Raw genomic sequence first — 288,358 nt, forward strand, 5'->3', positions numbered from 1 at the left:
TATCCTCCCATTCTTCACATTTTCTTTGACAAGTAAGTGTGCCCCCCCTGCCTCTGGACTGTTAGTTCCACCAGCGCACGTGTCCTAGTCACGGCTATTTTGTTAATCAGTGACGCGCCAGAGTTAGCATATGCCAGGCCCGAACAGACCCGGCTTCCAGGACCAAGCTGGCCTGAGCCGCCAGCGTCCCTTGCTTGGACCAGGGGGTAGCCAAAGCCTGAATAGGACAGGGCCGTCCCCGAAGAGGTTCCTGAGGGAGATACAAAAGGGAGTGCAAAACAGGAGAGGAGCGTTTAGAACGTTCTTCGCAATCCGACATAGCTTCGGCATCCCAGCGCGGGATCCGCGGAACAAGGTAGGGGAATTCGGGTGTGTACTCTAACTCAGGTCTCGCAGCCCAAGCTGTGTCAGTGGTTGGCTGTGTGTTGAGAAGGGGGGGGGGGGGGGGAACACCTGGTCCTTTGAGGCAGATAGCTATAGGCTGCGGTGATAGCCTCCCGCCCCAGCTCCCTGCTTCCATTCTCAAACATGCTGAAGCATCCAGAGTGCCCCTTCCACAAAGCAAGTGGGATGGAGCCACTCCCCAGCTGAAGTCCTTGCAGGACCCTCCAGTCCTATAAGTCCTGACCTCCAACAGCATCCCTTCCTCCCTTCTCATTCCTGTGCTCTGCCATGCTGGCTCCCTCTGCAGCGCTGATGCACAGGGCTTCTGTGTCCCAGGACCCTAGCAGGCGTTCCTTCTGTCTGTGACATCTCTCATCTTTCTCCTCTCAACTCAAAACCCTCCTCCTTAGAGGTCTTTCTAACGGTTTCATCTCCCATAGCCATACCCTCCCTATACTTTAGCACATCTTTGTGTTTACGTTTTTTATAACAAACTGAAATCATTTATTATTTGTTTACTTGGGTCTTCTCATTCTCCTACACAACAGAATAAGTTATTGGTCTGTTTGTTCACCTAAGGAGTGGACCTGACACTCAATAGACACCTATGATAGTTGAATGCCTACTATCTTGGTGTGAGTGGCCAGAGCTGAAAGCAGACTTGGAATCCGTAGGTCCAAATATTGACACTTAACTCTTCCTCTATTCGTTCATCTAAATTTTCTCATCTGGGAAATGATGGGGATAATAGTATCTGAGATGAGTTAACTGTGTAGAAGACTGAAAGAGATGCCCAGATTGAGAGCCCCAGGTAATTTAGCTATTGCATCAGTTTGGATGGGCTAGGTTACATCATAGCAATAAACAACCCCCAAATCTCAGTGGTTTAAAAAGACATAGATATTTTTCATTTATGCCATATGTCCACCATAGATTGCCAAGAATTTGGCTCCTTGACATCAGCCAGGCTAACAAAGCAGCAACCAACTGAAGTTGCCAAGGCAAAAAGGAGAACTTGGCTTAATTGAGTACTCTTAAACTTCCAGCAAGAAGTTCTCAGAAGGAAGGACCAAAATTTCAAGTCTTGCTTGTCGCTAGGTGTGGCTCTGTGTGCCTGTCATGGTTCCTTAAATTCAGATGTCTATATTCAAAATCACGTACTAAGTTGGCATGTCATTTTCCCCAGCAGGATGGGGATCAGTATCAAGATTCCTCAAGTAGGGCGCCTGGGTGGCTCAGTGGGTTAAGCCGCTGCCTTCGGCTCAGGTCATGATCTCAGGGTCCTGGGATCGGGTCCCCTCATCGGGCTCTGCTCGGCAGGAAGCCTGCTTCCCTCCCTCTCTCTCTCTCTCTCTCTCTGCCTGCCTCTCGTCTACTTGTGATCTCTCTCTGTCAAATAAATAAATAAAATCTTTAAAAAAAAAAGATTCCTCAAGTAATTAAAAATAATAAAAGAAGGGGCACCTGGGTGGTTCAGTTGTTAAGCGTCTGCCTTCGGCTCAGGTCATGATCCCAGGGTCCTGGGATCGAGCCCCATATTGAGCCCCACATCATGCTCTCTGCTTCATGGGAAGCCTGCTTCTCTCTCTCCCATTTCTCCTGCTTGTGTTCCCTCTCTCAGTGTCTCTCTCTGTCAAATAAATAGAATCTTTAAAAAAAAATAATAAAAAGAGAAAATTATATCTAGTAATAATATTCAATTTGGCTTTGCATTTATTGGAAATAAAGAGCCCTCTCCCACCCCACTGGGGATGTGTTATTGCAGACAAGTGCCTGCAAGTATGTCTGAAAATCTTCCTTATCATTCACAAATAAACATGTGAAAATTATAGGTAGCCAGTCAGGAAAACTGTATTTCCAGTGCTGCAGAATGTACATTGCATTGTCATCTATATTTTGAACAAATTTTATTCTCCAACCAAAACATGATACTTGATTTTTAGAATATAATGAACTACTCTACTTTTAATTCTATAGGATGGATTTCTAGAATTGAAATTGCTGAGTAGAAAGATAAATATTTTAACAGAGTTTGCCAGGTTTATTTCCTAAGTCCTGAAGTAATTTCAGTGCCCATTGTTATTGGCAATTGGGTCCCCTCGCCCCCTACTAAGACTGACTGTAACATTCTTCTGAACTTTTTGCCACCTCTTGGGTGAAAAACATGTTAACTCATTGTTACTTTAATTGGAATTTCCCTGATAATTGTAAAGTTGAGCTCCTTTTCATTTGTCTGTGAGCATCAGGATTTCCCCTTCTATCAAACGGCTATTTTTAATCCTTTGATTATTTTTCAACTGGACTATTTGTCCTTATATTACCAATTTACGTCAGTTACTGGAGTAGCATACATAAGAATCTTTTATCTGACACAGTTGCTTCAAAGATTTTTTTTCTTCTTCTTTTTTTTAAATTTTATTTATTAGACAGACAGAGATCACAAGTAGTCAGAGAGGCAGGCAGAGAGAGAGGAAGAAGCAGGCTTCTTGAGGAGCAGAGAGCCCGATGCGGGGCTCGATCCCAAGACCCTGGGATCATGACCCGAGCCGAAGGCAGAGGCTTTAACCCACTGAGCCACCCAGGTGCCCAGCTTCAAAGATTTTTCACTGTCTATTCTTTCCAACTTTGCTTATTGTCTTTTTGTCATATTTTAAATATTTACATTGTCAAATGTTACATTTTCCTTTTTTTTGATTGTCCTGTCTTTCTTAAAAATCCCCGGGACACACGCTGTCACAAATGCCAAGAGCATACCCATATTTTTATACATTTTTTCCTAAATAGTTATATTATATATTTCTTATCTTTAAAGATTTCATTCTTGGGCAAATTATTTTTTTCTGTAGATAAAAGGAAGAATATTTTTTCCTCCCTGTGTGACAAGGGTTTGGACGCAGCAATCTGTATTAAAGGAACCACCCTTCTCTCACTGACTTGTAATACCACCTTTGCCTCCTTTAGGGTTCCTACTTGTAAATTTTTAGTATGTTTCAGTTAGGGTGACTTTCTGTTTAAAAAAAATCTGGCAATCAAGACTGCCTGCTCACTCCTTCTCCACTATGTTTTTTTTTTTTTTTTTTTTTCCATTAGGGTTTTTTAAGGTATCCTTTGATATTTATCCTCTATGTGAAATAGAAGGTTTGTTTGTTTGTTTTCACCTTTTATGCTGGTCCTAAGGGCTGCTGAATTGGACTGATTTGATCAAGCATCCTCTTGGATGACTAGCCTCACAAACCAACCCCCCCACCCCGCACCTTCTTGGTGGCTCGCCCCTCCCTTAGGCGCAGAAAGTGACCTTGGGGGGGACTTGTTGCTGCAGGGGTCCAGGAAGCTGCTGGGGCGGCTGGAGTGGGGCCGGGCCGTAGGGTGAAACGCAGCTGGTGTTCTTGTCTCAAATGGGTCCTTTTTACTCTGAAGGGTGCCTCGTAATTCACCCAAAAGCCCCACGTTAGCAGTGGGCCTCCGGGGCGGAACTACCAGGAAACAGAGAGCCCACCCTAGTTAAAGCTGCCCCCGCCCCCTTTTGTGCCCGCCCCGCTGCTCTGTTATCCCTCAGAAAACAGCATGGCTGCAGTACCCAGGCTGGCTGTGGTGCCTCAGACCCCTTGCATTGAATCCCAACTTTGAGCACCTCTCTTCCTGGATCTCCGCACTTTCAAAATAGGTGACCACTTTCTGTGCCCTTGCTGCCTTTTAGCCTAGGATAGCAGTGCCACCTGCTTGTGTGAGGGTGGTCTCCTGAATGCTCTCCTTGCTGCTGCCCTCCCCGGTCTTCATCTTCAGTCTGTTCTCAGCCCCGCAGCCTGAGCGATCCTTTTAAACTGAAGTCTTGGGTAGTGTCTGAGTCTGGCCAGGGACCTCCCACCCCATTCAGAGTCAAAGCCGGTCTTCCCAAGGGCAGCAAGATTCCACCTGATCAGCTCCTGTTGCCTCTCTGACCTCTCTCTGGTTACTCTGGCTCTCAACTAGTTAATCCTCTGTTCATTCATTCATTCATCAAATATTCTTTGAGTGTCTACTTCTGTGCCAGGCACTGCTACAGACACTTGGGACCTCAGTAGACAAACGTATGTGCGAGAGAGGAGGGACTAGTCTCTTGACTGTCCCATGAACTTGCTGGCCTGTGGGTGCCTCAGGTCTGAACACTAGCTGTGTCCCTGCCCGGATTGTCCTTGCTCCAGAAATCCACATGTCTTATGTCTTCACCTTCTTCATGTTTCTCTTCAAAGGTTGCCTTCTAGCAAAGCCCTCCATGTCTGTCCTATTTAGAATTGCCACGTGCCTGGCACTTACTGTCTTCTCTGCCCTATTCATTTCTTTGTGACTCTTAATTTCCTCTAACAGACTTTGAATTTTTTGATGTCCAGACTTTATAATTTCTCTCTGTGGTCTTTATAATTTGTCTCTGTTGTCTCCCTACAGGGAGAGCTGGAGGAAGGCATGGTTTTCTCCCTACTGTTACCAGAGTGCCTAGAACAGTTCCTGGCACAGAATGGAACTCCGGAAATATTTTCTGGATAAAGGAGAGGATGAATGAAAATGAAGAATCTTGAGAAGGTTATTTGCTTTTCTGTGCTTCCTTTCTGACTTCTAAAAATGAAAGAGTGTGTTGGCCACTAACTGACAGGATCCTGAAAAGGCTTAATGAAACAATACATCTAGGTGCACCTGGCTTGTTCAGTCAGTGGAGCATGCTACTCTTGATCTTGGGGTTGTGAGTTCGAGCCCTGTGTTGGATGTAGAGATTACTTAAAAATAAAATCTTAAAAAAAAAAAAAAACCAAATAAAAAACACAATACACTGGGGCACCTGGGTGGCTCAGTCAGGTAAGCAGCCGACTCTTGATTTCAGCTCAGGTCATGATCTCAGGGTGGTGGGCTTTCCAGCCCTGCATCAGGCTCTGGACTCAGTAGGGGGTCTGCTTGGGCTCTCTCTCCCTCTCCTCTGCCTTCCCCCAAATAAAAATAAATCTTAAAATAAAACCCCAATACATCTAAAATGCTTGAAACAGTACTTGGCACACATTAGAGTTCTTGAATTGTAGTTTATTACAAATTGTTGTTTGTGCTCCCCATCCCTGTTCCACATCACTTATATAATGTGCACACAGGCAGCTCAGGATTCATACTTTTTATCTCTCATGTGTACCCATGAATAGCACATGGTATTGTTTTATGTGGTTTCAAAATTTACTGTGCAGTATTATGTATGTGTTTTTCAGACCTGGTTATGCTGAAATACATAATCTATCTCTTTCCTCTAATGGCCATGTGGTTCTTTGTTCAGGGAACATAATGTCTCAGTGATACAGGCACTACTAAAGGGAAGATCTTGGCACAGGTCTTTCTGTGCACATCTCACCTCAAATGTGTAAGTTTCTCAAGGAGGTGTCAAAAAGGTGGGGTTGCTGGGTTTGGTGGCTGTTCTCCATTTGTCCTGCCCCTCCATTCTCCATCCTTACTAGACTGCTCTGGCCTAGGATACTGTTCCCTGGAGACCACACTGTCCACTGCTTTCCCATTGGGTTTGGTCAGTGAGGTGCTGGTAGAAGACAAGAGGGCAGGAAGGAGGGCTCTGGGTACTATTTCCTGACCTCTCTCTTTTTTTAGTGCTGGCAGCTGGTCTGTCCTTCCATCTGTCCTTCCCTCCCCTGTTCCAGGTTTGCCTGGGCTCCGTGTCCTCTCCTTGTCCAGTGAGCCCTGAGCAAGGTTACAGGTTCCAACCATTGCAAGGTTTCTGGGTCCCTTACCATCTGCTGTCTTCTTCACCATGCCTGTTTCTCCCTAAGGAGTTGCCTCATAAAGGGCTCTTCATTTGAACATTTCAGATAAACCGTTTTCTACCAGGACCAGATGGACACATTGGCTTCATAGGACATGCTCATTATTTACTTATTTATATGAGAGAGAGTGTGAGGGCATGAGTGGGTGAGGGGCAAAGGGATAAGCAGACACCCCATGAGTGGGGAACTGGACACAGGGCTCAATCCCAGAACCCTGAGATCATGGCATCAGACACTTCACAGACTGAGCCACCTAGACACCCCAGGTGTAACATTTTCCAGGGCATACTCATTTTTAAAACTTAATTCTTGCTTTAACACACGTACTCTACCCCCTAGGTTTGGGAAGTCAGTTCAAAAAAGTTCATGATGGAAAACAGAGGTCACCTGTCTTCTTTCTCATCCCATTTCTCTATTTTGGCTATCTAGAGGCAAACATATTCAACTGTTTTCATCTCTCTGAGGGCTCATGATGTGGAGCATCTTTTCATATGTTTATTGGCCATTTTATATCTTATTTTGTGAAGTGTTTCTCCAGGTCTTCTATAAGTTGATATGTAGTTCTTTATATTTTCTAGATATGAAATATGTCTCAAATATATGTATAATACTTTCTCCCAACCTTGGGTTTGCCTCTGATTTCCTAATAGTCTCTTTTGAAGAACAGAAACTTTAAATCTTGCTGAGATGCAACTTATTATTTTTTGGATGAAATCTAATGTATTAAGTTTTTTCCTTTATGGTTGTTTGTTTTTTGGTGTTGTAACAAATTGCCTACCCAGGGTCAAAGTATACTCTTGTTTACTTCTAGCAGTTTTATAGTTTTTTATATCTATGACCCATTTCTGAATTTTAGTTTTATGTGGTGTGAAAATGAATTCATTTTTTTTTCTCCATATGAATATATAGTATTTTCCAGCACCATTTGTGGAAAACACTATCCTTTCTCTACTGAATCCCTTTGATGTTTTTGCCAAATTGAACTGATGATACCTGTGTGAGACTATTTCTGGATTCTAGACTCAGTTCATTGAGTGGTTTATTCATCTTCATACAAACTTTGCTCTTAATTTTTCAAGATTATTTTGGCTAGACTTACCTCCTTTGCAATTTCATATAAATTTTCTAATCACCACTACAAGTTCTACAAAGTTTTCTAGGATTTTTAGATAAATGTGGAGAGAAGTGACATATTAATGACATAGAGGTTTCACTCAGCTCACGAATATGTTACCTCCCATTTATTGAGGTCTCCTTTAACTTTTCAGGGCAATGCTTCTAGCTTTAGTTGAAAGATACTGCACATTGTTTCATCCAGTTTATTTATAACTGCATTAATGATATTCAAAATGGAATTAAAAGTGGCTTTCCAATTGATAATTTCTAAGATACAGGGATATGATTATTTTTTGGTACATTAACTTTTTATGCTATGATTTTGCTAAATTTACTATTTTAATAGTTTATTTATAGATTTCTTATGGCTTTTTAAAGTACATCTTTGAACAAAGGCAGTTTTTTTCTCCTCTTTTCTTACATTTATGCCTTCTATTTGTTGTTTTCTAGCCTTATTGCACTGGCTATATTGCACTAGCCTCTAGCACAATGATGAATCAAACATCTTTGCCTAGTCTTTTTAGGGTGATCATATTTGTGATTAAAACAAGGATCAGATTATCAAAGCAGACTCACCCAAATCAGAGATGTGAAAACAGTCAAATTACACAGATGAGGAAGGAACAGGTTCAGAACCATTGACAGACCTTTCAAGTCCATTATTGTACCTCAGATATGCTCTGGTGCCTTTGTAAATGATGAGAGTAGTTCGCATCATTTACACGTAAATGAGCCCATTTAAGTCATGAATACATCTCTGTTCTATATTTTGCTAGTTATGTACATTTTCCAGGGAACAATGCTACATAAATCCATAGGCTCCAGATTTGTTTACTATAAGCAAACCTGGCCATCCTTCAAAATGTACTCCACAGGTAAAGATTCTCCTACTAGTAAGTACCATTAGTTTCTTTGCCAAGAGGTTTGTCCTTTCATGTTTATAAGGAAATTGAATCAGATCACCCATCTTCTGTCTTTTCCAGGGGCTTTTCCCAGGTAACAGGGAAGAATGGGTTAAAGATGTCATTTAGTTCTTTCCTTTTTTAATATTCAATATTTCACCATTAAGTATCATGTTAGCTAAGGTTTTTGTAGCTCCCCTTAGTCAGACTGAGTAAACTTTCTTCTGTTCCTAGTGCTAGAAGTTTTGTTATGAAATAATGGTAAATTATTTGTTAATGCTTTCTCTGCATTTGTTGGGATGATCAAGTAGTTTTTCTCGTTTCCTTTGTTAATGTGGAAAATTACATGATTTTCAAATGTTAAGCCAACATGTCATTCCTAGGTAAGTCCTAATTCATCATGACATACTTACCTTTATATATACATGCTAGATACAGAGACACACATACACATTTGTCAGTTGCTTTTTTATATTTTTTTAAATTGGTAAATGCACATGACATAAAATTTAGCATTTTAACCAGTTTCAAGTCCACAGGGCAATGGTGTTAACTATTTGCACATTTTTGTGCAACAAATGTTTAGAACTTTTTCATCTTGTAAGGACTGAACTTTCTACTTACCAAACAACTCCACATTTCCTCCTCCCTCTCAACCTTTGGTAACCGCATTCTACTTTCTGTTTCCATGAGTTTGACTACTTTAGATACCTCAAATAAGTGGAATCTCAGGCAGTATTTGTGTTTTTATGACTGGTATGTTTCACTTTATGTCCCCAAGATTTGCCCATACTGTACGGTATGGCAGAATTTTCTTCCTTTTTAAAGCTGAATAATATTCCATTGTGGATATACCACTTGTCTTTATCCATTCATCTGTTGATGGACACATAGATTGCTTCTGCCCCTTGACTGTTGTGAATCATGCTGCAATGAACATGGTGTGCAAATATCTCTTTGAGATGCTGTTTTCAACCCTTCTGGATACATACCAAGAATTGGGAATTGCTGGATCAAATGGCAATTATGTTTTTACTATTTGGGGGAAACTCCATATTGTTTTTCACAGCAGCTGAACCATTTTATAGTCCTACAGACAGTGCACAGGGTTCTAATTTTCTCCATATCCACTCTAGGACTTATTTTTTTGCCACTGTTTGTTTGATTGGTTTTGTTTTTATGTTTTGGTAATGAGCATACTAATGAGTGTAAGGTTTTGATTTGAATCTCCCTGATGGTTAATGATGTTGAGTAGCTTTTCATGTGCATCATTTGCATATCTTCTCTGGAGAAATGTCTTTTTAAGTCCCTTACCCATTTTTTAATCAGGTTATTTGTTTGTTGCTGTTTTGAGTTGTTGGGAGTCTACTATATAATCTGGATATTTACCCCTGCAAATATTTGCCTGCAAATATTTTCTCCCCTTTCATAGGTTGCCTATCACCCAGTTGTTCTTCCTTTGCTGCACAGAAGTTTTTAAGTTTAATGTGGTCCCATTTGTCAATTTTTGTTTTCCTTGCCTGTGCCATATCCAAGAAATCATTTTCAAATACAATGTCCTGATGATTTCACTCTATATTTCTTACAGGAGGTTTACCATTTTAGATCTTATGTTTAGGTCTGTAATTCACTTGAGTTAATTTTGGTATGTTGGTATGTTGTCTAAGTTAGTTATTCTTTTGCATATGGATGCATGGTTTTCCAAACAGCATTTGTTAAAGAAGCTGTCTTTTCCTCACTGTGCAGCTTTGGCACCTTTGTCAAAGATCATTTGGTCATAGACTCAAGGCTTCATTTCTGGGCTCTCTATCTGTTCCACTGGTCTATATATCTGTCTTGTCTATACTTACACCATCTTAATTACTGTTGCTTTGCAGTGTGCTTTGAAATGATCAAGTGTGGGGCATCCAAATTTGTTTTACTTTTTCAAGATTTCTTTGGCTATTTTTCATATAAATTTTAAGGTGGTTTTCTTTTATTTTTGCAAAAAAATAACATTAGAATTTTGATAAGGATTACATTGAATCTATAGATAGCTTTGAGTAGTATGGGCATTTGGACAATATTAAGTCTTCCAATTCATGAACACAGGATGTCTTTCCATTTATTTGTATCTTCATTGATTTCTTTTAGCAATATTTTGTGGCTTTTAATGTACAAGTCTTTTAGCTCCCTGGTTAGTTTTTTCCTAAGTATTTTATTCTATTTGATACTCTCGTGATTGGGATTGTTTTTAAATTTCCTTTTCAAATTTTTTCATTAGTGTATAGAAACACAACGGATTTTTGCATGTGATTCTGTGAAATCTTCAGAGTTTTCTAGATATTAGATCTTATCATCTGAGAGCAGAGATAATATCCTTCTGCCTGTCTAGTTTGGATGATGCTCTGTGTAGGATTTCCAGTAGTATGTTGAACATTAGTGGCCAGAGTGAGCATCCTTGCCTTATTTCTATCTTAGAGGGAAAGCTTTCACTCTCTTAAAATTGAGTGTGATGTTAGCTGTGGGTTTGTCATTTGCTAAGGCAGTTTCTTCCAATACCCACCATTTGTTGTGCTTTTTAAGAAATTCTTTTTGCTATGAAAGGCTGTTAAATTTTATCAAGAACTTTTTCTGTATCTGTTGTGATGATCATGGGGGTTTTGCCTTCGGTTTTGTTAATGTACGGTGTATTACATTTACTGATTTCTGTATGTTGAACAGTCCTTGCGTTCCAAGTAGAAATCTCACTTACTCATGGTGTGTAAGCCTCTTAATGTGCTGTTGAATGAAGTTTGCTGGTATTTTGATTAAGATTTTTTTTTGATTAGGATTTTTGCATCAATATTCATCAGGGATATTGGTCTATGGTTTTCTTTTTGTGCCTTTGTCTGGTTTTGATAATAAGAATAATTCTGGCCTCATAGATAAGTTTGGAAATGTGCCCAGCTCTTCAATTCTTTGGAAAAGTTTGAGGAAGTTTGGTATTAATTATTCTTCAGAGCTTTGGTAGAATTCTCCAGTGAAGACATTCGGTTCCGGGCTTTTCTTTGTTGAGAGGTTTTTGATCACTGCTTTAATTCCTTACTAGCTATAGTTCTGTTCAGATTTTGTATTTCCTCATAGTTCAGTCTTGGTAGGTTTTATGTTTCTAGGAATTTATCCATTTTTTCTAGGTTGTTCAGTTTGTTGCTATATAACTGTTCATTGTGGTCTCCTATAATCCTTTTTATTTCTGTGGCATCCATTGTAATGTCCCCTCTTTCACTTCTAATTTTAGCCATTTGGAACTTCTCTTTTTTGTAGTTTATTTGCTAAGAGTTTGTCAACCTCTTTCACTGATTTTTTTCCCTTTTGTTTTTCTATTCTTTGTTTCTCTCCTATAATCTTTATTATTTTCATTCTTTTAACTTTGGGGGTATTTTTAAGAAAGACCTTAATGTTTAAGAGCAGTTTTAAGTTTACAATAAAATGGAGAGGAAGGTACAAGATTTCCCCCATGTGCAGAGCCTTTCTTGTTCTCAGCACCACTACTAGGAAGGGACATTTGCTACCATCAATGAACTTTCATTGACACAACATAGTCACCTGAAGTCCATAGTTTACCTGAAGGTTCACTCTTGGTGTTATACACTCTATGGGCTTGGAAAAATCTATAATGACATTTACCCATTATTGTAATAGCATATGGAATATTCTCACTGCTGTAATAATTATCTGTCCTCTGCCTATTCAACTTTCTCTTCTCCCTACCCCTTCACCGCAGCTTTTTTTTTTTTTTTTTATATAGTGTGCCTTTTGCAGAATGTCATATAGTTGAAATCATACAGTAGGTCGCTTTTGAAGATTGGCTTCCTTCTCTTTGTAATATACCTTTGAGGCTCATCCATGTCTTTCCACGGCATGGTTGCTTGTTTCTTTTTAGCACTGAATAATATTCCATTGTCTCACGTGCCACCATTTGTTTATTAGTTTACCGATTGACGGGCATCTTGGTGGCTTCCAAGCTTTTGTAGTTAGAAATAAAGATGCTAGAAACATCCGTGTAGAAGTTTATGTGCAGGTGTAAGTTTTTTTCACCTCTGTAGGGTAAACACCAAGAAGTGTGACTGCTGAGTCATCTGGTAAGAGTATATTTCTGTAAAACTGTCTTCCAAACTGGCTGTACTGTTTTGCATTCCCACCAGCAACATCTGAGGAGTTCCTATTGCTCTGTATCCTCGCCAACACTGGGCATTACCCTGTTCCAGATTTTGGCCATTCTCATAGGTGTGTAGTGGTATCTTGTTTTAATTTGCATTTCTCTGATGATATATATATATTTTTAAAGATTTTATTATTTATTTGACAGAGAGAGATCACAAGTAGACGGAGAGGCAGGCAGAGAGAGAGAGAGAGAGGGAAGCAGGCTCCCTGCTGAGCAGAGAGCCTGATGCGGGACTCGATCCCAGGACCCTGAGATCATGACCTGAGCCGAAGGCAGCGGCTTAACCCACTGAGCCACCCAGGCGCCCTCTCTGATGATATTTAACGTGAAGCATCTTTTCATATGTTTGGTTGTCGTCTATATATCAAATATTATTTGGGAGGTGTCTGTGAGGGCATCCATTTTTAGTTGGGTTTTTTACTTTTCTTACTGCTGAGTTTTAAGAGTTCTTTGTATATTTTGGATGACAGTTCTTTATCAAATGTATCTTTTGCAAATATTTTCTCCCAGTCTGTGGCTTATCTCCTAGTTCTCTTGATAGTATCTTCTTCTGCTAACTTTTGGTTTCATTTGTTCTCTTTCCAGTTCTTTGAGGTATAAAGTTAGATTGCTGATTTGAGATCTTTCTCTTTTTTTAATGCAGTTGTTTATTACTGTAAACTTTCCTCTTAGTACTGCTTCTGCTTCCTCCCATTAGTTTTTGTATGTCTTTTTTTTTTTTTTGCTTTCATTTGTATCCAGATATTTTCTCAATTTTCTAAATTTCTCCTGTTGCTAAAAACTTAACATCAGTAAGATTTACAACTTGCACATAAATTTGTTACAATTAATGAGGCAATATTGCTACATTATTACTAACTGAAGTCTGCACTCCATTTTGAATTTCTTTAGTTTTTATCTATTATAATTTTTCTGTCCCTGGATCCCATCTAGGATTCCTTACTGCATTTATTTGACATGCCTCCTTAGACTCCTCAAGATGGAACAGTTTCTCAGACTTTCCTTGTTTTTGATGACCTTGGCAGCTTGGGATACTGGACAGATATTTTGTGGAATGTTCCTCACTTTGGTTTTGTCTGATATTTTTCTCATGATGAGATTGTGGTTATAGGATTTTGAGAGGAAGATCACTGACGTAAAGGGCCATTCTCATCACATCATATCAAGGGCAGCTACAATGGGCAGTAGTTATTACTGATAATGTGAAGCTTGATCATCTGTCTCCACTGTAACATTAGTCATTTTTCCCTTCTTTCCGTATAGTAGTCTTTGGGAGAAATTTGCTGTGCATAACCTACACATAGGGAGTGAGGAGTTATGGTCTTCCTCCCTGATGGTGTAGTATCTACATAAATTATTTGGTATTCTGTATGTGAATCATTTCCATTATCTGCCACTTACTTATATCATTGTGGACTCGTGAATATTTATTGTATACCGTTGGTTATAATTCAATACCATGTTATTTATTTTGTTAGCTTCTGTGTCCTCTCACTTACCTCCCTCATGTGTAGTGGCTTTTGAGTACTTCCTTCCTTTCTGTCATGACCAGATGCTCCAGAATCATCATGTACATTCCCTGTCCCAGCCCCAGAATCAGCCATTTCTCCAGGGACTCCCCTCCCCCACTTCTTTTCTTTGATATTGGTATTAGAAATCAAGTTCTGGCCTTTGAATGTGTGAATTACCACTGTCATTGCTTCTAGTTCCTTGGGGACAATTGTTGACAGAGAACAGTGTCATGCCTTCTAGACCCTCTAAATGAACAGAGCTCAGAGATATACGTGTTATACTAGGGCTTATCTACATATCTGTAATTATTTCTATATTTATCCATATGTATCTATGTTAAACAAAATATGAATTCATACTGATGTTTCCAAGTATAATGCAGTGTCACATGGCTCATTCTGACCTTATCCCCCTGCTTATCTGGCATCTTCCATTGCAGGGAGAAGATTGGCATATACTGATGTGTTCAATCCCACTGTATATACATACGTGTACCAGTATGAGAAATGCCTTTACCAACTGGAGTACAATGCTGTGTGTCATCCTTTTGTCTTTGGTCTTATAGTCTCCATGCTGTTCCAAAGTTATTTAGGTCAGCATCTTTTCTCCCCACTGATTTGCCAATATTTTGTTAAAGATTTTTGTATCTATGTTTGTGAAGCAAATTAATCTGTAAGTTAATTTCTTTATATTGTCCGTGTCAGGCTGACTAGTTTATCTATTTATTTCTTTATGGCTAGGTTTGTGCCAACCTTATGAAAAGGGCTGGTAGGGGTGCTTCCACTGAGCTAGGTGGCTCAGTAGGTTAGGTGTCTGACTTTGGCTTGGATCATGGTCTCAGGGTCCTGAGACTCCCTATTCAGCAAGGAGCCTGTTTCTCCCTTTCCCTCTGCCTGCCACTCCCCTGCTTGTGCTCTGCCTTGCTCTAGTTCACTCCCTCTCACTCCATCTCAAATGAATAAATAAAAAAAAAGAAAAGAAAAGAAAGGGCTGAGAAATATTACTGAAGCTTTCCAGATTTTTGTAAGGGGAACCAGCTTGAAACTGATTAAGTGAGCAAAAAGTGAGTAAGTCAAGCTTGTTTCTTGTTGAATTTCTTCCTAGCAGGCTAACATTTTAGCTTTTTCTATTTTGTTAACTCAGTTACTATTTGTCCTTTTAATTTCCCTAACCCCGAATTTTGTGGATGTCTCTCTTCTACTATTTTCTTCCATTCCCTTTATCACATATTCTTGACTTCTCAATTCCTCTGTTGTCATTATAGTGGAGTTTCCAGAGAGATCAAGGATAAGTTCATATTTAGCTATATTTTAATTGAAATTTTTATTGCACGGGTCATGTGTTTTATATTTTACTATTTTTAAATTACTTTCCATGTAGCCGTACTGATTCACATTCCAGCTGGTAGTGAGAATTTTTACTTCTTTGGGTCCTCACCAGCTTTGGATATTATCTGAAATCTTTAATTTTGACCAATCTGTTGGGTGGGAAGTGCTATGTAATTGTTATTTTAATTAATGTTTCCCTGGCTACTATTGTGGAAGTTGCTGTCAGATGATCATGAAACCCTGGCTTGCTGGGAGGAGGCTCCTGGGTAACTGCCTTTGGCTTCAGCAAGCCCATCAGGGAACACAGAAGAATGATCTAGTTTCATTTAGCCATTTCATTAGCCATTTCGCTTCCATCCATGCGCAGAGGAGAAGCTCACGTGGCATTCTCATGGGGGCTGTCCACTCTTTAAGCTGCTGGTCTCTCTTTAAACATTCTTCTCAGATCTTCCTCATGTGGGTCCATCATCCAGGTGTGAGGAAGGGGACCAGAGGAGCCACATTTCCATCTCCTGCTCTGCTCCATTAAGCTCTGCAGCGTTTGTCCTTGAAGATAACTCCATTCCGTGACAAGTGTCTCTTGACATCTGTGTCAATTCATCATTGTCCAGTTATGAGAGCAGGGATGGACACCTTACAGGGCTAAGAGGTTACTTTTTGTGTATGAATTGCTTGTTTATATCCTTTGCTCATAGTTCTGTGGAGTTACTTAAATTCCTTTGGACTTCGTCTTTTACAATAATTTTAAGCTTTGGTGTAATGAATCTTTCAGTCTTTCCTTTTATAATTCATGTTGCCATGTGGTTTAGGAACTCTTTTCCTGTCCCCAAATCAGAGAGATTATCAGAAGAAAATACAAGGCTCAACTTAAAGTTTTCTTTTCACTTTTAGCTCTTGGATCTATGGTAAATTTATTTTTGTATATGATTTTACGTAGGACATAATTGTATGTTTTTTCCATATGGTGAGCCCGTTTCCCCAGAACCACTTGATTAATCATCTGTCCTTTCCCCACAGATGCCACTTCTATTGTTCACACACCCATTCACTAGGTAGTCATTGCTTGACTGGTGACAAGAATGGCCAAGAATAGAGCCCTAAAGATAAGGGCCCTCAGAAATAAACTGATAAAGGATTTGTACCTCTAACACTTGGGTTCTAGGGCTGTCCTTCAACTCTGCTTGAACATTTCCCCTGGGCAGGTTTCCCTCACTACATCCTCCCCACACATCCATGTCTGCCTACCAACTCAATGGTGGCACAAGAGAGAGAATTAGCAAATCTATTATTCTGTGTTGCATGATTTTTATTGCAACATTGTATCTTTATATATATATTTTTATATATATTATATATAATATATAAATATTTATATGTTATATATAGTTACTATATAATATATATAAATTTTATATTATATATAAATAAAAATTATTTAAAAATTATATATATAAATATAAATTATATATATTTTTATATATAATATATATAAATATATATTTTTATATATTCTATATATAATATATATAAATATTTATATATAAATTTATATATAAATATAAATAAATATATAAATTATATATGAATTTATATATATATTTTTTATATATTTATATATATTTTAATATATACTTTTTATATATTTTTATTGCAACATTGCATCTTCCCTGCCAGACTCTTAACCCTCAATCACAGGGATTAGGTCTTTTTATCTTTATTCCCCAAATCTAGCATAGGCTAACACTCAGATGTCAAAAATTGTTCCTCAAATTTTGTGATGAGTTTATCCTAATTATGACTTCAGAAAGACTTTAAGGCTAATAGGATATGAAATGAACAAACTTAAACTATATTTTGAATTCCTTTCTTTAATACTCAGTTACAGAGATATCATGACATTTAATTACATATTTGATTTCATTTATTTATTTATTTTTTTACTTTATTTTAGGTTTTATTTTTAAATACACATTTTATTTTTTTATTTTTTTTGGCATAGTTCTTTTTTTTTAAATTTATTTTCAGCATAACCGTATTCATTGTTTTTGTACCACACCCAGTGCTCCATGCAATCCGTGCCCTCTCTAATACCCACCACCTGGTTCCCCCAACCTCCCACCCCCCCACCTCTTCAAACCCTTCAGATTGTTTTTCAGAGTCCATAGTCTCTCATTCATTTTAATATAGCTATCAATCATGAATATTCAAAAGAAAGTGAATGTTAGCTAGAACAAATATTAGTATACAAAAATGGGTACACAAATTAAATGCTAGTCATCTATGATACAGACCATCTTATAAAAAACGTGTTTATGTGTACATACACATGGCAATGGGCTGAGTTTGATAATGGGGAAAAATTTGGTTCCTCTCTGGTCATTAGCATGGAAAATTTAACTGATTTCAGCTATAATGTAGCTACTCAAACACACACCCACACACCTACATCCTCTCCCTCACACATATACCCAAGTGGGTAAATTTTCCATTAAGTAAATTTGGAAAAATTTAAAATTTTCTGGTATAGAACTTCTAGAAAACATCTCAAAAAAGCTTCCTCAAAATATCAAGTGTTGGCCTCACTGATAAGCCCTCAGTGATAGGTGTTCAACTGGAAATACAGTAAAATAGATTGTCTTATTTACTGGGTACTTTTTCATTGTCTGTTTCTCCCACTTATTCACCACTATAATTCGAACATCCTCAAGAGTGTCTAGCAACAAATGTATATGTGTACACAAACAAGTGCTTAGAGCAAGGTATTATTAAAGTTGAGGAAGATACAAATTGATCCAGAATGATAGTTATTTAGTCAACAAGAAATGCCTTGAATGCATAGATGCTATAATCAGATAAAGTCAGATTTCAGTACTCCGGTGGCTAGGAATCAAGTGACACTTTTCCACTGAAAATGAAATACGAGTTGAAGAGGGATTAGACCGCTTTGGAATTTGGGCAAGCCAAACCCATATCATTGAACTTGTTCAATTACAGATCCAATAAGCAGCTAGACACTGAATAGAATTGCGTTTGAAGACCTTGGTTCAGCCATGACTATGTCACCATAAGATTTGGGCCAAGGAGACACAGAGTCCTCAGTCATGCAGTGTGTCCAGAAGACCTGCCCTGCCTTCTTTACAGAACTGTTGTGAGAATCAAGTGCAATTAAAATATGTATATTCTTATTCTTCAGTAATATTTTTAAGCAATATGTCCTTATTACAATCAACACTGTAAAGGAGAGTAGGAGAGTCATTGTAGCAGGCATGGGGGGGGGCACTTGGCTCTCCCTTGAAAGAGGAACTTGCTGATGAGTGGGCTATCTGACAGCCTTCCTCTGTAGAAGCTTCTGGATTTCCCACAGCATCAGAAGGTTGTGTTTTCCCTGAGCAGTCTCTGGGAATGACTTACATGGTGCTGTGTGTCCTAAGACCTAGCCATTTCTGCCTCACATGGGACTGTATCCTCTATGAGCAATCCTTGCTCTGAATCGTACCAGCGGGCTGGCTAGGACTCTCTCAGAGCTGTATCTCAGCTGGATGGTTTCCTTACTCCCACCTCCCTCCTTCTCTCTCTCCTTTCATAGGGGTCAGACGACGTCACAGTCCAAATCTCTCCCTGCCTATTCCTTCCCCTCACCCCTTATCTTTCTCAGGCATCACCTCTAACAAATGTTTGCATTTCTTTTTTTTTTTTTTTTTTAAGATTTTATTTATTTATTTGACAGAGAGAGATCACAAGTGGGCAGAGAGGCAGGCAGAGAGAGAGGAAGGGAAGCAAAGCAGGCTCCCTGCTGAGCAGAGAGCCCGATGTGGGACTCGATCCCAGGACCTGGAGATCATGACCTGAGCCGAAGGCAGGGGCTTAACCCACTGAGCCACCCAGGCGCCCCCAAATGTTTGCATTTCTAACTCTTGTCTTGGCATCTGAGTTCCAGAAGACCCAACTAACATGATCCCTCAAACCCTAATCATCTAAAAAACAACCCTGTCAATATTTTGAATTTTATCTTTCTTTCCAGAGATTTTCATTACGGATAAGCATGGTGGGCTTTTTATTTTAAGATGGTTGATTTCTACCTCCTCTTCCTCTTCCCATCATATCAGGATTTATGAATGATGCATTTTGAAGAACATAAGCCTCATAAAATGCTAGCCACCAGCAGATGCTCACCCTTTTTGACAACCACGGTGCTTGAGGAGACTCAGACATTTCTTGAGCACACAGTGTTCAATGGTGCAAACCAGTGAATCAGAGTTCGCTGGCATCTTCCGGAAGCTTTGTAGAGGGAGGCTCAGACTCTTCCTGCATCCCAGCTGGGACCTCCGTGGTCTCTTTCCATGCTGGTCTGAGTTTGCCGAAGTCTAGCCGAGAGTGACCAGAAGCCATAATTCCTGCAGCTCTGAGCAGTCCGCTCCTTAGAAGCCACAGTTCAGGTCTGCTCAGCTCCTGGTTTCTATGTGATCCCGTGCAGGTGCCCTGGAAGGGACACTCAGTGGGGCATCAGGAACTTGAACCGGCAAAGAGCTCCTTCATCAAATGCTCCTGACCTGACTTAGAGACATAACTTCCCACCGACCTTGGGAAAGCTGAACCCATGCAGCTGTCGGGTTGGTTGGTAGGTAGACTCTCAGAGCTCCTCTGAGAGCACTCCTCAGCTGCTGTTTTAGAGGAGAGAATCCCGAGCACGGTTCCCATTGTTATATCTCTTTCCTTCTAATTCAGTTTTGATTTTACTTCTGCCTTAAAGCTACTCTTGCATAAATATTTCATACATTTCATATATAGGCTTTCGTAACATTTGAAGTCATTATGTAGATTGATTTCAACCAGAACTCTCTTTCTCTCTCTGTCTCTCTCTCTTTTTTTTAAACTTACTCCACTAAAGAGTTTATTTATTTATATATTTCAGTGCAGGCAAATCTGTATTTCCAAATGGTGTCTCTCTAGCTCTTCAACTTGATTATAAAATTCCACGGGGAATGTACCTGGGAAGGCGTGCTAGGATGGAGCCAAGCAAAATGGGTAAAGATGTGTGCTCCCTTTTTACACCGAACGGGACCAGTAACCTCTCTCAGCCTCTTACTCCTTATTTGTATTATAAAATAGGAATAATGTAGGATCCTTTTAGCTTTAGGAGGGAACAGTATCAGGAGGCATGCGATATTCCTTCAAAATAGCACTAATCTGAGGACACTTCTCTTCTTTTGAAGGGAAGTCCATAATTGGAATTAAAAAAAAAAAAAAAGATTACTTTCGCTCAGACTTAGGCTTACTCCCTTACTGCAAATCTGCTAATTCCATTTGTCTTAAAGGCACTCAAAACAGAGTCCTGGAGGCTGGGACCACAGCCCTCTCACCCCAGAGTGAAAGCATTTCTGATTTCTGTCTTACAGGTGATATTTGCAAACACTTTCCTTTTCTGTTACATTCCTTCCCTAAAATTGAGGTTTCAGGATTACAAATAAAATAGAGCTTACATTCACCAACATCTTCAGCATAAGGAATCTCAAAAACATTGTACCTTCACAGGTCCTACCACTTCTGAAACAAAGGCAGGACCAGGTCCTATAAAGAGAATAGGTATGGCAGTCTCACACAGATTTGTCCCATGCTAGCTGCAAACATCTAAGCAAAGCTTCTCATCACCTTTATTTCTCATCTGGAAGGATGGTGACCCATGGTGACCACGTTTATAGTTTTCTCTTTAGGAGATATTTTTTAAAAGCCCGTTTTTATTTTTGGTTCTTACCAATATTTCTCTGTGGTTTGAACTTTCAAAACTGAGATCAATTTTCCAATTTCCATTATAGAATGTTTTCCTTTTCTCTGAAGTCAAAAAAAGGATCCCTCGAAGCCACAGAAAAATCATCTTTTGAAATCAATGAAAAGTGGGTAGAGGTATTGGATCTGGTGGGATTGGAACCGCAGAGAAAACAAAATCCGACTACCAAGGTGAGAAGCACCTGCTGAGGGGGAGGGGCTGAGTCAGGTAGCATTGCTCCCTGTGGATTCCAGTTTTGTCTTTCCCGTCAATTAGTATGATGGGAAAATACTTGTAGTGTTCGATGATGTCTTCCACTGAGTTAAACTTCTGAAACACAGAAAGAAAGTTAATGAAAATTTGAATATCTTTTGTGTTGGTGGGTTAAAGCACAGAATAAGATGCTTCATTTTCCTTAGGGAAGATGTTAACTCAGTATTTTTTTTTTTTTTTTTAACTGTGAAGCTATGTCAGAAAGTGTTAAAAAAAGAAAAAAAGAAAGAAAGAAAAGAAAAGAAACTGGAAAGACAGCTCCTGAAAGATGAGTGGTAAAAATGTTAACATGGGAGAGTAAGATGGTTGGGGAGACCAAAAGTGAGCAAGTCAGGGCTTGACTTTAACTGAGTGGATTGGTGGGAAGACCTACAGTGAGCTCCCTTCCAGAAACCCCTGTGTTCTAGTGAGTCCTGGGGTAATCAGAAGGAATAGAGCTTGCCACAAGGTTCTGGTAGTTCTTAGCCAATGACATTTCCTTCCCTGGGCTTCTTGTGAAATAATGAGGTGACAGCAGATCTTTACTTTTATGTTCCTGGAAATGCACAGATGAAGGGTTGTGGTGATTGAATGGACAGTGAGATTATTTCAAGTTAGGGAATCAGCATGTGCTTTGCTGAAGATACAGAACTGAGATGGGCTATACCTTCTGGGTGTCTAGAAAAAGGGACAAGAAGGCTTAAGGATTCTAAAAGCAGAGAAAGAAGCATGAACAAAGGCAGGTGTTGAAGATGTGAGGACCCAGAGGGTGGTTCTGATGAGCTGAGTTTGGGTGTGCCCTCAAAGGAAATCCTGGAGGGTGAGTAGGAAGAGCTCACTCAGCCTGCCTTGCACGCCTTAAGACGATGTTGAGTCAAGGAGGCTTGGCTGTAGGTGAGCAGGGCAGGGGGAATGGCCTTCATGGAAGAGCTAAGGAAACTGCAGCTCAGGGATGTGGGCTGACCTGCTTCAAGGTCACAAAGGCAGGGTCCCAGGACCAGGAATGCAACCTGGCTTTTCCGGACACAAGTTGTCTGCTTTTCCCTTATACAGCTTGCCTACAGCTTGTGATCCTGGGTTCCAACAGGCTGGGATAGAGAAGGCACAGCTTGAAGGGAGGGAGCCCTGGTGGGGAAGACTTTGATGCTGCTCTAGTGTTGTGAACCCTCCCTCTGCCCAGTGCACCTAGCACAGAAATGTTTGCAGGCCTTCAGGATATTCAACAGGGAATGGCATTGTCATGATGCCTGTCCTCATGGAGATTGCATTCTGGTGGGAGCAGACGGAAAATAGCTTCCTATACAAGGAGGTAATTTCACTTAGGAATAATGTCCTCTGAAAATAATTAACTCAGAACTCAAGAACATCACTAGGCCCCCCCATGAACCTTCCCTCAGGGCTGCCTGTGGCTACTGGGAGGGAACTCCTTTTCCTTGGGGGAGCACTGCATTGAAAAGCTAAAGGTCTGTAACCACTGTGGTGGTCCCCTCCTTCCTGCCACTTGTGGCTGATGTGAAGAATAAGGGAAAGACTTGGGGAAAGAGGCAGGGAACGATGAATCTCCTGACATGGCCCTAGATCCACTCCATCCCTGCCCATCCTGAAGACTGAGTCCACAAGCTTCCCCATTGTTCCTACCACAGCTCATCTGACTTAGGTTCTGTCTTTTCATGGTACAGCAGTCCTGCTTGACTCTGTGACTTGCTCCTGCGTACCTGTTACTGGATCTGGTTTCAAGGAGATAACCCATCTGTCCACCCCTGAGACATACACAATAAATACTAATTCCTACCTGATGCTAAAGTAAGGTGGTTTCCTGCTTGTGCCACGGGGAATAAGGATAGTGTTAGAGAAGTCGTATGTGAAGGGCCTTTGGGGACCAAGTGCCTGAGTTCCTAACTAGGCTCTCCCACTTACTAGCTGTGTGACCTCTGGCAAGTTTCTCACACTCTCTGTTTCAGTTTCTCTATCGATGAGCAGAAATGGTAAGTAACATCAGGACCCACCTCCAAGGGCCCTTGTGAGGATTAATTGAATTGACAGTTGACACATAGTCAGCATTTAGAAGACAGCTTGGTATACAGTGAGTGCTCAATCCATGTCTCATTAACATGACCTCATCCCTTTTGGGTTTGCCAAGAATATGCACAAAGAGCAATGAGGTCACTGGAGAAGTTTATAGATGATCATTGTGTACCTCCAGAAAGGCATTTTTTTTTTTTTTTTTGGTATTTCACTTCCAGTTGTAAACTAAGAACAGTGTTTTCTTTCTCTTTTTTCAAATTTGACAAAACTGAAAGTGAGTAATGAAAATAAACTTCTCATGTGGAACTCTTCTGCAAAACTGGTTAACCCACATGGCACAGAGGAAAGCCTCTTCCCTGATCATCTTCAGAGGGAAAACGCCTGCTTCCTCTTCTCATTCCTGCTATCTTCAGGATGGTCTTGAAATAATAAGTGTGATATTAATTGTTTTAATAACCTACTGCATGGATGCCATTTTACATGAAATTATAATTTTAATAAATGGCAGGAAGCAAGTGAGGCAGGAGTGATAAATCATTACTGTCAGTTCTTATTATGCCCTTGTAGTGATAGGCCCACAACTGATATATTATTACCCTAAAGAGACTTCTTAAAAATATTATAATGAAGCTCTTATTTTCATATGAAATGATTTTTCCAGGAGGGGAGCAAATGTCACCCTAATATTAAATCTTAAAATGTCTTTAAACCTTTTGTGTTTGCCTTATATCCCAACAGTAGGCAATGATTCAATGCCAGAAGAGTAAAGAAATCTGTCTGCGAGCACACGTAGGAGTAAAAGAAGAAAAGAGAGAAGCAAGCAGGGGAAATGAGAAGTTGTCATCTCGTGGGTTCATTGTTGGTCTCTACCTACTAGTCTTTAAAGTTTGATTCACCAAGTAAACATCGAGCATAATTTTTTGGTCACTTATCATAACCATCTGCAGGGCAAGGAAAGGTCTGATGATGGAAATGGCTCACTTCTATGAGCTTTCACAGAAACCTTGACCCACATGGTTTCTGAAGTCAGATGCAGGTTAGCAGCTGGCAGCAGGTGAAGCTCTGTGGGTTACTAATGGCAGGTGCATCTCTTGCTGGGGCTGGTGTTTTAGCAGTGGCTAAATATTTCCAGTCTCACCCCTGCTTAGGCGTGTGCATCTATGGGCACAGATGAGCAGGGTAGCCCCTGGGCAGTAAGGACTCTGTGTCCCCAGAATGGAGCATGAGGTCTAGCATAGTGGAGGCATAAAATGAATGGCGGGGCAGTAACTGAGCAAAGGGGTAGACTGGGCTGAAAGGTGGTCCCCCAGAGATACGTCATGTCCCAATCCCAGGAATCTGTATTGCCTTATATGTCAAGAGTGGATAGTATTTCTCATGACAAAAGATGGGATCAGTTAAAGCAATTGCACTACTGGGTATTTACCCTAAAGATACAAATGTAATGATCAGAAAGGGCACGTGCACCCCAATGTTTATGGCTGCAGTGTCCACAATAGCCAAACTATGGAGGAACCCAGATGTCTATCAACAGATGAATGGATAAAGAAAATGTGGTATATATATGTATATGTGTGTGTGTGTGTGTGTGTGTGTGTGAGTACATACACACACATATACATACATACAAACATACATACATACATACATACATACATACAGTGGAATACTATGAAGCCATCAAAAATGAAATCTTGCCCTTTGCAATGATGTGGGTGGAATTAGAGGGTACTATGCTGAGCGAGATAAGTCAATCAGAGAAAGACAATTATCATATGATCTCTCCGATATGAGGAATTTGAGAGGCAGGGTGGGGGGTTGTGGGGTGTAGGGAAGGAAAAAATGAAACAAGATGTGATTGGAAGGGAGACAAACCACAAGAGACTCAATCTCAGGAAACAAACTGGGGGGGATATGGAGAGGGTGGTTGGGTTATGGACATTGGGAGGGTATATGCTATGGTGAGAGCTGTGAAATGTGTAAGCCTGATGATTCACAGACCTGTAGCCCTGGGGCAAATAATATATTATATGTTAATTAAGAAAAAAAGATGGGGTCAGTTGAGGATCTTCGTAGGAGGAGGGAATTCTGGGTTATCCCTAAAAGCAGTCATGCGTACCTGTACCAGATTGAAGCACAGGGAGGAGATTCATCCAGAGAAGAGTAAGAGATTAGAGCAGACGCAGAGATTGGGGCGATAGGGCCCATGGGACAAGGAGCTGAGGCTTGCCCACAGCCACCAGCAGCTGAAAGGGGCAAGGAGGGACTTTCCCTCCATGTCCAGAAGCCCTGCTGATACTTCGATTTCAGATGTCTGGCCGTCAAAACCACAAGAGAAGGCATTTCTGATGTTTGAAGTCACCAACTTGGTGGTGCTCTGTTAGAGGACCCAGGGCATGAAGACACGGGGTCTTTCCTAAATCTGAATTCAGACATGAGTTTCTAGCCACATGGCTAACAGGATGACACAAATACCTACCAGTGCAGCAAAATGGACCTCCCCAGGCCTATTCCTGGGAGATGTGGGTGGGTTTGCTCCCCTTCTGTGCTTGAGAAGATGTTGGCATGCTCGCCTGCTGGAGCCTTGTCCAGGCATCCCCTGCCACCCCCACATCCCAGGGAGAGCTGTGCCTCACTAGTGCCCGGGGGCACAGACCCAAGGCAGAGGCACTTGGGAATCATTTCTGATGGAAACCCCTACTCACTAAGCACCTGCCTCTGTGTGTCTGAGTGTCTATGTGACTGTGTTTATGTCACCTCATCTAAGATGTAATAACTCCCTCGAGAGGGGTGTCACTGTGTTGGATGTGTGGTTAAATTCTCAAGTTTGCAAGGCAGCCAGAAAGTCACACAAAACCAAAATTATCTTTGACAACCCTGTATCTCATCACCTTGCTCCCGCAGAGTCAAACGAACATGCTATTTCTTTATGCAAGCCCCAGAGGAAGTAGCTGGAGTTGGCTTGCACTCAGCAGAGCCTTCCTGTATCAAATTCTCTCTCCCTTTTGTAAAGCTGGGAGCGTCTTCCCCAGCAAAGTGGGGGCTCCAGTGCCTGCTGAGGGGCAGGAGGGAGCTGAGAGCAAGCTAGACTGTCCCAGTCTGGCACCAGCGTCCAGCTCACGAGGCAGGAAAGTATACAGTTGGGAAGTGTCCTTTCTCATCCGGTGCCTGGGGCATAGTAAGCTTCACAAAAGTGTTAACTCTCCTTCACCCCGCATTCTGGACAGTTTTCGGGCAGGCTGTTGGTTGTTGGCATTTGGTCACGATGTTACCTGAGACCATATGAGTATTTTTGCAGAATGAAAAATGAAGCCTAGCCTTGCCCTGTACCTGCTGTGACTGGGGGGCCCGTTACTTAACACTTGTGTCTCAGTGTCACTGTTAAGTGGAAATATGGGTGGCACCATCGTCGCAGGTTGGCCAGGAAGGAATAAATTGCTGAAGCTAATTAGTAATTGTTCACTGCACAGGATAGGCCTTGTGCACGGCAAATATGCAGGTGTTAAATAAATGTAGGAAAAAGGAGGCTGGTTTGGGGGGGGGGGGCGGGTAACGAATGGGAGGAGAAAACTCCGGAATAACTCAAAAGGGGTTTTCTTAAAATAGGCATTTGAATCCTTGAGGGGTCTTTGGTGACGATAATTAGAGCAGCTCACCTGGAAGCTGACGGTCGAATCTGGGCTGTCATGGTTGGCAAGCGCTTCCCTGCTGAGGCGGGGAACTGGCTTAAGATCTGATTCAGCGCTATCGGATGTCATCCTGGAGTAAGGTCACCGTCTCCTCTGTTAGGAGCAGACCAAAGTGTGGCATGTGGGGGGAAAGCTGTTGTGACCTCTTTAGGTCCTCACCGTTGTGTCCTCATTGGTAAAAGGGTCTCAGTAATGCACCCTTTTCTGAGGTTTTTTGAGGTCCAGGTAAGAGAGCAAGTGACACAACATCTCGCAGAGGCCCTGCAGGTCAGGGCGTGTGATTTCCACTTGCTCTATGTCCCGAGCATATAAAAGTCACAATACAACTTTTTTTTTTTTTTTTTTTTTTTTTTTTTTAAGAACATGGGGAATTCTAGGAGCTGGAAGAAGCTAGGAAGGATGGAGGGGGACTGAACTGGAATGTCCACTAACCATAGGCATCTGGTTCTGGGGAATTGAACCCCAGTAATTACAGTGACTCAGGAATAAGAATGAAAACATAATAACTCACATCTACCGTGGGCTTGCTAAGTGTCAGGCTGGCTCGGAATAGGGTACATTTGTTAAATCACTAATCCTCATCACAAAAGGGAAAATTGGCTATTCTCTTCATCTTTGCTGTCTTCCTCTCTCAGTGTGGCTGCATTTAGCAGATTTATGTATTAATCTCTCTCTCCACTCACACTCTCATTTATGACCAGACTTTCCCAGGCTCTTGAAAAGGCCGGTGTGGACCACACCTCTCCAGCTACGTGCAATACTCCGAAAGGGCTCTGGGTCCGATACTGGGTTTAAGCTGCCATGTTCACGTGGCCGCTAATGGGATCCTCACATATGCACGTTCCTGATGCGCTCTGGCGGCCCTGGCTGTGTTCTTCACTTTGATCTCTACTAAGGAACAGTGAATAGTTGTGTGGAAGTTCTGGTTCTACGCTGGATTTGTTTTCTCAGTCCTCCATGACAAAGGGCCGCAGATGGGGCAGGGTGGGGGCACCTGAACAACAGTCCAGGAGTCTAGAAGTCCAAGATCAAGGTGTTGGCAGGGTTGGTTCTACCTGAGGCCTCTCTTCTTGCTGTGTAGGCACCGTCCTCTTGCTGTGACCTTATGTCTGTGCACATCTATGTCCTAATCTCCTTACAGAGACACCAGACATACTGTTCTAGGGCCCACACACGTGACCTCATTTTACCTTCATCCCCGCTTTAAAGACTTTAGCTCCAAATACAGTTCTATTCGGAGGTCCTAGTGGTTAGGGCTTCAACATAGGGATCTGGGAGGAGTCAGGGGGGACACAATTCAGCACATAATAGAGACCAATGGATAACACTGAGGTCTGGAGATGCTAAATGAAAATTCCTGAATTAGAGAAGTCTGGACAAGAAAAGAACATTGCATTTCACTTTGAAGAAACTAAAGCCCAGAGACATTAAGTGACTGGTCTGAGCTCACATACTTAGTAAGTGGTGATGTAGAACTTGACACCTACCCTTCCCTTCCAATCCCTCTGTCCTACCTTCCTTTCAAGAAGAGTTGAAAGAGTAGCTTCTCCTCACCGTCTCATTACTCCTGTGTCTCTAGCCATTTACATAACTTTCTGAGCCTCAGTTTCCCTACATCTAAGGTTGGAGCAATTGTAGCAAGGAGTCGTCAAGGGTTCACGTGAGGTGATACGGAGACCAGGCCGACTGCAAGCACACTCAGCAAAAATCAGTCTCCTTCCTCCTTTGTTTTTATGGATTCTCTCATGAAGCTGCCTGTCAGCAGGTCTGTACTGAGGATGGGCATGCCCAACATGGCACTGAATACCGTGACTGAGCGCACATTCAATTTGGAGACACGACTAAGTGTTCCTAATGCCAGCAGGTAGGGTGTGGAACACCAGCTGTGGGGGTTTGGCATGGGGGTGGGGAAGGAATGTGGTGTTAACACTAACTTCAGCTTCAGGGGAGACCTCCGGGGAGGCAGAATTTGGATGTGTCCTGCAGAATGACTTTCCTTCGATGGGCAGATCTGCGTGGACAGGGGATGGAATGGTCAGGAGTGGCTGGGGCCCGTGGGCTGAAGTTTAAGGTGGGCAGGGATGCGTGTAGAAGGAGCTGGAAGGGAATTAGTCTCCACCTCCAGGGTGGTGGTCTTTTCTCCTCCCCCAGCAGTCATGGGGATATGATGGGTGACTTGGCCAGCATTCCCGGCAGTCTCCCTTGCTGTCTTTGATCTGGGAAGGGGAAGCTGTCAGGTCATACCCACCTCATCTCCCTCAGTCCTGTCCCCAGGGCAAACTGCTGATGCTTCTCCAGGAAACGGATTTTCACATTGTAGACTTTGTTCCCGTGAAACACCACCAGCACGTAGGGTTCTGCCCTGGTTTTCGTGGAACAGTCTCGGACCAAGAAAGTGCCATCCTGAAGCAGAAGGAAGAATGGTTTTTTTCTCAGGCATGCCAGCATCCCAGCCCTGACAGTGTTGGCTGTAGTGACACTTGTCTGTGCCACGTTCCCATGTGGCTTGTTTTTTAGCAAAACAGTTCTTCGTGAAACTTAATTCAGTGCATATTTGAGGGTCAGCCCGTGTAAGGGTTCTTGTTACTTTCTGAAAAGTGCACCAGTCAGATCAGGACATCCCCTTCTTCCAAATCTCACACCATCTCCCACTGGCCTCCATGTCATGTCTACAACCTTAGCATGATGTTTGGAGATAAATGCTCCAGCCTGTCTTGGTGTTTGGTTTCTGAAAACTCTGGCTCCAGCCAAGGTTTCCAAAAGGCACCTCTTGCTTTTGGGCTCTCAGCTTTCACACAGGCCACCTCATCTGCATGGATAAGCCCTCCACCTCCCCTCCTGGGGGTGCTTTCTTCACCTCCCCCTGTTCCCATATATCCTGTTCTGCCTGATGCTCAGGTGTTAGTCTAGAGGCAGTGGGAGCCACTGCAAGCTTTAGCAAGGGAGGCTTTTAGCATAATACAAGGGGCCTCTGAGTGGGGAGATGTTAATATAGGGCTAGGGTCCCCCCAAAAGATGGGGGGTTTCGGTCATTGGTAGCAGCATGAGCAGACATGGGAGGGAGGGGCTAACATAGCCTCTGGTGAGGGGAAGGCAGGTGCAGGGGAAGAAGAGGAGACAGAAGAGGGATTAGGAAGGACACCCAGAAGCTTCAGTGTGATGGGAGCCAAGGGAGGAGATGGGGAGTTTCCAAAAGAAGGTCAGCAGTGTGAGATGGCTTGAGGGCTGTGAAGAGGCACACTACAGGGACCAGGCCCACCTGGGGAATAGCTGAGGCTGGACGTCTGGTCATTAAGGGCTAGGAAATGGAGTGAGTCTCCTAAACAGAAGCACCCCTGCAATGCCGGTTTTGTGGCTACACTGTGCCTTTTGTATGATGAAAAGTATTGAAAAATCTGAGCTGTAATTGCATAGATTCTTATATAGGTGGTTACAAATCATCTACTAGAATAGATCTAATTAGATGTGTGAGGACTTACTATTTTTAATAGATAGATATTACATATAATAATTTATGTTTATAACTAATTGTTACATATAATTATCTCCATATAGACTATATCTTATCTGTATATACCTGTTATCCATAACTAATATTTGTCATTATAGATACAGAGAATGATTACAATACTTATACTAATACTATAAATATATTAAGTTTATAAATAATACTAAGAAACTGTAGAGATGTGATAATTCTGATAGCTAAGGTTTATTAAGACTTGCTCTCAAGTTGCTAAGCATTTTAGGTGCACCTGGGTGGCTCAGAGTTAAGTGTCTGCCTTTGGCTTAGGTCATGATCTCAGGGTCCTGGGATCAAGTCCCTCGTTGGGCTTCTTGCTGAATAGAGAGTCTGCTTCTCTCTCTTCCTCTGCCCCTTCCTCCTGCTTGTGCTCTCTCTCTCTCTCAAATAAATAAATACAATCTTTAAAAAAAAGATGCTAGGCATTTTACAACATTATTTCATGTGATGTTTACCTAAAATTTGAGAAGTTATTTTACCCCCATTTTACAGGTAAGGGAAGTAGGGTCTTAATTGCTTAAGTGAATCCACTAATGCCTCATGACTAGTTAGTAGATTACCTAGTAGTCTAGTTCAAGTTTTTGCCCTTTAAATATATCAGCCTCTGAGTACATAAAGTGGGATTGAAGAATCTTCTGGAACTTGTTCTATATAAAACATTCAGCCATAATTGAAGCCTTAAGATTCAAGCACAGAACATTGCCCAAGATTAGGAAAGGAGAAGATGCCAAGACATGGAACCAATTTTTGGATTTATCATCTTAACCTCTGCAGTGAGTTTGTCACCATGAATCTGGGCAATCCTGCAATTTAAATGAAATTATCTTTCATTAATTGGAAACATGTTTTGACAAAACTGAAACAGAATAGGGAAAGATGAAGTCATGCAACTAAGATGCTGTTTTCTCAGTGTTTTTTGGGGAGGAGGCAGAAAAAGGCACAGGGGGAGGGGGTGGCAAAAGGAGCCTTGACTGAGTGCCCAGATGTTGCTGGAAGGACATTATGGGTGCATATGTTGGGCTTTTAGCACGATCCACACAGCGGCTCCTGGAAGCAGGTCCGCTCAGTGTAATTTTTCTGTTGGCAAATAGCTCAGAGAGTATAGTGACTCATTTGGTGCTGATTAGCCAGGAGGAGGAAGCAAGGTTGGAGCTGACATCCTGCTCCCCCATCTACCCAGGAGAGGTCAACTAGGGTGGGATTCCCTGAGGAAGGGTCAGGGAAGGTCCTGAAGGCAGGGCATCACCTAGCCACCTACAGCTATCCACTGGAATGTAAAGAACTGTGATGGCTACTACAGGCAGCTGTGGTTTTGTGGAAAGAGCACTGTTCTTGAATATAGGTTCTGTCCCCTTTTCCACTTTTTCCTCTTTATGATTGAGACCTTGATTTAGCCTCCAGTTCCTCATCTAGAAAATGAGATTGTTCCGTGGACTTCTAATATGTTTGGGATACTTTGTTAGCAACTGTATTAATTTCTTCCTGCTGTTAGAACAATCTACCATGAACTTCATGGACTAAAACACAAATTTATTCTCCTACAGTTCTGGAGGCTGAGGTCTGATAAGGGTTAAAGCAAGGGGCTAAAGCAAGGGTCTCAGGATTGGGGTCCTTCTGGAGGCCCTCAGGAAGAATGCGTTTCCTTGACTTTTTTCTTCCAGAGGCCGCCAGGGGTCCTTCATTTATAGCCACCATGTCTTCCTTTTCTGAGGATTCTTGTGATTACTTTGAATCTGCTCAGCTCATACAAGATAGTGTCCTCATCTCAAGGTTCTTAATTTAATCACACATGCAAAGCCCTTTTTCCAAGTAAGGAGGCGTATTCACAAGGTCTGGGGATTAGGATGTGGGTTTCTTGTCAGGAGGCACCATTCAATTTACCCTAGAAACTAGCATCTAATTTATCTCATTTAATTTCACAATATCATTTCCGAGAGCTACATTTTACTAAACCTTATTGGGGACCTATCATTTGTCCACCCATTTACTAATTAACTAACTCCATCTTTGTATTTCCTCATTCAATAACAAACATTGCAATGGTTAGTTAGAGGTTTTGATAATCCAACAGTCTTGAGAACCTTTCTGTCACTTTGGAGAGATTTCTCACAGTCTAATAGAGCTCTCTGCTCATAATAGAATAGTAATAAGTATTTGCTGTTGGTGATGATGGTTCTAGTGTCATTTGATCTGATTCTAAGTAATTTCATGTCTTTTCTCTTTTTGGACAAATGATAGATTTGTCCGTCCCCACCCTTTGGAAGTTAGGCCTGGCCATGTGAATCACTTTGGCCAATGAAATGTGAGCAGAGATGAGTATTACTTTTGAGAAGATGTGGTAAGGGTCAGCATGTGATTGGTATGAGCACACATGAAGACGTGGTCTCCACCAGCTTAGATCTATGCACCTAAACCTTTGTAGACCATGGAGCTCAAGCAAGAAAGTTTTGCTGTGCTAAGCAACTGAGAACTTGGGGTACTTAATACAGAAACCTATCATATCCTGACTAGGACATTATTCATGATCCCTGTACCTTTCCTGGAGACAGGAGATATAAAGGCCCACCTCTAGGGACACCTGGGTGGCTCAGTTGGTTAAGCCACTGCCTTCAGCTCAGGTCATGATCCCAGGGTCCTGGGATCGAGTTCCACCTTGGGCTCCTTGCTCAACAGGGAGCCAGGTTCTCTCTCTACCTCTGCCTGCCACTCTGACTACTTGTGCTCTGTCTCTCCTTCTCTTTCTCTAATAAATAAATAAATACAATCTTTAAAAAAAGACCTGCCTGTACTTTGGGCAGACCTTTAGTAATGAGATGAACTGGGAAGAAAGTTAGAAGGAAGGCATTTTCCATGGTGACCTCCATTCATACCCCAGCTTCCACATCTGATCTCCAAAGTAGTTCCTTAGGGTTCATTTTACTGTTTTCATTTAATCCATAAAGAAACCTAAACTTAAAAATATTTTAAAAGATTTTAATTAGCCAACTTCATTAGTTTTAGAGGTAGAGTTCAGTAATTCATCAGTTGCATGTAACACCCAGTGCTCATCACATCATATGCCCTCCTTAAAGATAATTTGGAAGAAGGGCAAGTCACAAGATTAATAAGTAACACAGCCATTTCCCCCTTTTAATGACAACCTCCTGAGCATTGAGAGATCCAGGCTGGTGCATCAGAGCACACTGCTTGGTATGTGCTGGGACCTTTGGACAGAAAACCAAAGATGGCTGCAGACAGGGTGCAAGACCCCTATACAAGATGTTACCTTGTTCTCCTTCCTTAATGCCTCTTCCACTGCCTGGCGACTGTGTTCTCCGATGTACCAGTCATTCTGTTGGACATCCTGTGGTGCAGATAGATGGTGAATATTTTAGGGTCAAAAAGAAGTACTAACTTGAATCAATTAATTAAAGTGTGCTTTTTGTTCCACTAGGGTCAAACCACAGTTTGATTTATAGTAAATACACAGCCCCAAAATTCCATCCCTGGATCTGGAAATGGATGCAAGAAAAGTAACCGCAGTTTACTGTTATAGGAAACTGGCACAACAGAGTCTGTCACTGAAAGTAATGAGAAATTTCACTCCCATCTATTGAGAAAGGCCCTTTGGCACCATGCTCACAATGGGTCATAAACACTCTATCTACCAGTGCTTTCTGAATCTGCACCTGCTGAAGCTAAGGTAGGAGGTGTATTGTTTTTGAAGCCAGTGGTGGCCCTAGTCCTTGAAAAACCAGCAGGGGAGGGGAAGGTGCAGATCAAGAGCATCTTTGTAGCACTTGTGTGAAGTCTCATGTGGTGGAACTGGGATTCGAACCCTGACCTGTCTGGATTTCTCTCTGTACCATGATACCCTTTTATACTAACTGATTTAATTTGATGATAAAATCCACCATAATAGAAGAAAGGGCAGTCAGGGAGATGTGCCATGAATCTACAATTCCTTTACTGGAATCCAAGAATGACAACATTAAACAGTCCCCTGCGTGAGTCCAGCCTTTTCAAGGCCATTCTTCATTCATTATTAAGTCCACCCCCCCTAATAATCCTGTGCGGCAGGCATGTCAGGATAGTGCAGGCTTAGGGAGTCAGCATCTGTCACATGGTTGGCAAGAGCTAGGTATGGGACAGCAGGTCTTTGTTCCCTCCATCTGAGTCTCTGGTCCTCCCAGTGCATACTGGGATGGAGATCCTTCCAGCAATGGGTACACCACCAAGCATATGTGAGTGACACTAGGATAGGGATGAGCTAGCTCTAGCCTAAGTCTGCAACCTCACCGGCTGCCTCCCTCCAGTCTGAGGACATGGGTCCAGCCAGCCAGATATGCTTGCTGGTCTTTGGACCAGCATCTCTGGACATGCATCACTTCAGGGCTTGGCATGAGCCAGTCCTGCTGCCTAGAAACCACCCCATGCCTCACCCTTTTCTCCTGCCTGGCTCTGCCATTCTCTTCCATCCAGTTGGGGAGCAAAGTCATCTCTTATTTAAGACTCCCTTCGGAATAATTTCCTCTACCTAGTCCCTGCCCCCTTGGGAAGGTCCAGAGGCAGAAGGAGCTCTGCTCGACTCCTGCAAAGCCACGTCACAGGCTCCAGAAAGAAAGGAGCCTCAGAGTCCTATCCCCCTCAGAAGTGGGAGCTCTCAGAGCTCAGAGCAGTCTGCTGCTTCTGGCCGGTCTCTCAGATAGATCAGGGCTTGGCAGGGCTCAGTCAGGGTGCATTTCAGCCATTCTGATTTTATTTACTTGCTCAAACTGGAAGGCACTTAGAGATTTTATAGTCCTGTTTTCTCCAGGTGTGGCCATGAGTGCTGGCAGACAAGTTTAGGTGGTACTCAGATACAGCATTAAATAACTCTGAGTTACCTGGGGGAGAAGTAGCCTCCTTTCAGTTCTCTGTCTAGCCCTTTGAATAATTCAAGGGGAATGTTTCATTTTTGTTCAAGTATGTCCTTAATATCTCTCTGGCTTTTCTGAACTCTTCTGCAACAGAAGAACAATCCTTATGCTGAGAACCATTAGTGAGTGGTGGGATCTTGCTCCATTTTAATGGCCTTGTTTTGTTTGAGCTAAAGTGACTTAAAAATGTTGTAAAATGTACATAACATAAGATTTACCATTTAAGCCATTTTTAAGTGTATAATGCAGTGACATCAAGTACATTCTCATGGTTTTGCAAACATCACCACTCCATCTCCAAAGCTTTGTCATCATTCCAAACTGAAGTTGTGTGTGTGTGTGTGTGTATGCTGGGAGGTGGAAAGAGTCCAAATACTCATTATACATATACATATACATATACATATACATATACATATACATATACATACACACACACACACACACACGTATATATATAAAACAAGATACTGTAGGGATTCTCTCTCTCTCTATATATATATAAAATAGAAATATAAATACATAAACATATACATATTTTTATATACAAATATAAAATAAAAAAATAAATATATAAAAGTACCTGCAGTATCCCTATTTATATATATTATATATTTTTATATATTTTGTATATTATATATTATTTATATATATATATAAATATATAATTAAATATTATATAGATATATAGCATACATTTTATTATTAATATCATATAAATGTTTTATATATACAAAGTGAGTACATGGATTATTTCCACTTTTTGGCATTATTGTGAAAAATGCTGCTATGAGCATGGATGTACAAATACCTCTCTGACTCCCTGCCTTCAGTTTTTTGGGGCATATATACCCAGAAGTGGATTGTTGCAATTAGTTTGAAGGGTACTTCCTATCTGTGGCACATAATACTGTCTTTTTCTTTAGAACAGTGATACAAAGTCAAAAAAAAGAGTCAAAGAATATTAATAAGTAAACCTTATTATCAAGTACATGGGTAGGTCACAGATCGTAAGGTGCATTGAAATTGTTGACATCAGGGCAGTCTGGATCTCGTGCAAGCTTCTCCCATGCCTGTGAGGAATCCAGGCCCTGGGAGAGGTATAGTTTGGAGAGACACCTGGTTAGAACTCAGGGATTTCAGTGCTCATGAAGGAGATGACAGAGGCAAAAGAAGCCAGGTACATAGAAAGGGACAATAACAGAAGTATGTGCCAAAGTTTCCCAAAGTCTAACTTAAGAGTTTGAGATCTCTTTTAGAATTAAGGTAGAAATTAATATAAGGACAGCAAAAGACCTTTAGGATACTGCAGAGATTGTAGGACTGGACCAGAGATACCTTATGAAGCTCTGCTTCTGCTTAAAACACTTTCTCAGGTTCAGAGCAGGGCCCCAAGCATATGGGGGATATGGGATGGAGACCCATAAGAAGCATATTCCTCTGTGCTTTATAGTGAAAGACTTTATTTAATAAGCAATGTTATAAAGTAATGGAGGGAAGGGCATGGAAACACACGCCATCCCCATAGTAAATATAAGTGCAACATGATCCAAGAAGATAATAGGGATGGTGAATATTTTAGAAAGAGAGCAGGAAATAGATGAAGGACAAACAAGAATACATCTGTTATGAATTAGCACCTCTCCTTGCTCTATGTTTCCTCTGGGGCAGGGACAATATCCTCTAGCACATTATGTGACATAAAATAAGTGCTCAATAAATTGCTGGACTGTTCAAATGCAATCAGTATATGACAGGTGGCTCTTTTATTGGCAAAAGTATTGCAATATATAAATCCTTGTTATACCTGAACAGCTAGTGAATATAAAACACAGGCTTTGATATCTCTATTTTTTTAATTAATTAAAGCCACTTGAAGAATCTGAGAATGTGCAAATTAAAGACTGATTAGAAGAACAATATAAAATATAACAAAACACTGTAAAAATATTAAAAATCAGTAATATGTAGCCAGAAGGGGAATAAAATAAAGCCAATCACGATGATCTCCATGTAGCCATGGTTCAATAAAGCTCTCTGTTGATGCTAAGTTCATCTAGAAAGACACTGAAGAGAAGTATTTGTTTTACCTTTTCATCAGGCCTTGTGGGGAAAGGTTTTCTCCAGTTTGTGTTTTTATAGTGCAGTGAATTTTCCTGAGGGCTGAGGTGGGCTGGAGACTGACATCTCTGAGGAGGATGAAACTGCATGCTTTCTTTATGATCTAGGGAAAAGGAAATTCACATGTAAGTATGATTTTGTTACTGTGTCAGATTTCTTCCCTCCAGCAAGGAGCTGGAACTCATTCTTCTTGCCTGTGTCTGGCGTGTGTTTCCATGCCCTTCCCTCCATTACTTCTTGGTCTACACTACTGTCATCTCATTCTGGACATCAATCTCCTCTGGATTGTTCTCTTGCTTCAGCTTTTGCCCCTTCCTCTCTAGGGCATCTGAAGTAATCATAACAAAATGTAGTTCTGACTTTGCTATTCCACCTGGTAAAAGTCCTTCCATGATTTCCTTTACACCAGAAAGAAAATCCAAATTGTTTTACTTCTGTCCATAAGGCCTGGAATAATCTTATCTATCTATTCATCCATCCATCCATCCATCTCACATTGTCCACTCTGTTCTGGTCATAATGACCTCTGTTCAGTTTCTTCAACAAGCCAAATTGGTTCTCAACTCAGAAAATGCTATTTTTTTTAACTTGAAAGAATAACTTTTTGTTTTAGTGGAATATCACTTTTTTAACCTAAAAGAATGACTAATCCATAAATTATGGTTATTCAGACTTGGGCAGTTGGCAGATATTTTATTAAAAATGAACAAAGTAAGCCTGTCACTTTATGGAAAAGAACTGGCAGTATTTGTTGCCAATTATAAAATTAGATTTTTCTAGTGCAAATTGGAATTTGGGAAAACTTGTATCCCATCATTACATAACAGCACAATTTTCTGATGAGACTTGTGGTGTTATTTGCAAATGTAATTTAAAGAAAAAATTATAAAATGTGTTAACTTTGGAAAGATCTGCTCAGGTCTGTGAATCATATTCCAAGTGACCAATGCATGATGTTACAAAATCATGCCTGGTGAGAACATTCTTTAAAAGAGCAAGATAGACCAATGGACTTTAAAGTAACAGAATACAAAAAGTTCATTGAAAGGGTTTAGTGTTCACATGGAACCTAAATTTTAAGATACTACCACTTGTCAAGCTTTGACATGGTGTTTTCTCCTTATATTCAATGAAATTAGCATAATTCCACTGCAAGTAATTCTCATAAACACTAGTGAAGGATGAAATCAAGGCCACAAGGAAGGAGTGAAGTGTTAGGAGAAATACTAAGCAAAGATATTAGTAAATATGTTAGTAATTTTAAGCAAGGATTAACTGTATAAAAATCATAAAGCCTTGAGAGTATGAAAACAATATCAAAGTAGAATACTGGACAGTAATAACATAACATGGAAGAAAGGTGATTAGTATGAAAGCAGAATTAAAAGCTATATAATATTAATTCAGTCTAAAAATATAATTAAAATTATAGTTCTAGTTAGTAGCTGAATAAGAACTTCAAAAGAGTGGGATACTTTTGACAATATACTTTGGAACATAGTACTAATAGCAAATATTTACATGCCAGTTACAGTAGCATTTAGGTTATATGTTTTTATTCTGCTTCTTGTCATCAAAAAGCTGAATTTTTCTCTAAGTTTCCTAAGAAGAATTGAGCACTCCTGAAACATTTTAAATTCTATTTTAATGGTTCCAAGGATTGTGGCTTTTAACGTGGAGCCTAAGAATGTTTGTTAGAGGGAATTATGTGTACCAAAATGTTTGTTGAAAAACGTTTGATTGCTTCAAGTTTAAATCACATTCATCATAGTAAGTTAATTTCACCCACCAATTTATGACCTTAAAAATAGGAATTATGCTAAAGACCTCTCTGATTTTCAAATTTTATAAGTAAGGGAACTTAATTTTCAAATGGTGCAGAATCCATACCATCAGATTTAGGGCATTCTGAGTTTCTTGTATTGCTTGGGAACAGGATATGAACCTCAGATTTTTATAATTCAAACATGATTTTATTTAAAATGTTAAAGGTCATGAATGAGTGAATAGAATTGGAACATAAAACTTCCAACGGGGCAGAAAGAAAGGGGAATTAGGAGATGAACCCACTATCTGGCAGGAAAAGAAATAGTCCAAAACAGTTGGGCAAATAGGAGTCACAGAATAATATAAAAAAAAAAAAACTGATCTAAAATATAGTAATCACAATAAATGTCAAAAGTTTAAGCTAAGCATTTAAAAATTAGGTACAGACTAGTTAAAAAATTCCAGTTATGCTTAAATATGTGACACCGAAATATAATGACAAAGTGGTCACCAATGGGAGGATGGAGACTATATACTAGACAAATCCTAAACAAGAAAAAACTAAAAGAGCTCTTGTAGTATTTCTGAAAATACTTTAAAAACTTTATTTTAGAGTGAAACAGTACATAGAGACTTATTACTGAAATGGCCATCGCTATCTTTTCAACATGGATCAAAACTGTACGAGTATACTTCAGAAAAGAAAGTAACCATTATCTGCATTGTCTATCACTTGGTTTGTGTAGTTTACATAATAGTGTTCAGTGATTATGAATTTTTCATTATATTGTGGCAACTGATTTACTAGATTTCGACTCTGAGTGCCTTGCTTGAATATTTAAAAAGTCCAATTTGAAAAAGAGCATTTAGAAACATCTACATGAATTTGTAGTCCATGCAGAGAATGATTTAAACGGAACAAAACAACAAACAGAACAACTTAGCTGTACTGTTTTCTTTTGAAAGCCCTTTGGCTCTTTGTTTAATGAGTGAATGAAATTCTGAGTATATAATCCATTGCAAATATTTAACTGATTTTGTTCTAGAATAATGGCAGCTAATCTTTGGAAATTATATATATATACATATGTATACACATAATATTATAATATTAAATATATATTATACATACACATATTTATATGTATACAGAATCATATATGTACATATATAAATATACTTACATATACATATATATATATATATTTTTTTTTTACATAAGACTGCAGTTTGGTTTTATAACCCCATGAAATAAGACTCTCTTACTTAGAGGACAGTACAAGAATATTGTGGAGAGGACAGTGTGTGGGTGGGCAATAAAATTTGAGGTAGGGTAGCCTAATAAAAAAGGCATGGGTTGTTGAATCATATTGATATCAGTAATTACTAACATTTCAAAACTCCTCTGTATATAAAGCTGTTAGTGTGGTGTTTGTACTATCGCTCAAGAAACACCACTGCTTCTGTTGTTACTATTATAAAAGAAACACAGTTTTTGACTTTTCTTTTGTAAGTTACAGAAAAGCATTTTATTTTAAGCAGGTATCCATACATATTTATTGGCAAATTTTAATTTACTCTTACATGCAATTTAAAAAGCAATTTTATAAGGTAAGAGCCATATCTTTTAAAGAATATTTATAAAATGCTGATAGAAAAGTAAAATGTCAGAAAACAAAAATTTTGAACAAAAAGAAGACAGATCCCCTACAATCCCAAGCTTAGAGATTAATGTTAGAATTTTGGAGTAGAGCCAAACCTTTCTGGACCATCTTCTAATATATCAAAATAATTTGTTTTTGGTCCTGATACCCATTCACTTAAGGCTCTGTGATGCAGTGGTGAAACATGTCTTTGGTTGTAGTCAGTTTCTAACAGCAGCTCTTAAGACCTTTGGAATTTCCTAAGTAATAAGAATGATACAGGTTCTTTAATATGTATAACAAACCTCTTGCAACCATACCTGAGTTTATGTTAATAAGGTGACTTTCCAAAAGTGCCTAAGGATGGGGGCTGGTTGACAGGTAAACCGGCCATGTGACTGACGGTTTGGAAATTTTAGTCCCACCCCCTTTACCTAGGGAAGGGGAAAGGGGCTGGAAGTTGAATCAGTCACCAGTGGCCGATGATTTCATCAATCGTGCCTATGAAATGAAACTTCTCCAAACTTTAGAGTATGGGGTTCAGAGAGCTTCTGGTTTGGTGAACCAGAACTCTTCCATGTGCCATCATTCAGGACCCCAAAATCCATGAGGACAGAAGCCCCTTTGTTCAGGACCTTGTCCTATGCATCCCTACCATCTGACTGTGGCTGAATTGTATTCTTTTATAATAAATGGTAATCCAGCAAGAGAAATGTTTCTGTGAGTTCTGTGAGCCACTCTGGCAAATTAATTGAATCTAGGGAGAGGTTCACTGGAACCTTGGACCTATAGCTGGTTGATCAGAAGCCCAGGTGACAACTTGGGCATATGATTGACATCTGACATGGGCTGTTTGGGGTGCAGTCTTGTGGGATTGAACCTTTAACTTGTGGGGTCTAAGGGACTCCCTGTAGTGTCAGAATAGAGTTGAACTACAGGTCGCCCAGCTGGTGTTGAGAATTGCCTGGTGGTGTGGACCACCGCCCCAACCCCAATTCTGTTGGGCACAGAATTCTCAGACTCCTAATAGCTTAGCTTGAATTCATTAATCAGGGAATTGAGCCAAGTCTGTTTATCAAGTAGTTGCTGAACTATCAAGAAAAAGCATTTCCCAAATTCCTTTCTCATTTGTAGAATAAGGATGATAATATACCCATTGACAGTGGCATAGATTTCACTCTTCTACATGAAGAGTGTTGCCTCCTTTGGCTCAGGCATTCAAATTAAAACCAGTAAGCTTTAGAGAGTCTGCTAGACTGAAAACTGAGTGCTGAGATTGTGTGTTTTTCTATGCATCTAGTTTCTGCCAAATCCTGGTGCCTGAGCAATGAATTCTTACTCAGTAGAATGAACACCTGCTCAGTAAGCCAACGGGGGGGGGGGGGGGGGGCGCGAGCAGTTAAGCACTGGTTAGCTGAAGGGCGGGGCTGCCTCTGTTCTGTATTCTTAGGACCCACCCAGCCCAATTCTGCATAAAACCATGTTCTTTGTGGATACTTGATGAGTGAAAGAGGAATGAATCCGTGGTGTTTGAAGGCTCTGGAAACATTTCCCCCCATCCATTCTGGGCTACTTCCTTCATCAACTGTTTTGGGACATGGATGGAGGACAGCCTGTAAGACCTCAGAGCAGATGATTTACTCCCAGTTTGGGGATTCTTGACTGGACTCTTGTCTGTGAAGGCCATCGGCCTCACTAACACTGCTGTTCCGATCTTCAATTCCTCCTCATTTTTCACTTGTGCATGGTTTTGTCTTTCAAATTAAGACTTTGGAATTCTCTCTAAGCTGATTCTGCTCTCCTTGTAGCATATTCTCACAGGCCCTGCTTAGCCCCTAGATTTGCCCCCGGATGCTGCAAGTCTCCCTGTCTTCATACACCTAGTCTGGCCTCCAGGACTACTGCTTCTGCCATTTGATTCTTAGGGATTGGACCCATCCCGTTAATCACAGTTCTTCCTTTTGACTGCCTTCCTTTAAAAAAGGAAATCTTCTCTTGGGAAACTTTTTTTTTAATTAAAGATTTTATTTATTTACTTGAGAGAGAGTGAGCAAAAGACAGTATGAAATAGGGGAAGGGGAAGGGCCAGGGCCAGAGGGAGAAGCAGACTCCTCACTGAGCAGGGAGCCTGATGCAGGACTTGATCCTGGGGCTCTGGGATCACGACTGGAGCCAAAGGCAGTCGCTTAACTGACTGGGTCACCCAGGCGCCCCACTTAAGCAACTCTTATTAGCAATGTGGCACACGTCAGGGGAAATAAACTTTCCAGATTGGTTTTACAATCTAAGACCTAGATAGTGTAGGGCAGGGAAAGGATAAGGACAAGATGGAGGTGAGGCAGGAAACTCTTGGGTCTTATGGATCAGTTGGGCTGGGAATCCCTGGAGAAGGAAGGATATTTATTAAAATGTGTCAGTTGTTAAAATGTGTCAGTTGTATACTATGTGTCACACATCAGTGTGTGTGTGTGTGTGTATGTGTGTATAAAATCCTGTGAGTTAATATTATTATTTGGATTTTATGGATGGAGGGAGGGTGTGGATCCAAGAATGAACTTGCTCAAGATGACCCAGTTGCAGGGAAGGAGGCAGCACTAGGACTCAGGTCAGTAGAACCTCAGTCATTCCACTATATCCCATGGGGTCTGCTTCCTACAGCTTTCAGCTCTCTTCTGGCTCAACAGAAAGAGATTGTAGGATTAGACCTGAACACAGAATCTTCATAGCATATGGGGTGAGGAAAGAAATACAAAAATATGATAGATTTGTTTAAACAATATAATACTAATAATACCAAGACTCACCACCAATAGGAATATGACACCATTTTTATATGCTACAGTAGACAACTCTGCAGACAGGTATCCTATGTTCATCTTTATCATCAATTAGTAAGAGGAATCAATTTGATTTTCTTTGTTTGATAGACTTAAGATAAATCTATTTTACATCCAAAGGATTGGCAGAACTTAAAGTTTGTTAAGAACAACTGTTGGAGATGATGGGGAACGAGGAGGACTCATAAGCTGTTGGTGAACTGGCATGTCTGGAAGACACATCTAGTATAATCAAAGAGAGGCACAGCCTCCAACCCAGAAATTTCACTCTCAGAGAAGTAGTTACCGTGTTGTGTATGTGGGAAGACTTCTACATTATTGTTCATAACATCATTATGTACATAGAAGAAAACTCTGGAAGCAACCTAAGTGATCATATTGAATTACAGATATACATTGTGATATTAACATTATGGAATACTATCTATCGATGAAAATGATCTAATTAAACCTACATGCATCAGCTCAACGACGCTGAGGCTCGTAAAAGCTAAGTCACAGCACAGGGATGTCATAGTGTGATGGCTTACCTGTTTGCTTTATAATTCTTACATAAGGTGCTCTTACCTCTGTTTTGCACACTGTGGTTCCTGGTCACGAATGGTGAGCTAAAGGAAATGTTAGAATTGACAGAATGTTAGTATTTCCCCATGGTAGCTAAAATTCCACACAAAGGTAAGGTCAGTCATAATGGACTAAGTCCCATTTACCAAGCACTTTGTATTTCACTGGCTGTGCTACAAGGGTTTGTTTTGTAAGGCGGTAGGCAGCTGTTTCTTTCTCCATTTTCTCAAGGCAGGGAACCATATATGGAACAAATTGACCCATACATGTTCTTTCCATAGTATTTCAATAAGCACATATTATGATTCTTTGCTTTTGGAAGCCATGAATTCAGACTTGCCTCGTAACTACGGTCACCATAGATGGGTGGCGGGTTGGGGCTGATATTTTCTAGAAATTGTTTACCAGTTGAAGGAGAGTGAGCCATAGCAAGCAAGAGGAGCACAGAAATTATCTTGTTCCTTCTTGAAACGTGAGCTAAGTGAGAAAACTATGGATTAGTATGAGGAAATCCATAAGAGAAAGAAGATTATAAAATATAGGAAAAGACAATTGAAACAACAACAAGCAAGTGAGGGAAGGGGAGGTAACGGGGGATAGAGATCACACCCTTGATGCGCAGGCTTGACCTGTGGCAGTGAGAGCTGACATTTTTCGGGAACTTGCAGTAGGCCTGGATCTGCTCTCAGTGTCTACTGTAGGACAAGCAACGTTGCCCAAGGATGTGGTTTGCTAGTGATGAGGCTGGGCAGTCTGATTCTGGTGGGTCTCTCCTGACCATGACTCTGTTCTACCATAGATAAGGTACACTCCCTATAAGTATTTATTGAGTAAATAAAATACAGCATCTTAACTGTGGGCAGGACACCAGGGAAAGTCAGATTTCAGCATTTTCAGAATTAAGCCATGATTGGCAGCATGGGCTACTGTTTGGGTTTCGAAGTTGAACTTGACTTCAGTGGTAAGGAACCCCTCCTCTCTGGGCCTCATTTATTCCTTCCAAAGAGTGGGTTAGAACTATCTCTTAAATTCAGTGTGGCTTTCAGCTGGGGTCTGATGGCTGAAGAGGGGTTTGCCAAACAGGGAGAGGGTCCTGAGAAGGAAATATGGAGGGAGGTGGTATAGACAGAGGAATAGCATGTGCACATGTCCTGCATTAAGTGAAAACAGGGGCTGAGACAGTGGGAAAGTGGCATGATCTGAGGTCGGAACTGCTGACCAGCCAGGGGTCATAGGGACCTTAGAAGCACTAATTTTGGAGGTCCTGGATTTTGTTGTAAGGAAGCCAGCACTGATTTATAGTGACCTTGGTCAGTGAATCACTGATCTGAGCCTTTGCTTCCTCGAATCTTCAGTTGGGATAGTAGTTGTCGTAATAACCCGATCAGGCAAATGTTAAATTAGATAATGGCATTTTCAACCCTCAACCATCTATAAAGTTTTGCTCAAAAATAGCTGTCAGTTTGCAGGTGGTAACCTATAAGTTACCAACTGAGAATAACTAGAAATGGCCAATTTTTCCCCCAGACTGATTTGCCTCCATTCCAGTTAATCCTGTCTAGTTCATATCCAAGCCTTCAGATCTCCCAAACTTCTCTAACAAGCAATTGCTAGTAAATTGCAGGAAGAACAATGCCATCAGCTTCCCTAACAACTGTGACTCACATATTTCCCTTGGGCCTCATCACTGGGCTTCATTATCAAAGACCAAAGACTTCCCATTCTTCAGGAAGCCTTGGTGCGTCATTATCCAGGACAACACATGGCCTGATCCCCAGGCTGCCACCCAACAAGGCATTCCTGTCTCCTTACCTGGCAGTGGCAAGAGGAATCTCTGGAGGGCTTTGATTTCGTGACAGGTGAATTGATTCAGGTTTCATCTGATAATGAGGAACTGCATAAAGGAGTTGCACAATGGTCAGATTGTAAAAAGAAAATGATTGGGGACCTAATGGAACTTCCATAATTTCATCTGAGTGATCTCTGATTAAGATTGGGTTGTTGGTGATCAGCAGAAACTGTAGCCTATGTATTCTACAACTCTCCTGGCTCCTGTGGGTGGCTTTTCCCTGGGGCTATAAAAACCACTTTGAATTGTGAATATTTGATAGGATCAAGAGTCCTGAATCTGGAATTCATCATTGAGGTTCCAGAAATACAGAATATCACATTGGAAGGTATTTGTTTTCGGAAGGGCTTGGCGTGGAAGTGAACCGAAGTTGAATTCTGCATTCAAGTGAGAACTTACATAGGAACATAAATAAAACAGGGAAACTGGAGGACTTCTCTGGGCAGGGGCTTGCCCAGTGCTGGCCCACGCCCTCCTGAAGTCTTGCATCTCTTCAGCAACAGGGCTAGAGAGCTCCCAGGATTCTGACGTAGACTAGCCGTGCCTGCCTGCTTGCCCGCAGGCATATATTTTCTCAAAATTTCCCCTTTGATCTTTAAGTTTTCAAAAGATCTGCCAACCGTATGAACTGGAGTTATTTAGTAATTACATATGCCATGGATGTGACCACTATTTATTTTCTTTTCATCATGAATAGATTTTAATCTACTATCCAAATCACCAAGGGATATAATCATACTATGATATGAAATGCCATAAAACACTCTCCCTGTGGCTGTCCTTAGGGGTGAAGTTAAGGAAGCATATCGACCTTGACATGTCTTAATTCTGGTTGTTGCTCTGTGCTCTTCCTCTGTCCAAGGTGGGTCACAGACTGGACACCTCTGATTGAAGGGCTGTGAATACTTCAAGTGTAATTGGGGTTGATGCCTGGTCCACTAGTCACCTATCCCGTAAAATCATTTCATGTCATCAGCAGCCACCCAGAGCCTCTGTCCCTCGTGTGCTGGTCAATGTGACATCGCTGCACTGATAATCTCAGAAGTTCAAGGCAACAGTATCTGAACATTTTAGTGAGGATGTTGAGCTTTGGTGTGGAAAAGGCACAGTTTCCTTTAGGTCTTAAAATTATTTAGAATTGCCAACGGACCCCCACTTCTCCATCAAGGACCCCTGAGAATCTACAAACCCAGGTTAGGCCCATTGAAGCCTAACTCCCAAGAAGAGCAGACTTGAGACCCACAGAGGCAACACAACATGGCCAAAACCACCGAGTGAGTCGGTAGCAGCCTCTGAAATCCGAACCAATGTTGCTTTGTGGGACTATGCTGCCTGTGTTCACCGTTTGGGCCGTGGCTCAGGCCCTTGGCTTTGACATAACTGATCATCATAAGTGAATGGTGAATGGTATTTCAAAGGTAGGCATGATCATACTGTTGCTTAGCATGCCAACTACTGAATGAGTGTTGGATTGCATTGCACAGCAACACCAATGATGTGTGCACACATATATGTGTGTGTGCACAATCAGAGGAGGGTATGCATGTGTGTGCATGGGTTCCATCAAAGCCAGAGAGACCAAGAGCTTCCCTGGAGCAGTGGGCCAGCCAGGTCTTTTTTTTTAAATCTTTTTTTTTATTTTTTAAAATTTTATTTATTTATTTGACAGACAGAGATTACAAGTAGGCAGAGAGGCAGGCAGAGAGAGAGGAGGAAACAGGCTCCCTGCTGAGCTGAGAGCCCGATGCGGGGCTTGATCCCAGGACTCCGAGATCATGACCTGAGCTGAAGGCAGAGGCTTTAACCCACTGAGCCATCCAGGCGCCCCCCAGCCACGTCTTTCTAAAGTGGCAGAGGCAGACTGTGTGCCTCCTTGTCAGGTGCCTGCGGCAGAAGAAGGACCTCCAGCTCGGCCCCAATTTTAATCACCTTGTTTCAACAAGAGGGCTCTTGAGTAGACTAGGAGGCCCTGGGCCCATCTGGATCACATCATCGTGCATACACGCAGGTGCTCCTTGATCCCAGGCCCTGAAACAATCCTTTCTAAAAATGACTAATGCTATAAATCTGGAAATGGAACTCAACCTAATGGTATCAGGGTATGAAAACAAATGTAAACAGCTTACCTCGATCTGTCCCAAGGACCTGCATTGAATTAACAACAAAAAATGATGTTGCGTGAGTCTTGGTGATAGAGAATTTTACATTAAACCTGTGTTTTGGAGCAATTGGTTAGTAGAATTTGAGCAACATTTTTGTTAGTATAGATTTTTTAAAACCTACAAATAATTCTCCAAAAGACTAAGCAAAAATAAAAATGTTATACTCTCTGTGTGATGCAACAGGCAAATCTGCTGATGAGGTTAAAATTACTTTGGCTCTTCTGAAAACAGGTGAACCATAGCCATCAAGAAACCTTAGGATTGCTCCTATTTTCATCCCAATAATTCCATCGATGAGACTTTTTTCCCTAAGAAAATTTTTGGACCAATATTTGGACCCATTTCCATGCACAAAGACTTGTCCAGTAATCATTCCTTATAGTGTCAAACCCTGGAAACGATCTACGTGACCATCTAAGTGAGAACTGTTAAGTCAATTTTGGTGCTATACTGATTTATCAGAATTATAAATGCATGGAAAGTATTTATGTAGAGTATGGGATAGGATTATGCTCCAATTATGTCTCAATGTTACATGAAAAGTTTAGGCTACAAACTGGACTTATGATGTATTTACAATGCAGGAGTGTGTGTGAGGGTGTGTGTATGTGTGTGTGGGGGGGAGTGTACTGACCCTTGGAGCCCAGGTCTCCTGACTCACATTGTCTTCCCAGACAAGAAACCTTTAGCAACAAACAGCTCAGAGAGGCATCGAACCTCTTGACTGAAGCTCGGCAACAGGCAAGCCCCTTTGTTTTGAAAGCCTCGGTGTCCCCTTGGATTCTGGCAAGAGGCCATACATTTCATCATAGACAGCAAAGCAGGCAAATCTATAGGCTAAGTAAAAAGGGTAATGAATCCGTTCTAAGGAGTGGTTTGAGAGTCTCCCCACTGAGCCTTGCGTGGGACTTTGGACATGGCGGTTCCAAGTGCCCAGTCAGAGGCTGCTGCGGAGACAGTCTTGTTGAAGACAAATCTCAGGATTGTTGAAGGAGTTGGGGGAGCAGAGCTGGAAACACGGCTGAAAAGCTATCCTTCTGGGAGAGCAGGTGTTTTCCTTAATTGGGATCTAGCCCACTTTGTGCTTGAGGGCTCTGAATTTGAGCAATTAGAAAAGTGGGGTAAAATCTCTCATTTATCTACTTTACCTTTGTTGTTAGAAAATAAACATTCAAGTTAAGTAGTGATGCCTGCTTTATTATGTCTCTCCCTCCATTCCCATCCTTCTCTCTTTCCCTCCTCCTCCTCCTTCTCCTTCTTCCTTTTTTTTTTTTTTTCTTTCAAGCTACTTTAGCTCAGAAGTGTCTCTGAGTTTCCTGAGGCAGAGCGTCATAGTGTGGGGAGTGGACCAGGATTTTCAGGGGCTGGCCCTGTCTTCTGCCAGCTGTGGGGACTCTGGAAAGTCTTCAACCTCCCTCGAGGCTTCTTTTTTCTCTTAGGGTTTTGTGAGAATTAAATGAGACAATGAGTCTCTCTTTGACAACTATAATGTGCTGTGTGAATTTGAGTTGGGGTGGGCAGCACACAATTTCTGCTGGGAACGAGTTCTGGTTCCCAAGATATAATGTGAGTAAGCACTTCACACCCAAGCTTGGCTTTTGTCCTATGAGATGGGCTTTTGTGGTGGAGAAATGGCCTTGACTCTCAGCCCAGACAAACAATGGGGAAGTATCTTGGCAAAAGATAAGGAGGAAGAATGTGTTTTTCCAGTAGGCGGTGTTGTGTTTTAGATGATATCTACTCCTAGAATGCCAACCGAAGTCGCAAAGAAAACAAACTGTCCTGCATGACCCCCACTGTCTGAGGCTCGCTACTTCCTTCTTGCTCCTAAGTGATTGGAGAGCCTATTTTCCTTACAGGCTGACCTATGAGTTGCGGACTATAGATCATCTTGTGTGCCAGCCATCTGCTACCGGGGACACATAAATTCTACCCACAGGAACGAAGCGGTGGAGTCAGAGAGTGCCCAGCAGCAGAGTGCCACACCCACCTTTCTCCTTCCCGGGGGCACTTGGAAAACCCAAAAACTCCCAGAAGAGGAGGACCTGGGTGAGGTCCTGATTGGAACTAGGGCTGGCCTTCTCATTCAACAGTTATGTGCTGTCCTCTTTGCCATGTTTATCTGATGGATGAGAGGTAGTAAGTGTCTTATTTAGTGACAAGTGAGAAGCGTGACTTGATTTTAGCATTCTCATAAAACCAAATAAGAACAAAAGAAAGACAGAACAAAAGAAAGAAAGAAAATAGATTAACCTATGCTGTCCAGATGTAAGAGCATAGTCGAAATACTAAAACAAGAACCATGCTCCTTAGGAAGCCAGTGGGAATGAGGTGAGGCCACTCTATCTGTTGGACAGTGGCTTTCCATCCGTCACAGCGGACCCATCATTTCCTCATTGGGAGTTAAGGAGCTGAGTGTGGAAGGGCTCTAAGGCAGCTCCATGATACCTGACTTTCCTGCTGTTTATTGAGCTTCTACAGCTCACTTGGTCATTATGCACTTTCTTTGACTTATTTTAACTTTTTCACAACAACCTTGCAAAGAAGTATTATCTTTCTCTATTTTGTGGCCGTGGGGTTTTGTGTGTATTCAAATCCAGGTCTGTGTGGTCTATATTTAAAATGTTTTGTACTGAGCCGTCTTGTCTTTCGTTTGAAGAACAAATGGTAAGGTATATTACCATTTCCAACATCTTATTTCTGGAAGGCTGAAGACTGGAGGTCATTGGTGGAAGCTTTATGTCTTCTGTGGAAACTGGGATGCTCTTCACTGGACTAGTGAACTCTGAGTATCTTCAGGTCACAAAATAAGACCTTGGTCTCAGATCTGGACCTTCACTTGTTTTACTTTAGTTTTCTCATCTTTAGAGTAGAGATATTAATACATTTGAGTATAGCCATTATGAAAATTAATTGTGATAAAGTCTCTGAATCAAATAGTGTCTTGCCCATCACAGACATTAATGCACAGAAATCCCTTCTTTGTTTCTGAGGACAAAATTACCACTTACCTCACTTAAGTCCTTTAAGCTTATCTGCCTGTAAGGAAAAGAGATATGGTGTTACATAAAATACAGTTCATAATGATCAAGATAAAATCACTCTGAGCCCTTAAAAACCTTTGACTGCATTTTCATTGCCAAATTAACAGCCCATGGTCCAGTGTGATATTCATCACTGTTCTTTAAAGTGAAAGCCAGGTTATTTCTCTCATAATTTTCTAAGAAGCAGAAGTTATGAGGGAATACAAAAGGTGGTGACAGAAAGGACATGAATAAACTAGCTTCTCATTTTTGGAAAATTTCAGTAATGTCATCATTTCTCCTCATATTTGGTTTTCCATGTTGGGTTTCATTAGCATAGTCAGATCTGCTATTATCTTGATTGCAAAACTCTGAGGGTTTTGTTTTGAGGAAATATAAAGAGTCTTAAATATGACGTTGTAGGGTACAGCGGGATCCCAGGAAGCTGTGGGTTAGAGGAAGGATGCTTCCATGAGGGAGACTGAGACATACCATGGAATGGATGATGGGGAAAGAACTCAATGCACGGTGTGTTGATGTGCGCCCTGGCCACATCTCAGAAGAGCTAGCAAGCCTTTCATGGATACTGACAATTCAGTCAGTTCACCTCTCTGAACCTTGTCTTTCTCATCTGTGAAATGGCCACAGGAGCATTCATTTAGGATTGCTAGCAATAAGGATGACAATGTGGGGCACTCAGTGGGTACTGCTGTTGGGATGTGGTCAAAGGCCAATGAGGAGTGACAGGCACATTCTGTCTGCCTGGGTCTGCCAGTGAGAGCCTGGTCCTGAGGGAATGTGGAGAGGTTGAGGCAACAACACCAGCCTCAGAAGGCAACATTTGATCTAGAGAGACGGAGATGAGCCCAGGAGCACACAGCGCTCAGATGCTGTATCCTGTTCTCAGACAACTAAGCAGCAGGCAAGTGGAGTGAGGGCCGTGTTTTGTAACCAGTTCATCATCCCATCAGAGATGGTACCTCTACCCGAAGCCTCCCCCTTTCAATGGGGCAAATGGGAAGAAAGAGAGATAGGATCAGAAGTAATAAAGTTGAACAGACACCCATAGTATTAATTATTCGGGTTAAGTTGAGGCTAATTTTTGTTTTTAATGTTTAAGAGACTCTGGCGTTTTAGGATTACTGACCGTTTGGCCATGTGGCTTCAATTTAAGATGTGCAATTGATTTTAGACTTGTGATTTTAAGTTCCAAGAGTCAAGTTGTGTTCAACTCCATTTCTAAAGATTGCAAACTGTTTGAGAGAACTTGAATTTGTCTAGATTTCTCTATTTACCTTATTAGATTTATAAAAGTTGTTAAAGTAAGTTTTGCTCATTAGGGTTTAAAGTTAGATGTATACAGGTATTTCAGATGTTTAAGATTTAACTGACTTTGTAAATAAGTCTTATTTTCTAAGGTTCCTTAACCTATGCAGTGTGACAGAGTGTCCTTCTGTCTAGATGAAATTGCCTGATTTATAAATAAGTATTATACTTGATCGACGGAAATGGGAATCTTCAGGAAAGCTAGGCTTTGGAAGCAGTAGCATTAAAAAATGGATTTTTACGTGATAACCCAAGCAGTAGTAGGAGCCTTTTCTGTGCATGACAACGTCTCTGGACCTGGGAATGCCTCTGTTGACAAGACTCCCCAAGTTAGTTGCTCCCTTTACCTATAAAATGAAGTCATCTGGCTTTGGTGGTGGTTGGGGGTGTTTGGGGGAGACCTGCACCCTCACAAAATGCAGACCAGGGTGGGGACCTGTCTGCCCACCCCAATGGCACCACGCCACCTCCCTATGAGCATCTTTCATCTCGTGTAAGTGGTCCTGTGTTCTGTTTTGGAGATGGCCCATAAGCCGTGGTCACCACTTACATGGCAGGAATAAGCTTCCCCATGTCTTTCCTGTTCATAATATATGCTCTGTGTGTATTTGAGGATAATCCATTTTACTGTAAAAATAACCCTTCTTGAGCCTCCCTTAGATTTTGCTGAGTTTTACATAAACTGGGTTTGAATCCTTGCGCTGTCATCTGTGAGCTCCCTCATCCTCTGGAAGTGAAGTCCCTTCTCTGAAGCTTGGTTTTCCCACCTGTAAAATGGGTAAACCCACACAGAAATGAAGAGGGTTGATTAAGGTTCTCATGAAATAATATACGTGAAAGTTATTTGGAAGAAAATAACACCTTCCATCTGCATCCATTAAACACTTTCTTTTAAATGAAACTTTCGTTCCGAGATAATTGTAGGTCTCATGCTCGTGTAAGAACTTATACAGAGGGATCCTGTGTGCACTCATCCAGTTTTCCCCAATGGTGATATCTTGCAGCACTATAATAATAATAATTAAAGTCACATTCTAAAATCAGTATTTCCTGTAAGTACCATTCCCATGCAAATTTGTATGCTTCTTGGTAATCAATGCTTCCTCTCTCTTTCAAGGACTCTGGTTTCTCAATATCTCCATGGATTTTTGTTGTTGTTGTTGTTTTCACTTCCCAAATCATCAGAATGTACATTTTTGTCCTTGAGATGGCTTGAACTGTGGTGGTGCCAGCTTTGCTGGTTGAAAAGGGAAAACCGTAGCTGGGCAGACAGGTGTTTTGTTGGTTAAATAGCAGGTACCTTCTGTAAATTACATTTTGTCCGAACCCTGCAGCGTGGGGTTGGATTTTGCTGAAGCTGCAGGGAGACGTCATGGCTCATGACCTCTCTGCATTTCTGTGTCCCACTCAGAACACTGGGGATTGTGATACTGTTTTCTGCACAGTGTGGTTGTGGAACTGCATGAGGTCAAGCAACCGAAAGACCCCAGAGTGGACCCATTGTGTAACAAGAGCTCCCCAAATGTCGTTACTCTGATGATTACTCAGGATGCTTTTATTTGGTGCACGTGTGATGGTATTAAAATTATAAGGGTTAGTTATTAAAATTATAAGGCTCAAGTTACTCCCTTTTTAATCACTTTCTAATTATGCCAAAGAGAGAGTCTCCATGCAGTGGTGACTTTATCTAAATATTGCTCTTGCATTTTATTTGTCTTCCCTTTCAAGAGAGAAAAAATGCCACAGGCTCAAAGTTTGGGTCTGAAACTGTCTGTGTTGTAGTTATGCTAATGATGTTCCCCTTTAAATAAATTTCCTTACTTTAAAAAAATGAGCTGAGCCAAAAATATGAAGTACCCGGATATGATAAAAATCATAATAACGGTACACGAATGGTTGAGAATGCCCAACGAACATTCCCCAGACTTCGAAGTTCTCTAGTTTTCAGTCGTCAGTGAAGGATTTAAGTGGCATTTTCATGAACTGAAGTGCTTCGATTCAGCAATCGTTTTGTGAAGCCAAGACCTAGCTTTCAAGTAGAGACTGGCCGAGATGGTGGAGACAAATGGTTGCAGCAATAGGCAGACCCACATTCACTGTCAGGAGAGCAGAGTCCATTGTAAAGGGCTGCAGCTGCCGTCAGTGACTGCGGTGGATTACCACATGTAAATCGCAGCCTCTCTTGATGGAGGCCGTCCACCTCAGAGCGCCCATGGAGCAGCTGGTAGGAGGGGAGTGGGTACCAGCCTTCCTGTGCCGTCTAGAGCAGTTCAGCTCTCCAGTGTCCCTTCTGTTTTCAGAGAAAGTGAACCTTGCCACAGCCTCCTGGGGTTGTTGACAAGCAACATGTGGGTCATTAGTAATGGCCATCTGATTCCCAATATGGCACCCAACTCAAATGAATTTGGAAGCTCTCCTTTTACGGCAAAACTCTTTCTTATTCATGGTGATATTCCCAGTGTCTCACACAGGCTCTGCATGTTTTTGACCTCTCCATAGTCCTGCAGCAGCCTTATAACTTTGACCAAGTCACCTAACCTCTGTGAATCTTAGTGACCTACGTGCCCAAAGGGTAAGGAAGTGATTTTTATGAGGCACCTACTGTGAACCAGCCAGTGAGCCTTCAAAAACCATACTTTAGAGGACTGAGCCTTTAGAAAACCATCTTTTAGAAGGATACAGTGAGATGGGATGTCATAACACTGTGGAGGGGTTGATGGTGAAGAGACCCAGCCAGTTCTCGTCACATCTAAAAGTGATTAAACAAATTTAGCTCTGGCTGCAGAAACTCAAGAGGATGCAGAACTTGTAAAGACTCCAACACCATGGCATTGGCTGCATGATAGGTTGAAGTGATCCAGACTGCAGAGGAACTCATTTTCAGATCAAGGAGTATTATTTTAGACCCTGGAAGCTGGAGCATATGTAGGAACGGCTGAAAGACCATCAAAGCTTTACTGACAGATAGATTCCTGGAATCTGGCTCCCTCTGGGCCCTTAGCCCTGGCTGTGTATCAGATTGCCCCCAGGGGAGCATTACAAGACAGTGATGACTGCTTCTCCCCTCTCTGAGTGATAATGCAGATCCTGGGGAATAGGACATTTTTTTTTTTTAAAGATTTTATTCATTTATTTGACAGACAGAGAAATCACAAGTAGGCAGAGAGGCAGGCAGAGAGAGAGGAGGAAGCAGGCTCCCCACTGAGCAGAGAGCCCGATGTGGGGCCCGATCCCAAGACCCTGGGACCACGACCCAAGCCGAAGGCAGAGGCCTCAACCCACTGAGTCACCCAGGTGCCCCGGGAATAGGACTTTTTAAAAAAGCTTTCCTAATTATTTTAATGTAAAGCCAAAATGAGGAACATTGTACTAGGATATAGAGTCTGTATTTCGAGAGAAAATAGGGTCATGGGTGCCTAATTCTGTCGGGTAGAGATGGGAAATGATGTTCAGGTGTTTCTCTTTCTTTCCTGTGCCGTGATACTCTCCTAGGCACTCTAGAAAGATCACTGCCACTCTTGTCACGTGGGGACGATTACACTGTTCTCACCAACATGGAAACTCAGAAGTGTTTGAGAGCTTTATGAGATCATGTAGCCAGAAGTGGCTCAGCTGGGATCCAAACCCAGTTCTGCTGTGTCCCAACACCTGTGCTTTCTGGCATAAAGACACTGAAGGAAGAGAAGATCCTCTTTTTTTCCTCCATACCGAACAACCTCATCCGCTCTGATATTTTATTCATCCTATGTTCTGCCTCTTTGCTCTCTGAGTTTTGACCAGTTCTGGATGTATTAGACTATTCGGTCAGTAGGGTCCAGGATGATACATTTCACATTTCCAATGCTGATGACATCACTTCATGGGTTTGATGGTCTATTGTTGGCTGTTGTTGCCTCCCTGTCTCTCGTGCTTTGAAACGAGAAATCAAAATAGAGCAAATTTGGTGACTCCTAGTCTGGCTAGGACCCTCTGGAAATGGCAGAAGGAAATACAGATTTATCAAAGGTGTACTATGTGCCAGGCAGACCCTGTCCTGGGAACTATGCACACTGAAATGAGTCAGTCCCCACTTTTTGGGTGGAACAGACTTGTATCCAGATAATTATATGGGGTGGGAGATGGGCAAAGGCACCAACAGGAGCAGGCTCAAGGTCACAGCTATGTCCTAGGTGGGCAGTGTTGAACGCTTGTCATGATTTGTCTTGTGTAATTCTCACATGAACCCGTGAGGTAGGTGATAGGTATTACTGTCATCCTCACTTTACAGCCCAGGAAGATGAGGGCTGGGTGAAGATTAGTTATTTGCTCTAAAGCAGGTCCTCAACCTCTGCACTATGGACCTTGGAGGGTTCATTATCCTTTGTCACAGGGCTGGCCCATACACTGCAGGGTGTTTGGTGGCATATCTGACCTCTACCCACCAGATGCCAGGAGCATTCCCACCACCCGACCCGTCAAAACAAAATATGTCTCTGGATACTGCCAATTTCCCTGAGGCCAGAGTCACCTCCAGCCGAGAACTGCTGCCCCCTATCTTCCATTTCATAAGAAAGATCACCTGAATTTCAACTGGGGCAGCTGGAATTGACACCTGAAGGCTTGCGTCCCTTCCCACACTGCAAGGCCAGTGGAGAAACCAGCAGACGAAGGGAAATGGCACTGGGCAGAGAATGAGGGATGTTCCTCCAGGGGAGGAGGTGTGTTTGTGTGGGGCTGCAAAGGATGAACAGAGGAAGAGACATCGGCCAGAAAAATAAGGTGGAAATGGTATTTTAGGCTCATTGGCATTCGTCATCAGAACCAGTGCTGACTGGGTTCTCCACAGAATCTCAAAATGTGCCTGATATTTTGAATTTCTGTTATCTACGAAAAATGCTTACTAAGTGATGCCTCGTACTCCAACCTGATGATTCAAGCTTGCAGTAGGAAAGCATCATTCATTCCATGCAGGAACGAGAGAGAAATGTTCATCTTTGTTCTGACTTCTAAAGTAAGGAAATTTTGCAAATCCAAACTCTCTTGGGGAAAGAAAAGCTCCTATTCTCCTTTGTTACATTTTGCGATTGTTGCTGGCTGCCTGATGCCCAACACATTTGGAAGTGGGACTCTGTCAGTCAGCTTAATGCCAGAGACTTGGCTTTTTAATTATTTGTCAAAATGGCAATAACGTTTCTGACAAATGGGTTTTTCTGTGGGGTAATATTCCCACAGCTGGGGTGGGTGGTGAGAAGCTGAGGGACAGTACTGGTCTGCAAATAGCCTGAATCCCCTTTCAGTTTTTACATAACAAGTCCTGATTCCTTTCTGGAACTTAACATTTTATTCAACAACAATTCAGGTCTCAAGTGAGCCTTTGCTTCAATAACTCATTTTATTACAAAGAAGATGTGTTTTCTTTCTTTCTTTCTTTCTTTCTTTCTTTCTTTCTTTCTTTCTTCCTTTCTTTCTTTCTTTCTTTCACGAGTTTATTTATGTATTTGACAGAGAGAGAGAGCGCAAGCAGGGGGAGCAGCAGGCAGAGGAAGAGGGAGAGGCAGGCTCTCCACTGAGCAGGGAGCCCGATGCTGGACTCGATCCCAGGACCCTGAGATCATGACCTGAACTGAAAGCAGATACCCAACCAACTGAGCCACCCAGGCGCCCCAAGAAGGTATACTTTCTGTTAAGGAATCAAAGAGCAGTTTTCTAAGAGTATTTTCCCTCCAGGCATCATTGGCTCCTCCTTCCCAAGTCCCCCTCACCCTCCGGAGCCCACCAGCCTCCCTGGACATTTCACCAGCAACAACACCAAACCTGTCACCTGGGTCCTTTCTGGACATTGGGGAGGCTGAGCCTCTGAGGGAGGGGCGACCAGCTACTCTCCGGCTGTGGGGGCAAGGGCTGGTACTTCTTTGGAAGAGTGGCAAGTGGCCTGTGGGAAGAGTTGCAGTGAGAGTCTGAGAAGGTTTGCTGGGCAGGAGTCTGCTCAGCCAGCCCTGCCCTCCGTGTCCCCAGCTTTGGGTGGGGAGTCCATTTTGGGGTGCTGGCTGCTTGACAGAGCAATCTGATCCTTTTTAGGTAGCTGCAATTATCAGAGTACGGTAGTCATTCTCCTAATGAGCTTAGAGCTCCCTTCCTGCAACATGCTCTTTGGTCTTGTTCTTTTTTCCAGAAGGGGTGATGCCATTTTCTGTAGGGCATCATAGAGTTCCCAATATGCCACCTGTCTGAGACTGAGAAAGACACAAGCTCTTTAAATGCCCCCCCAGAATTACGAACATGTTTGAGAGTCAGTGAATGTCTCACGCACCCTTTTATTTTGACATTCAGTCATTTATAAAGACTTTTGGGCACTACTGATGGAGGCTCTGGATGCAGAGAGCAAAGACATAGTCCATGCTCAAGACACTTCCCTTCAGTGTGGCAGAGAGAGAAACCATGAGAGGTTACCAGCAAGGGTATTTCGCTCTGCGACAGAGGTCCTCTCGGGTCCCTGAGTAGGACAGCAGTGACCGACTCACCAGGAGCCTGTGAAGTCAAGGCTATGGCTCTTGCCTTCATGCATATGTACAATAGAATAACAGTAGTATTTCTATATATACTAGATAGAAAAATCTATGTGCACATATAAATATAGGCCTATCCCTTGCAAGTTCCTGAAGGCAATTCGTAGCGCTGGTAATGTCTGGGGGTTTCTGTACTAAATGGAGGGAAGAAATGGGAGAGGATGGGAAAGATGCAGGGCACACATCACGGATTGATGAGTGAAGGTACATTGAGTGGCTGGCTTGTTCGACCTTGTTCACTGCCAGTTTATCTTAGTTTCTCCACATCAACGGTTCATGTTTTTCTTTTTTAAATTCTGGAACTTTTCAAATTCTGGAACTAATCAGTTAAGTGTGTAGCAAAATACAATTTCTATTTTAGGTGTCTTACCGAGGAGGTGGTAAAGGAGTCTGCAGAAGGAAAGAGAATCAGAAATTAAATTTATTGTTCTCTGAGCAGAAATAATGGTTAACAATTTTGGGGTTTACAAATAGAAATGACAAATCCAACCAAACATCTGGGATGCACTTTTCAAGTGCTAAGTCTTTACGTTGTCCACATCCCTCTAAAATAAAGAGTGGGTGACAAACACATTTTAATGATTTCTCTTACCTTGTTTCCCTTTGTGGGTCTGTCTCCTGAAACATAAGAGGGAGAGCAGTGAGTGTATGGAAAATATCATCAAGCTAGTTTTGCATATGTTTGAATGGAAATCATTTCCATTTGAATAATCTTAGTGATAATGTCAAGTAAGTTTTGTTGAGATCTTAGGTACCCAGGACCTAATAATTCTAGTTAGGTGATTTCATTTGATCCTGGCCTTTGTTCTGGAAGTGACAACTGAGGTATGGGGAAGTTACCCTCTAGTCACCTGGAAAATGGTAGAAAGAAGACTTTAGTGCATGCGATATGGCTCTCAAGGTGCGGCTCTTGACCACTAATTTGTGATTAGAATTAAAATCTTTATATATCTCTACTGTTATATCATTGTTTCACATTTCTGCCAAACACGCTTCACTGGACATTTCTGAGCAAAGGAAAATAGCATCACAGAATTTTCCAGATGGAAGGCTTTTCTAAGACTCCCAAATCCAACTTTTATTTTAGACCAAAGTAAGGACAAACTAGGTAGGACAATTGCTTAAGACCACCCAACCCTAGAAAAGCCTGAATGAAGGTCAGGAGGGCATTTCCTGAGTCTCAGGTAGTTTTATTAACACAGTTGGATTCAACTCAAAGACAGTTAATGGGCTTCTACTCTGAGCTAAGCATGGGACTAGGTAGCGGGATACAAAGACAGCACAGCCTTCCCCTCAAGGTGCTTATGTTTGTTCGGTTTACAGGCCAAGGTCTGGGATCTGGGGACGCAGTGAGGAGGGTGAGACACTGTCCTTGTTGCCATAGGGCTTGTACCTAAAGAGTGCAGACTGAAAACACTATTAAATCTCTGAGAATTTCAGAAATAAGGCATGGTATTAAAGGGACACATGGGAGATTTAATTAAGTTAGTCTGGGGGGTCAGAAAAAGCAAAGAAACCAAAGTTGAGAAAGCAAAGTTCACTGATCCGTAAGAGTGGATGTGGTGTCTTAAATGGCTGTGGGAGGAGCCAGTGGGAAAACATGGCTCTTGTCAGAGGTGACTTCACCCTGGGCTGATTACTGGCCTCCATGAGCTTCGTTTCCTTGTGTGTGGAGCAACAAGGCCACACTGGCTCAGTGGTTTTTAACCATGCTCTGAAGGGTGCCATGGGCTCCCCTGGGGGCTCATAAGGAACAGGAGGGCTAGAGGACTTGTGTCTGGCTCGTTGTCCCATGTCATAGGAGGCTTCATTCCATCTGCTTCTGGATTTCTTTTGGGGAAAATTCCAACCAGCCCAGAACAACACAACACAACAAACACTTGTTTGGATGATTTCAAGGGCTCTTCCGGGTCTAAAATAATTACTTGAGTGAGCAAAATTATTGTTCTTCATCTTTTGTTTTTGGAAAACACTTTTTAAATAGATAGAGTGGATTTCTCCTCATACATTCAAACACTGATGGCAAACAGGAATTGTAGATGTTCTTGGCACTGTAAAAACAAAATAGGATCTGGGATGGCTTTCAACAACAGCAACAGCAATCTAGTTAATGGGAGATCTTTGGCTATTTCAACGGTATTTCCAAAGAGCTTAGACCACATGATGCCTTCTTAAGGCACCAGGTCAGAAGACCCAAGATTGACTTCATCTCACTTTGTTGTGCACTGGCCTCACCCTCAGAGCTCCCCGGCGTACTGTCTCCCTGCTCACAGTAATGACTTTCCCTGTGAACCTAGATGTCAGTTTTCTAAGAGGTCTCTCTTCTTAGCTACCACTGTATCTACGGGGGATCAGTTCAATCTATCGGGAAAAAAATGCAATAAAGAGACTGAGTATCTGGGATTCAGTAGGAACATTCCATTTATCGTTTCAGAGATATCTATCCCATTGCTTCCGTGACTGAGCTCAGGAAAAGACATCTATCTTCCTTTTATTCATGGACTTATTATTGAGCATGTAGTGTATGTCAGGCATGGATTCATTTGTAATATATTTATTGATGCTGGTGCTGGGCAATATAATACCCAAACAAAAGTTGCTGTTCCCAGGTAACTTACATTTCAGTGGCAGGACATAGAAAACAAATAAAAGTGTATGATGACAAGGACAGGTGATGACAAGTGCTCCAAAGAATAATCCGACAGAGTGAGGAAGAAAGCCAGGCCATAGAGAGAGCAGGCGCATGAAGAGTTCTCCATCTGTCACACAGGAGAGATGGGGAACAGGGACACTATTTTTTAGGCAGACCCCAGAAAGCCTCTCTGTTTAGGTGATGAAAACGGAGACCCAGGGAACATGAGGGAGCCCATCATATGACTGTGTGGACAGGAGTTTCCTGACAGAGGGAAGAGCAAGTGCAAAGGCCCTGAGGTGAGATGAACAAGAGGGAGGTACCGCTTGAGTAGTGGTTGCAGAGGTAGGGGAGTGCCCAGATCGCCTGCCATCTTGTAGGCTGTGGTAAGAGCTTTGTCTTAAACATGGTGCATCTTTTGGATACACTGTTTACACATCCTATGTCTTCATTATAAAATGACATTTTCTCTGGCATCACTTACCTACCCCCCCTATTTAAAAATTTTTGTATCTGGCATCATTGTCAACAGCAGCGAAGATTTCAGCTATATCAAATATGTCTATTAGTAGTCATTAGTAGTAGTAGTCTATTGTCGAGCTTCACTTGTTTGTTGTTTAGGTAATTGAAATCCTACAGACTAGTGGGTAAGAGTGAATTTCAAGAATCCTACAAGCGAGAAAACCGGATCAAATAGGCAAAGTAGCATGTCATGCTGTGATAATTTATAAAACCCAATCGGCTTTGTTTTGGGGGGGTTGTTTAATAAAGTACTAGTATTTGGGATAATGGAAGAAGATGAGATACAGAGCAACATTTCTGGAGTTTGAATCTTGGTTCTGCTACTTACTATGGGCAGGATCATAGCAGGTGCTCAATAAATATTTATGAAATAAGCAAATGGGTTGAGGGACAGCTGTTTTCTCATCTGGAAAAGTGAGAAATGGTTACTCACACTTCACTGGAATTTGTGGGTGGAATACATGGGTGAATGCCCTTCAAGTGCATGGCTTGTAATGCACACCAGTTATTAGCATTATTGTGTGATGGAAAACTAGAAGGGGAATGACAATCTACTCTCCCTGTGAAGTACACACAAATATTCTCAAATGCTAGGAAAAGTTCCCTCTCTGTCACATAAGAAGACCCAAACGTTTGTTCTCTGGGGTCCTTCCCTTCTTGAAATTCAATCAAGTGGGTTTCACGAGGAGGAGGCTGGCATGCTCGCCATCTGGTGGCCATCTGTGTAATTAGCACCATCTGCCCACTGAGTGTCCTCATTTGCTCTTCGTTCTGCACCAAGATTGATTTCACTTCCGCTGCACAATTTATTGCTGCTTCTGAGGTACTGTGGTGAGGGGAGCACAGCATGGCTGTAGAATCTGATGGATAGGGTTGGACTGTTACCTCCACGATTTATTAGGGAGAAATCACGAATAAATTGTCAACCTTCCTGGGATCTTAAAGCAAAGCATTCCAGAGAAGAAAGTATCACAAGACCCACTTGTGGTTGTGTTGGAGCAGCTGGTCCAGCTTATGAAGCTTGCTGTTGAACTTTAGGAATTTTGCAATGTGGTTGTTAAACACAGCCATTACCAAAAAATAAATTATTTCATGCACACTTTTGTTGTATCTGAGACTGCCAAACTGTCTTCCAAGTGGCTGTGCTGTTTTGCGTTCCCACCAGCAGTGCATGAGAGTTCCTGGTGCTCCACATCTTTGTCAGCATTTGGTGTTGTCAGTATTCTGGATTTTGGCCATTCTTCGAGGTGTGTAGTGGCATCTCATTATTGTTTTAATCTGTACTCCCCTGATGATGTGTGATGTGGAACATCTTTCCATATGTGTTTTTGCCATCTGTATATCTACTTTGGTGATGTGTCTATTGAGGTCTTTGGCCCACTTTTTAATTGGACTGTTGGTTTTTTAACTGTTGAGTTTTATGAGCTCTCTGCCTATTTTGGACAAGAGTCCTTTATCAGATGTGTCTTTGGCAGATATTCTCTACAGGTAACGTGACTTGTCTTCTTATTCCGTTCACATTGTCTTTCCCAGAGCAGAACTTTGTAATTTTCAGGAAGTGCAACTCATCAATGATTTCTTTCATGGATTGTACCTTTGGTGTTGTGTCTGGAAAGGCATCACCACACCCAAGGTCATCAAGGTTTTCTCCTGTGTTATCTTCTAGGAGCTTTATAGTTTTGATTTTTTTTTTTTAAAGATTTTATTTATTTATTTGACAGAGAGAGATCACAAGTAGACGGAGAGGCAGGCAGAGAGAGAGAGAGAGAGGGAAGCAGGCTCCCCTCTGAGCAGAGAGCCTGATGCGGGACTCGATCCCAGGACCCCGAGATCATGACCTGAGCCGAAGGCAGCGGCCCAACCCACCGATCCACCCAGGCGCCCCTAGTTTTGATTTTTAATTTAGGTCTCTGATCATTTTGAGTAAGTTTTCGTAAAGGGTGTAAGGTCTGTGTTTAGGTTTCTTTCTTTCTTTCTTTCTTTGCTTCTTTCTTTCTTTCTTTCTTTCTTTCTTTCTTTCTTTCTTTCTTTCAAGAGGATGTCCTGTTGTTCCAGCACCATTTGTTGGAAAGACAATCTTTGTTCCATCGGATTGCCTCTGCTGCCTTATCAGATATCAGCTGACTATATGTGGGTCTATTTCTGGGCTTTCCATTCTGCTCTACTGATGCATTTGTCTGTTGCTTCACCAATATTGCACTGTCCTGATTACCGGACCTTTACAGTACGTCTGGAAGTAGGATAGTGTCAGCTCTCCAAATCTGTTCTCATACTTTTTTCCCCAAGAGATCTGTTTCCAGACATTTACCAGGGCTTGTGATTTGGTGCTGGTGCTACCACTAGTGAGCTGAGTGACTTAACACAGATTGTCCTCTCAGGGGTTCAGTGTCCTTATCTGTGACTTAAATGGAGGGACAAAGATATGTGGGATCCAAGAATGTGTTTGTTGATAGAAGGGACAATGAACAACAGAATGGCAACAAATGGGGTCTTTGAAATCATTCACATGGGATTCTAATCCCTCCTCTGTCACTTACTGAGTGACCGCGGGAAAATTAGGGAAACACTCTGGGCTTTGGTTTCTGTGTCTGTAGAATGCAGATTATGAGGCATAGTTCCTTGGATGTGGTTAGAATTAAATAAAATAATACTTATTTTTTACCTAGCTGCCATTCGATTTGTGTTCAATATATGCCATACCCTTTATCTATGAAATATGATCATGAAGATCATTACTTCGGAAATAGACCATCAGTGTAATGTTCTGTAATTAGAGAAATAAACTCTGGACAAAAATGGATAAAGTCTGGGCTGAGTTATAGTATTTATCATGTCTAACAGTTTTAGGATATATGGACAGGGACCTTTAGGACTGCATGTCCTGATGATTAATTATGGAAGAGCCTAACGAAGAAACTTATGATCCAAGTGGGTAATGTAGATTTGACAAGGCCTGTTTGAGGAATGTCTCCAAGTCCGTTGAAGCATTCAGAAATTAATTCCAACAATAAATTGCTGACACCATTCTTTGGGTGGGGCAGGGAGAGAGTAAGTTAGACAAAGCCATGAATTTGAGAGGGACACACCCTCTTAAGCAACTGCTCAAGTCAGGTGAGACAGTACAGTGGCAGGAGCGTGTACATCAACACACACTTGACCATGTAATTGACAGCTGTGTGTTGGGGTTAGTGATGGATGTAGGACAGAAGCTCCTTCCTCAAACAAGCCTGGGGAAGCTCTTCTTCCCTGACCTGGTGTTTCAGGGAATGAGGGTGGGAGGGCAGGCAGGGCACATGAAGGACTAAGACTTCAGGGCTGACATGGGCAATGGGGTGGTTGGGTTTGTGTGTCTGAACAATATCCAGAGATTCACAAAATGCTAGAGACCATTGTGTTCTGCTGTCTTTCTGCAGATGGGATATTAAGGCCCAGTGAGGGAATATCATTTGCCTAGATTTAGAGGCAGAGAAAGAAATGGGACCAGAAGCAAGCAATATGAGCCTCTTGACTTGCTCCTTCACAGGCCCCCACCTAGTGCAGGTGCATGACCCCCACTAGGGGGTCACAGGTTCATCACTAGGTGTTCCGGTGACACCTGGCAATGCTTATTGAATACACTATTAAAATGGGCTAAATTTTAGATTTAATTGAATAAATATTTACTAAGCATCCACTATGTGTGTAGCACAATGCTATGTGTTTGCTACAGGGAAAACAGCGTTGAATAAACGTTGATCCTTGTGATTGAGGAGGCTAACTTGTTTTTCATATTCATCTACAAGATTTATTTTGTATCCTGAACACCAGACTGGATAAAGCATGAATGGTTTTAGCTTAGAGACTCAGGAAGACTCTCTTAGAGTCTTAGAGAGAGAGTCAGGGAGAAAGGCAAGGGTCAGAGGGAGCCCAGGACCCTGTGAATCGGTCAGTTCAGCAGGCCTCTGTGGAGGGTCCGCCGTGAGTCAGTGATGGTGCTATAGGTTTTCACTTGTCCTTACCTTTAAAAAGACAGATATTGTATGATGTAGCTGGTATCTCCCCCACTTTAGAGATGTGGAGACTAATGTGGAGAGGTTAAGATCCTTGGAGTTTTCTTATTTGGAAAGCAGTAGTGCTGGGATGTGAATCCAGGGCTCCATGTCCCCAGGTTTCACATTCATGCAACCATATTCTAGCTACTTCTAAGCATCAAAAACCATGTTTAACTTCCCGTGAGGTCATTTTCTCCCACCTCAAACCAATGCCCCTTGCTCTGTGAAGCCTTCCTGAGAGACACTGATCTCCCCCCAGGCAGAATGAAGTATGTGTTCTGTTGAGTTCCCAGAATACTTAGAGTTGACTGGACCAGAGTGCGGGCTCTTCACGGTCTAAGATTTTATGCTATTCAATTCCTGGAACAAGTAGTTTTAAACAAAGTGCCCTGTTACCCTAGCAGTTATCACACAGTGTACTAACTCCCTTGTTTTTAATTGCTTTATTTGTGGCTACTTTACATTTCTCTTTCAGAAAACCGTATGTGTTAAAACGAGCAGTTATCAGACACCCTTCCTTTTCTCTGAGCCTTATTCTTTCCTGTGTATGTGATGGAGAGGCAAATGCTTTCCTGTAGTCCTGTTACTGAGGGATTTTTATAAAATTTATACCAGTTATAATAAATTTATGACATCAACTTTGAACTGAATCTTGTATCAATGCCTCTGTTTTGAAAGATTTTTTTTAAAGATTTATTTATTTGTCAGAGACAGAGAACACAAGCAGGCAGAGGCAGAGGGAGAAGCAGGCTCCCCACTGAGCAAGGAACCCAATGCAGCACTCGATCCCAGGACCCTGGGATTATGACCTGAGCCGAAGTCAGCCGCTTAACCAACTGAGCCACTCAGGCATCCCTGCTTCTGTTGCTTTTAAGCTATTTCTGAGATTTTGTTGTGTCTGAAATAAATTTAAATCTAAGATTATAGGAGAGTAATCTTAAATTTATTTCTGATAACCTCTGTGACCCAAGGCTTGTTATTTTTGTTTAAGATAAAATCCAAAGGATGCTGAAGTCCATCATTTTTGCGACGTTTTTTGTTGCCATATTCTGGCACTAGGGGGCAGTATCGTCCATCAATTCATGTCTAGCACTAAACCTTGCAGCGTTTGGATGCGTGGGATAACAGGGAACAGGAGGGGAGTTTGCAGAATGGATTTTAGGTACTAGCAAATACAGCAAAACTCTGGAAACATTGCCATCGTTGACAAAACCCTGGGTTCTGGTCTAGGCTCTGGTCTCTGTGACCTTGAGCTAGCCACTTCTCTTGCTATATTTCCTTGCATAAAATGAGGGAGTTAAACCAGATTAACTCAAACTCATCTCTGATTCTAATTTTGTTGGCATCCAAATTCCTCTAAAAGCAAATGAGAAGAAAGGCCTTTTGATGGTATTATATGGAATTCTATTTTGCTTCTTTTCAACCAAGCTCATGTTTCTGGATGTACATGTTCAGTCACCTGTGCATAATTCTCTTTCTTTTCTTGGATAGTATATTGTATTTCGTTATAAATTCATTCTTGCATATGGTATGCTTGTCACCTCAGAGAAAATTGGTTCACAGTCTGTGCTTGGTTCACATCTGAGGCCAAGAGAAATTCGCTTTAACGTCCTTTATTCTCAGCATTAAGAAGCTAAGCTATATTAGAAGCTAAGCCCTATATTTGAACATTACAGCTATCCTTTTCTGAAAAGAAGACAGTGTTTTTTGGATTTGTGGTGAGTGCTAATGGCTCATCACAAACAAGCTGTACTACTATTATATATAAATACTTTGCCCCCAAATAAACTTTCACCCATTTTTAGAATTAAAAAAGCCAAGTTTCAGGGAAGATAAGATCTTGAAATCTGACAGTTTCCAGATAATGTCAGAATACGATCGCAAGAAAAATGACATGAAGTGTACATTAACATAAATCTATAACTGCTCAACTTGATGAAAAACATCACCATAAAATTCTGTCATTGCTGAACCACCCGATATGTTTTTTCCATGACATTTTGTGAGAATGAATAAATTATCTGAGAATGTGTTTCCATCAAAAATACAGAATTTTGTAATAAACACATAAATCATTCACGCATTCTCCAGCAAGATGCCTGGTCCTAAAAATGGGGGTATTCATATTAATTTCACCCCTTTGAGCTTCCTTCTCTCTGCGGTCCCTTAGCGCTCTGAGGGGTGATGGAGAACCATCAATTAGGGAAATGTAGGAAGAGAGGATGTAAAGAGAGTAACTCTTACTGCAGAAGTTTCTCATGCAACCTCCACTTACTCCCTACAAGCCTCAATTCTGGGAACTCTGCTTTCACTGATATCCTGTATGCAGTCTAGTGGGGGGCTCCTTTTCAAAAACAGCCATGTATTTGCAGCCAATTTGGTCCCCGTATACCAGCCTACATTCACTGCAAGATTGACAGCACTGACATAGCTCTGAAAGAAATGTCCTTGTGCTTTCTTAGAAATTAGTTTGCTTTTCCATTATGCGCAATTAATATCACGTTAAGAAGCATGACCTCCTGTTTGCTTAGACTACCAGAAAGCTGAGGAGGTGAGCCAGTGGTTTAATTTTAATAGAGTGTAGTGATGTGTACCCGAGGGTCCTGAATTTTATCTTTGTCTTCATCTTATAGTCGACCTAGATTCACTCTAGGATTTTATTTTTATTTTCTTCCATTTTACTATGTAAGTTTTTGTTAACCACCCCAGTAGCTTTGTGAGCTCAGGTAAAGCATAGATAAATATATGCATGGATAGTTGTGATACTGTGATTTATAATAAGAAATATATATTTGATCCTCATCTCCAGGATTCTGGCACAGAGTTCATAAATCACTTGGATTTTCCTAAGTGATGAAAACTATAAAGGTGTCTTCTTATGTTAAAGAGGTGACTTTTGGACTGCATCTGAGAATGGTTTTGGGGGGATGGGGAGAGCCCACCATATGATTAGAGAGTTGGAACTTTCTCTACCTCCCACACTCATCCCAGGGAGGGGAGAGAAGCTTGAGATTGAATTCATTTGCTAATGCTCAGTGATTTAATCAATTATGCCAATGTAATGAAGTCTCCATAAAAACCAAAAAGGTTGGGGTTCATAGAGCTTTTGGGTTGGAGATAAAGGAAGTATGGGAGTGCCACACCCTTTCCCACATACCTTATCCTGTGCATTTCTTCTGTTTGGCTCTTCCTGACTTACATCCTTTCATAATAAACTGTAATCTAATGAGTAATAGGTTGCTTTGAGTTCTGTGACCTCTCTAGCAAATTATTGGAACCTAAGAAAGGGGTGTCACTGGGACGTCCAATCTATCATCTGTCAGAAACACAGGTGACAATCTGGACTTGTGACTGGCATCTGAAGTGGGGACAGGCTTGTGGACTGAGCCCTCAACTTGTGTAATCTGATGCTACCTCTGAGTGGATAATATCAGGATTGGGTTGAGTTGTAGACACATAGCTGGTGCCTGAGGACATTTTGGAGTTGTGGGGGGATGTGCTCCCCCAACATGCATATTGGAATGGGGATGAGAAACATCTTAATAGACCAACAGACATCTCGATAATGTAGAATAATGGTCAAAGAAGCTTCTGCAATCAAAGAAATGAAGTTGGATGTCTATGGTGAACTATAAAAAAGGAAGGAATTGTGAGGTCCATTTTGTCTTCTCTCTCTCCAGGACTCATTTCTCAACACGTGTCTGTGAAAGTTCTAGGATGACATGGAACATTCATGTATCAAACAATTATGCTCTCATCTGGGATCGCTCTGTGCTCCAGGTCCCTTTCTCTGTCAAGAGGTCTGAAAATACTTGGTCTACATAATTCACTTTGAGTTATGTGAGTTCTCATAAAATACATGAGTTCATGGGGAAGAGCTCTGAATCAAGTACTGTATACATTGAAGGTACTGACATTTTAAGGACTAAAGAGGCACCGATTTGGAAGCTCCTATTTTGGGGGAGGTTTAAGGGTGGTATGGAAGGAAGGCAGACAGGGGAGGAGGAAGGTTTGAGAATAGTTATAATTTCCTGCCTCGGTGAATGCTCCTGAATTGAGTAATCATAAAAACCCTGCCCATTTCACACTTCAAAGAGGAGGAAAGTGAGACCCAGAAAGTTTAGGTGACTCACTTAAGGTCACACAGCCAGGAAAGGGGCAGAGCCTATGTTTTGGCTACTCTGGTTGCTCCTTCCACCATGCCTCCTGTTGTGCAGATCTCCTCTGTGCCCCTGGATGCTCCTGCATCCTGTACCATCTCCATCTGCCTCTGCTCCACTCCACTCTCCACCCCTGAGGACTAACCAGCATGGACCACATATGGACCGCCCTGCCCTCTGGTTTCTGGTTGGGTTCAGTCATTGCAAAGTCCCTGTAGGAATTCAGAGGTGGGTTAGAGAGGGAAGTTGGTGGGCATGTGTTCCTTTGGCTTCCCCTCCATGAGACTCAGTGGGGCTGCTGGTGTCCCTCCTCTCAAGGTGGTGTGCTTCTGGTTTTCTGTAACTGTCCCCTCATTCCTTTGGGCTGGGGGTGGTGACAATGCTACTGCTGTTAGCCCCAGTTCCCACATCAGCCATACACCCCACACACCTCAGTAAATTGTTCCTTTGTAAATAAGTTTCCTTAAGTCATCCTAATTTGTGTTTGCCATCTGTCTCCTATTAGGACCCTAGCTGTTACACCTTCCCATGAAAGAAAATACGATGTTAATAATAGGTTATAGAATATAGCATTGGACCCATAAAGGATAAATTTGATATGTTTCAAGTACTGGGAATTGTAAATCATTGCCATCTTTTCCATTTGGACATTGTGAGAGAAGATGGAGCACGGGGGAGATGATGAGAGGAGCTATAATGTGTATGATCCAATTAAATTTCTTTGGCTGTCCTCCATGTGTGCTTCCAGCACTACTGAAATTGATTATTTCCTTTCAGCTTCCTACCTGTATCTTCATCTCCAAATTGAGTTGCTTTGCCTAAAGCTTTCAAAATCTGTTTTCATATGAATTAATCAACATTTTAAAATTAGATTTCTATCTTGTGATTTTACTGGGGATATGCTTGGAGAAATAACTTAGTTATATATTTAATGCAACCCATATGTCTCAAAGCCATTCCTTTCTGAAATTGCATAGCCATGGAATATGAATTTACACTATCAATTTCTTCATCAATAAGGTAAGGTGATAAAAAGGCATAAGATGTGTAAGAGCCTTTCCAAAAGTCATTATTTCATGAAGGACAGTCCAATACATCATCTTGATTAAGATAGCCTGTGACCATCAACAAAGATAACCTGTGACCACCAACAGATTTCTTGGAAGCAAAGACATATCCTTGTGTTTCAAACTTTGTGACTTGACTTTACCTTTAACATGTTGGCTTCTGGAATCCTTGGAAACGGGTTTGCCCACCTGTGGAAGACAATGTGGCACCGTTATCTCTTCAGTTGTGACTATGATATCATCAAATGTGTTGCCATTCTGTAGGGTTACTCCCCAGGGTCAGGGCATAAGTCCCTGGACGCATCATTCTTAGAGACTCACCATATGTGTATAGTTGGCAGTCAGTTAACATATGTAAAAAAACATAAATGTGTGAACCATTGTGCCAACGACTACTGTAGTGGCCTTGGATGGTATTTGGCATAAAAATGCTTGTGTTTGAGAATGTGGCAAGTCACTTAACCTTCTGAGCCTCAATTTCCTCATTTGTGAAATTATGGTAACAAAAGTACTGATACATCATGAAGATGGGGTGATTACATGAGACATACCATGCAAGGTGCCTAGAACAGGGAATGGCACCAACAAAGCTTAAGAGTTATTAGCTATCGTTACTAATATTATTAAAGGCACTGGTCAACCATTAGGGGCTCTACAATTGCTAGGCAAGAGGGTGGAGAAGAAAATGAAGATATCATAATGATGCCCAGTGTTTTTGAAAGCCTCTAAGCCTAGGTCAGCAGTGGGGTCTATGATGGTTAATTTTATGTGTCAAGTTGACAGGGCCACAGAATTCCCAGATAATTGGTTAAACATTTCTGGGTGTGTCTGTGAAGGTGTTTCCAGATGAGATTGGCATTTGAGTCAGTAGACTGAGTAAGGCAGATGGCCCTCCCCAGTATGGGTGGGCATCAGTTAATCTGTTGGGGATGAATAGAATAAGAAAGCAAAGGAAAGAAGAATTTTGTCTCTGTACTTGAGTATTGAGCTGCAATATTGGTCTTCTGCCCTAGACTGAAATTTACATCATTGATTCTCTTGGTTCTCAATCCTTTTCAACTCAGACTAGAACTTACACCACTGGCTTTCCTGGAGCTCCAGCTTTCAGATGGTAGATCAAGGAACAGAGCCCACATAATCACTCTTTTATGTCTCTGTCTCTGTGTCTCTTTGTATCTCTGTATCTCTCTGTCATCTATCTCCTATGTTTCTAGAGAACACTGAAAGTACAGGTTGTAGCATTACTCTTCATTGGCATCAAGTTGAGGTAGACAAGATGGATGGCGGGAGGGAGAAGGATCATTGAATAGCCTGTTACTTATTACCCTATGATGTTCACTGTCTCGTTCTTTTCCTCGTGGAATATGGGACCACTGTACATGCCTGGAAGGTGTGTGGGTCTTTTGCTGGCCCATTAATCTAATAAGAGTTGAGCATCCTTTGGATGTTGTTGTCACTATGGCCTCCTTCACGATTTCCAGTTCCTTAAGTGTTACTCTGTGGAGGTTGGGGTGCTGGATGGGTTTTTCAATGTTCTGTTGTACCTTCAACTTTCAGCTTTCCCTGTGTGCCTGCCTTATAGATGGGGTCTCTCAAGGCTTATGTCCACCTCCCACCACAAGCCTGATTATAGAAGCAGTAGAGATTCTCTCTTGTCTCTATCTCAGGTGGACCCATTGTGCTTAGGATCTTAGGGATGGGAGTTCCTCAGCATTCCCACACTTTTCCCCTTTGGTAGCCAAATTAATTTGGTGTCTTTGGGCATTTGGATCCATTTGGTCCTTTTGTGTGAAAGAACTTCTTTGCCCTATACCTTCCCAAGCAGTAAGTGCCCTCTGATGGTGTTAGTATAGGATTCCAGGGCTGAGAATATTTTCTGCCCCTCCCAAGGGGGCTCCTTCCATTTTCTGTCTGATAAATATTTATCCGTGCCCACTATAAGTCTGCATCAATGCTGGAATATTAGGGAAAAAGAGGAATAAGAGCTTGGATTCTAAAGGGCTCAGAGACACAGAGATCTGAGCTCACAACTCCTTATAGCACATTATAACACAGATTTCTCAGACTCAGCACCATTGAAAGTTGGGGCTGGACAATTCCTTGCTGTGGAGGCTGCCCTGAGCATTATACTACTCTTAGCAATGTCCCTGTTCTTCACCAGTAGATGTCAGTAGCACTCCCCAACTGGTCCTGACAACCAGCCTGTCTTTGGACATTGCCAGCTGTCCCCTAGGGGCAAAATGGTCCCTAATGAGGGTGGGTCACTGATGACCATACAATGATGCGTCAAAGACTGCTTTGCACTGTTTCTTCCAGAAGCCTTCTCAAAAGCCTCTAGCTGGGGTAAGTGATGCAGCTTCTGTGAACCATGCTCACCTCTGTCTTAGCACTTCACATTACACTTCCATTAGACTCTTCCATTAGACTCTGGGCATTGGCTCATTTTTCATCCCCATTGTTGAGCACAGTGCTTCGTACATAACAAATGCTCAATAAATGAAAAGATGGGCAGAGGCTCAGTGGTCGAAGACAGTTGTAGCCAACCTAAGGAGTCTAGGTAGGAACTGGTCTCTCGTCAGATTATTGAAGATCCCTGTCATCGATGGTTTACTCTCAACAGAGGTTGCAGTGGATATAGAAGTAGTAAGAATTAACTCTTGAGAATGAGGCTATAATGAAAAATAGAACTTGCTTCTCATAAAAATGTGATTATTCAAGTATTGATCATAAGAATAAAACTCCCTCCTTATCTGAATTGAGCTCAAGTCCTTACTTAATTAATAATTCAACTTCCCCACCCTGCCCCCTGCCAACATTGTGCTGAGTCTCCCATATTCATTTTCTCACATGATTTCACTTGACTTGATATGCTGAGGTTATAGTTCCACTTGCAAAGTGATCTAGCTAAAGGAAGAAATCTGTATTGTAACAGAAAGCTACAAGGATATTATGAAGGAAGTATAAAGTAATTAGAATGGAGGCTTACATTCTGGCATAGTGTCTTAAAAACTCCAACGAGAATTATCTTTAAAAAAGTTCTTCTAACAAAGGCCTACTTACATATAAAGGGGAATGAATCACTGAATTCTGGGGGAAAGGGAAGCTCAAGTTTTTAGGTGGATATTCTCTATTCTTTAATAACCAGACCAGAATTTGTATCTTTAGCCACTGGTCCAGTCGCTCTGCAATTCTTACTGTTCCCTGAATATGCTTTATGCTCCTGTGATGAGTGCCCTGAAGCGTCCTCCTCCTTGTCCAACAACCCCTGTGGGGCTGCCCCAGTGCAGATGTTCCTGACAGCAGCAAATGTTCACCTGAGAACTTTGAAGACCAGGCTGAAAAAGGGTTCCATGTGGACAGAAGTCAGTAGAGCCTGGGTTTCTTTTCCTATGAAACAGCTGCTCATATTTCAAGGTTCAGTTCAAATGATTGAGAGTTTCTTTGTTCATTCATTTTCCTCCATTTAACCGGTATCTCCTGAGATCCTCTTACATCAAGGTACTGTGCTAAGTGCTGGGGCTAAAATGGTCCCTGTTCTCAAGAAGAGGTCTGCTATTGACCGATTGCTTCCTGCTAAGCACTATGCTCTGTATGTATTATCATAACAACGATGAGATTTTATAGCTAAGATAATAGAGGTTCAGAGAGGCTAAGTAACTGGCTCAAAGAGCTCATAAAAGTTGGAGCTGTTGGGGCGCCTGGATGGTTCAGTCAGTTAAGCATCTTCTGCTCAGGTCATGATTCCAAGGTCCTGGGATGGAGCCCCAAGTCTGGTTCCTTGCTCAGCAGGGAGTCTGCTTCTCCCTCTCCCACTGCCTACTGCTCCCCCTGCTTGTGTTTCCCCCCATCTCTCTTGCTCTGTCAAATAAATAAGTAAAATCTTAAAAAAAAAGTTGGAGCTCTTAAAATGGGGGTTATAATGCTCATCTTGCAAGGGTATTTTAAGGATTAAATGTCATTCATTCTTCCATTTATTCATTCATTCCCATCTCTACTCAGGGAGACCTTCCTTGGCTACCCTTACCCTGGTTTAATGATTTTTAAAAAGTATTTATGACTTAGCATATTGTCTATTATTTATTTATTTGCTTGTTTATTTATTTATTTCCAGTCTCCTCCCACCAGTATGTAAATTTCATGAGCACAGGGCCTTGGTTATTCACCACTGCATGTGGGAACTCATCATTGTGTCTGATCCGTGGCAGGCACTCAACACATATTTCTTGAATGAATTTGTTGAATGAATGATTAAAGTTTAGGTTGCTGCCTGTGTAAAGCGGAAGTGTTCAATATTTCATCCCTCATCCTGTTCTCCAAACTCTCCTGGATGTGTTCTGGGTAAATGACATTGCCTGGTAATATTTGTTGTTTCCTTTGATTATCAATATTAGCAGAAGCCCTCAAGTTAAATAGATAGACAATGTGAACCAATAATGCACAAGGAAAAATGAACTATAAATATTTAAAAACATGTTCATGCTCACTAATAAATATGAGACAAATTTAATAAAAGGACAGTGAAATCCCTTTAAAAATGTGATTAATAAAGCACTAGCCAGTTTTGGTGAGAGTCTTGTGAGGTGCACATTCTTGTAAAGGCTTCTGGGAGGGTATATTGAAGCAATTTTTCAGGAAAGAAATCTTACAACATGTACCAAAGCTTTTAAAATGTTTTTACTCAATGGTTAAGTAAAATTATTAAAAATGCCATGATGAGGTATGATATATCTATAAAGATTATGCCATTAATGCTTGTTTATCACATGGGAAATCATTTTATAAGCAGAACTTAATAGGAAAAGAAAAAAAAAACAGGTGTCTATGACTCTGGGACTCTTGCATGAAATAGGTCTGCACAGAGAATGTGGACACAAAATGTCACATGGCATCGTGCCTGGTATACCCTGAAACTCCAGGAGTGATTCATTTGTATTTCTGCATTAAGAAAATGAATCATTAGCAAAAGTGTTATTAAAAATAAAATTTTATATAAATATATGGCATTTGCATTTACAGGATATATTCATAAGTCTCTTATATGTCGGGTCCAAACAGCCTTTCAAAGTAAAGCATGGTAGGGATTTTTAGGCCCATTTCACAGATGAGGTTACAAAGGACTAAGAGAGGTTGCTTGACTTACTTCTTAGCACCCTGTTACCAGCTGTCAGCATTGGGCCTACAGTCTGGGCAAAATGACATGTTATTATCAATAAGATCTGAGTCAAATTTTGCTTCTGGAAAAGGAGGCAAGCCTCAGGTGAAATGCCTGTGAGGAGTCCCCACTCCAATGCCTCACAGAAAACCTTCCCAAATGCTAGTCCTCTTCCCTTGTTGGTGCTCCTTCCCTGGGACCATGACTTCAGCAGTCACAGAAATCAGTTCCCCTACACCTTGCTGAACTCAGCGTGCTCATCACCAGCAAGATGCCTTGGGAATGAGAGATGGGGAAGCTCCCGGCTGCTAGGAATTGCCCTGCCCATGTTTGGGTCACATGGCCAAACCTTTACTCACTTTCTCCAGCCCCATCTGTGTGCACCAGGGATGGCGCTCCATGGGGACAGAGGTCTTGGTGTCTAAGGGATTGGGAGTGTCCATCATACCCTTGAAATAGCGTGTATCTGTGGAAAGAGAAAAATTTGAAGTCTTACCTTATATGGACTCAGCACATTGCAATTAACAAAATATGTGCATATCTACAAACTCACTGGACAGATTAAGAGATTAAAGCCCAAGGAGTAGGACCTGTATTCCTCTCGGTCCGTATGTGTAAATTCCAGAGTCTTTGAGAATCCTCTACTCTTTGAGAATCCTTTACTCTTCTCAGTCTCTGGGAACTCCTGCCCACCCTTCAAGCCCTGTGCTGTCACACCCTTTGCAAATCTTTCTAGATCCCACCCACCAACACCCCAACACCAACACTGTGGTTCTTCTTTCTGTATTACACACCTAGCATGGTCTATCCTAATTATCTGTTGATCTTTCTGCATCTGCCCCTAGATTGTGACCTTCCCAAGAATGGAGATCCTGCTTTGTTTATCTTTGTGTCACTTGATCAGTCCTAACACAGTAACTGCACATGGCTGGTACTCAGTAATTGCTTGTTGAGTGAATGAGCTAAGGAGTTTCATCGTTATTTGCAAGGTGATTCTTTCTGAAACAACTTCTGTAGACTCGTCTCTGTGGGTCAGACCCTCAGAAGTCACAAGGGCTTCCTCCTCTTTTCCCTTACAGCCCTGTGCTGTATCTACAGTTCAGAGAACTTGAGTGTGTCCCAGTTGGGAAGAGGCAGGGTGGATGTGAAATTGTATCTTCCTTACTCTTAAAAAGCTTGGCTTTGCTGCCATGTCCTGGGGCTACATACATGCTGGTTGCCTATAAAACAAGTCAGCCAAGTTGAAAAGTCTTCCCTTTCATGCTACTCTCCATTATGCAAACTCTGTCTTAAAGTTCCCATGCTGTCCCACAGCCCTGCCTATCCACCCTCTGTCATGCTCTCTGGTTGCTCCTTGGACTCAGGAAGAGCATCATGATAGTGACAACTCGTAGTTACAGAGTTCTGACTCTGTGCCAAGTCTCCTGTTGAGAACTTGAAAGAACTCTTGGAGGGTAAGTTCTGTTATTATGAACACCATTTTTAGGTAAGAAAATGAATTTTTTAGGCTTGCTCAAGGCCACACAGTGAGTAAGCCACGGAGGCAGGATTTTAGCCTGGAGTTGTTTAATTTGGCATCTGCGGCTTTAACTGCCGTGCAGTATTGCGTCATGGATGTGCATTCCCAGATTTTAGACACCAGATGTTACCTGCATATTCTGATTCCTTTATAGGCCTGGCTGGCAAAATTTGTATTGATGGCCATGCTTCTACCATGTGAAGCTCAGGGTCCTCATAGTCGCCATCCATGTGGTCTTTTGATCCATCCAGAACTGCCACAGCAAAGTTCCTTTCCTAAGCAGGAGGAAACGGTTGAGTGAGTCAAGGGAAGGTTCAGTCATAACAAAGGTGAGGGGCTACAGTAATGTATAGATTCTCTTAGAAGAAAACCTGTAAGAATCTGGGCAGTTAAATTCTTGTGGTGGGCAGAATCTTAAAGATATCCTCAAATATTCCCATTCTTGGTTATTCAATCAAATAATAATCTGGGTACTGCTATGAAGGGACACTAAGGAGGTATTTAAGATTACTCATCATCCGTCCTTATCCTTGGATCACCTGAGTGGTTCAGTGTAATCACATGAGCCTTTCAAAGAAGAAAGGAGATCTATTTGCAGATGATGGGATCTTGTATGTAGAGCATTCCAAGGAACCCACTAAAAAAATTATAAGAACTAATAAACAATTCAGCAAGGTGTCAGGATACATGGTCAATACACAAATTTCAGTTGTATTTCTATATACCATTAATGAGATCCAAGTCTGAACACTGGAGATGGCAGGATTGGGTACCACCCAGCAAGAGATGTAATTCCCATCACAGAAATTCTGGAATCTGCACCTATGTGTTGGGATTTGGATTCAGCATTGTGCTGTGTTTTAGCCCAGATGCTAATCTCAATGGTCTTTCATACAGAAAGATCCCTTGTCTCTCTTAAAATTCCCACTAAGACCCCAGATGACCATAGCTATGAATAACAGATCCAGTTACAAGAGATTGGCATGCACATCCCCCAGTTTGGCCTTCAGGATTAAGAACTTACATCTTCCTTTTACAAATATAGAAACTGGGAATGGTGACTTCTGAAAACCACAGAGGTCATAGGTGCCATCGATAGGCAGAACCTAGGTCTTCTGCCACATCCACCTCCTCTAGAATCCAGGGCCGGGTATTAAAATTGTTCTGAGCCTAAGATGAAAGGCGAAGAATCTAGGGCATTCCTTGTGTTGCAACATCCATAATTTTGACTTTTAACCAGGGAGTGCAATGGCAAACAGTGTGAGCCTGGGCTCAGATCCTGAGTTTTTAAGTTCCTTTTTGATTCTGTGGAGGGCATTTCACTTCTTGCCAGCCTATCCTAGTCACACTACATGAATTGGGCAGCCCGCTAAGTCTTTCTTTGGATTCCCAATTATTTTATAGTCAAAGACTGAAGGCTTAAAGTCAAAGTTACTGCATTATAGCCTTCACCATATCTGGTTTTTTTTTTTTTTTTTTGCACATAGTAGATTCTTAATATGTGCTTGTTAAATAAGCAAGTACATAAAATAATGGATTTTAACTTGATTTAGTGTGTAATAATGGGTATGATTTAAAAATTTTCATTGATCCTGTAATTTCCCCAGTTAGAGATAATCTTTATTGGAGGCCACTTCAAATTTATTTTTGAATTAGATGATATTCACCCACACTACTACAATCACCCAGAGTTATAGAGTGATACCGGCAACCAGAAGTTAAATGAGACAAATGCATCTAAAGTTTTGAGCAAAATACCTGATGGTATTGTATATAGTACCATACACATATATAAATATTACTGTGGCTGCTGCTGTGCTAATGACAATTGAAGGAATGCAGAGATAAAGCAAGGTTGCCAATCCTCCCCTAGAGCCCCTCTAATGTTTGTTAAGGACTTGACATGTGCTAGATGCTTTAGGTACGTTATTTCATTGTATGAACACAGCAGTCTAGGAGGTTGTTTTATTATAGTGGAGGGGCTTGGAATTAGAGGCTTGTGTTTAAATTCTAGCTCTGCAGGATTCCAGTTCTCTAGTGTATGTGGGCAAGTAGCTTACCAGCTCCAAGCACGACTCTTTTCATCATTGCTCTGCCAAAGCAGTTTGGCACAGGTAAGGACAATGTCCGTGATGGTCCCAATTTCCAGGTGAGCAGGAGTGCTGTGGGGACTCACCAACCCCTGTCTGGAAGGCCTTTTAAGCTTTCTGTGGGCTCTAAGTAACTCTGCTTATTTGATGCAAAAGTACGTCAGTGTTCTCCATGGGAGAGTGTATAGGAGGTGGGCTCCCTGAAGACTATGAGTTTGGCTTTCAGTGTGCTGCCCTGATTCCTATCGCAGTGCTCCTAAAGGAGACCAAGACTTAAGTCCTACAAGAACTGAGGGCTCAGGCAATTATAAAATTCAAGGGGCTCAGGTCTAAGAGAACAGGGACCAGCACAATGACCCAGGAGTAGGAACAGGATCGAAAGGGGAACCTTGATGACCAACGGAAAGAGGTTAGGTCACCGAACAAAGCTGGAGTTGGGCCATTGGCATGGTTGCCTGGACACTGTGCCCCGAGCAACCAGGTGTTACAGCTATGAAACCCTGCCTTCTTGGTCTGGTCTTAGGAGGAAAGCAGGGCTCAGACCAGGAATTCTTGGGTGGGAGACCAGACAGTATCGGTCTGCTTGGGGGCAGCATAGATCCAAAATGGAGTCACCCACTCCTAGATCTAAACTGGATCCACTTTATGACCTTGGGGAGGTTACTTAACCCCTCTGACTCACATGCTTAATCTGTAAATTGGAGATGGCTAAATCTGCTTTATTTGGTTGTAGTTGGAGATTAATTGAGTAAAATGTCCATAAAGGTTCTACTTTGACACTGCCCATGACACCTGCCCATGATAGATCCTTTTTCTCTAGTTAATGTACTGAGTTTCGGTACAGCTGAGTGCCCAGGGCAAAGCAAGCCTGCCAGGAGGGGAAGTCCAGGGGTTTTCACAATTGACGTGGCAAAGAGGGGAAGGTGGCTGGGCTATTCTCCCTCAGAACTGCACACAGAAGTGAGTTCTGACCTGGAACAACTCCTTTTGGGATTTGACAGATGGACATTTTGTTGCAAGGACCTCATTTACATACTATTACAGCAACTACCAAGACTCCGCAGAGTGCAGTTCCTCTGGGAAATCTTGGACCCGCTAGAAGAATCTGAGACAGAGTTCTTTAGTCTAATCCCCTTGCTAGACTTTGTGGTGTCAGGGCACAGAAAGACACAAGGGGGAACAGCAACCATCACCCCAGGTCTGTAGAGAATCTACACCAGACCCTGAGAATCTTGCCCCCAGGACTAAATATTAATATTTTGGTTTATCTCTTTCCAGAATAAGAAAGATACAGAATTTTATTTTAAATATAATGACTTGCATCTATTTAATAATCTATTTTCAACCTACTACTATCAATAGCAGGGGTTTTCTTAACTAAAACTCAGTCTTTTCTGTCCACAAGCCTCCTACTTTATAAAATATTTGTGATGGATTGATTGGTTGATTTGATTGATTATGCGTGTGTGTCCTGGGGTGAGGATCTGTAGCTTTAATCTGATTCTAAAGAAGGCTTTCAAACAGTGAAGAACCAATGATTTTAAAGGCAAATTCTCTCTCTCCCTCTCATCTATCTACTTGTTCCCAATATTCTCTATAGATATGCCAGTTAAAACTATTTAAATGTTGTACAATTTAACAATAAACTAATATAACATTAGGTAGCTGAGTTCATGTTATAAATTTCAAATTTTCTTCAGTCATTAAAATTCTTGTCAATACTCAATAGCTTCATCATATGAATACATCATAATCTAGTCAATTTTTTTTCTGTTATTGAATATCTAGGATGATTCCAGTGTTTCTCTTTAACCATATTATTATAAAATACAAATGAGTATATTTACATATTAATCCAAATTTCAGATTAGTTTCTTAGTTTAAATTCCCAGCCATAGGATTATTGGGCTAAGGAAAGTGGACATTTTTATGTTGATTGGTTATTATGAAATGGCTTTCCAGAAAGTGAGTTCCAATTTAAGATTTCACTATGAGCCTTAGGAAGTGCTTCTCTCGTCTCCCCCTTGCCAGCACCATGTGGTGGTATTTTCATCTTAGTTTATCTTTGCAGTGGCCATGTGAGTTAATTTTTATCTGCATTTCATAGCTGAGTAATTGGAAGACAGTTTTCTTTCTTTTTTTTTTGTCTCTCTGTCTATTAATGCCTTATTATCCACTTATTTATTTTTTCCAGTTTAATTGAGAAATAATTGAGATACATCACTATGTAAGTTTAAGGCATACAGCGCAATGGTTTGATTTACAGTGTGTATTGTGGGAAGACAGGCTCTACACAAGAACCGAAGTGCAGGTGTCTCTGCTAGGAAATCATGCTATTTGGAAAAGTTTGGTTGGTGTTTTTGTTTCTTTTCTAAATTTTGTTTATTTAAGTTTAAATTTCTTTAAATTCACCCAAGTACCTTGAAAAGAACCACTCGCTTTGTAAATGTTAAAGACTGACAAGTCGGGAAGGCTGACTTACCTGTTCCAGAAGAGGCTTGTCGACAGCCCGGTACTGGCCTGCGAACAGAAGTGGACCAAGTGTTACTGCAAAACATTGAGGAGAGTGGGGGTGCCTGGGTGGCACAGCTGGTTAGGTGACTGCCTCTTGGTTTCCACTAGGGTCGTGATCTCAGAGGTCGTGGGATCGAGTCCCGCATTCTGTGCAGGGTCTGTTTGGGATTTTCTCTCCCTCTCCCTCTGCCTCTCTGGCTCAGGCTCTCTCTCTCTAAAATAATAAATCTTAAAAAAAAAAACAAAAACAAAAACGAAAGCACTTTGAAAAGAGTGACCCTTGTGTTTCTCTGGAAGTTTTGTGTTCATTGCCATTTATTTCTCTTGAAGGCGATCGCCTAAAATGCAGTATGTATGTCTGTACTTTCCCTTCTTTTATTATTATTATTATTATTATTTATTAACATGCAATGTATTATTTGCCCCAGGGGTACAGGTCTGTAAAACATCAGTCTTACACAATTCACAGCACTCACCATAACACACATACCCTCCCCAATGTCCATCACCCAGCCACCCTATCCCTCCCCCGCACCCCAGAGGAACCCTCAGTTTGTTTCCTGAGATTAAGAGTCTCTTATGGCTTGTCTCCCTCCCCAGTCTCATCTTGTTTCATTTTTTCCCTCCCTACCCCCTATGACCCCTCACCCCGCCTCTCAAAATCCTCATATCAGTGCGATCAGTGAGATCAGTGAGATCTGATTGACTTATTTCGCATAGCATACTTTTCCTTCTATCTGCTGTTCTTGCAAAGCAAGGGCGATGAAAAAGGAGCCTAGACAATCATATCCAAACTAGAAAGGCTCGCTCCTTCTATGGAAGGTCAGTATCAGGTTAGAAGGACCCCCGCCTTCTCTCCATCAGATGCACCCAGTCATGACTCCCTGGGCCTCTGCGCCCATGAGGAGGTTTACTTGCCCCTCCCCCACCCTCTGGCACAGCACTGCATTTTGCTGTAATCTGCTGTATGTCCATCTCCTGGAACAGACTGGAAGTATTTCAAGGGCAGGGGGACAGGTCTACTCACTCATCTGTCCCTAACTCCAACATTGAACAAATGAGTTCTTTTTTAAAAAAAGATTTCATTGATTTATTTGAGAGAGAGAGAGAGATCAGGAGGGGAGCCGAGAGACAGAGAGAGAGGCAAGTAGACTCCATGGAGTGCGGAGCCCGATGTTCAGCTGATCTCATGACTCAGAGATCAGTACCCCAGCTGAAATCCAGAGTGAGACACTTAACCCACGGAGCCACCCAGCTGCCCCGTGAACAAATGAGTTCTTGACAGGTGTTTGTTGAGTGAGTGTTGTTCATGTGAGGTCTGTCAATGTTTGACCCCCTCACTGGGACTTGTTTTATGGAAGATTTCCTGGAGGTCGTCTAGTGCACTCGGTCGATGCCCTACTTTAAACTCTACCCTCAGATGATGCAGAACCGCTGAACTGCTCACATGATCTGCAGGGTTTTTGCTTCCTCTAGACTTAATTTTCCTAAATTGCATTATAGTGGCATGCTGTTAGTCTGCATGCAGGAACATTATAAGCAGAAAATGTTCTTATCACATCCTCTTTATTAGCACACGTGTGAGAAGTTTCTAGTGGGTTTCGGGAACTGTGTGCTTCTCGGCAATTGGTTTGCTTTGATTTAATGGAAAACACTGATTTTACAAGAGATTCTATTTTCCTTCCTCCTTTGGCTGTTCAGAATCTCAAGGCAAATTTCTGGTCTGTGTCCAAGTCACGTAGAGGACCACAGGATGATTCGTATTTCTGCATCTTGTTCTGGCTTCATCATGTTCTTAGACTTTTGCCCTTCTACCCAGAATTCTTTTACCATACCAAAATATGCAATTAATAGCTGGAGATTTGTGTCAGCATGCCCAAGCCTTGTGTAGACTGTAATGTGTAAATTAATGAAAGTTTGGCTCGGTGGAAACACAGCTCTCTGGAATTTGCTTAGGACCAGTGCATCAGGGGCGTGTTAACTAGCCAAAGCTAATTTCCTTGAGATAATGAGCAGGCAAGAGGAGAAGTCTGTCTGCACCTGCTGCCCAGTCCCAGCCCATCCCGGTGGTAGGACTTGCCGCTACCGCTGTCCTAGGGACCTGAGGACACCTTCCCGTCCCAGCACAATCATACCCCTACCTACAGCCCTGGTGGAGAAACCCACAGGTTTTCCGGCCCTTCACAGTAGCAACCAGCACCCTCTCATGAATTGAGTTACATTAATAAGGTCACCCATAAGGACCAGCCGGTCTGGCAAAAAGAGGCAAATGAGCACTGAAATTTTGAGGATCTACTCTGGCCCACAGGACTGAGGGAAGCATCTCCACTGTGTGATTCGGAATTCGATACGACCTCATCTTAGGAAACTGTTCTCATCAGATGGGGTCATTATTCCAACACGGATTGCTGTGGGGTCTCCTTCTTCACGAGCCTGCAGCCCGAGACTCTCCGGGATCCTCCACATAGGTTTCATGCCACTTCTGAGTCTTTGCTTGAGTTGAGTCCAGCTGGAATTCCCACCTCCTCTGTGTTGCTTTCCATAATGCCCGGTGCCCTTTGAGATCCTCCTGGGGCTCTCCTCTCTGACCACTCTAGGTGACCTTAATGTCACGGAATTGTCAGGACAGTTACTTTCTGTCTCACTCACTGGGATACCTACATAAAAATAGGCAGCCTTTGATAACTTCTTTGATGGGTATGTACCCAGCCCCCCCCTTTAAAATATTTTATTTATTTATTTATTTAGAGAGCACGTGAGCCAGGGAAGGAGCGGAGGGAGGGGGAGAGGATCTCAAGCAGACTCTGCTCTGAACACGGAGTCTGACACAGAGCTCATGTCCTGAGCCCAAATCAAGAGGGGGACGTTTAACCGACTGAGCCACACAGGCGCCCCTGTCCTTAGCCTTTCTTTAGAGAAGGGGTGTCTTTATCTGCTGTAGTCCCTATGTTCCTAACAATGCAGGTTTGGAATGTAATTTTAAAAGCATATTTTTAAAACTGTGATTTGGTTCATGTCACTTGTGGCCCATGGCATGCCCCGTGGAATCTGGATTCTCTGCCGTGGCTCCCAGCCTCCAGCACGGTCTGGTTCCTGGCCCCTCTCTGATCGCACGTCTTTCCAGTTTCTTCATCTCCTCTGAAACTAGCTACCCCAGCTTCTTTTCGAGTCTCCCCAGTACGCCAAGCTCCTTCCACCCCAGAGACCTGCACACACTGTGCCTGGAGGGAGCCTCTCTGCCTACCAATCTTAGGTAAAAGTGAAGGAGCACCTCTCCAGACCTGGGTCTCAATACCTCAAGTGCCTCGAACGGCTTTGAAGATACTGCAAGGAGATGCACTGAGCCCCATTTCCTCTCCCTGTGGGCCCTTGGCTGGCACACATCTCCCAGTGTCCCTTGTGCCACATGGCCATGGCATGGTGCTCTAGCTGCCAGGACAAGGTGGGTGCATGTGCGTCCCTTCTGGATGACCCACTTGACACTCTCCTTCTCGTGACCCTCTTGACACCCATCTAGAGAGAGAAGACCCTGAGGTCTTCAGGGATAATGGAAGCCAGTGCGTAAAAGGAGAGTGAATCCCAAATGAGCATTTGGGGAAAAGACTTCCTTCTATCCACATTGGATTGTTATGTGAACAAGAAGTAAATCCTTATCTTATTAAACTACCAACATATGTAGTTTATGCATTATGGATGTTAGCTCTTCCTGATTAACGTACTTTTTTGTTTTCCATTTCAAAAAAACAAAATCAAAAACCAAAAACAAAAAAGTAAGGAAAGAAAGCAAAACCAGGCTCACAGTGCAAACCAGTTAGTTCTTCACAAGCTTCTGTGGTGATGTCTACTCACACTGATGTCTGCGGACTGCTGACTTAGAAGCTCTGACTCCCTTCCATGAGGGAATAGGCCATGTTAGATAAAAGTTAGAGAGAAGCTCGGACTATCAGCGCTTGTAAACACATCCTTGAACGGAAGCCTCTGGAAGCCCGAGGCTGGTGCATTTTAGTGCCTCTACTGGAACAGCGTGCTGGCTGTGTCCCCAAGGGCTGGCTCCATGGGATGGTTGCATTTAAAGGAAATCACTGGCTGAAACAGTTCCCAGCAGGTCCCATTAAGAGAGTCTTGTTCTCTGGTGCAAGAAGGGAAGTGAAAATAGGGAGCCTGGAGTGCTTTAGAAGTTCCTCTTTCTCTGGGAAGTGGAGTCAGCGGGCTTTTCGGATGATGGCATTCCCAAACCAGTCAGGTTCCCTAAGCAGACCCAGCTTCTGTTTTCAATGCAGTCACAAGATTTTGGAGGGTGCGGGGGGGGGGGGCGGTGGGGAGAGGTATAGCGAAGGTGAGCATTGGCTCTGGTGAGCCAGCTGGTCTTACTCAGCAATACCTGGTGATAAGGGAGAGGCCAGAGGGTCCCAAGGCCCCATCACTAGAACTCTGTAGAGGAGAAGGCTGTATGTCTCTCAGTGTCCACTTCCCCCATCTGTCCTGGAAGCCCCGACCATCAGCTGCTTACATGGACACCTAGACCAAGTACTTGCTACAACCCGGTCTTCCTCGAAGTCCTATGTGCCCATGAGTCTAAGTTTTGGTAAATGGAAGAGGTGGAAAATCAATTCAGTTTTCAGGAAACTTTCAGAAGAGAAATTGTTGTGCACTGTTGATTTCTTCTTTTTCCTCCCTTCCACCCGCCTGCTGCCTAGAGCACAGCTATCACTATTTTAGGCAGTGGGATTGAAGCTAATGCAAGGGAGAGAGCAGCAGCTCTGAGGACCTGGGGAGCAGAGCTGCCAAACAGCTTTGGAGGGCTTACCTCTGGACTTGACTTACATAGAAGAAAACAAGTCACGTTTAAGCCCTTGTGATTTCTTTCTGAACATGTGTTTCAGCCTTTACTGTTTAATCTCCTTGAGGAGGTCAGCTTTGGAATTCACCGAAAAGGTGGCAGAGCTTCTGAAGAAAAGTCATGAACACATATTTCATGGACGCTGAAGGAGAAGTTAGAAATTCTAGGTTCAAAACCTGGCCGTTTCTGGCCACGTGACCTCAGGTAAGTGCATAAGCCTCAGTTAACGAATATCAGCTCGCAGAACAAGAAAAGTAGTGTCTCCCCCAAATAGCAGTTGAGAAATTTAAAGAAATAACCGCCTGGCAGTGTGTCCCTCCAATGAATGGCTGGGTTTCACATTTCAAGTTCAACGTCATGACCAAATCTTTTCCATTCAATACAGATTGTGAGTCCTCTGCCTTCAGATCTGTATTAGGAACTTGTTTTTTACTGAGTTCTCACTTAAGGAAAAAAAAAAAAAAAAGCAGTGCGTTTTTCAACACCCAACTCTGTTGGTGTGGCTCTGTCCATTTTCCCCAGTGGTTCGTTGAGTACAACCCGTCTAGCTGTGAGGCTCAGGGATTCAGTGACACGGCTGGTTGACAGCCTCAGCTGAAAGATGAAAACACTGCTCGCCCCCAGCAGGGACAAGAGTACTGTGGCAGATCTGAGTTCTACTCTGCTGACTTATTCCCTGGGGGTAATCTAACTTCTCTTGGGCTAGGTTTACCTAATCTACACTGTGAGTATTATCAGCATCTGACAGCATCTGATAGATAGAAACATCTATCAAATGCTTGGCACAAACTAGGGACTCATTATGTTGTTAGTTTCCATTTTCTCTCATTCACAGTTCCTAGGTCTCGCTGATGTCATGGGAGAACCAGTTTTCAAAGTCTGGGCTCCAGACCTAGGGCTCCAGGTTCTTTTCTTTCCCTGTGCTGCCTTCACCAGTGGTTGTCTTTTAGGAACTGCACGGTTTCTGTTGAAATTCAAATAAAATATTCTGAGATAGTCGTCATCCAGGGAATTGCAAGCAACTTCCTAGTGAAGACAGTCTTCATGGCTTCCTTTTTATTTATTGTTGCTTCAACCAGTGATTTTCCAAAGACAGCCCTAGCACTCCAAGGGGTGGAATTATCCCGGGAAGGCAAGGACTCGCTAGTCTCATGACAGACCTGTGAAAGCACAGTCCTTGGAGTGAGCTTGAGAATACGCACTTGTGACTACTGTGATTCTGATACCAAACACATTTTAAAGACAGCTCTGAATCTCTGGGTTTACCAATCATGGGCGATTTGAAATCCTGGCTTGGGCTTATGCGAACTGGGAGAACACCTTTTCCCAGCAATTCAACCACCAACTTTTCACATTGTTTCTGTCTACTGATTTTGCCCACATCTTGCGTGAAAACCGGCCTCGGCGAAATTAATACAAATGTTGCAATGTCTATAAAGGGCCAGCAGGGGGCATTGGATGAGCATGTATCCCGTTCCTGCCTTTCCTCCACCTACTCCTAAAACCCTGATTAATTTTTCTTTTGAAAGTGGGAAAAACCAACTTTCAAGACTGCTTTCCTTGGGAAACAAACAAACAAAAAACCCCCAAAACCAAAAATAAAACAAGTGCTCCTGGACAAAATGAAATTTCTTGTCCATTTAATTGAAATAGCCAATATATATCTTTATCAGGGTTTTTATTGTATACGGTGTCTTAAGAGAGAAGGACCACTTTCTAAATAGGGCTATCTTCTTTCATTTCCTTCTTTAATCAGTGGAAGGAGAGAAACTCCTGAGTTTATTTTTATGGAAAAACATGGCCCTATTCTCTGTAAATCAGCCTCACAGAAGGTATTGGTATTGACAGATTGTCCAAGTTTGGACATGTGTTTGGTGTTTGTCTTTTCCAGGCCTGGAATGAATATATATATATAGTATATGTTATGAATGTATATATGTTATGTAATATGTATTTTATATATATATATAATGTTTAGCATATAAAATATATGCTACTGTAGAAAATTATAAGATACAGCTGAGGAAAAAAGAAGGAGGTAAAAATTACTATAAAGTCCCCCTACCAAGATACCTACTAAAAATATTTGATTGTAGCCTGATCACTCACACACACATGTGCACACATGATATAACCTCTGTAGGTCTGAGCACACTGTGTTCTTGCCTGCTCTGTCATAGAATAGCAGACTAGAACATATCCATGTCACTAAATATGCTTCAGTGTCATCTTTTTAATGGCCATATAGTATTCCCTCCTGCTGGAGCCCCACCATATGTTCAATTAATCCCATGGTAAAAAATCGCAAGCAACTTAAAAATATCTAGAAATGTTATAAATATCGTGGCAAACAGCCTGCTATATGAATCCCAAGCATCCTTAATTATATGAGTTCTGTTATATTTTAATAGATATCTGTCCTGGTTCATAAAGGTAAATAGACTGGGGTGGTGTGATTTGCCGTTAATATTTTTAGCAGAATATAGATTCCAGTGGGTATGGGCAAGCCTGGGCAGCTTTATCTCAATCAGTTTTCTTGGGATTTTGATTTGTTTTTGTCCAGCTCCACCCCCCCGCCCCAGCTTCTGTCTCTTGAATGTTGTTAATTAAATGGAATACCCACCTGTCAGTTTTTCTCTGTCTCCAGGAACATGGAGAGGGAGCGAAGGGGGAGGGGTATGGGTCATGTGGTTTATAACTCACCAGCCCCTGCGTCAGATTGGCAATTTCCTTTGCAGGGACCATCCCCTTTGGAAGGGTTTAGAGTACCCCCAGGACTCTAAGTGGGTGGTGGGAAGGGGTGAGAAGTAGCGAGCTGATGGAGGGAGGTGTATTTGGGATCAAAGACTCTGGTACAGTTTGGAAGCATCTACCTTGAGAGAAAGCAACCTTTGCTAGCAAAGGACTGGGAAGCTTACTAAAAGCATTTTCTGTAGGAGAGATTAGAGCTGGGTGCTTGTTTCTTATCTATATTCATACTTGCAGTTCGGACTTTGCTTTTCTCCCCTCCTCGTGGCTCTTTTGGACATGCTCTAGCATGCACCGTATGAACCTTGGAGCTCATTAGCAGGTTGCATCACTTCCTATGATTTTATCCCTTCTTTGCACACTTCTTGTCTATTTCTCACTTTATTCTGTCTCTTTGCAGCTATCATTTGTGGCCACCAGCTTTCTAGGGATGTTCTATTGGACTTTCCCTGAAACAGTAGTGCTCCAAGATGAATAGTACGTACTTTTACTCAAACTTTAATGGGATTCAGAACTAGGCTCTGCAAAGAGATGCAAGAGAAGCATAAAATGAATCAATCATCTGCGCAACACATATTTTCAGGGGGAAGCCATTATATAGAATTCAGTTGTACGAGCGCTAAGGAATGGCCACAATCCTGATGTTTAGGCAGACTTTCACCCATTTTCCAGATGAAGGAACTTGAGCCCAAAGGGACCTATGCTTCACAGCTTAAAAGTGGGGAGCCAGTGTTCCCCGTCAGCCTTCCAGCTTCCAAAGCTCATGGAAGTCACAGGCCAGGCTGCACTCCAGGAGCAACCAGAGGGAGAGACTGTCAGTGGCTAATGCCAGTTGGAACAGGCCAATAGTTTCATTGAAAGAAAAGCAGAAAAGAATGGAAGGAAGAGTAACAGAGCCATGCTGACATTCCCACTGCTTAGGCGACAGAGGGCCCCTGACTCACCGCTGGCATTGTGCATTCGAGGCCATGACCTAGGGCAGGAAAGAGAACCAAGGTCAGTGTTAGCGGCATGTGGGCCACACACCTTCCCCAGAGGAGTGGCAGCCACCACAGACATTTCCCAGATCAACCTACGAACGATTTCCTCATTTTCTTATTGTTCTAGATCCAAAACAACATCTTGTTATAGAGAATCCAGAAAATAGAAAAATGCACAGAGAAGAAAACAACAGCGTCCCAGGTAATATTTTGGCAAGTCTGCTATACCAATGCACACGTGTTAATAAGGGTATGTGTGTGTAAACATACAGGTGTATAAAAGTAGCACAGGAATGTATGGGCTGCCGATGTTAAAAATGCATTATCTATCTTTAGCTGTTTTTCCAAGACGTGATATTTATTTGGATATTTATTTGGTGATATTTATTTGGTGATTTTATTTTTATTCGGTGATATTTACTTGGTGATTTTTGGAGGGGACGTTTAGGTTCTTCCTAGTTCTTATTACGGTGAATGATCTTGCAGGGAATACCCATGCTTGCATTTCTCATCTAATCCCTGAAATATTTCCATGGAGAGACTCCACCAAGTGCAGTGAAGAGGTCAGGCAATGGGGGCCATCCATGCCCCTGTCTGTAGATCACTCAGTTGGTCTCCACGTGGGTTGGATCAATGGAGATGCTAATTCACAGAGCTGGAAGAGACCGTCTTGCTGGGTCTCACCACCCTTAAATCCATCCTTTGAAATGATCCTACCTACTTGGCACCTGATTCCTTATTTTACCTGTTTTACTTCCTAGATGCCTAGTGAGACTGAATTATTGTTATTATCTTCCAAGTGGTTTTAGTGGATTTTTTCCGCTGTGAGTTACCTGTACATGTGCTTGTCCATTTTCTAGTAGGGTCTTTGCTTGGCCGCCACATTCACATTGGACAGCGTGCCTTTGGAAACAACTTTTGGTTAGATTTCAGGCAAAGATCTGAAAAACTCTAGGGCTACGGAAGGCTCTGGAGGGTGCTGCTTCTGAGCCAACTTGTTTGTGCCTTTAATAATCCTGGGCCCCACGCAGCACCTATCCTCCGAGGCTCTCAAAGTACGTCACAGGGGCAATTAACTGAGCATCGCAACACACACCAGGTGTAAATATTTATGAGGCCTGGCTGGTGGCTGGGACATCGGGCACTGAATAGTTAAGCTGGGAGACAAGAGTAACCAGGAGACCACAGCCCTCTGCCCTTGAGTCTGGCTTCCTGCTTGCCCTTTGTCCTCTGCCGTTTTAATACTTTCAGTGGCCCTGTGGGGTGACTAACACTGTCCTGAGTTTACAGATGAGGAAATGGGAGGTTCAGAGAGCTCCCCAACTTGCCCAGTCCCACAGAGAGCGAGGGGCCTGACACCAGCCTGTTGGATCCCCCTGTCCTTGTCGCCTCCCTGACCCTGGCCCCAAGATGGTGGCGAGCCCAAAGGCAGTGTGCAGCTGTGGTCTCGGAGCCCTTGTGGTTAGCTCTTGGCATCCTTTCAAGCTGCCGGACAGTCTGCAGAAATTAACAGCAAACCAGCCAGGAAGGGGCAGATCACTTATCTAGGGCCGCGGAGCTTTCTCTTGACACTTTGAATGCATAGGCTCTTCCTTGACATCTTCGTCTTAGATCAAGGCCTCCGAAGGTTCCCCAGACCTGCCACTCCTGACATGGGGGATGTAAATGATACGCTTTCGCGACTATGCACAGCGAGCTTGATGGGAGTGTGGCAAGCCAGGCCCTAGCCCAGAGGCATCACACCCAGCACAGACAGCATCCTGGGCCTGGGGGTGAGGAAGAGGATGCCAGTCTCGTTGGGGAGCCTAGCAAGAGCTTGGACTTTTAAGTTAGGATTCTGTCCTTCTGACCTTGGCTTCACCTGGTGTTTGGAATCAAAGACTGATAATGCTAAAAAGCACGTCAGAGGCAATGTTGTCCAATTTGTTGTTTCAAGTTTTGGACCCTCAAAGGCAGACCTAGGAGTCTTCTGACACCTATGAAGAGTGGAGCTTGTATGGCACTGAGCGTGGCTCAGCTCCGGCTGGTTGGCTTTCCCCACTTTGCAGGTGCAGCTCAAGTTTGGAAGAGGTTAAGTGAAGTGGCCCAGCAAGCAATCAGCGGAGCCAAGAGCTGTCCCACTACTCTTATTATTTCCAAGCCTACAGCAGCCAGTAGACCACCCAGTACTCCGTGCCTGGGAGCTTCCTCCTGATTGTCCAGGCTTCTCTGATCCATTCTCCCTCTCGGCGGGGTCCCCAAGGGATGGGGCTCATTCATATGTCATATCCTCTGGGATTCTGCGCCCTAGGGCCCTCTGTGCGTCAGTGCAAGCCAAATGAATTAGCAAAGGAAGCATCAGCAGAGCCAGGAGCAGCGTTATTATTCCAGCTGAGCCCGGAAAGGGGAGAGGGAGAGGAGGAAGCCTGGAACCGGCCTCAGAGGGCCTGGGAAGGAGGGACCCCAGAGGGGACCTGCACTCCACAGTTATGTCTGGTTGGAGTGCAGACTGGCAGCTGACAGGCTACCTGACAGGCTACCTTTACGCTCAAGAAAGCCCCACATGTTTGTTAGCAAGCTGCCTCTTGCCAGGGAATTACAAGGATGCTCCTTGGCTCCTTTGCATCAACGGCATCTGTAACATGGCCACATGTGGACGGGCCACGCCTGGACAGGGGGATGGCTCGGCAGCCACTCTTTCTGCTTGTTCCCACTCCGTGCTCCTTCCACCTCTGAGCCTCTGGACAGCAGGCCTTCCTCTGCACCTCTGGCTTGTGCAGGCAGGCGTCCACATGGTGGTGTGGGGTTACAGAATATGAGACGACCAAGACTGACCTCCGGCGGTTTGTGGTTTTCAATATTTAAGCCTTATTACAAATAAAGAATTTCAATCTCTGAATTATTTTTAATTTTTAATACTTCTTAATAATTTAATAGGCTTAATAATTTTTAACCTGGAAAGGGCATTAAATTAAACCCATCCCTCCTTTCCCCCTTGCCTCCTGGGAGAACCGGATCTGATTGGATAGACAGGTTGCACTTGCATCTTGCTTATCCATGGGAACAAAGTTTGGATGGTGTGTTTTTCCTGTCCCATAGAGACGACATTGGGTCCTGTCTCCAGGGTCAAGTTCCTGGTGAGGAGATAATTCCTCATCGCCCCTTCGAGTGTGACATGTGTGGTCCCCTCTGGGTCTCCCCAGGCATCCATTGCTGGAGCAGAATGCACAACAAGCCCCCTGGGAGACGGTCAGTGTGATTTCACCTGCCAGCCCACTCCCTGTTCCAAGCCTCTAAGATTAACTGGTTCAGCGCCACGTCTTACCTTAAGCACCATCTTGGACATTAAGAGAGTTCCTTAGACTAAAATTCTAATTTTTGTCAGACAACTGAGAAGAGTTGCTAAACTCACTTTTAATATAGTCTAAAGAGCAATGAAGGTGACTCTGAAGTTCTAAATTCATTGCCTTCCTCCCTCTGTTTGGATGCCTGCACCGTGCTGGTAAAGGGCGAGCCTTATGTAAGTCATTTCAGCAAATCTCCTGGCAACTCCTGGTGGACAGGAATCTTGATCTCAGTGTTAGGGCTAACTACCAGAACTGGTCCTTTCATTTTGGGGCTGGTTGGCTGAGGCCCAGGTTACCCCTCCCCCGAGAGTACAGCCAGTCTGTGGGTGGGGTACACCCTCCTTCCTCTCCAGCACTGGAGGGAGGTACAGGTTGGCATGAGGGTGCTGTGGGAGCTGAGTGTGGAAAGGCATGGTGTGCTCATGCCCAGAGAGTGAGGAACCAGCAGTGGAGCACTAGAAGGCCCGCGTGGTCCTGGAGGCAGGTGGAATTGGGTGAGATGCTGGGTAAAGCCTGCTCAGAGCTGCATCACAGAAAGGCCATGCGGGTGTGCCGCAGTCTCAGTGAGACTGAGTACCAGCCTCGACAGCGGGCATTTTCCCAGCTTCCCGTGTGGCCGTCAGAGCCCTTCTCTGCTCATGTGGTGCAACTCACACCCCTATAAACAGAACAGAATACAGCTCGATTTCTCAAACTCCCTTCCTCAGGGCCCCAGTCCCTAAAAGGGAGACCAGGCCCTGAATACAGAATTGTGAGTACATGATATATGGCCTGGAACATATCATGTACTCACAAATGTGTGGCCAAGTAAGCATGAGTGAGAGCGCCAATGAGGGAATGAATGCAGGGTACAGGTGCACAGGCAAGCAGAAACTAGAGGGCGTCACAAGAGTAGGGCAGCTTAGAGATGCATGGTCAGCCATGTCTGGGTCTCTATGTGGACCCACCTGCCCTGGCAAGGGCTGGCAGAGAGTCCACGACACGGGACGAACCTGCTCCACGCGTCCCACATAAACCCCTCTAGAACAGGCTTTCGTTTTCGTTACGGATCCCAGACTGGAGAACCACGGCCAACACCCACATTACTTTCCAGTAGATGAAACTCACACCAAGGTCGACTCAAGTCAACGCTCATATTTAATTAGTGAAAGAATGGACTCATTCTTGGTTAAAGGAATCCTTGATTAGTTTCAAGAATCCTCCTCTTTTCTCTCTTATTTTTTACAAAACAAAACACATATTCAGGCTAGGCCAGTCCCTGAAAGGATCCTAGGGAAAAGTCTGGAAGTGTGAATGCTCACATCTCCCAGGACCTTTCAGGCTCGGGGGGCCCTGCCCCCTCACCCCCTCAGGATCCCTCTGAGGCCTGTGAGCCTCCCCCTACTGTTTGGTCTCCTAACACAGTAGGAGAGTCCAAAGGGAGTGTGGAGTTATGAATTTCCAATTTAAATCTCATTGTTAAAACTTGTGTTTTTTTCTTTCCTTGACAAGGACAGAACGCATGATCCCTCTTGTGTGGGCTCTCCATGTCCCTGACAAATACTGAAGGGTGAAAACAACCATATCTGGCATTTGGATAGGTTACACTGCAGAGAACCACGGCTGTGGCTGCCTGGTGGGCCCTGTGTGCCCAGTTTAGCTCTGGCGCCCCTCCAGCTGGTGGACGGCTCCTAAGTCCACGGCCGCGACCCTTTCCCCTGCCCTCCCTGACTTGTTCTATCTTCTCTCTGTGTCCCTCAATCCTTTCCTTCTGGTAAAAGCTCCTTCTACCACCTGTTCAAGTATCTAGTACATGCCAGGCCCTGGGCATCGTACAATCCAATGGCCTCCTGGTGGGTCCTACCAGCCCTTCTTCCTCCCGTCCCTTCAGCAATGCTTCCTGAGCATCTACCTTGGGGAGCTCCCAAGGACTGGGCACCACACAGTAGTCCATACTTCCTCTGTGAAAGCACTTTGGGCCCTCCGTAAAGCTCTCAGCTGGCCACGTTTTAGAAAGATACCCCCCTTTCTGCCCAGCGAGGAGGGCCAGAGGGAGTGGTATTCTTAGGGATCTGTCAGTGCCATGGTTGCTCAGGGTCGCTGCAGGGGTGTAGGGTGAAAGCAGAGAGGTCAAGAGCAACAAACAGGGGGGAACCCTGACACCGGGTCTGTCTCCTGGGGTAGGGCTGCCTGCTGTGAGTGTCCTGTAGGGGGCCTCCTAGCATAGGAACAGGGCTGCTGCATCTGAAGGAAAAGGACTGGCCCTCCCGGGCCCTGAGGAATTACAGCCACCTGTACCTTGCCCTCCCCTCCCCCAGCCTCTGGGGAATTAACTATTGCCGCACATATTCCTGGCAAAAGGGAACAAATAGATAGTCAGTGAGGAGAGGGGATTGGGAGCATTGGAGTGTGGGATGCATGAGCCAGTGTTAACTAGAGTGCTGTCGTCGGGAATGGGAAGGGTCTTCACTTGCAGAGTATGAAGGCATGGCTGGGAAACTTGTAGGCAAGCCCTTAGTCTCCCTGACCGTTAGTGTCACCCCCAGTGTCCCCTGGAGGTCCCCCAGGGCCTGCGTCTGTTTCTATCACTGCACGTGGTACAGTGTCCTGTGATCTGTAATACCAGCCTTTACTTTCCCCCCATCAGAGACTGAGCATCTAGATGGCAAGGGCTGTGTCTTCATCTCTGAATTTCCATGTCCTTAGTGCACTGAACTCTCCCACCTTCCTCCTACCCTCCCGGCCCCCTTCTTGCATCTTCTTCTCTTCTTCCCATTTCCTGGAGGTAGTGGGTAGGGAAGAATAAGTGCTGGGCCCAGAGGCCTCCTACTCTTGCTCCGAAGCTGCACTCCAGGTAACGATGATAAAGTCAAGGTTCTCAAACTTGAATGGGCACCAGGTTCACCAGGAGGGCTTGTTGAAACACAGAGGCCTGGGCTCCCATGCCTGAGCTTCTGATTCCAGAGGTCAGGGCCTGAGGATCTGCATTTCTACAGAGTTCCCAGGTGGAGCTGATGGATGCTGGTCCAGGGCCACGCTCCAGGACCTGCCGCTGTCAGGCTGTGTCATGGATGTGGACGTTCTTCTCGGGGGGCCCTGCACATGCTCCTTCTTCATGGCAGTCTTGACACGAGCCGAATGGAACTCCCAGGAACAGAAAACGAAATCCATATGACTATGCCGACATAACAGAAAGTTGGGGTCACCTAGAGCCCAGAAAATGGCACTCGACTTGAGGTGAGACTGAATCCAAATCCAGCTGTCACCAGTGACCGGCTCTGTGACTGACCGCAAATGGAACCTCTCTCAGACTCTCTTTCTCGTCTATAAGATGGGATTTGGAATAACTACTTCAGATCAGTACTGAGAGGATTAAATGCCAAAATTCCTTTTGTGGTGGCTGGTGCACGTTAGGCACTTAACTATGGATTTGAGTTTGGACTCGATAGTGAAACATCAATCGTATCTTTCCCATTTTCTGTGCACTTGGGGACACAGTACAGAGGCAGGAGTGGATACTGGGGATTCAGCTTGATGAATTCTATGGGGAGTTCTAGGATGCGTTCGTATCAGCAGTGTGGAACGCGTCGTGGGCACTGGATGTGGATGGGCTCCTGTGTTTTTCTTGGATCATCTCTTGGACCCCATCAGATGGGTGGGGGCCCGGCACTCAACATCTGCTTGGGCATCTTCTGTGGTCCGGAGGCACATGCGTGTTTGAGTGTGTGTGTGGGGGGTGTGTGTGGGGGGAGGCTGGGGGACAGCCCTCTGCACCTGTCGCAGGAACTGACCCCTCACCTAACTAAGGGCTGGCAGTATTAAGGGCAGCCACATGGAGTGCCAAGGCTGTTTTAGATACCAGTAACGAATGGAAAAGCAACCGGCTCATCAGCCTTGGGGAGGTTACTGATCCTGGACATGCCTTCTGTCCTATAAAAAGGAGACTAATAACACTTGGACTGTGGGAATCCAGGGAGACAGCACCTATTAAACTCTTAAAACGGCGCCCAGCACATGGTCACATGATGGTCACATGACCACTCAGCGACCATTAGCCACTGTTATTTATTGAGAACCTACTATGTTCTAGTCATGCTACAGGGGTCCCCCATTTATTTCCCACACACAGGCACTGCTTTATGTACAGGGGTCAATGGGGGACAAGACAGCCTACCCATTCGCTTTCAAGTAGCCTTTCTAAAGTATATGAGGCACTGAGATAGGAAATGGGCTTGTCAGACTGAGGTTGCTCTGGGAGGGAGCGGGTCTGCTGACACCGAGACCCGGAGCCCCAGGGGTCTGCCTTGCCTGTACACAGCACCTCCCTGCCAAATACTGATAATTATCATTTGTACAGAGAATGAATCAATCAGTTTAATAGTTCTTGAAGTATGACAGTAGACCCAAATATGTAGTTTTCAGACATTTTGATTTAATTTATATATCTCAAATACGAATTTATACTCATTAATACTTTCATTATAAATACACAGTGGTACAGAGATTTGTATGCTATGGGATTTTTTTTTTAAAATTAGGTTTATAAATGGTTTGGAACAGGTTGCAGAAGCATCGTACTGTTGCTCTTTTTAATATATCTTGAGCATGCTATGACACATCCGAAATAATTTGCTGCGGAAAAAAGCACTGCTCTTTCTTCTCTTTCTCTCTCTCTTTTTCAAATGTAGCTGTAAATATTACTTTGATGTATGTGATTGCTGCAACCATCTTCATTTGAAGGAAGGCTTCTAACCCTTCCAGCTCCCATCTCTTGCTATTGTCAAGAAATAGAAAAACTGACTTAAAATGCATTATTCAAATGTATTTAATGTAAACATTAAACAAGTCTGAGAACAGCCACAAATTTTCCTTTGCTTAATGTGGTTTTTGACAATATTTCAAATATTCTGTTTTAGAGGCATTCATTTACCTCATCTTAGGGAAAAATAGTTCTTCAAGGAAATCTTAGGGTGCTAAGAACGCCTGGGTGCCTGGCAGATAGTAGGAACTGAATGGGTGTTTGGAAGTTGACTCGGTTGAAATGTGTTGGGAAGCAAGGTGTGGTATATAACATATGGAAACCCTTGTGGGCTTCTAGGCAGGAAGGTTGCTCAGGCAGGGCTCAGTGAGGGAGCTCTGCTGGGGCACAGGGAGACCACCCTCTCTGGGCATTAAGGTGTTGCCCAGGGTCTGGCTGCTGGGCAATGGCCGACCTGGATTGGCTTCAGGATTGGAATCTTGTCCTTTCACGAAATTAGCCCCTATTCTGAGCTTTTAGACTTGGTTCTAAGTCCCTTGGAGGTAGGACTTTGTCTTTCATCTCTGCATATTCTTTAGCCTGTGCAAGTCCTTATGCCATGACTGCTTAGTAAGTGTTTGCTCAGCTGGAGGACAAAGAGAAAAAACCACACAGGTACATGGATTCCTCCATTCTCCTCACATGTGAGAGCTGGTGGTGGGCTCATGGCCTGATGCATCTATGATCCATCATTAAATCACTCACCAGCTGGGAATGGAAGTTTCCATCTTAGTGGCTGAATCCTGGGCTGTTTGGACCACTGGTGGGTGGTGGAAGCAGCCCTCATGGGAAATTCTGCAGATGCCGTAGGGCTTCTTAACCTCTCCCTGCATCAACCCATGTGCTGGTATTTCAACCCACATGAGTTTCTTTTCCTTCTGAACCTTGGTCTCCATGTGACCTCTAAGACCACTGGCAGCAATAAAATTCTATCACATTAACCTGGTGTGCGTGTGTGTGTGTGCACATGTGCGTGTGTGAGTGTATGGTGGTCAGCTGATTTGCCACAGACGCTACGTTTTCAAGTCTTCTATTTAATAAACAAGGAATATTCTGACCTATTTTTCGGCAGACAGAGGTTCTGGAATTTCAAATCACTGGATCCTTCTTTTGTTGTCCTTCTGTTGCCCCTGGGATGAAGGAAAATAGATTACAGTCAGGAAATAGCAAGAAGCTAGGGGAAAAAAATTAATTAAGTGCATTCATTCATAGAAACAGCCACCCAGTCAGATTTAAGTAATGAACGTCTCACACGTAATTCCAAATCTCTCTTTGCATTTCCATTGGGATTAAAAAAAAATCCGTGTTTAAAGTAATTTAATTACTTTACAATATACATCTTTTAAATGTAAGAGCTTTATTTTACAAGGAGTGGTAGTGTGGCTGAAGAAGCACCCCAGTCAGGATGAGAATGTGGGCTGCTGTCCCACATCAGCAGGCTCATCACGCTGGCACCCTCCCTGAGCTGCGTGAGTCCCTGTGACATTGCTCTGTAAAATGAGGAGGATCACACCTTCACCGTGCAATTGATGGGAGGCTGTCAAAGAGAGACAGGGCCTGTGGGCCAAAGAATGTTCTAGATGCTTCCTCTGTTAGTTGAATTTGAGCCCACGCTAGCAGACATCATCCAATGTAGGAAGGAAGATTACTTAGCAATAGCAATTCAGATTCAAATAATATTTATTGGAATTCTATATAACTTAGATACTTTGCTATGGCATTTACTGTGAAAAGATGAAATTATTTTAAATTGAGTTAATCTGTTCACACTCATTATCGTAAACCATCCCTATTATGCATCCTCGTTCGTTCAATTAGCCACGTTTGAGATACTTCCATTTCTTTTGCAGGCATTTTGTGAACGTTAGCAGACATTTATTGATAATGGTTTCCCCTCCACAAATGCTCCTCGACAGCTGCCTCGTTAGCTCAGCTGACCTTCTTGTCCTCCTGGTGTCCTCCGCATGGGGCAAAACCTGCTTCTTCCGGGTCCCTGGGCTTTCTCTACCCTAACCCCCAGTCCTCTTTCCAGGTATTCTTTATTGTCTCTCTTCCTCACTTCTACTTCTGAGCTCAACAGGTGCCCAGTCCTCAGAGGTCCTCCCTGCCCTCTGAGGCTTGCTCCTTCATAGCATGTGTCCGAGTTGTAATTTTCCTTTGGTCTTAACCTGTAGCTTGTGATCATGTCTGCTAAGCTAGCTCAACGACCATGCCTGTGAGGGCAGAGATGTGCAGATGGTGCTTCTGTAGGGTGGGGGTCGGCTCCTGGCCCACAGTGGGCCCTCAGTGGGCAGCCTGTGCACGCAGGAGTCAAGGACTCCGGGAAATGCCTATCGGTGATTGGACTGTCCATCTTGGATTTTGTGTGCAGCCTATAGGCTGTGAAGTGATAAATAAAAAATTAAGTGAGGGGCACCATGGTGGTTCAGTCATTTAAGCATCTAGTCTCAGGTCATGATCTCAGAGTCGTGGGATCGAGCCCTGCGTAGGGCTCCATGCTTGGTGTGGAGCCTGCTTAAGATTCTCTGTCTCTCCACCTACCCTCCCTCTTCCTTTCCCCCTCCCCCTGTTGTCTCTCTGAAATAGATAAATAAATGTTTAAAAAAAAATTAGTGTGGGGCTCCTGAGTGGCTCAGTCAGTTAAGCATTCAACTCTTAGTTTCAGCTCAGGTCATGATCTCAGGGTCCTGGGATCCAGCCCCATGTTGGGTTTCGTGCTTAGCAGGGAGTCTATTTTAAGGTTTCTTTTTCTCCCTCTCCCTCTGCCCTTTCCCTTGCTCATGCTCTCCCTCTCAAATAAATATATAAATCCTTAAAAATAAAAAAATTAAAATAAATTAAAAAATTTACTGGGTCGTTGATATAGTTCATTATTGTGTAAACTGACACAAAGATGAAGTGTTATTTGTTATTTTTATTTTATTTTTTTAAATTAAATTAAAAAATTTTTCAGTGTTCCAAACTTCACTGTTTATGTACCACACCCAGTGCTCCATCCAATATGTGCCCTCCTGAATACCCACCACCTGGCTTACCCAACCTCCCCCACCAAAACCCTCAGTTTGTTTTTCATTTTATTTTTTTCATCCTTTCATGATTTCGAAAATCATTTAATTATTGTATTATTTCATATATTTCATTATTTTCTATTTATCAGGCAAAACTTGTTTCATGCCTTCTAAGTTCTTGACATGGGCATCTCTTCTCTGGACATTTCTGCTTGGTTATCCTCCAGACAGAGCCTCTTTCCCAGTGAGCAGCTCTGTTGCTCATATAGTTTCCAAACCAGCAGCCTGCGCACTAACCTTCAGCTTTCTCTTTCCTGTCCCCAACACCAACATCGCCATGCCTGGATTTCCCCTCTCCTGCCCCTTCTGCTTTGCTCTATTCCATCTTCATTCTGCTCTTTTTATCTCAGTTTAATCCCCAGCATCAAGCTGTTACCTGCTTTCCTGGCCTCTGGATCCAATCCACACACCAAAATGCAGCAGGAGTGACTGTGACCTTTCTACTTCGCAGGATATTATCATGTCAACTCCCTGCTTGAAAAGCCACACCACTTTCCCTTTCTGGGGGACGAAATCCAAACCCATTCCCACGATCGCTGAGATGCTTGCCTCAGCGGCCTTGCGCACAATTTCTGTTGTCTGTGTCTCTGTTCTCTCCCCTCCCGTCCGCTTGCCAGGGCCCCACACTGTCCTCTCTCTGGGCCCTACTTCTGCATGCTCCCACATCACTGATTAGATTTTTCTTTGGCCTCCTCTCCATCTGCCAAAAACCTTTCCATTCTTCAGGGTCTAGTTCCAATACTAGTTTCCCATGATTTCTATGCTGCTTCCTCTTTAGGACTTTTGATATATCTCTGTTTAATCATTCATTCATTTGTTCACAGATCCATTCACTCATTAACTGAATGAACAGTTATCAAATCTACTCTGTACCAGGCTGGAGGCCATGTGGTGAGATGCAGTTGTTAAAGAAGATGGATGGAGTTTGCCTCATGAATCTTACTGTTGTTGGGGAGATAGGCCATAAACAAGTAAACAAACAATCTTATTTTTTAAATCATAGTGCCTTATATGTGCCAGTTCATGCAATTGTGTTCCCCTGGACTAGCGGCTTGACAGTATAGCCATATCCTGAGAATTATTTCTTTCCCAGCACACTGGCTCCCTGACTTCCAGAATGTTTGTAAGATACAAATAGATGAATCAATAAAGAACCAACAAATGGCCTGCCCATTGGGCTCATCCACAGAAGTGAGCATGCCCTTTATGTGCCGAATCCTGTGGGTCTCTCTGCTACCAGGGAAATCCTGACTTGTCCCCGCACGGAGAAGGAAGCCCTCAGTTTCATTCTATCATGTCAGAACATTTGTGCACTCTGACAGCCCACAGAACGTTTGCCTAAATGGCTTTAACTTGTCCCATGGTAGGAGAATGGGAAAGATTCTGAGAATTTCCTCAACCTCTTTCTAGATATCTTAAGAACCCAACATCCTGGATGCTACCTTTACTTTTCCAGATAATTGTTTTCGACTTTTAACTTTAAGAAGAGAGTTGAATTCAAAGTCTTTTTTTTTTTTTAAGATTTTATTTATTTGACAGACAGAGATCACAAGTAGGCAGAGAAGCAGGCAGAGAGAGAGAAGGAAGCAGGCTCCCTGCCGAGCAGAGAGCCCGACTCGGGGCTCGATCCCAGGACCCTGGGATCATGACCTGAGCCGAAGGCAGAGGCTTTAAACCACTGAGCCACCCAGGCACCCCCAAAGTCTTTTTGTATTTGATGTTGACAGCAACCCTCAGATGGGCAGGTCTCCTTCTCAGCTCCAAGATACAGACGAGGACACAGGAGCCTGAGAGCCAAGGGGGTTTGGCTACGGTGAGCAGGCTGGTTGAAGGCCAGAGCTCTGACCTCTGGCCAGGTGCATGTCAGATGTGCTTTAGGGGAACCGGGAGCCAGTGTTTCCAGAAGCTCAGGGCTGGACCTCACTGAAAACCACTGAGGAACAGAGAGAAAATGGGCCAGGCGGGGAGGTCCTCCTCCGACAATGGATTATGTGAGGAAACTGTTAACGGACCTGGCAAATAAATGGCAATTTACCTGGATAGTAAGTAGTTAAAGTCTATTTGCTTTGGAAATGCATGGAAAGAGCATAGATTAGAAATCAAAGTGGTTCTCTCCCTGTTTCCTGCTCCTTCCCAGTTATTTGGCTTTAATTTGTTTGCTAATCTCAAGGAAAACTGAAATGTCCAGTTCCACAGTTTTACCCCCTACCAGGTTTCTCTATTTTAAATCATTCTTTAGGGCTCCAGTTTTTAGAGACACATTAAAAAAAAAAGTACAATGTTGAAAGAATCATAAAGTTTCAGTCTGTCACAGAAAATGTGCTTAAGAATGTTAATCATGGTGGGTCAAGATTGTTTGCTTTGCATTAAATTGCATCTGACCTTGGAAGGTTCAGCATTCCCAAGTTGGCCATTGTGTCTGTGAGCCTGGGAATGACAGTTCTGTTTAGTACAGCAGTGTGAAGTAGATATGCATCATTTTATAAGGCCTCAAACATTTGGGACCAGCTGTCCTTCCTGTGGGCCACTCAGCCTGTCCCACCCATGTCGTAAAATGAATCACATCAGCATTTTTAAACTGCTACTCTATTACTTGTCATTGATCCTACTCAAGTGCCCACCAGGGAAGCAACACAAGTTAATTCATTGCCCAGAAAACTCAGGACATCCTGTAAAAGTGAGAAGTGCCACTGGCTTGTGGGGAAACTGAGGCACAGAGAACCAGCAGGTGAGCCAATTAATTGTTCTTCCAAACATCTCACATCCTGCCAAAACAAGAGCAAGAATACATCACCCCACACCATCCAGCCTCTTTTCTTGATTATCCTCCTGGCACTTGAGGTTCGACACCTTCTGGCCATCCTTGATTTTCTTCTCTTCTCCACCCCCACTTGCATGGTCAGTTAACAAAACCCATCTGGTATCTCTTCATACATTTGTTTTCTTGATCCCTCCTTTTTTTTTTTTTTAAATATACCTTCCATGATTCCCATTACTTTTTGAGTAGACCTAACCTACCTGACAGTTTAGAACTGGTGGACTAGTTCCATGGTGAAATCAATATATACATGCTGTAGTAGGTTAAGGGATGTCTACCAAGAATATGTGTTCCTGAGACCTGTGAATGTGACTGTATTTGGAAAAAAGATTCTTTGAGAATATAATCCTGCTAAGGATCTTGAGATGGAATCATCCGGGAATATGGTGGACCCCAAAACCAATGACAGGGCTTTTTGAGAAGAGAGGAGAAAACATGGAGGAAGGCTGTGTGAAGACCCACATGAAGATGGAGGCAGAGACTGGAGCCATCGACCATGGAACCACCCAAGGCTGGAAGAGGCAAGGAAGGATTCTCCTGCAGAGTCTTTAGAGGAGCACAGCCCAGCTGATTTTAAACTGCTGGGTTCGAGAACTGTGGGAAATAAGTTTATGTTGTTTTAAGCTGCTTGTTTATGGTAACTTATGATGGCAGCCCTAGGAAACTAACATACAAGCATCTAACCTGTCTTAAGGGACAGAAAATAATTAGATCCAAATCCAAATTAAGGCAAAACAATAGGTGCAATGATAAAAAAAAAACAAATAACAACAAAACCCATATATGATCTAGAAGGAAAAAGAAGGAAGAAACTGTTTAAATCTTTAAGTGAGAAGGTAGTCAAGGGAGCTTCCCCAAAGTGATGGATGAGGATCTACAGGTAGTTCTCAGACAGATGATGGGGCGAGCTGGGAGGTGGAGAGGATGGTGGAAAAATCTAAAGCTAAAGACACCTGCTTCAATCTGTCCTGGTCATTCCCCTCAAATTTCTCACCTTCTCCTGTACTCTGAGCCACACCCAATATGGTGGACACAGTCTGACCAGCACAGAGAAAGCACTACCATTTCTTCTGTTGTGAAACTACACTTCTCTTCATAAACTTTCAGATCAAGTGCAACTTTTTCAGAAGCATCCCATTCTATACATTCACAGGGATCTTGCAGACTCCTGAGAAATCACACAAATTGCTCTTAAGTCATAATCCTTCAATGACTTGTGCAGCTGGATTGTTGACTCCAAGATTATGAGTGGTAATAATATATAACACTATATAATGATCATAATGACAACTCAAAACTTACACGGGATTTATAGCTTACTGACTATTGTTTGGCATTTCACACATATTAATCCATGAAGTCCTCATAGCACTCTCTGAAAGAGACCTATCCCACTCTATCCCCAGCTCTACTGGATTTCTTCATCTCATGTTTAACTCATGTTCTGTCTCCTCAGGAATTGATGATGTTGGGATCCTGAGGAAATAGGCCCTGAAATGGAAACATGTAAGAAATGCATTAGGGTGAGCTCCTGGGATCAGTCCCCAAGGAAGGAGAGAAAAGGAGCAAGATTGGCAAGGGAACAATATGGGCTCTGCTCTGAGGCTGTCATGATGGCCCTTCACAATGTCCCGAACTGTGGTAGGAGAGCTGGCCTTTTGTGTCTCTGTGTGGACCAGTCAGTGGATGTGGGCTATTCCAGGTAAGCCAAATTGAACCAAGGCAATTCACAAAGAAGGCTGAGGGAAACCTAGGTGGAGATTCACAAAGTCTAGTACAAAATCACACTGCATTCTGACTCTTTGGAAAGTCTGAGATCTCAAAGTCAAAATGGGCCTTGGCTCTATTTTTCAGTAGGATAGAAAGGAAATTGGAAGGAAGGATGGGGACAAAGCTGAATGATTTTAAGGGCAGTTGTCCCCTGAGAAAGAGACTATCAGGTTAGAGAGGTATCGGTCCTCACAAAGGTAATGGTGTGGACACAGAATTAAGAGGACACACTTGCGGGGGGGGGGGCACCTGGGTGGCATAGTCAAGTGTCCCACTCTTGATTCTGGCTCATGTCATGATTTCAGCATTGTGGGATTGAGCCCTGTGTCAGGCTCCATACCTGGCCTGGAGTCTGCTTGAGGATTCTCTCTTGACCCCTGCTCCCCACCCTTTAAAGTAAATAAATATCTTAAAGAAAAAAAAAAAAAGAGGACACACTTGTACTTGATCTGGATTTGAATTAGGTTCTGCCAACTGATTGAGTCACTAATTTATCTCATCATCCCCATTTTACACACAAGGAAAGGCAGAGTTACAGTACCTCCCTCATATATCAACTGCACATTCGTGGTCATTTTTTTTTTTTAAGCCTAGGACCTGATTCTCACTCAGAGTGACTAAAGATTACCAAAGGTGGACAACCAATAACATTGAGAAGGGCAGTTTGATAATTAAAATATTTCATCCAGGTCAAAATGGTGGGTTATTTTATTGGAGAGATACAAAATCCTGGCATTAAATATTACTTAATTTGTTTGTTTGTAGGTTGCTTCTTTTTTGTTTTCTGATTTTTCTTTTGAGAACAACCAGCATGTGATTATTATCTCATATAGCTGAGGCTACCAACATAAAGCTCTCCTTAACTTTAGGAGAGTGAGAAGCATCTGCTAGAAAAAATGGAGACCTACTGGTGATAGGGACTTTACAGAAAGTACAGTTAAGCTGCTCGGTCATTTTGATCTTTTACCCAGCCATTTGTTTTGGGTGCTTGGCTGTACTGGCTGGTCATCCACAAGGATCCGATCTAATCTAAATGTAACAACTGCTTCCTCGGCAGCCAGTTAATTGTCCAATATTTTCCCAGGTAAATAGAATATTGGATTTCAACAGGTCTCCCCCCCTTTTTTTTAAAGCAGGAAATTCAACTTCATTATCTAATCCAATACTTTATAGGCATTAGAGGCTATGTCATTGGCCTTAACTCTAGAATTTTCTTGCTGTTTCTGGTGAATGGCTTTGAATGCTTCAGTAAAGTTACATAGAGCATATACTTAAAGAGCAAGTCATGTCTGTCCGTATGATATGATCTCTTTGGCTCAGTCTGTTTCTGCCACTCAACCTCCAAGTATAAGACATTTGTTTCTCATGTGAACTTTGAAAATATGGACACCATAACCTACTGCTTTCCTTATTCTGTCATTAATTTGGCTACAGAGCCTTGGAACACTTCCGTAGACACAGCACTCTGTTGTCTTTTTTCTCAGCCTGAGAGATGAACACCACACAATGGCACGGGTCTTCATTGACTTGAGTAGTCTCTCTAGAAAGGGTAGTGGCACTAGCTATTTTATAGGGTCTCTTGGGATCCCACTTTGAGTCCAGCCCAACCAAAAGACCTCATACTCATTACCATAGCCCTTCAAGAGCCATGAACTCCACTATGCTATGTGTTACTCCTACTTTGTACCAGCATCACCTTGAACTTTAATTTGTACATCCATGAGCTCTCCTTCTCTTTTACACAATCTATGAGAGTTTCTACTCCCTTATAAAATCCATTGGATTTTTTTTCTCCCTTACAAATCCACAGGATCATTTTCTCTCCTGTACAATTGATCAATTCTTCTATGATTATCAGTTCTCTTCTATTAGTTTCTGCTATCATGCCCTCAGAAGGATGAGAATGCACTTGCTATTTCAGCATCTTTAGAGATGTTATATCATCTTTTGTTTCCATCTTTAAAAATGTGCCATACTGTATTAGTTATCTATTGTTGTGTATCAATACTATCACACACTTAATAGCTTAATCAACACGTTTATTATTTCTCAGTTTTTGTGGATCAGGAATGTAGGCATGGCTTTTCTGGGTCCTTTGTTTTAGGGTCTTTTTGAGGCTTCACTCAAGGTATCAATCAGGGTTGGAAAGCTCCACTGCTCCTAAGTACACATGATTGTTGGCAGGAGTCAGTTTCGTGAGGCCTATTGGGCTAGGGACCTCAGGTCCTTAGCGTTTGTTGGCTGGAGCCTGTCCTCAGTTCCTTGCCATGTGGACCTCCCCAACATGCCACTTACCTCATCAAAGCATGCCAACCAAGAAGATAAGAGGAAGTTGTAATCTTAGGCAACATAATCACAGAAGTGACAACGACAACCCATTTCCTTGAACCACAGCCCTTGTTCACATTCCAGGGCAGGGGATTACACAGGAAAGAACATGAGTACCAGGGGATAGATAATTGGAGGGAGGGCACATTTTAGTGTCTGTATGCCACGCATATCGTCTACTCAATGTGGAAGCATGACTACAGATGACACTTTAGTAATGTCTGGAAGGATTTTTTGCGAACCTAAAAACCAAATCAGCTCAAATCCTTTTGTGGCCTATTTTATAACTTCCTATGACCTCTGAAAATGTCAGGCCAATTTTTGAAGGTTTTTCAACTAATTACAGAAAGCTCCAGCCAAGACCAGAATAAACTGGTTCTCTAACTCTTTTGCGCATGAGAGGCCACTGCAATCATTTTTTTGTAGTGGGATGCGGTGCTTCTAACTCCCTTAAAATAGTCACCACATCAGTTGTCTCAACTTTTCCAAGTGAGAAATGCCCATTTTGTTTCTTCCACTTGGTCCCTAAGCTGTGTGGGTGGTATGTGGCAAACTTCCTTCAAGTGGTATATTCCTACACAGTTTCTTCTGTTTAAGAAATGCTCTCCTTGAGGAAGAGAAGGGCAAGATGGTGGAGAAGTTGCGACCCTGTTTCAACCAGTCCCCTAAAGTAAGCTAATTCTCTACCAGAACACTCTGAACACCCACGAAACCAGCCTGAGATGTAGGATTATATATTTCTGGATTTCTACGGGGGCAGAAGACTCCAGAGGAGAGGTAAAGTGGGGTGGGAATGATCAGAGGATAAACAGAAGTGGGAGGGAGCCACCAGAAGTGACCCATTGGAAAGTAATACCCCAATGTGAGAGTGCCCTGTGATTGTGGACCAGGATTAACTTGGAGTCTGGTTAAAAGCACTCAAAAAGAGGAAAAAGATCTTAAGGGGCAACTGGTGAAATTGGGTGGTCATGGGCATGGGCCTAAACCCACGGTCCCAGGACGGCCACAGCCAGTGATCACCCGTGCCAGACAGAGTGTGGCAGAGACCCAGGGTTTCAGGCTTGCATCATGTCTTGGCTAGGCACATTCTAGCCCCTGCATGAGGGAGTCTGGTGATGGTGCCAGCCTGTGCTCCCTAGAACTTTTGTGCACTGTGCGACTAGGGTCTGACCCACTCTCCGTAGGCGCCTGAGAAAGCTTCATCCTGGTGCTTGCCCATGGTATCTAGGACAAGCAGAGGGTCTGGACTCTCCCAGCCAGGGATGAAAGGAACTCAGTGCGATCTCCCATGGTGGCAACCTGAGATCTGGACCCCAGACACAGTCCCAGCAAAGGTAGCCACTGGAAGTGGGTTCCCTGGACCAATATTGCTTGCAGTTATAGTGGCACAGGGGTGCAGAGACAAGTGGGTGCTTTGGGTGACCCCTGAGACTGTGGCTGGGGACGTGCGCTGCCTGTGGGAGGTTGCACGGCTCGGCAGATGGAGTTTGCAGAGGGGGAGTCTGTGTGTTCTGGACCACCCAGAGGGGAGCAGACTGAGGCTTCTCTCTGAGAAGGAGGTCTGGGTGCAGTTTGCTTTCCACTAAACCTCCAAAAAGCTGGAAAAAGCCACCAAAGGGGGAAGAAAACCAAAAACTAAAAAACAAAAAAACCCTCCAGAGAACAAAAGCTTGAAAAACCGTTTTCCACAGAGCCCAGCCTCTTGATATGGGGCAGGAGGACTCAGCCTAAGGAAGACTGCCTGAAAAGCAACTCGGCAGGGCACTCCCCCAGGAAGCCAGCCAAAACAATGAGAGGACAACCACTACAGGGTCCCCGTAAAACTGTAAAATCTTAATATCAGGGGAAAACAATATATTAAGCTTCTGGTATTGTCCTAAAATCTGTATATTTCACAGACACAACTTTTATTTTTAATTCGCTCACTATTCTTGTTCTGTTTATTTTTTTTAAACCTATTTACCATTACAACTAGAGGTTTAATACAGCATATTCCATAATAACCTTTTAACTTGAACTTTTTTTTATACATATACTTGTGTTTTTCTTTTCTATTTTTTAAAAAAATATTCATATAGAGATAAGCTTCAAGGTAATCCTCTTTCCCCAATCAATACTACTACCCCTATATAAAAACCAGTTTTAATCCCTCTTTATCTCTGGAAAGTTGAGTCCTTTAACAAAGATATCAAGGTACACCCAGGAAGAATCAAAATAACCTCCTTCTCCCACATTGAGGATTTATAACCACCATCCTATCCTTTTCTTCAGTGTTTCTGTGTATTTGTTTTTATTCTGGTATTACATAAATCTTATACTTGGGGTTCTTTTTGGCACTGTTCTTTTTTTTTTTTTTTCTTCTTTCTTGTCATTTACTTGTGTCAGTCTTTTTGTTTCTCCATTTTTGTTTGTATACCTTAAAATTTTAACTTTGGGAGCCCATTTTGGCTGGGTCTTTTTTTTTTTTTTTCTTCCCGTCTCTCTCTTTCTCTCTCTCTTTTTTTCTTTATTCTTTCTCTTTGGTGGTAACTTCCAATGCTCAGAAGCATTCCAGCATGCACCTTGCATGGATCATGGTTGATATATTCAGCTACACATCCCCTCAACCAACTCTCACCAAAATGACTAGGAGGAGGAATACCCAACAGGGCAAAAATTCAGAGACTGTACCCTCTCCATCAGAGCTATTGGATATGGACATAAACAGTATGTTGGAAAAGGAATTCAGGGTAACAACTACCCAGGCAATGGGTAGGTTGGAGAAAACCATTAGTGACAACATGGAATCAATTAGAGCAGAAGTGAAAGCCACCTGGGAAGAGTTAAAAATGTATCAGTGAGATCCAATCTGATCTAAATACCCTAACAGCTAAGGTAACCAAGGCAGAAGATAGAATTAGTGATCTAGAGGACTAACTGAGAGGAAAAGGATCAGGAGGAGGCCTGGAACAAACAGCTTAGAAGCCATGAAAACAGAATTAGGGAAATAAATGATTCCATGAAACATTCCAATGTCAGAATTATTGGGATCCCTGAGGGTAAGGAGAAAGAAAGAAGACTAGAAGATATAGTTGAACAAATTCTCCATGAAAACTTTCCCAGTCTGGGGAATGGAACCAGGGTTTGTGTCCTAGAGGCAGAAAGGTCACCCCCCCCCCAAGATCAATGAATCTAGAAAGACCTCGAGACACTTGATTGTGAGACTAATGAATCATAATTTTAGATAAGAGTTTTTGAGAGCTGCTAGGGGGAAGAGAGTCCTTCTGTACAGAGGAAGGTCCATCAGAATAATGTCAGACCTGTCCACAGAAACCTGGCAAGCCAGAAAGGGCTGGCAAGGCATATGCAGGGCACTAAATGAGAAGAACATGCAGCCAAGAATACTTTCCCCAGCAAGGTTGACATTCAGAATGGATGGAGAGATAAAGAGCTTCCAAGACTTGCAAGGTTTAAAAGAGTTTGTGACCACCAAACTGGCACTATAAGAAATGTTAAGGGGGCTTATATAAAAGAAGAAAAAACCCAAGAGAGTCATAGAACAGAAATTCATAGAGACAATCTATAGAAACAAGGACTTCACAGGCAACATGGTGTCAATAATAATGTATCTTTCAATAATCAGTCTCAACATGAATGGCCTAAACTCTCCCATAAAAGGGCACAGGGTTGCAAATTGGATAAAAATGACAGGAATCATCCATATGTTGTCTACAAGAGACCCATTTGAAGACTAAGGATACATCCAGACTATAAGTGAAGGGATGGAGAAGCATCTTTCATGCCAATGTGCCTCGAAAGAAAGCTGGTAGCGATTCTCATATCTGATAAATTAGATTTTAAACTAAAGACTGTAGTCAGAGATAAAGAAGGACACTACATCATTCTTCAAGGGTCTATCCACCAAGAAGATCTAACAATTATAAATATATATGCCCCCAATACAGGAGCATCCAACTACATAAGACAACTGTTAATCAAGATAAAGAGCCATATTGATTTAAATACATTAATAGTAGGGGATTAGACAAAGGGCTGATATCCAAGATCTATAAAGAACTCCTCAAACTCAACACACAGAAAACAAATAATCATGTCAAAAAAATAGGCAAAAGACATGAACAGACACTTCTCCAAAGAAGACATACAAATGGCTAACAGACAAATGAAAAAATGCTCATCATCATTAGCCATCAGGGAAGTTCAAATCAAATCCACATTGAGATACCAGCTTACACTAGTTAGAATGGCCAAAATTAACAAAACAATAAACAACATGTGTTGGAGAGGATGTGGAGAAAGGAGAACCCTCTTACACTCTTGGTGGGAATGCAAGTTGGTTCAGCCAATTTGGAAAACAGTGTGGAGATTCCTTAAAAAATTAAAAATAGAGCTCCTTATGACCCTGCAATTGCACTATTGGGTATTTACCCCAAAGATACTGAGGTAGTGAAAAGAAGGGCCACCTGTACCATGATCGTCATAGCTGCAATGGCCACAGTTGCCAAACTGTGGAAAGAACCAAGATGCCCTTCAACAGATGAATGGATAAAGAAGATATGGTCCATATATACAATGGAGTATTATGCTTCCATCAGAAAGGATGAATATCCAACTTTTGTATCAACATGGACGGGACTGGAAGAGATTATGTTGAGTGAAATAAGTCAAGCAGAGAGAGTCAATTATCATATGGTTTCACTGATTTGTGGATTTGTGAAGCATAAGAAATAACAGGGAGGACATTGAGAGATGGAGAGGAGAAGTGAGTTGGGGGAAATCAGAGGGGGAGATGAACCATGAGAGACTGTGGACTCTGAGAAACAAACTGAAGGTTTTGGAGGGGTGGGAGGGTTTGGTGAATTTGGTGGTGGGTATTATGGAGGGTATGTATTGCATGGAGCACTGGGTGTGGTACATAAACAATGAATTCTGGAACACTGAAAAGAAAATAAATAAATAAAAATTAAAACTATGTTAACATAGGGGCGCCTGGGTGGCTCAGTGGGTTAGGCCTCTGCCTTCAGCTCAGGTCATGATCTCAGGGTCTTGGGATCGAGCCCCGCATTGGGCTCTCTGCTCAGCAGTGAGCCTGCTTCCTCCTCTCTCTGCCTGCCTCTCTGCCTACTTGTGATCTCTCTCTCTCTCTGTCAAATATAAATAAAATCTAAAAAAAAAAAAAACAAACTATGTTAACATAGTAGGGGATCTTAACATGCCACTCTCAGTAATAGATCATGCAAGCAGAAAATCAATAAAGAAACAAGAGCATTGAATGACACATTGGATCAGATGGACCTCATAGATATATACATAACATTCCACCCTAAAAAAACAGAATATTCATTCTCCTCGAGCACACATGGAACTTTCTTTAGAATATACCACATACTGGGTCACAAATCAGAGCTCAACCAATACCAAAAGATTGAGATTATTCCCTGCATATCCCCAAACCACAGTGCTTTGAAACTGGAACTCAACCACAGGAAAAAGTATGGAAGGAATTCTAACACTTGGAAGCTAAAGACTACCCTGCTTAAGAATGTTTAGATCAACCAGGAAATCAAAGAAGAATTTAAACAATTCATGGAAACCAATGAGAATGAAGACACTTCGGTGCAAAACCTATGGGATATGGCAAAGGCGGTCCTAGGGGGGAATACATAGCCATACAAGCCTCCCTCAAAAAAATTAAAAAATCTAGAGTACACCAGCTCTCTTTACACCTTAAAGAACTGGAGAATCAACAACAAATTAAACCAACCCCACACACAAGAAGGGAAATAATCAAGATTAGAGCAAAGATCAATGAATTAGAAACCAGAAATACAGTAGAACACATCAATGATTCTAGAAGCTGGTTTTTTGAAAGAATCAATAAGATCAATAAGCCACTGGCCAAACTAATCCAAAAGAAAAGAGAAAGGACCCAAATTAATAAAATTATGAATGAAAAGGGAGAGATCATGACTAACACCAAGGAAATAAAAACAATCATTAGAAATTATTATCAGCAGTTATATGCCAGTAAGCTAAGCAAACTAGATGAAATGGATGCATTCCCAGAAACCTATAAACTTCCGAAACTGAATCAGGAAGAAATTGACAACCTGAATAGTACAATATATAGTAATGAGATTGAAGCAGTGATCAAAAACCTCCCAAAAAACAAAAGCCCAGGACCTGACAGATTCCCTGGAGAATTCTACCAAACATTGAAAGAAGAAATAATACCTATTCTCCTGAAACTGCTTCAAAAGATAGAAACAGAAGGAAAACTTCCAGACTCTTTTTATGAAGCCAGCATTACCCTGATCCCCAAACCAGGCAAAGACCCCACCAAAAAGGAGAATTTCAGGCCAATATCTCTGATGAATACAGATGCCAATATTCTCAACAAGATTCTAGCTAATAGGATCCAACAGTACATTAAAAAGATTATCCACCATGACCGTGGGATTTATCCATGGGATGCAAGGGTGGTTCAACATTCGCAAATCAACCAATGTGATAGAACAAATCAATAAGAGAAGAAACAAAAACCACATGGTTCTCTCAACTGATGCAGAAAAAGCTTTTGACAAGATACAGCATCCATTCCTGATTAGAACGATTCAAAGTATAGGGATAGAGGGAACATTTCTCAACTTCATAAAAGCTACCTATGAAAAACCCACAGCAAATATCATTCTCAATGGGGAAAAGCTGACAGCCTTCCATTTGAGATCAGGAACATGACAAGGATACCCACTCTCACCGCTCTTGATCAACATAGTACTGGAATTCCTAGCAACAGCAATCAGACAACAAAAAGATAAAAGGTATTCAAATTGGCAACAAAGAAGTCAAATTCTCTGTCTTCACAGATGACATGATACTTTATATGGAAAACCCAAAGACTCTTCCCCCAAGCTACTAGAACTCATACAGCAATTCAGTAATGTGGCAGGATACAAAATGAATGTACAGAAATCAGTTGCTTTCTTATACACTAACAATGAAAACACAGAAAGGGAAATTAGGGAATCGATTCCATTTGCTATAGCACCAAGAGCCATAAGATACATGGGAATAAACCTAACCAAAGAGGTAAAGGATCTGTACTTGAGGAACTACAGAACACTCATGAAAGAAATTGAAGAAGATACAAGAAGACGGAAGAGCATTCCATGCTCATGGATTGGAAGAATAAACATTGTTAAAATGTCTACACTGGGGCGCCTGGGTGGCTCAGTGGGTTAAAGCCTCCCTTCAGCTCAGGTCATGGTCCCAGAGTCCTGGGATCAAGCCCCGCATCGGGCTCCTGCTCAGCAGGGAGCCTGCTTCCTCCTCTCTCTCTCTGCCTCTCTGCCTGCTTGTGATCTCTGTCTGTCGTATAAATGAATAAAATCTTAAAAAAAAAAAAAAAGGTCTATACTGCCTAGAGCAATCTATACTTTCAATGCCATTCCTATCAAAATTGCACTGGCATATTTCAAAGAGCTGTAACAAACAATCCTAAAATTTGTATGGAACCAGAAGAGACCCCAAATTGCTAAGGAAATGTTGAAAAAGAAAAACAAAACTGGGGGTATCACATTGCCTGATTTCAAGCTTTACTACAAAGCTGTGATCACCAAAACAGCATGGTACTTGGACAAAAACAGACACATAGATCAGTGGAACAGAGTAAAGAGCCCAGATATGGACCCTCAACTCTATAGTCAAATAATGTTCAACAAAGTAGGAAAAAATACACAGTGGAAAAAAGACAGTCTCTTCAATAAATGGTGCTGGGAAAATTGGAGAGCTATGTGTAGAAGAATGAAACTCGACCATTCTCTTACACCATACACAAAGATAAACTCAAAATGGATAAAAGACCTCAACGTGAGGCAGGAATCCATCACAATCCTAGAGGAGAACATAGGCAGTAACCTCTTCAACATTGGCCACAGCAACTTCTTTCAAGACATGTCTCCAAAGGCAAAGAAAACAAAAGGGAAAATGAACTTTTGACACTTCATCAAGATCAAAGGTTCTGCACAGCAAAGGAAACAGTTAACAAAATAAAGAGGCAACCCATGGAATGGGAGAAGATATTCGCATATGACACTACAGACAAAGGGCTGATATCAAAGATCTATAAAGAACTCCTCAAACTCAACACTCAAAAAATGGATAATCATGTCAAAAAATCGGCAGAAGACATGAACAGACACTTCTCCAAAGAAGACATACAAGTGACTAACAGACACATGAAAAAATGTTCATCATCATTAGCCATCAGGGAGATTAAAATCAAATCCACATTGAGATACCAGCTTACACTAGTTAGAATGGCCAAAATTAACAAGACAGGAAACAACATGTGTTGGAGAGGATGTGGAGAAAGGAGAACACTCTTACACTCTTGATGGGAATGCAAGTTGGTTCAGCCACTTTGGAAAACTGTGTGGAGATTCCTTAAAAAATTAAGTTTTTTTGTATGACTTACATAAAAGATAAGGTGGAGACCTTATCTTTTATGTATCTTAAATAAAAGATAAGGTCTCCACCTTATCTTTTATGTAAGACCCTGAAATTACACTATTGGATATTTACCCCAAAGATACTGAGGTAGTGAAAAGAAGGGTCATCTGTATGCCAATGGTCATAGAAGCAATGGCCACAGTCGCCAAACTGTGGGAAGAACCAAGATGCCCTTCAATGGATGAATGGATAAAAAAGATATGGTCCATATATACAATGGAGTATTATGCCTCCATCAGAAAGGATGAATACCCAACTTTTGTATCAGCATGGACAGGACTGGAGGAGATTATGCTGAGTGAAATAAGTCAAGCAGAGAGAGTCAATTATCATATGGTTTCGCTTACTTGTAGAGCATAAGAAATAACATGGAGGACATTAGGAGATGGAGAGGAGAAGTGAGTTGGGGGAAATCAGAGGGGGAGATGAACCATGAGAGACTGTGGACTCTGAGAAACAAACTGAAGGTTTTGGAGGGGTGGAGGGTGAGGGGTTGGGTGAACCTGGTGGTGGGTATTAAGGAGGGCATGTATTGCATGGAGCTGGGTGTGGTGCATAAACAATGAATTTTGGAATACTAATAAAATAAAATAAAATAAAATAAAATAAAAATACATATAAAGAAATGCTCTCCTTGAGCATCTGGAAAAGCTCAATTTCTTGGGAACCTGATGTGCTACAGCCTAGATGCTGGATACCATTGTGTGCTTCGGTGCTGAACCCAGGAAAGCTGAAGGGCATGTACAACATTTTTGCCACTTTTTTTTTTTTTAAATTTTGAACTTGAATATATTTACATGAGGCTTTTACTCTCAAGCTCATGATGCCCATCATTCATCCGGAATATCTTTCATTTTCCTACATGCTCACTGGCCCCTTAAGATTTGAGCTGGGAACCCTTTTCAGGGGAATTTGAGAGAGTAGTCCACTCATGAGTTGACTATAAAGAGATGTTTTAATTGCTATCCCTCATGTATTCACACCTTTATAATGGTTAATCTTATGTGTCAACTTAGCTAGGTTATGATGCCCACTTGTCTGATCAAACAGTAGTCTAGATGTTGTTCAAAAAGTATTTTTTAGATGTGATTAACTATTTTATATATATATATATATACACACACACACACACTTTTTTTTTTTTTTTTTTTTTAGAGAGAGAGAGACAGACAGAAAGAGTGTGTGTCCTACTGGGGGAGGGAGTGGTGGAGGGAGAGGGAAAGAGAGAATCTTAAGCAGGCACCATGCTCAGTGTAGAGCCTGACATGTGCTGGATTTCACAACCCTGAGATCATGACCTAAGCTGAAACCAAGAGTTGGGAATCCTAACCGACTGAGCCACCAGGTACCACAGATGTCATTAACATTGAAGTCAGTGGACTTTGAGTAAAGCAGATGAGCTCCCATAGCGTGGGTGGGTCTTACCTAATCAGTTGAAAGCCTTAAGAGCCAAGACTGAGGTTTTCTGAAGGAGAAGGAATTCTGCTAAAGATAACAATATGGAAACCCTGTTTGAGTTTCCAGCCTCTGCCCTGCAGAATTTGGATTCAAGATTGCAGCACAACTCTTACATGAGTTTCCAACTTGCTGGCCTGCCATATAGATTTCAGATTTACCAGTTCCCACAATTGTGTGGGCCAAGTTCTTAAAATAAATCTCTGTATGTACGCATGTATTCTTTTCATTCTATGCCCTGGATAACCCTGACTAATATACTTCTCAAACGTTTAGTTATAGGAAAGTGCCTCTCAACACACAGGGAAGAAAGGATATGTAATTAATAGGTAGTAGGTGTCTACCATGTGCCAGATACTACTGCAGGTGATCTAATTTAATCCTCAAAACAGATCTTCATATTAGAGGTGGGCAATTCATGTTGTCCTCATTTTATAGATGACAAAATGAGGACTCATGCTTCTAGCTAATGAGGTTCTATATTGAGACAAATCTTGATGTAAAACCTGTTCCTTCACTGAATGGACTCCACATGTATTAGACTCCACTGTACACCACATCAAGTGTCTGATGAACAGAGGAAAGATATGCACACGGGAGACTTTTTGTCCTGATGGATCATTCTAGGGCTCAGCAAGGCTTTGAGCTGGTTTCTTTGGAGGAGACCTTGGTGTGAGGCCATGGGAGAAGATCCTCTCTGGTTGTTGTGGCCCCCACTGTGGGATGTTCTCTTTCTTTCTGTGCCCAAGTCACACTGGAGTTTGAGCTGCTAGTGAGGATATAATGGGAGCCCTTGTCTATAGGACATGACCTCATTGTCCACCTGGATTGTTGCAGTGAACCCACGCCTAGATAACCCATTGGAAGCTACATTTGTTGGGAGGCCAGAACTGCTGATGAGGCATGATTTCAGTACCTGTTCAGAGACAAGAACACAACAAGGTATTCCCTGAGTCTCTGCACCACAGGAGATCACAATCCAAGGACTCTGGAGGCTGTTCCTGCTTTTTCTGACACTACATGCATAGCAGAAAGTGAGGGATATGGCCCAGATAAAGAACAGACTTACATCCTTTCTTTCTTTCTTTCTTTCTTTCTTTCTTTCTTTCTTTCTTTCTTTCTTTCATCTTTTTTAAGATTTTATTTATTTATTTGACAGACAGAGATCACAAGCAGGCAGAGAGGCAGGCAGAGAGAGAGAGGGAAGCAGGCTCCCCACTGAGCAGAGAGCCTGATGCGGGGCTCAATCCCAGGACCCTGGGATCATGACCTGAGCCGAAGGCAGAGGCTTTAACCCACTGAGCCACCCAGGCACCCCAAGAACAGACTTACATTCTGAAGCAGTTTCAGTTTGAGGGAATTGCCCAGAGGGTTCTGTCTGTCTTGTCCAATGTCCCCTATCTGTTGTGTTTTTAGCTACAATCCTCGACAGTGACTCTGCTGGACAGCCAGCTGGAGGGGAAGGGGAGCTGGGTACATAACTTCAGGGTTAGAGTTAGGGTTTGAGTCCCAACTCCTTTACTTCCTCCTTGTATTATCTCACCTACACCACTCAACCACCCTGGGACCATGATGGTTACACAGCATAGGCGTAAAATCAGGGTAGGACTGATTGGTGTGTCCATGATGCACCCTGTCACTAAATGCATCCTGAGCATTTTCTTGTCCCTGTGTTAAACAATGGTGAATCAGAGCAGCTGGAAGTCTAGTGGCAGAGTCTTAAAAACCATGTCATAAGTGGGGTGTGCATATGCACCATGCTTTACATGGCTTGGCAAAAGGATGACTTAACTCATGAGTCCTGTGCTCACTGAATCCCCTGCTACAAGAGCTCCTTAATTGATCTCCTCAACATCAAGTCCTTTCTCCACAAGGAGCCCCTACAATTTTTGTCTCGGCTATTATTCCAACTCTGCAGTTTTGTTTTACAAACCTACATTTCAGGCAAACTGAACCTCCTGCTGGTCCAAAATAGAGCTCTTTGAGATACTCTTTGTTCATGTTGCCGCCTCCGCCTGTGATTCACTTCCTTCTCTTCCTCTTTTCCTTCTGCACCTGCACAACTTCAGCATCTCTTGTTCTTCTGGGCCCAGCACAGATGTCATCTTTCCCAATCATCTTTTGAAAATGTATCTAGGAAGGATGGCTGGGTGGCTCAGTCGGTTAAGCGTCTGGCTCTTGGTTTCAGCTCAGATCATGATATCCTGGGTGGTGAGGTTGAGCCCTGTGTAGGGCTCCACACTCAGTGGGGAGTCTGCTTGAAGAGTCTCTTCTTCTGCCCCTCCCCCCAACTCTTGCACACATGCACTCTCTCTCTCTCTCAAATAAATAGATACATCTTTAAAAAAATGTGTCTAGGAAGAAGTCCCATGTCCCTCTGTGAGTTAGAATGGTGTTTGTCTCTGCCTTAGTGGATGACAGTCAAGTTTCCTAAGCCCCCCCACCTGTCCTGGACTTAAGGCCTCTCCTGCATTCTCACTGAGAACTCCTGAGAGGCTCTGTCTCATTGTCATGGGAAAAAGTCCTCTTAGACTCAAGTCCTTTACTGAACTGAATTGAAATTGGGAAGGAGACCCTGGTGTATTCCACAATGCTACTATGTGCTGGACAGTGTATTAGGCCTGGGGACACAGGTGGACAAGACACAGAAGGTCCTACCTTCGTGAAGCTGTCAACCATATGAGTGGGAACCAAGCTGATGAGCCAAGAGCATATCCCTCTGCCTTTTTTTTTTTTAAATCCATGGCTTCCTATCTTTGTTTATTCCTGATTTGAATGGTTATACAATTATAGGACAGTCCACTTGGTTCTAACCTGATTTTTCTTTTGTTCACAGCTTTGACTAACTGCTGGATTTATACCAGGCTGGGAGGTAGCCCCTTTCTGAACCTTCTTCAGGCTCCTGGGATCCACTTGGGCTATACTCTGTCCTCTAGCTTCCCCTGACTCAGAGAAAGGCTCTGGGTTCTCTGTTGAAATGGACTAGGCTTGGATTTTCAGAGATTACTACCTGTATGGTCTTCACTGGTGTGCACATCTACCACAAAAACTCTGTTCTTGTTGCTGCCCCCTCCCCCTCAAGAATAGCAGTTAGAAGAAATATTTGTGTATGAGAAGCTCTATAGTTAGAGGCAGGACTCTCTTGAGGGAATTACTCATTCTTGTTTATTAAGGCAGAAAATGGACTCAGAATATTCCAGAAGAGATCATCTCTGTCTATAGGTTGCAGATACAGAGTGGAGGGTGGTGTATGAATTTATCTCCTTCCTTTTCCAGTTTTAGCCTCAAAGGTTTTCAGAGCATGAACCTGAGTAGAAGGACAGACATCATCTCCTTGAACCTGTTAATCTTACAAATGGAGAAGTTGGACCCAGAGAAGTGGAATGACCTGCCTGAGTTAGATAGATGCTGACTGAGAAAGTTCTGGCTCAGCTCCTAGCTCCACCGGTGGTGCTCAAGGTCCATTTCATTTGGCCTTTGCATCCCCAGGGCTTGTCCTTTTAATTAAACCTCTTTGTGTGTCTTGTAAATAATTTCTCCTCATTTTCTTTTTAATCTTCTTGAGGAAATAAAGAAAGACAAAAGAAAGATAATTTAATTTAGACCATAAGAAAGTAATCCTGAATCCTTTATGTACAGTTTCAAGAAAACCCATAAAACATTATTCCCACTTGCTTTTTTGTTTAAATTTTGATTCAGCAAAAGGAAACAAATGAACCAAGGAAAATAGAAGTCTTACAGATCAGCTTTTCAAATGACCTCTCTCTTTCTCTCTCTCTTTTTTCTTCAGTCTTGACTGTCAGGGGATGTAGCTTCTAATAGGCCATCAGGGTATGTAATGAGCAAATACAATAACAACAATGAATTACCCTTTTTATATATGCAAAGAAGTATTCATAGTGGAATTTAATTTATAGATGGACATGCCTGTAAATTACTGGATGTGGATAGAAGAGGATTTAAAAAAAATGTATATTTAAAAAAAAATCCCTCAAAACAAATGCTTGATTTGTGCTTGGTTAATATACACCCAGTGTAAACTCAAGAGTAAAAGGGGACATAACTGACCTGTACCTGCAGGGATTCCAGGGAGGGGCCTCCTGCTTGCATGGTGGGAGGGGCTTCTAGAGTATATGGTCCCTCAAGATGATATGCTTTCCTCCATTTCCTGGCCCAACATGTTCTGACTCCAGAAGGCCCAAAGAAAGGAAGGGAAATCAAGATGGAAAAGGGAAATAAGAGGGAAAGGGGAAGATTCTACAAGATGCCAGGTCCTGGGCTGGGCTCTAGCCTCCCCACTGTGGGAATTTGCTGCACTGTTGGCAGCAATGTTTCCCTCCAGGCCCACCCTATTTCACTTCCCCCCATCCATCTGCCATGTTGCGGCTGGGCTTCTCACTGCATTTATAGTTCATGTCCCAAATGTGGAACACAGGCCTTCCATGGCCTTCCTGACACTTTCCACAGCTAGCTTTCTGTGGCTTCTGCTTTGCATCCTAATAGTAGCCATCATGAGCCACTGGCCTGAACCTGCATGGGGCTGGTTGGGGTAGGCTATGATAATTAAATAAGATAATGCACACAAAACATAGCTTGGAATACAATACATCCTCAACAAATATTTGAGTTGGAAATCTTTATCAGAATTAATACAACAATATTTTTAAGTGCACATTATGGGCCAAGAATTGCTCTTATGCTTGGGATATGTAAGTAAACGAAGCTAGGATTCCTACCTCCCATAGAACAAGGCACAAAAGGCTCTCTGTCCTGGGGAAAGAGAAGGTAAGCAATCATAAGAGGTAGAAAGATGAGTGGGCAGGTCACACGGTGGCCAGGGTTGGACTTGCTGAGAAGGTGAGAACCAAGAGAAGGCACTGTGGGGAGTCAGTTGTGGGGTATCTTTGGGAAGAGCATCCGGGCCTAGGGGGGGCAGTGGGGGTGACAGCCTGAAGGAACAGCCTGAAGGTGACAGCAGGAACATGACTAAGCAGTTGGGTCAAGGTGAGGAGGCCAGCATGGCTAAACAGGAGTGAGCACGGCGGGGGAGAAGGTGGATTGGGAAGACCATCTAAGAGTTCCCGTCCTTTGGGGAGTGAAGGCAGATGGGGTAAGGCCCTAGTCATTGAGAGATCTCAGGCTTAAGCTCTGAGAAAACTGAAGCCATGGCAGGGTCTTGGACAGAAGAACACAGTGATGTCAAGTATGTTTCTGTAGGATCTATTGACCGATGTGTGGAGAATAGCTGGACTTTTGGCAGATTTGGTGAAAGTGGGGAGATCTTTGGGGAAGTGATTGAGGTGACCCAGATAGGAACTGATGCCAGCTGAGACCCGGGACCATGAGGACGACAAACTGGTGGGGGACTGGGGAGGTTTCATCACCCTTGTAGCGATGGCTGAGACTCTATGGTATTCTCCCCCATTGCCTCTCCCAACCTCATCCACAGAGTTAATTTCTCCTTAATGCTGGCTCCCCTGGAAACCATTCAAAAAGCAAGCATCCCAGCATTTCATGTTTTTCCCTATTCCATTTTGCATTATTGTTCTAACCCTTTGGCTTCGCCTTTGATGGCCTCCTGGAGATGTTCTATCCCACTGGAGCACTGAGCTAGTTGTGCTTAGGATTCCAGAGGAAGCAGAGAGCTGGTGGGGGCCTGGGGAACTCTCAGTGGTAACCATCACACTGGCTGGAGAAGAGAGGAAATGTTAGTTATTCTCACTCAGCCTCTGCCTCATGGCATGCTTGCTATCTCCAGACCTTATTTCTCCAGCTGTAAGATGTTAGCAATGGAGAAGACCTTCCACATCAGACCTACATGGGGTGGGAGAGGGTGAGGGGGGCCACCAGGGGCTATTGGTGATGTGCTGGAGTGCATTTACACTACACAGTGGGGCTGATTGTTAACCATGGTAGGAATTTGAGAGCCAGTTGGTAAATGACTTGTTAAAAATTAAATTATATACAATTACAATTGAATAAATCATAGTAAAAACAAAGGTAATAAATACTCAAAACACATCCCTTCCTAATTATTTTCCTGCATTTTCTATCACCTGTGGTTTGATGCTCTTCACGTCTATTGTATCCATGTGGTGGAAACATGTGCATTCTTCCCAATTCTGCATTTAGTGACCTCAAGCTGGTTTTGACTTTGGCCACTGTGGGAGCATTTATACCACAGAACTTGACACATGCTGTAAGTCAGTGTTTGTTTACTGCTTTGTTGCTAGATTAACTCAAGAAAATGAAGGAAAAATGTTAATGAAGCAGCTTTAATTTAAAAGTGTGTCATGGGGCGCCTCGGTGGCTCAGTGGGATAAGCCTCTGACTTCAGCTTAGGTCATGATCCCATGGTCCTGGATTGGAGCCCCACATTGGGCTCTCTGCTTGGCGGGGAGCCTGCTTCCCCCCCTCTCTCTGCCTGCCTCTCTGCCTACTTCTGATCTCTTTCAAAAAAATAAATAAAATCTTAAAATAAAATCTTAAAAAAAAAATACTGTCCCTGACAGTTAAAAAAAAAAAAAAAGTGTGTCATGTCAGGGGCACCTGGGTGGCTCGGTTGATTGAGCATCTGACTTCCGCTCAGGTCGTGATCTCAGGGTTCTGGGTTGGAGCCCTGCAGGCAGGCTCTGTACTCACAAGGAGCCTGCTTGTCCTTCTCCCTCTGCCCCTCCCCCTACTCATACTCTCTTTCTCAAATAAATAAAACCTTAAAAAAAAAAAGTGTGTCATGTCTATAGCTGGAATATCATGAATACACCGAAATTGAGGAGATATTTTTCCAGTATTCAAAACTGGATACAGCAGAGAAGTTACTCACATCACTGACAAGTGAAGTTCTGGAAGATTTCTTTGTTGTTTCCTTTCTGTTTTACTCATTCATGCAAAGGAAGATTTCAGTCAATATTGATGTGAGAATGGTACTCATTTGTCAATTGCAACCATGAATTGGTTAGGGATGGAAGAGTACAACAAAAATCAGTGAAATCATTCTGTGAGAACCAATTGGCACCACGGAAATTTAAAGAGTGCTGTGCATTTCACTATTATCTGTAAATGGCATACTGTATATGCCACATATCTGTAACATTTATAGCAAATTGTGTGCATTTATGTGCACTCCCAGCTCAGGAGCTGTTTGTTAAATGTTTACTAAAGTTTACCAGAAGGATAACCATTTACAGTGTCCTATGACAGAATGAGCTCAGCTTTGGTGTCGTCAATAGCTGGTACGCAGCACACCTGTGATTAGACTCCGGGTTTCTGGCCTGGGGTAATGATTAGACTGCTCTGAGCCACAGTTTCTTATCTCGAAAGTGGCAACAATAGTGATGTCTTAGTAGGTGTGATGTGAAGCTGGGTGCCCAGTAAAAGTTGATTCTCTTCTCCTTTCAAGTATAGGAACATAGAAGGAATAAAAGTCCCACAGAACCATGCTGCCTTCCTCCCCTCCCTGTCCCAAGTCCCAAAGTGTTTGTAAATTAGTGTGCCTCCTTTATCTCCTCAAAAATATGTGGATGACTTCACTACTTGTCTCCCTGTACTCAGGATAAATCCCAGCATCTCTCCTTTGTAGCTGGAGGAGATCTAAGCCCGGGGCAGGTCCAAGTTCAAATATCCCCTTCTCTTTTATCCCCGGGAAGGAATTCTTTGTCAACAGCGTTGATGTGAGCCGAGGAGGAGAGCCAATCCACAACCTCCTCCTCAACTACAACGCGATGAGTGATTATAATGATAGGTTTCTCATCACTGGTGATGCAAGCTGATGAAGGACAGAGGGTACTCCTCGATTGAAATTATTTCCCTACTCACTTCTTTTTCTGAGTTAGGCACTTAGTAGGTACCCAAACTCTTCAGTAAATTAAATTCTAATTAGGTAATAGTTAACATTTGCCCAGAGCATTAAAGATAAAGACTTTAGTGATTTATGAGCCAAGACTACCATCTGAAGCTTGATTTCCCTGTAACCTCTGTCTGCCCTGTACCATACAGAAAAGAGAATGGGAGAGAGCAGAACGACTTTCTTCCTCCCCTGACAGGCTTCCTTTCGGTTTGAACCCTTTGCATCTCTTCTACTATGTGTATCACCAGGAGAGAAAGAACAGTTTTTGTTTTTGTTTTTGTTTTATGTTTTTCATCCTGGGCTGTAAGGAGGTAGAGAGAAGGGGTGAGCAGGGTACTGTCCTTGTGCTAGAATCATTGGCCTTTTAGTTGGAAGGGGAGAGCAAATGAGCTTACAAGAATCAAGATTCTGGAGGCATTTTCTTAGAAATGTAAACACCAATGTACCATATGACCCTGCAAGTCTACATTTGAGTATCTACCCAAGAGAAGTGACGATGTAGAGCCACACAAAGACTTGCACGGGGATGATTTTAGCAGCATTCTTCCTTAGCATCCAGAATGGAGAACAACCTCGGTGCCCACTGCTGAGTCAGTGGACAGATGGCATGTGGTATCATTCATGCAATGGGATACTATTTAGCAATAAAAAGGAGTGAACCATTACAAATGCCACAACTTGGACAAACTTCAAAAATATGTGAAGTAGAAGAAGCTGGGCACAGGAGTCCACCTAGTATACCATGGACAAACCCAGTAAAGACCATATAGCCCCAAAGAGAGTAGATTAGTGGTTTCCTGGAGCAGAGGGTGGGAGCTAGGGACTGGGAATCACAGTGAAAGAGGGCGAGACATCTAATTGAGATGTTCTAAATGTTCTAAAGCTGACATATGGTGATAGTTACACAAGGTGCTAAACTTACTAAAGAAAATTGAATCATATGCTTGAAATGGATGACATGTAACGTATGACTGAATAAGTTTACTTAGAAGAAGGTTCAGGAGAAAATCACATATTGGTAGTATCCTTCAGCTTTGATCCCTCATCAGTGAATGCCCTAGGCTGTGATGTCCTTGTCCACAGAACAGCAACAAAGAGCTTTATCTATGTTCTAGGTCCCCTGAACTCAGCTGGGCTGAACTTCCAGAAGGGATTTGTCCTTCCCCCAGAACGGTGCCTGCAGGTGGGCCCGCACCTGTGGACCAAATACCGCCATTCACTTAACCACCACCCAGCTCTCCCCGGGAGTGATTGCTGGAGGCTTTTCATGCTAAATTAGAACCAAACACACTAATCACGTGTTAGGAAAATAAACTGGCTTTGGTTTTAGGAACTTTGTGTTTTTAAACTGGCCATACTCCTGAGCTGTCCCTAGCAGACTGGGAAGAGACATCAGTAGCAGACAGATGGAGTCTTTGAGACTGTGCTTGGGTAAAAACAGTGAGGTCAATACCTTGTCGGAAATAAAATTAAATGTTACCAGGAAACAGAGCACCTTCTCAGAGCACCTCGGCCACTCTCTGTGTGACAATGACCTCAGTAATTGGTTGTTAGAATTAGCTTTATTTCTGTAGGAAACAGAAAGGATTTATTTCTGTAGGAAACACAGGTGTGTGTGTGTGTGAGGGGGGTGGTTTGGGAGTAGACTGTGACCAGGATTTAAAAAAAAAAAGGAAAAAAAAAAAGAAAAGGAAATAGAAAAAGGCAGAGGATGTTCAGCATTATGAATGGGTTGGAATAGATTTCCATGACCCTCAAAAAACGAACATCAAAACACAAACAAATAGAAAAGTGTTTAAATGCCGCAGCGTGCTGTGTGCTTCACATGTAGGGTCTCAGGAAATCTCAGACTACTGGTGTTCTTTCCCCCATTTTGGAGATAAAGAAATGGAGGCTAAGGGGGTTGAATACCATACATGGGGACCCCAGGGAGGTTGAGCCCCGTAAGTGGGAGCTGCCAACCTAACTTATTTCTATTTGGGCTAAAGCCCAGGATTCTTTCCAGAAGACCCCGTCCTAATAGTCATTCATGGATACCAAATGGTACAAGAAGTGGGGGTGGGGGGGTGCCTAAACAACAATCCCTGATTTTCTTCTTACATGAGAATGTGAGAAATCTGTGGCCTGGATACTCCTTCCCCCTTGGTCGTCACATGTGAGTGGGAGATGCTGTGTGTCAGGATACAGAATGAGCACTGAGCAAGCACCCGCCTTTTCTTACACCACCCCCCTCGTCTCAGAACCTTAGAGCTCACAGCTCCTCATGCAAAGAAGAGACTTGAAGTCCAGAAACAGAGGGCCACGTACCCAAGCCCTACAGCCAGGCAATAGCCAGAGATAACCTCTGTTTCTGAGATGCACTGTTTTACTAGGAATCTGTGTCTCTTTGGGGGGACCAATTGCTTTATCCTTTTCAGCGAGTTTTTGGTACCTGGAGTGTCTAGGTTAATGCCTCTCATAAAGTCTCCTCCCTCAGGTGCTGACTTAACTGTCAAAGAACCGTCATTGATTATATCTGGAGCTCCTCAGCTGGACCCTCTCGATCCTTCATGTTTGCCCCCTTGCATTTTCCCATAAAGTCACCAGCCCCTGTGTGTAGTAGGTATAACCATGGAGTTTCTCCTGCTCCCCCACACTTCGTCAGCCAGCACTCTTACTCACCTTTGAAAACCAAGATCCCCTTCAGCCTCCTTGAACATGTTCTGTCTACCCCACCTGTTAGATGGCCCATCGCCAGGCTCCCATGGTGCTCTGCGCCTACAGCTCTCATCATGTTGACCATAGTGCGCTGGAACTACCGGCTTGCTTGCCTGTCTGTCCCTTGAGACAGGATAGAAACATCCTGGGGAGGTCAGAATAATAGCAACACATCTCCAGGCAGGGAGATTCTGAGGCAGGGACCTATCTTGTGTGGCTCCGAATTCCTAGCCCCAAACAGTGTTACTGACAGATAATTGATATTTATGAAGCATTTGTGGAATAAGGACTGGATGAATAAGTCTATAACCTAACATGAGAAAGTGTCACTGGGCCTTTCCATTTTAGGGTCTATTGAGTCGAAGGCATAATCCTTGCCAGGGCAAGATGCTGCCAGAAATGCGCCACATGTCTGAAGACCCACAAATGTTAGCCACTGGAATATCTAGCCCTTGAATTAATTCTATCCTCAGATGCCATAAGCCAATGTCAGATTCACCGTTATTATTCTGTCCTCTCCAGGAAGATATTAAAAACAAAATGTCAAGGAAAGGATGATGCACGTTTTGAAAAGCAAAGGATGGCTCATTTTCCAGGTGGGGCCTGGGGTCCCTGACTTCTCTGTGAACTTCTTTTGTGTGCAGGAAAAAAACAAAATTCCCAATGGCAGCCCATTGTCCCCTGACTTAACACTGGGGCTCCACAGGTAAGAGAAGAACAATTGTAAGGGTAATTGAACACCGCACAAATTTTCACAGCGGATCAGCACTGAGCCGTTTATCTCAGGTATTTCTGTGATTGAGATGCTGAGAAAATGTACACTGTTAAATGGTTCTCCAATCACTCTTTCGTCTTGGCAAAACAGGACTTGGTATTTGCAGTCTAGATCATAAAAGCAAGTGGTTTGGGAACAATAGTTGCTTAGAGGCTAGACCAAAAAAAAAAAAAAAAAAAAAAAAAAAAGAGAGAAGAAAGAAAGAAAGAAGAGAAAAGGTTTTCCTTGGAAATTTGAGTCCTGACATTTTAGGTACTGAAAAGATTTCCAGGAGTAGAAAATACTTAAATGTCTGTGAGTGCTACCCCTTTATTTGGAAAATGCCATATAGATTGTTAGGCACAGAGCCAGCCTGGAATCCAGCTCAACCCAGAAAGTTGATGTTCATAGTCACCCAGTGCAAAAGTCATAATGCTGGAAAGCAAACTTGGGTCACAGGATTTTAAACCCCTTCTCTAGACATTTATGTTATTTTGTTCATTCTTGGGTTCCTCCTGTCCTCCTCTGAGAGCTCACAATTCACTAGATGTGACTGGCTATGACAGCTCAGAGATAACTGTAACAGGTTTGAGGGCCATGACTCCATGAAGAGGGTCTTCTTATATAATCCTCGGTCAAAAAAGTGTGGGGGCAGAAATGGGCCTTCACACCACAGCAAAGATGTCTCCACCACACTGCTGGTTCTTTATTGAGAAAGAACATGACTTTGGTATCAAAACCCTTGTTATGCAAGGTGAGGAACAACAAGTGTTGGAGAGGATGTGGAGAAAGGGGAACCCTCTTACACTGTTGGTGGGAATGCAAGTTGGTGCAGCCACTTTGGAAAACAGTGTGGAGGTTCCTCAAAAAGTTAAAAATAGAGCTTCCCTATGACTCAGTGATAGCTCTACTGGGTATTTACCCCAAAGATACAGATGTAGTGAAACGAAGGGCCATCTGGACCCCAATGTTCATAGCAGCAATGGCCACAGTTGCCAAACTGGGGAAAGAGCCTAGATGCCCTTCAACGGACGAATGGATAAGGAAGATGTGGTCTGTAAATACTATGGAGTATTATGCCTCCATCAGAAAGGATGAATACCCAACTTTTACATCAACATGGAGGGGATCTGAGGAGAACATGCAGAGTGAAGTAAGTCAAGCAGAGAAAGTCATCTATCATATGGTTTCACTTACTTGTGGAGCATAAGGAATAACATGGAGGACATTAGGAGAAAGAAGGGAAAAATGAAGGGGGGGGAATCAGAGGGGGAGTCAAACCACGAGAGACTATGGACTAAGGAAAACAAGCAGAGTTTCGGGGGGAAGAGATGGTGGATGGGGTGACCTGGTGATGGGTATTAATGAGGGCATATATTATATGGATCTCTGGGTGTTTTATGCAAACAATGAATCTTGGAACACTGCATCAAAAACTAATGATGTACTGTATGGTGACTAACATAACATAATCAAACAAACAAACCCCCCCCAAAGAACCCCCAAACCCTTGTCATGGTTTGATGGAGGGAGCCTCAGTACAAATACATAACAAATCTCTTCTATGACATTCACCTATTTTAAATGTACAATTCAATGATTTTTATTATGTATCCTATACCTTAACAGAGTTGTAAAAATATTTAAAAGATATGTAGTAAATAAAGATAATGAGTTATTTAAAAGATATATACTTTATACAATTCTCATTCCAGAGAATCCAGAATGGATCCTCCTAAACTCAAGTAACACATTAGTTGGTTTAATGAGCCCCTGACTTAACAAGTCCCTCTATGGGTTTTAGGGATTAATTTCTGGGTTGGAGAGGGTTAACAGATTATTAACTCCAAGATACAAAGGGTGCAGAATCAGAAAGTACCCCCTTATAGAAAGTTCCTTGAAAAAACTTTTGTGCTTTTCTCCTTTCAATACATATTTGTCGAACATCTCATCAGTGCCTCTGGGCAGCAGAATATGGTGGCGAGAGCAAGAGTTTCAGGGTCTGATAGCCTGGGTTTAAATTCTAGCCTCAAACCTCATAGCTGTGTGGACTTAGGAAAGGTCAGTACACATTTCTGAGTCCCGGGTTGCTCGTCTGTGCATCAAAGGTGGTACCAGTATTTACTTCACTGGATACTTGAAAGGACTAAATAAGATGGCGCCTCACATATTCTAAGCACTCAACTGATTTTGGACATTATTTCTAAGTGTCAGGCACATAGTGATACAATACTTACAAACTTGGTGCTGTGACTTCTAGAGACTCTGAATTTAGTAGTGGAAATGGCCAAGAGAACAAGCAGTTCCAACTCAGCACAGAACGCTGTGACATGGAGCTGAAGCTGTCACCAGAGGGGACCATGAGCCCACGTGGGACCCCCAGTCAGGATGCTGATGTCCAGACTTACAGTGTAACAAGGTATACAGGAAGAGGGGAAGAAACAGGTTAGATGTCACACTGAGCAATACGTGTTTAAATTAAAATGTGGAGTTGTGCATGTCCCAGCTAATGGAGCAGCCCAACATTTTGGGTTTCCTTCTTTCCTCCTCACCCATAGGTAGAGAAGTAACTGGCTTGCATAATTTAGATTTATATCATTCAAACAGTTTAGGATATTAGAGTTGGAGGGACATCAGTCAATGCTGAAACAGGAAAGCACTAATGTGTAATGCTGGACCCTCATATCAAGACACGTTAAAAGATTTTGCACAAGGAGAGGCAGCCTAATGTCCAGTTGTTTGGTTTAGCCCATTGGATAGTAAACATAGCATCATTCCAGCAGGACTTCTTAGTAACTTTCACATGCTAATAAGCAAGAGAGAGGGTATCTCCTCCTTCCCATATTACTTGGTTAAGAAACAACCCATTTTATTTGTCTGAAGAATCTTGGGGATTGGTGCTTGGAGGAACACACTTTGGGAAATGGTGACTCTATCCAAACTCCTTGTGTGGGCTGAGGGAACTACTCTATGGAGGGAGAGTGACCAGCCCCATATGTCCAACCCAGCTGGTGGTGAATCCAGGCAGGTCTCAAATACTCCTTTGTTCAACTCCACTGATTATAGAACAAAGACTGCAATGTCTTTCTTGGTGGTTTCCAAGTAGAATGAATTGCAGTAGTTTTCCTGGGCAGGAGGATAATAGCCATCATAATATTGTGAATGTGAATGAGCTTCCAGCCCCCAAATCCCAGACACACCAAGAACGTGGCTCCAAGATGCCTTTGACATGAAGATCTCCTGCATATGGAGCCATAAAGCCATGCAAGTCTTTGAACAAACCAGTCAACCCAGCCCTGGGGATGTCTGACAGGATTTGAGATTTGCTGTTACAGGGAAACATTAGCTGATGTAGTTGAAAGCATGGCCGTGCCCCGCCCTAAAGGGGAGGCATTCTGTGTTTAAAGGGGGAGCCTGGAGGCAAACACAACAGGCTGACATAGCCCCAAGTTAATTTGAACAATTTGTGTTTGCTTTTCTCACTGCTTCTATACTAAGCTTGGCTCTTCTGGGCCCATTCCCTCTTCCCAGTTGATCATTTCTTTTAGATCCAGTGAAATCATTTATGAACTTTGGAAATGAAGAATGCCAGGCATTTATTGGACTAAGAGAGCATGTATGGGGGCCTGTGCTTCTGTGACAGAGAGAGGAATGGAGGCAGAGAGAGAGGCAGAGATGAGAGAGACAGCCAGACTGGGGGGACAGACAAGAGATAGACAGAGACAGAGAGGCACCCAAACCAAGCCTTCTTTCATTGTATGACTGGTCAGACTTCCACTGACATAGCTGAGGACTAACATGGTTTGGGGGAGGTTTCCTGTCTGGAAGGCGGAAGGAGTCATCTAGACTAGGAAAAGAAGCCACACTTGTGACCTGCTCTGTACTAGGCACATAATTTCAGCTGCTCATTTATTTGGTGCTTTGTGGAGATCTTTGGGCACTGGATTGGTTATTCTCATCCTTGATTTGTCTGTCCGGTCCAGCTAGAAGGTGGTGGCACCATCACAGACAGGATTTTTTGCCCAGAGAGCATGCCTTTTCCACTGTGGTCTTTGGGGCCAGCTCTGCTCATTCCCTTCTAAGTCTGGGGGAAGTTGCCTTAGAGCTCCAGACCTCAAATTCTACATCCATGAAGTGAAGATTTCTTTGAGGGCAATGATCTGACAATGATGGTGATGATTTTTATCTCTAAGAAGAATAGAATTTGAATAGCAAGCTCCTGCTTCTGCTTCCACCCTTCTGTTTCTCATTCTCTCCTTTTTGCTCTTGTTTCTGCTTCACTGACTAGCATCAGCCTGTCTTTAGTTCCACTGATTCTCTTGAGTGGCCTTGAGTTTATTCACATGAAGTTCTTTTTTTTTTTCTTCAAAAACTGGAGCATCAGCCCTTCATTCCTCCCTCTTTCCTTTCCTTTTTTAAAAATTTGGTTCTTAGGTTTTTATTTATGTAACATTTTAATTACAAAAATAAGGCATGGGGACGCCTGGTTGGCTCAGTTGATTAAGCGTCTGCCTTAGGCACAGGTCATGATCCTGGGGTCCTAGGATTGAGTCCTGCATTGGGCCCCCTGCTCAGTAGTCTACTTCTCCCTCTCTCTCTCTGCTGCTCCCCCTTCCCATGCTCTCTCTCTTGCAAATAAATAAATAAAGTCTTAAAAAAATAATTCATGGACATTGTAGAAAATTGAGAAAAAAAATACAAGGAAAAATAAGAAAATAAAAATCATACAATACAGATCTTGACATATTCTGGCTTATAGCACACACACAAGTAAAATTTTTTTTCTTTGGTAAAAAATATGTGCATAATATACCTCCATGAAATCGTATTTGATGGCTGCATAACATTTCATAATATGGCTCTTATACTGTATTTCAGCAATTTCCTGACTTCATAGTTACAGATTTATACCTTAATGACATGTCTGGGCTTGAATCTTAGTTCAGCTACTCACTGCTTATATATTTCTTGAGCAGTCGCTTGACCCCTGTGCCTCAGTTTCTTTACCTGCATCATAGGGACAGCTTTGTGCCATTGTTCTTCCAGAGAGCTGGCTCTCACGATTTCTCATTTCTCCTCTACTTATAAGTTACCCTTGGACTTCTCATGTCCAAATATTGATTTGTGAGATGATTCACTATTTTCCCTTCTCTCTGATTTCATATTAAGTTTCTGAAAAGGCAGGGTCTGTTTCTCAGTTGCTCATAGGATAGGACAACCTACAGAAAGTTGCCTTGGACATTGCAGAGTAGAGCAGTGGGTGAACCCCTGAGGGGCAGAGGGGTTTTGGAGGCAGGTGAAGATGGACCCAGCTCCCAGCTCTTTGGGACAAACTGTGTGTTCTTGACCCCTGTCTCCTCATTCTTCAGTGGAGACAACAACTCTGTGCCTTGGATCTCAGATTCCCAGTATGTCCTGAGACATACTGGGCTCACCTTCTCAGGACAAACTGGCAATCTGAGATCCAAGGCACAGAGCAACAGACTGTTCACTTGGGAGGCCCCCTGCTGTTTCACCTGTACCAGGAACTGGAAGTAGGCACAGACCCAGCAGGAGAGAGGAAGCGCTGCCATCTCTCAAAGTCATGAGAGGGGACACTCAGGTCTAGAAAACCTCAAATCAAGGTTTGGACTTGCAGCCAACTCAGGCAGTTTTCCCCTTTATCTATGAGGACACCCCTCGCCCCCACCCCAAGTCAGTGTCTTGCAAGCCCAAGTAGGTTTGAGGCAACATCTTCCCAGATGTAGAGCAGAAAAGGATGAGGAACATGGTGGTGAGTGGGTCGGTGGTCCTCAGCCCTGCTTGCCCACTGGGAAGGTCTTGTATAAACAGATAGTCATAGTCTATCTCAAGAATTCAGAATGAGAGCCTGCACAAGGGAGACCCGGGAACTCAGTTTTTTCAATGCCTCAGAAATATTTAATAAAATATTTGAAAATAGAAAAACTCCTCCCTGTGCTTTTGATGCTGTCAGCGATCCCCAGTCCATGCAAAATGTCTGAGAAGCACTGAACTGGAAGACCTCCGAGGGTTGGGGGTCCCAAGTGGGAAAGACTCACAATAATTAAGGGACACACTGGAATAGTCTCACTACCGTCTCACTCCAGGAGTTGGGTTATTTTCTGTGAAAATTCCTCAGCCTTGTGGATGCCGATTCAACACTGCATCTGCGTTGGATGTGGTTTGCTTCGTATTCATTTTACTTCTGTATGCTGACAGAATAAGGAACAACTTCCTCTGAACAAGTTTGCTTGGTGGTTAACAACTTAGTATGATACATATTTGTCTATTTGGACTCTGTGTCCACTCCGAGAGAGAAGCAGGGAGAGGCCTTCATGACCATCATTTACGTAGGAACACGGTGGAGATCCCAGGGCTCCGGGAGGCTCGAGCTCTTGCAGGTGGTAGTGGTGGAGCTGGAATCCATCCTGCCCCTACCTCAGTGCTGCCCTGACTTTCTTCTCACTCTATGCTAAGCCCTGTGCTATGGGTTTCAGATTCAGAAATTATGGAGACACTCTCTCTCCAAATAGACTGTGAACTTGAGGAAGGGAGGAGCCAATAAAACTAATTATAGCAACACAGTGGGAGTGAGAATGTTTATCTTTCTTTCACCAGCATGCCTCATTCCCATTTCCCACCCACACAATCCACGATGTCATAGGTTGGACTGAGCATCCTTCTTTCTCATTCATTGTTTAATCTGTCCATCCTTTCACTAAATCACAAATTCACACTTTTCTTTGGCAATTACACCAGTAACTTATTGTTTATAGGGTACCTACTGCAAGCCAGGCAGGCACTATTGTCCTATGTATGGTATCATGGACAGCCCCTTAAACGGGCAAGAGGATGGAGGGTGATGTTTATCTCCATGTACAATTAACTCTAGGCGCATTTGCTGAGTGAATGAATGAATGGAGGGGCATGTGAATAAGGGTTGTAATAAAGGTATTACAGAAGGTACAGAGGAGAAGCTCAAGAAAAGATATCCCCTATCCTCTACTGTATCGCATCAAATGCCAGAGCTACTTTAGGGAATCAGCATTTGCTGATCCACTGTCACTCCCCATCATGGCATAATGAAAGCCTTTTCTCCTGGCCTTCCATTCACTTCCCTCCTGCTCCTCCTGGTGTCTGGTTGTCTTGGGGTCAACATGATGAGGTCAGCTCCTGATGAACCTGCAGGACATAAAAACTGTCTGAGGGATCCCTGCCCAGAACACATTGATGGAAACGCATTCTCAAGCTGCCTGAGGTAGGCATCCTCTCACACAAAGGCCGAGCACTCTAGCTGCTTTCAATGGGAAGTCATTTAATTGTGTTCTGTGGTTAGACAGGCAGCAGAGGGTAAAGCAGAGGCTGGAAACTAGAGGCAGGTGGAGGGGAGACAGACATCCCCACTGGGGCAGGTGCTCAGATGGAGGAATAGGAAATGAAATGGCCAGAGAGGAATAATCACAATCACAGGGAGGTAGAAACTTTTCGATCACCATGTTGTCTGACAGTAAGATAAGAACACTTGGTTTGTGTCCCTTTTGTTTATGTATCTGTATCTAAATAGATAGATCTATATGGATAGATCCCATCTATTGCTATCTATCCATCATCTCCCTCTCTCTGTGTATCTGTATCTACCAATTTATTGATTGGTCTATCAGTATGAAATAGTCAGGAACTTGGGGTAAAGCAAAAATAAATAAAAACAAAAACAAAAAACCCAAAACTCTTCAACATTACATAACTATTTCAATGATCTTTAATTACACATTAATATTAATTCCCTTCAGCCTCATCACCAAGTAATGGGGCGAAAGAGGAGAAAGAGGGAAATGAAGCAAAAGAGGAATTCATTCAATGACGTCCGGCAATTAGAAAGTTTTCGATCTCTTTTCATTCTCGAAGCTACTCTGTAACAGAGGAATAATTTCTGCTTTTTAGTGAAGCTCAAAAAGCCAAAGGATTTTCCCAATTGTCCTTCAGATGTTGCACAGCTAATGGACAATGGAGTGGGGATTCAAATGTGTCTGCTTCTGAGGCCTTTTTGTTGGAGCCCTTAGCCTCTTTCACTGAGTCGAGGGCTCACTCAGTGTATGGGCACCTAATTCGCAGCCTGAGTTGCAGTATTAGATACAGCCGAATGCATGAATAGTTCTTGAAGGGGTTGGTCATCTGATGTTTCCTACTGGATGCTTGACAGGCCTCTGACGATTAAAATACCCAATATATAAGTCATATCTTTTTTTTGTTTTGTTTTGTTTTGTTTTTTTTTTAAAGATTTTTTATTTATTTATTTGACAGAGAGAGAGATCACAAGTAGACGGAGAGGCAGGCAGAGAGAGAGAGAGAGGGAAGCAGGCTTCTTGCTGAGCAGAGAGCCCGATGTGGGACTCGATCCCAGGACCCTGAGATCATGACCTGAGCCGAAGGCAGCGGCTTAACCCACTGAGCCACCCAGGCGCCCCCAATAAGTCATATCTTTCAAATGCCCATCTCTGCAGGCTTCTTTGGTTCTGTAAATGGCACCTTCTCTCACCCGGTTGGTTGTGCAGTAGAGGAGTCCAGGAGTCATCTGCTACTATCTGTTACCCGATCTTAGAGACTTTCCCTCCAAAGTACCTCTTGCATTTGTTCACTGCTCTCCAGTGGACCTCTGCCACACCCCGCTTCACCTTTGCCTGTCTCCCAGTCCATGAAGGGTTTGCGGACGACATGCCCAGCTCTCCTGGGGCCTGCATATGAAGGAACACCAAAGAGGAAGTAGGGGACTTCTGATTTTGTGCTGGCAATCTGCACAGCACTTCACACATATTACACATACAACTTCCATCCCGAATGTCTGACCTTCCTGTGACTATTTGTGGGATATCTGCTTCATCCGCCATGTTATCACGCAGCTCTCTGAGTCTAGCCCAGGGTCCCATGATCACTTTCCTTGTGTCTTGGTAACTGCTGCTGGTGCATGTTGGTCACACTTCTCAAACAAAACATACTCACTGCTTGTATTCCAGAATGTTCTTAGTATTAAAAAAGTCATGCCACATGAACCATGGGACATGATTTTTATTCACTTTTCATGTAAAAATTCTTCATTATTTCTACCACTTCCCACACTCTTGCCACTTTTGCACTTATCACATATCATGAAACTGAATAGTATTTTTTAAATACCTTAAACTTAGGCTCAAAGAAACAAATTTGGCCAGGCAACTCCCAACAGAAATCTGGAACTCCGTTTCTAGAACTGAGGCTTTGTTACATGTTATTGAGGCCCGCAGGTCCTCAGGTTGAGAGCGGGGTCTTTGGGCTGTTCACTATTGTTACCATCTTCACTGTCTTCGCTATGGGGTTGGGGCTTACCTGGGATCTGATGGAACCCAGCCTTTCCTGAAGACGTACTATGGGCCAGGTGATCTGTGACCTGTCACCCACACTCTTTCATTTGACTCTTACTCCCCGTGTAACTGAGGTTTCCAGGGGAGAAACATGAGATGAGCAGCTTGGTGGGGGTGGTATGCCCAAGCCGGGAGCATCTGACCCTACAACTGGAGCTCTTCCCCCCTGGACCACGATACCCTCTTGGGTGCCTGCAAGTTCATTGAAGACCAGGAGTGCTGCTATCTTTCTACTCTGAACTTTTATAACCACTCCACACCCTTCCCAATGGCAGGGATGTCACTGGGCTGAACGATGACAGTGTAAGAAGCAGACAGAACCCACCCACATGGTGCTGATAGGATGGGCATTCCCAGTGTGAGAGGTAAGAAGCCTTGCTGTGTGATGTCACATACACTATTTCATTTGCTCCCTGTGTCTGCCCCACGAGGTTGGTCGTCATGGAACAGAGTAAAAAAAAACGTTGGGTGTTCTGTCTCATGATGATGAGAGCTCTGTGTTTACATATTCCCATTAGTCTTTAGGACCACCAGTGAGGTTAGAACTAGGACTCCCATCTTATAGACAAGGAAAATACATCATGGGGTGGGCGGGAAGGGAGAAAGTACCCTTACAAAATCACACAGGTCAGCTGGGTTCAGACCGACAGTTGTGACCCTATTCCCTCTCCTGAATCCTTGCATGGTACTCCCTGACCCTGGCCACCACTTGTTTCTTGAAGGTGCCAGAGCTCATAGAAGGAGGATAGAGTTTTCTGGGGTCTGCAGGGAAGGTCTCTGAGACAAGAAGGGACACTGAGGAGAGATGGAGGGAAGAAGCCTGAATATTTGCCCTGAAAAAGTAGCCCTCAGGAAGTTTCAGACCAAAGGGAACACTTGGGCTTTCACTTTGGGAGGCATCTTACAAGTTATGCCCTGTCACAGGCGAGCCCAGAGACCCCGCAGTTTCCCTGCTGGCTTGCTATGTGTGCTCCACACTTTGCAACCTGGGGAATGAAGCTGAAGTTAATTAGTTCTATTTACTGCATTTGCCTGTCATTTCCTCAAGCTTCATGCCTTCCACCTCCCCATGGTTTGATCTAATGGGAGAGAATATATCTCTGCAGCTTGGATGGTGCCTACTGGGCTTAAGCCGCTCTCCAAAAGACTGTGCATTTTTAACGCTAATTAATTTAAGTACTTCAGTTGCCCTACTGCTTCTCAGAGACACCTTTGTGTTTCCAGCTTTCCCAATCAAACTCTGGCTTTTTGAAACACCTGTCACTGTTCAGCCTTCTGAAGATTTTTTTGCTTCCTTCTGGTGCAGAGCTCAGGAGAGCAATTTGACTTTTCCCTTCAGGTTCATTCAGATTAGTGAAAGTCATTAGAGACGAGGAAAGATCTGAGAACATAACTACTGGAAGGAATTTTGGTAGAATGTGCTATTGGGCTGGATAGTCTTCAAGAGAATAAATTCTTTTTGTGTCTTATGCTGGTTTGGTTGGGTTATTATTCCCATTTTAAAGATGAAGGAACTGAAAATCTTGTAGGTTAAATACCTTGCTCCAAATCACAGAGCTAGCAGGTGGCAGAATTGGAGTTAAAATTAACACCTCTCTAGAAAGTCAGTGTTCTTCTAGACCAGACTGCTCTGTACAGAGTCAGGCATTGGAAGTTGCTGCCAGAAGGCACAGGACTCAGAAGGCATTGTCCCTCCCACTACAGGACAAACCACTGCAACCACTGCAAACCACTGCCTTCCACACTGGCACCAATGCCGTACTAAGGTATGTGGCATGTGATCCATGAGAACGCAGAGGTGGGACAGCAATTTAGCTCATGGGTGCTTGGGGAGACTTCTCAGCAGCCAAACAGGTTGCCTAGTGTCCTCCAAAAGTGAATATTGAGGGATGGCTGGGTGGCTGAGTTGGTTAAGTGTCTCCCTTCAGCTCAGGTCATGATCACAGGGTCGTGAGATTAAGTCCTGCATAGGTTTCCTTGCTCAGCAGGGAGCTGGATTCTCCTTCTGCCTGCTGCCCCCCTGCTTGCTTGCTCTCTCTCTGTCTCTCTCTGTGTCCGATAAATAAATAAAATCTTAAAAACAAACAAACAAACAAACAAACCACGCCATTCATTGAAGTCCTAAGCCCTGGTAGCTGTGAATATGCCCTTGTTTGGAAATAGTGTCTTTGAAGTTATAATGAAACTTTTAAAAGGTCATACTGGGGTAGGGTGGACCCTAAATCCAATAGGAGTGGTGTGTGTTGATAAGCAGAAAAGAGACACACAGAGAGACACACACACAGAGAGGAGAATAGCACGTGAAGACACAGACACAGAGGCAGAAAGCCACATGAGGATGGGGGGCAGAAATGGGAGTAAAGGAGTGGCAAGCCAAGGAAGATTGAGAACCACTAGCAACCATCAGAAGTTAGGAAAGAGAGGGTTTTCCTTCCAAGAGCCTTGATTTCAGACTTCTGTCCTCTAGAACCACAAGAGAATAAATTTCCGCTGCTTGAAACCATCTGAATTTGTGATAATTTGTTATAGCAGCCCTAGGAAGCTCATACAACTGGATACCACATGCACAGACCTTAGGGCTTAAGTGGTACTGGGCAGAGGGGAGGAAGTGTTCTGGGAGGGGACAGCTGCATGGCAGGTCATGGAGGCATCTTCCCTTTCATGTACTGGGAGTGAGTCTGGAACTTAGGAGGGCAGGCAGGGGATTGCTGGCCATGAGGCTGATGTGCTGGACTGGGATGGTATTTTATTTTATTTTTTAAAGATTTTATTTATTTATTTATTTGACAGAGAGAGAGAGAGAGAGAGAGAGAGCGAGAGCGCGGGCAGGAACACAAGCAGGGGGAGTGGGAAAAGCAGTCTTACTACCGAATAGGGAGCCTGATGGGGGGGCTCGGTCCCAGAACCCTGGGATCACGACCTGAGCCACCCAGGTGCCCCTTGGACAGTATTTTGAAAGGCAGGCACGTTGAGGGTAACCTTGCAGCCAGGGTGTGGGGGGTGCAACTGTTCTGGACAACGGTGTGTGAGCAGAATCATCACCGCCTAGCTCTCTCTCCTCTGGCCTTGGACATCTGCTCCAGGTGGCACAGCTCAGATGCCAGCCTGCATCTCTGCACCACTGCATGAAAGGATCCATCCAGGGGAACTGCCTGACTCACAGCAAACTGTGTGTGAACAAAACAATAAACCTTCCTGCCTGAAGAAACTGACCTTTCTGAGGTTTGCTTGTTACTGTGACAAACCAGCAACACATAGTCCAGATGTGTGGAGCAGAATATCAGAATTACACGTATGTCCCACCTCTTGAGAAGACCCCACACCATGGGAATCATTCTTCTTTTACTGCTGACTCCTGCCCACAGCTCCTTAAACATACTGAGCACTTATCAAATTAACCAGAGGATTAAAGCTGGAGGGAGCTCAGGGCTGTCTGTAAACCTGCGGCAGGTCACAGAAAAGCACCAGTGTCCTTCATTAAGGACTCAAGCCCACCTCGTTCTTCATACTGCACTTGTTGTCCAGCCTGTGTCCACACCACTAGCGGAGCCCATGGGACCACCAATTGCACGAGGGCATTCCCTTTCCATGCAGATAGCTGCTGTGCTCTCCTGAAGATGTGTAACCTCTCGGTTATGGCTTATCTGTTAGGTGACCATGTTATAAATCGCAAAACCCAGAAGCTTTTGAAAGAGGAACTCCATTCCTAATGGCTCTGGGGAAACAGTGTGAACTTGGACTGTCTTGGGCAAATAGGGACTCACCAGCCACCCTGCTCAGAGGTGGTTTTGGTGAAAAACAGCTAATCTGATTGAGGAGTCCAGAACCTAGGGTATGTGACCTGGCTTCATTAATTAGGGACTCTGTGAATTTGAACAAACTCTCCTTCCCGAGGCTCTAGTCACTTATCTGTAGAGTGGGAAGAATGAATTGTCCTCACAATAACTTGGTGAAAATGTATGTGAATGTGGCATATTCCCTGTGAAAAGCTATAATATTTTAATTTATTATCGTCGTCCTTGTTGTTGACATTGGTGTTGTTAACAACTGTCATTCTTTAGTGAATTGAAGTTGGGATTCTTTACCTGTGCTGCTTGCTAGAATTATCTGGGAAGATTTATCAAATAGAAATAAATAATTGTATTAGTTTGCTGAGGCTGCTGTAACACACACCTGCAGAGCACATGGCTTAAACAGCAGAAATTTATTTTCTTACAGCTTTAGATGCTAGGATTTCTGAGGTCAGGGTGTGGGCAGGATTCCTTCCCTGAGTTCTCCCTCCCTGGCTGGCAGATGGCCATCTTCAACTCCCTGTGTCTTCTCATGGTTGTGCCTCTGTGCATCTATGTCCTTATTTCCCCCTTTTTAAAGGACATCCGTCATCATGGGTCAGGGCTCACCCTAATGGCCTCATCTTTACCTTCGTTAATTTTTCAAAGTCCTTTTCTCCAAACACAGTGCTGTTCTAAGGTGCCGGGGGTTAAGACTCCAGCATGTGATTTTGGTGGGTGGTGGGTGGTGGGGACACACAATTCCCCCCACAATAGATGCCTTGCCCATCTCCAGACATGCTGGTGTATTTCAGGGCCCAAACCCATTGTATTGAGGGAATTTCAAAACTGCTTTTGATATGGTGAGCTGGAGATGTTTCTGACCAGTGCAAAGCCCATTCTGGCCATGCTGAGAGAGCCTCCACGAGATTGATTGAACAAGTCTGGGCGTCCTACCCAGCCAGTCCTCTCCAGTTGGTGATGGGAAATGGTTTAGACAGAATGCCTTAACACTGACACATCCAATAATATTTTGTCAGTGGCTTTGGCTCATTGTGCAAAGTGCTTTCTCTGCCCAGGCAATCCCTGACTGGCCTTCGGGCTTGCCTGTGCTCTGCTGGACTGAGTGGGAGGGGGCTGCCAATAGCTCCCTAAATCAGGAGCCAGCTAACAGCGTGAGATGCCCGCATGAGGTCCTAGTGGGATCTCTTTGATACTCAATTTCCTTGTCAATAAAATGAGAACAGACTTCCTGTATCACGTAACTCACAAAGTTGTCACGGAGAACACGTGAGCTCATGAATTTGTAGCTTCTATTTCTGTACTACCCCATATAGCAACCACAAGGTCTTGTGGCTACTTAATTTATACTTCATTGCAAATAAAAAATAAAACTTCAGTTCTTCAGTTGCCCTAAACACATTTAAGTTCTTGACATCCACGTGGGGCGAATGGCCACCATATTGGTTAGTCCCGATTTGGGTTATTTTCAGCACTGCAGAAAGTCCTGCTGGATTGCGCCACTCTGGGCACTTTCCAGATCTCCCCCCCCCCCCCGAAGGACATTATCCTCTCTTAAGTTCTTCTTCCATGTCACATGTGAAGTGGAAGAGCTGAGATCTGACTCTAGAACTGTCCAGTTTCTAAAGTCTGGTTCTGTTTCATTACCCCACAACACCTCCTACCTAAAGCTGAATGGACTCTTTTTATTCAGTCCTTAACATCAACAACCCTGGAATCTAACTTGTGAGGCCGTGAGGAATGAGGAAGCTTCTGGCTCTGGAATCTCTGCCAGGGTGGTTATTTGGGGCATGGCTGCTGGGCAGGATGCTGGACTAAAATTTTTGTCTCTGTCTCTGTCACACGCATACACACACACACACACCCATCCTGTACCATAATTCTTCTTCTACTGCTAACTACTGAGCAACGTTAAACCACATAAAAATCTGTCACTCCTGCTCACTTGTAACATAGGGATCCTATTGCCAGGCTACACTGACCATATGGACATGTGAGATGCAGGCTGCATGCATGAGCTGCTGCTATGGGGCTCACTCTTTTTTGTTATCATACTTGTGCCTCTCCCAAGTGCTGCAGGCTCCTGCTCTCCTGCCCAACAGCTGTCCTCCTTGCAACAAGCATAAACAGCAGCGTGAAACCATCCTACAGGCAGATGAAAAGCAGATGCTTGAAACCAGTGGGAAGTCCTCGCCTGAGAGCCTGTGCTTCCAACTTCAGAGGCGGAAGTTTGCTCCAGCTGGAGGTGAAGCCACAGTTAAGAGGGGCTCATGGCAGCTGCCTCTGGAAGGTTGCCCACCCCACTAACCTCTGAGCATGTCAGGGCCATCTTTCATGTGAAATGATAATCAAACATCAAATCAGAATGAGTTTTGCTGTGGGTGTTTTAAAGCTATAGGGGAATTAGATTGTGCTTTCAAGTCTGATGTGGACCCCTGTGTAGAGAGGACTTGGCCCCTTGAGGGACAGCTTGGGGGAGAACCTGGCCATGTTGCTGGGGGTCGGGTGCAGGTGCTGAGTGGGGTTCTGCAGGCTCCCCAGAATTGAGGACTGGCATGGAGTCATGGGCAGTTTAAGTGCATTGACAAAGTTACGCTGCTTAGAGCAGAAGACTCAGGGGAGGCAGAGACAACCAGGTGTTTCCAAAGACCCAATCTTAAATCTGGGTCTGCACTAAGAGCCCACTATGACCTCAGTAGAAAACAAGAGTTTACGTGGAGTGGAGGGTCAACTGCAGACACCATTCTCACTTCAGTGGATCCCTGACTGCCCTCGGTATAGGGTCCATACCATGCCGAGGCTCTCTGTCATGGATACTCTGATGTGCCCCATCTCCTGGGGGCCCGAAGGATGTATTGCCCCAGCAACTGAGTATGCTGCTTCTAGACAACTGTTGGAGTTCTTCACCTGAGTGAGGAAGTAGATGAATGAATGAATGGTGGAAGTGTATCCTTCAAATACATCATCCATGAATTTGGTATTCTCAAGAACACCCTTACAGTAACTAACTAACAAACTAACTAACACGAGAGACATAAATTTTTTTAAAATTTATTTTTCAGCGTAATAGTATTCATTGTTTTTGCACCACACCCAGTGCTCCATGCAATCCGTGCCCTCTCCAATACCCACCACCTGGTGAGACATAAATATTTTTAAGTCAATTTTAGAAAAGAAGATAAGAGGGTAAAAACAAATAAGCAAATCTGGTGTATGTACAGCCCTTTACTATTTTCAGCTTACTCTGCTGTATGTATTCTGACTTCTTGCCCATTGTCTCCTGCCAGATACCTGCCCCATGCAACTGGCCAAGACCTTGCACTTGCCTTCAGAGAACTGCTGACTGAGATGTAGAGGCAAAGTGAGTGCAAGCAAAGAGAGAGTGAATGGGTATAGAGAGGACGTCTGTGGAGGCCTGGGAGAATAAAGGACACATTTTGCAGGAGAGTCATTCAATTTACATCTGGGAGGTGGACCTGTTGGGGATGGAGGTCATTCCAGGCAGAGTAGGCTATTGGACAGGGGCAGGGAGGCAACAGTGAGGAAGGAGATGGGGTTTAAGAAAGAAAACCCAGGCCATCTGACTATGCTAGTCTGAATCCTGACACTGACAGTGATGGGACCTGTATAAACTTGGGCAAGCTTGGAATATTTGAGTTTCTTCTTCCCCACCAATTGAACAGAAAGGAGAAAAGGAAATTTAAAGAAATACAAAAAAACAATGACCCAACCCATCCCATCAGGCTGCGCTCTGATTTCATATCGGGTGGCCCTGGGACAGTCACCTTCTTGAATTCTCCGTTAACTCCCGAGTGGGAATCCATCTATCTGCCCTGATATTCTTACAGAGCTGTAGGGAAGGTTAAGTAAACAGTTGACCCTGAAGGTCTCTTAAAAGGTTAAGTGCTGGGCGCCTGGGTGGCTCAGTGGGTTAAGCCGCTGCCTTCGGCTCGGGTCATGGTCTCGGAGTCCTGGGATCGAGCCCCGCATCGGGCTCTCTGCTCAGCAGGGAGCCTGCTTCCTCCTCTCTCTTTGCCTGCCTCTCTGCCTACTTGTGATCTCTCTGTCAAATAAATAAATAAAATCTTAAAAAAAAAAAAAAGGTTAAGTGCTGCTAAGCTGTCAGTCACAATTTAAAACTTTTTATTTTAGTAGGTATCTGTAAGTCCATATTACAAGATAGCTGGCAGGTCTATCAAACACAAAACCCAGCTGTATGCACACACACACACATAGGCAGACTCACAGGCATGATGCTTGAAAGTGTCTGGTCTACCTGTCAGATGTAAATGTCCTGGATCTTGACTACTATGTGATCCTGGCCTCATGTTTCTCTTTGCCAATTATATTTGTGACTCACATTACCTGGAGAAGCATGGATCCTCCTGAAAGGAGCAGATAGCTCTTCATAGTTTCTTTTCCCTGGGATGGCTTCAGGGGAAGGAACTCCTATGAGATTCCATCTTTAGGTTCTCTTCTCCTTTCAATCAATTACTCTAGCAATAACCCCATCAACAAATGCCTACTGAACACCTACTCTGTATTAGGCTCTGTGCTATGTACTGGTGACACAGAGGTGACCAGAGAGACATAGTCTTTGCCCTATGGAGCCTGCTGTCCAGAAACAAGAAAAGAGCTTATTATTGTTGTCTATAGGGACTGATTTCCTTTCTCTTACCTATCACTGCCAGCTCAGAATTTCCTGCTGCCACCAGAATCGGTGCCATAAGTGACAAAAGAAAACACACAAGGAGAAGATACAGTGCCACATGCAGACATATAGTCACAGGCTGGTCATAAGGTGGACGCGTGTAACAGCATCCCCACAACCTCAAACTCCCTCCACTTTCTGATATACCCCTAAAAAACATTCAAGATTAGGTCATGGCAATCCACAGTAACAACACAATTGTAAACTTTTAGTGTCCCAAAGCAATGTCTAGATGTCACAGAAAGAAATCCTACCGTGACAACACTGGACACCAACCACACCAAATATCTCGTGGTTCCTCAGCTCTTTGATCTCTTATGTTGTTTATAACCGTAGGTCCCTAGGTCATGGTACTCGGAAATCCCTTATTCTGCTGTCAACCCCCATGAGCTTGGTTATGTGCAGTGGGCCTGATGCTTGGTTTGTGTGTGGAAGAAACAGCCATCCTGCATTTCTGCCCAGGCATTTTACAGTATGACAATCTGCTCACACTCAGAGTCTGGACATTGAGATAAGCGCTTGAATTTAGGATGACTGCCACCAATTTTTGCTTTGTTTTTCCTGGGGGCACTTTTCAAAAAACCACTTAGAGTTAGGCCTTAAAAAGTTAGTGACCTCTGCCCCATCACCTTATAAATAGTAGGTATAACCCTGCACTCTTTCTCCTGCACTCATGACCAGGGACAGAGAACTGCTTCCACCCCTGGTTCATTGAGTCCCATCCTGGGATCTGTACCTAATAAACCTTGTGACTTATCTCTTTTGTGTGACTGTACTGAAACTGTACCTCCAATCAAAATGGCCCTGGGCTTTTCACCTCCCCAAAGTGGGAGCTGAGACACCAAGGGAACTGCCTGCCCACCCCACAGCAGCTTGTGATTCCTTAGCCAGCAGGTCATAATCTGCATATTCTTAATTTAGCACACCAGCCCCAGGATTTCCAACACAGTTTGGAAGAAGGGACTGGAGAAGGTCAAAATGTTCTAACATAGAGCAGCATGTGGGCCACGCAGGAGTAGGGAGATGGGAAGGGTTCATATACGGTGGTGGGCAGAGGGAGAAGCCAGTGGGGTGTTGGGAAACTGAGCACTGGGGGCACGGGGTAGGGGATAGAGCAGCAGGGAAATGTGGCCCCCAGGATAGATGTCTGCCGATGGTGAGCACTAAACTGTGGGTGGTGGTGAGTTTGATGTCTCCATGCCCCTTTACCCCTACATCTCTAGGCTTTGCTTCACAGACCAGGCTTCCTCCAGCTGTTGCTATAGTGAGAAGTGGGGACACTCTCAGGATGATGGTGGCTCATATTTACTTATGTGCTCTCATAATAACTTAATATTGTGTTTATTAGGTGTCAGGGCCTCCTCTGTTACATCCCACGTACTGACTCAGTTACATCTCAAAACTGTTGTGCTGATACCATCTCCATTTTACAGATGAGAAAACTGAGGCACAGTGAGGCTTAATCATTTGTATGAAGTCTCCCCTCTAGTAGAAGGCAAAGTCCAGGGTTAGGCTAAGACAGCTTATACACTGTAGTCCAGAACATGGTGGAGACTCAGGGGGAAGACCAGGGTAGGCAGGTCTCCCAAATTCACTTTGGAAACAAAATTTAAGAGGGCATCAAAAAACTCAATAGTAACCAAACTGAATATGGTTAGATAGCAATCTTTTTATTTCCTAGGATTGTGCTCATGACCTGAGCTGAAGGCAGGCACTCAACCAACTGAGCCACCCAGGTGCCCCTAGACAGCAATAATTAAAAAAAAAGAAATCAAAATTAATGGAAAAAAATCACTTGTGAAAAAAAATCAAATTTCAAAATAAAGGCCATGTGAGTATTACTGACTTTCTTTTTCCCACTTACTACAAATATAGCTTAGTGCAATACTAAGAGGAGACACATATTCCTGTTGCTTTTCAGCTCTTATCCTCCACTCTGAAGCAGAGATAGTTCTGAGAAGTTACTTATGCTGAGATTTGTAAAATTCTTAGGGAAGGCTATAAACTGCTAAAGCATGAGAAGGGTATTCATGCCAATCCTTGCTAGTTCTCAAGGATTAGAAGGTCCCAGCTTATGGCAGGATAACTGTCCCAAGTTTGTTCTGCTTGTGATACTCAAATCTCTTCCTTAAAAAAAATCATTTGATTGTGGTAAGAACATGAGATCTACACTATTTCTAACAAATTTCTAAGTGCACAAGACAGAATTGTTCGCTATAGGTACAGTGCTATGCAGCAGACCTCTAGAACCTACTCATCTTGCTCAACTGAAACCATACCTATTGATCAATAACTTCTCTTTACCCCCCACCCCCAGTCCTTCACCATTCTACTCATTGATTCTATGATTTTACCTGCTTTAGATACCTCATGGCAGAAGTTCTTTTTTAGGGCTGAATAGTATTCTGTGGTCAGTATAGACCACACCTTCTTTATCTATCCTTTCCTTAATGGACATCCAAGTTGTTCCCACAGCTTGGCCAGTGTGAATAGTGCTGTGAGAACTTGGGCCACAAGTGGAAGTGCAATGAATGATGAAAATTCCCTTTGAAAGACCTTCCTTGATCCCCTTATGTCTGGGCTCAGGCTCTGGCTCCACCCAGAGGTGTCAGGAAGTCCTCTCCATGATACCAAGCACCCAGCCCTTGTTGCCTCTCACAGCCAGTGACGTGGTGGGAAGACATGGCTGAGAGGATGATTGACAACGTGCTCCTGTCACTGTCTCAGAGTCTCATCAGTGTCCAGCCTGAAATAGAGATCACTTCACACCTGCAGAGTGAGTAAATGTGCTTGGGGGCTTTTAACCCTGTTGTACTCAGATTCTATATGCCTCTTGAAATATCAATCTCTCCCTTTCTCAGGGTAGAAACCTTACAAATCAGCAGAGTAAAGAAGTGATGTAAGTGCTTGTTTACATACTTAACTGCTTAACTTTGGAGAGAGTAATACATTTAATCCTCATTTAATCCTTAGGATGATTTTATGACATAACGCATGTACCAGGTACATATTGAATATTTTTAAAATGGCACACATGTGCACACATACACACACTTTACATTTTTATATACAAAGGTCTGTTTGGAAGTTTTTAAATTCTAATTTCATTTTTTAACTTTAATGCTTCTTTTAAATACAACACAAAAGCAAATTAGAGGCTGGACTGTGGAAAGTGAAGGTTTGTTTTCAAACCAGAGAGCTTTGAAAGAAGAGACTGTCTATGGCCCTTATGTGTCAGCTGGGGAAATAGACCCAAGCCTTGAGGTATTGAGTGAAATGGTCCAATAATGGGTTTTCAAGACAAGTTATCAGCTTTGGAGCAGATGTGCCTCAGCAAATCTGTTTTGTCAAGAAGAAATTCCTTACCATTGGTGAACCTGAGCCAAGGAAGACAGAAGTAGGAGATAGAAGCCAGCCACCAGGCTCGGTGCCTCTTGGCAGGGAGCATGACTTCCTAGCCTCACTACTATAGTCATGCTTCGGAAGCCTGTCTCCTCCAGGCCATGCTGCTGTGACAGCGGAAAGCTGTCTCCTCCCACCTGCTTCTTCCTTTTTTATAGGTAAAGCTTCAAGTGTTTTCATGGGCAAATGAAACTCTCTTTGACTCACAGAACCTTAAGCAGCCAGCATTCAAACCATTATTTCTAACTATTAATTGCCCACCAGGATGGACTTGATGTAGATGTTTTTACAGGAATGGGGTTGATCCCAGCATTATTTTCAAGTCCATAGACTTAGCTACAAGAAGAAATTGCTGAATGAAGATTCTTGTTATCAAAAGTACAGTGAAGAAAATATATTTTTTCTTTCTTCCTTTCCTCCTTCCTTCCTTCCTCCCTCCCTCCATTCCTTCCTTCCTCCTTTCCTTCTTTCCTCTTTCTCACTTTTCTGTCTGTCCCCATAATTCTGAAAGGTAATCACCATCTCACAGAGCAGGGAGTTAACTAAAAAAAAAATGCTTCATTATAGCCTTGAGCTCACTTATAAGAGACACCATTCTTGGCGATAGCGATACAAAAGTAAAGAACGCTGACACGTTAGATGCCCTAAAGCCCATAGACATTTTTGTTCTGATCCTCAAAAGCTAAGCATGGGTGAAAGTTTGCACAGAAGGAGTGCTAAGACAAGCTCATTTCACTACCTTCAAACGTGCCAAATTCACTTGTTCTGTTGTGACCTCTCTCTGGACATGAGTTCTTGGCAGTTTCCCCTTCTGCCTAGGTCAGAAACTTGAAGGATACATCATTGTGTTTTGTATGTCACTATCATCCTGGTGTTATAGGACAGGCTCCTCAACCTGTTACTGATCTTCCCAGCAAAGCATCTCATCCTACAAATTATCATGTAATGACACATCACGTTGTTTTGGTTCCACTGAACTAATTAAGTCTTCCGCACATGTTATCTCAAGTGACATTAGAGGACTGCTATCTTGAGACATCTCTGCCTTATAAATGAGGTAACTGGGCAATTTATCCGAGTCTCAAATGTCAACTAAATTTTGGAGCTGTTACCATCTATGGCTCCAAGTTCAAAGAATCAACAACTAAGGGGCACCTGGTAGTAGGCATTTCCTATGTACTTTATGTACATAATATAGTGTAACCCTTATCTAGATCTAGAGAGTGATGGGGGAAAGATTGCGACTGTGGTCTGGTTGATTTTAAGGTTTAATCTCTTTTCACATAACCTTTTTTCACAGAGACCATAATCATCTATCTTCATGATCAAACATGCTGCCATTTCAAGTATCTGACATATGAAAGATGGTGGAGAAAATTGGTGCTATTATATTCCTTTTTCAGATAAGGGATTCCAGGACTCATAAAGATCTTATATGGATTTAAAGAACTTGTGAGTGGCAGAGAGAGGACAAAGACAGGCTTTCTGGTTCCCAGTCATTGGTTGCCCTATTATCCTGGACTCCCCCACCTTAGTGTCCAGAGCTTAAAGTAGCTAGGTTTTATTTACTAATAACCTTCCAAATGATGAGCTAATGCCCTTATTTTCATCCCTCAGAGAAGGGATGTCTAGTTTTCCTGGGAGGACAGAAACAATGGTCTTCCCTGGCATAGAAAAAAGCATGTTTTTCAGAACTTCCTAAGCATTTTAAGGCTAAAAAAGAATTTTCCTTCCATGTATATACCTGAAAAACTGCTTGTCTCCAATATAATACTTCCCACCTGACCTTCCAACCTCAGTAGATATAGGTGCCCTTACTTCTGTGCTCCTGCATTGCCGTTCACTTTCTGCTGGTACTTAATACATACCATGGCTTAGAAATTCCTTGTTTACTGGTTCGTTGCAGTAACGGCTCCATTGGATTGTTAAATTTGGGTCTGAGATGTCTCCATCTATTTGCCCCTAACAACCAGCATGGGACTTTGTACATAGGAAATAAATGGATGAATGAATGCACAAATGAACAAACACTGAGCTGGATTAATATGTAGGTAAAGAAGATAATAAAGGATTGCTTCAACTGAAATCTTAATTTAGACACTGTTAACTGAGCCTATTTCAATGACTGAATTTTAAAGAGACAGACAGCTGGATATATCTACATATGCATATATAGCCTGAACAGCCTTCTATTCATCAACATCAACATTATGTACCCATATAAAAATTGTCCTGATCCTACATGCAGAGATCACTGTTAACATTTTAGTGTGTACCCTTTTAGACTTTTCTATACCTAGAATGGCACAATGATCTTTGACATGGACATTTTTGTCTCCTTTTATCTTTTTTTCTGTACCTCTGTGACTTATCTTTGTACATGAATGTGCTCCTATTTTATAATCAGAAAAAACAGAGTTTCTTTAAAAATCTTATTCCTTGGGGCACCTGAGTGGCTCAGTCGGTTAAGCATCTGCTTTTGGCTCAGGTCATGATCTTGGGGCCTTGAGATTGAGCCCCATGTTGGGCTCCCTGCTCAGCTGGGAGTTTGCTTCTCCCTCTACCCCTGACACTCCCTCCAGCTCATGCTGTCTCTCTCTCTTTCAAATATAATCTTAATAAAAAAACACATTTCTTATATTAGAAAACCTAGTTCTTATTAGGTGTTCTCTTAAATTGAGGTCGTAATAGCTGTTGAGAAGAGCTAAAACTCTATAAAGGATTGCTATATTCAAGATAAGATTCTAAGCATTCTACACATATTAGGTTGTGATTTAGCAGTTAGGACAACTTAATGAGATTAGTGTTATTATTACCTACACTGTATGGAAAAAGAAACTGGGATACACATAAGTGTAGTAATTTGTTTAAGGTCACACAGCTGAGACGTCACCAAATATAATTTGACTGATTAAAAAGAAGAGGGGGCACCTGGGTGGCTCAATTGTTAAGTGTCTGCTTTTGGCTCAGGTCAGGATCCCAGGGTCCTGGGATCAAGCCCCATGTTGGGCTCCCTGAACTGTGGGAAGCCTGCTTCTCCCTCTCCCACTTCCACTGTTTGTGTTCCCTCTCCGGCTGTCTCTCTTTGTCAAATAAATAAAATCTTAAAAAAAAAAAAAAGAAAAAAAAAGAAGAAGGGGGTGAGCTAACACTGGTGTTTTTCATATACATTACCTATTTGATCCCTATTTTTATTCCATGAGGTAGAGTAATATTATCTCCAACTGATCCAGGAAACTGTAGCACAGAAAGGTGATGTTAGTAATCTAGTACTCTTGTCTTAATAACTAGCATAGCCCATGTAACAGCCAAACTCCAAAATCATTCCATAACAGTATATAGGGCTGTTCATGTATTTTAGATCTATTTATTGATGTGTTTATTTATTTGTTTGCTTATTTATGCATAAAAAAATTAATCCATCATGTGCACATGAACCTATTAATACTTCTGGGCACTTGGCAGGCAATATTAGCTTTGCACAGAATGCTGTTTTCCCAGTTTAATGGATAGGGTAACCCTGAATCCTTTATTTCTGAAGATTAAATCTAATGAGATAATGCATTCAAATATAAATAGTACGAAGTCTGGCATGTAGGAAGAGCTTAATTCATGATCATTGAATGAGCATTTGCAAAACCTTGATGAATCACATCAAGCAAAGAACACACCAAACCAAAGGATGTGTTACTTTTCTTTATATAAAAATAAGAACATCATTGATAAAACAGAAAACATGGAAATTTTCTTTTATTCTATTTTTAGTTAGATTTTTGTCAAAACGCAATAAAAAAAATGAATTCCATACAGAGAATGGGAGAATGTCTTTGATTATTTATAGCATAATGAACTAGATACCTGACTGAATCTTGCACAGAAAGCAGTTTTGAAAAAACAACTAACTTTGCAATCAATTTCTGGGAAAAGTAAGGACTTCCCAGAGAGAGCCCAAAATCTGAAAGAAGATTAGAACTCAGAGATGGAAGTGGAGCATGGGAGCCAGCTGTCTCTTTGCTGGAATTGCTACTACAGGGAAAATGGTCTTTGATTTTTTTTTTTTAAAGATTTTTTTTTTTTTTTTAATTTGACAGAGAGATCACAAGCAGGCAGAGAGGCAGGCAGAGAGAGAGGAGGAAGCAGGCTCCCCGAGAGAGCAGAGAGCCCGATGCGGGGCTCGATCCCAGGACTCCGAGATCATGACCTGAGCCGAAGGCAGCGGCTTAACCCACTGAGCCACCCAGGCGCCCCTGGTCTTTGATTTTCAAGACGTCACAGAACATAGTGGACTTGAAATAAGGCTCAGATCGCCTACACTATGGAGAGTCTAGTGTGAGAACCCACCCCAATATAAACTGGAGTATAAAGTGTTAGAGCCTCAGTTGAAGAATGAACTAGAGAGAAGCCCACTTTCCGACTCTCTAACATTGGTGCAGAGTGAAGGGCTTCCCCCTGAGAATTCGGAAGTACACATCGGATTTTAGCCTATAATGCCTAAAAACCTTCACATTGAGAAGGTAGAGTAAGTAAGTTCTGTTTTTGCAGTTCCTTCAAGCATTTGACAAAAGCAAACACAAATCCTCTCTAGAGGAGCCCACCTTCAGCCCAGGCCTGAATGAATTCCCACAAATTAATTTCTTTAAAAAAAAATATTTTGTTTATTTCTTTGACAGAGAGACAGAGAGAAAGATCACGAGCAGGCAGAGAGGCAGACAGAGAGAGAGGGGGGAAGCAGGCTCCCTGCTGAGCAGAGAGCCCGATGCAGGGGGTTGATCCCAGGACCCTGAGATCATGGCCTGAGCCGAAGGCGGAGGCTTACCCCACTGAGCCACCCATGCGCCCCTCCCAAATTAATTTCCGAGAAAAATGAGCATACACACAAAATCAGAAAACCCTTAAAATAGCAAAGAACCAAAGTAAGATGGAAGAAACACTAGACAATGGAATCAGCTACTCAGTCTTTAGATGTTAAACTTATCAGACAAAGAATATACACCAAGTGTGTGCTTCTTATTTATTTATTAATTAAAGATTTTATTTATTTATTTATTTATCAGAAAGAGAGAGAGAAAACACAAAAGCAGGCAGAGCGGCAGGCAGAGGCGGAGAGAGAGGCAGGCTCCCCGCCAAGCAAGGGGCCCAATGCGGGAGTCGATCCCAGGACCCAGGGATCATGACCTGAGCTGAAGGCAGCAGCTTAACCCACTGAGCCACCCAGGAGTCCCAAGTACCTCTTATTTAAAAAAAAAATAAGAGGCTTCAATATAAGGAATTTTTCTAAGAAATGGTGAAAAACTACAAAACAGAGAATCAGTATTCAATGTATCCAAAGAAGGATATATAAGAAAAAATTCACACCTAGGTACAGCATACTGAAACTGTAGAAAACCAAAGACAAAGAAAGGAACCTACAGGCATCCAGTGAGAAAAGAAATATCACCTTCAAAAGAATGGCAATTGAGGGGAGGAGTGAAGATGGCGGAGAAGTAGCAGGCTGAGACTACTTCGGGTAGTGGGAGATCAGCTAAATAGCTTATCTAAAGATTGCAAACACCTACAAATCCAATGGGAGATTGAAGAGAAGAAGAACAGCAATTCTAGAAACAGAAAATCAACCACTATCTGAAAGGTAGGACTGGCGGAAAAGTGAATCCAAAGCGACAGGAAGATAGACCGCGGGGGGAGGGGCTGGCTCCCGGCGAGCGGCGGAGCAACGGAGCAAAATCAGGACTTTTAAAAGTCTGTTCCGCTGAGGGACATCACTCCAGAGGCTTAACTGGGGTGAAGCCCAGGCGGGGTCAGCGTGGCCTCAGGTCCCACAGGGTCGCAGAAGGATCGGGGGTGTCTGAGTGTCACAGAGCTTACTGGTATTAGAGCGGGGAAGCCGGCTACAGAGACAGAGCTGAGGAGTGACTGTCAGCTCGGGGTTGCCTTGAACCAGTCGCAGGCTTGGTCAGCTCGGAGCGCGGCCAGAGGCCAGGGTGACGGGAGTCATTGGGCGCTGTTCTCTGAGGGCGCACTGAGGAGTGGGGCCCCAGGCTCTCGGCTCCTCCGGGCCGGAGACCGGGAGGCCGCCATCTTTATTCCCATCCGCCGGGCTCTACGGAAAGCGCTCAGGGAACAAAAGCTCCCGAAAGCAAACCCGAGCGGATTACTCAGCGCGGCCCTGGGTAAGGGCGGTGCAACTCCGCCTGGGGCAAAGACGCTTGAGAATCACTACAACAGGCCCCTCCCCCAGAAGATCAATGGGAAACCCAGCCAGGACCAAGTTCACCTACCCAGGAGTGCAGTTTCAATACCAAGGAGAGCGGTGGAATTCCAGAGGAGAAGAAAGCAAAGCACGGAACTCATGGCTTTCTCCCCATGATTTTTTAGCCTTGCAGTTAATTTAATTTTTTTTCTTTTTCAATTTTTTTTCTTTTTCTCTTCTTCTGCTAAATTTTTTAACTTTTACCGTTTCTTTTTTAACATTTTTTAAATAGTTTATCTAATATATATATATATTTTCCTCTTTTTATATTTTTTCTTTATCGGCTTTCTTTTTTTAAATAGTTTTTTTTTTTTTTTTTCTTTTTGAACCACTTTTTATCCCCTTTCTCCCCCCTCACGATTTGGGATCTCTTCTGATTTGGCTAAAGCATATTTTCCTGGGGTTGTTGCCACCCTTTTAGTATTTTACTTGCTCCTTCATATACTCTTATCTGGACAAAATGACAAGGCGGAAAAATTCACAACCAAAAAAAAGAACAAGAGGCAGTACCAAAGGCTAGGGACCTAATCGATACAGACATTGGTAATATGTCAGATATAGAGTTCAGAATGACGATTCTCAAGGTTCTAGCCGGGCTCGAAAAAGGCATGGAAGATATTAAAGCAACCCTCTCGGGAGATATAAAAAGCCCTTTCTGGAGAAATAAAAGAACTAAAATCTAACCAAGTTGAAATAAAAAAAGCTATTAATGAGGTGCAATAAAAAATGGAGGCTCTCACTGCTAGGATAAATGAGGCAGAAGAAAGAATTAGCGATATAGAAGACCAAATGACAGAGAATAAAGAAGCTGAGCAAAAGAAGGACAAACAGCTACTGGACCACGAGGGGAGAATTCGAGAGATAAGTGACACCATAAGACGAAACAACATTAGAATAATTGGGATTCCAGAAGAAGAGAAAACAGAGAGGGGAGCAGAAGGTATATTGGAGAGAATTATTGGAGAGAATTTCCCCAATATGGCAAAGGGAACAAGCATCAAAATTCAGGAGGTTCAGAGAACCCCCCTCAAAATCAATAAGAATAGGTCCACACCTATCACCTAATAGTAAAATTGACAAGTCTTAGTGACAAAGAAAAGATCCTGAAAGCAGCCCGGGAAAAGAAGTCTGTAACGTACAATGGTAAAAATATTAGAATGGCAGCAGACTTATCCACAGAGACCTGGCAGGCCAGAAAGAGCTGGCATGATATATTCAGAGTACTAAATGAGAAAAACATGCAGCCAAGAATACTATATCCAGCTAGGCTATCATTGAAAATAGAAGGAGAGATTAAAAGCTTCCAAGACAAACAAAAACTGAAAGAATTTGCAAATACCAAACCAGCTCTACAGAAAATAATGAAAGGGGTCCTCTAAGCAAAGAGAGACCCTAAAAGTAGTAGATCAGAAAGAAACAGAGACAATATACAATAACAGTCACCTTACAGGCATACAATGGCACTAAATTCATATCTCTCAATACTTACCCTGAATGTTAATGGGCTAAATGGCCCAATCAAAAGACACAGGGTATCAGAATGGATAAAAAAACAAAACCCATCTATATGTTGCGTACAAGAAACTCATCTTAAACCCGAAGACACTTCCAGGTTTAAAGTGAGGGGGTGGAAAAGAATTTACCATGCTAATGGACATCAGAAGAAAGCAGGAGTGGCAATCCTTATATCAGATCAATTAGATTTAAGCCAAAGACTATAATAAGAGATGAGGAAGGACACTATATCATACTCAAAGGAACTGTCCAACAAGAAGATCTAACAATTTTAAATATCTATGCCCCTAACATGGGAGCAGCCAACTATATAAACCAATTAATAACAAAATCAAAGAAACACATCGACAAGAATACAATAATAGTAGGGGACTTTAACACTCCCCTCACTGAACTGGACAGATCATCCAAGCAAAAGATCAACAAGGAAATCAAGGCCTTAAATGACACACTGGACCAGATGGACAGCACAGATATATTCAGAACATTTCATCCCAAAGCAACAGAATACACATTCTTCTCTAGTGCACATGGAACATTCTCCAGAATAGATCACATTCTTGGTCCTAAATCAAGTCTCAACCGGTATCAAAAGATTGGGATCATTCCCTGCATATTTTCAGACCACAATGCTCTAAAGCTAGAACTCAATAACAAGAGGAAATTTGGAAAGAACCCAAATACATGGAGACTAAACAGCATCCTTCTAAAGAATGAATGGGTCAACCAGGAAATTAAAGAAGAATTGAAAAAATTTATGGAAACAAATGATAATGAAAACACAATGGTTCAGAATCTGTGGGACACAACAAAAGCAGTCCTGAGAGGAAAATATATAGCGGTACAAGCCTTTCTCAAGAAACAAGAAAGGTCTCAGGTACACAACCTAACCCTACACCTAAAGGAGCTGGAGAAAGAACAAGAAAGAAACCCTAAACCCAGCAGGAGAAGAGAAATCATAAAGATCAGAGCAGAAATCAATGAAATAGAAACCAAAAAAACAATAGAACAAATCAACGAAACTAGGAGCTGGTTCTTTGAAAGAATTAATAAGATTGATAAACCCCTGGCCAGACTTATCAAAAAGAAAAGAGAAAGGACCCAAATAAATAAAATCATGAATGAAAGAGGAGAGATCACAACGAACACCAAAGAAATACAGACAATTATAAGAACATACTATGAGCAACTCTACGCCAACAAATTTGACAATCTGGAAGAAATGGATGCATTCCTAGAGACATATAAACTACCACAACTGAACCAGGAAGAAATAGAAAGCCTGAACAGACCCATAACCAGTAAGGAGATTGAAACAGTCATCAAAAATCTCCAAACAAACAAAAGCCCAGGGCCAGATGGTGTCCCAGGGGAATTCTACCAAACATTTAAAGAAGAACTAATTCCTATTCTCCTGAAACTGTTCCAAAAAATAGAAATAGAAGGAAAACTTCCAAACTCATTTTATGAGGCCAGCATCACCTTGATCCCAAAACCAGACAAGGATCCCAACAAAAAAGAGAACTACAGACCAATATCCTTGATGAACACAGATGCAAAAATTCTCACCAAAATACTAGCCAATAGGATTCAACAGTACATTAAAAGGATTATTCACCACGACCAAGTGGGATTTATTTCAGGGCTGCAAGGTTGGTTCAACATCCGCAAATCAATCAATGTGATACAACACATTAATAAAAGAAAGAACAAGAACCATATGATACTCTCCATAGATGCTGAAAAAGCATTTGACAAAGTACAGCATCCCTTCCTGATCAAAACTCTTCAAAGTGTAGGGATAGAGGGCACATACCTCAATATTATCAAAGCCATCTATGAAAAACCCACTGCAAATATCATTCTCAATGGAGAAAAACTGAAAGCTTTTCCGCTAAGGTCAGGAACACGGCAGGGATATCCGTTATCACCACTGCTATTCAACATAGTACTAGAAGTCCTAGCCTCAGCAATCAGACAACAAAAGGAAATTAAAGGCATCCAAATCTGCCAAGAAGAAGTCAAACTATCACTCTTCGCAGATGATATGATACTATATGTGGAAAACCCAAAAGACTCCACTCCAAAACTGCTAGAACTTGTACAGGAATTCAGTAAAGTGTCAGGATATAAAATAAATGCACAGAAATCAGTTGCATTTCTCTACATCAACAACAAGACAGAAGAAAGAGAAATTAAGGAGTCCATCCCATTTACAATTGCACCCAAAACTATAAGATACCTAGGAATAAACCTAACCAAAGAGACTAAGAATCTATACACAGAAAACTATAAAGTACTCATGAAAGAAATTGAGGAAGACACAAAGAAATGGAAAAAAGTTCCATGCTCCTGGATTGGAAGAATAAATATTGTGAAAATGTCTATGCTACCTAAAGCAATCTACACATTTAATGCAATTCCTATCAAAGTACCATCCATTTTTTTCAAAGAAATGGAACAAATAATCCTAAAATTTATATGGAACCAGAAAAGACCTCGAATAGCCAAAGGAATATTGAAAAAGAAAGCCAAAGTTGGTGGCATCACAATTCCGGACTTCAAGCTCTATTACAAAGCTGTCGTCATCAAGACAGCCTGGTTCTGGCACAAAAACAGACACATAGATTAATGGAACAGAATAGAGAGCCCAGAAATAGACCCTCAACTCTATGGTCAACTCATCTTCGACAAAGCAGGAAAGAATGTCCAATGGAAAAAAGACAGCCTCTTCAATAAATGGTGTTGGGTAATTGGACAGCCACATGCAGAAAAATGAAATTGGGTCATATCCTTACACCACACACGAAAACAGACTCAAAATGGATGAAGGATCTCAATGTGAGAAAGGAATCCATCAAAATCCTCGAGGAGAACACAGGCAGCAACCTCTTCGACGTCAGCCGCAGCAACATCTTCCTAGGAACATCACCAAAGGCAAGGGAAGCAAGGGCAAAAATGAACTTTTGGGATTTTATCAAGATCAAAAGCTTTTGCACAGCAAAGGAAACAGTTCACAAAACCATAAGACAACTGACAGAATGGGAGAAGATATTTGCAAATGACATATCAGATAAAGGGCTAGTGTCCAAAATCTATAAAGAACTTAGCAAACTCAACACCCAAAGAACAAATAATCCAATCAAGAAATGGGCAGAGGACATGAACAGACATTTCTGCAAAGAAGACATCCAGATGGCCAACAGACACATGAAAAAGTGCTCCACATTACTCGGCATTAGGGAAATACAAATCAAAACCACCATGAGATATCACCTCACACCAGTGAGAATGGCTAAAATTAACAAGTCAGGAAATGACAGTTGCTGGCGAGGATGCGGAGAAAGGGGAACCCTCCTACACTGTTGGTGGGAATGCAAGCTGGTGCAACCACTCTGGAAAACAGCATGGAGGTTCCTCAAAATGTTGAAAATAGAACTACCCTATGACCCTGCAATTGCACTGCTGGGTATTTACCCTAAAGATACAAATGTAGTGATCCGAAGGGGCACGTGCACCCGAATGTTTATAGCAGCAATGTCTACAATAGCCAAACTATGGAAAGAACCTAGATGTCCATCTACAGACGAATGGATAAAGAAGATGTGGTATATATACACAATGGAATACTATGCAGCCATCAAAAGAAATGAAATCTTGCCATTTGCGATGACGTGGATGGAACTAGAGGGTATCATGCTTAGCGAAATAAGTCAATCGGAGAAAGACAACTATCATATGATCTCCCTGATATGAGGGAGAGGAGATGCAACATGGGGGGTTGAGGGGGTAGGAGAAGAGTAAATGAAACAAGATGGGATTGGGAGGGAGACAAACCATAAGTGACTCTTAATCTCACAAAACAAACTGAGGGTTGATGGGGGGAGGGGGTTGGGAGAGTGGGGTGGGTTTATGGATATTGGGGAGGGTATGTGCTATGGTGAGTGCTGTGAAGTGTGTAAACCTGGCGATTCGTAGACCTGTACCCCTGGGGATAAAAATATATGTTTTTAAAGCTGTAAAAAAAAAAAAAAAAAGAAAAAAAGAAAGGATGAATACCCAAGTTTTGTAGCAACATGGACGGGACTGGAAGAGATTATGCTGAGTGAAATAATTCAAGCAGAGAGAGGCAATTATCATATGGTTTCACTTATTTGTGGAGCATAACAAATAGCATGGAGGACAAGGGGAGATGGAGAGGAGAAGGGAGTTGAGGGAAATTGGAAGGGGAGGTGAACCATGAGAGACTATGGACTCTGAAAAACGATCTGAGAATTTTGAAGGGGTGGGGGGTGGGAGGTTGGGGGTTCCAGGTGGTGGGTATTGTAGAGGGCACGGATTGCATGGAGCACTGTGTGTGGTGCAAAAATAATCAATATTGTTATGCTGAAAAAATAAAAAAAATAATTAAAAAAAAAAGAATGGCAATTGTATTGATAATTGATTTTTGAGCAATAGTTAATAACAATAGTGGTTGACAAAATAGTGTAGAAAAATAACTCCATGGTTTGAACTGCCTACCTGGAATTACAGGTTCAATGAAGATATCATTATGAGAATGAGGGCAAAACAAAAACTTTTTTTTTTTTTTGCACCAACAAATGTTTTCTTACAATAAACCTACACACACACACACACACACACACTCCAAATTCTATTCTTCATACTGAAAGAAAATTTCCGTATAATAGAAGGCAATGCAAATTCCCTTAAAAAAAAGTCACAGAATAATATGGAGACTATTTTCTATGACCACCATACTATGAGGGAAATCAGTGACAAAAAGGCAATTAAAAGAATGCAAATTTATTTGGAAAGTTGCAAGTCATGAGTCAAAGAGTAAATGGTAATGAGAATAAAACAATTTAAGACACAACAATAATGTAGAAATATAGAAGTGAAATATTAGAAAAGGAGAAAAGCTAAAATTTAATCACTGATGCACTAACTTTGCAGATTGGTGAAATAACAAAAGCTTCATGCCAAGAACACAGACAGAAGGAAGTAGCAAAGAGCAGGAGTTACCAAAATAGAGCATGGAATTACAACAGAGGGGTAATACAATTTATACCCCATGGCAAGCTTGATCTGAAATAAAAGGGAAGGCACCACAGTCAATATTAGAAATGAAAAAGGAGACATAACTAAGGATGAAACAGAGGTTAAAATGCTAAAGGAATATCAGTGACAAACATGTACTTAGAAAAATATGTACAACCAAAATTACCCATGAAGGACTATTAACCAACAATGATACTTTCTATAACTGACAATGAATCAATAGTTAAAAATCTCCCCCCCCAAGGAAATATCTGTCCAAGACAGTTTTATTGCTAAAGGGAAAATTACTCCCTACCACACATTTCTGTTAAGAGTAGAAAAATTGGTGGGGTGCTGGGGTGGCTCGGTGGGTTAGGGCCTCTGCCTTCAGCTCAGGTCGTGATCCCAGGGTCCTGGGATCGAGCCCCACATCGGGTTCTCTGCTCCAAGGGGGGTCTGCTTTCTCCTCTCTCTCTGCCTGCCTCTCGGCCTACTTGTGATCTCTGTCTGTCAAATGAATGGATAAAATCTTAAAAAAAAAAAAAAGAAAAATTGGTAAAGACCCTAACTCAGTTGATGAAGCTAGCACAAACCCAATGCCATGTCCAGTGAAGAGAGGAAGAGACAAGATTATAGGCCATTCTCACTAAAACCCATTAATAATAACTCACTGTACCAATACGTTACAAAATAACAAAATGTCATGATTGAGTTGTGTTTATCTCAGAAATTCTAGCTTTGTTGAGCATTAGAAAATCTATTAATGTTAATCTGGGGACCCTTCAAACAGAAGGGGAAGGGAAAATATGCATAATCATCAATACAAACCAATGATTAAATTTCTTTTTTTTTTTTTTACCAATGATTAAATTTCATATTTATTTATAATAAAAATAAACAGACTCCTGGGGACCTAGTGTCTTTAATCTGGTGTTTGAAGCCTACCAAGATCTGGAAACAATCTCTTATACTTTGTGCTGAAACACTGAAAGTATTCCCTTTAAGATTAAGAACAAGGATGCTCCCTATCATGACTTTAAATTAGCTTTGTTTTGGAGGTTCTAACCAGTGCCATCAGGCAAGAATAAAACAGTATAAAAAAATGAAAAGGAAGAAATAAAATTCAATTATTTGCAGATGATATTGTCATCTACATAGCAAACCCTAAAGAGTAAACTGACAAATAGAATTATAAAGCATGAGCAGGACAGCTGGATATATATCATCTCTAAAAATGTATTGGCAGTGACAAACACAAAAACATGGACTTTTGATGTCTTGATTTATTATTTATTTATATTATTGAGAGATGGAGAGAGCATGGGGGTTGATGGGAGGCAGAGGGAGAGGGAGAGAGAATCTCAAGCACACTCCCTGCTGAACACAGAGCCCAAAGTGGGGCTCGATCCCAGGACCCTAAGATCATGACTTGAGCCAAAATCAAGAGCCAGGCACCTAACTGAATGGGCTACCCAGTGCCCAGCTAAAAAGTATTTGAAAAGATGCTTAAATGCATCTGTCATCAACAAAGGTAAATTAAAATCACCCCCCAGCTGGCTAGAAATGAAAATTGCCAGTTTGGAGGGTGGGTGAGGTTCCAAAGCAGCTGGGTCACTTACACACACTTGTGGGCATGTGCAAAGGCCGGGAAACTTTGGAAACTATGAGTGTGTCTAGTAAAGTTGAAGGTGTGCCTGTTCTGTGCCCCAGCTATTTTAATTCTGAGAACATACCTCTACATACAGCTAACTCTAGAGTATCTGTCCCCAGCCTAGAATATATGTTCCACCATACTAGAATTTTCCTAGCAGCACTGGTGTAAGCAAAATCTGGAGAACAATCCAATGTTGACTGACTAGACAGTGGATAATTAAATAGTATTTTATGCACATAAAGAAATAGTATATAGCCATGAAATCAAAGGATTTATGGCTATCCACGATAGCATGGATTATCTTTGGAATGTAAATGGGGCAGTCATAAAACGGATTGGAGAATAATGGCTAGTACTTATGGAGCCCACACTGTGTGTTCCAGGCAGTACTTCCAATGTCTTACACAAATGAGCTCCTCTTCATGAGAAGTGGGTACTGTTATTATTTCAATTTTGCAGCTGAGAAAATAGGCACAGAGACATTTACTAACTTGCTTAAGATTTCACAGCCCATAATTGGAAGAACCAGCTGTCAAAAACCACATAGTCTGAGTGCTAAAATATGAGTGCAAAATATACCCTGTGGTATGATTTTTGGGGGGCTTAAGGTTCAAAACCGAGCAAAACCAAACACTTTTTTTTTTTTAACTGATACAAATACACATGGTAAAACGAAAAATTAAAGTAAGGGATGAACGCAGGATTCAGGACAGTTTTTCCCTGTGGGGGTGGGAATTTGTGATCACAGAAAAGTGGATGAAACTTCAAAAGCAGTGGTAATTTTAAATAGCAGATTTTTAAATTTTTCTTAATACTTTATGCATATCTTACGACTACTGTTTTGTTTCTAATCAATATTGAAAGCAATTGAAGAAACTAAAGGGAGAAAATAAGACCTTGCCAATGATGGCAGGGGAAGTTTTCCTGTTTCTACCACATAACTTATCTTGGATCTTTGATGGAATCCTCAGAAAAGTCCACAGAAGAGTATCTGGGTGTAGAATATTCATTATTCAAAGAATTTTTTTTCAAACAAACAATGGCAACGAATAGTAGCCCGAGTTCCTCTAATTGCAGCCTGTCCAAAAGGTGACATCACGGGAGTTTTTAAATGTTGCAATTCCAACCCAGACCATTATCCTCTTTCTGATTATAGACTGTGGCTCCCCCCCCCCCCACCAATAAAGAGGTGTGCGAAGTAGAATTCTACTATCCATCATAAGCCACCAAGAAATTCTCTCTCCAATTACTTAGAATTAGATTTTAAGGAATTAAAAAAATCAAATTATCAGTCAATTTAAAGTTACCCCTTTATAGAGTTCTTCCAGCTGTGGTGGTTAGTCCATTCCTGCTCCCTCTTCCGTTTGCTGCTTAGTGACATCTCATCAGCCTCCAAGCTCAGCTCAACTGTCACTTCCTCTGTGATGATGTCTCTTCTACCAACCACTGCACTCCTTTTCCAAGATTTGCTCCCAGACAAAATAACCCCGGTGTCCCTTTAGCACTTCACACATACTCGGGGCAAAGAACACTTTATTAGCACTCTGTTTTCCCCCAATTAGTTATTTATTGCCATTCTCATCTAGAATTGATGTTCTTTAAAGTGGGATATCAAGTCATAAGAATCTCTAAATTATATCCCAAATATTCAACAGCAAAGGGTCTTGTATGAAGTAATAATTGTGATCGTAAAAATAGTAGACAATATCTATTCTAGACATCTATTGTTACATAACTCATCACTCCAAAGCAGTGGCTTAGAAATGAGGATTTATTTTTACCTCTCCTGGCTCTCAGCTGGGAGGGTTCCTCTGAGGCTCTGTCTTGCTATTGCATTCAGATGGTTATCTAAGAGCTGGGCCAGGCTGAATGCCCAAGATGGCCTTCCAGCTCTCATGTCTGGTGCCTGGTGCCCTTTAGCCTCCCTGGCTCTCCGTGGGGGCTTCTCCCACATGGCTTATACTTCCCACAGCATGGTGGTCATAGTGTATGACCAGTGGAAGCCAGCTTCCAAAGGCAGGAACCAGAGCCGCCTGGCTGCGAAGGCCTATTCCCAGACTTGGCACAGTGTCCCTTCTGTCATATTCCATTGGTCAGTGCTGTCACAGGCCCACACACATTAAAGAAGGTGGAGGAAAGATTCACTTCTGAATGGGAAGTATCCAGGTCACATTGCACTATAGCATGTGTCATGTTCAGAAAATACAATCTGTTATAACATCTGTGGAGTACCCCCTCCGTGTCAGACACAGTGCTAAACATATTGCATATATATATATATATATATTATATATATATATATTATATATATATATGATTATATTTATTTGAGAGAGGAGCAAGAGAGAGTGCAAACAGCAGGGGAGAGGCAGAGAGAGAGGGAGAGGGAGAAAGAGACTCCCTGCTGAGCTGGGAGCCCAACTTGGGACTTGATCCCAGGACCCTGAGATTATTACCTGAGCCAAAGGCAGATGCTTAAATGACTTACCCACCACAGCACCCCATACTGCATATATTAAGTCACTTAACCTAACCCTTCTCAAGCTTCTTTGAGATAGCTACTACCTCCATTTAATAGATAAAGACAAAACAAAACAAAACAAAAACAAACAAACAAAGGCTCAGAGAGGCTAATGAATTGCCTTAAATGTCACAGCCAGTAAGTGGTAGAGCTGATAATCCCAGTAGATGACTCCAGAGTCCATTCTCTTAATCACGAAAGTGTTTAGCCTCCTTGTTTCGAGAGCTAAATAAACATTTGACTTTATTACTTTCCTCTTTGACTAACTCAACAGAATAATTTTTAAGCTCTTAAAATACGTATCTTAAAAAAAGGAGGCAAGTGTTATGATCAGCACTGGGTGTTATACACAACTAATGAATCATTGAACACTACATCAAAAACTAATGATGTGGGGCACCTGTGTGGCTCAGTGGGTTAAACCCTTGCTTTCAGCTCGGGTCATGAACCCAGGGTCCTGGGATCGAGCCCTGCATTGGGCTCTCTGTTCAGCAGGGAACCCTTTTCCTCCTCTCTCTGCCTGCCTCTCTGCCTACTTGTGATCTCTGTCTGTCAATAAAAAAATAAATAAATAAAATCTTAAAAAAAAAAAAAACTAATGATGTAACTATATGTTGCCTAACTGAACATAATAAAAAAAAAATCGGAGTATGTATGTGAGGGATACATGGAAACTCTGTACTATTTTGCAATTTTTCTATAAGTCTAAAAGTAGTTCAAAATAAAAAGTTCAATAAAAGCCTGCTTAAAGAAACAAAGACAAATAAAATCACTGAAAAAAAATCCCACCCTGGGGCGCCTGGGTGGCTCAGTGGGTTAAAGCCTCTGCCTTCAGCTCAGGTCATGATCCCAGGGTCCTGGGATCAAGCCCCGCATCCGGCTTCCTGCTCAGCGGGGAGCCTGCGTCCCCTCTTTCTCTCTCTGCCTGCCTCTCTGCCTACTTGTGATCTCTCTCTATCAAATAAAAAAAAATAAAAAAAAATCTTAAAAAAAAAAATCCCACCCCCCTCCAGAAAAAGTAATGGTAAAGAATGGAAACTGAGAACAGAACCATACAGGATGCCCTCCTACTCTTCTACTTGATATTTGGCTTGTGCTCTGGTTTGTGACCTGATCTCTCTTCACCAGGAATACTGAAATTCTGTGTATCCAAGGCTCTGGGAAATTCCTTTTGCTCTTTCTAATGAGTACCTTTTTTCTAGGTTCCTGATTTTTGATCCCAAATCAAGTCCCTCCACAACTTTTGAAAACTTTTTCAGCGTTTTCATATCAGGTGCATTTGAACATGACCAAAATTTTCATGAGGCCCACTTTCCTCTCTTCCTGTGTCTTATTGGTGGGGGAGTGTTGTGTATATGGAGACTAGAACAAGTGGGTGACTAGTGGTTTAGACTTCATGGAAGACCCAAGCTGAGATGCTGGACCTTGCTTTCAATTTCTCTGCACATTTACACACTCAAATCCTATGCAATTATTATAAACTGTCATTGTGGGTCAGGTTCTCCAAACACTGGCCTGACTCATGGGATTTCCCTGGAGTGGTTGGTTTTGTGTATTGCCAGGTGATAAAACACAGTATCTTAAGACATAGAGGTATTAATAGAACTTGTCAAAGTGTATTGTTTTCTAGCAGTGGGAGAATATAAAATATGATGTGTCTAAATGATGAAAGATTATAAAGCTATGGAAAAGACTTTAGAAATACTGGAAAATAGTTATAATATGTTAACATTAAAAAAACAAAATAGGGGCGCCTGGGTGGCTCAGTGGGTTAAGCCGCTGCCTTCGGCTCAGGTAATGATCTCAGGGTACTGGGATCGAGTCCTGCATCGGGCTCTCTGCTCAGCGGGGAGCCTGCTTCCCTCTCTCTCTGCCTGCCTCTCCGTCTACTTGTGATCTCTCTCTGTCAAATAAATAAATAAAATCTTTAAAAAAAATAAAAAATAAAAAAACAAAATAGAATGCATAGTTTTATAAGAAAGCTTAAAATATGTCTATAACATTGACCACTTTTCAGTTGTTCTGTTATGGTCTTTTTCCTTTGTATGGATGTCTTTGTATTTTTAAATTTCCTACAATGAATATACATTACTGGTATGACAACAGTAAACTCAAAATAAGTCGTAGCCTTCTCTATTCTTTGTGATGTTGTTAAAGGCATAAGCATGAAAAGTCCAACCTTGTAGCTAGTCAACAGGACACCAAGTTTGGTCAACTGGAAATTTCCCGAGTGGCGGCAGGTGAGTGAAGTCAGGTCATTCCTTCACCAGCTGGTAATTTTGCCATTAAGGGGAAAGAAGGCTATCTTGGACTTCTCCATTGGCCCATCCTCACCTATCTCCATGAGTCTCAGGGCCAGCTCCTCCTGCTGTTCCTGCACAGGAACGAACCACCGGCCATGTCTGCAACCTCTGGCAAACGCTTGCCCTGGATCTCAGCTGTGTTTCTCACAGCTGGCAGCTTTTTAATTACCAGCCAACCACGAAGCTGAATGGTAGCGATGCGACTCTGATGGCACCAGCGGATGGGCCTGGTTGGCCCGAGAGCTGGTTCATAATTACTTCTGGGGAACTAGGAAGGCAGCCACACTGCTGACTCTGCTGGGTGCAAGACTCTGATCTCGGGATGCCAGAATTGCAGCTTCTCGTTTCCCCAAGATTCAGTGGGATTTACACTTATGAATTTCTGCAAATCAAAACGAAGTTGTTCCCCGAGGTTGAAGGCAGGGGTTGTTCACCTATATCATGGAGGAAAATAATGACCTAGAGTTTACTGGGAGTTTTATCATGCATACATATGGAAGGAAATGTCATTTATGGGCCATCTCCTGTGTACCAGACAGTGAGCTGGGCTCTTTGGAGAGAAGCTGATATCCATCCCCACCCAGCAATTGAGTGGCTTTTATCATGCCAGGTTTCAAAGAGAAAATATGCCTCTCATAAGCAAAACAGTCGTTCCATTTGGGGATGTGTCCCTGATGAGAAATACATAAAGATGATATTCTTGATCATCACGAAACAGTTCAGTATGATACAATGATCATGGATTTTGGAATCCAACACATGTGACTCTAGCTGACTCTGAATTTGGAGACATGTTACCCTGGCTGGCAGTCTTATGTGGTGACCTGGGAGTGGGGTTTTGTGCTAAATAGCCACACAGTGTGGCACATATCCTCATGCAAATGGCTAGTGGTGTGCCGGCCTGTAGGCACTCCCAGTTTGTTGCACTGTTTATCTCTTTACCCTTCCTTTTGCACAACCAGACTGTGCACTTAGGTTGGAAAAGTATGGCAGGGGAGATTGTTATTTCCTTAGTGAAATGTACAGGGTCAACGAATAACATAGCCTGGAAGTTGGCTTTGTTGGTGTCAATACAAAGAGGAGCTTTCCTCCAATTTTTAAGCTGCTGGCTGCCTCCGAAGGTAGTGAGTATTCAAGAAGATTCTCAAGTCTGGAGTTACAGTCATGGGTAGCAGCTTGAATTCCATACCTCTAAGACTCTCTCTAGCTCTCAAACTATTTTATTGGTTTGCTTTGTTTACCATCAACTCTTGCCCAAATAAAGGAATATGAAAGACAAGTTTCCTAAAACAAGAGAAGAAATAGTGGGTTGTTGTCAGATAACTTGATTGAACCTGTGTCCCTGTTAAATAATAGATAGTCATGATTTGTTTTACATGTGATAGGACACAGCATTGCATGCTAGGGACCAGAGTGACACAGCCTTCTCTAATACTCCTGGAGTATAAAGTTTAAATTGGCAATAAAACTGCCTCATAAACTTTATGGGTAACAACTGAAATGTCCAACACCAAGGTCAAGACAAAATAAACCACTGGATAAAATACATGTCTGCCATTCCTTACCCAAATTCCTTAGGGCTAGGGATTCAGAATATTTTGGATTTTTGGAAAGTAATATTGTGCATATAATGATACCAGCAATTTCACCTGTAGGTTTTGGAGCAATGCCTGGTCATTAAACATACTGATATTTCTGCTGTGAAACATGAAGATATATTAAAAGTAAGAGGGATAAATGAAGAGCATACATAACTTAATTTCATTGTAGGTCAAGTTTTACTGCCAAATTAGTTACAGACAGTTTTCAGTATTTTGGAGGTTTTGGCTTTGGAATCATGGTTAAATGATTGTGAACCTTCTTTAAGCACTAGCCTTAAAACACTGTGATTTTGAAGAAGGTCATGATGTGGGACCATGCTCATAACACAAAATGGTATGATTGAATGAATGAAAACAGCAGAAGTGTTAAAAGTAGGTTTGCTGAAATTTTAATATATTACACAAGGATACAGAAATAGGACTTCAGAAACCTGCAGCAAAATAGTGGTATTATTTGGATGCTAAGATAAATGGTGACTTTCGTTTCATTCTTTGTACTTTTATATATTTTCTAAAATTTCCATGAAGACTGAGTAATTTTAACAATGAGCAAAGTCAGTTGGCCATCATACCTTTTCAGCACAATTCAAAGTGGGCACTACAGGGGCGCTTGCCCCCATCAGCCTCCAATCTGGGATGTGTTGAGTGTGTCTCCCTCTTGAGTGCCCGAAGCAGCCTGGCCAGGGTAAGGCATTTGCTTACTATAAGGGCCTAAAGGCAATCACTCCCATGACCTCCATCTCTTTCAAAACACTTAGAGCTGTAGCACCAAGGTTCTTATCAGTTCTGTTCAGAATGATGAAGAGATCCTGGAACCAAACGCCAAGACCCCTTCATCCATCCCTGAAGGAGTAGGTAGGTCTGTCTACTCTAACAGCACTGATGCACTCCAAGGAGTGGAACTTTAGGTACTTTGATAGATTGTTCAGGAGGCTGAAAGTTTGTTGCAGGGAGAAGAAATATGAAATAGCCTGCTAATTTCAGAAGGAATTTAGGACCATGATATCCAGAGTCCTTAACATTGGTGGTGCTCTCCCATCACTTTTTGTATAAGACTAAAATGATCTGCACAACACACAGCTAATGCTATTTGAGGGTAGGGACTAGAACTTTCTCATCTTTATAAGAGAGGTCCCTAGCCTGAAACCCAGTACAGTGCATACTCAGTAAATGCTGTTGACTGAACTGACACATTTATAGGGAAAAACATGTGCATGTACTTGTATTGTGCATATATGTATACATACGTGTGTGTGTGTGTGTGTGCAAATGTGTAATTTATCTCTATACCATCCTTTCATTTGTGTTCATTCGTTTGTTCATTTGTTCATTCATTCATTCATTGTAAAAGTGCCCAATGGGAGACAGTAAGGGACTAGCTGTAGTTACAAAGGTCATTTAGAATTCCAGGTTAAAAAATTACAAGGAACTCCAGGTTACAGAGTTGTAAGACCTCTTGCAACAGCATTTTGCAACCCTAGCTGTGGATAAGACTGAGTTGAGCATTGTAAGTAAAGTCAGTGTCCAGGCATTCTGATTCCTTTCATCTGGGGGAGGACACTGAAATTGCTTTTCATTTGGAGCCTCCTTGATGATCCTATGGTTCAGTCAGGTTTAAAATCTACCACCCTGGTCTAATGATTTTCACAGAGAAAGGAGTGCTCCCCCAAGGCAGAGCAGGAGAAAACCTATGTGTGTGTGTGTATGTGTGTATATGGTGGGAGGGTCAAAAATTTCCAAATTATGCTCTTGCAACATCCCATATGTGACCGCCTTCTCTGAGTCCTATCTTGGCAAATATCATAGCTGCTTCTCAAGCATGCCAGAAGGGAGAGAGCTCTCTGGGCCACTGTTCTAGCCAGGTGTGTCTCAAACTTTAATGTGGCTAGAAATCAACTGGGGAGCTTGTGAAAATACAGATTCTGATTCAGGATCCTAAGGAGAGAAAAGGAATGTTTATGAAGTTGTGATTATGCAGTCTGTCCTCTGGGAGCTTCACATCACACACAATTTTAATGCTGAACTCTGAAAGCCTCCTTTTGGAAGCCTGATGAGATGAGATTGCCAAGAGGTCAACTGTCTGGCTAAAAATAAAAGCTATCCAAAGTCCTCATGGGAGGGAGACACCTTTCTTCTCTATGCAGGAGACTGTTGGCATAGTGTGGAATCACAGGGAGAAACAGAAGCAGGGATGCAGGGTAGGGGCTCTCAATCACAAAACCAGTTGGAAACTTATAGCAAATACTGCTGAGATTGTCAAAGTAACCCCACAGTGCCCCCCAAGAAGGGGGTGGGTCTGGAAATAAAGCATGCCCTAGCAGGTTGAATGACAGCTCTAAAATATTTCCATGCCAAATCCTAGGCACTTGTGAACATGACCTTATGAGGAAGAAGAGTCCTTGCAGATGTAATTAAGTTACGGATTTTGAGATGAAATCATCCTGGACTATTAGAGGGACCCTAAACCAAATGACAAATGTCCTTATAAGGGAAACACGAGGGAGATCTGAGATAGGCTGAGGAAGAGAAGGCATAGACACAGAGAAAAAGGCCAGTGAGAGTGGAGACAGCCAGTGGAGTGATGTAGGCACCAGCTGAGGAACACCTGGGGCCATCAGAAACTGGGGACAAGGTGGCAGTGGTGGTAAGAAGGGATTTTCCTCTGAGGCTTTGAAGTGAGCAGGGGCCTGTGCACAACTTGATTTTGGACTTTTGTCTCCGTGAACTCTGAAAGAACACAGTTTTGGTTGTTTTAAGCCACCCAGGTTGGTGGGAAGCAGATGCACCTGCCTCACCATTCATTCCACTGCCACAGACTTTGTTTATCTTACAGTGAAGCTGCTGACTGCCATGTCCATCAATGATTATAGTTCATTGTCTTTGTCATGCGACCCTGATCAGCCAGCTCTCTGACCAACTCTGGCCTCACCTGCCCAGCCCCTGCCTCCCTCAGTTTCCTGCAGAGTGGGATAAATAGGGAATCAGACTCCAGTTCCAGCCCTGGCTCCATCCCCACTTTCTGTGCTGTCTCAGGGGAGTCACTTAGACCAGGAAGCTGATGCCCAGAGAAGGTGGTGATGCCTGCCATCTGACCACACTCGCCGCCACCCTCGTAAGATCAAAGAAAAGAATGGCGTCCTGGCATCTCACACCGAGGAGGCTCCATGAGCTAGATTCTGAGCCAAAGGCAGAGCCCACCTGTGAACCATCTGCCAGGAAGCTTCCACTGTACCTCCATGGCAAGAAGAGATGCAAGAGCCCAGCTTCTACATCCCACAGGCCTGGGCCTGGCTGTGTGTCAGTTTGCCCCCCTCCAGACACCTAGGGGCAACTGGGACAGCTGTGATGCTGGAACTTCCGCCTCTGTGTCACTCTGGACACCAACCCTGCCTCCAGCACCCACCTAGGAGACCCAGGCATCACCTGATTACCCTGGGCTGTCCCCCAGGCTCCCTCCAGGACCAGGAATCCACCTAGAAACCAGTCAGTTAGTTCTCCTTCTCCAGGACAGACCCTGCTTTCTGGAGGAAAGATCAGGTAATGCCCCAAATATCAAACAGCTGTAAAATGATGGAGCAAAACAAAGGATGCACACTAGGTCTTCCTAACTCTGAAACTCATGCTCTGTCTCACACAATGACTGTGAGAATAACAGCACTACCTTTCCAACTGGCACAATAAAGCAAAGTAGATTGATTTTAAAATTTGTACACCAAATTTTTTCAATTAAAAACTTTTTTTTGGTGTGTTTTTCATTATAGATATCTCTTACAAATTGGAGGTCTGCTCTTTTTTATTTATTATAGTCATAGACATCAGGAACAGGATGGGTATTTTTTGTGGAATTAGATACACTTTAGGATACCCTCAACTGACCACTTCACCCCTTTGGGTGCTCCACAAAGAGACAGCTGGATTCTAAGTTCTCTGCGGTGGGAACAAGTGTGACAACCATGGTCGCTTTGGTTCTACCTTCAGGCAATGGGGTGTAACACAATGGGTGGTATTTGGGGGTGGCCTTCTAGCATTCTGGTGCTGGGGTGTCTTGTCCCTGTCCTGGCGGCACTCCCATGCTGGGCAAGAGCAAGTGGACTGCCCACAGAAAAAGCCGGTGTTATCGGAAAGATGCTCAGTGAACACGAACACGCACAACCTTGACCCCGGACTCTCCGGCTCGGCCCTGAAACCGGAAATGCCCTTCTCACGGGGGTGCGGTGCGGGAACACCCTTCCTTCCCCCGCCAAGAGAGGGGAGATTGGGACTCACAGTGACGTCACGGTACTTACTGTCTGTTCATAGTTCTTGGCGCCCCACAAATAAGAGGGATCTTCAGTTCAGCCTGTGGAAACAAAAAGTGAACTCGTTACTAAGCCAGACACATCATGTTTTAATTCTGGTGAACACTACTGTCGTTTCTTGTTAAAATGGGACACAGGTGCCAGCTAAGAGGAAGTGATGGGAAGAGAATCAATCCAGGTCGATAATTGGTTTATTTCTGGAGCGGGGTTGGGGAGGGGACTTTTCCCTGAAATGCTGTCCTCTTTCTGTCAGGATCCATCCCGTCTGCCTCGGGGAGCTGAGCACACACATCCTGAGTCTGGTTTTCCCTAGCGTGCAATTGTGTACTTCCCCTGGGCACCCAGGATGTGTTAGCCCCTGCTTGGAGGGGGGGCTGTGCTCTGGGCGCCTGTGCTCATGCAGGAGAAGGAATGTTTCTCCTTTCCACGCGTGACCTGCCATGAAATATTTATTGGGAAGCTTCAATTCTATAGCACTTCACACAGAACACAACATTTTATTTGTGGCTTGTATTCACTCACATAGGAGAGATTATTAACTCCGTTTACCATATAAATTAGCCGTAGGGACCCTGGGAGTATTCAGTAGGAGCTTTACATCAGTGATTACACTTAATCTACACAAAGGCCCTGGGGGTATGAAGGATATTGCCTATGGTATCAGTTGGAGTTCTAGCAAGAAACAGATAGCATGCTCAAATTGATAATTTGAGAAGTTTAAAAAAAAAGATGGTTTAAAGGTTATGAACAGGGGTGCCTGGGTGGCATAGTGGGTTAAGCCTCTGCTTTCCGCTCAGGGTCCTGGGATCCAGCCCGACACTGGGCTCTCTGCTCAGCAAGGAGCCTGCTTTCCCTTCTCTGCCTGCCGCTCTGCCTACTTGTGATCTCTCTCTGTCAAATAAATAAATTAAAAAAAAATTTAAATGTATGAACAGTGTATGGGGAGACCATAAAGGAAAGTGAAGGGCCTGGGTGTGTTTTTGCCATGCTTGGGCCTGGAGGAGTCAGGGGAGATAGGGGTCACTGGGACCCAGACAGGGGGCTAATGGGAAGGGAACTGAGGCTTTCACAGTATGAGGGACACACAGGGAGGAAATGTGGTAGGTGAGAAAACCCCATCTCACACTTCTCTTGGCCAGAATCTCCTGTTGCTGTCTCCCATTGGCCAAACTCAACAGGAACCCAAGGGTGAGGAGGCATTGTTGCAGTTTCTACATCAGCCTCCTGGGACTCCCGTCTGAGCATAGCAGGGTAGGGAGTGGACTTTAATGGTAAAAAGAATGAGGTTCAGGGAAGTTAACTTAAGTGCCCCAAATCACCCATGTGCAGGAGAAGTCTGAATGCATAGGACTTAAAAATGCCATTTCCTGGCCAGTTACCGTATTACACCCCACTGAGCTCTAGGCACTTCTAGATCATCCTGCCAGCCATCTGTTGGCATTTATCCATCCATCTATCCAACTGCTATTTACTGAAAACTTACTTTGTGCAAATATTGTGCCCAAAAAGACATAGTCTCTGTCCTCAAGGCACTCCTAAAGCTCAGTATCATATCGATTCTGCCTCTTTCTAGGATGGCTGTTATCTAAATGCTTTGTAAAAACAGATGCATCTGAAACAAAACAAATCCTCTATGCTTTGGAGTCCAGGGGAATCTTCACAAAAGAGAGAGTCCTTGAACTGAGTCTTGCAGAGTGAGTCTACCTTTTCTTAGCCCAGAAGCAGGGGAAGTGTGTTGGGCAAATGCAGTGACATGTGCAAAGATATGAAGATGTTAGAATACCCAGTGTTCCTGAGACGCTTTGTCCTGCTTGTGGGAACACGGGGGTCAGCAGCTTGAATATTAATAGTACATGGGAAGGGATCCACTGGGTTTTGATTGTTAGGGACCATGCATGACAAAGACTGGGCTTTGGACTTGAGCTCTATGTCCTGGACCAGTAACGGCAGGAGAGTTATTAAAGAGCCAGACTAAGCTCCAGGTGTTCAGAAACCCTGTGTGTGACTTCACAGCTGCGTGCCCCACTTTCTGCTTCCAGTGAGTTGCTGCATGGAAAGGGGAGACAGCTGCTAGGCTCTCATCCACGGACAGTCCTCTCTGGATGTGGTGTGGTATATCTAGGGCTTGGCCTCTTTGAAAGTTGTCTCCTCCATGGAGGTGGGGAACAGGGCTTGAACCTTTACCCACATAACACAAACGATGTGCACCAAATACTGGAAAGGTCCTGAACTGAATGTTGAAGGATGCTGCTTGGTCCCAGCACTGTTGTTAACTGTCTGTGTGACCTTGTAGGAGCAGTCGGTGTCTCCTCATTTATAAATGCTAATGCATAAATCTTTCTTTTACTGTGCTGTTTTAAGTATGAAATCAGTTGATGCATCTGAAAATGTTTTGCAAACAATACAACATTATGGAAAGATGCACAGACAATCACTTGTATAACAAAGTCTGCAGATTGCTGTAACCTCAGCTATGTTACATTTGGGTTTCTAGGGTTATACTGATATTGATTGTTGGATATTAATATTTAGAGGAATTAAATTATTTGATTATGGTCACATAGGACAGATTTGCTCCCCCTTCCCCACTTCAGGACCATCCACCACTTAAATGTGTTGCTTAAACATTCCCTTCATTTTTTTTTTTTTAATTTCTTTTCAGTGTAACAGTATTCATTGTTTTTGCACCATACCTGGTGCTCCATGCAATCCGTGCCCTCCTTAATACCCACTACCTGGTTCCCCCAACCTCCCACCCCCTGCCCCTTCAAAACCCTCAGGTTGTTTTTCAGAGTCCATAGTCTCTCATGGTCCTTACAATTTCCCTCAACTCCCTTCTCCTCTCCATCTCCCCATGTCCTCCATGTTATTTGTTATGCTCCACAAATAAGTGAAACCATATGATAATTGACTCTCTCTGCTTGACTTATTTCACTCAGCATAATCTCTTCCAGTCCTATCCATGTTGCTACAAAAGTTGGGTATTCATCCTTTCTGATGGAGGCATAATACTCCATAGTGTATATGGACCACATCTTCCTTATCCATTCGTCCGTTGAAGGGCATCTTGGTTCTTTCCACAGTTTGGCGACCGTGGCCATTGTTGCTATAAACATTGGGGTACAGATGGCCTTTCTTTTCACTACATCTGTATCTTTGGGGTAAATACCCAGTAGTGCAATTGCCTTCATTTCTTTAAGTGCATCAGTAAGCAATGTTGATAACTGGGATACAGGAAGATAATTTTAATGGAAAGATCATAGGGTGCAGGACAGTCCCCTCCAAGGGTTTACTGCTTCAGATCAGAGGCCTGGGGAGGTGGCCCCAGGGAAGAAGCTGCTTTCCAGCCTCACCTGCCATCTTCTGTATAGCCTTGAACAAGGTACTGAAGTGTTCTGCCTCAGTTTTTCACTTGAAAAATGATCAAGTTTGGCCAAATAGGTCTCTTCCAGCTCAAAGATTCTGTAAAATAATCTGAGGGCTTTAGAGGAGAGTGGGGGTGAGGGGATAGGTTAGCCCTGTGATGGGTATTAAGGAGGGCATGCATTGCAAGGAGCACTGGGTGTTATACACAAAAAATGAATCATGGAACGCTATATGAAAAGTTAATGATGTACTGTGTGGTGGCTAAAACAACATAATAAAAATGAATATAAAAAAGATACAAAGAATAGTTCTATTTTAAAAAAAAACCAACAAAACTATAATTCTGTGGTGCCTGGGTGGCTCAGTCAGTTGAGCATCTGCCTTCAGCTCAGGATCCTGGGATTAAGCCCCATATCGGGCTCCTTGCTCAGTGGGGAGTCTGCTTCTACCTCTTTCTCTGTGCTCTCTCAAAGTTGGGGGAAATTGGAGGGGGAGACGAACTATGAGAGACTGTGGACTCTGAGGAACTAACTGAGGGTTTTGGAGGGGAGGGGGATGGGAGGTTGGGTGAGCCTGGTGGTGGGTATTGTGGAGGGCATGTATTGCATGGAGCATTGGGTGTGGTGCATATACAATGAATTCTGGAACACTGAAAAGAAATAATAAAAAAAAATCCTAAAGAAAAAGCCCTGTAATTCTTTCATATTTGGTGACAAAAAAATAGTCTAAAAAAGTTGGATGTATGTTCTTATGTTTCTCCCATTTTACTGTCTTCTCTAATCAAGCTTTCTGCAGAGGCTTTGCTGAAGTCTTCACATGGAGGGCGTCAGGAATGGACAGGGTAGGGGCTGGGGAGGAAACCCTTAACTTTTGCCCTGTCCTTCAACCTTCGTAAATTATTTGATCTGTAACAGCTCATGATTTAAAATCTTAGTAAGTGTTCAGAACAGATATAACTAGCAGCTTGTGAGAGATGTGAACGGCCTATTATATAAAAAGAATTTTAAAATGTCGTGAGAGGCATCCAAACTTTCTAGCATTTAAAAAGCAAAATTTGGGGTCTTAGTGACCCACAACAAAGTACAAGCCAACCAGGTGGTGGCATCAGCATGACGTAATGGGTGGCGCTTTCCAAGATAAGCTGCTCTTAGCTTTATTCCGAGCGTCTAAGAGCTGCCCCAGAATGCTGTAGTTCTGTCTGATCTCAGTCACTTTGAAAAGGATGTGGTGAGAATGAGGTGTGGTGAGGCAGACAGAAAGTATTTCGTGTCCATAGGCTTTAGGAAGGTGATACATTATCAAGGCTCTTTCCTTCCTGACATGTGTATGTAATGAACATCCAATGCCTATTATGTGTCCCTGCTCCACCTCAGGTAACCCCATAGGTTCTGTATTATCATCCTTATTTTAAACAAAACCAAACTGACATTCACGGAAGTTAAGTAACGGGCCCTACATTGCACGTACAATAAGCTGGTGTTGCAAACCATTGCCCGTGATACTTTTTTTTTTTTAAAGATTTTATTTATTTGACAAAGATCACAAGTAGGCAGAGAGGCAGGCAGAGAGAGAGGAGGAAGCAGGCTCCCCGCTGAGCAGAGAGCCCGATGTGGGGCTCGATCCCAGGACCCTGAGATCATGACCTGAGCCGAAGGCAGAGGCTTTAACCCACTGAGCCACCCAGGCACCCCGCCCTTGATACTTTTTAGTAATACGTTTGGGGCAACAATCTACCTGCCCTGAGCCTCAGTTCGCTCATACGTGATGTGGGGGTAACACAACAGCTATGGTAGGGCTCCTGTGAGGATTACAGGAAAGATATCAAAGCTATCTAAGATATGGAAAGATAGGGATTGACGTTAACTTGATCTTTAAGATGAAACGTCCTGTATGACTTAGAGGCTTTGGTCTTCAAAAATGAGAAGCACTTCCCTCTGCTCATGACCATGGGTGGGGCAAGCAGGGGTTCTCACAGCTCTCTGACCTTCAGAATTACCTGGGGGGCTATTACAAATACTGAAGCCCCATAAAATTTGATCCAGTTGTCCTGGGGTGGAGCCCAGATACCGCTATTTTTAAAAATGCCCCGGGTATTTTGAGGCGCATGGCAGCAGAATGAAGTGGACGTGAGAGCTTCCCTTCTCAGCTCTCTGCCTGGGGCCACACACTGGCATTTTCTCATTCCTAAGCGATGTACCAAAGGGTACGTCCATCTGCCTCACTGTCCCCGGCTCATCCTAAATGGAAATTCAGCCATGCCGCTGTTCATAATAACTCTATATGCTTGAAGTTACTTCTGTGTTAATTTTCAGTGAAATGCGTAAAGCAAACCCACCGCGTCCAACACTGACACCACAGATAAGAGTGGGAAAGGCTTCGAATCTCACCAGGCAGTGATTCCTGTGTCAGGTCTCGCTGTAGGCAATGAGTGAGTAAAACCAGGCTCCCACAACTGTCGTTTCGGTTTGGAATTGTTCATGTATTCTGTGAGGTTCTGCTATGTGCTAAGCACCATCCATATAGATATTAGGAATTAGAGACCACAGAAAAAGGCCCTGTCTTGTAACACTGGTTTGTTTCTTCACGGCACTGAAAGCAACTATATTAAATATGTGTCTGTAAATAATAGAGGAATATATGGTGGTATTGGAACACAGAGGAAAGCATGCCCAGAGGGGTCCATGCACCTTCTTGGGGTCAGTGGAAGATTACCTTACTCGTTTTTCTACTGCTCCTTATGGTTGTCCTGATTCCTTCTTGGGGCATGATAATGGAAGGGAGAGGGGACCCTCAGGCCATCATGGAGCTTCCAGGTCTAGAGATTGTTCAAGATAAAAGAGCAACCCAGAGATGCTATAAGGTCCAGCCAGGGAGAAAAATCTCATGTGTTTGTACATTTATTTATTTATTTTTTTTATAGGAATTGGGGCATTTCCTTCAGTTTCTCTTCCTAGTTAGCCACAGAAACAAAGGCTAAATGTGGCTTTTGTGATCAAAGAGAAGGCATGCTCAGGTGCCATCTGTCAGTCACAGCAGGGTCCTTGGTGCAAATGGCACTGATATGTCCAGAGCTGGCTCTGCGGTGGGAATGCTGGCAGAAGCACGTGGGATTCCCGAAAAGAGACTGCACTCTGCCTATGGGGGCCCACAGTCAGGGAGGAACCGGCAGGAGATCCTGGGGCCCTGGGGAGTCTGTGAGGACAGGCCACCTCTTTTCATGATCACTGTTTATTTCTCCAACAAGGAGAGATATCAACTGTATTAAACATTAGATGCCAATGCAAATCTCATCTTAAATGCCAACATGGGCGCTATAATTGCCGGACTAATGTACCAGCTTCCAAAGCCTAGGCAGGAAAAACAGAATACACTATAATTCATTTTGGCTTAGAGATCTGTGCTTTCATTTCACTGACAGAATTCTCATGGGATTTACAGACATCTAAGGCTCTGGAACTCCTTGGAGTCCAAAATGAGTCCAGTTTGAGCAACATTGCTTTACCCTATGGTACCAACATTAAAAGCCAATCCGTTGCTCTCAAGGGATACAGAGGCCCATATCAAAGAGAGGAGCACAGTGTGGCTAGGGTCCTGAGAGTAGAGGAGTCCCTGCACTAAGCATCCATTTTGGCCAAATAGCCCCACAGTTTTGGAGGGATGGTCTCAGTTACTACATTCAATTAGCTCACTAAGTACTTTGTGGGTTGAAAAGCATTTTTTAAGAAGGTAATGGATTTGATGGTTAAAGCACATAAAGATTTAAGAAAACTATTAAAATAAAGAAAGCAAGGTCCTATAGATAGGGGTTTGCTTAAGATTTCCAAAGAACGTACATTAGATTTGGGCTTTAAAACCAGGATGGCTGTTTCTAAGCTTGAAATTCATCTGGGGTCTCAGTGAATATGTTAGGAAGGGAAGACTTGTTTTATAAATGGATTGGATTTTGGTGCAGATCTTAATCCGAAAATAATTAATACCCTTATGGTACCATAAGCAGTTTAAACAATTGGAAATATGTAAAGCAACAAATCACATTTCCTTGTTATCCTGGAGAACTCTTGTTCTCCACTGGGAATTCACCAGTGCTACCAAACTGAGCTTGCAAAGAGACATGTTATCATAAATATTTCTGCTGCATTTCACCTGATCTGAAATTAATATTTTATGAAGGAAAAACAATGCATTTATGGTGAGATTTTTTTTTTTTTGCTCTCAAATACTTCTCACTTATTCCTCGAAGATAAGGCTTGTTATAAAAATGCTAGCCTCTTTATTTCAAAGTTTAAGAAACATCATGCCAGTAATGACTGTACCTAAATGGACACAGGAAATGGCTGAAAGCTAACTCTGAACTGGCAGGGAGGATATTAGAGACGGTCAGGAAGCTGTGATGTAGCTCTGCAGCTGAAACTGGGTCAAGGCTGGAGGGGAGGGTCAGAATTAAGGCTTGACGCTTTTTTTCATTAAACCATGAAAACAAGAAAGAATCCAGCATAAAATGCATACAGTACACATCTAGTTCTCTAAATAGTCATATCCAACAGATCCCAAACGACAGATGTCACTCGGAGCTGAGGCAGGGAATGAGGGGTTACCGTGTGAATATTTTGGGGATGAGGACCAAGGAGTGTGCTCTTGTGTCTGTGCGTGCACATTTATGTCTGTCCATGCACACATGCATATGCTTTGAGTAAACATGTTGAAACATCTGACTTCTCAGATGCAGATGTTTATTGATTTGGTCACAGTTATATGCGGCTTTCTTCTATTTTCATACAAAAAGTGAGAAAGTTACATCTTAGAGATGCTCAGATGTAGAGGAAGCTGTATGCTGATTGGATTTCTATTTCTGTACCCTGGTCAGAACAATCAGCTACATTTAATTAAGTATAACATTTAATTTTATTGGATTTCCAACAAATGGAGGCTTTTGAGTTAAATGGATTGTTATTATAGATTTTTTTTGAGGAATATAGGAGACTGCTTTCCTAGTTTTTCTGCTATTAAGTATGGGCATATTTAAAAAAAAAGATTTTGCAACTGTCTTGGTAACAAGTAACCTCCCTTAAGTATCTCAAGGTAATGTGTACCTGCATCCATTTTTTTTTCTTATTTTAAATGATTTTGAAAACACCCTTAATGATCTGATGCAAACTATAGATTTTGGAATATATCCCCCCTGGTGCATTTTGTTTTCAAAAGTCATATCTTTTTCTCTGCTGCAGAAAATGTTCCCTTCCTTCCGTGGTAGGGTTTTTCTTTCCCCACTTTTCCCCATTTTGTAGTAAATAGCCTCTTGCTTTATCCTTTTTCTCACTCACTCATGCTGTTTTCTCACAGCCCTCTCTTCCTTCCATCCTCTCTTCCTTCATCCTTCCCCTCCTCCTTCTCCTTCTCTCCCACCCTTCCCTCTTCCTGCTCTCTTATCATTGAAGTGGTTTTACTGCTCAGATAAAACTAGACTGTAGCAAAAACAAAATGTAAATTATTGAGAGCTTAATCAGATGTTTTGGAGTGCTGGGTGTTATAATAAGAAACGAATCTTGGAACACTACATCAAAAACTAATGATGTATTGTATGGTGACTAAAATAACACAATAAAAATTAAAACAAAATCAGAAAAAAATAAAGGTTTACCTGTTTACTTCAACCCGTTTGCATCTGGCTTTCATAAAATCAAGGCAAAAACACACTGAGTGGGGCTAGTACCCTTATCTGTCTGTCTGTCTATCTATCTATCTACCTACCCACCCATCGATCATCTCTCTGCCATTACCTCACAAAGTTTACAGGCTGGCCCTTGTGTGGAGACTGGTCCAGGGACCCTACCTCCCCCATGGACATCTAAAGGTCCATAGTGAAAGCATTGTCATCCTTAAAATAGTCATTTATTAAGCATCAGCTGTATGCTGGTCATTTTCTGAGGATCTGTTTCACAGTAAGGTGGGTCTCAAAGAAGTTCAAGAGCATCTTTAAGTCCAAAGATAGGACAAGAAAAGCCAGGTAATCTAATAGACACTGAACTGAGAGTAATGTAATCAGTAACAACAACAACAACAACAACAATAACAATAACACCATCTGCTGAATGCCAGAACCCTATGTAGGACACCCTGTTTACTTTAGATTCCATCCTAAGGCAACAATCCAAATGACCTAGATTTTTCAATATTGAACAATTCTGTCATTTTGTTCAGCAAGAGCCCTCTTGAGCCAAATCTGTCTAGTGAACAAATGCACAGTATGGATTCAGATGAGGTCACTGCTTTCTTTGAAACTTCAAGTGCATTTAGAACTTAACCCCTGAATTAAGCTTCCTCCATATAATTAATTCTTTCTTCTCCCCCTTCTTTTATTCAGGATCACTGGCCTGGCAAGATAGGAAGCAAGTCTTTAAGACCCAGTGTGCTTAACCGTACAGAGCACTGTGCAACTTTGACTCTGTTTCTCCAGTCTGAAAAAGGGGATATAAACACTCACCCTCCCTTGCTCATAGGATGGGTTTGAAGATCAAATGGGATGATGGAAGTGAAAGTATCTTGTCAACTATACATGGTTATGCCATCTAGTTCAACAGGTAACTATTGAACAATTTCTAAAAGTATCAGTACTGTGAAGGACAGTAGGATTTCAAATTGGCAAGGAACATGCTCTAAAGAAATTTGTATCTTTTTTCATTAAGTCTTAATATTTTTAGAGGATTGGTACATTTGAGGAGTTGTAAGATACTTCCAAGGCTTTGAAAGATGAATGATTAAAATAAATATGAAAATGAGGAAATTAGCTTTCTGGAGAAATCACCTTAAAACAGGACTTTTTTAGGTCAAAACTCTTAAAGAGGGAAACAAAGCCAAGGAAACTAATGGAAGCTTGCTTGAATACAAATTAAGCTAATGATAACTGTGCTAAAAATGATAATATAGCCACTATCCTTTACTTTGCTCTTAATAATTGCCTTGCACTATAATACATAATTTTTTATGTATTGCATTGCATTCTTCCCCACACATTCAGAGGGTGGGTATTGCAATTCCATCTTATAAAGGATGACTTGGGATTCTGAGAGATTTAATAAGCTGTTGAAATCATTCTGCTAGGAAGTAACAGTCTGAACCCAAACCCAGGTTTTTTCTTTCTCAAAGAGTAGGTGGAGCCAAGTAGTAGGAAGATCTTGGTAACAGAAGTAAGAGTTTGGGGTTGGGAAGTGTTCTTATGGGGAATGCCCATAGAGGTAGAGCTGGTCAGGAGATCCCCGGACATGCCCAGGACTAAGGGGCCCTGAGCTATGAATATCTATAGGAATTATGGGGCAGAGTGGCTCCCAGGTGCCTATCAAGATATCAGACTATCGATAGTTCAGGGAGTCGAGAGAGTATAATGACACAGCTGACTTTCTTTTCATGAAGGTACCTCCCTACATTAATTTGGTTTCCTGGATAGATATGCCTATTGGAAAGGAACTTATAACCTAAGTCACTTTTAACACTTCACAGTCACAGAAGATAAATACATAGACCAGAATGCCGAATGAGATAATACTGCTGAGTCCTATCAACTTTGAATGCCTTAGATGAAATCTGCATAGCCCATGATTAAATACGGGTCCACCAGAACCCCACAAAAGCTTAATTCTCTCAGAGGTTGGGTCTGGGCCTTAGGCACCCCTCATATTTACCTCACACTAAATTCAACAGAAAACCCACCACAATGGAAGGCTGTGTCTTCAAACACATGGATATGGAATTTCCATGTCATGTTCAGCTCTTTTGACTCCTCTTGGTTTAGGTGGTGGGTAACTATGCACAGTGTCATATCAGCATGGTGGACTTCTATTTCTTATGCTTAAGTGTTTGGGAGATAGTCCTTCAATTAGCATCACCAATGAGATAAAATAACCAAACTCATACACCAATTTGCTATTGCTTGTGGTCTGAGAGATCAAAAAATGCTGTTGTTTAGTTTGAAAGAAAATGATGTTATGATCATGACCCTGAACATATCCAGCAGAGCACTGAGGAAGCCTCATGCACAAAGTAGGAGCTTGGGACTCAGGCAGACCCAGGTCCCATTTTTGGCTTTCCCTCTTATTTACTGTGTAAAGTGGACAATGTAGGGAATCTCTCTGAATACCAGCATCCTTTTGTACAGAGTAAGACTAAATATACCTACTAAAAAGAGAGAGTGAACCATGATGATGATTTCCAATGTATTCCATCCACAAAACAACAAATGAAACAAAAACCACAAAGTATATTTCCATAGTGACTTTTTTCACAGTTCTGTTTTCCATGGTAATTTTTCTTTCTTAAGTTACTGATACTGAACTTTTAACCATATCTTCCCAGACTTACTGATAATTCACTTTGCAATATCACTGGACATTTTGTTTCATCAGTAAAAATCTTCAACCTGAATTAGATTCAAGTAGTTATCTCTGTTTAATGATGTAACCCCTTAGAGCCCTGTATCTTTCTCACACTAGAACGGGTAGGTATAGCCTGGAGGAGCTCTTCAGAACTCAGGTCTTGGTAGACCACGGCAATTGTCTACAATATTGTCTATAACTGCTTTAAAAATATTATTGAATTATAGTTGACATATGAATGTAAGTGCTTTATGTAGTGGTGTTCATAAAAAGATGCTTCTAGAGTGAGCTCAGCTACTCACTGTTTGACCTTGGCAGTGATACCTCTCAGCTGCCACTTGTCTATTTCCTGAACGTGATTTCTGTGTCAGACACCATATGTACATTTGCTCTCATCTTCACAGGAACTTACAAAGTGTATTATTTTACCCAGTTTTGAGTTATAACACATCATCAACAGCTGACTGAAGCTCAGAGAGGTTAAGTTACTTACCCAAAGACACACAAGTCACACATCACATTCACATACAGTGTTGACTGACCTCAAAGAGTCTTCTTTTTCTATTTCACCCTATTGTACAACCACATCAACTTCCCAGAGCCTCAGTGGCAACATCTCTTTTTTTTTTTAAAGATTTTATTTATTTGTCAGAGAGAGAGGAGAGCGAGCGAGCACAGGCAGACAGAATGGCAGGCAGAGGCAGAGGGAGAAGCAGGCTCCCCGCCAAGCAAGGAGCCCGATGTGGGACTCGATCCCAGGACGCTGGGATCATGACCTGAGCCGAAAGCAGCTGCTTAACCAACTGAGCCACCCAGGCGTCTCAGTGGCAACATCTCTTAAATGACCTGGTGTCATCCTGTCCACTTAGTAAACGCTGCTTGTACAAGACTATGCAACTGTGATATATTACTATTGTTTAATGAGATTATTAAAATAAAATATTCATAAATTCATCCATATTAATAATTCCATGGTAATTATGGGAATGTTTTAAGAGTAAGGTCAGCACTGATTTGGGGTAAGGAAAGTAATGATGAGTAAGCTGACATTTATTGAGTGCTTACTAAGTGTTAAATATGTGCCATATTTCATTTAGTATAAATAGTATATTATTGAGGCTAAAAAGTTGTCAGTGCAAGTGTTATGTGATCTTGGTCCATTATAAAGATGCATGAATTGAGGATTGGTCCAAGTGGCAAGAGTTTGGATCCTGACCAACTCGTCAGATGTTAAATCCCACAGTCTTTCCAGGACAGAACCTGACTCATGGCAAAGTGAGCTAGAAATGTGGTCCCCTGATGCTAAGGCCAGCGCTGGCCAGATGGTACAGAAAAGGATAATCTTTGGTTTTAGAATGGTCTTGTTCATGGAGTTGTCTAAGTGGGCTCCTTGGAGAGAAGAAGAGAAATATCGCCATTAAATATTTCTAACACTGCTCCAGGAACAGCTTCAAGATGAACCCCAGGAAGCTGCCAAGAAACATCGTTCTTATCGGTCAGCTCAGGTGCAGTCAGGGTACTTCTGAATTCTCCTATGGCATTAGTAGCTGGGCAACCTTGAACATTTACTTGGACCACTCAAGTTCCTCTGTAAATGGGGGAAAATACTAACCTAACTCAAAAGGTTGGGTGTGAGGATCAAGGGAGTTAACACCTACAGACTGGCCAGCAAGAGACGGAGCTGTAAATGCCAGTTGCATTTCCTGCTTCTCTGGGGCATATTTTATATTGAGTTTCTCAGAGGTTTTCTGAAGTACTGTCATTTTTCTGGCAGACCTCCAATTGACCTGGCCTACAGCTGTCTTCCTGAGATTTGAAATAACCATTCCCTGCGGTTTGAGGGCCCCCCAGGAACCCAATGGAGCAACATCATTGAGGGTCTATGCTACAATAGAACAAAGAGGATAATCAGATAAGTAACACTTGCACACAATTAAAAAAAATCGGTATTGATAAAGTGCAGCTATGTCAGTATCTTTTTTTTTTTTTAAACATATAATATATTTTTATCCCCAGGGGTACAGGTCTGTGAATCACCAGGTTTACACACTTCACAGCACTCACCATAGCACATACCCTCCCCAGTGTCCATAATCCCACCCCCCTCCCAACCCCCCTCCCCCCATCAACCCTCAGTTTGTTTTGTGAGATTAAGAGTCAAATGAAACAAGATGGAATTGGGAGGGAGACAAACCATAGTGACTCTTAATCTCGCCATGTCAGTATCTTTTAAAGCAGACAGACTTTGAGGACATCAGCTCTCTTTTCTATCTCACTCACTGATGTCTTGTTTGTTCTCTCCAAGAAACACCTGGCAGAGATGCCTCCCGGCATCTTGGAGGGTGAACACTGTACCCACCTTCACTCTTACTCTTGGACTCCTCACCCCCGTGAGTGGAAGGATGGTTGGCATGATTCCTAAGTCACACCAAACCAGAAAGGAAATTATTTCAATTTAGAACATTAAAAAAAGAAACATATATCCACAGGGGCTCCAGGAGTTAACTTCTACTTCCAATGACCTACTTTGAATTGTGTCTGCCTTTCTAGGGGGCTGTCCTAATGAAGGTCAGCCAAGAAAGCCAGCAACCAGGCTGGCCTTTAGGTTTTAGTAGCAAACAGTCAGGGGGTCTAAGCTCCAGGATGAGAAGATTGAAAACATCTAGTCTTTTAATTTTTAATTGGCATATATCTTGATTTTTTCTTCCAGCAGAATGAAGGATTCTTTAAAAACTGAGTTAAGGGGCGCCTGGATGGCTCAGTTGGTTAAGCGACTGCCTTCAGCCCAGGTCATGATCCTGGAGTCCCGGGATCAAGTTCCAAATCAGGCTCCCAGCTCCACAGGGAGTCTGCTTCTCCCTCTGACCTTCTCCTCGCTCATGCTCTCTCTCACTGTTTCTCTCTCTCTCAAATAAATAAATAAAATAATTAAAAAAAAAACTGAGTTAAGGGAGCTGGCTTTCTTTATGCCATTCAATGCTTCATAGAAGGCCCAGCATTGAATGTTATAAAAACATTTTTGCTTGGTGTCAGCTCTTTCCTAATGATCATTTATGCCAGTGAGATGCCCATTCAGATGGAGCTGGCCTCCTTCGTTTACCTGAAGAGCCGTGGAGGTGCACAAGGTCCCGTGCTGAGATGTTGGTCTCCTGTGAGGGGCCACCGTGGCAGCATTGCAGAAAACTCTGGAAGCCAGTAATCCGTAATGCAATGAAGTGAATTATTTTCAATTCTAAGCAGTGTCCTTTAGCAGAAAGCCCCTCCTAGGTCCGTTTTAGGTTTGGTTTCCTGTGAAATGTGACCACAGATTAGGGTGGTAGGACCTGTGTGTGAGTAGGACTTCCTCTTTAGTCGAAACACAGCACGTGAAGCCATTGAGGCTGAAGTCTTCTGACCCAAAAGGGTGTCCTTAAAGACACATGGAGTCCCTGAGTGGCCCATCACAATTATAGAACACACTAAAATGGATTGCTGAGCAACACTCAAGCATCAAATGTGGGTTTTTCTGGTCTTGTTTCACTTGTGCACTGAATACTAATTATCTGATGACTTGATGTTGCCAGTGGCTCCCTGAGACCACACAAGACACATGGACCAGATCCCTCAGGTGTGATGGATAGAACATGGGGTTTGGAAAGAGAAATGCCTGGCTCTTGCTCCTGTTGTACTAAGTGTTAGTTGTGTGATCTTGGACAAGGTGCAGTTGCTTAGCTAGCTTCCATGTCTATGATCAAGGGATAATAATATCTGTATTTTAGAGCTGTTCCAAGAAATGAACAAAATAATGTAAGTTAAGACATGTAGCAAGGTTTGGGGCACATATTGGGTGCTCAGGATATTTAATTTCTCTCTGCCTTACTTCTGGTTTATTTAAGCTGGCAGCAAGTTCTTTCAAGTGCCTGCTGTAATCCGGTACATTGCTTGCATCCTGCAGAGTGTCCTGTACTGTGCTTGGCATCTATTAATATCGATCTCTTACTTTTCCCTGGGACCCTCTTGCAGTGCCACTAAAGCATAATATGAGACCTCCAGAAACACTACCTGATGGGTGAGTGATCCACTGCATCTGTGAATAAAGGATGTAGTGTATGGGCTGAGCTGAGCTTCCTCTGGGTCTGAAAGAAACAATGCTTGACACAGTGAGTGTCTAGATTTCACTCTCTGGCTAGTCCATCTAGGGTATGAAAACCTTGGGTAGATTGTATGGAAGAATCACAGGGAAAACAAACAGATAAATAAATAAACACACACAAAAAAAACAGAAAGCAAGACTTTAGAGACCTAATTATGTTCAAGTAAGACTGCAGTTCCTGGGATGGAGGAAAAGAAAGCTTTTCCTGACTCTTGTAGGCCCTGTGGGGAGGCAGAACTGCAAGACTGTTGGGCCTTGGAATTACTCTAGTTTTAATTGAATGACTTCCAGCAAGTTATCTAACTTAACTGATTCTTTCATTTCTCACCTTTTTAAAAAAAATTAAATTTAATTTCATATTTTTACTGAAGTATAGTTGACATACAATGTTACATTAGTTTCAGGTGTATAATATAGTAATTTAACAGTTGTATACATCATGTGGTGCTCACCATGATTAGTGTAGTTACCATCTGTCACCATATAAAATTATTACAATATTATTGACTATATTCCTTATGCTGTACTTTTTATCTCAGTGACTTACTCATTTTATAATTGGAAGTTTGCACCTCTTAATCCCCTTCACCTATTTCATCCTTCCCTCCCACCCCTTCCCCTCTGGTAACCACCAGTTTGTTCTCTGTACGAGTCGTTGTTTTGTTGTGTTTTTGTTCATTTGTTTTGGTTTTTAGATTCTGTATATAAGTGAAATCATGGTATTTGTCTCTCTTTGTCTGACTTATTTCACTTAGCATAACAGTGTCTAGGTCTATCTACATTGTCACAAATGGCAAGATCTCATCCCTTATGGCTGAGTAATATTCCATTTCTCATCTTTAAAAAGGAGTGTGACACCACTAACCTCATAGCATTTCCAGTGCACAAAATGATAAATTAACCTCATAAATGGAGGTAGAGGAGAAAGTGTAACCACATATCAATAACTTGGAGCCCTTTCAAAGAATTATCTAAATATTTTTTCAACTTGAATTTAATGCACATAAGGAGAAACTGAAATTTGTATCTATACTTTAAAAATTATTGTCTTATTTATTTTTCCCTTTCTTCTCTGCTTGACTTATTTCGCTTAGCATAATCTCATCCAGTTCCATCCATGTCGATGCAAACGGTGGGTATTCATCCTTTCTGATGGTTGAGTAATATTCCATTTTGTATATGAACCATATCTTCTTTATCCATTAATCTGTTGAAGGGCATCTCAGCTCCTTCCACAGTTTGGCTATTGTGGACATTGCTGCTCTGAACATAGGGGGCATGTGGCCCTTCTTTTCACTGCATCTGTACCTTTGGGGTAAATACCCAGTAGTGTAATGAAGGTGGGGCAATCAGAGGAGGAGATGAACCATAAGAGGCTATGGACTAGAGGAAAAAAGCTGAGAGTTTCAGAGGGGAGGGGGGTGAGGGGATGAGTTAGCCTGGTGATGGGTATTAAGGAGGATGTGTATTGTATGGAGCACTGGGTATTATATGCAAACAATGAGTCATGGAACACTACATCAAAAACTAATATGTATAAAACTAATATGTGATTAACATAACATAATAAAATTAAAAAAGTTGTCTTATTTAAACAATTTTTATTTTGGAGTAATTATGGACTCACAAGCAATTGCCAAAATCACATAGAGAGATCCCATGGAGTACATGTCACCCACTTTTCCCTGGAGAAACTTATTTCTTATGAATAAACATTCTACACAGAAGCATTCACTTTTCTGTAAAGCTAGGATGATGTGTTGGAAAAGAAAGAAAAATAAAAGATGATAAAGCCTGGCTTAACCACTTTCTTGCTGTTCTTGTTCTCTCATTGGTTTTCTTCTAAGATTTTTTTAACAAAATAAATTCAGGTGATTAAAAAAAAATCCTGGTCCTGGGTCAACATCCTAATACTAGGTTATATTTGGTGTCCCCCTTTTGGAGGGTGGTGATTGCCAAATTCAGGGTCCTGTCACACAGCTGGTCTCAAGATAGTGTCAAGGCCTGGGTTTGACTTGCAGCTTGTACATATATCCATAAACCCCAAAACACAAGAGAGACTGTTCAAGACCATCTTGGTAGGTGTGTATTTGTTTTATAAATTCCCAGTTAAAGGTACTGTCTCTTGTAATGGATCAAAATCCATGTGCTTTTCACGAATTATAAAAGAGCTCCTATGAGAACCTAGGTTAATTGCCACAAGCATTTCTGATTTCTTATAGCTTAGCACCTGTTTGTGTCTGGGCCTTGGGTAGTTTGACTCTGGGCCCCTGAAATGGGCTCACCTCATGCTAATGGCCTTTCATTTTATAACCTGTCTCCTCCAGGAAGCATGTTATGAGCCTCTCTCCATTAGCTATGGTCTCTCTAACACATCACATTAGCACTCTGCAAAGAGGAATCTTGGTGTGAGTGTGAGTTGAGTTCTGTGCTGTGTTTCAGAGGCTCAGTGTCCACTGGGTCTGTGTCCCCATTTGGGCAATTTTCATGACTGCCAAGAATTAGCTTCCTAGGAAAAACCTCAACTTAAACATAGTTGATATTCAAACTCATCCAACAGCTGGTGGGGTTGTTCCCATAGAAGTCCATTCTCTCCAGAAAGGACCTTCAGGCATCCCTGGCTTCCTAGGCTGACCACCCTAACACAACAATGGGAAAGCAAACCCCAACATAGGTAGACCTGGGGCTCAGAGTGGCCAGGAATGTATGGGGTAGAGAGTTTCTTCATATCAGGCAGTGTGAGGTAGAATCTCTGCAGGGATGACATTTGAGCTGAGGTCTGAGTGAGGAAAAGTACTCAGCCAGATGCAAGTTTGGAGGGAAGGGATTTCTGAGTTGAGATAACCTCATAAGAGTTTGTTGAGGAACAGATGAGCTTTGGGGGACGAACTTCATATGCCTCATTAAATCATAAATTCCTTGAGGGTGGCTGCAGTTGCTTCTAATCTTGGAATCCTTTGCAATATCAAGAACCCATGGTGTATCACCCAGCAATTGGATGAATGGAATTGGCTGTAGATTACATCTCTCATTTTCAAATGAGGAAGTAGAGGAAACTTGACTGACCACCAAGGTGAATCATGGGAAGAACGAAGACAGTGGCACAAGTTCCACCTTCTCAGCTAAATTTCTTTCCAGGCTTGCACAGCTTTGTCTCCTGATTCTACATTTAAATGGCAGCCACAGTTAGCCATTTATCTTGAGCAAACCTTGTTTAGACAAATCTGGTAAGGAGTGGTGACATCATCCACACACATACAAATCTGCTAGGGGTTGTTTGCCAAACAGTTTTGCCGGGGGTTAAAACACTGTGGTATTTTTAAATCATGCAGGCAAAATCACTCCCTCTCTGTGCAGGAGCTGAATCATTGCCAGGGTTGCTAAATTGGCAGGGCAAAGGGCCCTACACCATCTGTCCTCACATTGGTTGAATTTAGGTCTTGAAGTGAGAATCGGATTAAGAAAAAAGAAAACATCATGAACAGCACAGAACAATCCTTGATAGGTTTTGCTTAGCACGTGGCACAAACGATGGTTAGGGGAGACAGTGGAGCAAGGCAGGACTTAGAATAGAAGAGAAGGAGGCAAAGCTTAACACCAAAAATGGAATTGGACCTTTGGCTTTTAAATGGAGACAGGGCTTTTAGCCTTTCATTCTCTCTCTCTGCCTTTTTCTTAATTTTTTTCTTTTCTAGAAGGAAGGAGAAGGAAACTAAAATTGCTTTTCTGTCTTTAAGACAAATAGGAATAACCATAGCTGTCATAAGTAGGATAATTACAATTTTTAGATTATTTTCCCTTTTAAAAAGAAAAAAATATATATTTATTTATTTTAGAGAAAGCAAGAGAGATCGGGGGAGGGTCAGAGGTAGAGAATCTTTAAGCAGACACCCTGCTGAGTGTGGATTCCACATGCAGGGCTCTATCCCAGGACCCTGAGATCATGACCTGAGCCCAAATCAAGAACTGGATGCTTAACTGACTGAGCCACCCAGGCACCCTGCTTTTCTGAACGTTTTCTTCATTTACATCTTAGTCTGTAATGCACCTACCACTCAGCATAATTTTTGGAGATTCAAAGCAGTTAAGTTACAAGTGTTGCCTGGATCCTGCAGCTGAGAAACGTGGCAAGGACAAACCTGGGTCTCTAACCCTCAAGCCACTTGCCCCAGTCAGTATTGTATCTTTCTTTAAAAGGGGGACTCAGAAGCTCAATGAAGTGAAAATTAGGGGCTCAGTCCACTGTAAACAGTTGTGAAGCTGGCAGTCCTGTGACTTGGATCATTTTAAGGCTGGAGTTATAGAGTCCATGCTACCATCCCTGTGCTGGGAACCTTCTATGACTTAGGGGTTTTCTAAGGAATAGTAGGAACATGGTTCCTTAATGATCATACATCAAAAATACTAAAAGTATTTTATAGGAGCCAGGGGAAGACTAGTGTCTTTGTTAGTTTGGGCTGCTGTAACAAAGTGCCATAGACTGGGAGCTTATCAACAACAGAAACTTATTCCTCACATTCTGGGAGGCTGGGAGTCCTAGATCAGGGCTCCAGAATGGTTAGGGTCTGGTGAGAGCTGTCTTTCAGTTGTAGACTGCCAGTTTCTGGCTGTATTCTCACAGCAGAGAGAGGGTGCAAGCCCTCTAGTGACTATTACAAGAGCACTGATTCATTCCTGGTTCCCCTCACCTACATGAACTAATCTTGTCCTAATCACATCCCAAAGGGGCCATCTACTTGTACTATTGCACTGGGGTGGAGGGTAGGATTTTAACGTATGAATTTTGAGGGGACACAAACATTCAGTCCATTCCAAATATAATCCTAAGAAGAAGCTTGTAGGAATGAAAGAATTCTATAGTACTTTAGAGAGAGAACAAAGAGGGTGTTCCTCGACAGTGGGGTTTGTCCCTTTTGGAATCTGCCATAGTGAAGATCCCTGGGCACAGAGTAGGTTCTCAATGATATAGACTCCATGCAGCCTGGCCTTGATCTGTGTTGTTTAAGCTCTGTTCTGGCACCTGAAATAGTACTTATGCAGCCTTGTAGATTAGCAAAAGGAAAGAGAAAATAAAGTGTTAAATAGGTTTGATGCCAAATAACTTGAATACTAAGCTTCCACAAGGTTAGTATTAGGTTTTAGATGAAGGCATGTCTTCTGTACTGAGCAATTGCTCAATATGGATTGAATATACTATAATCAATTGATTAGGTGATGGGGTTTTCATAATAGGCCTGTGAGTGTATATGTACTAGAATTTCAGTTGGGAAGTAGAACCAGTTCTAGGGTATCAAAGAAGCTGTTGGGTTGCAAGGCTGCTGCTTTATTTGGTTCTTCTTGAGCTTGGTCTATTGTAGCAATGGATGTGAAAGGGATGAGCATGTGTGAGAAGCAATGTGATAGTGATTCTGATGGTGTGGATGGTAGAAAACACTCAGGAGTGAAGGTTAGATATAATTAAAGAATGGATTTGCTCAGTGACGTTTTGATTTTAGAGCCTGCTGGGGGTTGAACTGTGTCCTCCCTAAAGAGATATGTTGTAATTATAACCCAAGTATATCAGAATGAAAGCTTTTTTAGAAATGGGTTCTTTGTAAATGCAACCAATTTAAGATGAGTTCCTTTAGGTGTTCCTAGCCAATATGACTGGTGTTCTTGTAACAGGAGGATAGACACACAGAAAGGAGAATGCCATGTTAAGACTCAGCGATGCACTGGGAGAAGATGACCATATGAAGATGAAAGGAACGATCTGAGTGATGTGGCCACAAGCCAAGGAAGCCTGGGCCAGTAGAAGCTGGCAGAAGGAAGGAAGGATCCTATGCTATAGGTTTTGGAGGGAGCAAAGTCTTACTGACACCCTGATGGAAGACTTCTGACCTCCAGAACTGAAAGAGAAGACATATATGTGGTTGTAAGCCACCTAGTTTGTGGTACATGTTATAGCACCCCTAGGAAACTAATGTAGAGATATACATTTATAACTTTAAAACACCATTATTTCAAGAACTTGCATGACCAGTTCCAAACCCCATTTATCCTCACTGAAACAAAGTTTTTATTATTTGATTTAAATACATGATCTGAGGTTTTTCAGGAATGCAAATATGATAGATCATGTTCATGTGTTGTAGTGAGGAGTCCATGGCTTTAAATGCAGGTGGCCAGAGATCCTGTGTAGTACTAGCAGTTGTAATTTCTCTTTAATTAGTACCTGAGATAATGTATTCAAGTCTTCTAGGCATTTCAACAGAAAGACTGCCCTGTCTTGGTGTACCAGCTCCTCTAGTCTTTGTTCTTGGTTATGGGGGATGTGGGGAAACCATCACTGAACTATCTATCCTCCAGGACCCTACAGTTGCCACATCAGAATAAACACCAACAGCACAAATACAGTGCAATAAAATTTCTTTTGCTGACTGTGCAAGATTCCCAAATTCTATTTAACTTCTATCCAACCAGGTGGGACTGAGTGTGGGACTTCAGCTTACATTAACACCACTAGACTACATCTTGGGCAAGATGGTGAAGAATATGTTCACTCACACTGGTTGGATATCTGTATACCCCCAGGTACTATGTGTATGCTGTTTTGGGTAAGCATGCTGTTTTGGGTAAGCACTGGTACAGCTTCTCAAGGTGGACATCATCCCTATAAAAAGAAGGAGATTGACTCTCTGAGAGTTTAGTATTATCAAACCAGATAGTCTTTGGATCCAGGCTTGCCCTAACTCACACCTTACTGAATTGAAACCTCTACTTACTATGCTTTTCCTCCCAGACTAAACTCCATGTCCTTCCCATGCCTGCTTCTATTTATGCCCCTGCTGACCCTGCAGGGCCTTCTGAATCTTATTGCGACAGAAGTAAGAGATAAGAAGGAGGAATGAGGTCCTTCCCCCCAAGTCACATACTCAAGGCTCTCTTCCATCTCTCTCCCAGTCTGGTCCAGGGCCACTTTCCAGGCATGTGGTTTTCCAGTCCATCTTGTCCAAAATGGAGATGCATGTGGTGAGAATAGGGGAGTTTCCAGCTCTGAGTTTAATTTGATAGCCCACAGAATTCATTCCCCCTGGCTGTCTTTGAGGACTTCATTTTGTCCTGGTCCATAGACATTCTTCCCCTGGAATGGGGTAAGATGGGGTAAGGAAGAAGTTGACCATGGACTCTGTATCAGATGGCTTTTATGTGCCACCACAGGTCCTTTTGGCCATCTGTCAGGACCCAGCTCTGGCTACAGTCATATTCTACGTGAGCTTCATCAGCCACCTCTGCTGCAACTATTCCACATCTACTTCACAAAATGAATACCAGCACCCAGTCTGGTATTCATTACTTGAGCCTCTTACCTCCAGTGCTGAGCACCTCACTTGCCACTGAAGCATGAGGTACTGCGGTGCTCACTTAAACCTATGCAGAACCCAAATGGAAGCACATGGAGTTAAAATGCTTAGGGAATATTGGGAAATATAAGCTGGCAGATAAGCTTTTCCCTTTCATTCCCCCAAAAGGACTGTCTAGGAATCAGTGGTTTTTGAGGGCCCTAGGAAGATAGTACCATGTAATAGAGGAATGGAACACTTACTTGGGCATGATAAAAAAATGCTCAGCTAGCTCAGTGTCACTTATCACACTAGGTCTCCTTCCTAACCTATCATATTCCCATGTGCCTTCATTCCAGCTTCCCTAGGATCAAATTTTCTAGTGAAGAGCCCAACCATTAATGCTTTAAGCTCTGTTTTCTGAGGAAAAAAGTTAAGGCAAATTTCCCCTATGATTGATTTTATAGTGTTTTCTCTGAGTCACTTGGGACGCTTGTTAAAAATGCAGATTCCAGGGACCCATCCTATGATTAGAATCTCTGAGTTTTAGGTATAGTGCTGTGCATTCTAAACAAACTTTCCTGGTGACTCTCAGGTACATCAGAGTCTGAAAACTAGTGTTACAGTGTAGGGTAAATTGAAGAAGAAGGGCAAAGTATGTGTCCTTGACATCCTATTTCCCTGGAACTACTGAGAAATGTTAGCTATGGCTTGCAAACCCTCCTATCATCTCCCAAATTATGACACATTTCCTGCCACAAGTGAATGATTCCAGACACATGTGATTGCAAAAGAAATATTAAAGCCCATTCAAGAAAAATCAGTTTCCACCAGCATTTTTCCAAGTGATGGAAAAAAACAATCCTAAAATTTGTATGGAACCAGAAGAAACCCCCAGTTTGCTAAGAAAATGTTGAAAAAGAAAAACAAAACTGGGGGCATCATGTTGCTTGATTTTAAGCTTTACCTCAAAGCTGTGATCACTGAGACAGCATGATACCTACACAAAAACAGACACATAGACCAGTGGAACAGAGTAGAGAGCCCAGATATGGACCCTCAACTTTAATCTAATCTTCAACAAAGCAGAAAAAAATATACAGTGGAAAAAAGACAGACTCTTCAATAAATGGAGCTGGAAAAATTGGACAGCTATGTGTAGAAGAATGAAACTCAACCATTCTCTTACACCATACACAAAGATAAACTCAAAATGGATAAAAGACCTCAATGTAAGGAAGGAATATATCAAAATCCTAGAGGAGAACATAGACAGTAACGTCTTTGACATCGGCCACAGCAACTTCTTTTAAGACATGTCTACAAACGCAAAGGAAACAAAAGAGAAAATGAACTTTTAGGACTTCATCAAGATCAAAAGCTTCTGGAGATGAACCATGAGAGACTGTGGACTTGGAGAAACAAACTGAGGGATTTGGAGGGGAGGGGGCTGGGGGGTTTGGTGAGCCCGGTGGTGGGTATTATGGAGGGCATGCATTGCATGAGGCACTGGGTGTGGTGCATAAACAATGAACTCTGGAACACTGAAAAGAAATAAAAATTTTTTTTCTGCACAGCAAAGGAAACAGTCAACAAAACAAAGAGACAACCCGTGGAATGGGAGAAGATATTTGTAAATGACACTACAGACAAAGGGCTGATATCCAAGATCTATAAAGAACTCCTCAAACTCAACACTCAAAAAACAGATAACCACATCAAAAATGGGCAGAAGACATGAACAGACACTTCTCCAATGAAGACATGCAACTGGCTAACAGACACATGAATAAATGCTCATCCACTAGCCATCAGAGAGATTCAAATCAAAACCACATTGAGATACCACCTTACACCAGTTAGAATGGCCAAAATTAACAAGACAGCAAACAACAATTGTTGGAGAGGATATGGAGAAGGGGGAACCCTCTCACACTGTTGGTGGGAATGCAAGTTGGTGCAGCCACTTTGGAAAACAGTGTGGAAATTCCTTAAGAAATTAAAAAAAAAAAAAAAGAAAGAAAGCCACCCTATGACCCTGTGATTGCAGTACTGGGTATTTACCCCAAAGATACAGATGTAGTGAAAAGAAGGGCCATCTGTACCCCAGTGTCCATAGCAGCAATGGCCACAGTCGCCAAACTGTGGAAGGAACCAAGATGCCCTTCAACAGACAAATGGATAAAGAAGATATTATCCATATATACAATGGAATATTATGTCTCCATCAGAAAGGATGAATACCCAACTTTTGTATCAACATGGATAGGACTGGAGGAGATTATGCTGAGTGAAATAAGTCAAGCAGAGAGAGTCAATTATCATATGGTTTCACCTACTTGTGGAGCATAAGGAATAGCACAGAGGACATTGGGAGAAGGAGAGGAGAAGGGAGTTGGGGGAAATCGGAGGGATAGATGAACCGTGAGAGACTGTGGACTCTGAGAAACAAACTGAGGGTTTTGGTGAGGAGAGGGGTGGTGGGTTGGGTGAGCCTCGTGGTGGGTATTATGGAGGGCACATATTGAATGGAGCACTGGGTATAGTGCATAAACAATGAATCTTGGAACACTGAAAAAATAAAGTTTAAAAAAGAAAAAAGAAAGAAAAGTCAGTTATGTAGTCATCAGAGGCTACCACATAGATTCAGGGCAGTAATCTCAGTGACACTGGATTGGCCCCAGGCCTTCATCCATCCCAAAGTTAACCATGAGGAATTGCTGAGCCTTAGTATAATTTATTTAACATCTAAAATCTGAAGACATGGATATTTCGGCAAAACTAAGACAATCTTCTAAAAGTCTGCCCAACTGATTTAATTAGGAAAGTCTCTGCAGAATAAGGGTTGGAGTTGCCAAGAAATTTCAGTCCATCATCTCTCTTTGTGAACAAAAGAAACCACGATAGTGTTTGCAAGTATTTGTGTAGTGAAAACAAAATTCCAGCAATAAATGACTTGTGAGGGAGAAAAGCATTTCACCTACTTTCTCCCAAATAATTCACTCTCTAAGTTCAAGGGTCCAACAAGAAGGGCTTCTCACACTCAAACACATTCTTCATGTAGCTAGCAAGGCAACTGAGTTTGTACATGGCGCTTTTACTTTAAATTTTGTCTTTGCTGGCTCCTTTTCAGCAAAGCTACCTAATGTGGCAGGTGAAGAATGAACTAGGGGTCACACAGAAATGGCTTCAAAACCCAAGTTGGGGGGCGCCTGGGTGGCTCAGTGGGTTAAAGCCTCTGCCTTTGGCTTGGGTCATGATCCCAGGGTCCTGGGATCGAGCCCCATGTGGGGCTCTCTGCTCAGCAGGGAGCTTACTTCCCTTCCTCTCTCTCTGCCTGCCTCTCTGCCTACTTGTGATCTCTGCCAAATAAATAAAATCTTAAAAAAAAAACCAAAACCCGACTGACTTATTGAGGAGATGCAACATGGGGGGTTGAGGGGGTAGGAGAAGAGTAAATGAAACAAGATTGGATTGGGAGGGAGACAAACCATAAGTGACTCTTAATCTCACAAAACAAACTGAGGGTTGATGGGGGGAGGGGGTTGGGAGAGGGGGGTGGGGTTATGGATATTGGGGAGGGTATGTGCTATGGTGAGTGCTGTGAAGTGTGTAAACCTGGAGATTCGCAGACCCGTACCCCTGGGGATAAAAATATATGTTTATAAAAAATAAACAAAATTATTAAAAATAAATAAATAAATAAATAAAATTAAAAAAAGAAAAAAAAAAAAAAAAACCCAAGTTGGCTCTTCACTATCTTGGGAACATTGAGCAAACTCTTCTTTGTGTCTAAATTTTGGTCTACTTATTTCAACAATGGACACTTTGCTTTAGCTTTTGTAGGTTGTGAGAATAACAGGAAGCTAATTATAAAAGGGCATGGCATGGAATAGGAATTTAAGAAATGGTCATTAAATGCCATTGTCATCTCATCCTTATGGTGACCAAACTGGGATAAGATGACAGTAACAAGACATGCATCTATGGAATTATTGACTGTTTTGTGTTGATTTGTGTGATATAAGTAGGACTATGTGGATAAAAGCTGAAATAGGCATTTTTTTCCCACTCAGAATTAAACTGAAAAACAGGAGTGTTAACTTGGATGGTGGGTTGAGTGATCACAGTCTAAGTAGGTAGGACTAGAAGTCAGAAGTCCCTGGTGGAGATGGTGGTGTTGCTGGTAGCGGGTTTGAACTACATAAGACTTAAGGCAAATTCCAAGCCAATATGTCTAGGGTTTCAGGAGCATATCATTTAGAAGAAATTTGAAAACATGGTTTTAGCTTCTAGTGTACTTTGAGAGCAAAATTTCATACCTCAGTTGATTGTTTGGCCCTTGCACCCACGTAATACCTAGACCAAATTATGCCTTCAGTAAATGTTAGTTGAAAAGTGAATATGTAAATGTATGAATGGATGACTAATGGAAAAATAAAATCTGATAATATATATAAGACAGGTTTAGTCATATTTCTGAAAATCTGTGAAGCTAATTTGGTACTTGGTATTCTCTGCTTTTTCCTCCCACACTAAGACCCACCTGTCTCTTGATGGAACACCTTCCCAAATCCTCCTATTTCTCAGATAATTCCACCTCCTAACTGAAATCTTTAAGGAAGGGTCAGGGAACACTATTCAGCTTATGTTGTGATGGAACTCTTATAGACCCTCATTGGGATAGTTCATTATATATGTCAATTTGACTGAGGCATGGAGTACCCATACATTTGGCTAAACATCTTTCTGGGTGTATCTATGAGAATGTTTCTGCATGAGATTAAAATGGGAATCAGTAGATTGTGTAAAGCAGACTGTTCTTCCCAAAGTGGTTGGGCCTCATCTAATTAATCACTTGACTAGAAGAGAAGAATGGCTGAGTAAGAAGGAAATCTTTTTGCTTAACTGTTTGAGGTGGGATATTAGTCTTTTCTAGCCTTTGGACTTGGACTGAAACATTGTCTCTTCTTGAGTCTCCAGACTTCCAGCTTTCAAACTGGAACCGAAGCCATATACTTTCCAGCTTCTCAGGCCTTTGGATTCAGTCTGGAACTACGCTTTCACTCCCCTGGATCTCTGTCTTGCTCATAGCACATTTTGGGACTTTTTTTTAGCCTCTGTAACTATGTGAACCCATTTCTTATTATCCATCTCTCTGTCTGATTTTGCAGAACTCTTGACTGATACATCATGTATAAAGTATTTGTATTTCAATAGGAATTAGAGAAGAAACAGGTTTGGCAAAGGGAAGAATGTCTAGTTATGGAATTTAAGGAATGAGGTGGAAGTGAAGGTGCTGACTTCGTGGGTAAAGAAGATGAACTGCAATGATGATCAAATGAGATTGTCTACATAATGCATCCAATGTCATAATACTCAGTAAATGCTACGACACTGATATGATTATTCTACAGGAAACTGAAGGTCATTCTCTAGGAAGCTGAAGTCACTGTGGTTAAATCTAGGAAATCTGGAAAGGAATCCAAGCAGTCCAACTCCAAAGCCAAAGATATGTTCATGGTGATTTTATAGAGACCCTAGGATTATCCATTACTTTGCCTGAATGACGTAAGTGGGTTCCCATTATACATCCACAGTGCTTCACAATCTCCAAAAATTTAGCACTCATTACCTCATTCAAACCTCAGAACCTGACTTGTGATGTAGATACTATTTTTAATTTTACAGATAAAGAAGCTTGAGACTCAGCTAAGTTAAGAGACCTGTTAATCATGCAGCTTGAATGCATTGACCGACCATATTGGGGCTCAGACTTCCTGACTCTAAGCCGTGTGCATCACCCCTTATTCAGAGATGAATAAAAGAGCCGAGATTCTTACTGGAGCTGTTGAGGCAACAAGCATGGGTGGAGAAAATTACCTGAAAAAATCTTCTTTCGTAAAGTAAAAGAAACATGCCTTTGTGTAAACAATGCAAACACCATTGCAGAATATATGCATGGTGTATATATATAATTACACAGAGGCTTTGCATTTAGAAATTGTATCATTCAACTCTTTTATTTCCTAAAACATTTCAGCAAATTGTGATGATTCCAACTTGCTGTAAAATGGTGATCATCTTTTTTTTTTTTTAATTTAAATTCAAGTTAGTTAACATATAATGTATTATTAGTTTCAGGGTAGAGTTCAGTGATCAGTCAGTTACTTATAACACCCAGTGCTCATTACATCAGTTGCCCTCCTTAATTCTCTTTACCCAATTACTCTTCCCCCTCCAACTAATTTGCCTCCAGCAACCTTCAGTTTTTTCCTATAGTTAAGAGCATCTTACAGTATTATCTTTTGCACCTGTAAGAGGTTTTAGCAGCTCTACCTTTTGCCTAGTTATAATTTGTCTAAGCCCTCAATGAATTCTTCATTTTTAAAATGAGGATTCCATGGGGCTATCACCATCCAACTTTTCTGGACATGAATAAGATACATATTTTTCATTTTTCTCTCAATACTTTGACAAGGAAATGCTTAAAATCATGCTACAGATTTTGCAAGCAGAAGTTGTCTATTTCAGGTCTGGTTGTATTTACTGCCTGTGGACATAAAGTATAATCCTCTTCTTAAAACTACTCCTTCCCTTGCTTCTTTTTTACCAGTGTGGTTGAAGTTCCCACATAACATAATATATATTATATATATAGTATATAACATACACTGCATAACATAAATATCATGTCCTGGCCATTCTCTATCAGGTTCTTTATGTGAGAACACAGCTGAAAACTGGCATTATTTGTTAGGACTGCAAATCTCCACTGAGCTTCTGGTCCTTGCCGTGTTCTGTGCTAGATGTTGGTGGGATGGATAAAACCCAGTCCTTGCTCTCAAGGAACTTGCAGTGAGGTGAGTGACTGAAAATAGACAAATTGTTTGGTGAATGAACAAATAAAAGATATGCATAAGGGGTTTGTGGAGAAAGCTGGTAATGTGCAGGAGTTGATCATAATAAAAACTCACATAGTGCTTGCCACGGGTTACCATATGTTTACCTCACAGAGTTATTGTGAGGACAAGAAAAGCTAATATATGTAAACATACCATCATCCTTATTTTGTAGATGGGGGAACTGAGGCATAGAAAAGCAGTAGTGTGAGGTCACCCTACAGGTATGGGGGTTGAGATTTCAATCCAGGTAGACTGGTTCATACACTTAGCTGTCATCCTCTCAGCTGGTGGTCAGGGGAAGAGTGGTTAACCAGGGGGAGCTGGGAAGCAGATTCTATGAAGAAAGAATTGTCTATTCAGAGGCAGAGGGGACTGCAAAGATGAGGGAGTGTTGGAGACCTACAGCTTGGGATGCTTGTGAAACACAAGTATAAAGACACATACGACAAATGTAAGGTTAGACTTGTCAGCATATTTATCTAGCTCCTTCCAGATAAACACTTCCCTGTTGTATTCTGAAGACAAGAAGCCATTGAAAATGGGTGCCCAGCTGGCTTAGTCATTAAGCATCTGCCTTCAGCTTAGGTCATGACGCAGGGTCCTGGGATGGAGCTCTGCATCAGGTTCTCTGCTCAGCAGGAAGCCTGCTTCTCCCTCTCCCACTCCCCCCTGCTTGTTTTTCCTCTCTCACTGTCTCTCTCTCTGTCAAATAAATAAATAAAATCTTTTTTTTAAAGAAGCCATTGAAGAATTTTACAAAGAGGAGTGCCATGATCTGATTTCCATTTTCCATGAGGTCATTTGGAAGAGGTGTGAAGGAAAGTATCTAGAACACTTTGAAAAGTATATAGAACATTCAGTGAAGTATATAGAGTCTCTAATATCTAGGAAAGTATATATTTAGAGAAGAGAGAGGGGATCTAAAGCAAAGAGAGCAGCAGGGAGACTCTCACAATCATCTAGGTGTAAGGGGACAGAAAGATGGTGTGGGCAGAAAGAGCAGACTGCCAAGATGGACTAGAAGGCTTGGAACTGATGGGCTAGTCAGGTGAAGAGGAAGATGCTGAGAACTGTGGCCAAGTTGAACATATCTATAGGAACATATTAGATGGAGCAGGCAGGAGGAAGATGGCATTGTTTTGGAGGGCTGGAGGTGCTTGGACATGTGCCTGGGATGATATGGGCACATTACAGATGAATATGGTAGGGACCAGCACCTGGAGGGAGGGTCTGAGAGATGGCACTCTGGATAGAAGTGACTAGGGGCTTCTCACAGGGTATTTAATGATTTGGACAACTGGCTATATCTCAAGAGAGGAGGTACTGTAGGATTTTACAGGGCAGTGCAAGTCCTGTTAACATCATCCATTTGCACCACCATTTCTTGGACATGAGTCTGGAATTCTGCTTCCAGTCAAGTCTTATTCTTGAGTTGTGAAAGTTATTAACCATAATTGAATTATTATTTAACAAAACATCTAGAATAGTGCCTGGAACTTACTCTTAGCTGTACGAGTACTTATTCAACAAAATAAGTAAATGAACTCCCATCTAGATGGCATCTGAGCTTTCTCTTCTTGCTCTGTATATATTGGGCCTTGGGCAGGAAACAGAGAGAAGCCTGAGGAGGATCAGCATCTTAGAAATGAACTGAAGAAGATTATTAGAAGTACCATCCAAAGACTAAGAAGAACATCAGCAAAAGCTCATGTCACATTAGGCACATTTCTTCAAGGAGATGGTGTCAACAGGGCAGAACCCAGGTGACAGAAAAATTAAGTTAAAGATGGCAAGTGACTTATTAGGTTTGGAATCCACCTCAAAGATGAGAGTTGGCATGCACCTTGTGGGATTATTAGTGATAATTATTGGAATGTTTATCTTGTAGGCTTGCACATTCAGCTTTGAACCAGGAGCCACAGGCATTAACTACCTCACTAGCCCACATGTTGTAAGTGGCTACTTTCCATTTCATTAAGTGTTTTAATAATCATTTAATGAGCTCCTAATATGTGCCAAACAGGACAGACAACATCTCATAAAGGAGACATATATTTATGTGTGTGTTCAATGTGTAAGCATAACTAGTTATGTCCTCTGCTCTCTGCTGACATGGTTCTTGCCTGAAATCCATTTGTTTTCTGGATTTTGCACTTCTCAGTATAATTGATGGAGAGAGACACTGAAACTATCCCTCTCCCCCAGTTAGACTCTATGCTCCAAGAGAGTAGGGTTGACTGGATCTGCACATCCCATGTCTAAGCTCCTGGCACATAAACACAGAACAATTTTCATAATTTCAGGAAATGCAATGAAGAAATAGTACCATGTTCTTTGAGAGCATGCAATGGGGGAGACATTATATAAAATGAGGGAGTGGGGGCTCCTGCGTGGCTCAGTGGGTTAAAGTCTCTGCCTTCTGTTCAGGTCATGATCCCAAGGTCCTGGGATTTAGCCCCACATTGGGCTCTCTGCTCGGGAGGGACCCTGCTTCCCTCTGACCCCTGCCAACCTCTTTGCCTACTTGTGATCTCTGCCTGTCAAATGAACAAATAAAATCTTAAAAAAATAAAATAAAATGAGAGAGTGACCACCAAAATTCATAACAGCAGTGTCACAATACCAAACTATGGAAGGAGCTGAGATGTCCATCAACAAATGAATGGATAAAGAAGATGTGGTATATATAGGCAATGGAATACTACTCAGCCATAAAAAATGAAATCTTGCCATTTGCAATGATGTGGATGGAATTGGAGGGTAGTATGCTAAGTGAAATAAATCAACCGGCAAAAGACAATCATGATTTCACTCATGTGGAATTTAAGAAACAAAACAGAAATATAAGGGAGGGGAAGGAATAATGAAATAGAGATAGAGGGAGAGACAAACCATAAGAGACTCTTAACTCTCGGGAACAAACTGAGGGTTACAGGATGGGAAGTGGGTTGGGGGAAGGGGAATGGATGATGAGCATTAAGGAGGGCACTTGGTGTAATGAGCACTGGGTGTTATATGCAACTGATGAGTCACTGAACTCTACCTCTGAAACTAATGAAACACTATATGTTAATTAATTGAATTTAAATTAAAAAAAAAAAAAAAGGAGAGGTGACCAGAGAAGAAATCCCTAAGGAGATAACAGCATAAGTGACATTTGTAGGAGGAAGAGGAAGGTAGCTAAAGAGAGGAAGGGTATTCTAGGGAGTAGGGTAGCAGAAGACCCCCCCCCCCAGGTGAACAGAGTTAGCTGCATTACATCTTTCTCATGCCAAATAGTAGTTTCCTTTAAGCTTCTGTAAAATGCCATTTCAGGAAATTATGTTTTCTGTTTTGTAAAATGACTCATAAAAGAGCTATTTTGTTGTCATTGGCATTAAAAATAAATTCAGAATAAAATAACTTGGAACCATGTTTATTTTCATCCTTGATCTTTTATATGAAATGATGGAGCAGCAAGTTTAATTTTTCTTCTGCTGTTTTAAAAATGGATTTTTTTTTCCCTTGCTGGTTAATGTCAGCTGCCAACCTTGAGCTCCTGGGGATGGTGCTGCCTTCAGCTCTCTTCCCTCCCTCCATGGTCAAACCATACTCTGGAGGAGATCCATGTCCATCACCCAGGTTGGGCAGGGGAAAGCTGCTAAGATAGCACCCACTCCCCATTCCAGCTATGACATATTTTCTCAGAGAAGGTGGTATGGATGGAGTCTCTGTACACACGGGGTCCAGCCTCCCTGTGTCTGACATTCCAGACACTCTACTTCCGAGCTGTGGGTTTGGGGAAGAGTTAACTCTGAACTTCAGATCCCTGAACTGGGAAATAAATGACATGATTACATAAAGTGTCTGGTAAAATGTCTGTCACACAGTTGGTTTGCAGGGAATATAAACTAAAACAGACCTACTCCCTATTGGTTTTCCTACCTTTCTTAAATTCATCTCTAAAGGTGTCCATCTGGACTTGAGATTTCTTAGCCCCATGAAGAATGGAAGGATCCCCCAGCAAACTTATTCAGATGAACATGGGATCAGTGGTATATGCTTGATCATTAGAAATGTTTCTGGGGTCAGAAATCAGGGCATCCTCAATCAGATGGTATTTGCCATGTAGATTTTTTTCTTGAACATTTGTCCATGGGGGGGGGGCGCTGCATGAGAGGCTTAAGGGGAAGGGACTGAACTCTAGCGAATGGAAGACTTGGTGAAACAGCACTCTCCTTGGGGATATCAAGGACTCCAGTGCCTAAGTTGGACCAAGGTGGTCAGTGTGGTATCTAAGTGTATAGAGGAATAGAATGGTTTGGCTCAAGTGCAGGAGGTGGGTGTAGAGGATGTGCCTTCATGAAGCAAAGAACCACCAATAGTAACAGGGTAGAAAGAATGGGGTCTGAAGGCTGAAACTCCTTCTCCCATAAGTATAGAGAAAGAATTGAACACAACACATGCTTACATGTTAGGACCCATTGGTCCTTCCTCAGTTGGTAGGACCTTGGGAAATACTAGTTACACCTAGACACTGTATTGCTTTTTTATTTGTTGTTATCACAAATTGCCAAAAACTTAGTGGCTAAAACAATGCAATGTTATAATCTAAGGGTTTCAGGGTCAGAAGTCCAAACTGGGTCTCACTGGGCTAAAATTCAAGTGAGGGGAGGGCTGTGCTCCTTCAGGAGGTTCTATAGGAAAATTTATGCTCTATCCTTATGAGCTTCTAGAGGCTGCCCCTGGTTCCTTGATACATGGCATCTCCCTCATCTTCAGCAGTGTAGGGTTGAGTTTTCTCAAGTGGCATCCCTCTGACCCTCTCTCCCACCTCCCTCTTCCACATTAATGATTCTGTCATTACATTGGGCCTACCCATATAATCTGATGATCTCTCAGTTTTAAGGTCAACTGATGAACAGTCTCATTCCATCAGCAACCTTAATTCCCCTTTGCTACATAACACAAAAACACATTTACTGTTGCTGGAAATGAGGACATGGCTATCTTTGGCACTGTCACACAAAATCAAATGTGCTGTTTACATTAGGTAAGGGGCATTGGACTAATTTCAGAAGCCATGGGTTCTGGTTTTGGTGTCACTGTTCATGAACTGTGTGAGCCAGTGAGTCATTTAGTTGGATGGCTCCCTATTTATTCGCCTGTGAATCAGTAGCCTTGTCTGCTATGGGAAGCAGGAGAAAACATGAAAGGAGTAGATCTGTGATAATGTTTTGTTTTATTCTCTAAAGGGATTAACATAATTGCATATTTCTAAACATACTCTAGGGAGTTCCCACCAAAAGGGAAGAACATGGGTAACGGGTATAGTGGAATGCCCACTAGTCTCAAAATCTCAGAGTTCTAGCTGAGTGTGTCTTAGGGAAGGTCACCCCTTTTCTGCTTCTCATTTGGGCCTTCCATAGAATAGTCATGTAAAGTCTGAATTCCTGGACCTCCAGTGCCCTCCCAAGGATTGTGCTTCTATTATGGTAAATTTAAGGATAAAGGGGCCCACATAGGAGACCTTTAGAAACCATCTCAGAATTTTTTTCTGTGTTGAGTTGACTCCACACAGAAATTCCCAGCCAAGGGTCACATGGCAGGACTCCCTGGTTTATGAGCAGGATGCCAACATAAACATTAGGGTTTCAGTGGGCAAGGGTCAGACTCTGTTTCAATCCCTCCTGAGGCATCTGAAAATATCCAGAGCTGGGATCAGCTATGGGAACCTGAGGGGCAGAAGAAAGCGCATGGCATCTTGTGAGACCTCAAAGAAGGGGGTGAATGACTTGTCAGATTTTCATTTTAAGGTGATCACTCTGATGGCCATATACAGGAGGGCTTAGACTGGATAAAACAGAATATTGGCTTTTCAGGATATTGGAGAAAATCTTAAGTTTTATGAAAAAGATCAAGACCCCTTATTCCTAGACTTTAGAGTATCACAGAAAGAAGTCACATATCACAGGTTAAAGGAGGAGAGACCAAGATTCTACTCAGGACTGCCAAAATGCCATGAAGACTATTTCTATGATTATGTTATAAAGCTGTCTTTCCAGAGTTTTTATTTCCAATGAAGTGGTCTATTGAAAAACCTGGTTTTACAAGTCAGTTTAGATGAACACAGGAAGCAGCATTAAAATACTCTACATAAGCAAGGATACTCACTTAATAGTTTTAGTAAGTAAGCTTTATATTAATAAGATCCCCTTAATCACAGATAGTGGTATGGTATCAGACAAGAATCATGAGTTTTGAGAATGAGACTTATATTCTGTATTCCCATTTGTAAAATATAGTCCTTGGGAGACTCAAAAAATGTTGTTCACTGGAAGATACTTTACATAAAATATCTATGAAGCTGGGGCGCCTGGGTGGCTCAGTGGGTTAAGCCACTGCCTTCGGCTCAGGTCATGATCTCAGGGTTCTGGGATCGAGCCCCACATCGGGCTCTCTGCTCAGCAGGGAGCCTGCTTTCCCCTCTCTCTCTGCCTGCCTCTCTGCCTACTTGTGATCTCTCTGTCACATAAAAAAATAAAATTAAATTAAAAAAAAATCTATGAAGCTGATGTTTATTGAGTACCACCATAAAACCCAATAGTTAACTATGTCCAGACTCCATACTCAGGAATTTTCTAGTTTAATCATTAGAGCTGCAATGTGAGGGCGGTGTGATTACTATTGCTACTTTATAGGTGAAGAAATGGGAGTCTTCAGGAGATTAAATCATTTTCCCAAGACCTCACAGCTAATTTCAAACTTGAATTTTTCTGACTCGGAAACTCTTATTTCTGAGTTTGATGACATCGGTAGATTGATAGCAAAAGAAGTCATGATTCTCACCCCCTTCTTATCAGTTGGGCTCTTGCAGCATGATTTCCCTGTTCCTCCTCTCAAATGGTGAAATCTACTTCCCTACCCCCCCAAATCTAAGCTGTCTCAAGAATCCTCTGCCAGTAGAATGAAATGGAAGTATGTGCCCGTTTCAAGCTTAGGCCTCAAGAAACCTTGCATGCATTCCTTAGGTCTCTTAGAATGCTGTCAATTAGCCCATTGGCTTAGTAAGCTCAAGCTGTATAACAAAATAGCAATGTGGGTTTAGACAACAGGCATTTATTTCTCACCGTTTTGGAGACTAGAAGTCAAGGTGCTGAATGATTTGGTTCCTAGCGAGAGTCCTTGTCCTGGTTTGTAAATGACACGTGTCCTCACATGGTAGAAGGAGACATGTCTGGTCTCTTCTTCCTCTTAGAGGACACTAGTCCCATCATGGAGTCCCACCTCCTAATACCATCACACTGGGGGTTAGGGCTTCAACATATGAATTTCTGGGGGAACATAGATCACCAAGTAAATAATACCAGCCTAAATTGTGGAAGTTGGGAGGAAACATATGGTCCAGGAGCCCTGCTACCCCAGCTGACACTGCAGACATGTGAGGGCATTCTAGCTCAGTCAGTCTTCATCATATATTCCTGCTGATGTCACAGATGCAGGCATGAACCCAGCTCATAGTAGTACAGTGGGGATTAGATTAGAACTGCCCAGCCAAGTCCAACCCTCCAACTCACAAGCTCAATAAATGTTTATTAAGTCCTTGGGTTGGAATTTATTTGTTATGTAGCATTTCTGATAACTGATGTGATAATCATTTGGTTTAGTATCTAGACTGGATCATTTCTGAAAGGTAATAAGCAAAAGAGAGCTACCTCAGGTCTCCTTCTCTCTGGGAATTAGAAGTCAAGGAAGTGCAGAGATTGAAGTTCTGGGCAGTAACTGCTCCTTGGATTTCTGAGCAGAGGTATGAGACATCAGAAGTGGGTGGTTCTCTGTGGTCCTCAGTCTGAGGGTGATGAGTGATCAGGATGGGCAGGTATGAGAGACTGGCTCATGCTGGGGTGGTCATCCAGCTTCCTGGGAGGAGGGTGAAAGCGAAGCTAGTTAGAATGACCATGCAGAAGGGAAAATTGTGGGCTACAGGAACACTCATAAAGAAGTAAAGGGACACCAGGCTTTTCTGTGTGTTCATTTGGCATGTATTCCTTGATGTAGTCCTTCCAGTGACATGAGCTAATGTGTGTTGGACACTGATTGTGTGTCAGGCCCTATCCTAGCTGATTTGAAGGTGTTAACTCAGTAGTTCATCTTTCCAATACTTCCTTAAAGCAGGCATTGCCTTATCCCCATTTTATGTCCAAAGACACTGTTGTTTGGAAGTGAAGGAGCTTGACTGAGGAGGTGAATTCACTGTACCTTGGAAACAGAATTGTGATGACGTACTCAACTCCAAAATCAGGGTGTTTTTTATTTTTATTTTTTCTCAAACTACTCGGTTCCTCTCAGACACATCGGGTAAGTACTATGAGAGAGGGGCATGCTGCCTCCATTTATACCATCACCTCCTCAAGCTTCCAGCCTGAATTATTATTAATTTTTAATATGGTCCCCTTCACATATTCTCCAGTGTGCAAGGAGAGCATCATTATAGATTAGTTGGGTAGGAAAGCTGACTTGTTTTGAATGTGATACCAGATTCTCTAAGGATGTCTCCTTCTGGGCTTGAGGCCTTTGACTATTAGTAAAGGATGAGTGATATTTAGAGCCCAAAGGCTTGACCTGGACTTGGGTGGTTTCCAACTCACGGTGTGAGGGTCCTAGCCTCTCAGTAAAGAGGAAACTCTATAGACCAATGTAATAGATTCTGAACTTGTGGGCAACCTGCTCTCCTTTCTCTGAATGTGTGAGCTAGTGGTCAAACTTATGTCTGAAACTGTAAAGCATCTTTGCTCTTAACTGCTCTGTTACACTGAAGTTGTGGGCTTTAGGGGCAGCAAGAGTACCGAGCTTCTTTAATGCAGTGCAGGACCTGGTTTCCAACACAACACAAGAACTGTTGGTTCCTTACCCAAAAAAAAAAAGTGCGCTCTGACTCTGATCCTTCAGCTCATGGAAGACCTTCTAGCCTAATACTGCTGAGTCACAAAGAGTGTCTTCACGGAATAGCTCCCAAATAATTCTGAAATATAAAGATATATATTAATCCATAAAACAAGATGTCTCAGAATCCTGGAATAGAGAGTCTTGGAAACACATAATGCTGATATTTTCTTCACCAACTTTTTTTTTTCTTTTGAAAGACTGGTTTAATTCCCTTCAAAAAAGTAAGACATTTTTATACTCCTTCCTGAAACTTTATCAAATTTCAAACATTTTGAGAACTCTGGCTCTGTCCCGGCCTTGTATGGTGGAAGAGTTTCCAGTTGAATAGCTGACCTCGACATTCTGGGTCCCAGATCATCTTCTTTACTATACTAAAGGAAGGATTATTTCTAATGTCTTTTTCGATGCCAGCCACTTGCCGAAGTGTTTACAAAAAAAGTGCTCCAAACCAGTTCTGTGATCTGTCCTATGAAAAGATTTGAAGCTGGAAGAAGTTTCAGAAATACTCTTTGGGATTCCAGAGGTCCATTAGCATATTTAACAGAATGTTGGCTGAGGCACCAGGAGACAATGGATATTGCCTTTCAAAGAAGGTACTAGATCATATGCAGAAAGTTCAAAGTAGATGATCAAAAGCTAGTGGGATGTCACACCACATATGGGAATCAAAAGGGTAGCAGAGTGGAGAGTGAGAGAAGTTTTTTGAATATATATTTTTGGAAAATAATCGCTGAGCTGTGAAACCCTTACACCTCACAAAGAAGAAAGAGAGGAGGTAGGTGTTACTCATATCACACCTGGTGGGGGTGGTTTTTGGCAGGACCACTCAGAGAGTTTTGTGTAAGTCCCCTGCAGTGGGAGGGAGGGTGGTCAGAGTGTTCTGGAATCTGAGTCTTCTTTTACAAATCAAAAGTGTAAAGGGCAGAGCTGATTAGCTGCAAATGAATGAAATGGGGGTTGGCAGTGCTGGGAGGTGGTGTTGGCTGTGCTGGATATCCTGAATTTCTCTGTGAATACTCAATGAGTATTTTTCTAGACAACATCAGTGTTATAAGCAAGAGAGAGCTGGTATGGAGCCATCTTAGCTCCTGACCAAGATGGCACCCAGAAGGGTGAATGACTTCTGAGTCACTCAGCGGGTGAATGACCCGCTGAGCCACCCAGGCGCCCCGACATTTTGCTTTTAATTCATTTATATGCCCTAAGATTTTTTCCTTGCCTTACATCAACATTCCTCTTCAGTTTCAGTATCAGTTATGAAGCAGCCATGTAATTTTTATGCTTATGTTGCATTTTTTAAAGGAAAAAAAATAACCAAAACAATGAACTGCCCGAAATACCTTCAATTAGAAGATCAAACCCATATTCATACTCTTTGCATACTATCAAAGTGGATCTTTTAGATCCTTGATATTTAAATGTACCCGGGCACCAGTAGCATCAGGAAAATCTGAGAGTTTGTAAGAAAAATACAACACGACTGCCTGTCTTAGAACTACTGTGTTGGAATTCTTAAGCCCGTAGAGTTTGAGAAGCACTCTTTTAGATAGCCACGTTGTAGGAGCATGGGATTTATTGTCTGTGTGCGTAACTAGATTTTGTGGCACCCACTCTACACCATTGTCTTGGAAAATATAAGAGCAGAATTGGTTTTAACCCAGCTACTTTGTTTGCAGTGGGTGTAATCCAAACCTGGTTCTCTCATTTAAAAAAAAATGTGGATAGCATATTTTGCTATGACTCTGCAAATTAGACTGTATTCAAATTAATAACATCCATAATGGATCTGGTGTATTATCTGGTTCATACCCACAGTCCACAAGTTCATTTCCAACAGGATAACAGTAAACCAACCATTGTAAAAATAACACTTAATTTCTCTTTCTTCTATCTTTCTTTCCTTCTTCTTTTTTGCTTTAACTTCTGGTTGTTTGGCAATCTCAGCCTTCCAGAGTATAACTAAGAATATTGAATTGTTTAAATTATTTAGTGACACTAAAATTATCAAACCCACAATGAATCAAATCCCCTGCCTGTCACATGGTAGAAGAGACCTTGTCTCCTCAATGCAAGCATCTGGCTCTTGATCTACCCATAACACTGCCAAGCATGGTATTCTCATTTCTAATCCCCCAGAACTTTATAAGTAGGGGTTAGGGATGTGGGAATGGCATCTGTGAGAACAGCACTGGGAGCTTGCAGTTGCCTGGCAGAGAGAAAGCAAAGCTGCCTGCCCCAGCAGCTTAGAATTAGGATCTGAGTCATCAAGAAGTGAATTTCTTTCCTGTGTCTCTATTGTTTGAAAAGGTAGGGAAGTTTTTTAATGATATCTAACCAAAAGTTGAGCATGCAAGATTATTTTTTAAATTGGGATTTCTGAGTGAATGCTGCCAAATCGAGGTTTCAGCAATATTAAAAAATAAGCAGTTTCCATCTGAATTAATTTTCAAGAAGTTTCTTCTTTAAGTGTTAACACTGACAGTTTCCTCACTCAGGAAAACTTCTGTGACTGTCCTCTTGAGACCCTCCTGCTGACTTTTTGTTCTCTGAGATTTGGAATTCTGGTGAAGTCAAGTAAATGGGTTATTAAGAAATACATAAATGTCTCATTTGAGGCCAAATGTGTGAGCTATTTAATCTTTCTATAGGAACCTTGAAAAACGTCCTGAGACTCCTCCTTCTTGGAAGATGGAAGACATGGACTTTGACCTGTTTTTTTCCATTAAGTACAACTAAATGCCCTAGATGTTACATTAACAAAAGTACATGGAAACTCTGAAAGGTGGGGAGATGGTAGGTAGACTGGCTGGAGACTTCTAGACCACCAAAAGAAACAAGGTGGTGAGTCTCTGACTTTTCTTTTTCTTTACATGTCCCAGACTTGGTGCTAAAGAAGCCAGCAACTCAGAAATGCCAACAGGCACAGAAAAACAAACAAACAAACAAACAAAAAACAAAAACAAAAACAAAAAACCAAAAAAAAAAAAAAACAGCCTCAAAAAAGCATAACCTCATTACCCAGAGGAACAGGAAAGAGGCAGGCAACCAAGACAGAAAACATCTAAAAAATAACCACTTTATTGTACTCAAGCACCACAGCAAAGGCTGAGTGGGAAGCTATACTTCTATCTTCCCAGGTTGTCATTAGAGGCCCCAAACCTCCTGCTGAAGTGGTGTCAGAGGAGGCTGAGGAGGGAGCTGGAACTTTTGTTAGGGTACGGAGTCAACCACCCCTCAATTAGACAGAGAACACCCTTGATAATGCAAGTTACACATCGAGGTTTATTTCCACCTAGCTGGGGTCCAAGTGTCTGCCCGCTGCAGCAGGTTTCAACAAGGACCCCGAGTACTCAAAGCCAAGGGTTTATATAGCATTTTCAAAGCACTTAACACACAGTAATTTTCCATAGCTACGTTCATATCTGGCGCCCCACTCTGACGGTTTACTTTTGCGTCATTCCCTGGTGGTTTAGTGAGATAAGCTCTTTACCAAAGCATCTGGTCTGTGACGGAGCTGCCCACATTCTGGTGCTTATGATTGACTTGTTTTTCAAAACTTGTTGTTCAAAACTTGTTTTTCAAGCTTCCCCTAGTCCCTCTTCCCTCAACTCAGTAAAATGGCTTCCCGGCCTTTGAGATGGCCGTTCTCGTGCTAACCCATTCTTACACTTTCATCCCTTCCAGACAATAATGAGTGCCTTCTCCATCACAGAGTGTGTGTGAGACCATGTGGGTTTCCTCATTGGGCAGTAGTGGGGTGTTCACCACCCCTCTACACACCAGATGTGTCAAAAGAGGTCTAGTGAGAGTTACAAAGAGAACTCCTATCCCTCAACCCCCAAACGGGGAATATGAGTGAGACCCAGTCAGGAGGAGAACTCCCATCTCCACCTACCAGTAACAAGGAACACACCACATTGGATACTACAGAGGCCACGTGGAGAATCTAGACTTTTACACTCAAACTGCCCCTGGAACTAATGAGACAGCATCTCCCCTTCCCTTGTCAGAGGATGCCAGTTAAAATGTAAGGTTTAAAAAAGATCAGAGTCCTATAAAACCCAAGTTGTAAAGTTTCAATTTATTTATTTATTTATTATTTTTTAAAATATTTTATTTATTTATTTGAGAGAGAGAGAGAGTGAGAATGGGAGAGAGAGAACATGAGAGAGGAGAGGTCAGAGGGAGAAGCTTGCTGAGCAGGGAGCCTGATGTGGGACTCAATCCCAGGACTCCAGGATCATGACCTGAGCTGAAGGCAGTTGTTTAACCAACTGAGCTACCCAGGCACCCCTAAAGTTTCAATTTAGAATGACTCATCATACTAAGAATGAGCAAGTTCTGGTTGATGAAAAAAAGGCAATCAATAGATGTCAACAGTGAGATGATAGAGATGACAGAATTATCTGAAAAAGTTTAAAGAAGTATCACAAAAATGCTTCAGTGAGCAATTAACAACATGTTTGAAACAAATGAAAAAGTAAGAATCTTAGCAAAGAAATAAAAATTATCAGCAAAGAAAAATAAGGTATAGAGAAGAACCAAGTGGAAATTTTAGAAGTGAAAATACTATTGCTATAACAAGAACCTGAATGGGTGGGTTCAATAGCAGGATGGAAAGAGGAGGAGGGAAGAATCAAGGAACTGGAAGGAAAACAATAGAAATGATCCAATTGAAGAACACAAAGAACATGAGCTGAAACAAACAAATGAACAAAGGGGGCTGCAGAGGCCTGTGGACCGATAACAAAAGATCCAACACTAGTGTCATGAAAGTTCCCACAAAGAAAGGAGAAAGAAGGTGGAATTGATAAAATACCCAAAGGAATAATTACTGATGAATTTCTAATTTTGTAAAAGACATAAACTTACATGTTTGAGAAACTGAGTGAAACCAAACAAGGTAAGTTCAAAGAAATCCACACTGAGATACATCATGGTCAAATTTCTAAATGCTAAAGACATAATACCTTGGAAGTAGCAAGAAATTATTTAATACTTTACCCCCGGGGGGCAGGGAACAATTCAAATGGGAGTGGAGTTTTCATCAGAAATTATGGAGATCAGAAGAAAATGGCACAACATTTTTTTAAGTGCTAAAAAAATTTAAAAAGAACTATAAAGCCAGAATACTGTATATAGTAAAAATATGTTTAAGGAATGCAGGGGAAATCAAGACATACATAGGTGAAGAAAAACAGAATTTGACACTCGCATATCTCCTCTAACAAATGGCTCAAAGAAGTTCTCTAAACAGAAAGGAAATGTTAAAGAAAAGAACCTTGGAACACCAGGAAGGACAAAAAACCAACCAACCAACCAAAAAAACCAGTATGCTGAAATATGTACAAATAGACTTTCCTCTTCATTTTGAGTTTCCAAATTATGTTTCATGGTTGAAGTGAAAGCTGTAACACTGTGGTTCTAGATGTATGTAGAGGAAATATTTAACCTGTTTATGAATGAGAGGGGGTTGAGGGATGTAGAGGGTGGTAGGGTTTCTATACTTTACTTGAAGTGGTAAAATGACATCACTAGTAGACCATGCTAAGTTTTGTATATATAATGTTAATACCTAGAGCAAGCACTAGAAAAGCCATTCAAAAGGATATACTCAAATAGTCTATAGAAAAATCAAAATGTAATTCTAAAATAAAAAAAAAAATAAAGTCTACAGCAAGGTAGGAAAAAGAAGACAGAGATGCATATAGTAGGAACTAATAGAAACAAAAAACTGAGTGTCACTTTCAAGCTTCATTTAAAATAATTATATTAAATGTAAATGGTCATATTCACATTTGATCTGGACCTGTATTGGCAAACTGAACAAAAACTCATGAGTATGGCTTAACTATCTGTGTCTGCAAGAAACTCACTTCCAATATAATAACACAGGTAGGCTAAAGGTAAAATGATGAAAAAATATATTAATTTTCTAATTTTAATTAAGTTGCAAATATTAATCAAAGGAAAGTAGGAGTGACTATAACTGATATCAGATGAAGACAACTTCAGAGAAAAAATTATCACAAAAAGGAACATATATGGTAAAAGGACCACTCAACCAAGAAGATATAATGATCTTAAATGTATATGGATCAAAAAACAACTACGAAAAATGGAAACTAGAAATTGATGACTAAAGGGAGAAATAGGCAAATCCACAGTTACAGTTGGAAACATCAGTACCCACTCTCAATAATTAATAGAACAACCATACAGAAAATCACCAAGGACATAGAAGAACTTGACATGCTATCAATTAAGAGGATCTAATCAACATTTATAAAACACTGCACCCAATAGTAGCACAATACACCTTTTTTTTTTTCAGGGACCCATGAAATATATATCAAGATAGTCTACATATTGGGTGATAAAACAAACCTCAACAAATTCAAGACTTACAATCCTATGTTACGTGTTCTCTGATCCATGTGGAACCAACTAGATATCACTAATAAAGATGACAGGAAAATCTTCCAAAACTTGAAAATTCAACAACACCTTTCTAAATAATTCATGATTTGGAGAGGGCATTTTAAGGGAAATTAGCAAAATACATTGGATTGAACCAAAATGAAAATGTGATATACAAAATTTTATGGGATATATTTATAGTCCTAGTTACATATATAAGAAAATAAAATCTCAAATCAATGATCTAGTTTCCACCTTAGGAAACTTGGAAAAAACAAAAGAATAAAATAAACCCAAAGAAGCAGAAGGAAGGAAATAATAGATAAGAACAAAAATCAATGAAATTGAAAACAGAAAAACTTTAGAGAAAATCAGTGAAATAAAGAACTGTTGCTTTTAAGAGATCAATAAAATTTACAAACTTTTAGAAATATTGACAAGGAGGGGCACCTGGTTGGCTCAGTCAGTTAAGCATCTGCATTTGGCTCAGGTCATGATCCCTGGGTTCTAGAACTGAGCCCCATGTCAGGCTCTCCGCTCAGCATGGAGCCTGCTTCTGCCTCTCCCTCTGTTTCTTTCCCTTGCTTGCTTGCTCTCCTGCTGTTTCTCTCTCAAATAGATAAATAAAATCTTTAAAAAAAGAAGAAATGTTGACAAGGAAAAAAAAAGAAGATAGAAATTACCACTATCATGAAAGAGAGGAGATATTACTATAGACCATGATGATATCAAAATGATAAGAAGGGGATACAGTGAGCAACTCTATTTACACATAGATTTGACAACGTAGATAAAACAGACTAATTCTTCAAAAAAAAAATACTACTATTCACCCAATATGAAAGAGATCATTTGAATTGTCCTCTCAGTAGTAAGGAAATCAAAGCAACGGATGTCTTCACTATATTGAATCTTCCAATGCATGAACAAAGTATGTCTCTACATTTATTTAGATCACCTTCAATTTTTTTTTCATTAGCATTTTGTAGCTTTTAGCATACAAATCCTATACATGTTTTCTTAGATCTATACCTAAGAGTCCTTTTATTCTTTGTAATGATTATAAATGATATTGAAATTTCAGTGTCCATGTATTACTGCTGGTGTATGGACTATAAGTTTTTTATTTGTGTTTTATGTGGGGAACTTGCTGAACACAATAATTATCACAATTATAAGTTTTTCATAGCTATAGATAAGATCATCCCAAATTTATATATAAAGGGAAAGGAACTAGAAGAGCCAAAGCAATTTTGTAGAAAAAAAAAAGAATAAAATGTAAGAATCAGTTTACTCAATTGCAAGACTTATATGGCTACAGTAATCAAGATGGTGTGGTATTGGGAGAAATATAGACACACAGAGAAATGGAATAGGACAGAGAATCCAGAAATAGACCCACATAAATATGTCCCACTCATTTTTGACAGGGGTGCAAAAGGGAATCAATGGCAGAAAGACAGTATATTCAACAAACGAGACTGGTGTAATTTAACATCCAGAGTCAATGAAAAAAATGAAGCTTTACTTAAGTCTTACACTTTATGTAAATATTAACTTAAGATGGATCATTGTCTAAATATAAAATGTAAAACTATAAAACTTTTAGAAAAAATAATGGGTAAAATCTTCCATTCAAGATCTAGGCAAAGAGTTCTTAGACTTGACACCAAAAGCATAATTCATAAGAGAAAAAAATGGATGAGTCAGACTTCATCAAAATGAAAACCTTTTGCTCTGTAATGGGCTGTTAAGAGGATAAAAGACAAACAATAGACTGGAAGGAAACATTTGCAAACCACATATCTGACAAAGAACTAATATCTAGACTATTTAAAGAGCTCTCAAAACTCAATGGGAAAAAATTCAATTAGTGAATGAGCTAAAGACATGAGCAGACATTTCACAGAAGAGGATACACAGATGGCAAATAAGCACATGAAAAGATGTTCCACATCATTAGCTATTAGAAAAATGCAAATTAAAACCTCAATGAGATATCAGTATGTAACCTACTAGAATGGCTGACATACAACAATGTGGGTGTACAAAGTTTGTATACCACTTACATTTCCACCAGCAATGTGTAAGTGATCCCATGTCTCCGTATCTTCACTGGGTCACTTAGGTACAAAGATACGAGGACTCTGGAGAACAGTTTTGCAGATTTTCAAAGCACTAATGTCTAACAGTTGGCTCTTTATCACCACCCTGGTCATTTATCCCAGAGAAATGAAAACATATGTTCACACAAAAATGTGTGTACAAATACAGGTTCGTGCTAAAAAAAACAAAACAAAACAAAACAAACAAGCAAAAAACCCAGAAAGAACACATATGTTCTTCAATGGGTGAATGATTAAATCATCTATGGTACATCCATATAATCAAATACTACTCAGCAATAAAAATGAATGAATTTTTGATACACACACAACAACTGGGATGAATCTCCAGAGAATTCTGTTGAGTGGAAGTCAATTACAAAAGGTTATTTATTGTATGATTTCATTTATTTAAGATTCTTAAAATGAGCAAATTTTAGAAATGGAAAACAGGTAAATGTTTATGTGAGATTGGGAAGATGGGAAAGATGTGTGGATACAGGAAGGGAACATGAGGGGAGAGGGCGTGGCTATAAAAGTGCATCATGAGGGATCCTGGCAGTGATGGAGATGTTGTGTATCTTCTCTTTCAACGTTCATATCCTGATTGTGATACTGTACTATAGTTTTGCAAGATATTACCACCGGGGAAAAATGAATAACTGGCACTTCAGAACTCTTTGTTTTATGTTTTATAAAACTATGTGCGATTCTATAATCATCTCAAATTTTAAAAGTTTAATTAAAGACTAACAAAAACACAGTGACATGGTCCTCTCCCAGCTATATGGTCTACTTCTGGATTGTGTTTTGGAAGAGAGAGGTTGAAAACAGTACAGAAAGAATGTGGTGTGTGCAGGTAAAAGTTTCTACTCCCTGTAGGGAAAGACAGATTGGGTGGGACATTGACATATTTGCTCATTCATTCACTTTGTTCATGCACTCAATTTGTCTACTCATTTATATGATCATACATTCATTCAATTATAAACATATTCACTTCCTTGTTCATATTATCTTTCATTCAAACAGTAATTAGTGAGACCAACTATTTATGAGGTATGGTATTAAGATGAGGGGAATGGAGGAATAAACAGTACACAGTTCTAAATTTAGGGATCTTACAGAAATTCATGTATACATTTCATCAACCAAGTATACTACCAACCCAACCAACCAGTCAACAAAGCAATCAACCTTACAATGTTGACAAAGTGTCTATTCTATCCTCAAGGTATGCCAGGTTGCTTGGCATAAAAATATAAATAGATTAATCTCGACTTTATAACTGCTCTTTGCCTATGTAAAAGAAGTATGTTTTCAGAGCTGGGTGTCGAATTATTAGCTTCTGACAACCCAGGACATAAGGTAGCTATGGCATGGAAAAGGAAAAAACCCTATACAAAACCCAATTTTGTATAGGGTTGAGTAAAATTGTGCATTCATCAGGATGGAATTTGATTACACCCAGTATAAAATGCAAACTCCTAGGCTTTCACAACAGGACCTCAAACTCCCTTTCCCACCCCATCTCCTGCTAGCTCAGCTGGGCTCCTTATGTTTTTCAGGTTCTCTGCATGTGTTTCCTTCATGGGAATGCACTTTCTCTACTTGTAAACCTGATTCGCCACTGTTTTGTAGCATTTGGTGGCTTTCCTGTTACTTCAGAGAGAGAGAATGAATGGCTGCTCATTTCTTTTTGTGTAGCACTAAAGTGTATGTGTTGTTCCGATTCTAATTGCATGTCAGCAGAGTGCATTAGGAGGCTCAGGAGTCAGACAGGGAGAGAAGGAATTCCACTTTTTCCCCACACATATTGTTTTAATGCAGGGAAGCTTGTTGACCTCTCAGTATCTCTTCCTCTTTTTGACTTTATGGATGTAAATAGCGTAATGTCTCAGAACTGAGTTAAGGGTTGAGAGGAATAATACATGGAAAATGTTCAAAAAATTGTCTGGAATATGTATAGCACTATTATTGTATGAAGGGAAATCTTTTTTTTTTTTTTTCATTTCTGTCCACTTTTTAATTTTTTTAAAATATTGGGGGCAGGGGCTATTTCTTGTTTCATTTTTGTATTCCCAGCTTTTGGAGTCTTGTACAGTAATAATAATGTTGCTGATAATAATCATGTCTGCTATTCAATATATGACTTACTGGTACATAGTAGAAAAATGTTTGCTGAAAAAGCTGGTTAGGAAATTACTAAATTGCAGGACTTCTCGTGCCTCTTCCAGTTATATCATATTAATCTACGTTCACTGAAATTTTAGTGCTCTCTGAAGTGTCTGAGAACACCTTGGGGGCAAGGGAGAGAGGGAGGGAGCAGGGAAGGCAGGGTGGTTTTGGTTATTTTTGTGTGTAGAGGGGACATGAGTTTGCCTAGAAATTTCAGTGTATTTCACTTTATGAGGTATTTCAGAATAGGGATACAGGGGGTTGAGGGATGCTTTCAGTAAAATTATTTCTTATTAGGAAAGGCAGTGTTTAAAGGTTTATATAGTATGTATACGAATTCCTTGTGTATGTCACATAGATGCCTCTCTCTTGCCCGCACTTCGCTCAACCCCCACTAGGCTCCTTGCTACTCCCTAAATGTGGCAAACATGGTCCCATCTTTTATCTGTTTTCTGGAATGCTCCTCTGTCAGATATCTGTGTGGATAACTTCCTCACCTCATCCTGCAAGTCTCTGTGCACATGTTACCCTCTTGGAGAGATCCATCCTGCCACCCTGTTTAATTCTACCACATACACTCTCCATTCCACCTCTTTCTCTACTTTTCTTGTTCTTATGGCTCAAATCACCTCCTGAAATATATGCTTCACTTGACCATTCTATTTGCAGTTTATTTTCTGTGCTCCAACCCCACCCATTGAAACATCAACCTCACTAGAACAGGAAACTTTATCTCTTCTGTTTACTGTCTTATGCCAAGTCCTTAGAATACTGCCTGGCACACAATAGATGCTCAATATTGGGTGAATAAAAGAACTAATCAGAAGGGGCTTTGGGAAAGAAAGAGCTCCTATGATTAAGTGATGGGTTTGCTTGGAGACATTTTAAGGCAGGAGCAGATGCAACCCAGGACTCATATAACTCCATGATTTCTTTTCCAAGCCCTCAGCCCTTGTATGGGAATGGAGACTTCCACTTTCCTGTGACTCAGCAGATATCATGACCAGAACCCATGATTCCCTTGAGGTGGGGGGATGGTGAGCTCAGTTATGGGGGATAAGAGAAAGGCCATTCAAATGTAATTGTCTGGGACTGGAAAATTCTTAAGACCCAAGAGGGTACTGGCAGGCAAACTATGTGTATTATTTTGGAGGCAAGTGTTGCTGGATCCCAGGGAAGAGGGTGCAGACAGTATACCTTTGGAGAAAGAGGTGAAGTGGTGAGAGGCCTGTGGGTGAAATCTAGGGTTCAGCCTAGGGGTGACAGAGTGCAAATGGGTGTGTCTCTCATGATGTATCCATTGAGTTCACAGCCTATTTCCCTTGTGATGTGGAAGAGCCAGACAACCTAGAAAAGTGGCATAATTCTTTTCCAGATTTCTAAAACACCCTGGGCATAGGAAATGAATCCTTTAGCTAAAGATGTTTTTTGCTTAAGTCAGGGGTGACTGTGACCCATGGGTTGAGACTTTTTTTTAATAAGATTGTTTAATTCTAATGCCTTATGCAAGGCACATGATCTCCACTTTCTGTGGCTTTATTTATTTTTTTAACTTATTTTTTTCAGTGTTCCATTCATTGTTTATGCACCACACCCACTGCTCCATGCAATCCATGCCCTCCTTAACACCTACCACCAAGCTCACCCATCCCCCCACCCCCTCCCTTCCCAAACCCTCAGTTTGGTTCTCAGAGTGCACAGCCTCTCATGGTTTTTCTCCCCCTCCAATTTCCCTCAATTCACTTTTCCTTTCTTTCTCCTAATGTCCTCCATGTTATTCCTTATGCTCCACAAGTAAGTGAAATACCAGGCCTGGAATTCAAACAGGTTTAAGTCCCTTTAGGGTACATTTGCCTGGGCCCCAACTTTCATTTGATGCAGTGTGAATTCAAGGTAAAGATGGGTGAGCAAGACAGTCTCTGAAATGGGAAGAAGAGGGTGCCCTTTTACCTCTAGTCTCTGGCTTGATAGCGCCTGCAAAGACATCTATACTTCTCAATGATGAGGAATGACTATCCCCACATATGGGTCCCAGTGCAGAAAGAGAAAGCTTTACCCTTATTTGCCCCATTACTCCTATCCCTAGCTAAAGGGACGTTCTATGTAACATGTTGCAACTACAGTTTTTTTCAATGAGAATTTTATTTTATTATTATTATTTTTTATTATGTTATGTTAGTTACCACATAGTACTTCATTAGTTTTTAATGTGGTGTTCCATGATTCATTGTTTGTGTATAATACCCAGTGCTCATTGCAATACATGCCCTCCTTAATATCCATCACTGGGCTAACCCATCCCCCCACCATCCCCATCCCAGAAACCCTCAGTTTCTTTCTTGGAGTCCATAGTCTTTCATGGTTCATCTTCCTCTTTGGTTTGAAAAAGAAAGGACCTGCCAATTGGGATGTACTGAATATATTAGGGTGTGCATTAGCTTCCTAGGGCTTCCATGGCAAAGTACCATAAACTGGGGAGCTTAGAGCAACACAAATTTATTCTCATATACTTCTGGGGACCAGAAGTTTGAAATCAAGATGCTGACAATGCTGAGTCTGAGGGCTAGAGGAGAAGGCCTGTTTTTTAGCATCTGGTGGTTTGCTGGTTATCTGTGCCATTCCCTGGTTTCTGCTATATCATCCTATGCATGCCTATATCCAATTTTCTCCTTTTTTTAAGGACACCAGTCGTATTGGAGTAGGGGCCCACCCTGCTTCAGTAGGACCTCATTCAAACTAGTTATATCCGCAAAGATCACATTTCCCAGTGGGGTCACATTCTGAGATAATTGGGATTATGATTATGAATTTGGGGGAGATACAACTCAGCCTACATATGGTGTAATTAAGATTTCAACAATAAAATTATTAAAGATTAAAAACCAACAATTTCTTGAACCTACTCATTTTATGCAGAAGAAAGTTGAAACCCGGAGATGTTTCAGAGTATGGTCGAGGGGAAGGACTTGTCCACTTCAGAATTTTAGCCCCCACTCTTACAAACCACATGACCTGGAATCACTTATTGGGAGCTTTATCCTCCACTTGAATATGACATTACCTGGCATTGCCTAGCAGAGATGATAAAAGTCAAATGGGACCATGGCCATAAAGATGATTTATTAACTTTAATGGACATATATGAGTAAAGGGCAATATTTTTAAGGTCCCAATGCAAGTGACAGGCCAACATACCATAGAAATCTGTGGAATATCACATTAAGTCTGGAGTTCTTTCCTTAGAGACACAACACCTTGTCTGTGGAGGGCAAGGCAAAAGACTGAGACTTGTGTGAGCACGAATGGGGGATATGTTACAGCAATTGACTCATGCCATACAAGAATTAGAATTGACCAGGTGGGTGATTCATTCCAACTTTGGGGAAACTCACAAAAAAACAGGTGCCTTTACTCTTTTAAGAGGTGAAATTCTGAACAAAATAATGGCTTATTTGTGAGCATAAGATTGTGAGGTCCAGGGATAGTAAATACACACACTTTAGGGTGAGGTGAATAATAAAGGTCAGTTTGAGAGCTGTGGAAAATTCTGTGGCGGAACTCAAAGCCACTGAAAGATCATCTGATAAGCAACCAACAGGGTAAAGTCACTGGGGTTTGCACCAAGACTCCTCACTCATTAGCTGAGTTAATGGACGGAGCAGAGGGGGTCTGTTTAGTTAACTTCCTGACTCAGTTCCTCTTCTGTTAAATGGGGATAAAGCTGTGGAGGCACAGTTAGTGGGAGGACAGCCAGGCTCAGCCATTCCAAAGTAAGATCAGGCAGTACCTAATGGAATAAGCATGCATGCATCCCATGGGCCAGCCATGACGTTCTTAGTACAGTTAGGGAAAGTCACACCAAAGTGTGAGGGGACAGGCACAAGGATGATGTTGACTGACATATTGTTTGTGGGGTCAGAGAAGTGGAGATAATCAGGTCATCTACTGTAAGAAGAATGAATGGAGTACTAAGGCAGCAGCCAGAAGACATGGACTGGAGCAGTGGCTCTCCAACTGTGGTTCATAAGCATCACCTGGGAATTTGTTAGAAACAGATACCCATCCCAGATCTAATGAATCAGAAAATCTGGGTGGGGCCTAGAAAACTTTTAACAAGACATCCTTGAAATTTTAATGTATGATTGAGGTCATGAACCACTGAAGTTGAGGTATCTTGGATCAATATTAAAACTTAGTCTTAGGTCAGAAAGAAGGAAGGAAGGAAGGAAGGAAGGAGGAAGGAAAGAAGGAAAAGAAAGAAAGAATGAAAGAGGGAGGGGGGAAGGAAGGAAGGGAAAGAAAGAAAGAGAGTGAAAGAGGGAGGGAGGAAGGAAGGGAAAGAAAGAAAGAAAGAAAAAGAAAGGAAAGAAAGAAAGAAAGAAAGAAAGAAAGAAAGAAAGAAAGAAAGAAAGAAGAAAGAGGGAAGGAGGAAGGAAAGAAGGAAGGAGAAAAAAGAGAAAGAAAGAAAGAAAGAAAGAGGGAGGAAGGAAAAAATAAAGAAGGAGGGAGGAAGGAAGGGAAGTTTCTTGCTAGATGGAATTTATTCAAATTAAAAGCATACATATGCACAAAAATATTTGATGATAGAAACCCCCATTCTAATGAGTTTCCTCCATGAGAAAGGGATGAGTGATGAAGGGAAGAAAAGAAAAAAAGCTTTGGCGCTTTAAACAAATGTTGGTGTTGTCCTATGATCTGAAGAGTGGGTTCCACTAGGTTTTCTGCACTTGAGATTCTGCACAGACACACAGGCAAGATGGGAAAGGCACTGAGCATCTAGCACAGCATTGATTAAGCTCTTCCCTTGTGCCAGACACACTTCTCAGTGACATGTGTACCACTTCACTGCCTTCTCCCAGTAACCCCATGACACACCTCCTCATATCATGCCTTTTTCAGAAATGAGGCCACTAAAGTAAGAAAGCTCAGGAAATGTGCCCCAGGTCATGTGGTTAGGAGCTTAAAGAAGCCTCTCAAATCCTTTCTGTCTTGGTGGGTTGAGCACAACCGTTCTTGCCCCGCAGTGGATATTTGACAGTGTCTGAAGTTGTTTGGTTGCCATGAGTGGGGAAGGGCTTCTGGACTCTTGCTGACTAGGGGACAGGGACAGGTCCTACAAAAAATATCCGACAATGCACAGAACAGACCTGCACAGCAGCTGCCCTGCCTTAAATGTCAATAGTGATAACATTAGGAAACATTGACATACTTCCCACACAAAATCTCTCTTCTCTCTTCCAAGTCAGTATTTGCAAAATTGTGTTTAGAAGAATGTGTGCATACCACACATTTTGTATAATTGTATTCCATTTGTGCAGATGACCTTAATGTTGGTAAATAACCTGACCTAATGTCTAAATCAGCAAGAAGTCCAGGTTCCACCTTGGTCACCAAGCATTTTTATCAACTAATGGCTCAGGTTTGCCCCTTATGATCTCTGGCCTGTGATGTGCCCTTTCTCATAATTTCGGCTTATATTTGTGATATTATTCTCTATCATGTCCCAAACTATCCTAGTTTAACTACTGCATACAGTGATTCATTATTCTGTGGAGCCATTTTTTTTTCTTTTCTTTTTTCTTTCTTTCTTTTCTTTTCTTCTTTTTTTTTTTCCATATGCCTCAACCCATATGCATATTATCTAATGATTTCCTGACAGTACATAACCATCATCAGTATCACATACTCAAATCTTTGGATCGTTGCTAAGAAAGAATGATTTCCCCCTCTTCTGAATTTGTCTAGTTGTTTCTCATTTGGCACTTTGTAACTTTGAGTATAGGTGTCTTTGAGGCTTCTTGATACTATAAGCTCTTTGAAGTCACATCTGAATTGCATTTTCCTGGTGCCATGGTTTATGCTTGATGTTCATTAAAACTTGAACTACGAGAACATTATTTCATGTTTTGAAAAAAGGTAATTTATATACAATTGCCTCTCTCCTCTCCCCCTTTTCCTTCATAATATTTACTTGACCACATCTCATTCAATGTTTAATGTATAATTCTGGCAAGTAGAAAAGATTAGATAAATAAGTCATGAAAGATGCATATTGGAAATTTCCCAGAAGTTTACATATGCATTCTCAAGCCGATATTTTTGCTGCCATTTGCTTCTCAAAAAGAAATGGATTTGAAATATAAACATTTATTCCTATGACTCAAACCTCTAACTTTATCCAAGTTAACCCACAGGGTGCCAATCAGCACACAGTGAGTTGAAGAGCAGAAGTCAACAGATACAGCCAGTGAGTGTATTGGCAGTGGCTGTGTGATCCGAACTATGCCACCTCACCATGAGTATTTCTGGGCATCCTCCTGCTAGTGCAAGGTTTGCATCCAACAACTCTGGCCCTCCTTTTTCTAACAAGTGCCATCAGTGCACCACTGAACAGACACCATGAACATTTCCCTTCCATACCATGGTGCTCCCGCAGTTTTTCCCATTTCACTAAATGATACCACCATCCCCTCAGAAGCTATACTCGGAAATCTGAGTGATTTTACAACTACTCTGTTTCCTCATTTTCGGTATTAATCTGTTAACAAGTCTTACTGGTGATGCAATGTCCAAAAAATATCTTAAAATCTGCCACTCCTCTCTTCCTGATCCCATTTAATTCAGCCTCCATTTAGCTCTTGTTGGATGATTATAATGACCTTGAATGAGGGTTGTGCGTTTTTAATCTTGCATTTGAATATATGTCTGGCTGACTCCAAACTTTCCCTTTTCTCAAAGGGGACTTTCAGACACAAATAAAGCATTTCCTGGTTTCTAGGTCACTGCCTGTCTTCCAGAAGATCTGAGGAACAGCCTTAATGCCAACAAAAACTTACAATCTTACATGCCTTTCATGCCTTACATGAACTGAAAATCTAAAACCACCGAGAAGGTTTTCCTAAATTCCTGGTTTTCCTTGATTGTGATTACCTCAAATTCTCAACTCTTGTACATGTTCAATCATTTCAGTTTATGAATTATTTTCCCATCCAAGCCATACTGTAGTATTAATACAAGCATGAAATGTAGCCTTTCCTTTAATTTACAATTGTGTGCTCACACATAGGATCTTGTGCATGGTTAAGGAGGAAGAGAAGAGCCAAGGGTAACTTCCAATGAAATACCAGACATCCTTTTCTTGAACTTTCTCTGGCCACCCAACCACAGGGGATTTCTCATTGGTGAGTTCACAGCCTCTAGTCCTCTGATCTCATGCAATCAGGCTACCCATTCCTGTTCTCTCACGCAGGGGGTTTAGCCACATCCTTTGTGCCTTAGCTCCTGCTAACACCCAGACCTCAAGAGGCATTCCTTTTAACTTCAAAGAGCTTATCAGTGTTACACCAAGAGAAGATAATTTCTTCCTAAGAAGAATTCTCATCCATGTGTTAAAATAATAAATTGTTATTCTCCCTTAAAAGGGCACGGAGATTACACCTCAAGTTAAATATTTGTAATATTTTGAGTTTGTTATTACCCTCCAGTTATTTATTAAGAATTTCTTATGAGCTTGGCATCATTTTGTTGCCAGGGGCATTGCATTAGTGTGCAGAACCCAGCAAGAGTTCTGCTCTTATATAGATTCTACATATTTAATAGTGTCATTCACTGTTAATGTGTAATTACAAAGCAAGAAGACTTTGCAAGAAAGGAATTCAAACCGATGAAGTCATGGCACATGAAGATCTGACCTAGACTAGGGATCAGGGAAGGCAGCCATAGGAAGCGAGGATGGAGATGATTTTGAAGCAATGGTTTGCTACTAAAGGTTTAACAACTGGCTCTGTGGGGGAGTGGGAAAGGGAATAAGCCCTGATATGTAGCATCTGGCAGTTTCCATGGTGTGTAGGTTCTCTCTATGTTTGGCTCCAGGCTATCAGTGTCACTGGTCTGAATGTGGAGTGTATAGCATAGTAATTATATAGTATAGTATAGTATAGTATAGTGTAGACAAGTATAGTAACCACCATTATACAGCATTTCTATCACACAGAAATGATCGTAAGAGTATAGATACTGTGTAATATCACTTATATATAAAGTAGAATCTAAAAAGACATATTCCACAGTAACAGAGCTTTGAATGGTGGCTGCCAGGGACTGGGGGTGAGGTAGATGAAATGGGGAGATGTTGGTCAAGGGGTACAATAGTCCAGTTATAAGATGAGTGAGTTCAGTAGATATCATGTATAGCATGGTGATTATAGTTAATAATACATGGTGATTATAGTTAATAATATATATATACCAAGTTTTTCATAATATTATAAATATTTTGTGTTATAAATATGTATTTGTAATATATAGGTAAATGTATATTTATATATATACATAATGCATGTGTGTATATATATACATATGTATATATGTGTATATGTATGTATGTATGTGTGTATATACATACACAAGCATATTGAAAGTTGCTTAAAGAGTAGATCTGAGGTGTTCTCACTGCAAGAAAGAAATGGTAATTATGGGGGCGCCTGGGTGGCTCAGTGGGTTAAGCCGCTGCCTTCGGCTCAGGTCATGATCCCAGGTCCTGGGTTCGAGCCCCACGTCGGGCTTTCTGCTCAGCAGGGAGCCTGCTTCCTCCTCTCTCTCTGCCTGCCTCTCTGCCTACTTGTGATTTCTCTCTGTCAAATAAATAAATAAAATCTTTAAAAAAAAAAGAAATGGTAATTATGTGATATGATGGAGATACTAGGTAAGACTATGGTGGTAATAATTTTGCAATATACAAACATGCATCAAATCGGCACATGTACACTTCAAACATACACAAGTTTATATGTCAATTTTTATCTCAATGAACTTGGAAAACAAAAAGCATGGAGAGCAGGGCAATGTACTAAAATAATCAGGAAATTATACATTTTGAGTATTTATTGCCTTTGTTTTAATATAATTTATGTCATTTAAAAATAAAATCTGTGATTAACGACCAGCACGTAACGTTTTTGAAAACTTAACAGTCATCCCTGTGAGCTGATGTGAGCTGTATCCAGCAGCACACTGGTGGAATAGGTTTAACTGGGCATGGGAGCCACACAGAGGTAGCAGTAAGTGCAGAGCCCCTGTAATGAGCGGGACCTTAGCCAGGTCTCTAAGGCTCTTTGCTCTTCATCTGGATAACAAGGGAAGCCCCTGCAGGGTATAAGCAGAGGTTGAAATGATCAGATTGTACTTGGGAAAGGCCTGTTGCTGAGAAGGGGCGTTCCTGTTGTCACTGAGTAGTTTTGGTTGAATTTGGGTAAAAGCACAGGGAGAGGATTCAGGCTCTGGGTGGAGACTATCCTTCTCAACTCTGAAATTTCATGATAATGAAAGACTGAAGTTTTCGAGGACAGATAGAAGAGGCTCTCAAGATGATATCTTGCGTATTTTAAGTAGGTACATAACTATGCCAGCAACTTGAGGCCAGAAAAAAAAAAGGGCTTATCTTTAAAATAAATAGCCACAGGAAGCTAAGTGAGTCAGGTGTTTTCTCTTTCTCTCTCCCTCTTCATGGGTTCCTATTTTTGAAACATCACTTCCTCGAAGTGTCAGACAATTATATCTGCTAATATATTTTTGCCAACACGATGCTAAAAAGGATGATGTGAGTTATTTATGCTCTTCCTTCTTGGTGGGAGTGAATAGGACAGGAAATGCCGCGATGTTTCATTTTAGGAAATTCCTTGTGCTGGAGATTTCAGAGAGCACAACCCAAGAGGAGGAAAACTGATGAATAGCCTCAAGTAGGAGGGAAGATAGTCTGCCAAAGACTTCTCTATTTGTGACTGTCGCTGCGGCATTGTCTTCTCTGGGGCCTCCTCAGCCCTCTGAGGGTTGGCCACAGCTTCCTGACTCCATAGCTGCCTCCCTCTCAGGGTCTCTGCCAGCGTCTGCTCTAATCTCTCCCATGGCAGGAGCCCTGAAGCTAGCACCGTCCTATGTCTGTCCAACCACCCTGTGCCACAACCCCACCCTTTGGGCCCCTGCCAGCCGGACACTCCTGACAGCAGTCCCCCTTCTCCCCTTCACTGTCCACTCAAAGTCAGACCCCACCAGTCCTGGCTGGGGTTAGCCTTAAGAAAAATGTCTTTGAAGACAGTCAAATTCCTGCTTCATTATGTATTAATTATGTGATACTGGATAGGCTAAGGAACCTCTCTGGGTCTCAGTTTTCCTAGCTATAAAATGAGGATAAGAGGGGGCGCCTGGGTGGCTCAGTGGGTTAAAGCCTCTGCCTTCAGTTCAGGTCATGATCCCAGGGTCCTGGGATCGAGCCCCACATCGGGCTCTCTGCTCCGCAGAGAGCCTGTTTCCTCCCCCCCTCTCTCTCTGCCTGCCTCTCTGCCTACTTGTGATCTCTCTCTGTCAAATAAATAAAATCTTAAAAAAAAAATGAGGATAAGAGTACTCCCCATTGTTTTCCAGGTTAGGTATTGAGGAAATGTGTGTATCAAACCATTAATTTACTTATTCATTCTGAGTACCTGCTATGTACCAGGTACGATGTCTTACAAGTTCTTTTGCCGAGGTCATGATTCATAGGACCTATTTACCCAATACCTGTTATATTTTGTTCAGAGGTGCTTCTATGACTTTTCAGAGAATTTTAGCTTTGTGTTGCTGTGGAGCTAAGTGCTAGAGATCCACAGAGAGTGAATAGCGAGGTCGCTGGCCCCACAGAACTGACATTCTTACATGACTACTGTACGTCCACATCATTCTAAATAGTTGGTTCTGGAAACATGTTACCAATGCTTACTTCCTTAAAGTGCATTTTAAAAGTTAGTCTATGGTTTTTACTACTGGCCCATTAGATCAGCATACTCTTTCACTTTCTTTTAGGAGTGCTAATAAGGAAAGGCGACAGGCATAATAAGCACCTACCAAGCACCTACACTACAGTGGGATCTTATTTCCCCTCTGCAACAGCCTTATGAAGAGATACCCTTCACCTAGTTTTGTAATTGAGTTAGCCAGATATCACAGAAATTAAGAAACTTACCCCCAGTTCCAGATCTTGCATAGCCTGAACCTACGTGACACCAAAGCCTGACCACTTTGCTACATGAAATGCTATCAGTCTACTGGTAATCTAACAGTTCCACCATTCTGGCTTTGAGCCAACACTGATCACGTCTCAGAACATTATAGCAGAAGCAATGGCATTAAAGCATCAGGTGAAGGAATTCTGACATCCCTCAACCCAATCTTTCCCTCTTTATTCAGGTCTCCTTTTAAGGAGACCGGTCTGTTGACAATTTTGTCCTTTTCATAGTTGAAGGAAGTTTAATAAAAGAAAAGTTTAATGGACTCACCATCGAAAACACAACAATTCAGCAAGAAACATGGGTAGATGACTTGCAACTGCATTCACCACGCCATCTTCTATATTATGGTCAAATCCCAGCTGCCGTAATAGACAGAACCATCAGATTTTTTTCACTGTCAAAATGTTTTGTGTCTATGCTTGTTCAGAAAAGTCATTCCCTTCTGGCTCCCCTGTAAGGATCTTGATCTATAAGTATCTCGGTCTGCTTGATGGGTGTAGTGGCCAAGGAGAAGCAAATTAAGCTGAAGTCCCTGCTAGCTACTCATAAGCACAGGAAGTCACCAGCAGGAGCTTGGAGTCTGCTGGCTCTGGGGCAAAGCAGGTGAGCAGAATGAAGGTGGAACCACAGCCTGACCCACACCTGCTGTTGACATCAAATAGTTGCATGTTCCCATGGTGCTCTTTTCTTATTTTCATAAATGCTAAGCGTAGGGAACTCAAATCTCTCCCACCCTGCCTCCCCTAACTAGGAATCTTCCTTCCTAGAGTGAAGGTAGCAAATATGTCTTTTTCTTGCTTTATTTGTCAGCATTCTATAAGATCTGGATGCTGATCATTTGTTATGTACATTTCAAATATCTTTTCCCAGGATGTTTGTTCTCATGGGATCTTTTGGTGAACACAGTTTCCTCTTCAATTTCATATTGATTAGAGCAATGTTTTACAAAGGGTTCTGAGACCCAGGGCAGGCTCAGTAGGAGAGAGCACCCTGATCTGTTAAGGATGGTTGAGAACTGATGAAGGCCCCTGGAGCTGTGATTTTATAGCCATGGAATAATTTAGCTCAGTAGTCAAATGGATTTTGATTCAGTTTTCTACCAATGCACCCACTGGATGGAACTCTGGGGACAAGTGAATGGAGTGATAGAAATTAACGAAAAGGTCAGAGATTATATCAACTATCAGTAGATAATAGAAAAACACACATATTCTCTCTCTTTCTTTCAAGGGACAGGTATATTTCTCCTTCATCAAGGATGTGATATAAGCTCTAGATTTGAAGAGGAATGGGCTAAGTAGATAAGAATATCTCAAGAAATGTAAATGGGGAGTGGGTTGAACAGAATATTTGCTTGGGGAAGTCCACACAGTTTCATGGTCCTGGGCATCACAGATGTAGCGGATGATGGTAAGAGAAGAGGCTGGAGAGGTTGCTGGGGTTCATGTCATCATGGACATACTCTGTGTAGTAAGTGGTTCGGAATTTATTATGTAGGTTGTGGGGTGTCAGATCCTGATCCTCTCTTATAGCATCAGGGTCAAAGTGTGTAAGATAATAAAAATAAAGCTTGAGAGAAAGAATAATAAGAACATGAGGCCAGGAAGTGCTTAGAATTTAGTAGATGGTATGGTAGTAGCCTCACCTGGGTCTTACATCAAGGAGCTGGGCTCAAGCTTCATGTTTGGCTTTAGCAGAAGCTTCTATCTGAGAATAGAGAAGGAAGTTTGGAAGAGAAATGTTGGGATTTAGTTTCTGAAATATTGAGGATGATGAAAGAAATGGGTAATTAATGGAGCCTTAGGCCCAGGGATTGGGGTAGTAATACAGTTATCAATCTTGATATTCAGGAAGAGAAAAAGAGGCTAGGGCCTGGGGCCAGTACTGAGCCATCATGTGAGCAATTGGCCTTAGGGATGACAAGGACACTCTATTTCCAGAACTGAAGCAACAGGTCAGCAAAGCTGACCACAGCAAAGCTGATCTGACACAGAACTTTCGGCTAATGTGTTGCCTACAGCTTGGCTGAACAAAAGGACATAGTCTGCACTACTTCAGAGGCCTGGCTTTCAGTCTGTGCTGGGCCATTTGTCTCTACAGAATCTTGAACAAAGCTTGTCCTCCATTAGAGTTTAAGCAGTCTTGACATGGCAAATGAGGTTAGTGTAGAGCCTGGTGAGCAAAGACAAGGGAAGAGTCTTCCTACCTGCAGGGTGGGAACTCAAGAGTTATCGAGTTTGTCCAGCCTGCTTCCTGTCTCCCTTCCCCCAGCCAGAACTGACCCAGGAAGGAGGGATTGAAGCGGTTCCAGAACCACTCCTAGTCTCACCCATCTTGTGATCCAGACTCTGCTCTAGTTTTGATTAACTGAGAGTCCATCCCACATTCTCAGTCTATGCCTCAGTTCTCTTGGGAAGGGCTCAGGTACTGCCCAGCTGAATGACTTGAGCATCTACTTCCTTATGTGAAAAACATAGGGAATAATCCCAGCTTCATGGAATTGTTAAGAGGTTTCCTTATGAGTGTTGGTGAAATGGACATATTACACACTGAACATCTTTGCTAAGTGCGCCACAGATGTGGTGGTCTCTACGACAGCCTTGATGGTAATCATGGGCTGTGATCACCACTGTGCTCTCTGAGTCATCCTTGCTGGTCTTACTAGCACACTTGTTCCAGGGAGAGAAAAGCAGGTGTGTGGGTTGGTGCAGGAACAAGGTACCTGTAAAAGGAAGGGTGCAAGGCAGAAGCAGAAAAGAAATCCAGTCAGGGAGAAAGAACCAATAGTCAAATTAGGTTGATTTTAATTTAAATATTCAATGGTTCCTTTGTGGCTTGAAGAGAAAAAGTAATTATATAATTATTATGCAAAAAAGAATATGCAAACAAGGAGTATGCAAATAATGGAAATATCAGAGAGGCTTTGGACAAGTCCAGTAACCCATGGGATTGACATAACTTCATGGCATATGAGACCTACTGTGTCTTGGGTAGTGGGAATTGAAGTTTCCATTTGCCTTCCTCCCAGGGCTGTGTTCCTTTGTCTTTCTCTTTGTCTCTGCATAGCTCTTTAACACACTGCGTACTAAATTTTACTCTAAGTTTTGCTCATCTGTCTTGCCCATCAGACAATGAACTTTTGTGTACATTTCTTCATTAACTGGCACAAGATAGGCAATGTGACTCTGCATTTGTGAAAGGAATAAAAGTCAGCTGCAGGGAAACCTCCCCAACACAGGATTTATAAGCAGTTCTCAAAGGACATGCATGAAAATGTAGTTTCTTTGAAAAGGGGTAGACAGAAAGGAGTCAAACAAACGGCGATTTTGTGTAGCAAGCAGAGATCTGCAATGCATCATCAATAGTATTGGGTGGATGAATAAGAAAACCTTCTCACCGACAATGTAGATGCAGGAGTGAGTGAGATCCCTCCAGGAATAATGGAGGCAAGGATATACCAGACTGCCCAAGGCTAAGTTATTAAGCCACTATTTTTAAAACTTCCTTTGTAAAGAAGCTTGAATGAAAGCAAAGAGGTTGTGCAATTAGAATGTATTTTTCTTTTGTGTTCTTATCTGCTTCTCCCACAAGCTATTTTTGGTAAGTTTGCATTAACTTTCTAGCAAAATGCCAATTAAAGCAATTTTAATAGGCTGTGTTTAAAAGACCAGATCCGAAGAAGAGAATGTGTTAGATCTGCACGTCAGTGTGGAAACCAGATTCCTAATCCTACTTGGATAATAACTGAAATTCTCTGTTGTTTTCACCTTGGAGAGCAATATATTCAATGGAAAAACAAACTTTCCAAGTGGTGATCGAGAATGCACACATCCAGGGCTACGATGAGTTTTTCCCTTTTAGCTTTCCTTTTTTTCTTTCTCCCAGACTCTCGCTTACATGTAACTTGTTTTTCAGAGAGTGTCAAATGACACCCCAGCGCTCATATTTATAATATAAACTGACAATACACTCAAGTCTGTATTGGCAATGGGAATGTTTTACATGACATCAGCACTCACCTCTTTCTGGGAAGATGAATTAAAGCACACCACAGTATTTACATTTGGATTGCAGGTGTCCTGGGCAGGGTTCCAATTACATTCATGACATTTGTTGAAAAACAACTTCAAAGCAGAACCAGAGATTTAACTTAGTCCTGTACACACCTTTCCTGACTGACCAGGTTCTGACTTCTGTCTTTTATCTCCACATTTTGGTACATTCTGTTCTCTGCCTACTGTTTCTCCTCCCTTCCCTGACTGTTTAATGCCTATCCATCCACTGAGTCTCCCTAGGCCTCAGCCCTCTGAATCCCCACAGAACCTGTGCTAACCCTTTTCTTTGTGTTTATCCCATGCAATTGTCACTATAATCATTCATCAGTCTCTCTCCACAAACACTGCAGGCTAAGGGTGGGGCTTTATTGACTATGATGTCCCTGTTAATATAATAGGAGCACAGACTATGCCACATGTACCATGTACATCTATAAAATGAAGAAAGTTTAAAAATGGATGGATAGCCACCTACATATGTAGTTTATAGACAGATATGGTTAGTAGAAGATGGGTGGGTAATAGAGTTCAGAGGAGGTCACGCAGGGATGCAAAGCTAGTGTTCTCTTATTGCTTCATGACCTTCCCATTCAGTTCTTTGGGAAATTCTAAGGGACCATTTCTTTTATTGATATTGAGTTAGCCTATTTCCTTCTCTACACCTTGCCTAAAAAAGTAGAAAGTAAACAATTTTTTTTTTTTGAAATCAGTAACTGCTTTTGCAAAGTCACCTACCACTGATTTAGTTTCCTTTTGAAGGAGTATAAGAGAACAATGTTTTTGCTGATTGTATCTGATGAGTCTGGTATCCAGTATTCAGTCCATAGGGGTCAATCCACTATACAAAAAGGGGAATAAAGAGGAGATGCATCTTCAGGAATCATCTGTTGTCACAGAAGGGCTAGAAGAAGTGGCTGCCCCCTTGTCTTGATGTCTCTTCTGCTAAATGGAATCAAACAGATGGATGAAAAAGGTTGTCAAGAAGTTCTCTGATGTCACGTTCCTGGTTTTTATGTGGTATTATTAATGTGATAAACTCATGACTCTTATGTCTGACTTCCATGGAGAAATTTGGGGTAGCTGTATTTGATAGGAAAAAATCACCAGCCCACAAAATTGAACACCACACCCAGAGGCAGAAGGATGTCATGTTTTCTTCAGGAGTGAAATGTGGGCTTTTGATGGAGAGTTAACATGCAAAATCTGACCTTTCTTCTTATGGTAGCTCCAAGTAATCAGATCTAGAACTCACAGTTGGGCAGTTAAAAAAATCCTAGGGTGGGAGAGGAGTACCTGAGGTTAGTGTAGCTGAAGGTTTACCAGGTGTGGTTGGACAAGTCATTTTTAACCCCTGGGAAGTGAATAATAAGGACTAAATCCTCACTGAATTTCTTTCTGAGTAATTATTTGGAGGTTTATAAGGATCTTACAAAGGAAAATATATATTTAAAATGTCTAATCTTAAAACTTTGAATTTATGACATTATTATTATTACTATTATTATTTTGGTCTGTCACTAAGACTGAATAGAAGAATGCAAGTCCCACATTTTTCTATGTCTCTCTGGTGTTTCAATGCATCCACTTTTTCTCCTCACTTCTAAACACAGATTCTCAATTTATATGTGATAGAGAATATATTATTTCATCCATTATGAACAATTTCTTAGGAATTGCTGGGAGTTGTTCATAAAGCTTGGGTTAAGTAACTTGGCTGTAAATATTTATACTAGTATATGGTGATACTAAAAAAAGGACTCTAAAATATTAATGAAAGTAGTCCCAGACTTCACCTTTCTTAACTGTGTGACCATAGCTAAGTTATCTACCATCTCCTGGTCTCAGGTTCCACATATTTAAAATCAAAATGCTCCAGATTGCTTGCATTCTTATAAAGATTCAATAAGATAATACCAGGAAAACATGCATCAGAGAAATGCCTGGAAATGCCTCACATATAGGAAATTCTCAGAAGACATCTGCTATCATTAAAATAATATCGTCTGGAATGCATCTCAACTGTCCAAGGATCACTGGTGGTGATATCTTTGCTAGATATGTTAGAGTTTCTTTGATTTCCAGTATCTCATCTAGTTGGATATACTTCAAAAAATCTGAAAATCATCAGAGCTCATGTTATACATAGAAAAGGAAGATATCTGAGATGGAGAATATGAACACTGTATCATGTATTTGGTATAGTGTCTTCCTCCAAACCTTTGATTGCTACGGGGTCAAAGTCCAAATTTTTTAGCATGCAACCAAGACCACCTTAATCTACTTTTTCCAGTTTCATCAATTCTCACTGCTTCTCTACATAAGCATTTATCTTAAGAAGATTTTTCCTCCAGCATTCCTGGGTACCTGCTCATTTCTCTTTGATCCAGAAGCATTGAACTAGAGTGGTCTTTATCAAACAAAAGACCTATTTGTTGCTCCTCTGAGTCAGATGGGAAGCCATTGGAAGTTTAGAGCAGAAGAAAAGCCAAAACCACTGGAATGGTCTATAAAACTCTAAAGAACCTGGCCCCAGTTACCTGTTGGGTCTCACCCTCTACTTCTTCACCCACTCTACTCCAGCCATACTGGCCTCCTGAATTTCTTCAAACTCAGTAAGAATACTCTGCATTTGGCCTTTGAATTTCCCGTTCCTCTTTCCTGGAAATGCCTTATCCTTAGCCTTCCATGTGACTCCCTCTTCTTTCTTTCTTCTCAGAGAGGCCGTTTCCTTCACCTACTGTATAAAACAGCAACACCTCTCTTGCCCCTTTTATACTCTTAAACTCTTTTTTTTTTCAGCATATTTCATCATTCGATAAGCCTTATTTATTTTGAATTCATTTATTGTATAATGTCCAGGAGCATGGACTGCATCTTATCTGATGTTCATTGCCCAGAATAATGCACTGGACACTATTAACCATCATCTCTGAATGGTTGGAATCCCAGTTGCCTCTATAGTGTTGTCCATAATTCCCCCTTGCTTAGGGTTTCCTGCCTTTGTCTTTAAATTTGGCTCATATTTATACAGCCAACTCAAATCTACCATCTCTTCAAGTCCTTCAATAAACATCCCAGCCAGTGTTAGTCATCTGCTTCTCTAAATCACTAGGGGAATAAAGAATATTTACCTGTCGGTGGTCATCTGGGGTCTTGTATGTGTAGTAGTGCATTAAGTTAAGTGACTATGTTCTAGAGTCAGATTGCCTGGGATCCTGGCTTAGCCATTGATGAGTTGGGTGACCTTGTGCAAGCTAGTCTGCCCACCTGTGTGACATACCCTCACCTGTGGTAAAGGACAAATCCAGTGTCCACCTCATGAGTTTGCTGCAGGGATTAAATGAGTAACATTCATCAAACACCATGCCTGGCATGTAGTAAGTACTTGGTCAATGCTGGCATTTATTTTTATCACCTAAACAAATTGTGTCCCTGGTTAGTTCAAAAGCTCCATTCTTTGTATGCCCCATGACATATGGCAGAGTCTTCCACACAGCAGGTGCTCAATAACTCTGTTGACTTTTGGTAAAATTATTTCCCAGAAGAAATGTCAGAAGAAATGCTTGGAAAAATTATGCCAAAGCAGTTATGATTGTAAAGCTGTTTGGGGACTCAGAAAAGGTAAAGACTCTTTCTTTTGAGACTCTCAAAGGAAAGTTCCCTTGCACACTCATTTGGAAAACATTTTCTAAGCATCTGCTATGGGCCAGACATTGTTTTGGATGCTTAAGGATGCAATGATGCACAGGGCAGGCTTCTTTTTCTAAAGGGGTTTGTGGGGGCAAGTGTATAAGTTGGTAGCTGTAACCCATGTGGGCAGGGCTGAAGGGGAGATGTACGCAGTGTTGCAGTGGCTCAGGGGTCACTTATGGATGGGGAAGAACAGGATAGCTACTTTTTCAGGTTGACTCAGGTAGCCTACATTTCTATTTCTGTGTGCTGCACAAGTGATTTTGAAAACGAGAATGGTGTTAAAATTGAAAATGGAATAAAGTCCCTGGGGAGCAAAAGCAGAAGTAGTCTGGGAAAAATACACTGAAACTGTGTAAAACAAGAAGCACAGATTGAACAAAAATCATTGATTTCTTTAGTTTTCACTATAATCTAAAAACATTGTCCTGAGGACAACACGTTGAATAAGACTTAGGATTTTTCTCCTTTGTCTGACACATTGTTAATGAAGAAAAGCGTTTCTATACTCAATTCTCTCTTATTACAAGAATGTAAAGATAGCATAAAATTGTAGGTAGCTGGCAGAGCCATGCAGAGCAAGGCATCTTCTTGCCCCAGAGTCCTCAGTCATGCTGCTGTGCTCACCTGTCTGTTCCTACCTATCATTCAGATTTCTATCTCCTCTGATGAAGTCTTTCAGAGATAAAAGCACAATTAGAGTAATTTTCTGATAAATAGAGGTTTAAAACATAATTCTAACTGATGCTTTTAGGAGACAAAAGAAAAAGTCACCACCTTTTACTAGTGAATTCACCAGATTGCAATGTCAGTTTCCTGTTTACCATGGAACACGTATGGCTGGTGTGCCCACCATAAACTTAAACTGATATAAGACCAATATACAAAAATTCAATTGTATTTCCATACACTGGAAGTGAATACTTTGAAAATGAAATGAAGAAATGATTCTAATTATACTAGTGCCAAAAAATTTAAAATATTTAGGCACCTGGATTGCTCAGTTGGCTAAGTGTCCACCTTCAGCTCTATTCATGATCCTGGGATCCTGGAATTGAACCCTACATTAGGCTCCCTGCATGGTAGGGAGTCTGCTTCTCCCTCTCCTTCTGCCTTTCCCCCCACTCATGATCTTTCTCATAAGAAAATAAAATCTTAAAAACTATTTAAAATATTTAAGAATAAATTTCACAAAAGAAATACAGGACTTATAAAATTATATAACATTGCTGAAAGAAATTAAAGACCTAAATAAATGAAAAGATATTCTAATTCATATACCAGAAGACTTAATGTTGTCAAGATAGCAAATGCTCCCCAGATTAATCTACAGATTCCACATAACTCTTATCAAATCCCAGCAGATTTCTTTTGAAGAACTTGATAAAGTGATAATGAAATCTTTATGGGAATGCAAGAGACCCAGGTTACCCAAAACAATCCTGAAAAAAGCAATAAAGTTGGAGAATTCATGTTTTGATTTCAAAACTCACTACAAATCTACAATAACCAAGACAGTGGGCCACTGGTATAAGAATGAATATAGAGAACAATGGAATAGAATCAAGAGGACAAAAATAAACTCTTATATTTACCATAAATTGATTTTTTTACACAACAATTCAATAAAGAATAATCTTTTCAATTAGTGTTCTAGGACGACTGGATATACACACGCAAAAGAATAACTTTGGATTCCCTACATTACACAAAGTATAAAAATTAATGCAAAATGGATTATAGACCTAAATGGAACAGCTAAAACTATAAAACTCTTGGAAGAAAACACAAGATTAAATCTTTGTGACCTTGGGTTAGACAATTGTTTCTTAGATATGACATCAAATGCATAAGCAACAAAAGAAAAACATAGGAAGGATAGACTTCCTCACAGTTAATAATGTTGGCTGTTCAAAAGACATCTGTAAGTGGTGAGCTGCCAAATGAGAAAATGGGAGAAAGAATTGGCAAATCATATGTCTAATAAGGAATTTGTATACAGAATAATCAAAAAGTCTTATAATTCAACAATAAAAAGACAAATAATCCAACCAAATAATAAGCAAAAGATTTGAATAGACATCTCTCCAAAGAAATATGAATATTTCTCCAAAGAAGAAATACAAACAGACAATAAACACACAAAATATTGCTCATCAGTTATTAGGGAAATATAAATCAAAATCACAATGAGGAGTGCCTCAGTGGCTCTGTCAACTGAGCATCTGACTCATATTTCTACCCAGGTCATGATCTCATGGTCCTGATATTGAGCCCTGTATTGGGCTCTGCACTCAGCTTGGAGTCTGCTTGTCCTTCTCCCTTTCCCTTTGCCCCTCCTTCCACTCTCATGCACTCTCTCTCTCTCTCTCTTTCAAATAAATAAATAAATAAATAAATAAATAAATAAATAAATAAAATCATTTAAAAAAATCACAATGAGCCACCACTTCATACCCACTAGGATGGTTAAAATAAAAAAGACAACAAAAATATGATTGTCCAGGATATGGAGAAAATACCAAACAACGTTACTAGAAATTCCAATTCTAGGTATATACCCAAGAGAAATAAAAATGTATTTCCACACAAGAAATTGTTTACAAATGTTTATAGCAGCATTATTCAAATAGCCAAAAAGTGGGAAAAACTTAAATGTCCATCAGCAGATGAATGGCTAAACAAATGTGGTACATCCATACAATGGAATATTTTTTAGTCATGAAAAGGAACGACGTATTGATACATGCTACAACACGGGTGAACCTGGAAAACGAGCTAAGTGAAAGAAGTTAGTCCCAAAAGACCAATGATTTCTTACATGTATGAAATGTCCAGAATAGGTAAATCCAGACAGACAGAAAATAGATTGGTGTTTGTTTAAGAGAAAGGGTTGGTGGGGTTGGGCAGTGATCCCAAATGGGTATGGGAGGTTTTAAGGGGTGATGAAACTGTTCTCAAGCCTGATCATGGTGATGGCTGCACAACTTTTTGGAATACTAAACTCCACTAAACCGTACACTTTAACAGGGTAGATCTTAGGATATGTGACATATCTCAATAAAGCTATTATTTAAAACAAACTGCATGGGGTGCCTGGGAGGCTTAGCTGGTGAAGCATTTGCCTTTGGCCCCGGTCATGATCCCAGGATCCTGGAATGGAGTCCCACATCGGACTCCCCATTGAGTGGGGAATCTGTTTCTCCCTCTGCCTCTCCCCTTTGCTCCTGTGCACTCTCTCTCTCTCTTTCTCAAGTAAGTAAACTCTTTTTTAAAAATAAAATTAATAAAATAAAAAAAATCACTAACAAAGTAAAAAGCAACAACAACAAAAAATATTTTTTGGATAACAGCAACATTGGAATCCTAGCTTCCTGAGGTCGGACTGAATATTGAAAGTGTTCTAGGGTAATCTTTGTTTTTCTTTTGTTCAAATCCCCTCCTGGAAAATAGGTACCTCTGTGTTAGCCTCATATCAAAGACCAGGAATCATTACTATTTCTTCTCTGACCACTTTCTTTTTATGTCAGGAAACTACAATGGCTCTACTGTTATTATATTTTTATGTTACATTTTATTTTATTATGTTTTTATGAGCCAGACACAAAGTGCTTTCTATCACTAAGCATTTAATATCTAGGTCCTGAATTTGTCGTGAGAATTATGATTGGCTCCGTTTTTCAAAAACAAAACTGACCCATAAGAAGTCAAGGAATGTTCCCAAAGTCATACAACTTATAAAGGAACTGAGATCTGCCTGACTTCACAACCCACTTTTAATTAATATTCCCTATTAGCTCAATTCTAAACCAAAGTATGTCCCCTATAATTGCTAATCCTTTTTTTTTCCTTCCTTCATGTCACCATATAAGTTCAATCCTTCTCCTACTCATAGCCCATGTTTGAAGATGGCTTTCATGTCCCCTTAAGTCTTCTCTTCCTTATGCTAAGCATCTCATTTTCCATCACTTTGTCTTAGGTTTTCAGATCATGGTTTTGAGCCATTTTTCCTACAACTGTCTTAAAGTGTGGTATGTAGAGATCAAAGAATAAAAAAGAATTACTCTAAGCCACACTGTTCTAGGCACCTTGAAAATGGAATCTTACCTTTCCCAACCAGCCTTTATTTATTCTTGTTTTTTTATTTTTATTTTTTTAAATTAACATATAATGTATTATTTGCCCCAGGGGTACACAGGTCTGTGAATCATCAGTCTTACACTATTCACAGTACTCACCATAACACACACCCTCTCCAATTTCCATAACCCAGCCGCCCTATCCCTCCCCCCCACCCCCCAGCAACCCTCAGTTTGTTTTCTGAGATTAAGAGTCTCTTATCCCAACCAGCCTTTAAAGTTAGGGAACATTTTATATATGTTATATATATATCTTATAAATGATAACATTGAGCTCAGAGAGGTTAAGATCTTGTCCAAGGTCACACAGCCGTGATGTAACAGACCCGGGAGTTGAAACCATGTCTGGTTTTATTCGTTATTACTGACCTGAATTAATAGACTAAAAATCCCCCATTTCCTCAACCTTGCAGACAAATAAGAAGTGACTCCATTCACCGGAAGGATTCTACTGAAGAACAAAATTCTCCAAGCAGCTGGATGTTGTAAATCTTAGGGATGGCAATTAGCCTGAGGCCAAGCTTATTTGTTGTAATTAGAAGTCCTTAAAATTTCAGAAGGGCTCTTTGTTTGCAAAGCTGGCTACTCCTTCTCAAAAGCAAAAGGAAAATCTCTCATTTCATTTTATTTTATTCTATTTTTCTTACCACAGTGAGGTAGTGTCTGGCTGAGAACATTCCTTCGCTTCTTGTTCCTTCTCCCAGAGCACCCTTTTCACAGAACGCCTTTTAACTGTGGCATTTTTAAAAAAAACTTGGCGGTTATTTTGATGAGAGCGTAAAATTTGCCTTTTATGCTGAAAGATATTATTTATTTATTTATTCCAAAGATGTCTACAGTGGTTGTACTATTTGGCAGTGGGTCGAAAATGGGGAACGTGCACCCACCCTTGATTTAGAGGCCTGTCACCTTTGACTACAAGTGCTGGTCACAGGCAGGGGGTGACCAGAGCCCCTTTTAGATGTCCGGCTTCTGGCCACAAAGGCATCAAGTGAGCTTTATTCTAATGAGGAGGCTGGGCCCAGGGCTGCCTCAAGTCAGGCTCTGAGGACCAACAAGACCATAAAAAACAGTAAACACATTCCTGCCTTCTTCCAAAGACCCCAAATTTCCTTCCCAGCAAAGGAGTGACCCAAGGAGTATGCTCACCTGGGAGATGACTTTCACTTCTCATTTTTCACTTTCAAAATGAAAAGTGAGGAACTGAGAGCTTAGTAAAGAACCATGGAGGTAGGTCTGAGAGGTGGAACCTCGCCTTGAGCAGGCCACCATCCTGCCGGACCCAGTCCATGGCAGACCCAACCAGCCAGCTCCCATTGAGTCCTCGGGCCATGTGCTCCTGGTTCAGAATAGTTCTCTGTGGCAGTGAATTCCAAACAGTGATGCATGTGATATTTGCACATTTCACTTATCAAATATGAATATCAAATATATTCACATGCATGTATGCATGTGTATATATTCAAGTATTTCATGTACATACAGGTCAAATCCTTTTCATTTGTAATAACTCTTGGTGGTAACAAATCATAACCATGTAATATTATATGAATATATATATATATATATGATATACATGTATACTGTATATGTATGCATCTTATACACATATACACATATATGTATGTATATTTTACATACATGTATGTATTTTACATATAAAAATTCAAAATACACATACTATGTTTGTATATATTTATAAGAATTATAAGTTATATTTATAAATTATACCTATAAATAAATTTTATAAATTAAATTTATAAATGATAAATTATAAATATGTATAGACACATATGTATTTGTTGAAGCATTTTATATAGAAAAAAGTCAATTATTAAAAAGCAGACCTGGAATTTGGACACAGACCGACATCACTCCAGGCATTTGCTACTCTGTCTCATTGTCTTACCACAGAAAAGAAAAAATGTTTTCTTCTATGATTCTGATAGAATTCTTAGTATATTATAGAGTTAAATAAATAGCTCAATTTTTGGAGCACCTGGATGGCTCAGTTGGTTGAGAAGCTGATTCTTGGTTTTCGGCTCAGGTCATGATTTTGCAGTTGTGGGATCAAGCCCCATGTTCTGCTCTACACTCAGTGTAGAGTCTGCCTGAGACTCTCTCTCTCTCCCTCCTGCTCACTCTCTCTCAAATAAATAAATTAATTAAAAAAAAGAAATAGTTCATGTTTTAATGGGGGATTTTATTGTTGTTGTTCTTTTCTAAGTCTTCTGACATTAATAAGAGGAAGGTAAACGTCTCACTTGCTTGGAACTGTTGCCTGACTCCACTCGTGTGTTCATTCAGCAGGTGTTCACTGAGCAAGCAGGGAAACTTCACTGGGGGTGTGGCTATGGTGGTAACCATGTGAACCAGGCCCTGCCCCCATGGGTGTTGAACACTGACAAGAGGGAACAGATAATTCACAGATGCTTCTACAATACAACAAGCTAGGTGAGCACTCAATTCTTCCCTTCTTCTTCTTCTTTTTTTTTTTTTTAAGATTTTATTTATTTACTTGAGAGAGAGAGTGAGCATGAGCAGGGTGAGAGGCAGAGGGAGAAGCAGGCTCCCTGTTGAGCAGGAAGCCCAAAGCAGGGCTCAATTCCGGGATCCTGCGATCATGACCTGAGCTGAAGGCTAACGCATAACTGACTGAGCCCACCCATGCAACCCAGTGTTCACTCAGTTCTTTGACAGAAAATATAATATAGAGAATGGGTAACAAAGAGTGTGGCCACTTAGGTCAGGGGTCAGGATAGGGGTCCTTGAGTTGGTGGCATGTGAACAGAGCCATGAAGGAAATGAAAAGCACATGCCATACAGATATCTAGGGGAATACTCCAGGCAGAGAGTCCCACCAATGTCCCTTAAGCAAATTCTCCTATAAGAAAATGTTACTATTTTATAGAACTACCGTATGACCCAGCAATTGCACTACTGGATATTTACCCTAAAGATACAAACGTAGTGATCCGAAGGGGCACGTGCACCCGAATGTTTATAGCAGCAATCTCTACAATAGCCAAACTATGGAAAGAACCTAGATGTCCATCAACAGACGAATGGATAAAGAAGATGTGGTATATATACACAATGGAATACTATGCAGCCATCAAAAGAAATGAAATCTTGCCATTTGCAACTACGTGGATGGAATTAGAGGGTATCATGCTTAGCGAAATAAGTCAATCGGAGAAAGACAACTATCATATGATCTCCCTGATATGAGGAAGTGGAGATGCAACATGGGGGGTTAAGGGATTAGGAGAAGAATAAATGAAACAAGATGGGATTGGGAGGGAGACAAACCATAAGTGACTCTTAATCTCACAAAACAAACTGAGGGTTGCTGGGGGGAGGGGGGGTTGGGAGAAGGGGGGTGGGGTTATGGACATTGGGGAGGGTATGTGCTATGGTGAGTGCTGTGAAGTGTGTAAACCTGGCGATTCACAGACCTGTACCCCTGGGGATAAAAATATATTATATGTTTATAAAAAATAAAAAAATAAAAAAAAATAAAATTAAAAAAAAAGAAAATGTTACTATTTTAAACATCAATACAGTTTTAAGGACAACCATATTTCTGGGAATTTGCTTACTGAATGATGTTCAGAATACCTTGCAAATACCATGGCTATAAGTCAATTCTCCAGCTGCTCCCAAGAGTTATTGCCTAGAGGTGACCGATAGAACTGAGCTAAATCTGATGGCCAGGAGAAATCCTAGTGCCATTGATTAATCTAAAGTGGACCTTACTTTGCTGTAAAGAGCCATAAAATAAATAGCTGAGTCTTTACAGGCCAGCGGGTCTTTTTCACGACTACTCAACATTGTCATTGCAGTATGCAAGCAGTCGTGGAGAATGAGTTTGCTTGTGATCCAATTTACATACCACTACTTATGAAAACAGGCTGCCAGCTGGATTTGGTCTGTGGGCTTGGTTTGTTGACTCCTCCTCTAGACTAAATCCCTCAGGGGATCTCCAAAGTCTGGATGGATGCTTGCCCTCACAAGAAAAATTGTCAGTCATGAGCACTTTTGGTTTCTTTCTGCCTTCTCATTGCCCTTCATCTCCACTGTCACTTCCTGCACTATGGGTGGGCCAACCAACAGTCAAGTGTGTTAGAATCCTTTCCAAATGAAGACCATCTATATTCTCAGGAGTATATGAGGAGCAGAGTGGAGAGAAGATGCAAGTTAGCCCTAAGGATAATTTGCCTAGCATGGACTTTCTGAAGGGCATTCTGGAGGCTCTGGGGTCATTATTTGCCCTTTCTTGTGTCCTTAGCTCTTCTAGGGAGCTCGGGATTCTAGGTAAAGTAAATGAGCTGGAACTATGTAATGAAAACCGAAATAATTGGATCTTATTAACTCAAGCCTTGAAATAATTATTACGTGTTGTTTTTCTACACAGATTTTTATGAGAACAAAACAAATCTCCACAATGCATGAATTACTACTGCAGGTTTGTTGACTTTCTGGTATATGGAGTCTTTTCTCTAATCCTTCAACAGTTGAGAACTGGTGTAAAGATGGCCCTTGACATGGAAGGATCCTGCGTGGCACTTCTCACCGGCCTTTGGGGCTTACATAGGGGTGTAACTGGGCTGTCACACTCCACAACCTGCAGGATACCATTCACAAACCACTTGAAAAAACATGGTAGCCCTGAAAGGAATGGTGACTGGAAACCACAGCTGACCAGTTCTGTGAGCTTTGGCAAAGAACGCCAACTTTTAGTCACAGTCTTGTTATTTAGAACATGAAGAAGGCAACATCTACTCCACAGGGATTTGGGGAAAATTAAATAAAACAAAGTATGTGAAAATGGCACTTAGTAGGCAATAAGGGATACTTTTCCTTCCATCGAATGAAGGAACAGACAAATGGAGGCATGCAAAGCAATATCATGACAAAGAAATTATTTTCAGGAAATTTTATTTAAGCCATGAAAAATTGGGAAAAAATAGGTTTGAAATCTTTTCTGTTATAAAACTAAAAGCAATGGAGTTTTCTTGTTTATTTCAGTTACCCACACAGTTTTGTTTCCTACCACCCACTGACACCTTCTGTGCTCATGACAAGAAAAGATCCCTTTCGCGGAACAGTCTTACTGACACTGGACTGTGGTAACTTGCAGAGTGAGGCTTTTCACTGTACTTGTGGTACTTTTTAAAAACATATTTATTTATTTATTTATTTGAGAAAGAGTAAGTAAGAGTGAGCCAGCAAGAATAGGGGTTGGGGGAAGGGAGAGAGTCCCAAGCAGACTCCATACTGATCATAGAGCCCAGTGCAGGGCTCAATCACTGATTGAGTGATCACTCAATCACTCAATCAGTGATTGAGCCCTGCACTGAGCCCTGCACTGAGATCACTACCCAAACCAAAACCAAGAGCCTGACATGCCACCCAGGCACCCCTACACTTGTGGTACTTTTGGACAATGAGAAGTTACTGTCTCATCAAATTAGGGAAGATTGTAGTATGACCATCTATACACTGAAGAGCTTGTAAAAACCAGAGGGTCAGCTTTCTGAATATCACACTTCCAGAACGCACGTCTGGTCATGCCGTCAAGTCCCTTCCTAGTCTAGAGCCTGTTGATTACTCCCTGTAGCTTGCCAGTCATGATCCACTCTGTATCACCACACCCCTTTCCCCAGGTGCTTTTCAGCAAAGGATTTGCTGGTTACTGCCACCTACTCCTCCCAAAAGAACCAAGAGACAGCACCCTGGGCTTTTGTCCCTCTCCTTTCTGTGCCTGGCCATCTGTTTGGTTACAGTGGTAGGAAAGTACATGGTTACAAAACTAGGTGTCTTTGTCCTCACTGACTGCTAGCTCTTGAATTGCAGAGCGGGTGCCTCCATTTCAAATCATCTTTGAATCCACTGAGTCTAGTACATTGACCAGAACGCAGTAGGCAAAGCAATAACGTTTGTGGAACAAATGTTTGATTTATAGCAGATGAAAGTCATTCAGTGTGGACTCCTTACTATTCTACTGACCCCACCTTGTTCTGAGTTTAAATTTCAAAATAAATTTCTAGACATTTTCTTCCTTTGTTTTCCTTAGCTCCATTTATTCTTTTCTTCTATATAAGTCAAATAAACTCGGCGATCTGGTTTCTCAATTCACAGGAGATTGAAAGGTAAATTAGAACCCAGCATTCTTTAGAATGGAAAGCTTAAACATGAATGCGTACTTTGACTCTCTCTTAAAGGAGAAAGTAGAGGCAGTGGGGATAAGGAGGAGGGACCTCCCTTCTTTTAACCACGTTCTACTGGGCAGGTCTTGTACAAGGTGCTTGATGTGGGCTATTGCGTGATTTCTATGAGGAAATGATATAAAGATAGCTGCTGGCCAATAATCAGATCACTGAGCTCATGTATGATGCATGTATGACAGTATATTTTATCAAATCCTAGGTTTAAAAAAAATGACGATGAGGCCTCTCTGCAGAATTTCACTGTTGCAGAAACTTTAGGTATGTTCGTTAAATTTCTGAACTTAAAAAAAAAAAAAAGCCATTTAGGCTACAACTTCTGAATCTCCTGCTTATTCTTTCTAAAATACTTTGTCCTTGCCTTCCATCACAGGTTGGTGCCCAGGTACAATCAGAAGCCAAAGAAGAAAGCAAGCGGCAGGGCTCTGTTCCTTATCAAGCTTCTCGCTTTGGGTCCCTCACAGCAAAAAGGAGGAAAGCTCCTAGTGCAGAAAAAATTCTGCTACAGTTCTCGCCCAGTTTAATCAGACCATATCATTGTTATTTCGTTTCATTTCTTGATGTCGATGGTGTTCCTTCAAATAGAAAATTGTAAATTCCAGGCTATAAAATCGATAGAGTTTTCTGTCATTCTTTTTTTTTTTTTTTTCAGTTGGCACTTAATAACTGCGCTAAGTAAGTCTCCCACCTGTGCTTGCATTCAACACACACTGTTGATGAATTGGAAGTATAATCTACTTGGTAGGCTAAAAACAAGAGTCAACTTTCATTGTGCAGTTACATCACTTTCCCTGAAAAAGTTAAGGCAGGGAGATGAGTTCAGGTTTTTGAACCAGTACTATTTTTGAGTCATATACTAAGACTGTTGGGGGATTACAGAAGAGTACTACTGAACAGTCTTATTCAGTACTACCAGATGGGGGGATACTGAACAGTCCCACTGGACAGTACTACTCAGTACTGCCTGGTGGGGGGCGGGGGGGGGGATACCAAACAGTACCACTGGATAGTACTACTCAGTACTCTCTGGTGGGGGGGATGCAAAGCAGTCTCACTGGACAGTACTACTCAGTACTGTCTGGTAGGGGGATACAGAACAGTCTTACTGAACAGTACTACTCGGTACTACCTGATGGGGGGCTTCAGAGGCAAATAATACCTGAAAGGACTTAAATTCTAGAAAGGCAAATGGGCATTTATTTGCAAATGAAGTACCTTATAATAAATACATATGTAATTATCTGAGGGATAGAAATGCTGAAAGAAAGGGTGTATAAGTTCTGTCTGGAAGATTCACTGGAGAGGACGCTTTAGCAAGGCTCTAAATACTGCATAGGAATTTGCTGGTTGCATAAGGGCATGGAGGGGGAGTTTAAGTAGGAGGAACTGGGGTGAGGAAGTCCACGGGCATGAATCGGCAGGTGTGAGGAAAGGTAAGAGGAACTGAATGGCGCTGCTGTTTGAAGTGCAGTGAGAGGAAGGTAGGAGGGTAAGGAGCTGAAGGAATGAGTGAGTCTGGACACAAGAAGTGTTAGTGGATGTCCAGGTGGGACTGAACAAGACGCTGCTAACCGCTCAAATGCCTAAGACTTCTTTTAAAGCCAGGCTCACTCTAGTTCATTACTTCAGTGATTTAACTAAATAACCCATTAAAAAATCTTAAAACACTTTTAATTAATTTCAAAAGGCACAGTGATTGCACTCCCATATTCCCTATCCAAATATTAATCCCCACTCATTGCTGTTAAGTCGCAGAATAAATACAGATACTTTAAATCCTGGATTGCTGAAGTTAACATTCTTTCCTAGAAGAAGAAGAAGAAGAAGAAGAAGAAAAAAAAAAGTAAAGACTCAACACTATTAAATCCTACCTCTAATTAAAATTAGGAGAGGATTTAAATTAATATCCAGAAATAAGCCAACAGCTCAGAGAAATGAATACAAATGTTAGGAAATGATTATATTTTCCAGCAAATATCACTAATACTTCCTAAGCACATCTGCTTCAGACTGGAGTTGACAAAGCAAAAGTGAGTCCTGCAGTGACTCGGAAAGGGAACTGAGGAAAGACACCAAGATTCTGGGAACCTGATTTCCAAATCTACCTGCGAGGCTCTCCAGAATGAAGATAGGTTGAATGGGTGGCCCCAGCAGTATCCCTGAAATCCCTCTCCACGTGGGCAAAAGATCTCTTTTAAAAAGCGTTCCCGATATTCCTCCACCTGGCAGAAATTCCAGGAACTACTTGTGATTTCTGACGTTAAGACCTTCTCATTAGCAAACCCGTGGGTCAAACCCGCTGCCTGGATTGACAAACTGGAATTGTGTCCAAAGGGTCCTGGGTCTGCCGCTAGGTTGAGCCATTTTTTCTCTCGGGGCCTCATTCCTCCACCTGTCACAGGGGAATAGACTTGTCATGAATGTGACTTGATGTGGCATCTGTGCACCCACACTGTGAAAGGGGCTCTGGCTCTCCCTTGATGCCCATCTCTGCTGCCCAGGAGAGGGTTTTCGTTGGCCTGCCTAGTTCTCTTGGGTCTTACGTTGCTTCCTTAGCTCATCTTCCTCACTTTCATGTAGGTCTCCTCCACTCTGGTTCCTTCTTTACCCTGCTGAACTATTAACTTAAATAAATACACCTTATTCATGGTCAGAATTCTTTAATGACTCCCTACTGACGGCAGAATAAACGGTCACATTCTTTAGCTCTGCGTTCATGATAGAACCCAGCATATTTTTTCTGAAAATGGGTTTCTAGTCTTGCTGTTTCCAGCCACCTAACCATGCCAGGCTGTGTCCCTCCTCTGTGCTTTTGGACATTCTCACTCCTTGGCCTGATATTTCTTTCGGCTACTTCTCACTGCACTCAAACACCCCCCTGCAGAAAGACTCCCCAAGATTCTCAGGCTGCGGGTTGCCCCTTCTCTTGCCTCTTTTATGTGACCCACCTCGAATTTGCTTATGAGCTCCTAAAAAAAAAAAAAAAAAAAAAGACCATGGTTTATCATTTTTCAGAGCCAAGCTTAGAGCCTGGCATGAAGTCTGTGTTTGGTAAATGACTGTTGGATTCGACTGCCTGCCTGGGCCAGATGTCAAGCATTCTGAGATCTATGTGAGTGGTCTCTCCTGTTCCCTCCTGTCAACTCCGGGCAGCTTCACCGAACTCAGCAGGGGGTGAGCCCAGTTAATTTTGTTTTCGGATCTGCAGGTGGGTGTCTTCAGTCTTCAGAGACAGTGCCTTGGACTCACAGCGGGGGCAGAAGGCAGACAGAGGAACTGCCCCACAGGCCAACCCCATAGGCCCTAGGGATTTTCTTATCAGGAGCTTTGAGTCGCTGTGGCAACCATATTGCCCAGAGCCCCAGGGTAAAGAGACTATTTTCTGGGAAGGGGACTTTGGTCACACTTCAAAAGTGCCATTCTCAGGGGAAATAAAATCAGAGGCCCTCTCTTTAAAGGCTTTCCTGTCCTTCTGTGTCCCTACTCTCGATCCGGTGTGCTTTTGCCTAAGGAGGCTGCAGGAATCAGGATCCTTTACTTTCTAACTCCCACCCTGTCTAGAGTACAGAGCAAACCTCTTCCCTTCATGACAGAGCCCAGCCTCAGGTTACACAACCACCCTCCCCCTCACCCTCCCTGTGCCCAGGCAAAATTTACCACTCACTGCTTGGCATATTTGTTCCTCTAATATTCTTCCTAGTGTCGAACCAATAGTGGTAACATACAAAGAGAAGAATACACAAATACTAAAATTAATATGTAGTGACCCAGAAATTGTCTTGAAACCACTTAAAGTCTGGGAGGCAGGTAGGCTTTCCCAGATTTTAGAAAATCTGGTAAAAAGAGGAAACTGAGTCTCAAAGGATGAGTAGCTTGTTCATTTCTCATGGGGCGTGAATGAGCTCGCAGGCCGCATGTGAACCTGGACCTCTCTCTTTCCTCCACTCTACAACGATTTTGGTTCTTTCTTTAAATGAGCACAAAATGCATCTGCTTGAGGAAGCCATAACCAATTACAAATGTAAGTCAAAGTCTAGAAAAAAACATCATGGTAAAGAAGTAATTTAAGACTCATTGATGAGTTGTTTCCTCTGCTATTCCTATTTATCATGCTTTCAGCTTTTCTTGGGTTATTTCTGCTTCATGAAACATCGATATCTTTATGCCTTATTATTTTATTAAGTATATTAAACAGGGGAATTGAATTCACAAAATGTACTTTGAAAAGTACAAATGCTCTGCAAACAGAGGCAGTATTAGGATTATGATCATTGTTATGAGTTTTTCTCTTGCTATGGTTTGTGAGTTTGTTGCTTTGTCTAATTTGTTTATTGTATATATAGATTTGGTAGAGCCTGCTAATTGCCTCCCCCCAAATCCATTTTCCCTTTCTTCCTTGTTAATGGAACTTTGGGTTTTTGTTCCGGGGCAATGTTCCCAGATAAAAACTGCATTTCCCATTCTTCTGAGTGACTGGGGATGAGCACATGACACAAAACTTCATGTAAGCAGAAGTCATTGGGTGAACTCTCATGGGTGAACCTGAAAAAGTGGACAAGGCTGAACAGTGTCTCCCCACCCCCACCTTCTTTTACTTTTGGCTTGTCTGAATGCAGACATAATGGTTGAGATTGGAGTGTCTTGTGACCACGGGGACAATGGCAAGATACCCACAAAGACTTCATCCCCAACATCCTTGAGCCAATAAACCAAAGCCAAAAATACCTCGTCCTGAATTTAGTGCTCTGAAATAAAAAAAATAATCTCTAACTTGTGTAAGGCACTATTATATGGATTTTCTGTTGTGTGCTGTTAAACTCAATCCCTAAGAGACATAGTCATCGAAAGAAAGCAAGGTATATTGGAAAAGTCCTGGCCTGGAAGTCTGATCTTACTTAATTGGTCTTTCAGCTGCAATCCTTCCCTACTAAGTTTCTACATTTTAGCTAGGGTGGTCTTTCCATCACCTTGTTTAAAATCTTTCAACAGATTTGCATTGCCCTGAGGATAAAGCCCCATACCCTTGTTATAAGTAAATATCCCTGCTGGGCCCCACCCCTCCCTCCCTCCCTATCCTCATCCTTATTTCAGAGCCACCATCACTCATCTGTAGCAACACTGACTTTCTTACCACTTCAATGCAACACAGGGTGTTTTAGGTTTACCTTCCGATATGCCATTCCTTCTGCTTGCAACATTCTCCTCATCTTGATTCCCTCTTTGAATGTTAAAATAAGTGGAACACCACTCACAGATCTCCTCTAGACTGGCCTTTCCCATGCCGTTGTGATTATTTTATAACTTGCAATTGCCTTCTCAGTGTCTTATCCCTGGACTGTGGACACAGTGAGAGAAGGGCCCCATCTTGTTTATCATCACATCCCCGACTTAGTCCAAGTGCTTGATATAATGCAAGCACTCAGTTAGTTCATAGTATGAAGGTAAACTTAGAGTTTGCTTCTGGGAGAAACTCATATTAAAGCTTTGAGGGCAAATAGTTTATTTGAAAAGTGATCCCAGGAAATACTGGGGGAGTGGGGAAGTGAGAGGGAGAGAAGAAAAGGAAGCTAACGAGGGATACCTCAGGCAATTTTGACTATGGGCACCGGAGACAGCAGCTTACTCCACAGAGGAATTCTGAGGGACAGTGTAGAACACATCTCAGAGTTATCTTGCCTGAGGAGCAAGGGAGCTTGGGCCATTAGCGCCCATTAGACATCCATTGGGGGTTGCGTATGAGCATGAGGGTGGGGTAGCTATGACTTCCCAACATTGTTTGCCTGCCTTGTGTGTGGACAGAGAACTTGTCTGCCAAAGAAAAACAAGGCTTCAGGAAAAGAGCCTGGATACTGGCAACTGGAGGTGAGTCAGTATGCCTGGACAGTAAGCACTGTGAGTTAAGAGTGGGCATCCCTGGGGTCCACACCATCACCATACCTCTCTCAACAAAGGCATAATATGGACATGACCCCACTGGGGATATTTCAGCAGATTGAATGTGTCAGGTAGACGCAGTGTCTCTTGGGCCAAGAAATAAACCTGGGGGAATCTGGGCAGGTAGTTGACCTCTCCTCATCTAAAATAAAGATTATATATAATTCCCCTTGTGCATCCTTAGTAAGAAGACTTACGTGGCAAGTGGCCAAGGATAGCTGACCAAGAAGTGTAAGATGGTATAAAAATAAGGGTTGGGGCCAGATGATCTGAGTTCCTATTCCAGCTACCCCATAGTTGGAGCATCTAATCTAACACTCCAATTTACTCGTCTGTAAAATGGGCATAATAATCGTGTTTCCTCACTGTTTTGAGGATAAATGAAGTACATAAAAAAGGTTTCTTGCCTCAATAAAGGTTAGCTGCAATTGGTTTTATTAGTCTATTTGTATCAATAGTATCATTATGGTTTACACAACAATTTCTGTATAGTTTCCCCAAACTTGCAACTTCATTTTTGTGATCTTCACAAAAAAATGAATACATCTTTTGATGGTAAGTTGTTTTTTTTTTTTTAAGATTTTATTTATTTGACAGAGAGAAATCACAAGTAAGCAGAGAGGCAGGCAGAGAGAGAGGAGGAAGCAGGCTGCCTGCTGAGCAGAAAGCCCGATGCGGGGCTCGAACCCAGGACCTGGGATCATGACCTGAGCCGAAGGCAGCGGCTTAACCTACTGAGCCACCCAGGTGCCCCTTGATGGTAAGTTTTGACTTCCATTTTTTATACCAAATTCTATTTGCAGGTCACCATTCAAGTACTTTGGGGTTCTTAATCATTTGGGAAGTTTTGATTTAGAAGGGGGCCCGGGGCTTCAAATAGTTCGTACAAAGAGAATGGGAGATAATTTGGTGTTCAACTTTAAAGCTTCCATCTGTCCTTCATCACAAATCTTTCCTTCCCAAATCCCTGCCCCCCCATTGCTATCTTGCTGATGGCTGCATCTAAATGAAGTATAGCCATAAATTATAGCGGCTAAACAAGAGCCAGTTCTCTATTAGGGTCAAGCACTAAATGGTGAAACTGATAATGGTCCTTGCTGGCCTCACCCAAATCACTTCTTAAACTCCAGTAAGTGTTGGTCTAGCACATTAACACATTACCCCCAGACACTTCTAAGTTACATCAGTCTTAAGGTGCCGAGCTGACATATTAACAAGGTATGTCTTTTACATTTAGGCTATCAGAAGTCTCCTTTCAACCATGACTTTAATTGCGGATTACAAATGGAAGTGAAGTTTGCAGGAAGCAGAACGTTCATGGATAAGGAAGGCTAAAAGTTCAATGCATTTTCTATGAGAGGCAGAGTGTTACTTTTAAAGATCAAACCCTGCTCAGATTTTCACGACATTTTAGAACTTGAAGGGATCTAAGGGGTTTTCTAGCTACAATTGCCTTCTTTCACAGATGAAGAACATCAGGCTCACAGAGGTTAATTAATTGCTTAAGGTCACATACAGACTTTAGTGAGAAAAAGAATCACCTGGGGATCTTCTTACAATCCAGATTCTGATTCAGTAGTTCTGAGGTGGGACCCAAGATTCTGCATTTCTATAAGCTTCCAGGGGATATAGCTGCTGCTAGTCCATGGATCACTCTGTGTGTAGCAAGGATATTCCATGAGGGGAGTACATAATTGGGATTTTTTGATACCCAATTTATTGTTTTACTTTACTGATTGGATTATCCCTTGTTGCTGAAAACCACAAAAGCTTTGAACGATGATGGTCCTTTGTCACTTGGGGAGGCATGGTATACTTTTTAATTAATTAGTGTCTGAATTTGCAAAATGTTCAAGTAAATTGTTAACAAATTGATTGATGAATCAATTTGAAGGTCATCAAAGTGGCCAAGCATTGTGTGGCGGATACTTTGATGTTTCACACAGAAGAACAACTTTTAGGAAGAAAGAATGGAATCCAATAGTTATAGGAGTGCAGCTGACATACAGCCTTCAGCTTCTAATCCCCTATGAAAATGGGTTCAACTCAAGAGAGCCCCATTGCCCAGGGTTATACCTCTTGAGATGGTCTGCATCCAATGACTGATCCATGGTCATACTAGGTGGTCATTTTTTCTGGTCCCCAGTGATGTCATTGGAATGGACTTCTGTTTGGGGTTGAAATGTTTCCTCTCCAAATTCACGTGCTGAAGTCCTAACCCTCAGTACTTCAGATGTAATTGTTTTTGGGAGATAGGAGCTTTAAAAAATAATTAAGGTGAAATAAGATCATTCAGGTGGGCTCTAGAATCCAATGGGATTGGTGTCCTTGTAAGAAGAGGAGATTGAGACACAGACACACAGAGGGAGGATCATGCAAACCTCAAGGGAGAGATGGTCATCTGTAATCCAGGGAAGGAGTCCAGAAGAAACAGCCCTGTGGACATCTTGATGTCAGACTTAAAACTTCCAGAACTGTGTAAAAATAAACTTCTACTTTAAGAAATAGAAACCACCAAGTTGTTGGTTCTTCTATTTTAAGAAATTTAAGCCACTGAGTCATTGGTTCTTTGCTATGGCAGCCTGAGCAGACTAATACAACATTCCTGACAGTTGCCACAATTTCTATATTGATACCTTAGCTTTCAAGGTAAAAGCTTTTGTAATGGGCAAATGCTAAGTGAAATTCCCTGAAAATGCCCACTCCTTGGCTGAAGCAGTGCGTTAAAACAATACTGCATATCAGAGGAGATGGCAGAAATTAGCATCACCCTTCAATACTTAATAGATGATCCCTACTGTTCCACAGTTTAAATTCTCAGACTCATTCTTATAAAACCTAGGCAGATTCTGAACAGTGATCACAGATTATGGCTAACTCATCTAAGTAGTAGTCCAAAATTTCAAATACTGGGCCACATGTGGGATCTTTACTAGAGCAGATTGGCATGTCTCCAGGTACATGGCATGTGACCATCAATTTGGCCAATCCAGTCTCAACCTTATCAGAATGAAGATCAGAGAGAGTTGCATTCACCTGCACTGGACAACAGTATTTATTTGCTTCTTGCCCTAGGGTTATACTAACTGTCCCAACCTCTGTTGTAATACTTGGTCTTAGTATGAAGAGTCCTGGACCAGCTGGATCTTCTTCAGAACATCACACTAGTCCATAGTTTTGATGAGATCATCCTAATAAGTCTAAATGAGCAAGATATAGTTAGTACACTGGAAACCTTGATAAGACTCATGTACTCTAGTGGGTAGGAGATAACTTCTTCAAATAAACAAGACTGCCAATCCTCAGATATTCCTTTATAGTGAAGGCATGGGGGGAAAATCTGGAATATGCATTTACATCTGGATTTCTTAGGCCCCACAAAATTTCTTTCATTGTGGAATAAAAAAAAAAATTGCTTTATTTTATTTTAGTGTCTGCCCTCCCATGGGCCTTAAACTATATGAGAACCTGGCCAACCATAAGCAAGTTGGACACTTACAACGTTTTATTCCTGTTATAGGAACAAATGTTTGTTTTTGATTATAAAATGAAGTAATACAGGTGAAACACTTAGTAGAACCTGTTATGTAACAAATTCTATAAATATTAGCAGGTCTATTTGATGTTAACTATTGTTGCCCAACAAAATTTTCTGAGTGCCTCTTGTGTCCCAACCTCAATTTAAGAAAGCCATCTTATAATACCAGAGCTAATGAAAACCTCCTGATAAAACTGTTTTGATGATATGAGTTAATGTACAGTAAATACTTAGAACCATTCCTAGCACAATATTTATTGCTCAAAACTATTAATTATTATTAGTATTAATTTTCTTTTTTACAGGTAAACAAAGTAAGCCCATAATTTTGGGCTTGTTCTCATAGAATGATTATGAGTTATAGATCATAAGAAAATTTTAGGGAGATTAGTCTGGCAGAGAGAAAGGGAAGGAGATTTAGATGAGACACAGACCAGTGGTTCTCAGCCTTGGTAGGATTGGCATTTGGATCCAATAATGTTTTATTTTCAGGCTGCCATTTTATTGTAGGATATTTAGTCACATCTGTACTCCTGGTGTGACAACAAAAATGTCTTCAGACATTGCCAGCTGTGCCTTGGGAGGTAAAATTGCTCATGGTTGATAACCACTGATCAGATGAAAGCAGGGGTGACCTTGAGTTGGAGCAGGAACAAAAGATATCAAGGAGGGATGGGGGAAGCTGGTGGTTGATGAGTTGAGAGAAATTAAAGGGCAAAAGGAATCGAAGATGCTCCCATGTTTTGTGTATGTTTCATGAATACTCCGGGTGCTGGTGATAATGAATATGGGAAAGCTTTTTTTTCTTTTTTTTAAAAATTTACTAGTGCGAATCCTTGGGGGCTGATAACTGCCGTTTACTTTTTAAATATCCTTAAATAACTGGCGAGGTAAGTCATTGTTTTCCTTTCTCCATACACATTATGAGACTCTGAGAATAAGTGACCTTCCCAAGGTCACAGGGCTTTTAAGTGGTCAATGTGGACCCACACATCCTGACTTTAAAACACATGATTTTTCTGTTGGTCTCCTCTCTCTTCTTGGGGTATAGAAGTGAGTTCTTGGGGAAGGTAGTTTGTAAGGCACTGGCAGAAGGGATGAGAGAGACTTGCTTTCTCCAGGTAAGTGAGGGTGAGAGAATTACACTGGATGTGTCTACAGTGAGCTAAAATGCTACTGTGGCATTTCCACAACTGTGATCGAAGAAGTTTTCACTTATGTCTGGCCTTTTCCAGCAAGCAGGCAACTCTGCTATGGAGTTGAAATCTGACACCCTCTACACACACACAAACTAACAGTGAATCACGCTGTATTTAAACAGAAGGCAGATTTTGGCAGCTGGGTGCTAACTCCGCCTCCAAGAAGATATTACTCATGTGCTCTGTTCAAGACCTTCTTTCTTGTTAGCCATGGTCAAGTCCCTTTTCTGCTATCTCAGGGCAGGTGAATCAGGCTCGAGGGGTGGACCAGACATGTACAGTAGGCCAGGGAGCAAAACAATGTGGGCATCCTAGCTGCTAGGTGAGGTCATTTATCTTGAAAATTACACCACATATGTTAGCACTCACAATGCTGAACTTTCACATGCCTTCTTAGAGCAAAAATTAAAGGTAATGTTAACCCAGAGACAGCTCTCCTGCAGAACGTGATTCAAAAACCAAAAGGTCTATACTGACATACACAAAAGATGTCCCTGAAAGGATTTACAATTTACTGGCAAATTTACTTGGTTGCGTCTGGGGAGAATCAGCATAGAAAAGGTCAAAACAACTTAACTTTTCACTGTGTATATTTTTTGAACATTTGGATTCTTCACCATGTGAATGCATTATTTGAAAAAGAAGCACATGGTGGTAAAATTGCTAGTGTGTTTGGTGAGTGGAAGGAGTCCCTGGAGGGTCTTCTGGAGGCTCTGTTAATGTTTGGTTTCTTGGGCTGGGTGTCCTGTCCGTTAGCTAGATGTTCACTTTGCATAAATTCATCAAGTCGTCCACTGGTATGTACTCTTCTCTCTCTTACATTTGAAAAAAGCATTCACGTTATTTTAAAAGTTAAATAAGCGAAAGAAAAAAGTCTGTAAGAATAAAGTTGGTTGACTGAGTGATTCATTCATTTACACATTTATTTAGTTAAAAGAAACCTCAAAATGTATTTGTTGTGTTTACTTTGTGACACGAACTGAGAATAAAAACGTGACTAAGGCAACTTCCTTGTCCTTGAGCAGACTTGGCCTTGTGACAGGAGGAGGACTGTGGGTCCTGGTTTCCTATTGCTGCTGTGGCTTATTACCACACACATTGTAGTAGCTTAAAACAACACAAAATTACCAACTGCCCATCCCGGAGGTTCAAGTCTACACAGTCTCAGTGCAGCATGGTCTCCCTGGGCTAAACTCCAAAGGCATTTCTTTGGAGGCTCACAGAGAACCTGCTTCCTTGCTTCTTTCCCCTTCCAGAGACACCCATGTTCTTTGGCTCATGCTGTCTTCCCTCATGTTCACAGTGTATTATACCACGAGTCATTATGTGTCATTTGCTTTTGTCTTGTCCTTCGTTCAAATGGTGAGTAGTTACATCGGACCATCTGGGAATATCCAGGATTATCTCTCTCTCTTGAGGTCTCTAACCCAATCTCATCTGTATAGCCCCTTTTGTCCTATAAGGTAACAAATTCAAAGGTTTTGGGGATTTAGATGAGGACATCTTTGGGGGTGTCCTTATTCTGTTTCTATAGGCTGAATAGTTAGCCCCATGATTCATATGTTGAAATTCATTTCCCCGATGTGATGGTGTTAGGATGTGGGGGCTTTGGGAGTTGATTAGGTCATGAATCCTCATGGTTTCATTAGGTCAGGAACCCTCATGAATAGGATTAGGGTTCTTATAAAAGAGACCCCATGGAGCTCTTTGCCTCATCCATTTTGTGGGGACACAGTGAGACTGAGTCTATGATCCAGGAAGGAAGGCTCTGACCCGACACTAAATTTGCCTTGATCTTGGACTTGCCACCCTCTAGAACTGTGAGAAATGATTTTCTAATGTTTATAAGCTGCTTGGTCTCTGCTAGCCTGTTATAGTTGTCTGAACAGACTCAAACATCTGTCTACCACAGTGTATGATGTAAGGACTCAAAGTAAGGGAGTCAAAAGAGAAGTAGCCATAATAGTCAGTGTGGGAGGTGGGTGGGGATGGAGGCAGCAGGCAGCAGGTAACACTTCAGGTGACCTGAATGAAGGGTAAGAAGTCAGATGGAGACAGTTGTGTGTGAGGGCCCTAAGGGATGCCAGTGATAAGAAATTACATATGTAGACTACCATGAGAGTGCTATGCAGTAAACTTGCCCAGGGCCAACTGCCATGAAATATTTTCAGATTCTAACCAAATCTGAATGATAGAGAGGAGGTGAGGGGAGGGCATTTCAGGTAGAGGGATCAACTTGTGTGAAATTTAGTGGGTTTTGGGAAGGGCAGTGAGTGCAGCATGTATGGGAAGCTGATGGGTTCTTGAAAAGGTCAAGATGAACACCAACACAGTCCTTTCCATGACCCAGAAGACCCTGCACCTTCTGCTTTCTGTTTGTCTCATTTGTCTCATTTTCAAGAGACATAGGGAGCCATAAAGACTCTGAGCAGAGGAGGACATCTTCCAGGATCAGAGCCTCAATCTTAGAAAGTCACTGCTGCTCTTGGTTTCAGACAGCTCTTACAGGAGGAAGCCATTTTGGGTTGACAGAACCCAGTAGAATCTTACTCATGTCCAGGCAGTTCCTCATCAGTGGCATCTTTGTGATAACAGACAGTAATACGTGTACACAGACTTTTTTGGAAGCTTGAGAGAAAAGCACTTTAACTTCGCCAAGTGTCTCCCTCATTCTAAAAATGACCTTCAAGTTGATATGCTTTGCAGGTTGCTTAATATGTGAGAGGGGCTACAAATTATGAATTATGTCATTGTCATCATCTTGATTCCTGTGCAATTAAGGCTCTTCATTTCAATTCTTCTAGGTAGTGCTGGTGTTAGGGGGACTGTGACACTATATCCCAGGCTGTTAAGGTTTGAACACTATTACTATTTGTGATAGTGTTTTCACTGAGTTACCAACTTGGCACTCCCATTCGTCCATGGCTATGCCCCTACAAGCTTGCCAGACTGTGCTCATGGAATTCCAAGCCAGATTGCTTTACTTTCTATTCCCTCAAATAAACCTTCCACTTCCTCACTTCCCTGGTTTCTTTCTGATATCATCCCACCCACTGTCCCTGGAATGGACAACATATCCTTTAGATTCCCAAGGTCTGTATCTCATGGTGAAGGTCTCCCTGACTGAGCCAAGATGCAAGATATGTTTCTTTCTTATTTCTTTTTGACATTTTTGGGACAGCAAAGTGTCGTGGAGAGACATGGACTTTGAGGTTCCTAAGTCCAGACTACCCATTTAATAGCTCAGAAGGAATAATCCAATCCTTCTGATTTTCATTTTCTCTGCTAAACAAATCAACAAATGAAAGGAAAGCTAAACTTTTATTCAGGAAGGAAAATGCTCTGCAAAAACCATCTGTCTATGTTTTGTTCTGATTTCTTAGGAATTAGAAAAATATCTTTAGGGTTTGTTGGCTATATTTGTCCATATGCCTTGATAGCCCAATGGATGACCTCCCATGCCTCACGCAATGCCAACAGAGGACAGCAAGGACAAAAGAATCAAGGTTCTCCAGAAAAACAGAAATAATAGGACAAAACATACATACATACATACATGCACATACACATAAAGAGATTTATTTTATTTTTTTTAAAGATTTTTAAATTTATTTGACAGTGAAAGGGAGGGCAAGCACAAGCAGGGGAATGGCAGGCAGAGACAGAGGGAGAAGCAGACTCCCAGCAGAGCAAGGAGACTGATGTGGGGCTGGATCCCAGGATCCTGATATCATGACCTGAGCTGAAGGCAGACACTTAATGAACTGAGCCACCTAGGTGCCCCAAGAGATTTATTTTAAAGAATTGGTTCATGTGGTTATGGATTTGGCAGGTCTAAAGTCTTCAGGGAGGCAGACCGGAAATTCTTGAAAGATTTATCTTTGCAGTCTTGAGCAACTGGCTGAAGGCAGAATATCTTCCTCAATGGGGAGCTCAGTCTTTTCTCTCTCTCTCTCTCTCTCTCTCTCTTTTTTTTTTTTTTTATTCTCAGCATAACAGTATTCCTTGTTTTTGCAGCACACCCAGTGCTTCATGCAATCCGTGCCCTCTACAATACCCAACACTTGGTTCTCCCAATCTCCCACCCCCCGTCCTTTCAAAACCCTCAGATTGTTTTTCAGAGTCCATAGTCTCTCATGGTTCACCTCCCCTTCCAATTTCCCCCAACTCCCTTCTCCTCTCTAACTCCCCTTGTCCTCCATGTTATTTGTTATGCTCCACAAATAAGTGAAACCATATGATAATTGACTCTCTCTGCTTGACTTATTTCACTCAGCATAATCTCTTCCAGTCCCGTCCATGTTGCTACAAAAGTTGGGTATTCATCCTTTCTGATGGAGGCATAATACTCCATAGTGTATATGGACCACATCTTCCTTATCCATTCGTCCATTGAAGGGCATCTTGGTTCTTTCCGCAGTTTGGCAACCATGGCCGTTGCTGGTATAAACATTGGGGTACAGATGGCCCTTCTTTTCACTACATCTGTATCTTTGGGGTAAATACCCAGTAGTGCAATTGCAGGGTCATAGGGAAGCTCTATTTTTAATTTCTTGAGGAATCTCCACACTGTTCTCCAAAGTGGCTGCACCAACTTGCATTCCCACCAACAGTGTAAGAGGGTTCCCCTTTCTCCACATCCCCTCCAGTACGTGTTGTTTCCTGTCTTGCTAATTTTGGCAATTCTAAGTGGTGTAAGGTGATATCTCAATGTGGTTTTAATTTGAATCTCCCTGATGGCTAGTGATGATGAATATTTTTTCATGTGTCTGATAGCCATTTGTATGTCTTCATTGGAGAAGTGTCTGTTCATATTTTTTGCCCGTTTTTTGATATGATTATCTGTTTTGTGTGTGTTGAGTTTGAGGAGTTATTTATAGATCCTGGATATCAACCCTTTGTCTGTACTGTCATTTGCAAATATCTTCTCCCATTCCGTGGGTTGCCTCTTTGTTTTCTTGACTGTTTCCTTTGCTGTGCAGAAGCTTTTGATTTTGATGAAGTCCCAAAAGTTCATTTTTGCTTTTGTTTCCTTTGCCTTTGGAGACATATCTTGAAAGAAGTTGCTGTGGCTGATATCGAAGAGGTTACTGCCTATGTTCTCCTCTAGGATTCTGATGGATTCCTGTCTCATGTTGAGGTCTTTTATCCATTTCGAGTTCATCTTTGTGTATGGTGTAAGAGAATGGTCAAGTTTCATTCTTCTACATATAGCTGTCCAGTTTTCCCAGCACCATTTATTGAAGAGACTGTCTTTTTTCCACTGTATATTTTTTCCTGTTTTGTCAAAGATTATTTGACCGTAGAGTTGAGGGTCCATATCTGGGCTCTCTACTCTGTTCCACTGGTCTATGTGTCTGTTTTTATGCCAGTACCATGCTGTCTTGGTGATCACAGCTTTGTAGTAAAGCTTGAAATCAGGTAACGTGGTGCCCCCAGTTTTATTTTTGTTTTTCAACATTTCCTTAGTGATTCGGGGTCTCTTCTGGTTCCATACAAATTTCTGGATTATTTGCTCCAGCTCTTTGAAAAATACTGGTGAAATTTTGATCAGAATGACATTAAAAGTATAGATTGCTCTAGGCAGTATAGACATTTTAACAATGTTTATTCTTCCGATCCAAGAACATGGAATGGTCTTCCATCTTTTTGTGTCTTCTTCAATTTCTTTCATGAGTGTTCTGTAGTTCCTCGAGTACAGATCCTTTACCTCTTTGGTTAGGTTTATTCCCAGGTATCTTACGGTTCTTGGTGCTATAGTAAATGGAATTGATTCTCTAATTTCCCTTTCTGTATTTTCATTTTTAGTGTATAAGAAAGCCACTGATTTCTGTACATTGACTTTGTATCCTGCCACGTTACTGAATTGCTGTATGAGTTCTAGGAGTTTGGGGGTGGAATCTTTTGGGTTTTCCATATAAAGAATCATGCCATCTGTAAAGAGAAAGAGTTTGACTTCTTCATTGCCAATTTGGATACCTTTTATTTCTCTTTGTTGTCTGATTGCTGTTGTTAGGACTTCTGATACTATGTTGAACAAGGGTGGTGAGAGTGGGCATCCTTGTCATGTTCCTGATCTCAACGGGAAGGCTACAAGCTTTTTCCCATTGAGGATGATATTTGCTGTGGGTCTTTCATAGGTAGCTTTTATGAAGTTGAGAAATGTTCCCTCTATCCCTATACTTTGAAGCGTTTTAATCAGGAACGGGTGCTGGATTTTGTCAAATGCTTTTTCTGCATCAATTGAGAGGACCATGTGGTTCTTCTCTCTTCTCATATTAATTTGTTCTATCACATTGATTGATTTGCAAATGTTGAACCATCCTTGTAGCCCAGGAATGAATCTCACCTGGTCATGGTGGATAATCTTTTTAATGTGCTGTTGGATCCTGTTTGCTAGGATCTTGTTGAGAATCTTAGCATCCATATTCATCAGGGATATTGGTCTGAAATTCTCCTTTTTGGTAGGGTCTTTGCCTGGTTTGGGGATCAGGATAATGCTGGCTTCATAGAAAGAGTCTGCAAGTTTTCCTTCTGCTTCAATTTTTTGAAACAGCTTCAGCAGAATAGGTGTTATTTCTTCTTTGAAAGTTTGGTAGAATTCCCCAGGGAATCCATCAGGTCCCGGGCTCTTGTTTTTTGGGAGGTTTTTGATCACTGCTTCAATCTTGTTACTAGATATCAGTCTATTCAGGTTGTCAATTTCTTCCTGGTTCAATTTTGGGAGTTTATAGTTTTCCAGGATTGCATCCATTTCATCTAGGTTGCTTAGCTTATTGGCATATAACTGTTGATAATAACTTCTGATGATTGTTTCTACTTCCTTGGTGTTAGTTGTGATCTCTCCCTTTTCATTCATAATTTTATGAATTTGGGCTTTCTCTCTTTTCTTTTAGATTAGTGTGGCCAATTGTTTATTGATCTTATTGATTCTTTCAAAAAACCAGCTTCTAGTTTCATTGATACGTTCTACTGTATCTCTGGTTTCTACCTCATTGATCTCAGCTCTAATCTTGATTATTTCCCTTCTTATGTGTGGAGTTGGTTTGATTTGTTGTTGATTCTCCAGTTCTTTAAGGTGTAGAGACAGCTGGTGTGTTCTGGATTTTTCAGTTTCTTTTAGGGAGGCTTGGATGGCTATGTATTTCCCCCTTAGGACCACCTTTGCTGTATCCCATAGGTTTTGGACCAAAGTGTCTTCATTCTCATTGGTTTCCATGAATTGTTTCAGTTCTTCGTTGATCTCCTGGTTGACCCAAGCATTCTTAAGCAAGGCGGTCTTTAGCATCCAGGTGTTTGAGTTCCTTCTGAACTTTTCCTTGTGATTGAGCTCCAGTTTCAAAGCATTGTGATCTGAGAATATTCAGGGAATAATGTCAGTCTTTTGGTATTGGTTGAGTCCTGATTTGTGACCCAGTATGTGGTCTATTCTTGAGAAGGTTCCATGTGCACTTGAGAAGAATGAGTATTCTGTTGTTTTAGGGTGGAATGTTCTGTATATGAGGTCCATCTGGTCCAATGTGTCATTCAATGCTCTTGTTTCTTTATTGATTTTCTGCTTCGATGATCTGTCTATTTCTGAGAGAGTTGTGTTAAGATCTCCTACTATTAATGTATTCATATCAATATGACTCTTTATCTTGATTAACAGTTTTCTTATGTAATTGGCTTCTCCCATTTGGGGGCATAGATATTTACAATTGTTAGATCATCTCGGTGGATAGTCCCTTTAAAAATGATGTAGTGTCCTTCTGTATCTCTGACTACAGTCTTTAGTTTAAAATCTAATTTATCTGATATGAGAATCACTACCCTGGCCTTCTTTTGAGGCCCATTGGCATGAAAGATGCTTCTCTAACCCTTCACTTTCAGTCTGGGTGTATCTTTAGGTTCAAAATGGGTCTCTTGTAGACAACATATGGATGGGTCCTGTCGTTTTATCCAATCTGCAACCCTGTGCTGTTTTATGGGTGCATTTAGGCCATTCACATTGAGAGTGATTATTAATAGATACGTTTTTATTGACATCGTGTTACCTTTGAAATCTTTCTTTTTGTAGATTGTCTCTATATTTCTGTTCAATGCTATTCTTATGATTTTTCCTCTTAAAGCCTTCAACTGACCAGATGAGGCCTACCCCAGGCTTACCTGCTTTACTCAAAGTCAAATTAATCAAATGTCAATCACATCTAAAAAAATATTTTTATGGCAACATTGAGCCTGGTGCTTGACTGAAGAAGTCAGCACTAAAGCTCAGATAACTTGACACTTAAAATTAACAATTACAGGAAGTGATTTATTCTGCTAAAAACTCAGTAGGAATTGGAAGTTCTTAGAGGTAACTAGGGAAACTGGAAGTAGTTGCAGAAAAGATGTGGGTAGAGGTGACAGAGCTCAAGATATTTGAGATGGTTTTGAGAGAGGGGTGGTCCCACTGCAACTTGGTAGAAATCAATCAGGAATGAGAAGAAATCAGTGAGATTTACCCAATATTATGCCAGGCAAAGAGGCTTTAAGAAATTAAAAATAGAACTTCCCTATGACCCTGCAATTGCACTACTGGGTATTTACCCCAAAGATACAGATGTAGTGAAAAGAAGGGCCATCTGTACCCCAATGTTTATACCAGCAATGGCCACGGTTGCCAAACTGTGGAAAGAACCAAGATGCCCTTCAACGGACGAATGGATAAGGAAGATGTAGTCCATATACACTATGGAGTATTATGCCTCCATCAGAAAGGATGAATACCCAACTTTTGTAGCAACATGGATGGGACTGGAAGAGATTATGCTGAGTGAAATAAGTCAAGCAGAGAGAGTCAATTATCATATGGTTTCACTTATTTGTGGAGCATAACAAATAGCAAGGCGGTCATGGGGAGTTAGGAGAAGGGAGTTGGGGGAAATTGGAAGGGGAGGTGAACCATGAGAGACTATGGACTCTGAAAAACAATCTGAAGGGTTTGAAGAGGTGGGGTGGTGGGAGGTTGGGGGAACCAGGTGTTGGGTATTGTAGAGGGCATGGATTGCATGGAGCACTGGGTGTGGTACAAAAACAATGAATACTGTTATGCTGAAAATAAATTAAAAAATGATTAAAAAATTAATAAAAATAAAAATAAATAAATAAAAAAAGAAGAGTGTGTTGGAATATTCTTTTAGAAATCCCATTCTGTACTCTATTCTGTGAAATCCTGATTTGTTAATCCCAAATCTTCAGTAAACTCCTAATAGCAGGTATTTTGTGGTCCCTTTGCAGAACCAAAGGAGAGGGGCCCTTCTTGATTTTAAGTTGTATGAGAAAAAAAATCAACAATGGGAAATGAGACCCAAGCAAGGTCCAGAGCTCAGCACAGGCAGGAAACCAGAGCAAGGCCTGAATAGGAAGAGAAGTCATTTGATCTCCAGTAGTAGGTGGTTGCTTTGCTGTTTTAATAGAGGATGGGTATAAGCCATTTTAAACTAAAATTGTATGACATGAGTATGTAAGGGCACTCAGACAGGTGCCATCTGGTGATGGCATCCTGCAGACTAGCTGTGAGGACTATAGTAAGCAGCAGATTTCCAGACAGTGCAATGCCTGGCACACAGCAGAGGCTCAGTAAACAGCAGTAACTCTGGCTGTTGCCTTCACCAAGCTATTAACATGGAACAGATATTTGTGAACACATCTTGTCTGTCTTATCTCTGTGATCATTTTGTTACCTAAAATATAGACACTGTGTCTCAGCAGTCAAATTCATAAAGATTCATAGACACTTCCTACTTGAAAGCACAGTGCAGAACACCTGGGAGACACCAAGAAGAACCCACTGATCTTGTCTCAGATGAATTAACCATCTAAAAGGGGAGATAAAAATGCACATGGAAAATTTCAGTGAGGGTTATGAGAGTGACAAAGAAGCATTTCAAACAGTGGCCCTTGGCTTTTTTGTTTGACACACACAAAGCTTTCCTATGTTTTCAATTTGATGCCAACATTTCAAAATCTGGAAGTTTTACCTAAAAATCTGGATTTCTTTAAGGATTTCATGACAGACTGATAAGTACTTCTACCTTAGTGTCAGTACGAATGGTGCACAATAATATTTAATGAATTAATGAATAAAATAAAAAAAATACTTGAATGACTGAGTGGAGTCACCAGGATATCAAAACCTTGTTTGTTTCAAGAGGTTGGGGGACTCTATCTGACCTGTTTACTTCTATACCTTCAGGATATTAAAATGTATTATTGTCTTAACAGACATTTGTTGAGTTAATGATGAGTCCTTTCACGAAGAACAGTCGAGGATCTGCAGAACACAGTGATTTGAAAGCTCTGCTAGCCTTCCAAGTGGGTGATGCATGTGTAGCCTCCCACTCCTTTGGCAAAAAATTACTCTATATAAAGGTCCTATTTGATGCCATTGGCCAAGAGAAAGGAACAGAACAAACAAGAAACGGACATTGACTGTAAGCCAAATTCCCAAAGATGTCTTCCTAGAAAGGAACCTGGAGTCATGTCCATATTTGTGATCATTAGTTACCATGTATTGAGAGCTCTAAGGATACAGGCTGCTGAGCTAAGCATGCTCACATGTTCATGATGAATCTTTGCAACAACCCAGTGGCTTTGTGTCTCAGTTATCTATGGCTGCAGTAAGGTTTCACAGCAGAAAACTACAAACCAACACCAAGGGTTAGTTACTGTTCATGCATCTGGGCGTGGAGGAGAGGAAACAGGGTAGTTATGCTGGCCTTAGGCAGCTCAGCCATGCTTGGGGATCAGCTGGTTGTCAGCTGATTTAGCCGGGTTTGAGCCAGAGTGAGTCTGCTCCATGTGCCTCTCATCCTCCAGAGGACCAGCCCCAGTGTGTGCTCATGGTGGTGGCAGCAGTGCAAGAACACAAGCACATCTGTGCAAGGGCTTTCTCAAACCTCCATCTATATGACACGTGTTTATATCTCATTGGCCAACGCGCATCACTAGCCCATCCAGATTTATAGAGTGGAGGAACAGATTTCACTTCTTTCACGAGGGACTCCAAAGTTGCATGGTGAAGGGTGGAGATACATGGAGGAAGAAGAATTGTAACTATTAATTAAATCAATCTGTTACAAATAGGTTATGGCAATCTAATTTTTTAACCTTTATTTATTTATTTATTTATTTTTTAATTTTTTATTTCTTTTCAGTGTAACAGTATTCATTGTTTTTGCACCACACCCAGTGCTCCATGCAATACGTGCCCTCCCTAATACTCACCACCTTGTTCCCCCAACATCCCACCCCCCACCCCTTCAAGACCCTCAGGTTGTTTTTCAGGGTCCATAGTCTCTCATGGTTCACCACTCCTTCCAATTTCCCTCAGTCTAATTTATTATGGGGAAATTGAGTCTTCCATAGCATTCTCCAAGAAAAAAAAAATGGCAGTAGCATTGATGTTTCCAGCCCAGCTCTCTCTAGTTCCACCTCGTAATTATTTAGTCATCATCCTAATTGGAAGGGACACTGATACTCTGGGAGAGGTCAAAGATATAAGCATTGCACTTGAATCTGAAAATATTGTGTCCAATAAATCATTTTTTTTTCTCTGCAAGAAATGGGAGATAGGGTGAAGAAAATGAATGTCTGCAATAGAACATCCTGAGTGCTATAGGTATGTAGAGACCAAGAGCAAGGACTGAGGGTCCCAGAGGAGAGAGAGAGAGACTCATACAGGCACTAAATGGAAGGGAGTAGAAGTTTTCCCCAAAGAGGTGGCGTTTGAGTGGGCTCGGAAGATGAACGGGATTCATCGAAAAGAGAAGAGGGGAAGGGGCTCCTGAAGAGACACCAGTGCCAGCAGATTTACAGAGGTGAGAAACAGAATGGAGCATTCAGAATTTAGCTTAAAGCTTCGCGTTCCTAGAACCCAGCTTCTCCAAGTGTAATGGCATCAAAACTACCCAGAATGCTTCATAAGAAGGCATTGACAGGGACCCAGCATCTGAGGGCCAGATTCATCCTGTGGTACCTATAGGCCAGGGTTTACCTTTTCATCAAGCAGTTTGGTGATTCTGCTGCAGGTGTCCCAGAAGTCCCTGGTTTGAGAAATATGTGAAAGTAGCAGAGAGGACATGAGAGTCAGTGTGGTCCAATAGCAGCATGGGATTGAGAAAGATTCCTGAAGCTATGCTGAGATTCTGAGTTCATTCTTGAAGCAGTGAGGACCTCCCATCTGTGAAATCCAGAGACTATAACCACAAGACAGAAACATTCCCTGTCCCTGGGTTGTGGTGTTCAGACTGGAATTGGGAGAAATTTGAGTAACAGGCATTATTTCGGAGGTGATTGCAACAGATAAAGTGAGATTCAGGTGACCCTGACATTTGAAATAATAGGATCCTGTTCACAATTGTCATTAAATGTACTCAGTAATTATGTGTTGAATGGATGATAAAATGAATGTGAAATGTGTGTATTTGGGGTGGGAGAGAGAATGAGCTATCACTATACCAGCACTTGTGAACTGGAATTGAACACACACATGGTAAACCCTAATTTGGGGTGCAATTGATGTGAATGGTATGTATTCATTCAGAAATGAATCCCTTACCTGAATTTAGCCTCTTTTCAATACTATCCTCTTAAAGGGAACATAGCTCCTTTATTGGAGGGTCGTTAAACATATGCATCTCCTTCCAAGATTAATTAGGCGATCTCTCTGGGTCCATTCTATTAACCTGTAATTAGAATGTAAAGATACTCACACTCCATGACACACATTTTAATTGCATCTCACCATGTGCTGATATTACACACACCACTGGAAAAGTAAGGCAGGAGGAAGGAACTTGGCTGCAGAGAAAAAAGTGGCTTTGGATCCTGGCCTGGTTCCCAGGCATGACAGCCCTGACTCCCCAACTCCCTTTATCCAGTACCTTCTGGTAGCAGGGGGAAGATTCAACTGTCTGGATGTTGTGCAAAACAAGTTGGCTCAGGTCTGTCAAATAGGCTTATTTGTACCTTTCCTAAGCTTTCCCTCTTGCCTTAGTGTATTTCTGGCAAAAAAACAATGACTTAGGCTATATTCATCAGTACCAATAATGAACTTGGGAATGACAGTAATTAAGTCACCATTTTACAGATGCAAAGACTTAGACTTGAGAACAGGGTTAGAATCTGGTTCTTTTGGTTTCTAGTCCTATTCTCATTCTAGGATGCTCTTGTCCACCTATGCCAGGAAAGGAGTATAAATCTTAGACTATGCTTTTAGAAGTTGTATAATGAGAGTATATTACCCTTCTAATCCTTCTCTATCCATGTCTTTTTTAAAAAGCATTTTGAGAATATATTTATTTTTCCATCCATGTCTTAAAGAGATAGTTCCTGAACACCAGTGAACCACAAGACTAGAGCCAAAGCTTTGAAGAGTTCCCAGTTTCTATCCTCATTGAGTTTACATTTTATAATGAACTGATTGCACTTTTGGTGGGCACTGTAATTACACATAGAACCATAAGGTTCTGTGAGTGTTCTCATTTGTCAAAAACTTCCCCATCTCAGCTGGGCTCCCTGTTTCTGCTCTTACTGAACATGGGTGATGGGGACATTCCTTGTTGCAGAAAAGGAGTTTGAGGAGGTCAGAGGAAAGAAGAGAATGGTTGTGAATTATAACTCCCCCCAACATATATGAATGTGTCTTAGTCCCCAGAAACTGTGAGTGGAAAAAGGCTTTTGCAAATGTAATTAAGGATCTCAAGAGAAGATCATCCTGGAATTTCCAGGTGGTTCTTAAATCCAGTGACAGGTGTCCTTAAAAGAGATGAAGGAGAGACACAGGGAAAGAAGGGAGGGTCATGTGAAGATAGAGGTCAAGTGGGAATAAGATATCCACAGTCACTGAGCACCTGAGGCCACCAGAAGCTAGAAGAAGCAGGGAATGGGTTCTTCCATTGAGCCTTCAGAGAGAGAAGGATGTTGTGACACCTTCATTGAAGACTTCTAGCTTCCAAATCTGTAAGAGGATAAATTTGTGTTATTAGGCACTCGTTTGCAGTATTTATTTTGGGGACCTGAGGGCACCAGCCAAGAGAGAGCAGGTAGGACAGGCATCAGGGTGAGAAAAGCAGATATGGGGCCCCAACTTTTAAGGAGGCACTTGCTCTCAGGGTCCTGCAGGCACATGTGGGCCATTGTAGGAACCTGGCACCTTGCTTGTCTCAGGGCACAGAAGGGTCTACACACATAGTAGGTGCTCTGTGGATGTGCCTTTGAGTTTATCTTTTTATCATTGATTTCCTTCATTGTCCACGTTCATCATATGATTGTTGAAGAGGAAAGAAAGCCAGCATCAATAGAGTGTCTATCTCTTAACTTGCCACACCTCACCTAAATTCTAAAAATAGTGTCCCAGCTAGAAGACATAATCCTCACTTCATAGGTGAGAAACTGAGGCTCAGAGGTGATCAGTGACTTTTCCATGTGGTGAGGTGCGGGCTGCAACCCAGATGTCCGTGAATCCAGCCCAGCATGCCTTATGGCTAAATTGGTCAGCTTGACTCACTCATGGGCTTGGAATTCCTACTTTCTTTCCAACCACCTCAGGGTGCTCTTCAGTTTCTTAGCCTTCAGGTGGCTCGTGGTCCAGTAAAGGGGTGCAGGGAATGGGATACACCATTTACTATAAAGGAAGGAAGAATGAGATAAATATTAAATGGAAGAATAAGCATAATGGTTGATTGTCTGGACCTGGAACCTTGCTTTGTGGCTACCAGGAATGTGTGACACACACCCAAGTGGCAAATGCCTTCGTTTGTGCGTGAGTTCATTTGATCTGAGGCTACTTCTACTTTGGTTGGACCAGGAAGTTGTCTTAGAGCTCTTTTTCTCTTGAGTTTCTATGTTTAAAATATCTCCAAAGCGAGCTAGGAAATAACTTTCCATTTTGCCAATGTTTGCTTTTCAGTGTTTTGAATGAATCTTCTCTGCAAACTGCTAAGCTAATTGAACCACCACCATTTCAGCTGAAAAAACATTCTGCCTTGCCAAAGCACATTTGCTTGTGTACGCAACTTCACCAACAAGGGGGCCAGAGCTGGGGGAGATACTTGTTTTTAGCCTAAATGCCAGGTGCAGATCAGAAAAGTTTTTGTTCTGATTTGCTCTGTTTTGGGGAGGATGGGGCTGACATTTGAAGGGCCTACTTTACTGTCCTAACGGATATTATTTTTCTTGATTCAGAAATGCAAGGGGTGCCTGGGTGGCTTAGTTGGGTAAGCATCTGCCTTCGGCTCAGATCACGATCCTGGGATCCTGGGATCCTGGGATGGAGCTCCTCATTGGGCTCCTTGTACAGCAGGCAGTCTACTTCCCCCCTCTATGCTTCCCCTTTCTCCCACTTGTGCCCCCCCAAACAGATAAAATAAAATCTTAAAAAAAAAAAAAAAAAAGAAATTCCTACCAAAGTTGTCCTATCCCACCAATACCACATTGGCTCAGACTGTAAGTTAACCTTTGAAACACCAGGGGAATTTAATTTCCTCCCTGATATCTGTGATTTGATTCAATTAAAAGGCTGGGATTTAAACTCAGTTCTGTATGACTTCATGCCCTTATTAGACTGTCTCTTGTGTTCTAAATATGCCATTCAGCCTCTCATGAGTGTGAGACACAGAAGAAAATGCTCTAAAAATACTCTCAAAAGGAACTTCAAAACTTTCCATGAATTGGATTTATTTGAGCAAAGTATTACCTACCCTAAAAAAGAATTCCAACCTATTCTCTTGGCAGATTTATAAAACTGGGTTATTTCATCGTAAAACCAAGTACTATATGTGTGATGTGGTTCTAGAAATGTGTTAGTGAATAGTCAGATTCTTTTCTCCAAGTTCAAAACATGGCATAGGGACCCAGTGGGGAAAAGTGTCCACTAAAGTTGCAACATAAAGGGGGGTAAGACAAGGTCTAAGTCACCTCTCACTTAAGATCAGCAGAGGGTCACCAACACTTGGTCAAGTTAATTAAATCTCTTATAAAGGGAGAAAAGGGATGCTGAATGGAAATTCACCTTGGGGGGAGGGAAACAACTTAAAAAAGCTTAGGGCTGAGCTTTTTAGTGGTTGAAATTTGGCAAATTTCTTTCTGATATCTTGAGGTTAAGTGAACTGTTCTCTCAACGGGTAGGTTTTGAGATATGGATGGCTGACCGATTGCAGCACCCAGCTTGGCATTTGACATATAGAATGCAGCTCACAATACAAAAATGAGGTTATATTTAAGTGAGTGATACCTTACTATTTTATGCACATCTTTGTCTTTCTGGGCTGCTTTTACAAAGTACTATACATTGATGGGTCTCTTACAAATAGCAGAAATTTACTGCTCCCAGTTCCGGAGGCTAAAGTCCAAGATCAGGGGCCTGCAAGGTCAGTTTCTGGTGAGGACCCTCTCTGGGTTGCAGACTGCTGACTTCTCATTGTGTGTTCTGTGGCACTAATCCCATTCATGGGAGCTCCATTTTCATGACCTCCCAAAGTCCTCATCTCCAAATATCATCGTGCTGAATTTCAACATATGAATTTTGGGGCACACACAAACATTCAGAGCCAAGCAATGAGTTTTACCTACAGTTTCCAAAGCCAGAAAGTCTTATAATGAAGTAAAGGGAAACACTACTGTTCCCCTGAGTGAGTGCATGGAAGTAAATGAGAAATAAAACATGCACAATACGCCCAGTTTATAGCATTTATAGACAGAGACTCTGAAGAATATCTTAACATCATGCTTATCTTTGTAAAGTCCACTGGAGTCCAAATTGGATGAGGAATAAATCATTGAGGGGGCCCCTGGCTGGCTTATTCAGTGGAGCACGTGACTCTTGATCCTGGGGTTGTGAGTTTTGAGTCCTAATCTGGGTGTAGAGATTATTTAAAAAATAAAATCTAGGGGTGCCTGGGTGTCTAAGTGGGTTAGGCCTCTGCCTTCAGCTCAGGTCATGATCTCAGGGTCCTAGGATCGAGCCCTGCATCTGGCTCTCTGCTCAGCAGGGGGCCTGCTTCCCCTTCCCCTCTGCCTACCTGTGATCTCTCTCTCTCTCTCTCTCTGTCAAATAAATAAATAAAATCTTAAAAAAAATAAAATCTAAAAAAAAAGTCATTTACGGGGTTTAATAAAAAGAGTTGCTAATGGGGCGCCTGGGTGGCTCAGTGGGTTAAAGCCTCTGCCTTTAGCTCGGGACATGATCCCAGGCTGCTGGGATCAAGCCCCACATTGGGCTCTCTGCTTGGCGGGGACCCTGCTTCACCCCTCTCTCTACCTGCCTCACTGCCTACTTGTGATTTCTATCAAATAAATAAATGAAATCTTATAAAAAAAAAGAGTTGCTAATATTCATATGATGGTTACAATGTTCCAGTCACTGTTCTAAATGTTTTATGTTAACATGCTCTACTATAACTCTATGGATACCATTTACAAATGGAGAAACTGAGGCACAGGTAACTTTCTCAAATCTGCAGAAAATAACAGAGTTGGGAGATGGAAATCAGACCATCTGGCTTCTTAGTTATTGCCCTGCTTCTTCTTTAACTTGTACACCAAATCCTGGAATCTAGGCCCACCATCCCTCTGCCCAATTTCCTTTAAAAAATGTTAAACTAAAGTAGTCTCTGAACAGTGTTCTTTATTACTTTCGTGTTTATTTTTACTGTTGTTACATTTATTATTAGCTAGTACATTTCATGGGTTTTACCTAAACCATCTCAAGCCATGACCATTTGATTCTGGGAGACTGCCATGCCAATTCCATTTTATACAGGAGACCATGGAGGCAGAGAGTGGCTAAGGATTCCACCCAAAGTCTTAAAGCCCATAAGTGGCAAAGATTGAATTTAAATCAAGGTGATTTTTTTTTTCTTGTTTTTTTTTTTTTTTTTTTTTTTCTGACTGCAAAGATGAAGGTTTTTTTTTGTTTTTGTTTTACAAGGCATAAGCATGTTGACATTTAAATTATAATTTTTTGAATCCTCAGCCTACCCTGAAATGGGGTGGGGGAGTGATGCGAGGAGAGACTGGGCTGCACCTGTCACTCACAGTGGGCCCTTGCACGGGGCCATCCCTCTCTGCTTTGTCTTGCATTCTCAGAAAGCAACATCCTGTGTGTGCTTCTTGTCCCAGTCCCTCCTAGGGCTGGTGGCCTGATAAGTCGTGATTCTGTATTGTTCTTTTTATTCTTTCCCTCTCTGTCTCTTATTTTCATACTTGGTATTTCATATTCTGCGTGTATGAGGGGGTGGGCTGGGGTGAGGCCCTGGGCGTGAGTGTGCAGATGCACACCGTCATCGTTTTGGATAATGTGTTATGACTCAGCGCACTTGTGGGCTGTCTCCTTGTTTGGCTTTCATCTTCCCACTGACAGCTTAGCTGTAGTCTTTTGTTTGTGAGTCTGTGTTTAGAGCCCCTGGAAGTACTGTAAACTTGCCTTTGTGTCAGAGGCACATAGTGGCTGGGGGAGAACTGAAGTAGACCAGAGCCCTGCCTGGAAAGGGGATCTGGGCGGCAGTGACCCTGATGGTGACCCATGCCGACACGAGTCCCTTCAGACCAACACTCAAGAAAGCCAGAATTCGATGTACGTTTTCCAGAACTGTCTTGCTGAACACTAGCTGGACATCTGTTTGGGGTCTACAGAGCAATGAGTTATGAGTCCAGATCTACAGCCTACTTGCAGTCTGACCTTGAACAGATTACTTAGGTTTTTTTTTTTTTTTTTTTAAATGAAAGAAAGTTGCAAATTGCCTAATGCTTAGAAAGGATACAGTGTCTTATTTAGCCTGTGACTCTTATGCTCAGCATCAGCATTTGGAAGAGAGTAGAGGGAACTAGTTCTCACAGCTGGAGAAAGCCTCCTAGGCAGAGCAGGTGCTTTCTGGAAGATCCTTCAGGGTAACTGGCTGCCGGTGGGAAGAGGGGTTTGCCTGCTTCTCTAGTGGCTCCTGGGGAGGAGAGGGAGAGCAGTAGGCAGTGACAGGCAGCAGAGCCACAGTGGAAGTGGGATAGACCATAAAATATCCGCAGGGGAAGCTTGGACAACCCAGTTCCAGGAAGAGGTGGAGGGAACTGAGGAACAGTGCAGAGAGTAGAGGGGACGGGTTGGGGCGGGGGGGGGGGGGGTGGGGAGCTCAGGGGCTCTGAGCCTGAGGAGAATGAAGCAGGCAGGGCTCAGTGAAGACAGGCAGCCCTACACCCATTACTTGGTCACATGGAGCCAGGCTTCCAAACCCACAATCAGACCCTTCCACATTCTTTTCTGAACCTTGCCCAGAGCTGTCTTGTGGTTGGAAAAGGGAAGGAGATGGCCTGAGTTCACATTCTTAGAGCACAAACGTTGGCAAGACCAGAACTCCCAGGGTCCAGCCAGGATGAAAGGGCTGAGTTGGTCCAATCCCTGCCTCTGAGAGGATTTCTCATCTGGGCCAGGACATCCCTGGAGGACCCTGGATTCTCCCCACCAGCCAGGAGCCTAGGGCTGGGGCCAGCTCTTTCCCTCCCTCTATTGTCCTTGTGTCCCTGGCTCCAAGCACGTCATAGGATGTGGAAATATCTTGGTGTGATAAAAGGACCTCCACATTTCCATGGTGTGGATTTGGAACCTGAATGCTACAGAGATCATGATTACTGCTCAGATATAGGAACACCCACATTTCGTGGCCTGTACTGTCATGATTTTATTTCATTTTCCCTCATGACAAATATTGTGAAGTTAACTAGGGAGTGGGGATTTGAGCTCTGTTGTGGATAAAATTGTGTGCCTTCAAAAGATAAGTTCTAGTCATCACCCTCGGGTACTTGTGAATGTGACCCTATTTGAAAGTAGGGCATCTGCAGATAGGGTCACACTGGAGTAAGGTGGGTCCTAATCCAGTGATTAGTCTCCTTGTAAAAAGAGGGAAATTCAGACACACACAGAGATACAGGAAGAACATCAAATGAGGATGGAGACAAAGATTGGAGCTCTGTGACTATAAGCAAAGAATAGCCAAGGACTGTTGGCTTTCACCAGAAGCTAGGAGAGTTTTTCCCCTTGGAGCTTCCAGCAGGAACCAACCCTGCAGACATGTTGATTCCACACTTCTGGCCTCCTGAACTGGAAGAAAATGAAATTCTGTTGTTTCAAACCTCCTAGTTTGTAAAACTTTTTACATAGTGTCAGGAAATTGATGCCCAGTAAGAGGGGTTAAGTGATTTGCTTGACACATTGAGGTCAGGAGCCTAGGATTTGAGAGGTAATTGAGTCCAATATGTGTCTTAAATAGGTTTCCTTACTTCTAGACTAGTGCCTTTCTGACGGTCCAAGTCCCCCTTTCTGCATGCTGCCTTCAAGGTTGAGCAGCAAGAGCCTGGGAGCACCTGGGGCTTGGCTCCTGGAAATCCCTGTGCAGTCCCTCATGAGGAAGTCATGCATTCACAAAAGCTGCTCAAGCCCAACCTTTTCTCAAAAAAAGTTTGGCGTTCCTGGAGACTCTGCAAGTGTAGGCTGAAGCTGGGTTGAAATGCACAAAATCTGCCTTAGAGTCTGAGTGTTTGTGTGTGCATTCTTTCCTTGCTCTGTTTTTCTTCTTTGCTCTCCCTTGTCTTCCTTCTGAGCTTGGCATTCCCTTTAGCGGTCCTTTATTTATCTTTTTTAAAAAGATGTATTTATTTATTTGAGTGAGAGAGCGCTTAGACACTCTCGCCTGAGTGGGGGAAGGGGCTGAGGCAGAGGAGGAAAGAGTCTCAAGCAAACTTCATCTGAAAGCCAATCCCAAGGCAGGGCTCCATCCCACCACCCTGAGATCATGACCTGAGCGGAAACCAAAACCGAAAGTCAGATGCTGAACCAACTGAACCAGCTAAGTGACCTCCTCCCCTCTTTTTTTTTTCTTTTTAATGGTCCATGCTCTTTCAAGTTAAACTCCAGCTTAGAAGTCCAGCGTGGGAAAAATCCCTCTTTGTCTTGCTGTTCTCCTTCCCTCTCCTTCGTGGCCATTGCTACTTTTAAAAAGTCCTTGTTAGGGGCTCCTGGATGGCTCAGTGGATTAAGCCTCTGCCTTTGGCTCAGGTCAAGATCTCGGGGTCCTCGGATCTAGCCCTGCATCGGACTCTCTGCTCAGCAGGGAGCCTACTTCCGGTCCCCCCTGCCTGCCTCTCTGCCTACTTGTGGTGTCTCTCTCTGTCAAATAAATGAATGAAATCTTAAAAAAAAAAAAAAAAAAAGTCCTTGTTACTCAGTTTGTGGTGGAAGTCTTGCTTGCCCCACCCAACACGTACGTATTTATGAATATATATCCACACCCCTGACTTATTAAATGGGATTGCAGCAATTTGCTTTTTTCAAAGAAAGGATATGATGAAGATGCGTCTGTATCAGTATATGTACTTCTGCCTTGCTTAAAAAAGAAAAAAAAAAAACCCACAACAACAACAAAAAAACCCCCTAAAAATGTATAAACAGTATTCTATAGTAACGTAACACCATTGGCTCAGTTAACGGGCATTTAGGAGGTTCGCGGGGCTTCGGTGGT

At 41.9% G+C, this 288,358-nt stretch overlaps 1 protein-coding gene across 1 annotated transcript; it reads right to left on the bottom strand.

The window, feature by feature from the left end:
• Positions 1–20,785: 20,785 nt before the first annotated feature.
• LOC125093545 (cytokine-dependent hematopoietic cell linker-like) lies at positions 20,786–215,092 on the bottom strand. Its single transcript, XM_047718888.1, has 20 exons — positions 215,068–215,092; positions 192,115–192,302; positions 177,271–177,323; positions 100,616–100,687; positions 91,419–91,447; positions 82,855–82,892; positions 78,413–78,557; positions 77,123–77,229; positions 71,755–71,800; positions 59,792–59,817; positions 59,570–59,589; positions 58,455–58,565; positions 51,317–51,344; positions 48,270–48,288; positions 46,107–46,188; positions 44,298–44,338; positions 37,453–37,586; positions 33,730–33,807; positions 29,186–29,344; positions 20,786–21,302 (listed from the first exon to the last, which is right to left on the bottom strand). The coding sequence occupies exons 3-20, from the start codon at positions 177,279–177,281 to the stop codon at positions 21,159–21,161; spliced, it is 1,290 nt and encodes a 429-aa protein (XP_047574844.1). The 5' UTR covers positions 177,282–177,323; positions 192,115–192,302; positions 215,068–215,092; the 3' UTR covers positions 20,786–21,158.
• Between the last annotated feature and the right edge of the window lie 73,266 nt (positions 215,093–288,358).

The sequence above is a fragment of the Lutra lutra genome, chromosome 2, assembly GCF_902655055.1.
Source record: "Lutra lutra chromosome 2, mLutLut1.2, whole genome shotgun sequence".
Classification (NCBI taxonomy): domain Eukaryota; kingdom Metazoa; phylum Chordata; class Mammalia; order Carnivora; family Mustelidae; genus Lutra; species Lutra lutra.

Bases quoted from the DNA above. Each gene is read 5' to 3' on its own strand.
- LOC125093545 (XM_047718888.1), bottom strand. The intron at 44,339-46,106 runs GTAAGGAGACAG...CATTTCCTTTAG, and splicing joins ATTCCTCTTGCCACTGCCAG to CTCACCATTCGTGACCAGGA. The intron at 33,808-37,452 runs GTAAAACAAATA...TCTGCACCACAG, and splicing joins CCACAAGGCCTGATGAAAAG to GATGTCCAACAGAATGACTG.